This window comes from Thunnus maccoyii, chromosome 16 (assembly GCF_910596095.1).
Source record: "Thunnus maccoyii chromosome 16, fThuMac1.1, whole genome shotgun sequence".
NCBI classification, from domain to species: Eukaryota; Metazoa; Chordata; class Actinopteri; order Scombriformes; family Scombridae; genus Thunnus; species Thunnus maccoyii.
In genome coordinates, this window is record NC_056548.1 from 27,152,767 (window position 1) to 27,441,124 (window position 288,358).

The 288,358-nt window shown below is 39.7% G+C and overlaps 5 protein-coding genes and 1 long non-coding RNA gene across 9 annotated transcripts; 2 read left to right on the forward strand and 4 right to left on the reverse strand.

The window, feature by feature from the left end:
• Nucleotides 1-45,297: 45,297 nt before the first annotated feature.
• vrk1 (VRK serine/threonine kinase 1) lies at nt 45,298-63,862 on the reverse strand. 2 transcript variants are annotated; one of them, XM_042389153.1, is made up of 13 exons: nt 63,758-63,862; nt 62,980-63,139; nt 62,641-62,696; nt 57,268-57,337; nt 56,533-56,620; nt 55,578-55,686; nt 54,528-54,620; nt 53,662-53,794; nt 52,295-52,415; nt 52,119-52,177; nt 50,425-50,594; nt 46,299-46,395; nt 45,298-45,660 (listed from the first exon to the last, which is right to left on the reverse strand). In XM_042389153.1, exons 2-13 carry the CDS (start codon nt 63,137-63,139, stop codon nt 45,494-45,496), a joined length of 1,323 nt encoding a protein of 440 aa, XP_042245087.1. In that variant the 5' UTR covers nt 63,758-63,862; the 3' UTR covers nt 45,298-45,493. The 2 variants fall into 2 exon arrangements, with proteins under 2 accessions (XP_042245087.1, XP_042245086.1); XM_042389152.1 differs by having other exon boundaries at nt 50,425-50,612.
• Nucleotides 63,863-69,124: 5,262 nt separating this feature from the next.
• si:dkey-288a3.2 (protein phosphatase 1 regulatory subunit 37) lies at nt 69,125-135,143 on the forward strand. The gene is made up of 10 exons (XM_042388778.1): nt 69,125-69,290; nt 70,083-70,220; nt 89,051-89,151; nt 89,344-89,463; nt 92,099-92,246; nt 95,758-95,913; nt 96,974-97,086; nt 100,137-100,278; nt 101,319-101,485; nt 134,857-135,143. The coding sequence occupies exons 1-10, from the start codon at nt 69,125-69,127 to the stop codon at nt 135,007-135,009; spliced, it is 1,404 nt and encodes a 467-aa protein (XP_042244712.1). The 3' UTR covers nt 135,010-135,143.
• An 18,667-nt stretch (nt 135,144-153,810) lies between these two features.
• On the reverse strand, nt 153,811-163,110 carry ak7b (adenylate kinase 7b). Its single transcript, XM_042389423.1, has 18 exons — nt 162,778-163,110; nt 162,449-162,607; nt 162,217-162,325; nt 161,324-161,418; nt 161,074-161,184; nt 160,895-160,978; nt 159,849-159,937; nt 159,523-159,613; nt 159,143-159,220; nt 158,287-158,436; nt 157,992-158,120; nt 157,593-157,698; nt 157,104-157,232; nt 156,952-157,017; nt 156,567-156,764; nt 154,715-154,935; nt 154,047-154,205; nt 153,811-153,940 (listed from the first exon to the last, which is right to left on the reverse strand). The coding sequence occupies exons 1-18, from the start codon at nt 162,868-162,870 to the stop codon at nt 153,902-153,904; spliced, it is 2,106 nt and encodes a 701-aa protein (XP_042245357.1). The 5' UTR covers nt 162,871-163,110; the 3' UTR covers nt 153,811-153,901.
• Nucleotides 163,111-164,409: 1,299 nt separating this feature from the next.
• On the reverse strand, nt 164,410-175,350 carry galcb (galactosylceramidase b). Of its 2 annotated transcripts, none has more exons than XM_042389424.1 (17): nt 175,171-175,350; nt 174,984-175,052; nt 174,840-174,903; nt 173,779-173,892; nt 173,329-173,468; nt 172,495-172,533; nt 170,354-170,484; nt 169,766-169,921; nt 169,378-169,502; nt 168,209-168,336; nt 167,897-167,986; nt 167,719-167,811; nt 167,497-167,641; nt 166,403-166,583; nt 165,763-165,926; nt 165,595-165,671; nt 164,410-164,846 (listed from the first exon to the last, which is right to left on the reverse strand). In XM_042389424.1, exons 1-17 carry the CDS (start codon nt 175,309-175,311, stop codon nt 164,700-164,702), a joined length of 2,004 nt encoding a protein of 667 aa, XP_042245358.1. In that variant the 5' UTR covers nt 175,312-175,350; the 3' UTR covers nt 164,410-164,699. The 2 variants fall into 2 exon arrangements, with proteins under 2 accessions (XP_042245358.1, XP_042245359.1); XM_042389425.1 differs by lacking the exon at nt 170,354-170,484 and adding an exon at nt 172,156-172,283.
• A 4,124-nt stretch (nt 175,351-179,474) lies between these two features.
• LOC121881154 (GTPase IMAP family member 9-like) lies at nt 179,475-185,904 on the reverse strand. 2 transcript variants are annotated; one of them, XM_042388810.1, is made up of 2 exons: nt 185,846-185,897; nt 179,475-180,305 (listed from the first exon to the last, which is right to left on the reverse strand). In XM_042388810.1, exons 1-2 carry the CDS (start codon nt 185,865-185,867, stop codon nt 179,524-179,526), a joined length of 804 nt encoding a protein of 267 aa, XP_042244744.1. In that variant the 5' UTR covers nt 185,868-185,897; the 3' UTR covers nt 179,475-179,523. The 2 variants fall into 2 exon arrangements, with proteins under 2 accessions (XP_042244744.1, XP_042244743.1); XM_042388809.1 differs by lacking the exon at nt 179,475-180,305 and adding an exon at nt 182,152-183,274 and having other exon boundaries at nt 185,846-185,904.
• A 29,620-nt stretch (nt 185,905-215,524) lies between these two features.
• On the forward strand, nt 215,525-221,426 carry LOC121913977. The gene is made up of 3 exons (XR_006100423.1): nt 215,525-215,582; nt 216,486-216,573; nt 217,181-221,426. It is a non-coding gene; the product is annotated as an uncharacterized LOC121913977 (long non-coding RNA).
• Nucleotides 221,427-288,358: the final 66,932 nt, after the last annotated feature.

Here is a 288,358-nt window from a genome sequence, read left to right on the forward strand (position 1 = left end):
TTACTTCCCCCTGGCAAATGTTCACCATTGTACACCATTTTGTTCAGTAAAATGTAATTAAAGAAGGAAAATAAACCCTCCTGAGTTCATGAGCTTGCTGACAGTCAGTTTAGTTTAGTTTGTTAGTTTAGCTTGGTCGCTAATGGGACAACAAGTTCACAGTTTATGCAAAAGATATATATGTAGCATCGAAAGTGAATGGTGCCACACAGCTAATAAGCTACGGTGGCTTCCTCCATTTTGGAATCTCTGGTTCTCCGTTTTCTCAAAGACAAGCACTGTGAAGACAGTCCACGATTGGTCAACGGTGCAAATACATGCAGATTTACTACACTCTCCAAGTGGATCCACTGATCTCAAGGAATGAATTGAATTTGCCACAAAATTCTGTTTAAACTCTGGTGTGACCAGGCTTTTAGCTTTCAAAAAATAAGCTGACAATAGTGTGTTTTATGAAGAATAGACATAGCCTAAATGAAATGCTGTGCATAGAAAAAGGTTCCTGTGGTTGCTTTTACACATGACCTTCAAGTCCTTGATGCTTTCAGATCAAACCCAGCTGTAGCCTATATCTTTTGTTTGAACAGCAAAATAGCATGGAAACCAAACATTTCAAACCAGAATTTATCTATAGTATGTTCAAAGATGTTGAAATGTGATTCAAATTCTAACTCATTCTGACCACTGAAATAGGATGTATAGGATAGTCACATACAGTACATTGAAAAGAGTGGTGAAGTCTTCAGCTGATGCTAACAGGCTAATAGGCTGATCTGAGTTAGTATCTGGTAGTTACATGTTTGTTTATTGCTTGTGTTTTGTTGCAGCAAGAAATGAAGAAGTTTTAGGCCTCATGTCATTGTGAAGAATGCCTAATAAAACATTACACAAAAAAGTATAATGGAATATTTGAATGTGAGAGTCATAAACAAAGGCAAAAATACATGACCAGTTTATCACCCAGTTGTTGCATAGGATATGTGCCATTATCGTCCTCACAGCTGAGTTCTTACTGTAACATTAGCATTAAGTTGCTAGTTAATTAGTAACATTAGTTTGACAGACAAATTTACGAAGAGTTAATTGTCTCCTTGCAGGAATTATGGGTGTCAAAGATCAATTTCTTCTTTTTCTTCTTCACATGTCTGTCTGACATTTGGAGGTGACAAAGTTGTCTAGTTTAAGCTATTTGGCTAACATTATGTCTAAGTAATATGGGAATTTGTTTAATTCTCACAGCCGTCATTACAACCTAACTGTTTTATGCGTGTAAGTATTTTTTCCCCAAAATGATGATGTAGTTATTATCTTTCCAACCTCATGGAGGCCTACACTATGTGAAAGCACTGATGATGCTTGTATGCTGACATAACACACAAACAGTGAGTTAGCTAGCACAGCTGCATGTTTGGCTTTTCTGGAACTTTTCCGTGGCCAGGCTTGGCAGGTAGAGGTCCATTAGAAATTGCCATAAAATTACTAATTTAGGGTTTTTTCACATATTCCAAAGCCAAACAGGCTTACAATTGTACTGTGTGTGCAAAACGCCAGTAGTTATACCTTCTAGAATCAGTGTTTCTCTGTTGATTTATTCTTCTAAGCTCCTACTTTAAGGTTTGTCACACATTCAATTACTTAATACCCTAAGCTACTTTGTGCTGCAATAACACTATGCAGAGGAGAATGTATAGTACAGTATGTATGGGTTCTGTAATTAACAAATTAACACATATATCTTCAACACTTTACCAGGTCATTTAACACACACCAGTAATTATACTGTATTTTTTAACACACAGCATGTGAAGGCAGCATCTGCCCCTTACTGTGCAGCAGTGCCGAACAAGTGCAGAAAATGTGGAATGAGGTCGTTTGGGTTCAGAAAACATATGGTTTGCAAGCTTTTTAGATTAATTGAAATTCCCTTTTATCATTGAAATGAAAATCCCAATTGACATGACTTGAAATCTGTAGATATACAATCAAATAACAATTGTTCAAATTCGTTGATTCTGTTTCTAAAACCAGTATCTGAGGCAAAGATTGACAGGCAGGATTGATGGTGTAGGCTTCACCCAAATGTTTGGACTTCCCCACACTTGCAGACCTCCAGACTTTATGTACCTGTAAAGTTTGGAGTGCCAATGCCTGTCCAAATTCATAATTCATCATGTCCACAAGGAGCTTCAAGCCATCCAGAGAGTCTGCTCCGGGTGCCGACATAACCACACTTTGTTCGAAATACCTAGAAGTCATTGCAATTATTATTTATTTATGTACTGTACTACACACAAAATGCCAATGTGAATTGTAGTTAGAACTATTTTGAAAAATACACTATACCTTGTATAGATAGGCTTATAAATAGTCAAAATGACCAGTACGTTGGCATTGGTCATTGAACGAAATATCCAAGGAAACATGTACAAGCAAGTTATCAGCAGCAGCCTGCTTTTGCACACAATATGTGTATCATTGAAAAAATCACTTGTATTCACATAATATGCCAAAAGGAATGATTATGTGTACAACCAAAATAATAATAATCATTTAATATGGAGTCCTTTTTAAGGCCCTTTTAAGTGAAGAAGAAAAAGTCAGGATTCTTTAAAAAATTGTGACTTTATTGTCTTTGTTTTAAGTTACTTGTTACTTGCATATTTGCAGGATGAGGCTGTGACTCTATTCCAGTAAGTTAAAGTTGACCTAATATCTAGTTTTCCATAAATTGCTGTAAAGGCAGGAATAACAGTGCTGGGCCTTGACATCTCTGCACAGTAAATCTTCCCCTGCTGGCACTGTGTTTGATTCAGATGTCACCTCCTTTGACTATGAGGTGTCATCCGGTTTGACCTGAACCCCCACTCCCCCGCCGTGTCACCCAGTGTCACCCAGGTTCGGAGACAGCCTTCTGTGGTGGCAGCAGGATGCTTTGACACCTTGCAATTACAAGGGTCGTGTCCCCGCCATCCGATCACACATTACCACATTACCAATATGCCTGATGACTCCCCGCCACTCTCCCTTCCTTTTCCTTAATGACTCTCTCACTTCGTCTCTATCTCTGTGTCTATATTCTCTCCTCTCTCTTTCATGATTATTCAGAGGTTTGCGCATTAGTCGAACTGGCTGTGATGGACAGTGTTATGCATAAATTGTTTGCAAAGGCTGAACTTTGACACTCTGCAAATAGATGGAGAACATGCACAAGCCATGACGCCTGATCCAAGAACAAGGCCGGTGTTCGCAGAGGTCAGGGGTCAAATAGATTGCTTGCATCAACACCAGTTTGCCTAATAGGGGTGACAATATGTCTGCTTGTATACACCAGAAAGGCAGTGGTTCTACTCCAGTGCATCTGATCCAACAATATGCTTCAGTTTAATCTATGACATTTACGTAGGCTTTGAGACCACAGAGCATGTTGGCGGCAGCAGGGAAGATAGAAGGACGTCAGTCGCTCAGCAGAGAACGAGTCTGTGCTTTGAATGGAAACTGCTATCTTCAGAAAGAACAAATACTAGTATGATGACAAAACTGATTGCTATATATCAAATGATAGAAAGGATTCATATAAAAAAGGTGCCGCAACTTTGGCCATAAATACTATTCCCTGACTGCAGCTGCAAACAGACATCAGTGGAGATAACCTGTAAATCAGTTTTAAGTTTGCATTTTATTCATTTTGTATTATGATTTGTAAAGATTTCAGGAAAATAAAAAGACTCACAGACAAACATGAAAGGAAATGTCATTCTCTGCCTCAGCGAACAATCTATCTTGACTTATTGTGCAATATATACTAGGTATAATATATATTAGCTATTTATTAGAAGAATAACAGGCTCTAATTAGCTAATTAGTTTTTAAATGAAGAAGAAATAGATGAAGATCTTTGCTGTCTTTTTACTTTTTAGTTTTACAACGTTTGCAGTTAGTTGCCTACATGTAGCAAATATGTCGTCACAAGACAAACACTTGATCATATTGTGTACTGAATGCTCGTTGTTTCTGTTTTTCACCATGAAATACCTGGGTTCTTTCAAAAGGAGCAGACTGTTCATCTGATTTTACTTTGATTTCTTGTCCACATGCATCCTAATGTTGTGTTGTCTAATAAAAGAAGACACCATTTAGTTCACCACAACGCTGTGGTTTCAGAGGTTCTTTCTAAATGGGAAAATATTTGTTTTCCAGTTGGCTTTCACAGGTGGTAATCCACCAGTCAGACCTGCACAGTGTCACTAGAATGTTAATACTCAACTGTGTTTTTTTACAACATATGTTTAAATAGTACTAATTGGAAGTAATTTGCCAATTACATTTTGAGACATATTTAGTGCCTTTATTACATTGGCACAGTAATAGTGACATCCTTCTACTGCTCAGAAGTCACAGACAGGAAGGGATGGCGAATGGTTCAACATGCAAAGCATTCTGACAGGAGGACTTTGCAAAATCCAGTTTCCATGATCGGGGTTTGCATCCTGCATTCTGCATGGTGTTAGGTTCAGGCTACCAAACACTATGTTGCGGTTAAAGGGAGGATGGTGGCTATTTCCTACTGAAAAGCTGAGTGAAAACATAGTACCAGGATGTTTCTGGTTGTTTTGGCTAGTTGACTGCCATCTGAGGCCTAGATCTACTTGATCTACAATCAAACTAAACTGGTAATCCTAAAAATACCTTGTAAAATGAATTACGTGTAAGACAGATACAGATGGGCGACAAGTCTAAGAAAGCATCTCAATAAAGTGTGTAGAAATAGATGCTTCCTTTCAGATATATTGCATGATAGAGGTACATGGCAAGCCACTTGACCAAACAACATGTATAAACATAAGGTATAATCTGTATACCTTTATGTGATAAATGTTATTATGTTAATATGTTGAATTTTGTCTTGTTTTCACATTGCTAGGCTCATCCTCTTTGAACATATAAGCTGACACATTCAGGTTACATCGAGGTACCTGTCTGTCACATGACTATTGCTAAGCTGTGATGTATTACTGTGGACAGTCCATGTCAGGTTCACCACTGAAAGGTGACCAATCTGCAGCTTAACATTATGAACATAAGTGATGAATATTATAAATCCAACCCCATCTCCTAGAAATTATGTTTATGTACAGTTTTTCCAAATGATGTTGCAATTACAAGCATAATTGGTGCCTGGATTAAAGTTTTTCCAAATAAATGAAGTGCTACATTTATATATCACACTGAAGTCGCAGGGAGGAGGTCAGGGTGGATGGGGGGCGTTTAAGTTTAGGCAACAAAAGCACTTTGGTTAAGGTTAGTGAAGGTTAGTCATGGATTCATATAAATGCTATTAAACACGTCACGTCTCATGATTCAGATCACTGCATTGTTTTTCTGTGTTACACCATGTTATGTGTCACTTAGGGGCACTGTGTTTTTACCATGATCTTTCCCTGACCTTGCTGCCAGTACCTAAACATGACATAACATACACAACATAACATAATGATCCAGACACCACGAGCAGATATTGTACTGCAAGATCAGGCTTATATGTTCAGTACAACAAGTCCTCCAAGTTAAACAACCAAATGCACTGTTTGACCATGTGACTCCCGAACAACACATATGAGCGTTTTCTATTCTGACACCCCTATCAGCATCATTTATGATGTCCTTTAAAGACGTTGTGGTTAAGGTCTGGTTAGGTTTAAGCACAGAACCCACTTGGTTAGTTTAGGGAAAGATCATGGTTTGGATTAAAATTATCACTCGAAACGTGGTGCGAGTTAAAGTTGCTACTTCCTTAAAGTTAGGCCATCTTCGTTGTTATGGCTACAATAATAACCACAGGGTTAAGATTAGGGGACAATCATAGTTACAGTTTTAAGAAAACTTGAATTGGAAACAGGAAACATACAGCGGTCTCCTGGGGCAAAGTCCGCTGTTGGGTTAATGCAAGCATCAACCCCTCCTCCTCTGAATGAGGGAATTCATCAGCTTATATATACACTTCATCTCAACTGCACCGCTGCTCCGGGTCATAATTACTATGACATCTAGATGGCATCTGTCACTCAAACGTTGGCGACTGACATTACAACCTATTGTGTCATTTTTCTTGGAAAGACAGTCTCATCCAGTATCAATGTTCTTGCAACTTGTCACATATGTTAATTAACAGCATTTTCTCATTATGTTGACAGAAAATGTAATTCATGCAGCAGTATGTTTCCTGTACAATGTATTTGCTGTTGAAATGTAGTCGTATATAATTTGTAATTTCTAGGAGGAGCAGAGTTGAATCCCTTACTGATCTATGAAATCCCTTTACATAATCTAATTTTTGCCTGTCCTTCATGCTTTAAAAGTAGTAGTAGTGGTAGTTGTTTGATTTGAGGGGAAAAAAAGTGTATTCAAACAATAAAATATAAAGTAAATCACAGAAAAGTGGTTGCTCCAAAGTTCTAATCTAACATGTTGAAAATGAACATCTCAGTTTACTTTTATCATCTTATGATTGTATATTTTTACCCGTTGAGACACAATAACTGGGCCTGTAAAGACATAATAATCTTCTGTGATAACATACATTAGAAACATGTTTTTGTGAGTTGCACACACTTTGATTATATATGTGGAGGAGCACTGGAGACGCTCTACAGTATGTTTTATTTCCCCTTTCATTTGTCACCCATCTGTACATCATATTTCTCACAGTATTACATATATTTTACATGATGTTTCTCATGCTATGTCATACTTTTAACACTTACCGTGTGTCACGTTTTTTTTTTTCTTCTTAAGATGTGTGTATCGTCGTACGAAACTTCAACCAATTCAGCAGATTTACTTAGACTCTTCAGCTGAATTATTTAATCAAGTACTTACATTAGTGGCATTAATTCACAGTGTGTTTATCACCAGAGCAGGTTAAAGGTTACTCCATATTTAATATTGGTGGCTAAGTGTCAGATTGTGTGTTTGTGTGTGTGAGAGTGCATGTACTCTAAATGGCTGCAGGGCTGTATTTTTAAGCATGTCACCCAGCATGCATTATGGGGCCCGAGATCATCAATATTCATTTCCTTATGACAGCAGCAGTCAGCGTTGTGTAACGCTTAGCACTTAACAAACGCTGCACTCCCACCACTTAAACATATGTCAGCGTACCGCGAAGATGTTTTCATCAAGGACGAGGGGATTTGTGCTCGTCCTTAGACATACAAACATGCCATAAACACAGGACGATGGGAAGGGCACGACACACACACACACACACACACACACACACACACACAAACATGAAGATGTACAAAACCTCTGGGCACAAACAGTGTCTCTGCTGTACAGGACATCAGTAGGGAGGAGGAAGGAGAGGAGAAGAGAGGAGGAAAGAGGAGAGGAGGAGAGAAGGGACAATAGTAGAGGAAGATAAGAGAGGAGAGGGAAGGGTGAGGGGAAAGGGGGGGACGAGAGGAGGAAACAGGAAGAGAGTAGAAGAGTGAAATAAAGAGGATAGAGGGAAAAGAAAGAAAAGGCAAGGAAAAGAGAAGTGACACAAGAGGAAAGAAGATGGGAAGAAAAAGAGAAGGGGGGATGAGAGATGAGAGGAAGAACAAGTGAGGAATAGGAGGAGAGAAGAGATGGAGGAAGGGAAGAGGTAAGTAAGAGAATGAGAGGGGAGAAGAGAGAAAGGAAGGGAATAAAAGAGACATGCAAAGGGGAGAGAAGAGAGGAGAAAAGAGAAGTGGAGGAAGAAGAGGAGAGAAGAGGAGAGATGGATAAGAAGGGAGGAGAGAAGAGGAGTGGAGAGGGGAGGAGGAGAGGATGTAGGCGGTGTGCCAGGGCACAGAGAGTCAGTCAGAGCAGAGGGTTAGGACAGGATGCCATGTTGGCCGATGGCTGCTGATCTCCTCTCCCTCGCCCACCAGACAGCCTTTGACACCAATGAAACGTGGCTTCTCTGTCCCTAATGACCACATGGCTGAAGGTGGTGGTGGTGGTGGTGGTGGTGGTGGGGAGGTGGAGGGGGGGCGGGGGGGTATGTGATGAGGCCGGAGAGGAAGGATCAGTGAGACAGAGAGGAAGCGGATGGGAAGGGGTTACTTCATTATGCATCAAATTAGAAAAATTCATAATTTATCATTACACCCAGCCCGAAATGCCACCCAACTGAGCCTCACCCCCGCGAAAAACATCACGCCGAGCGAGGAGAGGGGAGGGAAAAAAAAAAAAAAAAGAAAAAGTAAAAAAAAAAAAAAAAAACTGTCAGAGCCCCAGCAGCAGCCGATGGGCAAAATTAACATGCAAATATATGCAAGAAATTAAAAAGCAGAATTACACAGGCAAATGAGGTAGCTACACTTGAATTGTTAGGATTATGAATAATTACTGCGAATTTCCTGCTCCTAATATAACTTGTTTTTTGATAAACAAAGACTTAATTATCGAGATGCGCTGGAGAATTTCCGCGGCACTCATTAATCTTGCAGAAAAAACAAGTCCCCGGTGGCCGCCGGTAATGAAGAGAGCGTGCCCTGAATCGGCGCGAGGATCAGAGCCACGGGGCGCCGGGCGAGCCACCACCAGACGCCGCCCTGCCACTGTCCCTCGCCATACCCAGGAGGGTCATAACTTCTTCCGCTAACTATCAAAGGGACTTATTTATGCTGGCAACCCAGCCATAAGTCCAATTTTATGAGGCCTGGGGCTGGGGAGGGAGGGAAGGGAGAGGGGAGGGGAGGGGAGGAGGGGGGGTGATGCAGAGAGGGTGAGGGAGGGGGTATCTGTTGATGCGCTCTGGAAATGCCACTTTTGTCGCTGCAACCTCTCCACTCCTCCCCTCCCCTCCCTCCCTCCTTCTCTCTTTCTCTCACTGTTTGCTCTCCTCTGATACAGACATTGAGCCTAAGGTGTTTTGGCAGAGTGCTGCCCTCTACAGGGGGCAGGAGGGCACTCAGGGGCAGTCCAGTCATGTGTGTGTATGTGTGCGTGTGTAAGTGTGTGTGTGTGCATTAGCTCTAATCCTTTTAAAGGCAGTTTGAGGTTTAGACCTTCAAAGTAAGGGCATGTTGGCTGGTGTTCAGTTCAAGAGGCCAGTTTTCAGAGTTTGTTTAATTAATGGAAGAAGGATGTAGATCTTTCAAAAAGGTAAAAGTAGCAATAAGTTCCCCTGATACAAAATACATTGAAATGAACTCCTTTAGACCTTGTATCCACTGTAATGGACATCAAATATGTATTGGTCTCAGCCAATGAGAGTTCAAATTTGTCATGGACCTAGTAACTCAGTACACTCAAGCTAATCAATAAATTATTTGACTGATAGTTTGTCTTTTTTACACTGCCAGGTGCCAGGTGACAGAGTAAAGTATAACACATCACTAGCTGGACAGAGAGACTGAACAGGAAGTAAAGGAATGAACTTTTTTACCTTTTAATTTTAATTTCTTGAACAGGGTGTACTATTGTTGTTGTTTTTTTTAATAAATAAGTCCAGATGGCACTAATCATAGCTGTTGTTTAGTTCCCAGCACATCCATTTTTAAGTATTTTTTTGTAAATCAGAGATAGATATTGAGTAAAAAAGAACAACATTCAGCTCTGAAATAAAGTGTGGTAAAAAAATGTTAAATATCACACCATGGAAACACTCAAAGCACCAGCACTACAAATCTCTACATCATTACTGTCCAGCATTTGGACTAAAATGAGATTAACGTTAAGACTCTGTGCACCCACACAGTTGTTTTCACTTATCTGGCTAATTAGACTTCTGCTGAGGTTGAAACATCTGTAGAATGAAAATAATAATGAAGATGTCATATGTCCAGCTCTAAAAGGTGCAAGAAAACTAACAGGAGGGTTAGCGAGATGTCAATCAAGCATGGCTAAAAACAGTTCTAATTAATGGAATTAAAAACACCTGCAGGGGTCTTAATTCACAGCAGACATTTTGACTTGTCATAGTAGGAAAAGCACAGGTGTTACAAATAACAGAAGGATGGCTCTGTTTCTGCTGCCTTCTTGTCACATCGGAGTTATCGTTATTATGAGTTACTTTCTTAATTACAACTGGGAAACTCTGAATGTTCTAATATATCCAACTTAGCATTTAACACAGAAGTACCTTAAGAACCAAACACATATGGAGATTGTGAAAGAAAATTGAATAGTAGGTTATCATTTTATAAATCTTTTGTATATATGTTACAAATGTTTTCAAACTAAGGAGTCAATGTTTGTTATCAACTGAATGTGATGTAATGTCATCGTCATTTTGGGGACACATGTTGGTGAAGAAATCCTGCTCCTAGGCTAGTTGAATTCTTGAACCTGTTTCTATCTGAGGGTTGCTTGCTGACCTCTGGGGTTAACTAGAGATATCTTTGTCTTAAGCCTACTGTTTTAGAGACCATACTTGTTTGTAAGAAGGTGTAACGGTTTGTGGAAGTGTCCATTTAGGGACCAGACTGTTTTTAGCTTTGCTTCTGGAGAGGTATAAAGCTGTCTAGTTTGAGTTCACAATCTTTAGAGAAAGGGCCAGCTGAACAACATGCTTTCTCTCCAGAAATACAAGATGATTGTATTTTTGTTTGTGTTTGGACATTTGTATAATTGTTACTGATGATGTAATGGATTGTACAGTGTTTACAACTGCTTCAACAAGTAACAATGTTTAATGCTTTCTTTATGTCTCCGTGTGCCTCTTTCTTGAGAGTAAATTTCCACAACAAGATCAGCCAAAGACCAAAGTCCAGTGTAATTAAACACAAATTTAATAGATATGGATAATTTATTGTTAGTGCACAGTTTTAATCTTTACATGTGTTTTAATCTTTTGTGATTAAGTGCAGACACACAATCTACTCAGGATGCCAATACATGCATTACATTGTAGTTCAGATTGTTATTGTGTCAAGCATACTGGCTTACTGCAGAACACAAAAGCATGAAAAAAACACAAGCACACAATAAGACAGTTCGAGATATTAAAAGTGCTGGTCCTATACACATGAAGTCACCTCCCACTGACACACCTGTTTCTGCTTCCTCACCTATCATCTCAGACATAGAGGAATTTTTGGCCCCCCCCAAAGAGTTTTAGCCAGCTCCAACATGATAAGAAATGAGAATAAAACTAGCAATTCAAATCCTCACCGAATGTGTTTAATAGCAATTTATCAAACAACTGTTGAACAAGCAGAACATAAACTTAAATATGAAGTCTTTGACTTCCAACAGTCAACACCTCTTTGATCCACAGCTGCTATATTTAATACATGCAACTGGTGCTGGATAAACACAGCAGACCAGCCAAGCTGCATTATTCTGACTGGACCTGAATGCTCTGCTGTGAAGCTAGTGCTAATGGGAGAGCGGACTGATTTCTCATAAAATAAAAGCAGTTCTATTTCTGATGAAAAGCTTGACCATAGCGCACTTTTTGTGTCATGTCCTGCCCTCTGCACCCCTCGCCTAAACCAAACGTTTTACAAACTTTCATCAGAGACAACTGGGATTCACTCTGGATAACCCACTGTTACTAGTGAATGGGGCCATTTTTGTCAATGTTAGTGCTCAATGAGTTATTTTAAACCCAGCTGAAGTGTCTGTTGATGAGTGGAGCTGCCAACAGCTTTGGCTTCAGCACTGATTGTTCGACTGGGAGGACAGGTAGAGTCAACTGATGCAGCGCTGGCAGTGGCTACCACTGGCCGCCACTGGCCGCCACTGGCTGCCACTGGCCGCTGCCCACAGCTTTGGCTTCAGCACCAGCTGTGCAGCTGGGAGGTCAGTGGCTAGACAGATAGGATTTGCCGGGCAGCACAGCATTAGAAGCATTTGCTCCAAGGGTGACAGCCACAATGAAGCCACCAAGGACTTTTCAGCAGAGAAGTGAATAACATGAAGTGCACCGAATTCCTTTTAAAAAAATGACAATTTAACATGATTGGTGATGGATTGCTTGTTAACTAGTCATTTAAGTTACATTTTTACTGAAACAAGTCCATACTATCAGAATTTGATCTATTCAGTCCGATAGATCAACATTTGGAAAGTATAGAGGAGCTGCATGATTAAATTATTGTATCCCCATTCAAGTCAGCAGAAGCTGTTCATTTGGGCTGTGCTTTTGATTTTGAAATCTAGTTTTATATACTTTGCCATTTTTTTAATCATTTAAATTTGGCTTGGTGGTTAATAACACATTTTTCTATGGTGCACCAAACTCAGAATACATATTTATTATTGCTTAAACTGACTTTAAGGCTGGTTGCAACACCACTTACACCAGCAGTCACATCATAGATGAGATGCTGGACCTCATCGACAAGATGCCCAACCAGCTGGACAGAAGTGTCCAAGTCTCCAGCCTGAGGCAATGGACAGACATCTCTGTCAACAGTTGAGTCTTGTCGTGAGGCAGGTAAAATATTCAAATATGATAATGATGGTCTGATAATAGCAGTAGCAACTTTAGTGCTACACCTCACCTCACGTCTCTAATGCTTAATAACTAGTTAGAATACATAACCAAATGCCAACATTCAGTCACGGTGAACTAGTGCACTGATTAGTGTATATAGTACAGTTCTATCAGTTTGGCTCTTTAACTTATTCATTAACTCAGCAGCAGCAACACTAAAGGCTAATGCTAATGAGTATAGTTAGCGTAGGCAAAAGGTAATCAGTTAAATACTAACAAGGGAGCATATTAGTAAGCATTGTTTCACTGCTTTCTGCAGCATTAATAAATACAATTATGATGAATAATTAAATACTTAGCAACTATCACATGGGCAGATTAGTAATTTATATGTTAAGTAATACATATGTTCCTTTTTGACATACTAATTATAGACCGGCTACCTATAGATCTGTTCTATTATTGCATGCGGCATTAAATTAATAATTTACTGTTAAGTATTGTAATCTGTGTCTCTGGAACAATCCACTCAACTTACACTGCAAAGTTAAAGATATGTTTACATTCATCTGAATTGCTGCCTTAAAACTACAAATGCAACATTTTGGTGTTTTCAGTGTTAAAATGTAACACAGTTGGTGGTTATATTTAGTGTCACTGGAAAAAAAAGAAGTGAGAGGAGAAGAGATAAAGCTTCAGGGACCAGAGGTACAGATGGCAGCAACTCGGCCTGCAAGAAGCAGTTATTCTTCAGGGAAATCAGTCGTCCCTCCAACATTTTCATCCATGGACATCCAACACACACAAACACACACAAACACACACACACAGAAACAGTTTGCATAAAAGGAATTAGGACAGAAAAACTGACTGAAATAAAGAAAGATAAAGGTATTTTAATGACCTAATGCTGAAGATAAAAAAATTACAAGAAAGTCATACCTACAGCCAGAACTTCATTACCCAGAAAGCCTGCACTATGACATCAGACTGATTCTTGAGCAGAGTTCAACTTTGAAATCGTCTGATATTAATCCCATCTGAGTGTGTGTAGTTTAGTCTTTTAAAGTGTTGGGTTGTCTTTCGTCCTCTCTATCCTCCTCTTGTATCAGTGTGGAGGCTGTAGTAGAGGCACTACACCCCAGCATGGTTAGCATATGTCAAAATGTTTGCATGCTAACACGCTAAAATAAGATGAAGAACATGGTACACATTATACCTGCTAAACATCAGCATGTTAGCATTGTCTTAGTGGCCCGTTAGCATGCTGACATTAGCATTTAAATACAGTCTCACACGCCACTAATGTGATTTGGTTTTTTTTTTTAAATTATAGCTAGACATGGGGCGATGGCGTGACAAAAGTCCAGGGGCAGACTTGAACATGGGGTGACCAGATGAGAATGCTTACATTCAGTGTCAACTAACATTTAAACACATTAAAATCCAAACTCAAGGCTAAAATTTATTATTTGTGTTCATGAAGTCAACTGTCTGTCATTAGGAAAACAGCTATGTTGTATGTAACAGTGTGTAAATCATTATCCGTTATAGAAAATGCATTTTATTTAATTCATTTCATCATTGTGGTGCCTGACACATCTGTCTGTGTGATGCACATGTCAGATCAGTCCTTCTCTGTGGCTGCCTGCAGCTACACTTCTCTGTCCTGGTGATACTGTACACGGCTAAAAAAAAACTACAACAGCCATAACTCATGTAGGCTACAGACATAACAGTGCCTGTCTGTGGCTTGAAGGCTTATAAACTTTAAACAGAAAGTCTGTTTCAAACATGGGGATATGGACATTTCCCAGTCAGGGGCAGTCTAATGAAAGACCCTATCAAGATGGGAAATGTGGGATCCAGCATTAATAGGGATATCTCATCCTCTGCTACATTGATTTTGACCATTCTCTTTTTAATCTGTCTCTTGTGAGTCCCCCAAACTTTCTGGAAGTGCGATACTTGAATTTCTAATCACGTTCCTAAAATCCTGTTACATGTAGCATGTTGTCCATTATTGATAGAGGGCTGACATGTGTGGATAGTCTGAAGAGGGCCAGCAGGGAGGAGGTGGAAGCTCTGCTACATGGTTGGAGCTTACAGAGCAAATATACTCCACACAAATATGTTTTGAAGAAAATCAGAGAGGAGGCTGATGACTGCACTGGCTCAAAGAGCAGAGAGAGAGAATGTAATATATTAAATTGCTCTCAACATGAAATATTGACAAGATGCAGTGCATCGGCTACACTCGTACAGCTCCTAACTCTATAAATGAGTTAAATATTGCAGGCCCTTGCTGTGGTGTGATGTAATAAAAGTCTGGTTTACTTGCTGTGTGGAGTGCGGACACTTCATGGTTTACATTGCACGGATCTTATTGAGCCAGTGTCAACAGCTCATAATGCTCTGTTTTTATTTGAGCTTTGCAACTCTCGTAAAATTGATTTCAGGGTCAGGGTTAGGAAAACAGCTAACAGTGGTGTTTCACACACACTCATGGTGCTGCGCATTTGTTTGGAAAAGGTAAGGCAGTTAGAGGATAATGTCTGCGACTTAACAAAATGTAACTTGCTGTACAAATAATGCAGAGGAAAGACATACAAATATAAAATGTTCAGTTTTGATTTAGTCACTCTAGAAGTGTAACAGGATGAAACAGTGAAGATGAGGCAGATCGTTGCATTAACCAGGGGTCCTAGGCTTCATACACACTACAACACCAAGTCAGAGTTTTCATATTTACACAATCTGGAGGCTGTTTTGGAAAAGCTCTGTTTTCAGAAGAGAAAAATGCTATTTTAGTCTGGACGAAGGGCCAAAAGAAGAAGATGAGTTTATGAATTTAGCCAGCTTATTGTGGGCATGGGTTTTCATTTATTAGAGTATTATAGTACAAAATAATTACATCAGTTTCCTCCGTATGTTTCCAGAGCAAACCCCAAATTACTGACAAAGCTTATTATGCACTTTTAATACATATTTAGGAAGTAACTAATTGTACAGGAAGCATTTTAAAGTTATTCAAGTCACTGTTTTGATTTTTTTTTCTTTCTTGTTTATATAAGGAACATTGCAAATTCCCTTTTTTTTTTTTTATCTCTTTTGAAAGATTTAGGTCTTCAGTAAGAACCAGTGGGCTGTGAGAGTCACAGACTAATGAAAATGAATGAATGAAATCAGAAAGTTTTGAGAGACGACTAACACGTTGTTGGTTTTGGTCTTTTTCGTGAGATTTGTCAAAAATAAGAAAAATATAAAATAACATCAGCCTTGTTCTTTAATGAAAATGAATGATCTCCAAGGCATATATATACAGTACCAGTCAGAAGTTTGGACACACCTAATCATTCAAGGGTTCTCTTTATCTTTCTACATTTTAGAACAATACCGAATACATCAAAACTTTAAAATAACACATATGGAATCATGTAGTAAATAAAAATGAAACTGCTAAACTAACCAAAATATGTTTCATACTGTATTTTAGATTCTTCAAAGTAGCCACTGTTTGCCTATAAAAGATTTCTTGGTTTGTTTAACACTTTTTTACATGATCCCGTATGTGTTATTTTATAGTTTTGATGTCTTCAGTATTGTTCTACAATGTAGAAAACAGTAAAAAATAAAAAACTCTTGAATGAACAGGTGCTTTGACTGGTACTGAACACTGTTTATAAATGTTTCTTTATTTTGAAAAATAAAACCTGCAATACATTATGTTTTAAACTCAAGAGAGGCAAAAAAATGGGGAAATGTAGCAAAAAAAACACAGGTACTGATACATCATATATAATATATGTATATATAATAAATGCAAAAAGGTGCAGGAGAGATTTAATCCTTAGGGTTCCCTTTTAGTTCGTGACATTGCTTAGCTTTAGACAATAATGGCTGCTGCACATGTAAAAAGCCAAAGTGATTCCACATGACTACCAGCCAGCTGACATGACAGCAGCTGAGCTCCTACACAGCGTAACACAGGAATGACAGATATCACAGCGTTTGTTTCCACGCTCAAGGCCAGTTAAAGAGTATTTTTCTGTAGCGCTGCAGGGTCAACTACAACATATCATTATCTTTGTTAAGAATTACCGTGGCGAGGATATGAAGAAGAAAGAGCCTGACAACCTTCATATTAAAACATGATGGGAGTGACATTCAACGATGAGTGACGATAACTTTTTTAGGTCAACTCCACACACACACACACACACACACACAAATACACACACACACACACGCGCACACACACACACAGTCAGTCATTAATTAGACAACACCCTGCCATCGGCTCAAGACGTCTGTTTGAAAAACAAAAGAAAGGATGGAAGAAAGGAAGGAAGACTATCTGTCTCCTGATGAGGCCCGTACCTACGAGCTGACAGGCCCGCTTTGATGCCGCCATCCCTCCCTCGCTCTTCCCTCTCTCTCTCTTGTTCCACTTTTGCCGATACGTCTGGAGAGAGAGGGAGAGAGAGAGGAAGGCCTTTGTCAACATGAAATGGAGGCGTTAAGTGAGCAGAGTCATGCCACATATTGTGATTGAAAATATCATAAAGAAAAGACCCCCCCACCCTCCGCCCCCCCTCCTCACATGTCAGAAACCAGGACTTTATTTTTTATTTTTTTACTGTTACAGGGGAATAAAATATCTGCTGTATGACATGCTGCCTCAGTAAACCTGAAGGTGAGATGGGCTACAGTTGTAATGTAGTGTGTGTAAAGTATTCTTACAGCTCACTTTGTACACAGCCTACAGAAGTGATAGCACCAGTTTGTGCAGTGGCAATGTTGCACAGTCTTTGGTCCAGAGTGAAATATCTTAACAACTAGAATGCATTCACAGGAAAATATTATACAAAACATTTGTGATCAGCATAGAATGAATCCTGATCACTTTGGTGCTCATTTTTTGGATTCAAGGCTTAGGTTAGTATATGTCATTTGGTCACAGACACAGAAAGAGACCGCTCATAGCCAGCGGTTACACTTAGTTACAGTTACAGATAGATTTGGTGAAAAAAGGGCTCTGCTCTTTAAAGGAGCTCTCAGAGTATCTGAGCAGTGATGATGATGATGATGCGGCTGAGAGAACTAATCCCACTTAATAAACATACAGTACATGAACATTAAATCAGTCAAATGAGCAAAAGCTAAAGTTTATCACATAAGGAGCTGCGGCAGTAAAATGCACTGGCACATACAGATCAGAGTATCAATTGGACATGTCAGGTTATTATGGCACACCTGCTTGAATATGACTGGATGTAAGCAGCTGATGGATCAGCCAGTGATTGCGAAGCATGAATGAAGCAGCTGATGCCAACCAGCTAATGCCAGCGCAAATGCTATACATCATTTATGATTAACTATAACGATGCAACTGAAGATTATTTTCATTATTGATTGTTTTGTTGCTTTTTTTTATTTTTTTCAATTCATCGTCTTGTCTGTAAAATGTCAGAAAATAGCATAAAATGCACATCGGAATCTTCAAATTGTCTTGTTTTATTAGAACAATCCAAATCACAAACACATTAAGTTTACAATGATATGAAAAATGAGTAATAATAATAATAATTTTTAGTAATTTACTAATAATTTCAGCACTAGTTACATTTAAGGTATTGGCCAAGGATTAAAACTGCATACTCTTTCCAAACAGAGTGACAAAAAGCATTTGTTGCCATGTAAATAATCACAAATTCCTGTGAGATCAGGCTTGTGTGTGTGTGTGTGTGTGTGTGTGTGTGTGTTTTCCACCCCCTGTTGCCATGCTAACTAAGTGTCATCAGGGCAGTTAGTGTGTGTGTTGTGGTCACTACAGACTGATCTTCCTACTGCGTGGCCGCAGCCCAGCGCATCCTTGTCAGTTTAGCGGTTGTAAAGTGGCCACAGGAGGTGGCGGACTCAGCCAGCGCTACTCCAGCCAGTAGCATTAACCGTAGCTACTCAGAGCCAATTAAAACACTCGCCTTGACCCCAGGGGCCAGGACAGCGGTGCTAGCATTCAACCCTCCCACCTCCTCCCTCTCTCTCTCTCTCTCTCCCTCTCTCTCTCTTTGGGGCCTTCATTAAAGACGAAATGCAGAGGATTGATCTCCAAGGACACCTCGGACACGCAAATGTACAGCAAACACACACACACACAAAATGAACAATGTGTGCAAAGCAGGCTGGGATCGTGCACACATGATTCCATCATGAGCAACAATGCAAGTGCACAGTCGAACATGTACACAGTGCCCCCCGCACATGGACACACACAGGATGTAATTAAGCCGAGCGATAATAATAGCTGCACGTTCTGCGGCCAACAAGATTGCATCAGCAGGAGGGGTGTTGAAAGGGAAAAGCAGGGTTGCATCACAACAGTAGTGATGATGATGATGATGGGAGGGAGGGGGGGGGAGGCGGGTGGACCAGCTTACCTGCAAGCACCAACATGAAGATGCACTGTAAGCATTCTTTATCATGATGCAACCTCAACCAATCAGCTGGAAAACTGAAGCGGTGGTGCTGATGAGAATGAGGTGTGTGTAACCTGGCAGTGTTACACAGACCTTCTTACATGCTGTAAAGGGACATTTCTTCACTTTACTCATCAACAGGAGTAGTACTGAGTCTGTGAGAGCGTTTGTATATTCCCTCTGTGGAGGAGCTTTGTGTCTGATATTTTGATTGGTCAACTTTTTCTCTAAGGAAATACATATTATAATGATGCTACAGCTGTTTTTGTATATTTTTCCATTCTTCAAAAGAGGATAAATGCATTTCTCATATTTCTACCGTCAACTTCCATGTTTGTTTTGTTTTAATAAACTTTACTAAAAAATTGTTCTTCAATGTTATCTGTGGTGTGGCATCTTCTGTATGTCGAAAAAATGCATTTAGAGACAGTTTGTCTTTATTTTGCGATCAATAAGTGGGTTATTACATAGAGATCAACAACAGTTTCAACTTCTGTGACATGTTGGCAAACGGAGAATGTTGTACTGTATAACCTACAAATGTTGAGACAAGCTGGTTTTTTACTAACATTGGCACTGATTCCTGCTTAATATTACTTTTCACTGATGTTATTTCAACACCTGCTGAGTCACTGGCATCTGCACACTCAGTGCTGTGTTCATTTATTAATTTGAATCATAGAGTAACATATGGAGTGTTAAAGTCAAAAGATTAGCAACAGGTACCGACGTCAGCCCTCCAGCTGGTTCACATACAGTAATATCCTCAAAGCTGCCTGCTAGGATGTTGGAATTAAAGTGATGTAACAAACTATTGTTAGTACCCGCCCACACAGATATCACAGCAATAAAATTATAGTGTCATTCATTACATCGTCAGTCAATGAAGAAAAATATATACGATTTTTTTTCATTATAACAATTTTGACACACAACTCACCACCTACAATGAACCACTGCCAATATGACAATGATAATGATGATATTTATTTTTCTAATGAATTTTAATGCAATTTCTGTCTCCACTACTTACTATATATTTCCAGAAATAGAAATATGGTAAATGTTATTCCACCAACAGTATTACACCTTCCACACTAGAGCTGCTGCCATGTTAAAATGAAGCAACTGAGGTTTTCTTATTACTACTACTTTAATGCTTTATAGGCCCCAAGATGCAGTGAGACGGGCCCAGAAAAGGAGCAAAATAGCTCCTCAGACAAACAACACTGAGGAAAATGTGAGTTCATTTTTTGATTGTCTAATGTTGACACAAATGAAGGTAATATACAGGGAGGATGGATCAAAAAGTCAGGACTAATGGTCTGTAGTGATTATTTGAATGTGTGAGGAGTTTGAGATGCCAGCTTGCATTTTCAGAAACCACAACTTGCATCACAGACCATCAACAGCCAATCGGAGGTGAGTGTAACTGGTTAAAGAAAGCAGTGATGTCAGCAGCAGCATGACATTTATCATCAGTGTGTAAGCAGATTTACAAATGACACTGATACTTTGCATTTCAAAAACATCTGTTGGGATTTATAAAGTCCTCCAGTGTGTCCCCAGCATGGAAGACAGACAGACAGATCAATACAGACAGCCACAACACTTTGTGTCCCTTGTTTCCCGTCGGCAAACATGCCTCCATAAAGAGAGGCCTGCAGCCATGCCTGGAGGAAGCACGGGCTCAGCAGCACTCTGACTATCTGACCAGGACACGGGGACCAGCGCCATAATGTGCTTTTAATTGGGGAGTGGGAAGCACGGTGGCCAGGTTTCACAACACATGTTCCAGGGTTACTGCTTAATGTGTAATAAATGGGATTTATGGCAGGTTGCTCAAACGTGTCCCCCTGGTAGTTGCAGAGCAAGTGATATAGGGTGACGCACAGATGTGGGGATGTCTTGTTTAGTGGTGTGAGATTACAAGTAGGGCCACACAACATTTACTGCCTTTTGTTGTGGTCTTTTTCTTTGGCATTTACACTTGGCAGAGAGAAAGAAAAGAAAAGATAGGAGAGAGAGAGAAAGACGGCCTGGGACAAACTGACCTTTGTAGTTGTACAATGATGTATTGTTGCCAACATTTTGGATGCACTTTTTTTAGTGTTTGAAAAGAAATGATTTAAACATCTAGACTTGAGTAGGGGGAGTTCATTATGACCTAAGAAATAGTCAGAGCTTGTCTGTGTTTAAAGATGGTCTCTGATGTCAGAAGTGAATGTCTTCCTTTATCTGTTTCTGGTTGTCCGATGACTCCTGGTCAATGACCTTGAGAGTCTTCTTCCTCCCCTGATGAGTTGGAAGCCTCTGTCCATTGGCTTGTCATATCATACTTGTACCCACAAGTACAAGGAGGGAATGATGAGACTCCTATCAGGACATTGCAAAAACCATCATTGACAGATGTTACAATCTCCTACCATATATGAGAACCTGTTATCACACAGTATCTTCAGGTCTTGTAAAGTCTTAAAAGCTTTGAATTCAGTTCCATCAAAAAAAGTCCTTACAAGGTATTAAAAAGTCTTGAATTTCATTTATTTTTTAAATATTTATCTTGCCTGCTGTAAACAGAAACATTAGTTTTAAATTTGGGTTGTATGTTTGCCAGCTGTCAGGAGACGTTCTACATCTATAAACTACACCTCCTACAGACTGGTGCAGCAGTGGATTGTGCTGCAGCACCATCAGACCTGCAGCAAACACTGTCACTACTGTTACCTATTATTACCTCACCATGGGCAAGTGTCAGTTTTAGCAAAAACTTGAATTAACTTGAATTATTTATTTTATTTTTCACTGATTAATCCATTTATCCATTTTCTGCTGCTTATTTGGGTCCAAGTCACATTAATTAATTAATCATATTATTGATATATACTGCTGAGAACTATTGCAATTGTTGTGAAAAACATGTTAAACTACATTTAAAAAATAAAAGGTTTCAATACATCTTGGTGAACCCTATAGAAACTCTGTATCATGTGCCTTAGCTTCCATATTTACTGTAGGCCGTGTGATGACAGTTCCATTTGCTGGTGAAGACTGTGAGATGGTCGAAAGCCCCAAAAGCTAATAAGCGGACCTTGAGTCAAGATTATTTTGACAGACAGAATACATGATGTCAAAATGTAAGGAATACACCCACACTAGCTGCATAGTTAGATGGATGAGAATGTTTGTCTGTCCACCAGTTTGGTCCAGACTGAATCTCTATCACTATTGGATGGATTACCATGAAATTTTGTTCATGGTCTCCAGAGCGCCACCATCAGATCAGATTTATAGATTGTCCAATACGTTGGTTTATTGTTGTTATTTACAATGAGCATTACAGCCTCACAGAGCTACTAGTCTTGTTTAAGCTGTAATGTAAGGGGGAAAAACAGGGGTCATAAATTTAAAAAAAAAAAGTTCATTTTTATATTGCAGCTTCCAAAGTACAGCTACAAAGTACTTTCCAAATAGTAAACATTCAAAACCAGTAGCAAAGCTATTAAAAACAAGTAAGAAATAAACTGTAAGAACTCAAGTTCACAAAAGTTCAGAGAAAAACAATTAATCAAGTGTAATTACACATTAGCCGGTCTATAAAAGTCAGCAAGTTTGATCCAATGTTCAGAAGCTCCATATTACAGTAACTTATTGTACTTATTTTGTAATTACCTTTACAACGATACTTAATTTTACAAGTCAAAACTTCATGTGTCTATGCAATTTATTTGTTTGGAGAATCATCTAGAATCCATCATCTCATTCTAGATGAGTGATCTAATCTGCTACTTAGTGCGTAATTATCTAATGCAAGAGGCAGATGGTTTCACTTATATAGTGAAAAAAGTCTATATGTCAGACAAACTGATATGCTCAGATGGATTTGATTTGCTGTTTCCTTTTATACAGGTAATGAGAGAGTGTGTTGTGAAATTACCTTTAAGCAACTTATTTGCACTCTTTGCAACACTCCCCGGCTGCAGAAAAGTGTTTCATGTGAGGTGCGCCTGTTAGCACCTTACTTTATTTATTTATTTATTTTTCTGCTCCCACTATGCGAGGAGAGACTAGTGCATAAAATGAAAAAGGAGAGGAAATGTTAATATTTAAAAAGGTCGAGTGTTTCCAGGAGCATTACGTGTCTCAGAGCGATGGTCTTTGGGGACAGCGGAGACGTCACCCTGCTGCTTTTTTGACTGTATGGAAATGAACAAAAGACTGATGGGTAAAAAGCACAAAGAGAAACACTGGGGTTATTTTCATCTGCTCATGCAACAGTTTCACGGGTGAGAGTGTTTGTTCCCTCATTAACTTTTAATGGTGGGTTATGAATTTCATATTACTGCTCTTAGTGCCTTTGTATCAGAGTGTTTATCTGACTGACTGACTGTGTCTCATAGGGTTAACTGAAGGAGTGTCTTCATCACAAAGAAGCATTTTGTCGTGCCAACAGTCATCTGTCCAACCAGTAACCTCCAGACACACACTAAGGGTGTAAGAGTGTTTATATACCTTGTCTAACAAAAGAATAATTAATATACAGTACTAAATAAAGTGCTTTCAATGGCATCTCATGGTCTTTATTGAGTGAATGGAGCTGGCTCAGATGTCATCACATGACCCAGCTGTGGGTGAACACCACACCAAACCTGAACAAAGCATCAACTGAAAAGAAGTCAAAGGTCATCGACCAGGAGTCAGTGCACAACCAGAGAAAGATCAAGGAGGACATGCACATCTGACACCAGAGACCATCTTTGCACAGAGGTGGGGGGTTACCATCTCCCCACACTTGATCAAAGTGAAATCCTTGAGGACCAGAAGATGCAGTTGAAAGCTCTGGAAAAGGCTTGTAAAAGGCTTGGATTTTGAATTCATTCTTTCTTTTGTCAAACTACTGTTTCCAAGATCAAGATTGAATTTTCACACTCAAGTTCAGAGGTCATATTCACAAACATCCTAAGGCTAAAAGTAGCTTGTGACTGGCTGCAAACTTCTAAAAATAAGTAAGGGGTGTGTTAGTTTTAACTTTAGACTCCTTATAGATTTGTGGTCTAAGAGTAATTCACAAAACATGGCAATGAGAACTGTTAAAACATCTTTTGATGGTAAGCAAGTTATTAAGCATCCATTCAGCTCACCAACAAACTGAGGTTAAGAATAACCTCATCAAAGGGTATAAAACATATAACAATATCAAAAGTATGGTGTTTGTTCCGACATACATCTATTTGACAAGTTAATATTTATCTTAATAAAGGCAACCTGTGACATTGTTTATAAAATAATTAAAATACGTTTAATTAAGTCACCAATCAACCATCATTTATCTATCTATACAGATGAATTTGTCCCTTGCACTCTTGTGTGTTGATGAATTTTTTATTTTATTTAACATTCTCTGACACAGACCAATCACTGTGGACATGGTGAATAAGTTCATAAACAACTCTGACCCTTCTCTTAAAGTTCTCTCAGGTCCTCAGTAAAAGTTGCTGTCAGCAGCTTTGTGAAACAGGTCCCAGGTTAGTTTCAAACTTAAAGCATCAGTCAGGAGACCTCCTAGTGGTAAGATATTGTCAATACAACCCCAGATATTAAACCTGAACTTCCTTTCTTTTCAAAAATTGAAAAAAAACACTCAAATGGTCAAACTGAGAGGACCCCAGTGACATTTCCTTTCAATTTCCATGCAGAAACATACAAACACATGCACAATACACACCTCGAAGCAGAACATTGATGTCATTTGAAATGTATATGATCTGAATTAACGAATGCCGAGCATCCAATAGGAGTTCAGCAATGAGCAGCCTTTGTGTGTGCGGACCACCAGGCCACCGGCCACTGCTACCAATGTGTGTGTACATGAAAACATTTTGTTAGAGTGTATGCTGTTGACGCCCTAACTATGGACGTGTTTATGCATGTGTGTGTTTACGTGCACTGCGTGTATGTGAGCCCATGTCCCTTCTCCCACAGGAGGCCCTTCACAACGCTCTTAATGAAGTCCCATGGAAAGCATGGAGGAGAAGGAGGAGAGTGTTGTTTCTGCGTGTGCATGTGTGTGTTTCCCTTGTTTTTCTCCCCAGTTGCCTTTTGAGCCATGGCCTTAATTGGGGGCCCGAGTGTCCAATTAACGGCGAGCCAGCGTGGCCGTTTGGTACGGCGAACATGCGGTGGCCAAATATAATGTTTTCGTCCCCATCCAGCCCCATCCCCTCCCCCCAACCTCCCTGACCTCCCTAGCCTCCCACCCAGGGGACCTCCTTTTAGCTTGCGAGGCCCATCGGAGATCGCACGGGTTAACAAGTTTCCGCTTGGTGCCTCGTCCACTCCACTTCACACTTCACACTTTGAGAGAGGTGAGCTTCTTTTCCAACCTGTGTCCTTTGTCAACCGTCCTGCATCTAGGTCACAAACAAGGGGAAGGCGGGTGGGTGAGTGGAGGCGGAGGATAACAGGAGGGTGATGGTGGAGGGGAGAGGACAGGCGGGGAGAGAGAAGGGGATGCTGGGGAGTCCCTCGATCCCTACTTCATTAAAACCAAATAAAAACGGGAGGTCATTTATCTCTTTCCCTGCAAAGCCATAAACACAAATAGGTTCACCGTGGTCCTCCTTTCTTCCCTCCCTCAGCCTCCGAGTATATATCACTGCAGATAAAGGCAGCCTGTGATGATAGGTTGTATTAAATTGGAATCTAAGTGAAATTTTAGATTGCTGATATGACTGGAGGGGTGCGGGAACCAGTGTGTTGGTATGTTTTGTGTGTGTGAGAGAGGAAGATTAACCTGCACCTCCCTTTCTTATTTCCTCGTCGACATTAAATCACCGCTCCCAGTCTAAATGATGAGCACTGCTGCTTTTCATTCTGCATTCAGGTGTGTCGGGGTGTATTGAGGTGTAAGCTATTAAGGTGTGGACTGGGTTATAATGTTGTAGATCAAGCTACAGTTCTTGATATTGGGGTGTATTTGACACCAAATACTGTCCTGACTGGGTACAAATTTCACACTGATTTAAATGTACAAATGGAATAAAAAATTTCAACTTTTGTGAACTTTGACATGAATTTGTACTGTTGCAGGCAGTAGTATATGTTTTGTGGTATAACTATGTTCTTACTGTAACAGTCAAATCAGTGTTTTGACAAGTCGACATGTCATAATCCTTGTTTTGAGTCTAAATCTATTTATAATACGATTCTTTACCATATGTAATGCGCCCAGTTTGAAAGCAGTCTCTCCATTCTGACTCTGAACACTGACTGGCTGGCAGTCCCTGTTCATAATAATAAATCAACAGAAATGAATAACAGGTTAGGATTTGAAACTTGTTTCAATTTTAATAACCAGGAATCCATTAACTACATACTTTTTCCATTTTGTTGCTAAATCTGGACCTACTGAACCTCCATCTCCAATATGGTGGCCAGAGCAAGTGAGTTAATGTGCAAAAAAATAAAACTGTTGAACCCCAAGAAGAGAAACTTAGCATTACCGCAGTACCAGAAACAGACCACAGTGGTAGGTAGGAACAGGATACAGATATATAAATCAAAGTTAAATATGCAGTACAGTATGTTGCAGTAGGCCACTATGTTTATAATGTTACCCACTGAAGTCAGTGGCGGCTTGAATTTTGGAGGGGTTGCCTGATGTACCTCCTTCCCCCTCTTTGTCTTAGCACTAATACCTGAAACCACCTGTCAGAGTATGTAGTGATGGGAAAAAAGGTTGCTGGTGGAATCTCCAACTGCAGTCAAGTGAGCTGCTGTTTGCAAAACCAAATGAACGCCTTTAGGCTACCATAATTACTGCAGTAGCAGTGCAACTGGCTTGACCACAGTTTTGCAAACAGCAGCTCACTTGACCACTGTTGTCTCCTGCCAGAGGCAGCGGCATGAACAGGCCCAGCACCCCTGTCCTGGGGCACCTTCCACGTTGTCTCCAACTGGTCAACCATTTGTCTGTGTTATGTTCTATTTGTTAAGGCTACCATTAACAGCTGTTGTTAACACGTGTTTTTAAAAATGGCAGTTGCTGGTGCTGTGGCTCATGTGTTCGACCAATCAACATACACTTCATTTCTAGACCAATCACCGTACACTTACATCACTCAAGGTTCCTCTTGTGCTGGGACAGTACCTACTCTGAAGTAGGAACTAAAAAGTCCCTAAAAATGGCATTCTAAGAACAACAATAGTTCACAATAAAAAAGCGGGCGTCCTCCAACTGTTCTCAACAAAAGTTCCTCCGGTCCAAAAACACCTTATAGCTACCAAAAGCTAGCTAGTTTTGGAGCTAGTTATTGCTTTGCTAGTTCCTGAGTGTACTGAGTTGTATTAGCCCCAGTCCTCAAATAACATATAGGTGCTCCATCATGGTGTTTGTTATAAATTGGATTATGATTAACCAGATTTAACCCTTATTACTGAATGATTGGGTTGGTGTGACCGGGAGCCCCATTCTCTACCCCCCAACTCCCACCCCTCTCTCCAGCTCTATCTCCAGACAGAGTGGGCACCAGGAAGGAAGTGACAATGAAAAATCATCACTAAACTACGTATATTAACTCCTGGCTGAGAGAGAAGAGGAGAGAGAGGAAGTGAAGAGAAGGATAAAATCACAGCAAAGAAACAAAGATTCATTTTTTTATGGTATTTGTGCTTCCAAAGCCCACAAACTCCACTGCAACCATCAGCCACTGGGGAATACTGCCTTTGATATCCAGGAAAGCTGTTCCACTGCGGCGCTGCGTTGGCACTGTGTTGGCGTTGAGTCCAATGGAAGTGTCCAAGCCCAAAAAAAATCACTGAGATGGGACTCTAGCACTGTTGGAACCATCTTAAAATAGTGCATTAGAGTGAAGTTTTAAAGCACTTTAAAAGCAGATAGCAGTGTCTGGCTGTAGTTTCTGCTCAGCTCTTCTTCACATCTGTGCACATGGTGAAAACATATCAAAGCTGTAATACTGTGTAGTGATGGATCTGGTCCAGATGCTATTCCCCTCTGTTGCTCTTTCAAAATTAAAGCTTAAAACATGGATGTTATGCTGACAGCATGTTAATGCCTTTGCTGGAGTTTGATAAGTTAGGGGGAAGTTACAGTAAATTCTCAAATAGCTAATTTACCTCAACCGCAGAGCGAACCGGGCAGTTATTTGAGACAGGCTTACAGATGAGGCCGTTATTCCAAAATGTTAGCTGTTGTCTTGATTAATTCAGTATAATGTACTTTTCCACACTGTGTCAGTACAGCAACAAAGTCATGTCCATACCAGTCTGCAGCTCAGTATCTCTTCTCTAAAAAGAAATACAGTTCCCATTCACTACTATTTCCAAGTGCCCCCACTTTGCTGTTTTTTTTATCGTTGTTAAGATACTGTTAATGAAACTCTGCAGATTTTTCATATTAAAAGTTTTACCTATTACCAGACAAGAACGACAATATTCAATAATTCTGCAAACCCTTGGATTACATTCACTAATTTATTTTTAATTACTTAAAAATTCCAATAGTGGCATTGCACTTTCTGCAATAAACCACGGTGTTGTTAAGGATCTAACTAAGGATGTTATAGCAGATAAACTATAGTTAATGCATGGTTAGGGTTAGGCAACTAAGATAGTTCATTATGCTTAATAAAAAATGCAAACATTTGTCGCAACTCTGTAACAAGAAGAGAACTCTGATCTCCTGAAAGAAGGTCTGACACGCCCATCCACCACCTTGACCTGCACATCTTTACTACTTCCTGCATTGGCAACGCACTTTGGCAATGGACAGAATCTGAGTAGTGAAATCCTCCATAACGAATGTAGTTTCTAGGGATACTGGGCCAGAAAGAAAGGGATTATCCAAATGAATTAGTGTAAATTATCCTCTTTGAGCCACTGAGGGCTTTTAATATGAAACATCTGTGCAGGAAGTGTTGAGTTTCGCAGACAGTAGTTTATTACCGATTGAAAAAAAAAAAAAAAACCCAGCAAAGTAGAAGAGACTGGAAATAATTAGTCAATGAAAACAGAGTTTCTAAATAATAAAAAGATAGAATTAAATGTTGAAATTAATAGTTTGTGCCAGCCTCACTTACATATCGGCTTTTATTTGATCATTTACATTAGTGGGAATAAGAGATCACAAACATGACAAACATGACATGACCTGTGTTCTAACCTGTGACAATGTGAACACAATACTTGCCAGTGACCATACTCAGCACTCAAAGTAAATTTGGACAGATAGTTTGAGTCTCATTAGTGAGGATGGCTCGCTTTCATCAGTTGCGGCCCCATGCTGTGATTTTGGCTGATGAGACGGCTGCATTTTTACATGAGCCATTATTCCAATCCATCTTCCTCCTTATCTGCTGTCGGGAGCAGCCGAGGAGTGCAGGTTAGCTGGAGAGAGGCCTGCTGCTTCCTGTCCTCTGAGAGCCAGAGACAGAGAGTAAGAGGTGAACAGGAGCACTTGTTAAATGGACTGATGAGTGATAATCCAGCGATGAACACGAGCTTGTAGCTCATTTTACTGTACATCTTTCCAATATATCATAGTGAAACACTTCATAAAATTCTCACCTCCCTGCCACACACACACACACACACACACACACACACACACGCCGGCTCATGATACATGAGTCCCAACAGATTGACAACATGGGTCTTCAGGTGTTGTAAAACAATTACACACACCATATTTTTTCTTGTAAGATGTCAGTTGTAATTTGTATATTAAACACAGTCCACAGCCTACATCATTTAATAAGGCAAAGGTGCCTTTCTATAATTACGACTATAAAAACGCACAGATGATCAGATGGGATGTGGTAAGATTAGATCTGACAGGCTGAGGCCTTATTTAGTTTTTATCTGGAAGAGTTTATACCAAAATGTACTTTTAACAGTGTGTAAATCTGAGTTCAGTGGATCATAAAAACAGAACGGAAAGCAGTAAGATTTGTTTTGTTTTTCACAATGAATTGTTTCAGGACAGAAGATTAATTAAAAACAACTTTGATAATTGATTGACTGTATGAAAATGATGACATCAGACTGGAGGAGAGCTACTGTATGTAATTATTCTTATGGAAGAAGAAAGATTAATTAGCTGACCAATTGATTGATGATAAGTATCCACTGAGATTAAGAGTATTCTACCATTTTTGAACCAGATACTTTGACTTAATAAAAAACCATAATTGGTTTTACTGTGACACCAAGACAAATATCCAACGCTTTCTGTCCACCTTGTCTCTCCCTGTGACTTTCACTCTGTCCTGTGCTATTTCAATACATCACCATGCCCTCACCCCGCGCTCTCGGACACTGAAACAGGAATAGTAAAACATGGAGATCTATTTGAATGGCCCTCTCTCTAACCCTTCCCAGCTGCTTGTGACCTATGCTACGCTATGCAGCCTGACGATTGAATCTAATGCCTAATCCAGACTCCACTCACTGCCACCTTTGCCCCACACCCCCCGACACCTTTGCATGCCGCTCGCCGTGTATGTAAGTGGGTTAGCGCTCGGCTAAGGCTACCTGCCTCTCACTTCCGTCGGGCTACGAGGGGTCAACGGGGGCAGAGGTCTTAGGGAATGTCCTTTTTTGAATGACATCCATATTCTCTCCAGCGTGGGAGAGGAAGGAGAAGGGGAGGGGATTCAGAGATCAGGAGGGGTTAAAGGAGGGAGAGAAACAGCACTCCTTTGGATTTGAACTTCAACTTGACCTCTGACCTCCCTCTCCCTGGCTCGGATATCAAAACACAGAACCATCTGCCTCTTACTGCAGGGCTAGCGGGGAGCGTGGGGTTAATATCATACACTTAGGGAGCAGAATACAGACTGCAATTATCTTCTATTCTCAGACAGAATCCTATTATTTGATCCTGGAGTCGCGACAGATGGAAGGGGGGCAGTCACATCCTCTTTCTCTCTCTCTCTGTTGCCATTCCTGTGCAAAAGCCAATCTGGAGGGCAGGGCGAGCGAGGATGAGGACATAATGGTGAGAGAGGGCGAGAAAGGGGCAAGGGGAGGGTGAGAGAGGGCAAGGGGTGAGGCGAGGTCTCAGGGTTGTGGCGGAAAAAAAAGGAGGTGGAGGAGGGAAACCTGAGCCTGGAGGGGTTGGCTTCCACTTCCCTCCTTCATCCGTCCATCCATCACAGTGAGAAGAGGGAGCGTTTGAAGGCGATAGATAAAGTGTAGTGTGTGGTTTCTACAAAGGGGAGGAGAAAGAGAAGTGGAGAACAGCTGGTGGAGTCAGATTCTTTACCTGATTATGAGCTTTTCTAAAATATAACTGCTGAAATAATCTTGAAGGAATAGATATTTGCGAGTAAGATAAGAGAAATGGGTGATACGGCATGAAACATGAGCAGTCACATAATCAGACCGGGTTGTAAAGAAGCTAATAGGTTAATAATGGCTAATAGTCAAACATATATGGGAAAAAAACAAAGGTGAATAGTAAAATTATGAACCAAACTGTCTGTTATAACATACACCCCAGTTTACAGACCCACTTCCTGTTTGAACTTTTTATTATTCGCGATTACAAGTGTGCTAAATTTAAGTTTCACCTCCAAATAAAGTGCTAGCTAATCTGGCTATTGGCTGGTTTTTACCAACATTGTCACAGCAATTACTTTAGTGAGTAAGATGTTATCAGAACCGACAGCCAGAGCAAAGGAAATAAAACCCAAGCTGTAACAATCTTCACATATCTGTCCTTCACATACAGAGGTTGAATTAGGTTTAGAGCTGTCGATCAATTAAAAGAAACTAATTGGACAATTTGCTGTGATTAATTGCGATTAATCGCTTTTTTTCTTCTTAAGCTTGTAATAATGGATATTTAAATGTAAAATCACGGAACTAATGTAGAATCAACACAAAGGAAGTATATGGAAATTTAAATACTATTGTTTAATAGCATCTCTTTAACGTTGAACACAGATTCTCTCCTGTGAACTACAGATTTCCAATAAAACCATCAAGGCCATTAAAATTTGATATCAGTGCAATATCTTTTTTTTTTCTACGATATAAAAAAATACAGGAAATTTCACCAAATACATGCATGTGTTATTTATGTACAGATATGCAATTACCAATCATAATATTTGTCATTTGGGTGCTTTAAAAGTCTATCTTCTTCTAACAAAACAATCCCCCTCCTACCTCTACCACAGCTACTACTTCAGCCCTCAGTCACCCCTCCACTTTCGGTATCACACAACCAAAGCAGGCCCCACTAGTCACCAACCACAACCTGAAAATGAGCAGTGCCTCTTTTGGTTGTTTGATAAACTGATGAAGTGCATCCCTTCACCAGAGCACATAGCAAACTGATCGCTGTGCACCTCGTCCCGGTGCCTGTTAAAAGTTAAACAGTTACTGTCACGGTGGTCCGTGCCCTAATGCAAGAAATGCTTAACACACACAAAACACACACAAAACTTGCAGTATCCAGATCTATCTTTACTTACATCTTGCTGGCATATACAGTAGATAAATTTGTTTTTTGCTTGAGTTGAGGAGTTTTACCATCCTCAGCCGCACCAGGAGGCCTGTTTATCTTCCACCACGCAGATTAAGCATACATTTGAACATTGTTAGAAATGATAGATTACGTGTAAATAACAGAACTGAGACACACAGACTGTGCAGATTACTTTTGTTTGCTCCAAAGATCCGTCGGGTAACTTTTTAAAGTGAAACTTTCGACCTAAATCTCCATCCTTGTCCTTATCCATCTTTAGCGGGTTCGGTTTGGCAGCACCAGGCGGCACATGTTCTCACATGTCACATCATCAGCTGCCACAGGAGGTTAACAAAACGAAGCTGCATTCATTTTTTAATGCATTCAATATTTCAAATCAATTACAAATTAAACAAATTACAAATTAAAATAATTTTGACAGCACTGATCAGGATAAGTTTAGCATAGCTTAGCATGAAGACTAGCAGGGGGAAACAGCTAGCCTGGCTCTGTCCAAAAAATAGAATATTAACATGCGGTAATCATGTTTGTTTAAACCATACTCAAAGAGAAATGAGAGACAAATATGATAATTTGTGGTTTTATCAGGACTCATGTGCTGCAATGATTTCTTGGCAAACAGCACAGCTTCCTGAAATCTTGTCATCACAGCGAGGTTGCCAGGTTTGGCATCATCAACACGTACATTTCTGTTCATGTACGGGTTAAACAATTTAAAAAAAAAAAAAAAAAACATTGTGTAAGTAAGTTTGCTTTAGAGCTGCTGTATTTTTGAACTTTTGAACTGGAGCCAGGCTAGCTGTTTCCCCCTGCTTCCAGTCTCTATGCTAAGCTAACCATGTCCTGTCTCCACCTCTATATTTAATGCACTGACAGGAGATGCTATCAATCTTTAATCTTATCACTGCATGATTAATCAATTTATAATAACTTAACAATGAATGAATTGGTTCTAATGACACACTGCGTGGCACTCTCTAGCCTCCATACTTTTCCAAATATGTTGTATGCCCACCGAAATAACGTTAAAATACTATAAATTTGAAGCCACAGGACATTTTTTAATGTCGTACAAAAAATTCCCACATGAATGCCCAGATGTTTTTTTTTTTTTCCTTTTCAAATAAATAAATCATGAATACCAGGCCTGCGTCTCAAACACAGATCATGATATGCATACATTTGCAGGAGAAAATATTGAGGTTAAAAGATTCATTAAGTGTATTCCCCAAATCCGGAGCTCCCATATACATATGCGCACATACACACACTCACACACACACACAGTGAGGGCTTTGAGCGGGCGTGTTTTCCAGGCAGACATCTGAAAGTGGATCCTCAGAGCTGAATTTCCATGTAGTATCAGGCCCAGGAGAGCTGGTTTACAGGGCAAAGAACCAGCCTCGCTCATTTAATTACCGCCTATCAGTGGCATCAGAGTGTGTAGCTACCAGTTTAAATGGAAAGTGGGATGAAGCGGGCGCTGGCATCGAGGGCAGAGAGCGAGCATGTTGAGCTGCTGTAATAGTTTCATGCATAGATTTGAAACTTTCCTCTCTGGTAGCTGTTGTTTATCTCAGAGTCCTTCATGCAAATGTGAAATATGCAGGGATTTAGGAAATAAGGCAAACCACTCGTAAGATTCACTGTGATGTCCTCTTATGATAACACATCTTAATGCTTTATTATGCACTCAGAAGTATAATATTGGTTAGCCTGAAAGCAGAATGATTCAAAACATAATTTAAATCAGTTATGAGATCAGTTTCTCAAATAAAAGAAAAACAATCATAATGTAATGTTTAATATATTCCCTAGAGAGAGAAAATCTCTCCACTCAATGTCTGGGTCGTCTGGCTTTCCAGTCACTTCATTCAAAATGTAAATAAAGACTGTAATTCTCCTAGTTGTGAGTGTAATTTCTTTAAAGACTAGAAATGTTCTACAATGAGGAAAGTCTCAGATCACAGATCAGTATTAGCATCAGCAGGGCAGGAACTTACAGGTACTGAACATTTTTCTCAAGGACACTTCAGCAGGACAGATGCCTCTTGACACCACTAGGACACTCTGCTGCTGCATATAACACACAGGTTATTAGTAGTTATCTAACTGCTAGTGGCTGTGCCTAAATAAGGTTGGAAGTCCATCTGTCCAGAGTATGATATCTCAACACATTTCCATGAAATCTGATATCCATATTCAAGGACCAAAGATTGTGATATATCTGAAAAATTCAAATAATCAAAATTTGAATGCCTCAGTAATACTGAAAAATAAGCAGGTTGGTTTGTGTGATTGATATTTGTTATGACCAGGTTTAAATCATTCAACTTATTCTAAAAATAAATAGTTTTGTCCATTTCTAATGGCTTTTATTGGGAGTTTAGTCTTAAAGCCCTTTCCATTTTAAATTTGTTTGATTGGATTGGATAGTAAGTGAGAAAATCAGACCTGTGACTAAAAGGTTGTCAGTTTCAGTACTCTGACCAGCAGGGAAAATGTGTTTGCTTAGAAGCACTTTAAACGTCCCCTTTACTAACAAGTAACAACTAACAACTGCTGGATTAGAATAATAGGAAACATAAAAGCTTCATAAAAGAAACCCATCTTCATAAGAAAGGCTTGATCTGAGGACAAAAAGAAAGTCATGCAGGATCTTTGCTCCAGCTGACCGCAACTCTGATGTAGCTGAACCCAGAGAGTTTCACCACAACATTGTTCTGTGGCCCCGGTGTGGGACATTGCCCGGAGCTCCCCACCGGCCCTCAGTGTTCGCTGAATGAGCACGGCCTCCCTGCGGACCGCTGACAAGCTCCTCCGCCCCCATCTGAAGCCATCCTCCTCCCAGCTACCGCGCGCCAGCCCTGATCAGAGAGAGCGCTGCCTGGGGCCAGTCTACCAGCCGGACCCTGTCGCCACTTCCAGACATTCAGGGGAACAAAACGGACTCCCCCAGGACTGACTGCCCAACCCCCCACAACACACATAAACTCTGTGTGTCTGAAGTGTTTGGAGGAAGTGGTGAGATAAAAGGCAACTATATGAAGGGCTTGGAAGCAGCTTGCATGAAGAACAGAAAGAACATGAAGACAGATTAAACCTTGGTCTTACTCTTCTAATTTTGGCCATTTTGACAATGGGTCAATCTAGTTTTGCACCTGCCACCTCTGTTGTAGAGATTCAGGAAATGTGACTCTGGCAAAATGACTATATTAGGGCAAGCAGCACAAGCCTCCTGACACTACCCAGATTTTACAGAAATCACTTTTCTCCAACTTTGACCAAATATACATATAGAAATCCATGGATTAGCTACTGTACATAACTGGGATCTACTACTGTGGCAAGTTGCCAGACAACTTTTCTTGACTTTCCTTATAAGACTTCTCCTCATGCTTGCTACAACAACCCACACTCTGCAAAGGTAAGATGGATAGGTACATAGCTTGGTTTGAGTCTTTGCAATAATTTATGTAAAACTGGAGTTTATTTGGGAAACTTTTGTAGGCTCCCAGTATACTTGTTTTGCCAGAGATGCATTTACCAAATCTCTAAAACTTCAGTGTTGAGTGCAAAGTTGGATTTATAGTCCAGAGCCAGAGTTTAAAAACTACCAAAATGCAAAAATCTTGCTAAATGTATTTTTGATTCATGTGAATAACTATAAGAAGAATTCATATAGTTGTATGGCATCCACTTAAACCTGAAGAAGGGCAGTCAACAGCTTCCCTGATTAGCCTCTAATAGATGGTCCATGGCCTGAGGTGCAAATTGCTTAGGCTAATAAATATGTCCACATAGGTTTATTTCCTCTTAATGGCACTCCCAGCATGGCATCCATTAGTCGCTGTGACCCAATTTAAGAGCCTTCGCTCACACAGCCAAATCAGAGCAGAGGAATGTCTCTGCTGCCAGTGAGATTTTCTGATCCCAGTGAAATACATCAACACAAACAACTGCAATCCATGATTGGACTGTGGAGGGCGGTCCAGGCTTTGGTCTGGGTGTTGTGAAGTTTTGTTGGGGTGTGAGATTGTAATGGAGTAAGACTAAAGTTTGAGGGAGCTACTTCAATGTTTGTGAGACTCAGGGTGTGAGGGTTTCCCCAGACAGAATGGGACTGATCCATTGTCAACACAATAAAGGGTGGTGTTATTATCACCATCTGAAGGTTGTTGACACTGGACCATGATGCTAATATGCTCACATATTTGTATTACTATACTTCTGAGGACATTTGTGGACTGCAGGGAGCACTGGATGGCAAGCATGTCCTTCTCAATGCCCCTGCTAACTCAGGATCCCGGTTCCCTTCACTACAAGGGAACGTTCTTGTTAGTTCTCCTGGCAGTTGTGGATGCCCAATATTGTTTCTGGGTGATTGATGTAGGGGGCTATGGAAGAACAAGCGATGATGGGATTCTAGCCAACTCAGCTTTTGGTCAAGCACTTCAATCTGGCACCCTCCAACTGCCTGCTGACCACACAGAACCCCAGCCACAAGTATTTGTTGCTGATTAGACCTTTCCACTCCGGAAAAACCTCATGAAGCCATTCCTCCTCTTGCATAATTCCAAGAAGAGCTCAATTACCGTCTGTCCTCGTCTGGTTGTGGAGATGGCCTTTGGGATTCCCGGTGGAGGATGTACAGGCGTGCCACTGAGGTCCATCCAGAAGTTGTGGAGAAGTGTGTAAAGGCTACCTGTGCTCTCCACTTCCTGCAGAGGACAACCCAGACAACTGCAGTAAGGGTGAGCATCCCAGTTGGTGAGGTGGAGCCATTGCCAGGTCTGGGAAGACTTGCTGCCATCAACTCAGCAAGAGAGGCCATCAGGGTTAGGGAGGCATTCACATCTACTTCTCTGCAGAGGCAGCTGTCAAATGGTAAACAACTGTGTAGTGCACAAGCACACCCAAAACGGCTCCTTTATGAGACACCCACACATTACTATTGAGCAAACTTTCTGCAATATTACTATACTGTATGTGAGCACCAAAATGAAAATACCTGTGTTTGTGCATGCTAGGTCATCACTTCATATTCATATCATAGAGAACATTGTGTCTGCTTTTATTTTTATCCATGATATATTATTATTATTGTGAGGTAATACAGCTTTAATTTGGCGTATCTACACTGCATGACAACACAATAACACTACAATAAAAACAGACATCACTATGATATGCTGACTTTATCAAGCAAGTCTGTGTTACATTCAAAAGCAATATGCAATTATTAAATAACAAATAGCTAAAACATGAAAAACACCAACAGTTCTTTTAAATTATTGATAACTTTTTATATTGTGAAACTGTCAAAAGGTAAAGATGTGGGGCCACAGAATTCACTCATAAGCCAATACAAAGACATGAGAAGCAAACAGTTCTTTACTTTTAAGACAAAAAAATATTCAAAACTAGTTTTAAACTGACAGCATGATAAATGGAAATTGTGCCATCTGGTATTATTGTTTTGTTCTGTAAATGATTCGTCTGATGCAAGTGTCCCACTTTATGCCTTTTTAAATGATTTTATGATTAGAGGCAAAATAAATACAGATAGCATTTTAAATTTTAATTTAGATAAGGATAATGCAGTGTCTACTCTATTTTCTAGAACTGATTCTTTCTATGTAGTAGCAGTGTATCCTGAACAATCCAATCATTCTACAATATATTTTATGTACTATATCCAGTGCAGATATTGTGACTGGAAGTATGAACACACTGAGCTTTTGATATGAACAAAATATCTATCACATGACATAAAGAAAACCACAGAAGCTTGTTTCCTATGTGCGTCAACTGTACATTTTTGTACTTTTTTGTAAATAAAGAACATGAAGTGAGTCACATTTAGTCTTCATGAAAATAAAGTGCTTTTATTTTAGAAAAAAAAAAACTTTTTTTTTTAAACTACATTGTAACAAACAACATTGTATTCATGGTCTTCAACAGTATTTAAAGAAGAAAAAACAAAACAAAACATCAGTGTGGAGCTTCTGAACAGCTGATGGATGGATGGATGATGAATGGTGGCAGTAGGCAGGGATGGACTCAGAGGAGGACCAGGAGTGTGTGTGTGTGTGTGTGTGTGTGTGTGTGAGAGAGAGAAATAAGAAGAAAAAAAAAAAACATAACTTAACCGATTAATAATGGAAAGCCTGGTTCATTCCCTGCAAAGATTGTCGCCCTGATAACCTATTCAACTGGTCTAATGGTTCCAAATTGAGCACCACAGCGCTGGATTCACAAATGAGTTTATGAATCTGAAATTTAACAAATTCCTTCCGCTGGGGCGACAATCTTTGCAGGGAAGGAAGCAGGCTTTTGAGGAAAAACTCACCTTCTGAGGGGGGAGGTGGAGCAAGAGGAGCAGGCCACTCCGACGCTTCTAAAAGAAGTTTCTCTATCTCGCTCTACCTCTCACTCGCCCTGGTCCTCTTTCAGGTCCTCCTTGTCACTGTATGAAATGGAAACACCATATTTTGTGAAACTACTGCATTCCAACAATGCAATAGTTTGTAAAGTAAATATTTGTTAAAATGATAAAATCAAGCAACAGACAAAGAGACATGAATCAAACATGAAAGGCAATGAATACAGTACTTGTCCTAACATACCATTCATTCAGAAATGAACTTTTGTCATGTACATACCTGTTGGTGGTTTCTCAGTTGTTGTTGCAGCAGCACTCTGGGCCTCAATCCTTCTGATGACTGATCTGGCTTTTCTGTAAGTAATGACGATATAACAAAGATGTCTTAGAGTTTTTTGTTAGGCAGATATATGAACTGTCTAATAGAACTGGTCCTTCTAGCTTTCAGTGTCAATTACAGCACATAAAGCATTTTATAAATGCATCCATATTACTACATTATACAGTTCCCACCATGATAATATCTAGCCTTTCATTTCCTCACAACCTTTTAATGCAGTGAGCCTTTAATGTAATGTAATGTAATGTAATGTAATGTAATGTATATGCAGGCTGTGAAAATATCTCTACTGAGACAAAAAACTACTTATTCATCTATACAAAAAATCTTTTCAGCATGAGTTTCCCATGCTGTGTGTGTGTGTGTGTGTGTGTGTGTGTGTCTTCTCTTATCAACCAACTTCCCATGTCAATCTCTGACGGTCCTGCTGTTGCATCTGAACCCTGGTCCTCGACTGGTCCTGCATCTGCATTCTATGTGTTGTACTCTGCAGTCCTGTCTTCCTTGACCCCCCCCCCCCCCCGCCCCCCCGCCCCATGTTACTGCTCGTCTCTCTAGGGGTAACAAAGGGGTCGAGTAAAGACAGGACCGCAGAGTACTTCCACCTCTTAGCTGGCCCTGCTGCTGACCCACTCTTCTTATCTGTCTCCTCTCTCCTCTCCTTGAGGTAGGCGCCCCTGAGGCTCCTCCACTTCCTGCGGCAAATCTCCTCTGACAAAAAACACACGAAAACATGAACTGTTGAATCTAAATCACTACTACACCAGACAAGTATGCCAGCTGTGCTAATAGTTGTGCTAACAGGGGCTAATGCTAGTGCTAACTTGGTTCATAGTAAATTTTCAGCTTCAACTTCCTCGCTGACTTTTCTCCAAGCTCTGGGTTCCCACAGATGGCTACAATAAGTGTATCATCCAATTTCTGATTCAATGTCAGGACATCAGAAGAATCTCAGCACTGATAGGCTTTCGCAACACAGTGTCACACAAATTTCAACTCGCGTGAATGATGCAAATTTCACGTATTCACGTCATTCACGTTGCAAATTCACATCTCTTTGTGTCTTTGAATCGACTTTGTATGTAATCGCGCCGTGTGAAAAATTTGCTTCATGTTTGGTGTGAACATACCATAATTTTAAATCAAATCAGCCCACTAATGAAGGAGGACAGACCATGTTCTCCTCACATCCTTTTGTGGACACTTGGCACATCACTTGTCTAAGCATAAAACTGGCAGAGGATGAAGTGAAGACTGCGAGTAGCTTATATATTACACTGTGTACATGTGGTGAAGAGTGGGCACTGATGAACATGTCTTCTTGATGACCGCCGAGCCCAGTCAACACCACTGCCAGCAACAAATCAAATTAAAGCTCCCATTTGGCCTGTGGTCAGCCCGCCCTGGCACTCTTCTCTTAGAAGAGTCTGTCACCCCGAGGATCTGAAGGAAGACCTGCTGCTGTGCTTCCTCCATCATGTCACTTACAGATATGCTCAGGCACACACAAACAGACGAATCAGCAACAGTGAGACTCAAAAAAAAAAAAAAAAAAAAAGAAAAAGTTCGCTCTTCCCCCTAAGAGAGAAAGTTGCCATTTCTCTGCTGCCTCCCCCCTTTCCTCTAAAAAAAAAAAAAGAAAACATGAAATTAAATGTGTGTGTACATTTTATCATGTCTGCTATCGCCTTTTGAAAATTGCAGGTAGCGGAGTGTTTAACATTCTCTTGTCAAGCGTCCTCCTGCTGGGACAATAAATGCCTGTCCAGTTTTGCTCACAGCGGCGGCTGCAGATTACAAACAGCAGGAGCATGCCGGAGTCTGAACACAATACCGATAAGGACGCCTGTCTTAGTGCCGCCGCTTTGGCTGGCTTCTCCTCACGCCAGGAACCCGCTGCTTTCTAATATTTACACACAACTAGAATGGCAAATGTACCGTAACTTCACCCACACACTCCCCCCCACACCTGGAATCGGTGTGCATATTTTTTTTGTGTGTTTTTGTCTTTGGGAGAGGGGGCCTGTTTTTTGACAAAAAAAAAAAAAAAGGGAGGGAGGGAGGGCTAAATTACAGCACAAACAGAGTGAAATTTCCATTCTATCTTTTCACCCAGGAGTTTCAGGAGGAGGTAGGCGTGGATGATTGCAACTGTTGGAGAGTTTTTATTGTACTTTTTTTTAGGGGTGGAAGGGTGGGTAAAATACAGAGTTTCTGGTTTACTTTTTTCCAAGTGAGGGTGGAGTGTGAAATGCAGATTTACTGTCTAAGCTGTGACAATTGAAGAGCCAGGGAATATAGAGTGAAGACACAGGAGGCCACTGACACAGCATATTATTCACAACCGCAAGACAAAGAAGTCCATGTGATTTAGATTAAAATATAATGAAATGAAAAATGACTTCTTTTTTACCTTTTTAGCCACTTCTGGCGTGATTTAGTGAATAGTTCACACCTACCATCGAGTGTACATAAGAAATCAAACCAAAGACACGATCACATGTTCTTCAACAATGTTTTGCTTCATTCCTCCCATCAACTGAAATCTGAAACTTTCAAGCTGTAAGAATTGATTGTTTGGCCGCATGGGGACAGCGAGACAAACTGAAAACACAACTGTCATCACTTTATGAAGTTGTTATTGCTAACGTATTTGACTTTTTACACAGACAGTATACATGGAGCAACACTAGCATTGACTTTCTGTCATGTTTCTGTTAAGCTGCTGAATGTAGGTCCGATATTCACTGCACCAACTCCTGAGAAAGATACTGTATATCGTTTCAGTGATGGTTTTTAAGTCCCTGGGACCCACAGATGGCCATTGGAGTGGGTCCCAGGGCTCTTAACTAACTTTTTTCACCATCCTCCCGGAACCATCCTGACATACAATCTAAGCTGTCCCGAAATTAATATGGACCATCCCCAATTGAAAATCTTTGTTTTTCTACATTTATCATTAATTAAAATCATTCAGTGATCTTTAACATAAAAAAATCAATCATCAACCTTTTTACTTAATTCATCTGACAAGATTAGATTAGACACTAGAGGTAAATCAGTCAGGTCAGAGCAGAAAAGGTCAGAGAGAAAAAGAAAAAAAAATCTGCAAAATGTTTTAACACATTAATTCAAAATATTGATGCCACTGCCATGATAAATCCTGTTAGCATTAGCATGCCTAGCTGCAGTGATAACATTAACAGTCCACCGTCAAATGAAGAGGAGGGAGGAAAGAGTCTGGACAGATGAGCAGGCTGATTCCAGTGGAGAGCAGGAGCAAGAAGAGGAGGATGCTGCCGGGGACGAGTGAAAGGTGCATGACAACCTCCAGCAGGTGATACTGCTGGTTTGGTGATTTTGACTTTCAGTGTGAGTTACACTCCTTTTTTTTTTTTTTTAACCCTTCAGTCACTTGTCTGTCACTGAGCGAAATACTGATTATAGCAGCTGAAACCACTGTGGTGGCAGATCAGGACAGTCATAGAAATCATTTTTGTAATCATCATCTTTCTGATAAAGGTGTCAGATCAGGAAATGCTGCCATGGGTATTGGCTATTTTTAAGGCAATGAAAAACATTGGATAATACCTTTAAGTTTGGAGGACTGTATGGTTTTACACATGGCTGATGGTGGATGCAACTTTGCAAAACATTCATGTTGGTGTACATCTACATGAATGAATACATTCTAGAACGCCGTTTTCGAGCAAAAGTAACATGTGACCACAGCAGGAGTTTCAGCTCGTCTCTGGGAATACCTCCGTCCACATTAAAAGGCCAAAACAGGTAATTCTCCTCTTACTGGGCATGTGCAGAGGACAGATGAGCAAGTCAGCCACAGAAAACCAGTGAAGAAGAAATACTATTTCTGTTTCCGGAGCAGCTTCCTGACAGTTTACTGTGAGCAGATTCCAACAGTTTCAGCAGAGAAGGGTGGTAGATAGCTACATTTAACTCTTAACAAGCTGTCAAAGTAGACAATAAAGAGAACAATACTCGCGTGAAACCGCATCGTTATGTTTCTTCTTCTTTTTCTTCCAATGAAATGCCTCACTACTGCCACCGTCTGTTTTATTACCAATATGACAGCTTTGCTCCAAAGCTCTGTTTTCTCCATACACACTACTACGCCAAACCAACGTTCTAACAGGGGGAGAAAAACACTGTTTTAGTCTGGATGGAGGTCAAATTGAAGAGAAGAAGATGTGTGGCTTAGTGTGGACATGGTCTTGGTCTCTCATTCAAATCCACAGCTTTAAAACATCACTAATCGCTGATTGTGAGCATGAAACGAGTGAAAACATTCCAATCCCTCTTTTCTTTTAAGTCTCAACTTTTGGCTCCTGCAATGAACCACCCCCTAGCTGTACCTTCCATTTGAGTCGGAACACTTTGGATCCCCTCCTATGCCACCCCACCAAAATACTGACAATTGTCACAAACACACAGGAAACCCACTGGCCGGGGAAACTGCTATCGAGTTATTGGCGCATGGGCCCGGGGAGGGTTGGCATCCATATCATGAGAGAGGTGGTTAGGCCACTGCTGCGAGGTTTTCACGCTCCGCCGGCTCGCCGATCAGAGGCCGACCGCAGCAAACACATGGGCAACAACTGCCTGCCAGGCCGGCCAGTGGATAACACATCCATGCTAAATGAAAATGGCCGGCCGGGGTGAAATTGTGCACCTCTCGCTGCAAGCAGAAAAGATGGTAGTGTTGTGTTTAAGTGCCGTCCCTTCCCCACCCTCCGTCTCTCCAACCCCTGCCCCCCCACCCACCTACATCCATTTGCTATCATTATGTACTACTGCCCCCTACTGCGGGACTGCGGCTGTGGTGCCCCCAAGGTCAGTGGGAGTGGGGGCGGGGGAGCTGGGCAGGGGGTCTCTTTACTTCTGAAGAGGCTGGAACAATCGATGGCAAGCCACCAGCCACCACAGGGGCCCCCCGAGGGCCCTCACAACACTAACATTAGTGGAGATGTCTTCCTCCGTGGGGAGGGAGGGGAGGATGGGGCAGCCTGTTGGGAGTTAATGAGGGAGGTGGGGGGTCCCATCGGGGTCGGTCCATGAGCTTGAGGACAAGGGTGGATGGAGGGGAAATGGACAGCTTGTCAGCAGCTTTTCATGTGTGAAATTTTCTCCTGCACTCTCGTTCTGATAGAAATGTAGCTCTGATGATTTGATAGAAGTTTGACAACAATTTGAGAAATATCTGTCAGGAAACGTGACATTTCAGCAGCCGGACAGAGACGGACAGGAGAACAAAGAGATGCACTTATTTGTAGATGCAGGCCACTGATTTAGATGTCTCTTCACAAAACGTAATTATCATCCTGTCGCCCCCTAAACATGTGCATTAGCAGTCCTGAGCTCAGAGGCGGTGCATTTACTCCCTTAAAGGTTTGAGAAAGTCAAACGTGACATTCAGGTTTATATTGTCTGAATGGTGAGAGCTTTTGCATTTTCAAAATATCCTTTTTACACACTCTTTCTGCTCAAATAAATGCATCATAACTGGACTCCATCTTGATTGGCTCTCCTCACTAAGGCTGTTTTCCATTCTGACCCCTCCACCCCTCCCACTCCGTTACAAAGTGTCTCTCCGTGTGCAGTCACAGTTACAGCTGTGGAAGGCCCTCCATATTAAGGGATCAGGTATAAATACAATGGCAATATTTGGGAAACCCTCATTGGAATCAAAATACAACGTAACCTCTAATTCTGCAACATGTGCACGACAATATCAAGTGTGTGTCTGAGTTAGGGTAACTTATTAAGAAGTTGACCTATCATAACATACAGTTAAATAAGGACACAAGCTTCATCAATAGAAACTAGATGTGCAGCAGCCTCCTGTACTTACTCTGGAGCTGGTTACCTCTTACTCCACCGGACAGTAAGTGCAAAAATAAGCAGCTGAGTGTTGTCCGGTCTCTCAACTGTTCATTATGGATCACAAAACAGTAAACAAGCAAAGCTCTCACAGCATTCTGTGTCTTCATTTCAGTTTAAAAATCTGATGCTCCAAATCATGCTGTTTGCTGTCTCCATCATGTCTCTGGTCAACAATGTGAATAAAAGCATAGACAAACTAGTCTGCTTTCATCACACTCGGGCCCTCAACTCTCAAACCTTTCATAAAAAAAAACACAAGACTGACAATTTAATTTCCTCTTTATTATAATGGAGCTGTTTTCAACCACAAGACATTTAGTCAAACATCAACATTTATCAGTGTGTAACATATCAGAACAGAAACAGAAAATCATATAGTATAAAACTTAGAAAAAGTGTTTTTTTAAGAAGCAGGGAAAAGCCAGGAGGATGGAGGAGTGAAGAGAGAGCTGGATGTTTAGGTGCTGGTTTTCTTGGGTCTGCCTCTGGATATCTTGGCGAGTCCAGGTGACGTCTGGGTGCCCATCTCCACCAATCTGGATTTGGGGACACTGCGTTTTCCAGTGCTGGCAACCTTTTTTGGTCTAGGAGACTTTTTAGGACTCTTCTTTACACCGTTCACTTCTGGAGGGGAAAACACACCTTCACTGCTATATCATAAAGCAAACCAACATAAAGTCCTGACAAATATCTGTAAAACACTCAAATGTTTATCATGCTCTGTCCCACTAATGTTAGCGGAGCAGCAATCAGCAGTAACAAACGAGACTGGTTGACCAACACACACTCCAGCATTGAACAACTTGAACCAACTCTGAGGTGAAGAAAATAACTCGGTGTTCAGTCTGTTTCACCTCAGAAACCCTGCGGCCGCTCAGCGTGTTGGACAGCGATGGCTTTCCCCGGAGCTAACGGTACAGCGGACAGGCTGCTCTTAATAACACAGCGGAGCAGCCCTCCTCCCACTCATTTTATTATTCTCATACAGGCAGGAGACTGTAAGATGTTTTCAAATTCATTCATTCATTAATGTAGTTCACTTTTGGCTGCGGACCATTTATCTTATCTACCAGTTATGTTTCATATTTCCATCAGCATTCAAAGTCATTGATAAACAATGAAGATAATAAAATATTCATTTTGACACTGAAAACCTGTGTCAGCGTAGTTTTTTTCCACACAAAAAACTGATCAGGTATCAATAAAATCTTATCAATTCCCATCCCTGAGACAGGTATCTGATCAGAGGAGAGAAAACCTACCGTTTTTCTTTGCGACTCTCTTTTTCTTGACCGGACTTCCGTCAGTTTCATCACCTCCTTCTCCTTGATCTGCTGCTTTCTTTCTCTTGGTCGTCTTCTGGAAGGGGAAGCAAATGAAGAGAAGGGGACTGTCAACCAGGAGGTGGCTAAACATGAACGTTTGTAGTTGTTTTTAAGATAATGCTCAGCTGTGGGTCATGTACCGGCACGACCATCAAACTCTACTGTAGCTGGTCTTCCATGTATTCATTGACAAAACCGCTCATACAAAAAGGGGCCCAAACGCAAAGTACAACACAATTTTTAAGTCTATAAGTAGAGAGTTTGTTGATGCTCTCAGGCCTGATGTTGAGGGGAATAAAGAGACAAACACTGAGGCGAGGCCTTGACTTGGCGATGAGGCGACCCGACTTTTCGGAGCCTCCAGCCTTCTACGTGTGAAGTCTGAGCAAATGCAATTATCGCTCTGCCATCTCACCAGCCACCAAGACCTCGCAGACATTAATCCATTAAAACGTCTGATTATGTATTCCGCTGTTTTGACCACAGAGCGGCAAATAGAAACACTCCAGCTTTCCTTTCTTACCGCTCATAAAGTGTGTTTAAACATCGGGGTCAACAAAGATGAAGGTTTTTTTTTTTAAAAATCGCTGCTAATACGGCAAAGAGTTTTCCATAAACTATCAATTTATTATCTCCTTCATCTCTACAGAAATCACAGCGAGAGTGAGGTCTGCTGAGGAAAGAGAAAGAAAAGGTGGCCCCCCAAAGAGTCGAGCACTTAGTGAAGGCAATCAACTCCTCCGTCCATCCTCCTCCATCCTGGGCCTCTATAATGAAGCTCCACTCTCAGCCTGAACTATCACTGATCCCCCTGCCCCCCCCTTTCCATCTTTGCTTCCATTTTGACAATTGCTACCTCATGATCACCATGTGGCACCCGCTGAGGTGAACAGATTGGCGGGATAATTACATACAATAACCAGTGCCGGGGCCCGGTAACCCTTCGGCTGGCGACGCCATGTCCCCGGTGGCATCTTCCATATGCACAGAGAGTCAGAGAGCAAGAGCCAGAGAGTGAGAGACACAGACTGCAGGAGAGGAGAAGAAGAAGAGAGAAATAGGAAGATGGAAAGCAGGAAAGAAATATGACTGATCATATTGTCAATTAAATTAATATTAGAATGTGAACCTGTAAGAATACAGACACCGTAGCTGTGTGCAAAGTAATTAATGTTATTTCCCACTGCAACAAATTATAGCTTTAGCTATAGTAGCAAGTTGTAGCTTCAGCCTCAGTCTTTAAGCATTATATGATGTAAGGGAGTACATCTATAAGACCATTTCAAACAAGTCAGATGGAGACAGAGTTTTGAGTGTGAAACTGATGGTGTTTAGTTCAAACTGAGAAGCTGCTTTTGTCCACCTCTGCCTGAAATCAAGTACCTGTTTTATCAAATGTTAGTACAAATTTTTGAGTGGTAAATCTGCTGCCAACATCATTGTAAACAGCATATGTGCTGTTGCACAAACAGGTGCCTATCTGAACATCCGTCTGAAACAGAGCGACATTAGCATTCATTTGGAGTTGTGTTTGTGTCCACCTGTTCACTCTGTGGTGAACGTAAGACCGATATTCACTCTTTTCTTTGCTCAGTTTTGGTCTCCACCGACCCCTGAGAAAAATATCTGGCTGCTAAATGTCTGTTTGCTGCTGAGGAGGTTGAGCGCAGTGGGGTTTTTTTAGAGCTTTTTCACTGAAAACAGCTGCCTGCTGCTGCTGCTCTTGCTGCTGCTGGAAACAAGGTTGATGAGAGTGGTGAGACTGAAGCAAAACAGTTAAGTTGCAGGTTTTAAAACCAAAACAATGAGCTGAAAGATGCTGAAATGCTCCATAAAGCTACAGAGTCACACATAGTCAACTTTGAGTAATCACTGACAAGTAAACATTACTAAAGCAGATAAGACGGAGATTTCAATAACATTCAAGACAGAGTAACATGTCATAGAATGCTTCAATAAGACCTTGAACAACTGGATTAAAGACATTTCATTTGTGGGCCGACTCACTAATAATGATGAGACGGCCTACAGGGATGAGGTGAAGCATCTGACATCATGATGCTCCTTCAAAAACCTTGTCCTCAATGTCCAAAAGACCAAAGAACTGATTATGGACATCAGGAAGATGAAAAGCTGCAGACTTTCCTCCATCTATATCAACAGAGCCGAAGTGGAGCACGTCTCTATTTTAAATTCCTGGGATTCTGCATCTCTGAGGATCTCACCTGGACAATTAACACCTGCTTCCTAAAAAGGCTCAATAACGCCTCGACTTCATGAGGAGGCTGAGGAGGACCCGGCTGTTACCAAAGATCCTCATGAAACTTTACCACAGCACCACTGAGAGCATCCTCACAAACTGCATCTCAGTGTGGTTTGGCGACTGCACGATAGCAGACAGGAAAGCCCTGCAGCGGGTGGTCGAGACCTGCCCTGCACATCACTGGCACCCAGCTCCCGGCCATACAGGACATCTAGAACAAACACCCTACCCACCCCAACCATGGACTGTTCTTCCACCTACCCTCTGGTAGGTGCTACAGGAGCCTCTGAGCCCAAAGCTTCTTCCCATCACTCACACCCGACCCCCACCTCCCTGTCATCGCACTTTTTATGACTCTGTTGCGCTACTGCCCATTTCTACCTCTGAGACTGTTATTTACATTGCTCCTCTCATTGCACATCCCCCCACCTTAAATATATACAAGCTCATTTCATTATAGTTTGTAAAATCATGTTTATTTCTTATATTACATTGTTATATTGTTGCTAACTTTTATATCTTATCTATTTTATGCCATCTTTCTATTGCTATGTTCCAGTGTGTAGGAGAGAGGAAAGAAAGGATAGATGGAGTCATTTTTTCTAAAGTGATGCTTAATGAAATAAAATTTAAGAGAAAACTGCCCACTACAGCAGTATTATGAAGCATTTGTGGTAGATGAACCATGACAATTTTGCTTCCTTGGCAATAAATAAAGCTAAAAGAAGGTGTATCATCACAATAAGAAATATTATGTCTAATATCATTTGACCTTGTTGCCCAGGGGATGAGAAATTGAAGATGGAGAGGGAAAAGAAAGGTGGAGGAAGACTGAGTTAAAAGAAGTAAACAATAGACTGTCAGTCTTTATGTTTTAATATTCCATTCAAGATGTCAGATGTTTAAGATCCCCTCCAGACACGTTTGAAGACATAGAAAAAATATCCAGCTTTGAGTAATAATTTGTGTCTAATATGTTTATTTCTACAAAAAAGTTAAATTACCTCATTAACATCCTTTAAATTAGATATTGTCCTTCCAACTCATTCAAATCTATCAATATACAAACATTGTTTATTTCAAAACTTTAACTGCTGGACACCAGATGTCTCCTACTTCACTGAAAAGTCCATTCTCAGTGTATTTGCATTGGAGGCTTCACACTTGTGTAAGTTGCGTACTGGACCACGATTAGCTCCAAACTAGTTGTGATGTCACAGATCATGCTCGTAGGTACATGTGTTAAACTGACATTTAAGGTGATTGATTTATAATTTCAAAACTTAAACATTTCTACAAGTAATAAACACACCATTATAAAAACCTTCAAGAATGTGGCTCAAGCCTTCCAAATTCCCCAAATATGCAACCTCTGAAAGCTTTTTCAATTGCCTTATTCCAGTAAATATTGTCATGTGTCACTGTTGTTATAATGGCATAATGTTATGTCGACTTGTAAACAGCATGACACTTATGTTCAACTGAGATATCTGTTCCCGTTGGCAAGTGCTGTTTAATGCTGCTACATCACTGGCAGATACTGATCCATGTAGAGGCAGCAGTCACTAATGAGGCTAATGGCTGTATGGTAGCCTTGTTAATGGGCTAGCCATACATAAATACTGGCCCTCTAAGGCTAGTGCAGCCAGACAGCCAAACAATACTCCTAAGACTTACTCTGGCTCTGTCTCTTTTCCTCAGCTCTCCATGCTATCCTGATTATTGTCCACACATTCATCAGCTATACAATAATTCCATGATGAAGTGAAGGTGTGAGAGAGAATGATTTGCTGCACTGACCTTGGCAGGAGTTGATACAGCTCCGTTGATGGGAGTGAACTCTAGTTTGCTGTCATCTTTAGCCTGGATAGTCTTCAGTCCGGCCTGCAGGATGGAGCGGAACTTGTCGTACGGTGGGTTGTCTTGGTAACCCAGAGCTTTCACCTCCTCCATGAACCTCTGCATCTCATCTACAACACAAAGAAACACTAAGACGCACCAGTTCATCATAACCTGACAGCCTGCAAATAGCTCCTCACCTCTATGCCACAATCAGTTGTACCAGAAAATGGATCAAGGAGATTATCAAGTCTTCTGCTTTGTGTTTTTCTTTCTTCTTTGTACACTGATATTTTGTTTTGTGTCTGATAAGTTAGCTCTGTGAGAGCTTGTCCTTGTAAAGTGTTTTGATATGCGTTTTGTGATGAAAGACTATTTAAATAACCCTGACTGGACTTGAACATCTCTCATCCTCGTGTTACTGACTATCTTTGTTCCGAGACTCTGTCGTCACCATAATGTTCCACTCTTGTCACAGCGTCGTGCTTAATTCTGTTTGCTGTGACTTTCTTCAGACTTGACAAACAGTCACAAACACACACACACACACACACACACACAGATGGAGTTGTAAACAACAGTTTGGTTGTGCTCCACAGAGCAGAAGGAAGGAGGTGTGACGCTTCGCGTTTGTCTCTTTTGCCTGAACCGACACGCTGCCTGCAGGTCAAAGTGCCAACATTAAAGTGGCAACTCAACAAACGTCAGACTCACCATTTACAGCCTGCGCTATAAATGTTTCCTGCATTTGTTCTTCCCCTCGATCCTAATGAGAAGCATGTAGACGTTGATCAAGATACTACTTCTAAAATCATCAAACACATCTCTTTCATAAATGACTCAATATTTGTACATTTTTGCGTTTTAAATCAAAATCCAATTTATTTTATTTCCTGAAAAGTAGTCCATCTTTAAAGGAATAGTTCAACATTTTTTTGGAAATATGCTTATTTGCTTCTTGTTGCATGTAACTCTCCCTAAAACCACAGACGTGTGTATGGAACAAACAAAGAGAGTGTTCATCAGTGAGCTTTAGAGGGGATGTATTTTTAAACTTTGGACATTCCTGAGCTTATGTCCCTCCCAGGAGGAAAGCAAAAAAAGTGTTGAATGACTCCTTTAAAGGATTAGATCTTTGTGCCACCATCAGGTGAAGTGGTCACAACAGCTTCAGTGAAAAGTTTCAGCACTGGTGTTTAATAATCATTGTCATTACAGGTTAATTACCCACCTTGCTAATTGTGGACCCACAGCCACTTTCCTTTTGTCTTAATTCCTTGATTTACGCTCGTTCTGCAGAAGCACTGGTTTAACCCTATCATCTGGTGAGCTATCAGCTAGATGGAGGCGACAGAGGCTCACACACACACACACACACACACACACAGCTGGAAGCTGGTACAAACAGCCTTGTACGGTATTACTGGGCCATTAAGCAGCTGGAGAAACCAGAGGGTAAAAGGTAATACTTGTGGATTTGTACTGATTTCTTTATTGCTATTACTGCCAATGAAAATTCATCACTCACCTACTTTCTGTCCTACTGTAGGCTTGTTTTATCTCATTCATAGTCACCAATCGCTTAAAAAAAACTTGCTCTCTATCGTCATTTAATAACAGAAGCGTGTAAAAGTGTGTCAATCCCTCTTACTTACCTGGTCTGTCTTGAGAGGAGAAACACTTGGTCATAAACTCAGAGATGTTTTCTTTACTCCTGTAAGTGAGATCCAAAGTAGTGTTGAGATTTGAAACATTACTGAACTGAATTCTAAACGTTTGACTCACAGGTTCAGATTGCTGTATGCGGTGACAGCAGGTGTGCTTCTCTCACCTGATTTTGGAGTCTCTGACGTAGAGGGGGTCCTGCAGCCTGTCCTCCCAGGGCAGGCGACCGCACAGCCACTGAAGCATGCAGTAACCTAGGATCTCCAGGTCACTCCGTCTACATGCAGCTGGAGACACACAACCACCAATCAGCAGCAGCAAAAACTGTCAGCAGCACCTTTTTGAGTACTGACATTAATAAAAAATATCAACATTCATGTGGAAATGCACTGTTGTCAGGTTGTGAACACCACGGTAAATGCCTTGTATTATATGATTCTTGCCCTTCCTTACATGCTGTATATAAAGCGTTTTGCTTGATATTCATATTTTCATTCATAGAGTTGGCATGGTTGTATCAGCCTTTTCATTCATACCTGTTGCTCCTCACTGCAAGAGGAAAAAGTCACTTTTATACTGAGACAGTATGAAGAATCTCCTCAACAACGCTGACCTGGATCATTCACATTGTTTTGTTGTTTTCTAGATTCATTATATTTTATGTGTGCTTTAGAGATGTCAATTAATGTATAGTTGTCTTGATCTTGCAAAGGTGGAACAAGATTTAGAATCTCTCTGTTAAAGGATAAAGCCAACAAATCTCATGAATGAATTGATCCTACTAACAAGTATTGTGTGTCTATCCAAAGCCTGATATACAGTCTCTTATTCCTCTGTGCCATACAGCTCATTTATTGTCCAGAAACTAATGAAAACCCATCAGTGAGCTTCATTATGAAGAACTGGTTTACTGTAGTTTATTTAGACACAGACTAATAACAGTGATCATGTTTTCAGTCTGCAGCGTAGTTCTGTGTAAAGCAGTCACCACTGAGCATGTGTAGAGCTCCGTTAGCTTGCTGTACTACATATCACAACCTCTTGACTTTGTACTTAAGTTATTTGAGGAATGTACAATGTCTGGGTCAGAGTGTGATTGATACAACAAGTATGAATATACATCTGAGAAATGGTTGGATGTGATGGATACACTTCATGTATACGGTACTCTGAAGTAGTGTGATGAATTAAAACATAGCATGATAGAGTTCAAACCCTATTTTCACACCTCCATATCTGGCCAATCACTGCCTGAAGTGGTTATGACTGTTGGATTGTCGGCCAACGACATTTATTCACACCAACATGTTCAACTGCTGACACTTACATAAAGTGCAAGACTGAGAGGAACATACAACAAATTGACACCTTGCAAAGGTTAAAATACTCCAGATAGTTGGATGTTTAAGTAACATAATAGAAAAGAAAGGACAATGGCATCTGTCCATGATGATGTCATAGAATTCACGGCCTGTCACCTTGGTTTTAGGAGCTGTATCTGAGCTTATAAAAACGTATACTTGTCATAGCTACCTGCTCCTTTGTGGGCGTCGATGCTTGTGAACTCGATGGTGCCGTCGTGACATCTCTTGGGGTCTTCCTTGTACTCTTTCATGACACCGTCGGGCGCGTACCTATATGCCAGTCCATAATCTACTAAGTAAACCTACAGTTCACAAACACAGCAATTCAGGCATGCACACACACACACACATGCACGGACCAAGAACAAGGTCATACTTTAGACTTTTAAATACATATTTCACTTTTCCTGAAACTCCAAAATGAAACTGTGTTCATGCAGCGTAGATAGGGCTGATTCCTCACTTCTGGATATCAAATTATAATCCGAGCTTTGAGCTTTATTATTATATTTGATCTGCATTATGCTTGTATACTACAGCCGCTTATTGGCTTTAATAAAGAAACATTATAAAACCAAATCTACATTCCCAGTAACTCCAGGGAAAGCGTCAAAATAGCACAGCTATAAAAACAACAACCCTACCTAATATTCAAATCCTGAGGGGCCGATTTTTAAATTGTCATTTATAAATAGCTCTTTAATAACACCACCAATGATACATTATTAATCTTCAAATTAAATATTTGCCCCTGCCCCCACCCTGTTTGCTAGAAAAAGCTCTTTGTTGCTGCCATCTAATCTCCCCCGTTTGGAACACACACACACACACACACACACACACACTCCCCCTCCTCTCCAGGCCTTAATTGAATCTAATGAAGCAGCACAAGTGTGTTATGATCAAAAAAACACAATCATCTCCCTGCTTTCAAGGAACAGTGCCGAGGTCACAATAGAACCTTAGTTTCCCAACACAAAGAATGGAAAATAGAGAAAAATGCTTGATGATTTTAGCGATGATGATGCTACTGACCTGGTTGGGATCGCTGTGGCTCAACATGAGGTTGGATGCTTTAATGTCAGCATGCACGTACTCGTGATCGTGGATGAACTCCAGGATATCCAGCTACACAAGGACAAAACAATGTTACACCCTTCATAGTGCTGATGAAATATATCTCTGAAGTTTGTCGTTTTGATTTCTAACATGCCTTGAGGATAAGATCTCCGTCTGGTTATTAACATGTCATATCTATCTGAATAAGGAGTAATGCATGTAACGCCCACATCTGGAGGAGGTCTGGCTCACACTCTGATCACATGTCAGCCAGGTGTAAATGACATCTGTACGGTGTGACCAAATGCTTCAAAAAGAAAAGGTCACCTAACTTCCCCCGTTTTTTCCTGCCGTCTCAAGCTGCCCGTCAAAAAGCTACAGATGAGCTCTTCTTCTGCAAAAGAGTCCATCCGGCAGCATCACTTCCACAGACTCTTGAGGTGATCTTGTGACTGACGTAGCAGCTGAGGTAGCGTTAGTGCTAGCGAGTTTCTTCGCTGGCTCTGATTATTTTATTACAGTATAACTAATGTTAGCATACTTAGCAAGGCTGCAGAAAAGTAGCCTACCATGCTTTAAGCTCCAGTGGTTGGTGGTCATAACATGCACTGTGTTGACCTATTAAACTATGTTATTGCTCTCCTCACTGATGCTCAATGGAGAACACTAGCAAGACATGCTCAATGGGTAATCATGACACCAAACTATCTGACAATTGAGGAAGCTACACTATAAAAATAATTAAAAAGAAAGATTGTGGCTGAAGGTAAGGCTTTTTGCTGCCTTTGTAAACTGCTATACATTGACGTTAGCTTGTCACTAGGTAAGACAGAGGGACAGAGGTATTATAAAAAGTATTCTTGATGGCTGCAGGGCGTGTATGGTTCCCCCTCATGCTTCCTGTCTCTAACACATTTTCTCATAATAACATTTCTGTAATTCCATCAACCTGTTGTTTACCACTTCATTGCAATCCAGTGGAAACATGTAAGCAAAAAGAAACCATTTGATGATGATGTAACTAACCAGTCGAAGACCGAGCTGCAGGACCAGTTTTCTGGGGAACTTCTTTCCACATTCTTCAAACTTCTTCTGCAGGTCTGTGCCCAGTCTGTCAATAACCATGAACCTATACCTGCAAAGCACAATGAGTACTTGTTTAGTACTTTCAAAGTGTCAGACAGGCTGTGTGTTTATCATCTGTAGAGTTAGCAGAAGACCTATGAAAGAAAAAGAGCTCAAAACTCCTTGTTAAATGTTAAAAAGAGCCTTTGAAACAATGTGAGAGCTCCTGTGATTAAACCTACAGATGCCCTGTAACTGACATGATGCCACTAAAATACAAATGCACCCTTTCATCTAAACATCTAGGATTACACACATGTTTCTAGCACATTTTTATATGTGTGCTATTAAGTTAACATCCAAAGGTTACTCATCATTTTTCTCTCTTTAACCCTGTGCATAACCCATCCTAACTAGACAAGATGCAATCTTATACATATAATCATACATTTAAAGCAGCTCAATATCTTTTTTTTTTAATCTAGAAAGATGCAGAATACAATATGAAAAATAGAGAAAAGCATGGTGCCATTTGCAGTAGATTGACTCCCGTCCACTTATTTTGGTACTGCCTTTCTGTCAAACAGTTTTAGAATAACTTTTGTTTTTATATATAAGCAGTTAAATAACTTGAATGTCATTTTGGAAACCTGTATTATGTATCTTACAAGAGACACAAATCCTGAGTTGTACATTTATGGTTAAGCACAAATTCTATTGTATTGACCTTTACGTTTTATGGAATGACAAACTTGACACTGATCTTCTGTACACTACTTCTGTTTGTTTTGTGATACAAGCATTTTGTACTTATTCTATTGTTAAACTCTGATCATGTAGTGGCGTGTATTTGTAAAGTTGCAACTGCAAATGAACATTTCAGGTTTTGAGTGTTGGCCCTGTATTCAAACCTTACCTTTTCCCTCCTCTCTCATGCAGACCTGAGCCCCAGTACCTGGGAACTCCCAGATTCTTCAGCTTGTGAGACTTCATCCACTTCTCGACTGCAGGCCGAGAGGAAACATATCAGCGAATGTTTTTAAGGTACTTAAAAGCGAGTGTACGAATCCATGAAATACACAGCATCTAAAATCAAAGACAGTTTGGTAACTGCAACTTCCTGTGAGCACACAGCTAACTGCTAACTGGTGCTGGTGTAAGTGGGTGATGGCTGTGATGCTCAAAGTAATAAGAGTATAATTCCGTGGGGGGGAGCCGGGCACCGTGGCCGCAAGCTAATCTGCTGCTGGGACAAATATTTACCAACAACGTGAGATTCCACCATGAATAAAATATGAGCCTTTGGTTCCTTAGTAATATAACAGTTAATTGTCAGGGGAGATTGACATTTGGATTGTTATTATATAAAATGCAAAGCTGTGGCCTGGGGGCCAATGGAGCTGCCACCAAAAGCTTCCCTTCCTCTGCAGGGCCCCTTCGTGCCTCCTCTACAAGATTGTCTTTTTTAATTAAGAAAGTTGCCTTTCTTTTATTTGTTTGCCCTGGTGGTGAGAGACTATGTGGTATGATGATCACAAGGCTAACTCTGGCTTAGTGACATACTTCTAGGTATATGTCTGTGTGTGTGTGTGTGTGTGTGTGTGTGTGTGTGTGTTTATGCATGTTTCTAAGGACCGGTGAACTGACTTACTCAGATCAGGCTTTGCAGCTCTCATGTAAAACTTGAGCTCAGAGAACAGTGGTCCGTTTTCACTGGGCTCCTGTGGAGAAAACAACAAGTACAGTTACAGTCTAGATTGGACTAAACAGGTATTAAAGTCTGTTAAAAGCTTTCTGAGTTTGTCACACCGCAGATGAATGTGTAATCAACCACCCAGCCAAATTTGAATGATTAAAAAAAATAGCCAAGTGTATGAAACAGTGTCTGAACAGAGCCTGGCACTGACAAAGACTGACACATGTGTTGTCAAACATCTTATGTTAAAGGTTACACATGAACAGACAGAATACACACACAGTGCAACAGAGGGGTGTAGTAGTATGTAGGGGTGGTCAGTATCCATTCAATTCTCTATATCAGTATATCAGGTTTTATATTGTGATATCAGTATAAACCATGATGTGGTAACATTTCTGTAAACTGTTTTCTTTCATAAATGAGATGATATTATTTCTACCATGGCAGAAGGTTATATCATCTTGGCATTTGATTTTAATCAAGTGCTGGATGGTTACATGGATAAGACTAAATTTATAGCAGTTATAGCAAAAGATAGACTAGCTATCTGTATGTTAATGAGAGATCTGGGGTTAATTAATATATGGCGTTTACTTAATCCCAGGGGAAGAGAATATTCTCTTCTTCCTCATCGCCATGACAGTCAGTCTAGATTTGATTACTTTTCAATTTCAAACCAACTTACTGAAAGCTTAATAAATAGTAATATTGGGGCTTTTCATTAACAAACCATGCAATGGTAGATTTGCTATTGGAGATTCAAGAAGAGAAAGTTTTCTGATGATACAGATGGTGTTTTCATTCATTATTATTACAGAATGAACCAGTTCAAAATTCAATCGCAGAAGACTCTTTTCTTTTGAAGAAAATGAAGGTTCTACAGAAAAAACAGCAACAATATGAGAGACCTCTAAAGTGTTTGTTAGAGGTTGGCCTCTAAAAAGAAAAAAGAAAATAAGGCTAAAGTGGAAAATTTGGAGTATCAGATTCTACAACAGGAGAAAAAAAATTGGTGAAAGAATATTCAAGTTCAACGCTTCAACAAACATGAAAATTAAAAAGTCAAGTGCACAAGTTTTTTAACGCTAAAGTGGAGTCCGCTTTATTTTGGAAGAGAACAATTTATTATGAAGAGGGGGATAAAACTAGGAAACTTTTGGCCAATCAGATAAAAACAGCAAGAAAAAGTAGACTTAGCGTAGACACAAAGAGCATTAACAGAGTTTTTTATGATTTCTATAAAAGTTTGTTTGAGTGTGAGGATGATTCAGGGGAGGAACGACTACAACGAGACAGAGGTTAGAAAGGCCATCTAACAACTGAATGAGGGAAAGTCCCTGAGGTTAGATGGTTTGCCCATAGAAACCTATAAACAGTGTTTCCCACAGGTTGACGGTTTACTTGTGGTGTTGGGTGGCATAGTGGGTGACGGGCGGGTTCAGTAGCCTTGTAAACTAGTTAAACATAGATTCATGAATAACTCTGTTTACTGCTGGTTGAAATGATCTAATTTTGCCAAACCATTCACTGGTGTACTTAGTCTACTGAAATATAATATGAAACATAACTACCTATTAAGATAAATGGTCAACAGCCTTTTGATTTTAAAAAGTTAACTGCTTTTATTCATGAAATATAAGAAATAAAATATGATGGATAATTATTCATTAACCTATCCAGCATTATATGAGAATTAAAAGCTACACCTTTAACACAAGTTAAGTACAAGTAATCGTGCTAATACCTCTTTACTTTTAAGTCAAAATTTGAATGCTGACTTGTACTGCGCAGTATTAATAGGTTTACTTCAGAAAAAAAGTACTTCTTCTACCACTGCCAATACTAACATTCCATGTTAGAGAGAGGGTGAAAATAAAGCAAGACAGAGTTTGCCTGGGGCCCCCAAATCACTAAATCCGGCCCCGGGCGGGGTGCTCCGCTGTGTTACTATTAATGTTATGTCTCCAGCAGCCTCTCTGCTGCACTGTGAGCTCCAGGAAAAACCATCGTTGTCCAAGACGTGGATGGATGGACGTATTGACAAGATAACTCTAGTGTGTTCATGCTGTAGACTGTCCAGGTGCTGCACTGCCCTCGCAGTTGACTTTCACCTTTTTCCTTCTGTCAGCATCACCTTATTAACTAACATTTAGAAAATTGATTTTTGACATTTGTGAATCAAATCAGAGTGGTAGGAGATAAGAATAGAAATGCTTATATGGGTTGAAGGTCCGCTGGTCTGTGTGCATTGTGAAATGACAGTTGTGCTTTTGGGATTTGATCTACCTGGGTGGGTCTTAATCTATCCAGGTGGGGGGGGGGGAACACTGATAAATCTTTCATTGACATACTAACCGAAAGATGAACAGATGTCTTTATAGAAGCTCTGCAAATAAAAAGACTACCTGAGTCCTTTAGGGAGGCCCTGATAATTCTTATCCCTAAAAAAAAGATAGAGACTTAAAGGATGCTGTTAATTATCGTCCTATTTCATTGAGTAATGCTGATGGAAGGGTGCTGTCAAAGATCCTAGCTGCCAGATTAGAGAGAGTTCTCCCAAGTATTATTCATAATGACCAAGTGGGCTTTATGAAGAATAGGAGCTCTACCGACAGTATTCGGCTCCTTCTGCATCCTGTCCTGTCACTCTGCTTGCTCTGTTGATTGTTCTTAGTAAATTTGGGTTTGGTCCAGAATTCCGGAAGTGGATCGATATCCTGACAAATGGAATGATTTGCTTTTTTTACATTATCAAGGTCCACCAAGAAGGGATGTCCCATCCTCCAGCCTGTAGAGGTTGAGGTAGCTTCAACTCATCACTCAGTAGGAAAACTGCCTCATAAACAGCGTATTAATGTGTGCTAGTCTTGTTAAGTTAGCTAAGAAAGTTCAAGTTAAAGCTACATCAGTATGATGAAACAGTACATGAGACGTGGGTTTATTAAAGTGACTAAGGAGAGGGATGTTTGTACTCTTCAGACAGAGAGGATCTATTTTATATATTCTACCTACCACAGTTCAAAGTTTTCTGCTCCTTGAAAGCAGTTTTTATTCCATCCGTTGTCCTCACTTGGTGATAAACCTTTATTTATGAAGTGACTGATTTACCTCTAGTGTCTAATCTAAACTTGTCAAATGAATTGAGTAAACAAGGTTGATGATTGATTATCTAATCATTTGTATGATGTTTTATTTATGTTAAAGGTAACTTTGAATGATTTTAACTAATGATAAACGTAAAAAAACAAAGATTTTAAATTCAGGATGGTCCACATTCATTTCAGGACGGCTTGGATTGTATTTTACGACAGTTCTGGGAGGATGGTGAAAAAAGTTAGTTAAGAGCCCTGGGACCCCACTCCAATGACCATCTGTGGGTCCCATGGACTCACTACATTGAAACCCTATCAACATCACCCAAATTGGCTAAACACTGGAAGCTGGAAGGAGAAAAGGCAAAACGGATGCAACTAGAAATGAATATGACAGCACCATTTAAACCATCACAGGTCTTATATAAAAAATTAGACAAAAATTCAGGTGTGCCAGAAATAAATCCTATTTTTGACCACAGGAAGGTATGTCATATGGCAAACAAAATGATGAAGTAATCTCCATATGTGCAGAGATACGTATCTGTATGGAATAATCCTGAGATTGATGTGGGAAAGTCTATTTATTGGTAAAAAATGGGTAAAAGAGGGAGATAGTTTGGGAGATTTTCACAAGGATGAGTCACATCTTTCATGTGTGCTCAGTATAATTTGAACTGTAAGGATGTTTGAAGATACAAATCAAAAGCTGGGAGTGTATGGTGTCAAGATGCACAAAGGAACAAATATGATGTGGAGCTTCTTTTCCAGCCCTAAAAATCAAGCAAACAGCTTCACTATGTTATAAAATGTTATGCAAAGTGAATAGTGTTATTTGTGACAATTTCAGAATGGTATGGCAAAATGACTTGAAATGTGAAATAGATAAGAAGACATGGTCACATATTGTATCAAATAATGGGAGGAATATAAGAGAAGCTAGGGGAAGAGGCAGCCTATCGTAAAGTTTTGAACAGTGTTTTCTACACACCCATCATATCACTGCAGATTCGCTGGAGATGTAGAGGGGTACAAAGCTCCCTTCTTCATGCACTGTTGACCTGTCCTGTCATACAGCCACTGTGGGGCAGGGCGATGTAGAATTTAAAATTGTATGAATGGGAATTGTTTCAATGCTCAGATTAGTCTGAAAATACTGGAATAGCTTGTTGATAAAAGAATAATGATATTTGTTCCTTTTGTGCATCTTAAATTAGTGTATCCTTGTTCATCTTTGAGTTATACTGGCCATTATGTGTATTTCTTACAATCTGCACTTTATGTATAGAGTATACAAGCATGATGTACACTCACTGGCCATTTTAATAGGAACACCTGTGCAATCTAATGCAATCCAATACAACAGCCCTGTCATAAATTCTACTTTTACAAAGCTTATACATTTTCAGTTCTTGTTGACATTGTCAGAAAGGTTTTAACTCTACTTTATGTTTATTATTGAGGTGGTGTACTGGAGTGCATTATATTGAAAAGTGTTCCTAATATTTTGCCGCCCTCATGTATGTTAATGGAGCACATTTCATTTCCTTTTTCAGTGGAAAGCTTTTAACATAACATAACCCTAACCCTACAGCAGAGATTGTTTTCATCTGCAGTGACTTAACGTGCCTCTGATACGGCTGAAAGTGGTCCGAAAATGGTCAAATAAAGCAGATATCTGAAAGTAGAAACACAGGAGAGAAACTAAACTTCAAAACCACAGAGATTCAGTTAGAAGCCACAAAAGTACTGAGAGCTGAACACACAGCTTTCTCTCTGGTCTCCAGCACAGACATGAGTTCAGTCTTGCCGCACGACTCACGTTTGTTTGAGATGGAGAAGGGGGGTCGTCACGGGCAACCCACTTGGATGCAGGTCAGACGTGTTTAAGATGGTAATGCAAATCAACGCAGCATGGTTTGACTCGACGCAGCCAAAAGTGCCAATGGAAAACCCCGATACGACTGGGGAAGAACTGGTATAAACTGGGTGCGTTTCATTCATTATATTACAAAAAGTAAGTGCAAAACTGATCCATCAAGTTATTAAAAACAAAACAGAAACTACTGCAAAAGAAATGTGTGACTGATAAACTGTGCTGCACTCAAGGAAGGGGGCTGAATTAATTTTAAAGGGGAGTATATTGCTAAGTAGGCGTGTGCACCCACTTCACATATGAAAGAAAACAAGTAAACAATTAAAATAATGATTTTCCAATAATTTAGATTCTTACCACTTTGATGACATAGCGAGCATCAGCACCTACAGGTTTTGCAGAATTCTCATCAGCTGGAGAAAAAGAAAAAGAATAATTTCAATACTCAATAGAGCACCTTTAAGATCACTGAAGTGTCAGACTTTGCAGGTCAGATCCTGCACAGTACAAAGTTGCATTTAAATACACTGAATAGTCAACTATTAATGATGTCAGTGTCTGGTGTTCAAGCAAGAGGTTTTGTCTGAGAGAGAACCAAAACTGAAAGTCTGATGAATGATAAAACTATCTGTAGATGTCTTTGGGGTTATGTATATGACTTTCAAACTGGATCATCAGCCACTTATCTCGTCTTACCCAAATATATGAGGCCAAAGCCGCCCTGTCCGACTGGAGCCCCCAGCTTCCAGGCCTTCTTCCCAGTGTCTGTAAGGACTTCTCCGGGTGGAAACTCCTCTGCTAGCTTCCTCTTGGGTGGAGCTCTGCCTTTCGCTGCCGCCTTAGCTTTAGGAGGCATCTGAAACGCAGTCATCTTTAGCAGTTGATGCTAACTTACTGCATGCATGACTAGTTCACTTTGGATGTAGTTAGTAACGTTATTTCCAATTGTATACTAAGCTAATTTACAATACATTGTGAACAGACCCAACAGAGATCATATAATGTCGCAGTTAACTCTTAAAAGTGCGGTTTTAGCTTCAGTGGTAACGTTACAGAAGTGTCATATTTGATTATTCTATTCACTAATGATAGGCAGCTGAGTTAGCTAGTGATAACTGCATCCTGATGTCGTCCGTTCCCTGTTAGTGAAGTATGTGCAGCTTATAAAGTCAGTTAACATAGCTTTAGTTAACACTATTCAACATTATGTTTGATGGGGAGCTGACAGCCTCCTGTCGTTAAAACCATACGCGTTTGTGGGCAGAGTGAGTCTATAAACGCTAAGTTAACAGATGAGCCAAGTAACATTACACCTAAATAAATGTCTGTTAGCTATCATGCTACCCGTTAGCATCGCTAAATGACGTTAGCTGATATATGACGACGTTTAACAAGACTATCTGCCGACTATCTGCGACACTGTCAGTACAGCCGACACTCGCACATTTTATTAGAGTATAAAATGGATACACACCTTGACTTTGTTGTTGAACGTTGACGGTAAGGACTGTTGTTGACTGTGAGGACCAAACTTCCCGCACAACCACCAGGAAGTGGCGTCACGACACTTTGCTATTCTATTGGTCAATTACGCTGCGTAGTTTACGGCAGAGACTCTGTGGATGTGCGTTACTGAATATGGAGTCATAGGAGTGCCATAAAAAAGAATAAATCTGTAAAAGAATAAGAAAATAAGTGTGGAAATACAAAGAGGAATAAATAAAAGAATAAATAAGCAAATACAAATGTGGGAATATAAAGAGAAATAAATAAAAATTAAATATATGTGTAAATATAAAGACATAAAATATAAAAGAATAATTCTAAGCATTTTCATATATTTTCACATTTACTTTTTAAATATATTTTTATTTATTATTTACATATAAATTACTCTATTTTTCTGTATATTCATTTATTTATTTATGCTTATATAATGTTATTTTATTTATTTTTCCATATTCTTTTTCCAAATGCTTTTGCATTTTCCCTATTGCTTTTGCTTTTGTTTTTCCTTGAAGGATCAAGCTATCAGTCAGCTGGCTTTGGGCAGGCCTTCCTTCCCAAGCTGACATCACACTCAGGGTAGAAAGCTGTCAAGTTAAGCCCGTGCAAGAATGGCAAGATGGCCATTTAAACTTAATTTTTTATATGTAAAATTGGACATATTAGCATCACATGGACCCATGGTTGTAATTTTACTTCTCATGGAGTTATAGGACATCAATTCAATTCAATTCAATTTTATTTATATAGCGCCAAATCACAACAAAAGTCATCTCAGGGCACTTTTCACATGGTCTAGACCATACTCTTTAAGTTACAGAGAGAGAGACCCAAATATTCCCCCATGAGCAAGCACTTGGCGACAGCGGTAAGGAAAAACTCCCCTTTAACGAGAAGAAACCTCAAGCTGAACCCGGCTCTAGATGGGTGGCCATCTGCCCTGACCAGTTGGGTTGAGAGAGAGAGAAGAGGGTAGGGGGTTGAAGGGGGGGCGGGGGGTGGGGGGTGGGGGGGGGGGCACAGAGAAGCAGAACAGCAACAGCAACAACAACAACAACAATAGATACATGACCAGTAGCAACAAACAGCAACAGCTGGAGAAGGACAGACGAAGGACATCAACACATCAGCATGGTTTATGGAGTTTCCTACAGATGAGAAAGCACAAAGAGCTCCAGGGAAGAAGTAAAGTTAAGAACATGCATTAATGGTAAAAGAATACATACAGATGGAGAAGAGGAGAGAGGAGCTCAGTGCATCAATGGAAGTCCCCCAGCAGTCTAGGCCTATAGCAGCATAATTAAGGGCTGGTCCAAGGCGAGTCTGGTCAGCCCTAACTATAAGTTTTATCAAATTGGAAAGTTTTAAGCGTAGAGAGGGTGTCTGCTCCCCGGACCGAATCTGGAAGATGGTTCCACAAGAGAGGAGCCTGATAGCTGAAGGCTCTTCTTCCCATTCTACTTTTGGTGACTGTAGGAACCACCAGTAAGGCACATATATATATACACAGACACACAGACACACACACATATATACATACATTCATATTGTTTACATATGTTCACACTGTATCTTAGTGTATTCATGTCACTCTGTTCATACTGTATATATATACAGCTGAAAATGCCTGACCAAATATTAACCACATCACAACTTAACTAACAAAAAACCCCAAAATGTTTCAACAGATTTATATTACAATTAACTATCAAGGCCAGATCAACAAAAAGGGGGTCCCAGGGCAAAAATAAGTTGTTGGCCCCTATTGAACCCCTCTGTTTCTCATATCCTATGTGCATTGTGTATGTGTTAGTTAGTGATTAGTAATTACTTTGTGGTAACTTAATTAATTAAAAATGTATTTTAAAAAATGCACAGTGTAAGCACATATACACATACTGAAATAATTAATGCAACACTGCAATTCAGCCTTATGTTTTAAAAGTGCCTTCAGTATTAACAAACAAACATGCAATTAATTAAATCACCACCAAGTAATTGCCACATGGTTAACCTGGAGCCTTCAGGCCTTTTGAGAGCTTGGGGCAGTCCCCACTTTGTCCTGTTAATCCAGCCTCAAATATTATATTCTTCAGTTAGATTGCCTCTGAAAATGAAGGCAAGAACTTTAGGCAGAAACTTTGGTTATTTGGTTTAAAGCTGCACTTAGCAGGATTTTTTTTTTTTTGGTTAAATCTATTCAATCAACACTCTCACTCACAACCCTGTCTGTGACCAGAACTGATTTTGTTTCCCCCAAATTGTAATGATTTTGATTTTTTGTTTGTTTGTTGTTTGTTTTTTTGTTTCCCTAAAGTCATTTCTAATGTCAGTCTAGTGAGATCTTCTGGACACTAATGAAAGATGAAAACTTAACGAGTTCAAAATGATAACTATATACAGAATACAGTACATAGCAGTGAGGTAGCAGTTAAACCAAAATTCTTATTTTGGTTCTCTAATCTTTATGCTAAAAAACATTACAAACATCAGGTTTGTAATCAGGTTACTGATGTTAATTTACAGGATTTTTCAGTCATGCTGGGATGGCTATGTCAGTCGGTCCACCACTTTTTTTTTCGAGGCTGAAATATCTCTGCACCAACTGGATGGATTGCTATGAAATTCTGTACAGACACTCATGGTCTCCACAGGGTGAATTGTAATGACTTTGGTGATTTATTTTTATTGATTGCAATTATCAGGTCAAAATTTCAATTTGTCGAATACTTTGGTTTATAACCAAATACATACAAAACTAATGACATTCCCATCAGCCTCAGCTGTATTTTGTTTAGTTTAGCTGGTGGCTTGTTTAGTCTAATTAGCGAATGTTAACACACTAAACTAAGATAGCGAACATGGTAAACATTATCTGCAAGCACTGCTGTGCTTTATTAGCAACCTCACAAAGCCACTAGTTTTGCTGTAGACTCTTAGTTTTGTTAGATATTAAACATTTCTTCAGCCACTACGAAAATACACAAGTGTAGCTGTAATTTCCTACAGGGACAAAGACAAGTAAATGAAGCTTATTACCTCTACAGGAAAGACATATTGTAAATCCTAATGTCTAGTGGCCACAGGAGTGAATCAAGGCCAGCTGGACACACTGAGGGAAGCCCATGATGATACCTATGACATTATGAATGATTTGCAGGTAACCGTCTCTAAGGATTTTGCATGCAGAATAGAAAAATGCAAATGAAAAATGCTGACTATTAAGTGAGACTTACCTGTGGGCATCATCACTCTTTCACTAAACTTCCATCTTCACAATAAAACTGATAACACCACGCTATTATATTGTATTTAATTTGTTTGCTACTGCCTGGGTCTTCATGCTTAATGCTCTTTAACATTCAAGAGTCCACTTTGTGTAGATTTTGCATAGTTCACATCTCTTGTTGTTGACTTGTCCTTCATGCGTTTTTGATAAAAGTGATTCTAGCCTCAGGTTCTTTTCTTTGGTGTGTCAAAAGCAGATTTAAAAGGAGAAAAAATGTAGAATTAATTAACACTCAGGATGCAGCTATAACTGTAACCGTATATTCTGTGACCTCAGAACTCCATACAATACTCTGTGATTCTGTCACATAGTGTCCCCAATGCAAACCTTAAGGGAACTATCAAACTGCAATTTTTCTTTTTTTTTTTTTTTTTTTTTCTTGTTACCTGCATCAGGCAGCACGTTATATCTTTTAAACTATTTGTCATCTCTCAGATATCTGCATACTGTTTGCATACTGCAGACCATTTGATGGTCTCACCCAGTAGAAAACAATGGATTTTTTTGCATTTCTTAATTCCTTGGGGCAAACAACAACACAATGACATATAGATCCTCTACCAAATGGTTAAGATGTAGATTTAGGTGCATATCTACCAGATAGATGAAATGATGTCCCAAAAGTGCATTCTCAAATAGTTGCTTAGATTGGTCCCCAAACATTTGTTTTATTACACAACCATTTTAAGGAGTAAGGACAGCTGGCGTGGCAGGACAACTGACACTAAATGTTGACATTGTTGTGTTACACGTCACGCCTCTGATTCTGGAATGCCTTCATGCTATCTAAAATCACACACAGGGTGGCACTATGCCGGCTTTGTTTGGTTCAGTGTAAAAAAGCAAAGCCGGCATAATGCTGGGTCTTCTTTATGGCAATATTACAGGATCTCAGTATAAGAGGGGATTTGTCTCTTCTGGCTTTGGACAGAGCCAGTCCAGCTGTTTCTCCTTGTTTCCAGTGTTTATGCTAAGATAAGCTAAGCTAAGTTAACTGGAGGCTGGCTGTACCGCCTTATTCTTTTTCCCACCCGCATTCCACGAAGACCTGCCCTTCTCTACCTCTGATAAGCCAGTACTCTTTTCGTTTGTTGGTTAGGTTGGTTAAGTTTAGGCATGAGAATGGTTAGGGTTAGGGTAAGAATATCAGGGTCGGAGCCAGTCCAAGGCAGAGTAGGGGTTGGTCTTGGCAGAATGCAGGTGGGGAAAAAAAAAAATTACTGTACAGACATGGAAGTGGTATGAGTTTTTTTCCTCTTACTCTTGGCAAGGAAACAAATTATAGTATAATTAGTAATTAAGTATATTTCCCAAAAAGTTGAACTATTTCTTAAAAAAATCTTTAAAGATGAATCAATGTCACAAAAAAATAACAAAAGTGCGATTACAGTGAGTTTTTCCAACAAGATATCATAACTTAAGAGAGATGAGTCCATTAGTCTGTGAAATATAACCTGGTCATCTTGTGACAACACTATTCATGCATGCCACACACCATTCCTTTTCATCTACTTAGCACTTTCCCACTGTGGGTCCTCGCAACTCTGTTTAGGACCTGTTACATGTGAATTTTTCAGGGATAGCAAGGTTCTTCCTCATTTTAAACCAGGAAAAACCCTGGTTAAATATATACTTTGATACAGTACATGCTGATCTTGTGGCACACCTACTGTTGAATGTATGTAAATGTGCAGAGCCTTACCTATTTTGAATGTGTCATTTGATACAAACATATTGGGTTTCATTCGCAACCCTGTGCACAACTCATGAATAAGATATTGTTTCTTTAGTGTCTTGTCTTTCCAAGGGCCACAGAGTGGAAAGAACGGCATCCAATAGAGCCAACCCAACAACTGTTTGTACATCAACTGTTGCACGCTCTTCTCCCTCTTTAAATTAGCATTACTTCCATAACTGTTGCCATGGCTCCACGGACAAGATAGGCTGTGGAGGTTGTTGACATGTTGAGTTTCATGCTGGAAGTGAACTGAACCTTTGCTTTCAAATTCCAACTGACAGCTCCATGGTGGACTCCTACACTGAGGGATGACCCGCTGTAGTGACAAAGAAAATGATGAGCAGAGTGATGATGGAGCAGAAAAACCCAGCAAGAACCAGAAGAAGAGAAGTAAAGGAGGAAAGCATGTGTCTTTCCCCCCTGATGAACAGATAGTGTCCGGCTTTGCCGAGCACAGCAACACTGACAGAAAGGGTAAGCTGTTGTTTCATTGTATCTGCTTCATCTGCTCTACTTCAATATAAGTGGTGAGATTTTATACCATGATGCCATTTTGGTGACTTTTGGTCAATCAAATTAAAGTTTTTCACTTCACTTTGTGAGTTAATTCTCCATATCATGTCACACATTGATTTAACAGAAACAAGATTACGTCAAAATCTATATGGCTAGACCATGTATGGTCAATGTGTGAAATTGTGTGTTACAAGTACTCAACAGATCCTCTTTTTAGATGTTATTCTTGCATTATTAAGTGAAAAATAATTGGATTTGATGTTCATTCAATCCTTTTAGTTATAATTTGAATAACTGGTACTTTTGGCCTGAACTCACAGCTGAAACCAGACTCTAAAAGACTATCCAGGTCATCTTTGTTGTTATCATACTTAAAAAATATTGGATTCAAAACATATGAAATGCAATCCAGCTTTTGAATGAGACACAAAGATCAAAGTTTTGACATGTTACAGTCTTTATAATCCTCCACAGTCTCTCACATCTGGAATTTCCGATGTCATCAGGCTGTGGTTGATAAATGTAGATGCCTGATCGGCTGATTTATTGTTCAGACAGACATTTATGTCCTTCTCACTTCTCATTGATTGCTGTCTTCCCTGTGGAACACCCCCCTCACACACACACAGAGTACAGCACAGTTTACCGTATGGCATTTGCAAACCCCTTAAGCACTTGTGAGTGGTTGCTGGTGGCTCACTGGGATGAAGAGACATTAAAGCAGTAAACGAATGTGTTCTTCTGTTTTAGCTGACAGCTGCCTCACCTTGACAGAGGTAACGGTGGCCTACCAGCAGAGCTGCAGCAAACACCAGGTCCAACCCAGAGCACACATCCTGCACCAGCTTCAGGTACTGTACGCTGATTTACATATCAATGCTAGTCCTTGTACGTGTCAATCAAACAGTGGGAGGCAAGACTTCTGTTGGATTTACTGCTGAAGTTTGAGTTTCTGTAGCTGGTGCTCTGTTTGTTTAGCCATGGTGACTATCATAACTCATTCATCATCCAACATTGTGCCAAAATGTGTCTCCCTGAGGAAGTAATCATGGTAAATGTTAAAAGTTTAGTCTCAGACTGTTATGATGATGTGGTGGTGCACAATGGATGATCCTGATAGTCAGTGAAAACACAGAAGTCACTGTGTGTGTGTGTGTGTGTGTGTGTGTGTGTGTGTGTGTGTGCATACACAGTCACATTGTGGGGACTTGCCTCCCTTTTGGGGACATAGTCCCCAAAACATAAATCAGTACATCAATGGTGAAGACTTGGTTTCAGGTTAAGGTTTAGGGTAAGGTTTAGGGTTAGGGTAAGTCCATTTTTAGTTTTAGACCTTGGGAATGAGGACATTTTTGGAGATTGAGGACATTTTGGCCAGGCCCCACTTTGGGATAGTGTGTGTGTGTGTGTGTGTGTGTGTGTGTGTGTCCGCTGCTTCCTTCCTTCCCTCCCCAGTCTTTCGTTGCCCTCTCACTGGATATTAGCTATCGTCAGTCTCAAACTTGTTTCCAAGGTGCTTTGACTACAAGTGTATCTTGTTTTTGGACATCAACATCATTCAAACACGAGGTCAAGATATGTCTTAGAACCAGTCGAACTAGATGGCAGATGGTACTCACAACTTATAGGCATGCACCATTTGACATGGGGTCACTTGGAGGTATTGCTTCATGTTAAAGAGACATAAGCAAAAATTGTATGAGAAATTGGTGTGGTAGGTTGTGAAATAGTGAATGATCTACTTCACTACACAGTGAACATCACTACATGTAGGTCCAACGGGGCACTGGGTAATAATTTCACTGTTTGCCTTCGTTTTCTCTGCAAGAAAACTTTGTCTAACCTGGTCCTATCCTTTAGTGATGTTACTGCATTAAAAAAATCTCACCAATAAACCTTTAAGTTGTGCTTTGTTAATGTGAAAAGCTCTATTCTATTTTAATTTCCCCTAGTTTGATTCTACTAAATATGATTTTTGCTATTAATCTGAACTAAATGAAATGTACAAGGGTATACTCACCACTGCATCCATGCATTTTAGGCTAATGTGAAGTGTCTTGCAGTTACAAACTTTTATTATCACCAATGAAAATAAGTTTCATTCCAACATTGACAACAGATCCTCATGCTAGAGGTCTAAACTCCAACAGAGATGAAACCTGCTCCAGCAAAATGAAATATCACTTTAAAACAAGTGTGTGTCACCCTGCTCTTATATGCGGCATCAGCAACTCTGCTCTGCACAATAACTGCCCTGCAATGCTATTACAGCGCTCCCAAAATGGATCAATATCCACACTATATAACCTGGTGCAAGACCAAAAGAAATGAGACACTCAAACCCTGCACACTGTCAGAGCATATCTGACAGCACACTCAAGGTTTTATTAAAAATACTTCTTTTCATGTAACAGTACAATCTTACACACACACATACTATAAAAGCTTACTTTGGAGTTCCAACATATACAGCACTGTTTGTACACACACACACTCGCTCTGACACAGTGAGCAAGTATGCACACACTAAAATCCCTTGGATAATTTGAATCATTTCCTTCCATCAGCCTCAATCAAGCTTATTGCTGCAAAGCGCTAACAGCATCTCCTCTCCAAACAAGAGGCTAAGAGCAGGTTAACTGCCGTGCAGGGCTGAAGTTAGTGTGAATGCAAATAATCGCACAGCTGTAAACATCAGCACACACACATGCATAATGGTGCATGACACTTTGTTGATATTGAATAGGGGTAGGCGATTATTAAATTACAAATATTTACCATAGGAGCGATTTACTGTGTTCTTCCTGCAATTCAGTCTCTCAGTGTTCAACAAAAATTTACATTTACTGTATGTGTAACATAGAAAAGTGCTTGTTTTGATAGAAAAGACTTTTTTTTGTCTCAGAAAATATTATATAATTATATAATATTATAATTACTAGTAATTATTAGCTGAGTTATTCTGGGTAAGTCATTATTTTAAAGATTAAAGCTGTGACAGACTGACAAACGTGTATTCTACCCAAACTGTTTGGTACAGGAAGTTTGGTTCAGTTAGTGACTTTCTTCATTATATACACCCTATAAATGTAATAATTACTGTTGAATTAGTTTAATACTAACTTGAGTCAAGTTTTTTTTATTAAATAACTTTTTGGCACATTTCATGCCTTTTTTAGACAACACCAGTGGAGCGATGACAGAAAATGAGGTAGAGAGAGATGCTGCAAAGATCTAATAGAGGACATTGCAGTTCATAGTCTGTGTCTTAACCGCGGTTAGGTTGATGTCTTAGCACATGCTAAGACACCAAGTATGCGTTTAGTGTCACATACATTTCAAAATGCTTTTGCTCTGGGACACTTTTTGTCTGTTAGCTAGCCAATGCTACTCGGGCTAGCCGCTTGATGTATAGCTAATACGATGACCGTAAATATGAAACTAGAGCTGGAAGAGACTCAAACTGTAGATTTATTGTCATGCCCTTAATAGGCACCACTGGCTGCGGCAAACAACAAAACAAAAGAATACACGGCCATCCAGCAAGTTGAACTTAGCTTAACTTTTGCTGCAGCACAATGTGGTCTCATCTAGCAAGGTGCTGTGTTGCCCAATCAGATACATGCAAGTAGATTACTTTGTAACATTAACTGGGGAATTAAATGATTGCCAGAATTGTGACAATTTTCTAGAGTTTTAAAATCCTATTATAAACCACTGTGCAGTGTTTTGGCATCTTAAAATCCTTCAGACTCCTGGATTTATATTACTCAGACTGGCCTTCCTGGATCGTACTTCATCTCTGGTACCTAAAGCAACGCACCCACATAGACTGTTGTTTTATTTTAATGTAGTGCTGTTTTAGGTCTGAATGCCCAGCAAGGTCACTCTTATGACTCAAACACTGGAGATGTGAAAAAAGATGCCGTTCATTGTGAACTGAACCTTAGAAAACATGCTCATGCTGCCCAGTGCAACTCAAAGGCTACATCACATACAAATCCAATTGTATTTTTGCCTCCAAGTGACTCAGATCAGATTTTTTTTCACTGAAGTGTGAACAAGCCAAATCAGATTTTTTCATATCAGATCTGGGCCACTTGCATATGTTGTCCTACGTCTGATTTATATCTGATCTCTGGCTGTGCGACCACTGCCAGAATGGTCAGATAGGAATTCATGTGGATTTTTTAACATCTCACTTCTCTGCACATATCGCCTGTCGTCATCATTCAGTGTCGGCACCTCACAGACCAGGAAAAGATAAAGATTGAGGAGAGCAACAACAGCGGCGGGGGTCAATGGAGAGATGAAGATGTTTCAAATTTCATGAAGAAGCTTCTATTCAAGCCAAACTGGAAGGAATTCATTGTAACCGAATGCTAATCATGTTATTGTTGTTAGTTTTTTATCGTTGTGACATGCGGGTCACATTTCTATTAAATCTGTGCATGAGTGGCCGTTTAGGACTTCAAAGGTGTTCACACTGGAGCCAGATACATGTCACTTACAAACATGAATGTGAACCATCAGCACAAAAAGATCAGATCTGACTAAGAAATCAGAATTGAACATTAAGGCCTGCAATATGAACATAGCCAAGGACTTTATGCACATGTCCTCTGACCTGCAATTCCATTGTGAAACAGAGACACGTAGTCAGTTTTCATTATAGTTTTCTGCTCTACTCAACTATGTAAAACAATTTTAAACAAAACGGAGGAAAAAGCTGATTGTTGCAGTCAATGGTTTCCTACTTCTCTATGATAGAATGACTGGAATAAGACTATTTCATAGTGTGGCGGTACAGTGGCAACTTGAAAAAATACCTGTCCAATCAGAGCTCAACTAAATGATGCGCTCAACACAAACATACGCAAAATCTGCAGGCTTATAAGAATCAGTGTGAAAAAGGAATAATAGAGTAGTTTTGGGAGAAAAAAAAAAACACATCTGACTGTTTTTATTGTCTCTTTACAATGAAAAATTGATGACATATCTATATGGGCAGATGTATCAGGGCTTTTTATTATGCATAAGTGGTGCTGGTATTGGAAATCCCCTATCAATCTATACTTTTAAACACACACATCGCACTCGCATAAACTCGAGTACGAGCATAAAAATACTGAACGCTTTTCTCTGTCTCCGTAACTCTCTCCCTCCTTCTCTCCCTCTCCAATAAAATAAACTCACTTATTCTCTCTTAGCCACACTTGAAACACACAGTCTGCCATTTATAATTCATTTTATGTACATACTTACTTTACTTGGACCAGCCATGTTAAAGCCCCCCCCCCCCCCCTCGCATAAATTTCACTTGAGATCAAGGGGAATTATTTGTGGAAAATTAGAGACTTAGCAGTGCTTACATTAAGCATACAGCCACCGTATTATCTCTGAGGTGCTAATGAACCCAGTTGCATTCAAAATGAATGTAGGTGGTCCTCCTGAAAGAGTAAAATATGTATGGTTAAGCATTAGCTAAGAGGGGCAATATTTAGACCAAAAGGGCTGCATGCGAATGAATCCATAATAAGACGATGCAAAACGAAAAGACGAACGCCTAAAGAGCAAATTTATTAAATTAGGTCTTTTCAGGCGAGGGGCGATTCCCCTGAGGACAGGCATTGAAGACTATTTAAAGCTTTTTTCATTGCACCCTTGGGCCCCTTTGCACTCCTTTGAAATGTTGTAAGTGGATAAAACAGCATTGCTGTTGGTGACATCTTCATAGGAGTGGTAAACAATAATAGGTTGGAGCCAGCGGGGTCCAAGGCCGCCATGCTTAAACTCTCTGATTTCACTGTGCAAACTGTGAAGTCTGCGTCTCTCTCTTCGCTCCGTGTTTCTGTCTGGCTCGCTCTGTGATTAGAAATGTAATTGAGATGATCAAGCTCCAACTCTACATGACTGTTTTTTGGCACGAGGGAAAAAGCTCAACCGCGGTGATTTATATTCAAATAGAGAAATAAGTGTGAAGCACATTAGGAGATAATACAGGTGGTACTGTAAGGTCGGTTTCTTGGTTCAACTTTCCCCGGGGAGAGAGGGTTATGTTATGTGTTTATCCATATACATACAGCGTTATTAAGTCACAGTTTGAGTCTTTGCACAGCGCACGTATTGCATCATTTCCTGCTAATATAAAACCATATCCTATGTTGATTTCTTGTAAGAATAAGATAAACTGTAAGAAGATTAGTATATAACATATTGTATACATTTAGTATATAGTATAAAAACTGGGACTGAGCTATGGGATTAGTTTTTTTTCCCTGGGTATTGCCTTTAAGGCTTCTAGCAACTGACTGGTGGAGCTTGCTGCAACTGTGTGCAGCCTAATATAAAGATCTGCACACGAGTAAGGGCTGAAAAACCTTCTGTTTCTTCCTTTGTATGTTTTTACAGCTGACAATATGTGTAATTCTACCAAAATGATACTATAATCGAACATCAACCAAAGATGAGGCAATAAAGGTCAGTGCTCTTTGTAGTAAAGATGGAAATGATACGTTATCAGGTCGCTATCAATCAAACTAACCATGAGTTTAAATAGGTTTGTGTATTATCATGTTATGTTATCATGTTCACCAAACCGTTATTTTATGTTTGTTTTGTACAGTAATAGTTGTACGTAGCACATTAACCATCATATTCATCTGAATGAAACTGGACAACAAAAATCCATTTTTAGTTGAAATCATAACAGAATTTTTTCCCCCTTAAGTCAAATAACAGAAGTTTCATTTGACATCATTTAGCAAACATAATTTTTTTTTTTTTTTCATGAAATCACAACAGAAATCTTAAAGAATGTGTTTTTTTAGCCTGATTCTGGCACAGCTTCAGCAGCAGTCTTGCTTATCACAGCTTGCTCTCCTCCTTCACAAATGAATGGAAATTAATTATCCTCCCAGAATTTAGATCTCATGCATCAGCTTGTTGAATAGATAAACAGATCAGCTCAATATTCCTTCTCCCCCTAATGTGCTGAGGGTTATTTATTGATAGATTTGTTTCAGTTTACAGAGAAAAAAAAACTGTTGTTTCTAGGTTTGAAGAGAAGTATTTTCCAACCCTCCAAACACAAAAGGATTCCAAATCAAGCAAACGCAATCTATTGAGTTTGTATTCTTTCTGTGATGTTTGGAGAATAAGCTCGGAATTAGTTGCATGTTGGCAAATCTTCTAATGAATAGCTTAGTGGTTGTTTCCCTTGCAGATTATTCAGTTGAGTGGACTGAAGAGAAATCAATTACCACAACTTAACTTTCACTATTTATCCCACAGCTAAGGAAAAAATGGCCCTACATGACAATGTGCCTCTCTTAAATTCATAGGGTCAGATTCAATTCCCAGAAATGTTATTTTCCCGGGATAAATCCCTCGGAGGAGGAGGAGGAGGAGAGGAGGAGGAGGAGGAGGAGGAGGAGGGGGGGGGGGAATAGAGAGAATCCCTCCAGAAATGAAAAGACAAGAGAAAATCTGTTTTTACAGACCACCGCTGCTTTCTCAGCTCTTTTGATTAGCATTAATGTTGCACTGCGGAAGTCTGCCGGCACAACTGTTATAGCTCCACACACACACACACACAAGTTTGTGCAGCTATCCTTGTTAGGACATTGCATTGACTTCCATTCATTCCAGCCCAAACCTTAACCACAACCAATTCATGCCTAACCCTAACCCTTAACTATGATCTAAGAAATGAGGTTTAGTCCCATTAGGACCAGGCTTTGGTCCCCATGAGGACTACTGGTCCTGACAAGGTTGGTGTTTATACAAGCAAAGGTCCCAGTGAGGTAACAAAAACGCGTACACACACACACACAGAAAGCTATATCTCTCCCTGCCTGTGTAATTCTAAAGGGAACAGTCTTTTTTCTTTTAAATTAAATGCATGCTGATTGTTATTGCGGCGCCCCCCCCGTGTGTGTGGAATAGTCGGCAGCGAGGTAAATGTCACTAAGTGCCACACTATTTTCCTTGGTGGTTGTTAGCAGGTTCTGCATGCAAAATAAAAAGCGCAGAGAGGAGGAGGAGGAGGAGGAGAAGAAGGAGACGGTGGAGGGAGGAGGGAGGAGGAGGTGGAGGAGTGTTCCTGCGTGCGTCTGAATGCGAGGGCTTATCAGGGAACAGCAGGGGGACCGGACATATGTCGCTCCTCTCATTACAGGCCGAGACGGCGATAACGGGGCGGTTAGTGGCGCATTTGAAATGGCGAACAGCGGCAGCCGCAGTGATCACATGGAAAAAGAGAAGCGGGGAGTATGGGTCGGGATGAGGATCACCACGGGACCTGCCGCTAACACACTCCAGTCTGTCATTCAGACGGCCTCGTACACACACACACACACACACACTGACACTGACACTGACACTGTCTGCCACAACATGCTTTATTTAAAACACAGTGATTCTGGAGCCTTTTCATTGTAGTTTTACATGATTTTACTTTAACGCCGTTTGGGAAACAGCACGCCTAACTGAAAAAAGGATAAAACACGGTCTACATGTAAAAGAGTCTATTTTACATTCTTTGCCTCTAATTGAATTGGGAGCAGTTGCAGTTAAACTGAATGGCATGTGTGATGCACTATTGGTGGTGCACTATTAGGGTGAATTGAATTTGCATGGTTGGGTGGTCACACAAGTAATATGAGTGCTTTTGTAAGTGGGATAATATTACAGGCCTGGACTCACTGAGGGTTCATACAAGGGAGACGTTCTGTCACTGAAATGACCACATTTTTACAACAAAAAAAAGACCAAGTCAACATGTAAAGAATCTTTACAGCTGTCGTGCTCATGCATATGTAAATGATATGCTAATTGTGTGATTTTTTTGCCCACATTTTAATTGTTCACAGACGAGATTTCCCTCTCTTCACTTCTTAACTCCCCCAAATGACTGTGTTTGAAGCACATACAATATAGGAGCCTTTCAATTCATTTAAAGGGTCAGTTCACCCAAATTGTAAGTCGTATGTAGTTGTGAAGATACTTTGGGGGGGTTTTTTGTCCAGGCTTTTATATCTGTCTCTAATGTGTTTGAATGGAATTTCATTTATACACAAAATCTGAGCATGGCTTTTGTCACTTTGGTCATGTGATGACACCAGGTGACATTTTTGTTTTCAAGTATGATATCTTGCGGAGGATCCAGTGGGTTTGGGGATGAGGGCCACAGACAGGGTGGGGATGTCAGACAGTACTGAGAGATGGACTAACACATTTCTGGCTTTCTTCTTTTCATTTGCTGAGACTAAGAATAATATAGACTAACTCCAGCTTTACCCTAAAACACAGTGTGCAATAAACAAATATAAAATAATGCTAAGATATCCCAGCATGCTTTGTGGACACGATAACTCATTTTTAGTTGGTTTATTCTGTTGAGACAATGTAGTGATATAACATATCAGTATCAATGCATGTGTTTTATATTTAATGTATGCATGCATATGAGCGTGTGTGTGTATATGTGTGTACGTGCGCATATGCACATGCATGCATATATGCATACAGTGTACATGTACTGTATATGTATAGATATGTATTAATATAAGAGTATATTCCCAGGCTGTAGCCAGGGTTCTATAATATTACATAAGAAATATTAATATAATGTTCTCATGAATATTTGCGGGTAACAATTTTGTTGTTTTACCTATTGATGATTGAGTTTCATTCTCTTTATTTTTGAAGTTTGTGTGTGTTGTGTGTTTCGAGGTAGTGCAAGACAGCTGTGTGATTTCCTCACATGTGATAAAGCACATGTGCCTGCAGGTGAATGTATCATGTGAGGAGGTGTTGTAAAGGTGATGTGCTGATTTTAAATATGAAGTCGCTGAAAATATCACATCATCACATGATGAATGAACATATGCTTTACATATAAAGCTACATATACAATATCTAAAACTACTGTAATCAGCTTATAAACTGATAACAATATGTACGTTTTTACTTGTAGAATGTTGTTACTAAAAAATTCCAAAGATGTGACCTCGGTGCTCTCAATGGTTGTTACCTACAACCTGTGTGTGTATATATACACACATGTATATGTGTGTTAATGCATATCTAACTTATATTTATTGTCTAGACTGTGGAGCTTGTTCATACATTTTGTACATTGTGAGAATGGTAGTTAGGTATAATAAACTACAACTTCAGCCTACACCTCTTTGGTCACTGCTATAATCTCTTTTTGATTCATTATTTTGTGGTTGTGTGAGCACATGGGCGTATTTCTGTTTTCAGTTTATTATTGTTTACTTTAACTTGAAGAGCCGAGAGGATAGATGAAATTATATCAAATCAAATTAAATGCCTGTGCTGATGAACAGACCCTGGTGAGTCCCAGAACCCTTCAGCACAGGCTTCCTCACTCACACTGTTCATGGTAAAACAGGAAGGAGATGACGGTCTGATTTAGAATTCAGATTCACAAACATTACAAAAAGTGTCAATTTATTGTATCGGCCAGCTTGTTATTTAATCGACTATTTTTTAATGATGATTTAACAGATTCTCACAAACAATTTGTATCAAATTCTAAAACTGTGTCTCACTCATCCCTGTATGTTTCCTCCCTCCTTCCTCCTGATGTAAAGGCCCATATAATTGGATAACAAAAAAACTCACAGAAGATTCAGCTGAAAGTTAAATGTACATCACACCCAAACACACAGATCAGACTGCTGAAGCACTACAACGTGCTTTTCACTCACACACACACACACACACACACACACCCTTCCAGCCAAGCACTCACCACTCAGGCTTGAATGTGTACATTATTTTTGACATCAGCCATTTAAGGGGACAGTATATTTTACACAAAGTGGCATTAATTAAGTTGCTAAACGCAGGCTATCATGTATTTCAAAAACCCGCGCCGACCAACAAAGGTAATGACAGCGGGAAATACTCTGCAAGTCAATTAGGATTTTATGTACGTTTTTAGATCTTTCTCTTTTTTTTTTTTTTTTTAATGATAAATGAAGTTACTAATTTTGTCTGTGCTCTTTCTAGACACTGCAGCTTTAATTGCTAATTGTTAACAGCGAACGAATACATTTGCATATTAATTAGCTCCCAATTTACATTTTTAATTTGCTGCCTTCAAAGGGTGTGAGATAAAAGGTCGTGTTATTTTAAATAATTTATCCTTTATTGCAGAAAAGATGCTGAAAGGAAAATGTGGGGGTGATTTTTAACCCCTAAGAGCTCTGAAAAATGCACGTTAAAAATACATAAATATATATATATATATATTTAGTTGTTTTTTTTGTCAGTTAATTAAATGGGCTAAGAAGAAAAATGGTGCACTCAAACAGTTTTTAATACAAAGCCACCGGGAGAGGCAGAGCAGTGGACGGTTGAGTGAAGAATAGTGAATGCACTAGAGATGACTTCTGTGGAAGTCAAGTTTGGAAACCAGATCCCCCCCCCCCCCCCCTTCCTCTCTCTCTCTCTCTTTTCCTGCTGCCTGTGTGTGTGTGAGAGAGAGAGAGAGAGTGTGAGTGTGTGTGCGAGGGAGGGAACGCGTTTCTTTTTTATCACTCCATTTTGTCCTCTCTCCCTCCTGACACATCAATTGATTTGGCAGCCGGCGCCTTCGGTTTCCGTCTTTCACCACGAGGCAGCGGCGAGCAGAGAGGGAACGAACAAGTTCAGAAATTCATTAAGATGAAAAACAGCCGCCACTGTATTTCTTGTGAGGAGGAGGAGGAGGAGGAGGAAGTGCTGCGTGTGTTTCTTTCTTTTTCTCTAGCTCTCTCTCTCTCTGTACATGTGTGTGTGTGTATTAGTGAGTGTGATACGGGTAGCCAGCCAGTTGTTCAGTACTTACTGAGCGTTGTTCATTAGCTCGGTGCCACAAACACACCAGTTTCACAAGCAGTCGCCGGCCGGACGTAAGCACAGAGTGACACTCTTTTATTTTTTTGCTGCTGTTGTTGTGACAGACTTTTTAAAAAAAAAAAATCAGAGGTGACATAAATGCATGCAAAGTTAGTGAAAGAGATAAATGGAGCAGGCTGGAAATAACTCCTCCAAAATAGAACTTTATTCCAGTTGGAAATTTTGAAACTTTTTTTTTTCTTTTTTTTGATGAGCTTCAAGCAACTCTGACTGCATACTCCCCACCCTGGTTTTACTTAACCCACCTCCCTGCCCCCCCCAGCACTGACCACTGACAAGTCTGTGTATTATCACCACAAGGCAACAGGAAGTCTTTTACACCCTCACTCTGAAAAATAACGGTACACGTTGTAATATCTGATGAGATGCGGAGCTAAAGTGAGTATAATGGTGCAGTTTGGGGTGTGAACTCCTTTTCAGAAAGCAGAGCAAAGTTAAATTTGACTATTTAACACCTTTAAATTCAAATGACTTGTTGGAAAAAATACAATCACATACATGAATCTGTAAAGAAGGATTACATATATATCATATAAATTCCCAAACTGTCATTTTTCATTTGCTGTCTGTGTGGTTAGGCTCCTTGTTCAATAATAGAGACGTATTAGGATGTAAGATGATGACCCTGGTCAGTGTTGTTGCTATTATACTCACTGGCAATAATGGAATAAAGTGGTGAGAGGAACCTGATGGAGTAAAGGAGACAGAAGTTTGAGAGGCAGTTCTATAGGTGTCATCACTCCAGAGCAAACACACAGTCTTGATTCTTATTAAACCAAGAGTTATCCATATTTCCAATTTATGCACATGGTAGTGAAGGGTGCAATAGGGTGGAAGTTAGGAGTAGGAGAGAATAACATTTAGTGTTATTAATATATTGCGTTTCTTATATGCAAAAGCAGAGTGCAAATAATTTCTGTTTCATGAATAAAAGCAAGCACTTCCTGAGGTTTCACACAGAATGGGAAAGCAAAAAAAGTGAAGATCGAGGTTCATAAACTGTTTGAAAAAATACATCAGAAACAAAGTATCATCAGTATGTTCCAAAACAACTGTCTGATGCATATATGTTTCCTCTTCTCACCTAATATTGTTCTACAGAAATCTGATCTTTTAGATTTTTATAGTGTTTTATACCCATATGTCACATTATTGCCCAAAGGTAATAATAAATGCAATTAAAAAAGAGAAATATATCATAAAATGTCGAGCAGACCCACTAATCCTCAAGGTTTGTTGTGTCTTTGGGATCAAATTAACACAAAATATCAAATCAAACTCAAATGAGATGAAATTGCAGCTTCTCTTCCTCCTATGGGGTTACAGTGAAGAAATCCCTCTGTATTTATACATAAAACAATGTTAAAGCACATAATACAGTACACACACACACACACACACACACACACACATACTCACAGTGTGTGAGAATGTGTGTATGTAGACACATTTGTGCATGAGTATGTGTGTGTGTGTGTGTGTGTCTCAGTTAAGATGATTACGGGGGGAAATTCAACCACCTCTACCAATTACACAACAGCCTCTTGTATACATAAACAGTGCAATTTATGTCCCATTGATCTGTCTAATTCTTTCAACAGGAGCACATTATGGCCGCCGTCCTTTTGTCTCCCGCCTTGCTCTCCTCTCTGCAGCACGAGAGCCGAGCGAGGAGAGCCTTCCAAGTCCTTTTGTACTCCCCGTGTCCCTTTGAACAATGAATCATATTTAGCAACAAGAGAGGGAAACAAGGAGCTGCTCGCAAATAAGAAGGCGGCAATGCAGTCAGCCAGCCAAGATGAGTCGGTGTAGAGAAAGCAGTTAGAAAGCCAATGTTTGACTGATGTGTTAGTGAAGAGGATGACAGGGCCGGCGCAAGAATTTTTGGGGGCCCTGAGCATCATTGGACACCCTCCATCCAAGTTCCTTTTTGACATTAAAAAAGGTTTTATTTAATATCATAAAGTGATAATAAAAGATGACTGGAAACGCTCAATTTTTCCTTCCAAAGTAGTTCCTTAAAGCAACTGAAAAACTGACTTTAAATGCCAAGTATTTCTCTAGGATATTAAATATTAATGACAAAATGCCCAAAAATTACAGGTAATGTTTGGAAAAAATGAATTCTCAGTTATTATATTAAGAGTTTAACACTAGTCTGCTTCATCATGACTAAACATGCAAATATTAAAGTTAAAGTTTGAAGAAAATATTCTCACTTCTTATATTAAGAGTTCATCTGTTTGATCAGGACTGTGTGGATGTTGTTTGATCAGATTTGATTGACAGTGGTTTGGCAAACAAGCCAACAACTGCCATCAAATATCTATTCCAACGTTGTTACATCCTGATTGGTGCACGGAAATGCGTGACATCAGCTTTTTCCAGTTGAGCCCCTCCTACTTCAAACCGGTGAGAAAAGAAAGGACGAGAATACAAATACTGAAATCTTTCAGGTGAAATCAGCAAAAATGTTTTTATCAGGATAGAAAACGTTCATGTCGGATCACCGTCGCTCAGAGTGAGAAGCTGGCCCTGAAAATAGGTTTTAAGGGCCTTTAAAGTAAAGTAAACGCGGTATTTGTCCCTATAAAAACCTAAAATCTTATTTCCTGACACTTATAATCATTCAAATAAAATAAACAAACCTTGTGTTATATTTAGTACTGTGTCCTTCCTGTTAAAAGTACAAATGAACAGAGGAACCCAAAGAAGCTTCACATTTGATTTAATTTGCTCACTTTGGAGCCCCCTAGTGGCCAAGGGGCCTTAATTGAAGCTTTCACTACTTAATATTTTATTTCTTTTCTGTTTTATACTAATATTTAATGCTCCTGAATTTGACAGTTTCCCTGCTAAACACTCAAATATCTCCCAGAGCTGTGTTCTTGTGGGGTGTAAGAGCCTCTGAAAAGGCATTTGAATCATGAGGCAAAAGCTTTAATTTGAATCCAGACTCATTAAATGATTTCAGGGTTAGCAGCTTTTGACCTCAGCCTGTCCTAATCAAAGATAAGGAAAAATTGAGATGTATTACCGTCATTAAATATCAACATAACTAACTTTTTGGTCACTGCCATCATATCAGAGGTGAAGCATATTTAATAAAAGGGCCAAATCAGCTCTATATATTAGCCCAACCCTAGTCAGAATGATCCCCTGTTCCAGATTATGATCTTACCACCATCTATAAAAGGAAGCTTTAAAAAAAACCTTGTTCCCTGTCCCTGTTTAGCTTGTCAGTCGAAAAAAAAAAAAAAATCAGTGTTTTCCACCATCCGCACAAATCTGCCACCTCCAGTGATTGATGCAGTCAAATTAGATGTATGTGGAACACTGGCTCTGGCAAATGAACACATCAACTGATGACCAGCTGTTTCTAATTATTATACACTGGTTAATTAGGACGCCGTGTCACCATCAACGGCGGCGGTAAACTGTGTGAAATTCATAATTCATGCTCTGGCGTCCAATAAGCCTCCCTGATCAAACCGGTACAGTGTGGCATGGATGGAGAGGCCGTGCAGAAAGAGACTGGGGAGGGTGGATGGTGCACTGCTGTTGCCAAATATCTGTGTGTGTGTGTGTGTGTGTGTGTGTGTGTGTGTGTGTGTGTGTGTGCGCGTGTGTGTGTTTGCGCCTTTCCCTCACACCTCCTGCTTCTACCCCTCTCTCTGTCTCTCTCTCAGCAGGGTGTGTGTGTAGGTGGCAGTGTGAAATGTCTGGATCTCAAAGGTAAGCTGAACGCTTCACTCCATCATTATTAAATATGACTGAGGGCTTTATGTGACATTCATGATACACTGAATGATTTTGTAATGTTTTACATATTCAATGGAAATGTAATCATAAAAAAAAAATGTAATAATAAACCAATAATATCTGAGACAATATTACTATATCTGAGATTATTTTTGTATTGAAAAAAAAAAACCTTTATGATAAAAGTCAAATCAGTGTGATATCTTTGATACTTCACACACATATACACAGTGTTCTTTACTCTTGAAGATTTGTTCCAAGCCAAGTTTGTTGAAATGATCCTGCAAAACAAAGAGGGTTCATATCCTTTGTTTGATATAGTTCATTATTTATCTTCATGTGTTTATCAAAAATGCAGAACTTCCATTGGAAACATGGAGACAAAAATGACTCCATTACTGGACTCTACAGAATCCAGTGCAATAATTCCACGTTTGTAATGCACTTTCAAGAATTTTCTAGAAATTAGTGTCATTAGAAATAACTCAGAATAAGGCACATCACTTTTAAAAAATGTTAACAAACAAATCCCTTGCAACAATAGTATGTGTATTGGAAACAGGTAGATATTTTGCACTTGTTTTACCAGAATATGACTTTCATTCATTTCTCAACCCAAATCAATTTTGAGTCAATCCTAACTCTAAAGCTAAAGCTAATTCAGGTCATCCTGTTGAAACCTAAAATCAAACCCTAATCTGAATGTAACTATTTAACTAAGGTAAAACCTGATACCGTTTTAAATACTAATACTAAACCAAACCTTAATCTAAATTCGACTGTTTTTACATTAAACTAAACCTGATCCAGGCTCAAATCCTAAAGTTAAATCAGAATCCTAAACTAAATTTAATTGTGATTCTTATATTAACCAAACCTAATCCTAGTTCAAATATTAAATCTAAATCCTAATCCTAAACAAGCATGGATTGTAACCCTTACAATAACTAAACCTAATCCTAGTTCAAATCCTAATGCTAAACCCAAATCCTATACTAAATTTGATTTTAGCCTCAATTATTAAAGAAAATCTAATGCTATTTAAATACTTAAAAACATTAGCTGCTGCTCTTTCTAAAAATCTTCCAGACAAATAGGGATTTGATATCCAAAAAACAAAAACAAAACCAAAACCAAAACCCTAACCCTAACCTGAATTAAATTTGATAATAAACTTAACATATTCATAGTTCATATCTTAAACCTAAACACACACCTTCATCCTAAAATGTTTCTTATCTTACAATATGTTTCTTGTCCTCATAGTGTAGTGAACTAAACCTAAACCTACTTCCAGTCTTAATCTTTACTACACTTGGGTAAACTAAACCTAATCTATACTCAAATCAGTCATCTCTTTTACCAGTGAACACTGGACAAACACTGGTCTTCATTCTGAAGGTCTTAAAACTTTTTTTTAAAAAAAAGGTGGTTCTCACAAGTATAGAAGCGCGGCAGCAGACACATCATCATACAGCAGCAGTGTAAAGTTGTGTGAGATGCTATGATGGGCGTCACTGTCGTCACGCGCTGATGACATCTGACTGCGGGTGTCGCTGCCTTATTATCTTCCCGACGCAGGGCGGATTAGAAAAATGGGATTTCAGATGGCTCTCCCTTCCACCCCACACGCCCTCTGCCATCGCTCAGTTAAGTGATTATTGTTAAAACATAGGGGGAAAAAATCATTTTGGAAATAATTATGATAGTAATTATCATTTCCCCCTTCTTGGCCGGGGAGATAAGAATTAACCCAGGAGAGAGAGGGAGAGAAAGAGAGATTGAGTCTTAAAAGTGTTTGATCAGTCACAGTTTGATTTGGAGTGTGACTCCTGATCTGGGCTGGGGAGCGACAGTAATCAGATTACTAAATGGTAACTGTAATTCTGTAAATTAATGAACAAAGACACATCAAATATAAGGCAACTTGTTGGATGAGTATAATTAAAGAAGTGTGGGAAACACATCAGAGTAATCAGATTACAAAAATGGTAACAGTGATCCCTGATAATCACTACTGAAAATATAATAATGACTTTGAAACAATAGGATTAAAAGTTGGATTACAAAAATGAAAATAAAAAATGTGGAAGAGAATGTAGAGAAACAAAAAGGCAAAGCTTAATTTCACATATCTTTATATAGATGGCAGATGCAACTTCAGCAGTGCACTGTTGAAATTCTGGCAGTGGAGGAAGAAGTATTAATTTCTCTTACTGAAATAAAAGTGAAGATGTTCAAATCAAACTCTAGTCATCCACAAAGGATATTTTTGTGCCCAAGATGCTCAGCATACAGAGTCAAATAAGTATACTGTACACATGGTATAAATATACTGTATGTACCAGGGGTGGAACAGTGCACAAAATCTATAGTTCAACATGTTCTATATTATAATGCATTGGCTATATTTATTACTGTAAAAATTATGAAAGTTATGGTCAATAAGTCAAAAAACACCAATGTCAATATGTCAGCAATCAAATATTACCCATTAAGGCAGGTATAGCATATTAATAATGAACTTTTATAATGAACTGCTCTAATCAACCATTAGAGCATTGCAGTTTAGCAGTGTAGTTTAAGCTTTCCATATTTAGTTCAACAGTTCTCTTTGAGGACTTGCTGTATTGTCAGGTTTTACACAATTAAGTAGCTTTCTGGGGTCAGTTCATCGGTACTGGAACATTAGCGGGTCTACAACCCTGTAATAGACACATTCAGGTGATGCTGATGACAAATGGTTTGAAAAATTTGATTGTTTGTATCTCCAGACCAAACTTCAGTTGAACGATGTTGGCACACAGTTTCCATTCATTCCACCACTCTTTGTCTAGTGTGACTCTGTCTATACTGTCTATATGAGCTGCAGTACACATGCAGGGGCTAACCCAACTAGCATGGTTTAGCTAACAGATAACCACTGTCCCGATGTCAAAACATACCAAACTAAAAATTACATACTGAACCAAATGCTCTGTACTGAATGGTTCAGGACAAATATATGTTGACAAATATTAAAACAGAATATAATAACAGTGTAAAAATAAAGGTGCCATGCAATAGTGCAACTATGTTATTATGTAAAACTGTATAAAAAAGTGCATTTGTGTTACTATTTCAAAATGGGGGAAAAAAACACTATAAAACGTATAAAGATTTGATCACACTGCAAGAAAATGTGATAAAATAGAGTAGAAATAGCAATAGATAACTGAGGTTCATATTATTACATAATACATTATTATAACTGATGTATTAACATGTAAGTAGCATTTTCATATTGTAGATGGTATGGGGGAGATCATTTTTAGCTACTTAATATTATGTTAAGACGTTTCATCTATAACATCATATTTAATAAGATGATCATATGTTTTGTATGTAAAATCTGCAAAGTAACTAATAATTATAACAGTCAATTAAGTCTAATGGAGTAAAAAGTACCATATTTTACACTTAAATGTAGTGGAGTAGAAATATAAAATAACATAAAAAAAACCCAAGTACCTCAAATCTGTACTGCAGTGCAGTACTTGAGTAAATGTACTTAGTTACATTCCACCACTGGATTCTGGTAAATAAGAATCATTCATTTAGTTCCATATTCAATAAGATTTTGGAGGTAAAGTATCTGAAAGTAATCAGACGTTCAGAGGAAGTTCAGTTGGTGTATACAAGTTTGTTAGTTTATTGATTACAATGTTCTGCAGGCAGTCAGTAATCAATGGACGCTTGAGCATTCACGTCTAGGGAGTCCAATCATGAAAAACTGTGTCCTGTTCCTCCTAACTGGAGCTGTTATCATTATTTTTCTTTCTCTGTTTCTGATTAAGTCTCCCAACTTTATTAAAAGAAAACATACACATGCACACAAATAGACTTTGCCTATAAAGGAAGTTGTGATTTTTGCTGAAATGTTCATTTCAGAAAAGGATAAAGCACATTTACAGCCGTGCAATTTTGCCTGTTAGCAGACAGCCTCCCAATTATCTTCCGTTTGATTACTTGCCTCTATCAAGGTGAGCGATTAGACCACCGCTCCTGTGAAGCTCTGGAAGTCGTCCTGAAATCGCTGCACTTTGATTTCATCAATCTGCAGGCAGCCCAACTGGAAGAAAATGTGAGTTTTATGAGCAAAACTTATTTTCCTCATCTTCGTCTTCCAATTCCAATACAGTTTCATATTCAGGCCTTCCTCTGTATCAGATTAGAGACTATTTTTTTCTTTCCAAAAGAACTTCATAACATTCCTGTCAAATTTGGGGCCTTGCTTTCTTCATTTTTTCCCTTCACTATTTTTTTTCTCTTCCAGGGAGCCTCGTCCTTGCTGGATATGATTTTGTACTATGAATCTACCAGCCATCTTGACATTTCTGACAACAGCAGTATGGGAACATCGGGTTGGAGGGCCCTCGCTCATTTGATAAAGCAGGTTGGCTGACGCAGTGGAATAGTAATCTTTTCTTGTAGGCTTTCTCCAGGGGATAATGGACATTGTAGAAAGTGAGTTTGTTGCACATTACATGGATTGAAGATGCAGGGCAGAGAAAACAGGGTGAGAACTTCTCCCACTACGCATATAGCATAAACACATCAGTACACGCACACATATTACATTACAGCAGCAACATGGATAGCATTAGCAGGCATAACTGATTAGCTGTGAGGTGAGAAATATCAGTCTCATTCCAAATGTTACCACTGACTGACTTTAGCATCTGTGTGTTCAGAGCAGGACAGGATGAAGGCAACAATGTGAGGACTCTCACCATGATGTAGTTGGTTTCTTGAAATAAACAACTTTTACTGTGTGTTAAGACAGAACGCGAAGCGAATTGTAAGAGTGATTTCATACAAAGTCAATGCAAATTGACTGACAGGAATACGTGTCTGTGCAAGATAAAAAAAATTAAAATATGCACTTCATGAATGTGCTTCATAAACGTAGACAAGAGAAAAAAGTAGAAAGATTGGAGGGAATAACTGACAGAACTGGAGTTCCTGGTGAGTTCTGAGTTCATTCGGAGGCTGAGCTGAACACAAACACATACACGGTTGGTACGTCAGTTGCTAGCTAGCTTTCAGCTAACATACAGTTGGTAATTTGGCTGCTTAGGGCAAATAAACAGTCCAGCAGTCAAATACACACGAACGAGGCAAGGTGAAAATTTGCTTTGCATTTTGTCTGAATACACCTTTAAAGTTTCTCACTCTGTTGTCTTTGAGTGTCTTCAGTCAGGCATTGTAAATTGATGCTAGTAAAGAGGACTGACATCTGTCAAACTGGCAAAATTGACTGTCTGATGTGGACATTGCAAGAATTGATTGTGGACAGCCAGATTGAAATTTAACCATGGATGACAACACACATTTAAATATTACATTACATTTATTCATTTGGCAGATGCTTTTGTCCTAAGTGACATACAAACGACCTACAACTAAGTTGTAATAACTCAGTTGTCAACATACAAATAAAATGAGTAAATGTCGATGGTAAATGTATTTTCCTTCACAAAAAGCAGCACCATTTTTTTTACGCATCCTTGTGAAATGGTGCTGGAGCAGTGACATCATGACCACCTTAGACTGTATGTCACAGGGCTAGTAGCTGGGAAACTAACCACTGAAATATTAGCCAGCCACCACATGCTAGTGCCAGTTAGTCACAATTGCTCTCCAAGCTGTTCCGCTTTCTAAATGCCAATTAACAAGCTAGGTAGCTTGGTTGCTAACAGGACAATAAATTCACAGTTTATTCAAGAGGCCATCAACTCTTTTCTTATAACTGTCAAACTGTTTTGTGATTCCAAGGTAATGCTAATGTTGCTCTGTGTCTGATGGATGTGTCAATAGGCAGTTGTTTGCTATACTTTCACAATAACTTTGTATTAAAATTGTAATATGTTCTGCTGCCCCCAAGTGGCCAAAACAAATCTACATTACTTGAAGCATGAGATGTAACAAGTTGACTTTTAAAATATATAACAATAACCACCATCTTTCTCTAACCTTAGCCAACCTAAACCAGTGGTTCCCAACTGGTATAGTTACAAGGCCCAAATTCTGTCTAGACATCAGGTCACAGTCCACACATTGACCAATTTACATTCAGTTTATTTACATCTATCCATTCCACCTGTCAGTGGACTCCGGTTGGAGGGCCCTCGCTCATTTGATAAAGCAGGTTGGCTGACACAGTGGAATAGTAATCTTTTCTTGATTCAAACCCAGGACTTTCTTATTGTTAGCCACTGTGTTGCCCTTTAATTTTATTTCACTGAATGTAAACAAATTTAATATTGGAACTGGGGCAAACACAATAAAATAAGAAGCATTGCAGCACAGTGCAATTAGGACTTCAAACCAACATTTAAAAATATGTTAAAAATGTAATAGCTGTTACAATTAATTCTTACTTATTGAGGCTACTACTATTATTAGGGTAAAGCATAAAACCGTCCATATAAAAATAGCAGAGTAATACAACAGCTGCAGTGCTGTTATCAAGCCAGGCCAGTACTTGACTACATATAACATTTTTGTTTGTTTGATTTTTGTTTTTGTTCTTTTTTGTGTTTTGTGCCAGTAAAGTAACATACATAGCAAGGGCCACATGATTCGCTGAGCTGGCATCAATTGACTACTTGTACTGTAAAGTTCTATGTAGAGTTGCAAAAATCCCATTCATCCTTCCCATAGACAATGGGACTTGCATTTGGAGCACTTTTTTTTGCATCAGCAGTACAGTACAAAATACGGTTCTTTGATAAAAATTAAAAAAAACAAAGTTACAAGCCTGTGCCCCAACCAACCGTCCACATCATCCTGCAGTATGGACCCCTGTCACTCCGGCTGGTTTTCTTCTTCCTCCCAGTTACTGGTGAGTGTTGGTGAGTGTGATGTCAGGGAGGACAGACAGGCTGAGTGTTCGACAGCTTTTTCTTCCATCATTTATCATCTTTCCTTGTTCTTTCTCTATTTTTGGGCAGATTAGACTTTCTGAGTTGTCTTTGTGTCCTGTGCATTTTTCTGTATTCTAACTGTACAATGTGTGTTTGTTTCAGAGTGTGCGTCTATCCAGACTGGATGTGTGTAATGTGCCCGTGGTTGACTATCCGGCCCAGTCTCTATCTAAAGCCCTGCTGACCAGCCGGCTCACAGTGCTGCACCTTCACAATGCCCAGCTCAGCGGCATGCCACTATACACACTGGGTATGACGCACACACACACACTACTCACGCCACAGTGTGTTTGTTCTCACTCATGATACACTGAGACCACATTTGTGTTTGAATGTTTTGAGTATGCAAGTGTGGACAGAATTCATGTGTGTGTGTGTGCATGTGTAAATGTGCTTGGTGTGTGCATGGGTGTGTTAGTGTATGTGTGTGTGTGTGTGTGTGTGTCCTGTGGCCAGCAGGACCAGATTTTGACCTGTGACCGTCTCTGCAGGCCTGGACCCGGATTAGAGGCCTAATCTCTTACCTGTCACTTTACACACCGCTGCACACATCTATAAAGGCTCTGGCAGCCAGGACAGACACACACACACACATACACATACACATTTTGTAGCCATGTATTGTCTCTTGAACAAAGATATAACCTTAGATATGCACACTTTTATATGATCTCTATACAATTACATACTTGTTAAATACATGCCTACACTTATGCTTATAGCATAGGCACATTAAGCCCCATTCGGACAGCATTTATTTTTCTTTAGGAGGTGGAGTGATTTTAACATCACCTGCTCTGGTCACTGAGTTTAATCTAGCCTGTGTGTCTGTATATGTGGGTAATTTTTCACCCCCAATCCAGTGGTAATTACAGCTGCAATGACCTACTGCTTTTCAGTGAACTCGCTGGTCCTCCTGTAATTTAAATACCGTTCGCACTGATGTCTTGTCTTATAAAGTGGATCTTTTTGCTGGAAGAGCTGCTTGTCCTTCTTCCATAAAAATGTTTTTGCTAATCTGATGGGTGGAAACATTCTAACACAGCAACATTTTGATTACAAATATGACAAATATGAAAAAAATAAAACCACCGGGAGAGCAAGACCCCATAAAAGCTCAATTAATTCAGCTACAGGCACTGGTCTTCTCTTTTGAGCCCTGTTTTTAGCTGATATTTGTTTACATTTTGGCAAATTGGCCCCATTAAAAGTATGTTGAATTATCTATTAGCAGCTCCTGTTTGCAGTGTGCCCATGGATATACAGGCAACTATCATTGGATTACTTTGATACTGAAGAAACTTAAAAACGTAATGATTCTCAGGCAAGTTCTGAAGCCTCTTTTTTAGGATTATTGGTGATATCCTCGGGAAGTGTAAGTCACACTGAATGATATCAATATATGTTTCATATCTGTGTGTTCTGACTGATTGAGTTATGATTACAAGAAGGATTTTTGACTCTTCTTCACCTCATGCAGTATCTTTGTCACATTTTCAACTCTTCAGCACCCCCTTGGGAAGGATTTTGGCTTTCTCTTTGGGTTCTGTTGTGCTGGATGTCCATCTAACAGACATGGACTAAAACACCACATGAAAGGACGAGTTAAATTAGTGAGGAGCACAGAGAATATTTCATTCCTCACCTCCCCCTGTAATATTAATCCCGGCCAAATGGGACTTCATTTTGTTTTGATACATACAAATTATTAAAGTGTCATTTGAAATATTTAAAATAAGAAAACGCAGCGACTTCAGCAACGTCCATCTTCTCTGACCTTCATTGATTGGCTGCTGTTGTATCTCTGAACAGTATCAGTGGCGATGGAGAAGTACCATTACAGTACTGGATGAGTATACACACACATAAATACACTCACCGCTGGAGAACGCAACACTCAGAGGGGGGTAGAGTGGTGTTCATGGATGGACTGATGCGCACACACATACACACACACACACAAACACACACACACACATGGATAGGCATGTGCAACAGGGGTAGTTCACATTAGGCTTGAGCTAGATGGTGGTTTAGCTAAAAAATACATTACACACAAAAATTATTTCTGAAAATAATCATTTTCTTTTACTTTCTTGTAGTTGTTTTCAACTTACATAACCCAGTGAGGATTATAATAAAAGGCTGTTCTAATTCTACTGCATGATCAGATGTCCTAGTAAAACAATCTCTGTGTCTGACTTTTCTTCGGGACAAAAAGAAAGCAGTGAACACAGCCTCGCATCTCCTCTCAGCTGGGAGCAGAGAAAGACCCAAATGGACACAGTATGCTGCCCACTCTTCCAGACAGCAACTTGCTCCTCTAACATTTTCAGTTGCTTCCTGGATCTCTTTGATATTTTAGGGTCTCACAACCCCCCCCTCCTCCTGCGCTCTGTTCCCACCCCACGCTCTCTGCCTTTGCTGAGCCTGCCACCACCACCCCTTCCGTCCCGGCAGGGGGTCCCGGCTGAGGATCATTGCCTTCGATCGGAGGGGCCTCTGATTGCGGGATTGGGCGCTCGCGGTGGAGTCGACCGGATCAATCCTACCGATTCCACCATTTGGTTCCCACTGTGCCTGATGACAATGTTGGCATTCCACATACAGCCCAATAGGCTTGATCAAATCTGCAGCATCGATCTGGATGCAAGGACAGCGAGAGCCCAGGCAACACGGACACATAGTACAGTACACATTACACAAATACACAGGAGATGCCCACACCACACACTTTACCGTTACACATAAATACAAGGCACTGAAGAAAGCTGTGATAAAATGCTGTAATGAAAAGATTCTAACAATGGTGTATACTCTGACATTTTTTAGAGAGGGTCTTGAAATTTGACAGGTGTTTTGTAAGGTCTCCTGTACTGGGGAGTCACAACTCTGGCTCCAACAATGGTTTGTTCATGTTAGAAAGGCAAAGGAGTGCCACTTGATCTTTACTGGAGTAATTGCAGGAGGCGGCAATTCCTGCTGTGCTCTCATTTTCATGCTCAAGTTCACTCACCAACAGTCTATCACAGTTACAACCTGGAGGATCGATGTTGCTCAGAGGACATACAAGTACAATGGATCATATATCTAATATCAATTTGAAAACATCTATATATCTCAACTGGGTGAGAAGGTGTGCATCCAAAGTTGGAATAGTAAATTTCCTTATAGTCCCACTACTCCTTCTGAGGAGGTTGTAGACAGTCATGTGCCTCCTCCGATTGTGTCACCTTCTGAGAGCTTCACCGGTTGTGCATAACGTGGAAGTTTCACATTATCCCCTCTGGTTCCACCCTCCTACATGCAGGTGCTTTGACCAAACAGTAGTAGTCACTAGACAAGGGCTTGTTCCTCAACTGGCTTCCCACCAACAAATACTGCATAACTGAGGTCAGGAGAAGACACTTAGAACTCAGAATAACTTCCAAAAATCACTGTTCAGCTGTTATAATTCAGGTATTTTAACCTGGGTCTTACTGTCATAATTTTGGTCGTTCTAAGTATGGCTCATGCTAACCAGCGTGGAGTTTGATTTTAAAAAGTATATTAGGGCAAATAGTGCAAGACCTGTAAAGCTTTCCAAATGAACTTCAGCAGTTTTACATAAATCATTTCAAAAGCTTGTCTCTGAGTCCAACTAAAAATAAAAAAAGCCTCCTGGACTACAGTAGCCAATAGCGATAACTGCTAATAACTTTGGGCCCTGTTCCTGATATTTTGAGTATTCTCTTTTTTGTTCTTTTTGTTGCTGCCTGTAGTTGGTGCGCTGAAGTCAAACAGGGCTCTGCAAGAGCTCCACCTTACCAGCAACCTGCTGAACAGCTACCAGGACGCCCTGCAGATAGGTGACCTGCTACGCTACAACACCACTTTACAGATGCTGGAGCTTAGCAACAATGCTGTAGCAGATGCTGGTAAGATGCTCTCCTTTGTAACAGAACAAACACGCATATTTACTCAAAGCTGCACAGTGCAAAGGTATGAAGTGGTGAGTGCTGAATGAAATGTGCAGGAATAAAATAACAAAGAAAAAGAGATCTAATAATAAGTTGGAGAAAGAGCAGGCCATAAAAGAGGAAAAAGAGGTGTTTATAGCTGTATTTTTGAACTTTAGCTGTTTCCTCCTGCTACCAGTCTTTATGCTAAGCTAGGGTTACCCCGACCTGACACCAGCTCCTTATTTAACACACAGATATGAAATTGATGTCAATCTTCTCATCTCACACAGAAAGAGTTCACAATTGTATACACTCAGCCAATGGAAACACTCCTTTTTTGATATGTCACCCTTTGTGATTAAAGTGTGAATTGCAGATAAACTCAATCATTTAGACTGGATTCTTATGACTGGACCTTAAAAAGACTAATTCAACATGTTGGGAAAGATATATGGGGAAATATGTTTGGGTAAGTTATAAGCTTTCTTTCCGGGAACAAAGTGAACAAAGAGTTCAAAGTTCACAAATCTATTAACCTTTAAAGCTCACTAATTAAGAAGTTGCTGGTTTGTTGTGTCATGTACACAAACGGAAAAATAAAAACAACAATTTAGTTTCATGGTGAAACTATTTCTTGACAATTTTCTCATCTCACTCATTGAGAGAAAGCAGAGGGATGTATTTCCCCAAATGTCACATTATTCTTTTCGCTTGAGGCAAAATCGTTTTGTTAACAGAAAAACATTCCTGAACTTCAATCACACTGTGTTAACAGGAGGCACAGCTAATGTTTGCAGACAGTAAAAGTGTGACACACATCTTACTAATGATTAGCGATAATACTTATAAGCACATATCAACCTTCTGTAGTTACTGGAGCTCAAGTCCAAAGTGGCACTGCAGCAACACTCCCACTAAACATCTGTCAGTGTCATTTAGCTTGCAAAAACACAAGCTCAGGCAAGCAGTAAAGTTGAACATGTTCTGCTAATTACCATAAATTAATGCTGTTGTTTGTTTTTTTTTTATTATCCAGGTTTGGAGGAGCTGTGTGATGGTCTGAGGTGGCAGACGGCAGGTCTGAAGATCTTACTGCTGAGGAACAACCAGATCACAGCAAAAGGCATGGTCCATCTGGCCAAGGCTCTGGTGAGGAGCATAATACCAGCAGTCAGCATATAAACACTTTCCAATGCTAAAGAAGAGACATTTTAATTATAGGCAAGTCAAAAGCCAGGGTTCCAACCTGCTCTGAACGCTTCATTTACAGCTGGTTTTTTCTACCTTGCTGATGAGCTGACGTCGGCTCATTGCACATGCCCATTCTACACATAGTCATGTTAGTGCTACTAACTTTAGCTGTGGTAGGGTGATAAAATATGTTTGCTAACATCTAACCTGTACCACAGGCCATCATTACTCATTCCTAAAATAAGTGAGTTACTTGTAAATCCAGGGGAAAAGTAACCATTGAATGATTCTGCACTCTTATGATTGGAGGAAGCAGGCCCTTACATGGTGCACTAAAGGTATGTGCTCTAATAGAGAGCTGACGTGAAAGTTCTGTTGACAGAAATACATAAATAACTGAAAATCCAGCCTTGCAACACAGCTTTTCTCAACAGTATGTCATGTTGTTCACTCCATATGTTTAGACAAGGATGGTAATTTTAAAAAAATAGAAAGTATCTTATGTGATTATTCAAGATTTCTGTTTTTTCACAGTCTTTGATGAACAGTATTTCCCAAAATTGACACTTGTTTCAAAAAAGAGTTTGTACTTGTGGATCGTCCACATATTCAGACACTTAATGTTTATGTACAAAGTCCATTTGGTGTATATTAGGGTTCTTCAATTAGTAGTTTGGATCCATGCATTAAGTGCTGGAGCCCGTTTTTTGTCTTTGGATACTTTTCCTCTCCTTACTTCCAGCACTGCAAAAGGTTCAGCAGAAACTGTGAACACTAAACGCTATGCTTCAAACTGACTAGGTCATACAATGTGTTGTCTGAACACGTCTAAAGGCAGAATTGTTTATACCTGTTCTGAATGGCCACACTTGAAGGTGACGTGAAATGCCTGCATCCCACTATACCCCCCCAATCTCTCCGAGCTCTCTGTCTTTTGTCCGTTTTTGTAGTCATGAAGTGTTGAATCATACAAATGGGGATCACAGTGAAATGACAGAGATAGTTGTGTGAAGAATGAAAAAAAAAAAGAGAGCTTAAGCCTGCTTTATATACCCAGCTGGCCAAATGCTCAATGACAATACACTGGCACTTCAGATTTTCCATTTCCAATCTTACAGTGTGGAGAAAATAGCTTATTTTCTGGATATGGATCCATTTCTGACCATGAAGTGACAAACAGCCCCGTTAGCTTCATGCTACATGAGCTAAACTTCCTCAGATGCTTTAGTCCAACTCATACCTGCTTTCCTCTACCCGGTATTAAGGAAATGAAGAGTGTAGGGCCTCATCCAGAGAATCCCCCTTCTGAAAACGTCCCGCCTCCACACGTTTCATTGTACAGTCCTAATAACATGCACTCCTTCCGCCTGATTGGCAGCATAAACTGCACCTTCCTGTCATGTGAGTGGCGATTGTGGAAGTCAAAAGGCTAGAAATTAAAGGCCTGCCTTGCACACTCACACACACACACACACACACAGACTTCCCCTGTCTCCTCCAGTGCAACCAAAAGAAGGAACAGTTTGATTAAATAATAGATGTGTGTTAAGGAGGGGTGCGCATGTGGCCTGCCAGTCACAGGGATAAGTAGATGTCCTTGCAGGCCATAATAATGATAATTAGACTCGTAGCTGGTCGTGTCGAATATGATGAGGAGGAGAGCTGTTATTAACCTTTCTGGTTGGTGTATCTGCTTTTCCTCTCTGCCCTCCTGGCTTGTTGTCTTGTCTCTTGAAGGACTAAGACAAGGGGGGCAGATCTGGGCCAAAATCCACTTAATATTTGAGTTGTAGAGTTCCCTCTCTTTGTTCAAATTTTAAAAATGATTATTCTAAGGTGAATATGTCATGCGGGGCCCTTGTTCTTTCAAACTTGCGTGCTTCCGCTGTTTTTTTGTTTAAAGCCAGCATGTCATGTGTGAAAGCATACTGTGTTTTTGGTGCTTTCACACTCCTACCCCCATCAAACTTCTCACTCCAACCCTCCCGTGGTTTACGTTTGACAGGCTTCAACCATGCTTGACTCTCACACACTCTCAACCACGCAGTCGCCTCTTTAATTGTCTGGTATTATCCCTCGTGCATATCCATTGGAGATGCTCTTCCTCCCTCTCCTCCTCCCCTCTTCACCGGAGAAGCTTCTCGCCACGCGTTGGATGTGGCGGTGCCTCTGTGTGCCGCGACTCAGCAAGGAAAAGGGGGGGGGGGGGGGACCCTCTCGAGTGTGTTTGTTGTCACCGCGGTGCAAATTAACTCAGAAGAAGACGCTCTCCGGGTCTGTCGGTTGCCTTCCTGGCTTCCTTTCCGCCCCCGCGCTCCCTCTCTTCAGAGCAGTGACCAGAGGAGTTTAACAAGGGTGGCGAGGCGAGGGGGCAACCAAGGAGTGGGTGGCGCGTTCCTCTTCAAGCTGTTGGGCAACATGGGCCCCTCGTGCCCCAGACACCCCCAGCTTTATGCGCCAACTAATCAACCTTCAATGCTAATGTGGCTCTGGAGAGTGGAAACAAAAGTTCTGAGCATTTAACATGAGAGGAAACATTTTGAGAAGGAATAATAATCACCGCATAATAATAATGATCATTAAAACTTCTCAGCCTTTCCACACTCACTTGCACACTGAATGTAGCACACTGCACAGAAGACAGAGTAAACCAAAGATTCATTGTTGGGTAAAGATTCATAAACAGTGATTAAAATTCTTCAGTTTTTAAAGATTATTTTTTGTTGGGGTTTTTTTTGCCTTTATGTGACAGTCAGTGTAGGAGACATAAGAGACAGGAAACACAGGGAGAGAGAGATAGAGGTATGACATGCAACAAGGGTCCCTCGGCCAGGAGTTGAGCTGTGGAACTGTATATGCACCTTAACCATTAAGCCACCAGGGCACCCCAAATTCTTCAGGTTTTATCAGTACAAAAAGTCCCTGGATCCAGTTTGAATAGTGTTTGGACCCACATAAGAGCTGAGATGAATGTCAGTCAATGTGACCACAGGATCCTTGTGTTGCAGCCAGTGCTGAAGGTCTTGCAGGTCCTGGATCTGGGAGAGAACCTCCTGGGGAATGAGGGGATCCAGGTAATCAGGGAGCCTCTGATGCTGAACAGCACAGTGCTGCAGCTGGGCCTGGCCCAAGCCAACATCACTTGTGAAGGTACACCATATACAGCATCTCTGTTACAGTGTCACAACATTTTTGGAGTTAAAAATAAAGTAAACAAAGTAAGATCATTTTGTCAAGATGAGGCCCAGTAGAATAATTAACATTTAATATTTGATTTTAATTGCTATTTTTAATATGTATTTAAACTTGCATTAATTTATATTTTGGGGGGGGGCAGTGCACCAACCTGTAAATACATCAATGACCTACAGTATAATCACCTTATAAAGCATGGGAAACATGTTAGCAAACACTTGCCTATTTACACATCCAGCAGACAGAACTATGTTAGCATTTATTTGAAGTTTCAGGCCATCTGGCGAATGTAAGTCCAATATTCACTGGCCTTTTAGCTCTGTTTTGGTCTTCATCAATTCCTGAGAAAAATGTCAGGCTTTTTGCTGCTAAATTTTCCACTATGTTCACCAGTTAGTTTCTAACTTTGGCCACAGTTTGGTGCTGGTTGCGTAACTTACAGGGGGGTTTATCAAAACTTTATTGCTGAAAAGCTGCCTGCTGCTGTTGGAAACGACACTGATGAGAGCTGTGAGACTGAATCAAAACAATAAAATTGCAAGCCATAAAAACAGAACAGTGAACTGAAACATGCTAAAATTCTCCTAAGGGGACCTACGGAGTCAGGTAAAAACTGTGGGTTTTCACTCCAACTACACATTGTCAGTTCACCCATTCTTAATAAAGAAATATTGGTTAGCGGAGCTTTAATGTTGAATTTGATTTAAATTTTAGTTTTAGAAACATCCCTCTGAGGCAGAGCTGTTCTGGATGCAACATTTACCTTAATGCCTGAGTCTCAATGTGTGAAGCCAAACCATAGATGTTTCTGGTTAAGTTAGCTTTAAACCAAAGCCCAGTGACAGGGTTAGGAGGGTAAATGAAATGTTATGGAGTTATACCTATCCTAGTAAGAAATGCAGTCTAGACAAAGTAGGTTATTTAAGGTATCTAACCAAGTGACATACTAAGCTAGCCTGCTGACCTTCTGTTGTTAAACGTTTTATTTGGTGAAGGTGCTGTTGCATTGGCTGAGTTCCTTGCTGAGAGTCGTCAGATTCAGCAACTGGACATCCGCCAGAATGAGGTGAAGCTTGGAGGCCTGATGGCCTTGTGTCTGGCCCTGAGGATGAACCAGTCTCTTGCTCGCCTGGATTTGGACTACATACCCCCACAGGAGCAGGTAGGCGCAGCTATAATTAGACTATAGTTACAGATCTTAATGGTCTTGGTCTTAAAATGGTACTCCAGTGATTTTACACATAAGCATGTGTTTCCAGGTGTAGGGGAGTACTACTGCATATGTGTAAAAGTAGTATAAAACTTTTTGTGTCTCCAGAGGGAGCTGTGTGAAATCTGTTAATTACCTCAAGTAATGTCACTTGAGTCAGCATCAGTTGGGTCTGAAGACTACAAGTTTGAAAAGTAAAAAAATCTGGGTGTGTGGAATTAGAAAGAAGTGAAGTTACCAGACCTCTGTAGCTCCTCGTCTCTGCTGGAGTCCAGCAGCTCCAGGCTACACTAACTGCTACTAGAATAACACACCAGAATCTCTAAACCAAATTTTTGAGTTGTGGGTAATGTAGGCGCTCAGTTTTGATAAGGCTGCTGCACTTATTTAGATTTTCTGACTCACTTTTTGTGTCCATTGAGAGTCCAACGGCATTGTAGTAGTGCGTTGTAATGGTTGTTTCAGTAGTTACTTTAGTTTAACAGTCAATAGTATGATAGTTATTCTCTTCTTAGTTGACTGACTGAGCCTTTAGTACATAACAGGGCTCATAACTCCAAAATAATTTAATTTCACATGTTCTCAGACATGTTCTTTCAATCAACATTGCTTCATCAGCTGGATTACTTAAGTGTGTGAAAACATTTCCCTGCTTATATTGGTTTATGCTGTATAACAGCAGGTTATTGACTTCCATCCTGCCTGGTGTTAACAGTACAGGCTACTGGTGGTGCTGTCATAGTCTTTCAAATGAAACACTTTGTACTTCAGCTCTGCACAACCTCAAAGGACTACTGGTGCTTCCATTAAAATTTTCCCTCTAATTAAGAATGAAGGGATATTGGTGATTTCAAGATTATTTATTCGTAGCATCTTGTCTTTTGTGGTATATTGACTCACTGTGGTCACAGATTTGTCACTTGGAGACACAAGTAAGTCATTCATGTCTCAGTTCATCAGTGATACTTGTTTTTTTTTTCTCTCTACCTTCCATGGCTGCAGAGGCCCGAGGAAAACGATGCCATAACTTTAATACATGCCCCTGCTGGATTCACAAAATAATTACCCACACTTGCCATCTGTTTGTCATGATTTTATCTCTGCTAACTTATTTGCATATTAAAGCATTAATTAAAATCTCCAAGGAACGGAATGCTTACTTTAAAATTAACTCTGAAGGCGATCCGTGCACAGCTTCCAAAGTTGTTTTATTTTTGTTTGCAGTGGTTTTCTGTTTGTCTGCGTGTTGTTTACACGATTAAGTCTGATTTTTATGAAATGTCTCCTCTGGCTAAAGTCAAGCAGCAAGATGTGCCAGATTTTGGAGAAGCAGCTTTTAAGAGCCATGATGCTTGTGTGTGTCATTAAAGCTGGGACTTCTTCTTCTCCTTCTTCTTCCTCACTTTGCACATGCACCAAAGCCTCCATATTGGCGGCTCTGTTTTCATGCTCCTCTAAGCCGCCGAGAGACGTGATTAGCATTTCCACCATTGTTGGGAGTTAGTGTGGCTCGGTATTTTAAGGGAATGGTAATAAGGGAATTTTTAAGCTCTGTCAGGTTTTGGAGTCACACAGCTGGGATTTGTCTTGGCGTGGCATATCCAGGTGGGAGGAGTGACGATTGTATTAAAAAGCAAATCTTTCCATCAGAAAACAGCGGGTGGCCAGATCAAGTGTTCTCGCTCAGTCACATTCCCCGGGTCGCCAAGGAATACGTGAAAATTTCATTCTTCTGAAGGAAAATAAGTGTGGGTATGAATGTGAGTGAGTGACGGAGGGGGTTATGGCAGCACTTTGAGTGTGTTTGACAGAGTCGCTGATATAGAGTTTGTGTGTTCATACATGTGCCTTTTGTATGTGTGTGGTTTTACCACGATGCGGGGGGTGATTGAAGATGCGCATATTTAAAAGGCGAGAAAAGAAGGTGGCAAGAGGGGAGGAAATCTGGGTCCTCTCGTCTTTGTTTACAAGAGTCTGATTTTTCATGTCTGTTGCCACGCTGCTCCATTTGATCACTGGCCTGTTTGCTGTTAATTATTAATTATTTACCCATCTGAAATATTCATGCACCCTGGCCCTAGTGGAAAGCAGCCTTTCTGAGGGGCAAGTTCTCTCTGTAGCCATTGCAAGGTGGAGTTGTTTATACATCCTTATCAGGGGACTCTGTCAACCCAGCTAATGAACTAAACTTCCCCCTGCCTGACGCTCTCTTAATCGCAGGTCGGACGAGGGAACCTCGGCAGCCTGTTTACCTGTTTGATGCTTAAATATTTGGCTTTGGATTTGGTCAACGTGAGTGTCCTGTCAGCTGTTCTCCAGCAGAGAAGTTCCGTGATAACGCTGGAGAGTGTCCTCTCCTGAATGTCGCATGTCAGCAAGGTGTAGCTGTTAGAGAGTGGTTGTCTCACTGAGTGATAATTACAACAGCATGGTGTTTGTGTGTGTGTGTGTGTAGGAAGGAAAGACAACAGGAAGGATCTTCAGTAGCTTGTTTGGGTGGTCCTGTGGAGGGGGACAACAGGAGCAATGTAGTATATTGAGAGAAAGCCAAAAGGACAGAAAAGTATTTTTATATTTAAAGGGTGAAGTCATTTTATTCAACTTTATTTATAATTTGTTAAACCATGCATCTACACATGACACCTCTCACACAACCAATCGTCACCTTAAAATACTTACAGAAACAGCTCCTCTACTGAACCTTTCAATTTAACTACGGTATGTACTGTACATACTAAGATGTACATGAAATTCTGTGTCAGCTTAAAGAGAACAACCAGTCGTCACCTTGGGTTACAATAGTTATCTAGTTCATAACACAATCAGCTGCTGCAGAGCTGGATTAACCCACTAAGGAGCCATAGAGTTGTAGGCCCTCATTAAACCCCCTGTTCCTGTTGCATATAAGTACCCAACTCCAGAAACCAACCAGTACCCTGCCCCAGCATTGGTATGTAGAGGTCAAATCTGCAACTCTGGTCTCATAGTTAAGATGTTCTTTATATAAGTGTTGCTGGAGTTTTGACCTCTTCTTTTCCTTCTCCATGCACCTTGGAAGTACTTGCCAGAAATCCCTTTCCAGCTTTGTTGTGTGTCAGCTTGTGTTTATTTGATTAAGTATACATTTATTTAGGAGTACGCGCCATGCAATATCAACTGGAATAATTAAAAGCTAGGGCCCTTCTGCAAGTCAGGCCTAAGATGAGGTAAATCTGCCTTAAAGCCCTCATCATTGCAGTGTACCTTTGTGGTGCATATTCCCCGGCAAAATTGCAGTTCATCAAATAACCACATTGCCACATAGTGAGGCCCCAGAGTGATTGTCCACTTTGGTGTCAATGCAGTGTGAGAAGCTCTTAATATATGAAGTGCCATTGCTAAGAAAAACGAACAATGGATGTATACGGTAAACTTCTTTATGAATTTGTATTGTATTAGTTGTGTTTTTAGATGCAAAGCTTCTCATGGAACATCTACAGTCATTCTCTTGCCTCCTCCTCTGAACTGTCTGTTCATGTCGACAACACTGTATGTCAATGATTCAGCAAACGTCATTTGATAAAGCACTAATTACACTGTATTAAAGGACTAGTTGACTATTTTTCAGCCCAGATCTTAGTTACATGTTCTTTGATTTGATTGGTTAGTTAAAACTAACCAACACTAGTTTGATAAAGGTTTTATGACTTGATTGCATCCAATATAAAGAGTATATTGAACATATATGCAAACAGTCCACTCCCAACACCAAATGTTCATATTGAACATATTGTATCTGCAAAACATTTTGCACCCTGGCAAGTAAAGTATTATCAATATTTTTAGCCACACTATTGGCATGGCTCTAGGGATTGCAAAATCAGTCACTCTACTGGTTTACGGTCCATCAATTCACTACATTGGTCCAAACTCAAATATTTTAGCAACTGATGGATGGATCCCCATGAAATTTGGTACAGATGTTCAAGGTCCCCAGAGGATGAATTCACAGACATTGGTGATCTGACCTTTCCTGTAGTGCCACCAATCAGTGTTTTCAATTATTCAGGGAATTATCTTGGCATCTACAAGAAGGATTGGCACAGAGTTTTGTACAAACATTCATGGTTCCCAGAATGTCTGACTGCTCATTTAGTGCCACCAGCAGGTTGACATTTTTGGTTCTGTGTGAAATGTCTCAACATATGTAGTGAAGCTTACAAGCTATGCACTCGAGCCTGCCGCACACTCCCAGCCTTCCACTTGTAGGCTCTGTATCTACCTTCCCAGAGGGGGGAAGTTAGTATTGTCACTCCCCACTCCCTGCTGTGCTGAGCATAACTTCAGAGGTTACTATCAGCCCTTCACTCCAAGCAGTTTTTGTGATGTAATGTTCACATAAAGGTTGTAGCGAGCTTTGAATGGCCATAAAAAAACATGGAAATCTGCTTGGCTCTTGATAAATGACAGTGAAAAGATCAGCTGTGGTCGGTCTTTATTTTATCCAACAATGTAGACACCTCGGCTGAGTTTCCTGGTTTTTGAAGACATTGCGATAAACGTGAGAGGAGAGAGACATCTGAGAAAAGATACATGTGTTGGTATGGGTCTGTGGAGAGATTGCTGTGGGAATGTACAGCGCAGAGGGCACCGTTTGAAGGAGTGTGGATTCTTATTTTAGGAACAGCATGAAACAAAGAGGTCTCTGGGTATGTTTTCAGGCACCCTTCCTGTCACGGTCAGTCCCAGTAGGGTGGGTAGGTGACAGGACGGCCTGACCATGCATGTAGTCGGCACTCAGGTTTCAGCTCGCATCATGATGACACCGGTGCTCTGGGGAATAGAGTACGTAGGCAGACAACAGCAACCAGGCAGAACAAACCTCCCAGCAACGCCTCAGAGGGCAGCTGGGATCGGCTCCGAGCAGCCGGGGGGGACCAGGGTTCACACTGCTACCAGATCAGCCAGTCACCTACTGGAACCAGACCACAGAATACAGCTCACATAGTTCAGAGAGCACAAAGAGAGGACTATTTTTAACAACTATTTAACCAAGTGAACCACCAAAGAACATCTGATTTATGATGATGTAACATGAGCAAATTCACCTTTTAGGGGAGTTTTCACTGAATTAACACTTCCCGCATTTAATCCATGATTAAATTATGTTCTCTTGTAGTATAAAAACACTCAAAAAAGGCATTTATATTTTGAAATGAGGTGTATCTGAATGGCTCCCAAGCTTTTAAATGTGGACTGGACCACAGCAAAACATTTCGACCAAGTAACATGTGGTATGAGCAGTGATTGCATGCAGTACAAACACCTGGTTAAAATCTATATGAACCATAGCTGAAGCATATTACAACCTGACATACAGTAGCATCATCAGTAGCATCTTCACTGAAGTAATGGTGAGCGCAACAGCTGGATGATACCATACTTGCATGACCATGGGTGCTCTATTTCAAGAAATTTTTAGATTTTTAATTGCATAAAAGTAGTTCATTTAAATTTAATATTAAAAATATATTCCAATAATTAAATATTCAAATTTTAAAAAGGGACAGTTCACCAAAATTTCATTCTGAGATTTCTGTCTCAAACCCAATGAAATTAAGGTGAATGGAATATCATTTGTGGTCTTCTAAGGATTGAAAAGTTCATTCAACAGTAACATTACTGTGACCTGTGACAATGACCTTACTGTAAATCGTTTCTCCACTTTGCTGCCTTTGTAATCTCGCCTTACCCCCAGGTTTGTAAATATTTTTCAATGGTCAGAGCCCCATAAATGAAACTCCATTCACCTTCATCATATTGGGATAGATAAATAATGTTTTAGTCTCTTAAATGAAGAATTTTTAGAAACCCTAGTTGACCAGTTTAATGAGTAAATAAAATGAAGTGTCATGATAGGCTTTCCAGACTGTTGTCACTCCATCACATCACAGCTGGACCTCACAGACTAGTAGATATCAGCTTCATATATCAGTCTACAGTACATTAACATGCAAAGCCACTCAATTCTCGTTGTGTCCCTCACTAAAATGCAGCATTACTTGTGTAGAGGGTTGACTTTTCCTCCTGATACCTCTGAAAGGGACAAAGCTGGATGAATCTTTCCAGCAGACGAGAGGGGGTGGGGGGGTGGGCGGGAGCTGGGGTTGCTTGGGGGGGGGGCAATCCCCTGTCTCTCTGCAAACACAACAACAACAGCAGCAACACACTCCTCGCTGCACTCCTGATGTATTTTCAGGCAAAAACAGGCATATTTGCCAGCTGTGTAATTTACTGCGGCTCTCATTTGCATATTAAAGCCTTAATTAGCCCCTTTGAGCGTGTGTGTGTGTGTTTGTGTGTGAGCGAGGTGTTGGGGGGGGGGTGTAGTGTAATCACTTGGACGTGTAGTCAGGGGAAGGGGGGTGGGGGGGGAGGGAATCAGCATTTCGGGGGTCTGGATTGGGGCCGGAGGGGAGCGGAGCCGCCCTGGTTCCCCCTGTGGACCGGCTGGTTCTGATACAGAGCGAGATGCAGCTCTTTGATGAATAACACTCGACATGTCTCCTTGTCATTTTTAATCACTCTCACTCTTCCAAACCAGGAGGTGTGACCTGCACTATCACAGGAAGAAGGGATGTGTTTTTTTATGCTCTCAGTGAGTGGAGGTGATGGAAAACTGACAGAGGAGAAGGTGGGAATAAGGAAACATTAGTTCAGATTGTTACACTGTAACTATAAGGTAACTTTTGCATATCCTCACTTACCACATAGTGTTAATAAGTGCCCCTCAGTTTTCTTCTTAAGCAGTCTAGGTTACAAAAATATTTTTTACATAATGTACAAAAATGTTGCACATATACAGTTTTCTGTAGTAAGCAAGCAGCAAGTCGAATTATGAGTCTGAGGCAAGTTTTTCTTTTTTTTTGGCTACAATATTACATTAAATGAGAAATGCTAGATGTCTTCCACATCAATTTATTTCCCTGTAATGTACTTGATTTTTTTTTTAAAGTCTCGGCATCTCAAATAGAATTTAAAATAATGTTGTAGATAAATAGCTAATAAAGTCAGGATAGGCCTGGAAGCAGGTGGGAACAGCTAGGCTAGCTCCGTCTAAAGTGAAAAATATAGCTACCAATACCTCTAAAGCTCACTAATTAACATGTATCTCGTTAGTTTAATCCTACATGTGTATTTTTAAACTATAGACAGAGCCAGGCTAGCTGTTTCCACCCTTTTTCAGGTCTTTATGCTAAGCTAGGCTAACCATGTCCCAGCTCTGTACTCAACACACCGACATGTAATATTCTTCTCATCCCACTCTTGGAAAGAAAACAAATGTATTTTCCAAAATATTGTATTACTTTCGTTCAAAACTCAGCTGTGTCACATTGGTTTGTAATGGACTCAGTGGTCCAGGCCACATGTTCAAGTATACTTGACCAAGGGACTGTTGCTCCAGATGGTCAAACCAGTTACCTGCATGGTATCTCGCTGCTGTCAGGGTATGTGAATGAGTGAATATGAGACAAATCGTAAAGTGTTATATTTGCCATTTTATATTTGCCATTTCCTGGTGGCTTCTGCTTGGCAGAGGAGGTTGTACAATATAATGCAATCCAATGCAACACAAACTGTTCATTCATTCATTCTTGGTCTATTGTTTTATATTAAATTATATTCTACAGTTCTTACTGTTATCGTGTCCAACCCCTGTATGCCTCTAGGGCAGCTCTTTAGAGTTACATATCCAAAGTGTTAATGAGCTCTGATGGATATAGACTGAAACACTGGTTTGACACTCACATCTTAATTAAAGGACGGGTTCACAATTTTTCAGGTCTGTCTTAAAACAGTCAGGAGCCCAAATGAACACTGAAACATGTTTTGCTGTAATCATTCCTCCTGTTCATAATGACCATTAGAAAATCCCTTCATAATGCACTTACAATGTAAGTGATGGGGGACAAAATCCACAGTCCTCCTTCTGTGCAAAAATGTATTAAAAAGTTTATCTGAATCTAATATGAATCTTCAGATAAAGGCTGATAAGGCTGAAGAATAACTCCTTTTGCACAAAATGACTGTGTGGACACACTGTGGATTTTGGCCCCCATCACTTACATTGAAAGCACATTTGAAGTGGATCTCTTTAATAGTCAGTATGAACAGGGGGAATGATTACAGCGAGGAAAATCTCTTGTGGTATAGCCATGCTGATAGTTTGGAGATTCTGTCTTTTACTGGGGTACAATGGAGGTGAACTCTATTTGTGGTGCTCACAACATTGTAAAATTGCAAAAAAAAAAATGTTGTGAGCAACATCCTTTTCCAAAAACAATGTACTGGGGAATCCAGATATTCCACAGATCTCAGTGTGAACAGTTTTCCTTTAAATTACAGTCCCTACAGGGAGTATAACTAAATTCCATTCAGTCCATTGTACTGGGGTTGATGCAGAAATCTCATAGATGTCTATCTTTAAACCTGGACAAATAAAGTCAAAACTATCTGTATGTTAAGATCATTTTCATAATTTGGGTGAACAGACTCTTTTAACTAAGGATTTTGGTGCACATCATACCTGCTCTTACTTTAGCAGAAATACTCATCATCTTTACAAGGAATATGGTTTGTATAATACTGTATAGTGATCAAACTGTTGTTTTTTCTCTCATTCATAAAGTTAGCCCAGCTCACATAGGCCTATAATACTCCAAAAGTACAGTTTCACTGGTGAAACCAAGTTGCTTTATGGAAACTTTATTCACTTTGCAGCTTTGTTGACACACACAAGTCAGTGAGATTCAAAATTTTTGCGGCGCCACAAGGTCGTTTTATGCAGAGGAGGCTTTTCTCAGTGGTCATAGCCCAGTAAGTCCACATTCCCCATTCAGACATGCAAGATGCTCGCTCAAACAACTTTGCATAATGACCAAAACACTGGAAGTTCTGCAATTGATATGGGCCTCCTCTGCATAAGAGGGGGCATATGTATATAAACCCCGCATAAGTGGGGTATCGGATCGCATCGCCTTTCAACGGGCATGTCCTGAGGCGCCACGCTCAAACAGTCACCCATCAGCAGCTGGCAGCCTCTCATCTGACTACCATGAAGCCCCATGCGTGTCTATCTCTCTCGCTCCCTTCATCCACAAGCCACATCCCTTTCACTTTTGAATGGCGGGCTGACTGCAGAAATTGCCCCTGTCCACCATGCGCGCTGAATATTTAACTATGAATATAAAATATCTTGGCAAGACTTCAACCACCTTCAAAAGTGAGAGCCCCACCAACTCTCTCGTCATACACACACCCTCCCAGTATCCCCTCTTTTTTGCACTCCTGAATCGATCATCCCATCCCTGTATGGAGGGATGTCAGGAGAAACTTCCGACACTAAAGCTCTGTGGATGATAAGGTGAGACAACACAGCGCAGGGTTTTGGTGGAAAGAGGAGTCTGACAGAGTGAGGGAAAACATAACGGCTGAGGAGTTCTGCTTTGGCGGTTTGCCTGCTTTGCCTCTCGCTCCATTCAAGACCCTCCTCCCTCCATCCTCGCTGCCAAACAACTTTCCCCTCTCCTTCACCTTAATCCACACAAGGGACAGTGGTGCCAATTGTAGATCAATACTGGCCTGTGATGATCAGCACTTAACATGTTCCGTCCCAGACCATCAGTAGGAAGCAATTTGTTTATGGAGATTTAATTGAGTTAATGTTTAAAAGCAGGGCAGTAGCTGGCTTTGAAAACTGGCCCTGTATCAGCTCATTTGGTTTAAGGGCCTAAATAGATTGAAACAGGTTTGGGCACGTTCAAGGCCACGTTCAAGGCCACGGTCAAACAGTGCTGTCTGTGCTCTGGGCCAGCAATCCTCACCTGATGGATTCTTAAAGAGGGGAAAGTGATTTCCAGGATATTCAAACAGTAACGCATTTGTTTGATATTCATTAAATTGAAGGGCTGTAGCATGCAGTCCATCTTCATCAGATTTTAGACAAGCTTTGTTAAACAGAGCAAGAATCGGTGCGAGTTCTGTTTGAGAAAGAGACTTTTTCCTTTCTCCCTTTCTTTTGCTTTCCTTGCTCTACTAGGATGGGTTGCACACACTGCCTGCATTGTGTCATATAACAATTGCCATTTAATGCCTGTAGTACACAATAAACAGGCCAAACAGATGGAAGAAGTAGTCAAGATAGATTAGCCGGAATTTCCAGAATGTGATAGAACTGTTGCTTTTCTGAAGAGTTGATGCTGGGTGATAGGACAGTCCTACAACACTGACATCACGATGGTGCAGGTGTGTGGGCCTGTATATAAAAAAAATAGTCATGAACATTTTTAAACATCATATGCTCAGAGTGAAAGTTCTGCTACATGACTTGAACCCTATGGGTCCCAAAAGAGTTACAGGTTTCAGGCTGGAACCATTTTGTTACATAAAGCCTTGGTTCAGGAAGGGTTATATTAAAATGTAATTTATCAAGATTTTTTTATCTTTGTCTTTCTGACTGTTCCAATCATCAGCATCCATGCATATCATGTATTGTAAGTATTTATGGAATGCCCATGGGAAAGAAAAGAGACATGGAGGGATATTTACTAAGCTTGTCACAAATTACTGTCAGGGACCGCATTTTCAATTTTATTTAGAGGGGTATTTACTAAGACTACAAAGCCCAGCTGCAGTTTATCTGATTCGCATAAAGTGCCGCTAAGTAAGAGCTAATGCTGGGTTGTTTTGACCAGGCATGTTCTGCATCTTTTGGAACTGCAAGCATGTATTCATCCCACAAGAGGAACAGGTCCAAGATGAATTGCCACGATATGATTATCAGCTGATAAATGCTAAAAAATTACTGACCACATTCATGCTCCTCAGTGGAGTGCAGTCCTTAGGTCATTTTCAACCCAAATATCTGAAAGGTTTGAATGCAGCAAGTTGAAAAAATGTATTTGTCCTGAATTTGATGTGTTACAGCATGAAATATACAGTTACCTCAGTGTCTCATTGGGAGGCCAAACAGAAAGCCCCTACGTCAGTCTGGTGTCAATGTTCCACCTCCTGTCCTCCCGTCCTGTCTTGCATGTCCCTCATCCTCTATCCTAGCAACATCCTCCACTGTCCCATTGCTCCCCCCAAGTCTGGTCCAGGCACCATGGTGGGGAGGTAATTGGATTTGTTGTCACCTCCACTGGCTGGCAGGCCCAGCCTGTCTGCTCAGCTTAGTGATGAAGACATCAGTATGACAGGAACCCTGGGAGAGGATCAGCTGGTGTCCTGGACACCACTAATAAAGCTGTGGTCATGCCACGGCCATGCCGCCACGGCTGCAGCCAGCTGTTACCTCTGCCACCTCTTCTTCAGTGCCAGTGCCCATTCCACAGCTTGGGGAGTGGGGGGTGACATGGTGAATGAAGAGTGGGCAGCCTTATTAAAGCAGATGCCAGTCTCCCCTTCGCTCTGTTGGAGAGGTCACAGAAACCCTCCACAAACACTCCTCTGTGGTTCCAGGCAATGCTGGCACCAGACACCAGTGTCCGGGCATTCCCCATGACGCACTGTGTCGCCAGGCATCTTATTACTGTAAAGCACTGACAGGAGGCTAGCCAAAGTCAAGGTCTGTAGTTTAGGCTTCACTGCAGTTGTCCCCTGGTTCACCCCATCAGGGATCAAAGAGTTATGTCCTCGGTGTCTTGCAAAATGTGAAATCTTCAAACAGTATACTAATTAATGCAATAAAGGAAATCTAGTTGATCTTCCTACAGATGCTGGTGCAGTTTTGAGAGATAGTCTGGTTTGGATATAAAGTTGGAGAATATGTTCCTCTTGCAGCTTATAGAGATGTGTGTGTGGGGTTGGTCACAATGAACAGTAGAGTCAATTAGAGGTATAAAATAAAATAAGAAGCAGACAACACGTTTAAGGCTCCGGTTGGGACCGCTAGGTACAGATGGAAAAACCAACAGTTAGTGAGGTGTTGTTCCGCTATGGGCCTCCACAACAACTTCAGTGCTCCAGTGTGTGTGGAACTCTGCTTATCTCATTTGTTGTTCTGGTGATGGTGATGGAGAGCACTCTCTAACACATAGTTACAAAATGTCCCATAAGTGTTCAGTCTGATTGAGATCCAGGGCCTCATTTATAACCATTGCATGTGCACAATATGGGGCTTGAAAGATGCGTTCATCACTTCCCACGAAAAAGTTGGAATTTATAAAAACAAACTTGACTGCGCTACTGTATGGAAACTCTTACCCAGGCATACAAGGCCTGTTGAGGGTGGACTGTATGGTGCTCACACTCATGGTCAGTTGTGGAGCAGCACAGTGCCCTTGAAATGCCAGGATGATGCCAGGATGTGGCAGGTGGCAGGATTCTGAAAGGTCTGGCTTGCCTTTCCCCAATATGAACCCTGAGTATAGTGATTACACTCCACCTCAACCACGTTAACTAACTGATGAAATTATCATCATTTGTAGAAATCCAGGACTATATCAAATAACTTAATAATATAATATAATATCTTCTAATACTGTGCATATATCACCAAGTGACCACTTTGTTTAATGCTGCATTAACAGCTGCTGCAGCCATCATCATCATCATCATCTCACACTTTCTTCTGTTACTGCTGCTGTTCTCCACAGGAACAACATGTACATCATTATTCATCAATGCTTTTGCATTGACCACTTACGGTTAATTTTGGGAGTGTAGGGATGTGATATTAGGTCCACGTGCACACCTTTTCAAGTTGATTGTGAGTTATAGAGGGAAAAATGAATGCATTCTTGTTTGCACACAGTTTTATAAATCTGATTATTTTTGGCACAAGCCATTTTTTGGCTTTTGAGCGCACATACACTTTAGTTATGGGTCCTACGCACTGTTTCATAACTGAGGCCCCTGGTGACTGTGAAAACCATAGCATATGAATCACATTATTTTCATTTTGTGTATTTGGATATGACAACTGTTGGGCATTTACTGTGAATTTCACCCTGTGCAGGTGGACATGCCAACATCTCATTGCTGTTGGATGAAAACCTTGAATCTCATAGTTGGAAGAAAATTCTCAACCTTTTATCCTTGTATAATCCTTTCAGATATAATTGGACACTGGCAAAAAAAAATGCATGGCCAGCTTGCCAAGCTTTTGTCAAGGCAATATTTGTAATTTATGAAAAATATTTTCACAAAATGTAGAATATCCTCACCATGCATATTATACGGGAGCATAAATGAGCATGGAGGATATGATGCTGACCTTGCACCTGTGCGAAGATTATGTGATGGCAGTGATGTCTGAAGTTAAGACGGTGAGATGCAGTAATGAAAATGATGTGATTGTAATAATGGTGAGGCAGCAATGGCAACATGTCAGTAGTGAGGATGTGGCAGGATGGATGATAGGATGGTGGTGATAACACTGTCTTTACCATTTTCTGTGAACCATGCATCCTTTACATTACCACATTTTTTTCTTAGCTGAAATTAGAACTTTCTGGTAAAAATGTGCCTTCAGAGGCCAGATGAGCAGCTGCCCAAGAAAGTCCAAAATTCTTTAAACTATTTAAACTGTGATAAAAAGACAAAAAATACATAAAAAGTAACCTTTGAAAATGAAAACTATGAAGAGGCTATTTCCTCATTCACCCCTCATTCATTCATATACAGTATATCACAGTAAAACTTTGAGGCAACTCTAAAGACCTTTCTATGACTCTTCTTTACTGTTTAATTTACATTAAAAATCAACCAATAACCATCTATCACATTATAGGAATGTCTTAACTGAATAGATTAGTTCTTGAGAAAGTATTCAATTGTATTCAATTTGTAAAATGAGAGTAAATATGCAGGACTTGCTCCTGTACTCCCAACATCTCCGTCTCATATCCGAGCAGCGAGCTGTGTTGCAAGTCATTCACATTCCCTGCCTCATCTTCACCTGTCTCTGCAGTCTGAGCTACCTATCAAAACACGGTCCAAATATCAATCCGCTGAAAAAAAAAAAAAAAAAAAAAATACAAAAGAAAACAACTTCAAACATTCAGTGAAAACTCTAATGGCCAACATGGGAATGGAAATGAAGGAAATCGACAGAATATGAAAGCCAGACGAGTGCTGCATAAGCAATGCATGTGCCCTTAAGGAAACGATGAGTGTAGAGTGTCCGTCATTATTGCTTTATTTGCTGCATGTATTACTTTTGTCTGTACTATGAAAATAAATATGATTAATAAATAAGAGTCATTTTAGTGTATTTCACTTTTCATGAAGCTGGTGAAAGGCTGCTGTCCATTTAATGTCATTGCTGGTTTATTAGACGCTCTACGGTGAGTCTACAGTCCAAAGAAGTAAAGAAACAGAAAGAAGGAGTCCTACAGATGCACTTGGACTCTTCTCAAATTCTACAAAACATTAAATTGTACATATTTCTACTTTAAGGCTTTTTCTACCAGATTATGAGGAAACGAGACAGGTGGCGTGTTGGTTATTAACACTGATTGAGATGCTCTCTGACAGATGACCTGGCTTCACTAAAGGTGTAGGTGACTTATATTCTATCCACATACATAACACACCTCACCCACACGGTAACCTCAGAGAACATGTCATGAGTGACAGTTGTCACCTTCAACATTTCCGTACATATGGCCGCTCAGCTCAGACGCATGCTGCTAAAATGATTCTTTCACATGGGCTGTTTAACTTTAAAAACACCGTATACATGCACACTCTTATATACTACATACAGTAACATACTCACATGAACAACGAGCGCACGTGTCAGAAATATATTTGTATGTATTTACTAATGACTTGATCAGATAATTGCTGCGTGCTGATGAACAACAGCTGTCGTCAGCTGATACTACAGACTCCCTCTCACTCTGTCTTAACAGCAGAAAGTACAAACAAAAGGCTTTAGAAAAGACAACCCTTAATTCTCCTCTTCCATATTCCAATTTTTTTTGGTGTAGAACTAAACACCACAGTGCATAAAACAGGGGGAGGTGCTCTGGTTTGCGTGATTATGAATTTTTAAATTGTCTGTAATTTTGCCATTCCCGTAGACAATACAGAGAAACAGCGAGGCAATCGGCAGAGTTCACCCTTGGGGAGGCCGTTTAGAAAATGTCACAGACATCAAGGCTTTTTTTTTTACCAAGTCCTGGATTGCATATTCACCTCTATAAAGACCCAATCATAGGTAGCTCCATGGCCGCCGTCACTGAAAGTCATTGAACAGCTCACGGAGGTGGCATTGAGGAATGTTGGGAACACACTTTGAGGAGTGACCAATGGGAGGATAAACTTTGAAACAAAAGTTGAAAAGGAGAAAGAAAGCAGATGACACTTTTTACAGTTTGTTTCATTGTCTTTAATGTAAGTAATGATAAAACACCTTAAAATATGTTGTTTTATGTGTGTTTTCTGCAAATTTCTGCCTCCAGATTTTAAAAGTTAGATACAAAGAAAGAAATTTGCCAGCATCTTTCTTCAAATCTAACTCTTAACATGAGTTCGATTTAAAAGAAAGAAACTGGTGAACATCAACAACATCCAGTAAAAAAAAAAAAGGAGAGACAAGGAGTGTAATCTCCTGTAACCAGAACAACCAGAGCTCAAGTTTTACCTGCGTTGATTTAGGGGGGGAAAAAGTTGTAAGTGTGAAGATCAATTAGGCAGAATTAAGGCGGCGCTGGCTTGGGAGAGCATGGCCGGGGGTCTCTGCGGTGGTCTCTCCAGATAATCAGCAGCCGCTGGGCCCTCCATAATCATATGGAGGAGTGTTAGCTTTCACACACCGCCGCTAAAGAGAGGGATTAGAAACTCACACAGCCTGATAAATACAGGGTAGGATGGAGAGAGGATAGAGCGGCAGACAGGGGAGGTGTGTGTGTGTGTGTGTGTGTGTGTGTGTGCTGGTAGGTTGGGCAGCGTGAGGTCAGAGAGTGGCAGAGTACTGCTGGAGAAACTTCACTGTGTCATACCTGAATCATGAAATATAGTATAAATGACTGGATTTGATTGCAAAAACAGACATTGTTACATACAGTAGAATCATTCCCATGCATGCAGTGCTGAAAATGACAATAGATGAGGAGGTATACATATTCTAACAGACAGTTCAGTATCATTTATACAGCATTTATTCAACTATTTAGCAAGATTTACCAGCAAGGCCAAGGCTGGTCCACTCAGTATAACAGCTATTGCTTGTTTGGAGCATCTCCACAGTCTGAACTGTTTCTGGTCAGATCAGGTTCATCTCATTCTTTTTTTTTGATATGATTTGATTTTGAAGACCTGTACTCCAGACAATCAGGGTCCCCTGATTGCGCAAATTTGTTTGTGAATATGCACCATTAAATTACAGCATTATCCAAAACATTACTGTCAAGGGCCTTTATATGTTTATTATTTCAGTTTTTATTACACTCACATGGAGTTTATTCTTATGGAAATGTGAGGTTCATCCTCACCTCAAGGGTCATTTAGTTGCTGTTCTGGAGCTTTTGATCATCAGCAAATGGAGCTGCTCCTCCTTCATGAATTTGAAGATGTTCTTATTGAGAACTCACACTTCTATGATACCTATGCAAACTACATCTGCTGATCAAGATCACGTCATATAATTGAAAGCTCCAGAACAGCTACAAAATGGAGGTTGAGATTATTTTGTCAACTATGGAAATCTGTTTAACTGAAAGTGGCAGGATACAGGGTGATGATGATGATGGTGGTGGTGGAGTGTCGTTATGGGCCCGAGTGTGTGAATCCAGCCACGACTGCGACTGAAACTTTTTATTATTATATAACTTTTTATGATTTTATCAGTAATTACTGACAACTCTGTGAAACCGGGAAGCAAAATACATTAGTCATTGATTTTCTTGCAACAATAAATATTCCTCACTGCAGTCAGCCACAGTTTCACCAGCGTCAGATTGAGAAGACTGAAGAATACTGACGTGTCTGAAGTTTATACAGTTTGTGCCACTTTTTTAGAATCATCATTAAATGGAGATCAAATAAAAAAATCTGCCAAATTAAATAATCCTTAATGGAATTGGATTCACTGACCAGAGCATGTGTCATTCATGAAAACAATAATTCAGCATTTCCTGTGCTGTCACATTTACAGTCATTGTGTCTTTTTTTTTTTTTTTTGGGGTTGAGCCTTGATTCATTTGGTCGTGAACACTAGTCTGCACACTGATCCACAGTCCCCTGTGATTAGATGGAGTAACATTCAGCAGCTGGTGTCACTGCAGGGAGCACAACTGTGATCTGTGAATATTTATCTGTCAAATTCATACACTTATTTACATCCAAAAAAAAAAATCTATATTTATCAATAAGGATGGCCTAATTTTTCCAATTTCCCTCCACATCACCATCTCTGTTAACACGCTCCACACAGACAAGGCGACAAATCAAGCTGCTGTGGATAAATATAAACGCCAGACCGCTTTAACCTCAACATCCACAGATAAAGTCAAGTTTATGTATAAAGCCATCAACCAAACTGCAGCGCAAAAATGGAACAATTTACCAAAAGACAAAATACACACCAAAAAAAAATAAGCCTGATATGGTAATAAAAAGCCTGTTACCTCAAATAAGATCTGAAATCTACTCAAATTCACTGTCAGGAGTAAAAGTGATTTGCTGTGTGTGTGTTTTTGTTTATGCATTCAGGGTCAGAGAATATTTTATGTTTTATTCACGCAGCCTTTTTTTTTGGGAGCGTCTCATATTCAGCCTCTTGTTTTCATTCCTGTGACTTTCAGTTTGACTTTATTTTTTTTTTTCTCCATCGTCGTCTCTCTCGCGGTGAACCTCTGTGTAATTATCAAATCATAACTTCCCAAATATGTTGATGTTGTAATTACCAAAAAAAAAATGCATGTACAGCAGAAGACTCCAGTGAACCCAGATAACATTAATGTTAAAACTGAGCGTGGCACCACCTCCGCCCCTTAAACGCCAGCCTTCATTTTCATAATTGTTATAATGAATACTTCAGCTCTGCAATAATACTCATTATTTTTGTAGTTTTATAGCTGTTAGTCCATGTAGAATCTGCGTGTGACGCTGCACCGCGAGATAAATGTCATTTTTTAGGAATTTTAGGGAGTTTCGAAAGTGAAAAATAACAAGAAAATAATGAAAGTGTCAGTTTTCATATCAAGAAAATTGCACATTAAAACTGTTTATCTTTATTTGCTCAACAATCAAATTCAAAAAAATTCTATTTAGTTGTATTGAGTGTGCAGTAATGTGTTTATCTCTTATTTAAAGATCACCCAGCTGGATTAATTCTAATGGATGTGATTTCTCTTTTTGTCTGTTGTACCCCCTGCATTGTCAAAACTTCACAGTCAAACGCCTTAAATACAACAACATAGCTTTGTTTCTCACTGATGAACATGAAAACATATTCTCTCATCTCACACACACACACACACACAGATGCACACACGCTAGTGAGGGGAGCAGATATTTGGTATACAACAGTGACATCTTCAGTCGGAGTGATGGAAGGCTGCGGAGAGAGTCGGGGACACAGACGAGGAAGGGAAGGAACAATAGAGTGGAGGAAATGCTGGTAATTACTGCCATTTATAGAAAGAGAAAAGGGCTCTCTAAATATGCTTAAAGTGCATTCATTAACATTTACTCAGCGTTATTCTACTTCCTCTGAATAACAGAGCGGTTCCTTTGTTTCTCATACAGTACGTGCTGTTCAAGTTTGCTGACGTAGGAAAGCAGCTGATTGACTTAATGCTGTTATGTACAGTCTGTAAGAACGGGTGGAGGTGAAGTATTTACAACAACTTGGGAGATTAAAGCACCTAACCAGGTCAAATCTGGATGCTCTGCTGTAGGGGAAATGTTCCACGCAGAGCTCAATACTTTATCAGGACTGAGCCAAATGTTCCTGTTGCACCGAATATCGAAAACTGTCAAGTACTGAAAGCTGGCGCAGGATTTGTAGTGTTGTTCGCTTATATTTGAATCAGAATTTTATTGATTTAAATTATAACTGTAAAGCAAAGAAGGTGGATGGTGTTGAACATGCAACCACAGTTGAGCAGAGGTGCAGGATAAATGCAGTAAACAAAAAGGAACAGAGCAGCAGTCCTGATGCTTAAAAATGCAATCATTTATTGATTCGATACTTTTAAAGGTCTTTGTCAGGAAACTGGCATGTGAAGGAAAAGCAGGTTATGTATATGTGAGAAAAGACACAATCCCAGAATGATGGACTGTATGTACATAAACTGAACACTGTGTCACCTCATGGCTTCACTTTATATTTATGTTATATATCGTGTGAAGGCAGCAGTAGACTGTGTTGGGATTATGGATGTTTTTGTATCACGTCATGTCCAAACTGAAGGTGGAGCTGTCATTTTTTCATATAGTCTGCTCTTCATCACATGGATGTGAATGGATTGCCTTGATGGTTGGAATATTCAATATTCCCACTGTGGACTATTTCTCTTTTTCCTTCAAGTCCTGATCTTGCTAGTTTTAGAATGTATTTTATTTATGTCAAGTTTACATTGAGAAAACATTTACATTTGAGAACTTTGGCTTTTACAAAATTTTAAAGAAATTCGAAATTCGAAAAGCTAATATTCCTGATAGTAAGGTATCAATAGAGTATTGTTTTGGTTTCTGTACAGAAACAATATCTCCACAGGAAGGTCAAAGGTCAGGGAGAAACCCTGCAGCCTGAATAGAGTTTCTTATGGTACATTTGATAAAATGTGGGTGCAGTTATTTATGTTGCTCCGCTGCCTGGTCTCACCCTCACTTTATTTGACCATTCTGTTTAACATTATATAGTTTATACAGTGCAATTACCACCATATAAAGAGTTAATAAGTCATTTATAACAAACTGTAACACTATAACTGTCAACAACTATATTTCTACAGATGAACAAGTGTATCTGATGTATATAAAGATAAAGACTGCTTGATAACATAATATAGTTGTAATCATATTTATAATAAAGTTTTAAATGAATTGCTGTAAATGAATGTGCATATGAATGGTTTGGATTTATTGATGTGTGTGATGTTATACTGTGTTATCAAGTATTTATTAAGTGTTTATACATCAGTTATAGATGCTTCCTAGAGGAAGGTAGAATTCAAGACAAAAACATTAATAAACACTTCAAATCTCTGCATACAGCTATATTATACAGTGTGTTAGAGGTGTGTATTAAGGGTTTATATGATGTTTGTAAGTGTTCCCCTCTGACCTCTGACCTGCCAGGCAGAGAGACACCACACTCACTCTGATATTTGAGGGTTTTAGGAGCTTTTGATTATCATCCAGCAGTTTGACCTCAAAAGAAATTAGAATAGAAAAATTAATTCCTTTCATTTCTGTCAAAATAAAATCTGAGCTTAACCTTCCAAAAACTGAGTTTTTATTATTTTAAAAACAAAACAGAAAATATAAAATAGAACTGATATTTTTTGTAGAATTTTTGTGATTTTTTTTATAAAGATATGTGCAAATAAATAAAATATTGCATCATCAGTGTGATCAGTGTGTCTCTCTGAGCAGAAAAACTAACAAAACTGTAGAAACTGTAGAAAAACTACATTTAACAAATTACTGTATTCAAATATATTTCCTGTAAATTCAATTTTTCCTTTGAAGACTTTTGAAGACAATTCTGAGAAAACACAGAAAGACAGATCAGGTCATTCATCTGAACTGCATCATATATGAGTGTGTGTGTGTGTGTGTGTAAGTCATTTTGGCTGCAGTGTTTTTGAGCCGTGATGGAATCCATAAACTTACACACCTCCAAATTTAAAGCACTGGCATTGTTGATCAGCCTCAACAATATGACTTAAACACACACACACACACACAAAAAAAAAGCACAATACGCCACTCACATAATACTTGAAACTGGCATCTGAGATATCATTTACATATATTAGCATATAAAGTAATTGGCACAGATGCCAAGGAAGCAGCCGCAAACAGATTAATTGTCATCGAGCAGTCGTGGTGACATAGTTAAAAATGAGCTCCTTTTAAGGCACCAATTATCAGAGAATTTCCAAAGTAACCTTTTTTCATCAACGATTCCCTTCCCCACTGTTGTTGCCTCTAACACACACACACACACACACACACACACACACACACACACAGAGAAACTGAGAGGACAGACCCGTAATATGCATAGTATCAGCATCCTAAATGTATAAATATTGTAAATAGCTGTCTGTCGTCTTTCAAGTTGTGCCTTTGAAATCAGGCCGCGCCGCATCCCGCTCTGAAAACGAGCACATGTGCCTTTGTTTAGCCCGAGACGAGAACAAACGGCGAATTCTCTCACACACACTCATTGTGAGAATCCATAATGAATTTTCACAGATAGAAATAAGAATGCCTCTGCTGGGGCTTCCATATGCTGTTTTCCTCTGGTTTTTTTTTTTTTTTTTTTTTTTTTTTTATGAACACATTTTAATGCTCTCTGAGCCCTGATTTAGGCACAGGTATTGTTATGCTTTGTGCATATATGTGTGTGTGTGTGAGGGTGTAAATGTTAAAACTGATCTGCCTCTGAACCTGCACATGTTCACATTTGACAAAACACCACCTCCCCCCCCCATCCCCTCCACCCTCTATCTCTCTATCTCTATATTTCACTCAGCATTTAGCAGATTTAGCAGAAGTGCTCAGGCCTTGTTGACCCTGCAGTGTGTGTGTGTGTGTGTGTTTTTCAGCGTACACGTCCGTGCTTTTTCTCGCACAGCTAACAAATGAGCTAGTTTAAGCCGCCCGCACCTCTGAGAGCTTTAAACGCTCCTTCCCGGCAGCCACCGTGCAGCCATCTTAACTAAATGTTGAGACGGCGGAGAGAGAGAGAGAGAGACGGAGACGGGAGAGAGGCGAGACAGAGGCCGCGGTGATCCCACGTGGAAACATCAGGCGGAGAGGAGGAGGGGGGGGGGGGGCGCAGGATGTGTTGCTGTTGAAATTAGACTTCAATATCGACTACAACTGCAGAAAATAAAACCCGGCATACCTAACATGACAAGTATATTTAGTTTAATTTCATATTTTGACAAGCTGATAAACATTTTCACCGGGACAAGTTCTGGTTTGAGAGCTTTCAGTGTCACTTTAAAAAGGTACAATGTGTGATTTAAATGCTTAAAAAGTCTGGAGTGTATATTTAAAGTGCACTTTAGAGAACTCCATACTAACTGTTGTGTCACTGCGATGGTTCATTATTAATATTCAAACATGTGAGTGTTATGATACCAGTCGTCTCTGCTGCCGTCATGATCAGTCGTCTGGTTTTTTCTTTCATTGCATGTTGTTTTTCCATCTACCACATGTTAGACTGTGACTCTATTCAGTAGCAGATGTGTACTGTACTATCATGTACATTATGTGGTGAGATATTAATTTGATAATTTTTTTTCCATCTATTTCTTTAGGTGTCTTTTTAACATCAGGACAACAGAAGTAAATGAGACTTCAGTTAGACTTAGCAGGACTATTTGCTGCTCTTTGACTAAAGTTTGCTAAAAACTACAACGGCCAGATGTTTTAGGAAATTGCTAAGGCTTAAAAAAAATGAATCTATATATTTGTGATATTGTGTGAAGGTAGACTTCAGAGTGGAGCAGTGGGCTTGAAGCTGAGTGACAGGCTGGCATGAACTGAGAGAAACATATTGTTGGTCTTTTCATTGGATTTGTTCATGATAAGAAAAATGCATAATAACAGACAAGTGACCTCTTGTCTTACAAACCGGCTTTTCAATTTTTTTTTAATTTGATTGGAATAATTTCCAGAGGCTTTAAGTGGTAAAACTATCAGTATTTTATAAGAGAGACTAGAGAACGGCCTGAAAATGAAATTTAGGTTTTTCTTATTTTCTACCTCAGTGATCATCTTGCGACCTCCTGCATGGTCCTAATGCCCAGGTTGTGAACCACTGCTTTAAAGGATGGACAGGGTTCTATTCTGGTTAAGCAACGCAAAACATGCTGATTTTCCAACACTGAAACTTATTTAATTTCCTTGAAATCAAAGCAGTCACATTTTTAGATGATATTATTTGTATATTGTACAACTGCACTGTCAGAATTGGCCTTGAGAAACGTCTATTAGCTCTGGTTGAAAATATTATAATAGAAGACAAATGGAGCTCTTGACACACATTAGAGTTTTGACATGGCAGGAAACGGAGGAGAAAGTAAAGAAAGAGGTAATTGTGTGACGACAAAACAAAGGAGTTCCCCCTGGCACCGAGTCTGGAAAGAAGAGTTTGTTTGGGTTTTCAGGTCTGACAGGAAGGGTCAAAAAGTGTGTTACTATGTGTGCATATACATGTGTGTGTGTGTGTGTGCTTTTGAGCTGTGCGTTGATGTCACAGAAGCAGCCACTGAGATTGAGTGTTTTTATACATGCATGCAGCAGCACCTTTGCATTTCTACACTTATGCACACATGTACATGTAGATATGTGTTGGTATATATGTGTGTGTGTGTGTGTGCGCGCGCTCCCATGTGTGTTTATATTCCTTAATGACTTTCTAATTCAGGGCCAGCAGGAACCTGCCTTTATCTCTATTAGTTTAGTAGCCTGGCAAACAAAGAGAGTCTGTGGCCGTGGCACCGAGCCAGAGGAAGACTCAGCCGTAAAAGCACTTGTCCATCTGCGTCTCCTCCTCCTCCTCCTCCTCCTCCACCTCCCCCTCTCTTATTCCTCCTCTCTGGGTGTGAAATGTTCTCCTCCTGTCTCTCGGTAAAGGGGGAAAAAAAAAAAAGAGAGAAAAAAAGTCTTGATTCCAGGCTCAGCAGTTCGCTTACTCAATCTAGAGGTATTGATTGTTCCACTTGCCGATCAAGTGCAGAGAAAATATGTAGTGTGGATCAGGGGGGGAAGGAGTGTGTGTGTTTGTGAAATCAGTAAATTAGTTTTGCTTTGCTGAAAGTCTAGCACCTCTATAAAAGATATTAGGACGTGACTTTCCCATGAGGTTTGTGGTGATTTTACACGTAGAAATGTACAAGGAGGGATCAGATAGTACAATATTATTAATAGCAAGTAAAAGATTTGTAGCAAATGGGGGAAAAAAAATGTTAAATAGATGATATTCCTCAACAAAGTGTTTCTCTGTGGACAAAGTACAAATGAAAAAGTCAGTTAGAGATATTGGGATGTCTGAAGGCTGGTCAACAGCATCTTTAAATGTCTGTAATCTCTGGAATATTCCATGCATGTCCTGCTCTGGGCCCTGCAATCATTCAGTCCCTTAAAAAACCACAGAAAGCTACTAACTCACCATACAGGCCTTTTAGTAGTAGTTCTGGAGCTGTTGATCCTTCACAGTCATCATCATCATCAGCAGATGGAGTTCACCTTGTTGTAGGAATTGTAGATGTTCAACATTTTTTGTGAGCACTTTAAGGACTTCTTGTGTATGTTGGTTTAAAAGTTGAGGTTCAAAGTTCTTTCTTGGCCCAACAGAAAAGAATGCAGTAAAACATAAATCTACAATTTTATGAGAAAGCACTTAGATGCTTGCTCAAGATCATAACATTAATTTGATTGAAAGTTCCAGAACAGCTACTAAACTCACCTCATGATGAGATTGTTCTCTCAACAGTAACAGTAACAGTTCTGCTAGCTACATATACATTTAACACAAAATCAGGCTTTACACCCAAGAAGCAGCCAAATTTGACAAAATTAAGTTCAAAGCAGCATCCAAACCCAAATGTACTCAAGAAAGGAGCTGATAAATGTTGCATGTATGTGTGTCTATGTAAACCAACGTCACTGTTAGTCCAGTTGTTCCCAACCTGGGCTTTGAGAACCCTCGAAATACTCCCAAAATAAAATCACAGGGTTCACAAAGTGATTGAAGGGATTTGTTGGTTTTTTTCTTGTTGAACTTAAGGCCATAAGCTGTGATAAGTGGTCATAAAAAGATATTAATTCATATTAAGTGGTCAAAAGCAAAAAATCACGTTACTCTTTCTAACTTCCCCTACACTGTCTGTGGCTTTTTTAAAAAGCCTCAGTAATTTCCTAAAACAGCTGGTCATTGTAGTTTTTAAAATGTTACTCAAACAGGAGATAGTAGATTTGTTGTGGACTATTTTCAGTGGCGGATGAATCCACATTCGCATGAGTATTTCTGGCAGCAGGAGTGTGTATATGTGTGTGTGCGATTGAGTCAAAATAAACTACAACATGTGTGTGTTCAAAATATAGAATATCACCAGACTTACCCCTAAAGTGTTACATTAATAATAACACAGGCATGAAATATGACACGGAGATGGTCATTTTACAAAGCAGCATCACCTCTGGCTCCTTCCGGGGGGAGGGAGGGGGGGGGGCAGCTTGTTCCTTTGTGTTTACCTTGTCGGCCTCATTACACGGCATATGCTCCTCACTGCTGCAACAGCCGCTCACTATATGTTGACTGTATGGTTGTTTTGTGCCGGAGCACTGCCAAAGTAATCCCATGTGACCGTGGAGACAGGCTGGGGAAACACTGACATTTAACACTGTGTTCTGCTGGGAAATGGCCACTCACCACTGCACTGCACTAGATTATAGAGGAAGGAGTGGTGGTAGATCTCCTGTTATCAGCTGCCACTGATGCCATGAAAAGCCAGGTGTCATTAAAGTGTGTGTATGTGTGTGATGGGGGGATGTTATACTTGTATTAATGATGTTATGGAGGGCAAAAGCTGTTCACACACACATATAATATGCACTCACCACTCTCTTGTACACAAACAATTAGTCTCTCAAAGTTAACAATTACATTTCAGGATTAAGATTTGCTTTACTGTTAGAAGTCAAGGTGAAGCTGTGTTCAGACCAGCTTGAGCTCTGCATGAAAGTATGCAGCCCTCTCATTCATTTGAATGGATCCAGTGTGTCGATGCCAACGCAGAGCGCTCTGGCAAAACAACGCAGGGTCACATACATGCAAACACACATTTCTGGTAGATTGGAACGTGGATCAGAGTCCTGCAGCAGGTTGGGTACAGTATGTGTTATACTTATATAAATCAATGTGTATGGGCTCTGACAAAAATGAACAAAATGCAGTTTTTTTTTTTTAAAACATCTAAACAAGCTGAATCTTATCAAGCCCAATTAGTCGCCATGAATGGTTTCATTTTGAAAGACCACAACACAACCTTTCACTCTAGAGCAGCTAGCGGATGAAAACGGATGACCTCTACACAAAAATAGCCAGTGGTGAATACAAAGTTGTGGACAATACATCATCGAAGGCCAAGTCGGACGTATAGGAGAACTGTGTGTGATCACTAACTGAGAATAACATTGTCAGTGGAGTTTGCTGCTTGTAAAAAGTGGCAGAAAGTATAGAGAGAAAGAAAGTAGCTTTCGATAGCTGCAGACTCAGGTGCTGTGTCAATCAATAGATACTTTTCCACTAACACCACTCTCAAGCTGCCAAAACGGGAAGACAAAGAGACCTTAACCCAGCTCACAGTGAAATCTGCTGTTGCGTTTTTTGTACACTTTAATTTAAGCAATGTGATCAGACATCTGTTTAACTTCAGGCTGTTGACATATTGCACAAGTTAAAATAAAGGACTCTAAAGTGAGTGCTTTATGTGTTTACCTCCAGGTTCAGGCCGGGTCACGGGATTTATTTTATCAGGTGGGGTCTGGATTTGATTTCCAGATGATTGCAGGTAACGGGTCGGTTCCAGTACGGAGGCTTGGGTCGTTTCTTTTTTCAAAAGTGCTGTTGTTTAAAGCCGTTATGGTCTTGTGTTTGAAGATAAAGTACTTCACGTTGCTGCAAAACATCTTTAAACCTGCCATAACAGATTTTTGGGGGCAACAGAAACATGTAGTGAACATAACACTGACATATCATCACCTTTTAAGATGATATGTTAAATCAGTTGCTTATTTCTACATCCAGCAGTTACGGAGCAACATTATCATTCATGTGGAGTCGTGTTTCTGTCCACCTGGTGAATGTAAGTCCAATATTCACTCTCTTTTAGCTTCTGTTTTTGCTCTCTACCAACTCCTGAGGGAAATATCTGGCTCTTTAGCTGCTAAATGCTCCACTATGTTCACCAGCTAGTCTACAGCTAACTGTGTCTGTTTGCCGTTTGTTGCTGAGCAGGAAACAACTGAAAACAGCTGCAGAGTCGCTGATAATTCTCTGTAGGTTCATCACTACAAGAGACCCCTCACTGACATTAGATACATTATTATAAAAATATTTATCATACAATCACATGCCGTATTCACCCTTATAGAGACTTTTACTTCCACAGATCACTAGTCTCTAGCCCTGGATGCCTTGTACAGAAAAAATGTTTCCATAATTTTACAGATTCTTCTTTTGTAATGATTGTGTGTGGGGGGGAAAAGTCCTTTTGGGTCCCAGCGGGTCACATGACCGGCAAATCCAACTGCAGTTCCTAAACTAAAAGCACCTCACAGCTCAGAGCTGTCCTTGGAGGTTTGGTGTGGACAGAGACAAATCCAGAATTCCAACAAGCTTAGTTTACTTACTGTGTGTGTGTGTGTGTTTGAGTTGTTATGGTCACCCACTGGCATTTACCAGTGTACCTGTGTGTGTGCCGGTTGGATGCAAGTGCATAAATCAGCTGTATCCTGGCTTTGTCTTTTCTCAACTCTGTGTGTGTGTGTATACTCACAAATGCTGTCTGTATGCTGTGTGTGTATCACAGATGTATGTGCTCACAAATGCTCACGGATATACAGCGTGTGTGTGTGTGTGTGTGTGTGTGAAAGTGTGTTCCTCCTTTGACCCCTTTGGCTCCGGTGTATGGCGTCACTGGCATCTCTCTCTCTGTCTGCAGAAGGCAGTGGCTATGGGAGGCTGATTAGGGTGAAAACATCGGAATACGTACACATACACATGGACAATCGGCACACATGCACTGAAAACGTGCACATACACACTGAAAATTTTCACCACCTTCACACACACACACAGCGGGATATAGGCTACTTTTGTGTGTGTGTGTGTATCTGAGTTTGTGTGTGTAAAATCATTTTGGTGCACCTGAAAGTTGTTGCACTGTAACAGGAAGGCAGGTTGAGTTTTAAATCCAGACCTTCCTGTTGCAATGGACTGACTTCCAGCCCCCTGTGCACGAGTGCACGAGTGTGTCTGAGTGCGTGAGTGTGTGCATGTTAAATATTTTTCAGTGTGCTCGGAAGTTGTTCCAGTGTAACACGAAGGCTTAGATTCAGAGCTCAACCTGCACCTACATAGTTCTACAGTGTTGTCCTTTCAAAGAGGAAGATGAAGATGCAGTTATTACTATCAATTGTAGTTGGCCTTTTAGCCTGTGATCAGCCCTGAGTTACTGCTAATATTGATGAAATGCACAATTATTTTATACGCACACACTCAGATACCCACACACACATACAAATAGCATATATACTGCTGTGTGTGAAGGTGGAGGGATGTGAACATTTTCACTGCGTATGTGCTCATTGTCATGTGCATGTGCACATATTTAAACCCTAATCAGCCTCCCATAAGTGGCTTTGAACTCTGAACCCCCCCACCACCACTATCACCAAAAACACACATAAACAAACACACACACATACACACACACACACACACACGAGCCTCTTCCATCAGCAGAAGGTTGCATTGCTGTTCTCCACATGCCCACCTCTCACCCATCCAGCCCTCCCCCCCCCACACATCCTCCTCCTCCACCTCACCTACCCCCGGTGTTGGCAAAGGCATCTGGGTGTGTGTGTGTGTGTGTGTGTGTGTGTCAGGCGGGCTGCTGCGTGGTGAGCGTGCCCTCTGTCATTCACGCAGAGCAGCCCTGTCCAACTGTCACTTCCTGACAGGCTGATAATCAATCTCTTTATTAACTGCTCTGCTGCAGACCGCCACCATGGAAGGGAGGAGGGAGGAGGGAGGAGGGAGGAGGAGGAGGTGAAGAGAAAAAAGGAGGGAGGGAGGAGAAAAAACAGATCAGGACTCACACTGTAGCTTGGATAGTTGAGTTTGTCTTTTATTAAGGAAAAGGTTCCCTTTCAAGGCAGCTGGGGTGTTTCAAAATAAAGTATTGTAGTAAAGTATGGGTAAGAAATGGTTAGTGTTTAATGATGGAAAGGAGATATAGCAATGCTTCCATAGATCTGGAGGATCACCAGATGACAATATTATGTTTGGGTTTTTTTCTTACTCATTTTTCAATCGTGCAATGAAAAATATTTAAATTAAAAAGCTTGAGAAGGAAACATCACTCACTTGTTAAAACTGCTCATGATTCACAGACAATACATCTGTAACAAGGAGTCACACATGGATATGACTTCATTTTAAGGGTAAAGAAAAAAGGTTGGGAACAAAGAAGATGTGAAATGAATATAGTTCCAACAAGCTTCTAAAAAACTGAGTTTAAAAGTGTCTTCTTCAACTTTTCCTATAATGTCTTAATATTGCTGTTGTGCATTTGTGATCCTAGTTGATGGAATGTTTGTTTGCTTGTCAGTCTGGTTGAACTACCAGGCTAACTACTAGCTAAAGTTAAACAGGTAAGTACTAGCTAACTTATAAGGTCAAAGCTGATGTATCTTCAACTGCAGTTCCTCTAACAGACACTTGATGGCTCTCTAAGAAACCCGACTATCTTGAGTGAATAGTGAGAAGTTGTAGTTTCGCTTCCGCTGTGCGTCATCATTATTCCATTACGAAGATATATTAAGACTTAAAGGGGATATATTCGGCACATTTCCAGGTCTGTCTTTTAAGCTGGGGCTCTACTGGAATATCTGTAAATCCCATGATTTACAGTTAAAAACTTATTATTTAACTCATACTGACCCTTTACACAACCCCTCAGTTCAGCCTCTGTCTGAAACAGGCTGTTTTAGCTCCTGTCTCTTTAAGGCCCCCTTCCAGAGGTGCCCACTCTGTTCTGATTGGCCCTCTGCAGAACTCTGGCCACTCAGGACGCTATGTCAACAAACCATGAAACAAACTATAGTAGTAGGATTTCACTACTTTTTCCTCATTCTTTACTCAAAATATCAACTTCTCAAATACATCAGCACATGTTCGAGCCCGAATCTGATCTGAAACATGAGGGTGGACAACGCAAACAACATACAGAAAAATCTTAGCAACAATCTAAGCAACCAAGGCTATGGAATGGACGGGCGTTTATGGGCATGCACAACAAGCTGATGTCAGTTGTTGATTTTGCTCATCCGCATCCCAGCATGCAAAGCAGACGTGGCTACAGGAGCCATTTAGCTCAAACTTGCGCCCTTAGTGTGGTTTGTTTAGGCTGCATGAATGCTGTCAACCAAAGAAGACCAACCACTGGATTTTATGATAGTAGATGTGATTTTAGCATGAATGCAAAAGTTAAACTACTATTATTAAACAAATTAATTACAAGTGATCTATATAAGAAAAATGTACATTTATGCAAATTATCAAAAGGTGAAAAAGAGGTGTAATTGAGATGTCTTTTGCTACTCCATCTTTTGCTAGTTCAAAGTAGGGAAATGTAGCGACCCCTCCGCCTCTAGTAATATCAAGGTCTACCTGGTCATCAATACAAGTTGTATTGCAGGTTCGACTAACAATGCTCATAATTTGTGACACCAGATGAGATAAATATACACATATAGTACATTATAATGCTGCATAACTGGCTATCAGTCAATACAATTTGATTTGCCCACATGGCTTTACCTAATGCTGCTGATGATGCAGGATGACATCACTAAAATTGTCCAATGAATGAGTTACATGTCAGTCCACATGACTTCAAGTTTACAGCTCTTGGTACAATTGTAAAAAGTCAGTGTGAACACAAACTGCACCAGAACTGAAAGGCAACAATGTATCACTTTTTCCATGGTCCGGACCAAATTAACTGAACTCCAGGTGTGATTAAATGCTGGTCTTGCATCATCATCTATTTCCATGTGTTTAAGAAGACAACGCAGAGTGTTGATGAAGGAGAAAGCGGCTCGAGCAACTGTCCAGACCTGCGGCTGCTGCTGCTGGTTTTTGGGATGCTGGGCTTTCCTGACAGCATCATACCTGTCGTCACAGCGATAATTTATGAGGCAGGAAAGCGCATCAGTGATTCTGGTGGCCAGCAGCTAGCTAGCAGTCAGCCTGTCATCTACTCTGTCCTTTTTACTCTCCACCCTTTCATTTGTTTCTTTTTCCAGTTTTCTCTGAGGCTGCCATTTCTCCTCTCCTCTTTCTGTTCACATTTAGTGGCACAATTCACTTTTTTTCTTATGTCCACTGATAACTGAAGGTACATACAGTATACAACCACACAGTCAAATGAAGCAAACTAAGGCACATTCTGTTGAGATTTTCAAAAAGGAATCTTGGGAAATGTAGGAAATCACTAACTGAAGAGGAGCAGATAAAACAGGTTGAGGCAAAGTGGGAACCATGAAGGTATATTACGACATTTAATCACAAAGCTTCACATATTGATGAGATCTGATATGTAAGAAGATCACAAGGGAGACTTTGTACACCATCAGCAGTCTGACATTAGTGGATATTCATGCTCCCCAGAGGATGATTACTAACACTTTCCATTTTGGACACTCATTTTGGACACATTAACTTCCCTCCAGAGCCACTATAAGGACTAAATGTTAATTTAGCAAACAAGATGTCTCATAATCTGATGATCTGATTGTAATGAAGGTAGCTGAACACATCCATGCACTCAGGGGATGATCCCTTTCCATTTGAATGAGCCCATGACTTTTTCCTCTGACCCCATCTTCAAGACAAAACCTAACTTTTGCTAAAGCTCTAACAATACTGTATGTCATAATGTCAGTATGTTGTGTGTTCTGTCCAACACTTTTATAATATGGGGTGTCATGAACAATGCAGCTTCTGGGGGCTGCTAACAAAGATTTTCAATCAATGGATTACTGTGAACAAAGAAAATACATATAAAGAAAAACATTTACTGGCTATTTTATTTTCCAAGTTAATAAACAAGCAGTCAGACCATCAGACAGGAAGCACAGGTCTGACTTCTCTCCTGACACCAATTCCAATACATATAATACTAACAATCTAATACAACTCAGAGTATCTACCAGTAGCGAGTACCAGTCTGATACTGGTGTCCTCTTCTTCCCAATTTTAAAAACTCTGTATCACACTGTGTGAACATTATTGTAGTCATTTTCATGTAATGTAACATGAAATGAAAAACTGAGCAGTGGCTGAATGAATGTAACTGATGGCAGAAGCACAATGTTTTGTCAAAAAGCTGATGAAGAATCTGTATTTTCTGTGGATCGGTCCCGTCTGGCTGATACCCGATCACTTATTAAAATATTGGTGCTGATATTTCAGTTTCACCTCCAAATAAAGTGGTTTAGATAACTGGATAAATGGCTTTTTTACAGCCTGTCTCATGATCTGACTGCTTGTGTTTCTTGCCCCATTAGACTTTGTTGTAATGACATGATGTGATGTGAGTGCAATGACTCATTTTGACGCATTTTCTTCAAGAATCCAATCTTTGACATAAATTTGTCCACAAAGCCAGTTATTACCAGGATCAGACTACATAATATCAACCCGATATTGGCTCAGGCAGACAGACATGGGACATTGGGAACAAAATTGAGCGTTGGGCGTAACAATTGGTTATTTTATCCAGTATAGTGTGTCGCAGTGGAAGACAGCCAGCACAGCATCTGAGACACCTCACAGCGTCCTGACAAAAAACACTAGCGAGGCAGAATTTGTTGACTTTGAACTTCTACAACGTGTTCTGTTACGATGACTCTACGAGCTCAGGGCACACTTTTACACACTGCTGTAAACATGGCGGAGGAAGGAAGGGATGATGATGATGATGGTGCTGCAGGTGGAACTTTGAAGTCCATCTCTGACAACTCCTTTCTGATCAACTATGCAAGTCATGAAAGATGGATGATTGGTCGGGGTCCAACATGTAGTCTGCTATGTCTCTTGGCTAGAATTAATGACTCTATAATAAGCGAATCTCAGATTTTGACCATCCAGACATGACAGAGATAGTTAAATAGTTGTTGCTATGGTACCCTGACAACAGCTGCACTATCAAGAAATATATGCCTAGTCATGTGAACTCTTTTGTGAAAGAAATTACACAAGTCAAGGACAGTAAGGGTGAATTAACTTTGGCATTTCACTAATCCTGATGCCTCTTTTTTGATGGTTGTGTTGTTGTGTGTGTGATCAACAGGATGAGTTTCTGATGGAGACCCAGACGAGGCTTCTCTCAGAGATCAACCAGCGGTGCCTCGCCAATGCCAGCGTCTCCGGCCTCGCCACGGAAACCTCTGAGACGTTACCCGCCGAGGCCGACGGACCAGCTGACAGCATGACTACAGCCTGAGCTCACAAACACACACACACACATATCACACAGAGGAGGAAAAATGGCTAACCTTGTACAGATCACCTGAGAAGCTGCTCATGGATACATTCACATCGCCACCGTGTCCCCAACCCAAACAGCTGACTAGCAGATATATGCGAATAATAATTCTATCGCAAATAATGATAACCATAAAACTCCAAATCCGGGTAATAAAGGCGGAGTAGAGCTCCCTAATGAAACGCCGGCCTCCCCGCTGCTTCCCTCCTAATGTTCCCGCCGAGCCGCTCGCCACTTTCCATAAAGCAATTTTGCAAGCCCACTTCAAACGTGAATCACCTAGAAATGAAGAGAACTGCCCCCCCCCACACCCTTCTGAACCCCCCCCCACCCACCATTACCCCCACCCTCCCCTTCCTACAACACTCACACTGGAGCCCTGTGTGTGTGTGTGTGTGTGTGTGTGTGTCGCAAATCCCTGTTTGCTTGTGTTCCATCATCACTAATGTTCACAGTGATGCATTGCGGGACACTCCTCAGAGGTGTGTGTGTGTGTGTGTGTGCCTGTGTGTGCGCCTGTGTGTGCATGCATGTGTTTGTGTGTGTAAAGATGTAGCGTCATTACTCTGACAGAGGTAGCAGCCATGAACTCAGCCAAGTTCCATCTGCATTAATCAACTGGAAAACACAGGCAGACGTTCAACAGCAATACAATGTGAAACAATTCAGCAGCGTGCGTACAGCTACAGTAAACAGAGGAGTGGAGGTGTCTGTCAGCGGCTCTTTATGGTTGTATCAGCTTGTATAAGAAGCAGAAGCAGAGGGCAGGACCCTCACACAGGATGCTTTAAGACTATTTTCACTTCTTTTTGATGATTTATTCCTTAATGTTTACTGTACTACCTAGTCATCTTTCTCAGTGCAGAGGTTGAACTTGGCAAGTTGCAGCCAGTTATGTCATTAAACTTCACCACTGTGCACCTGTTATCTTCATTGTAACGTATATTTACAATAAAAATGAACCTAATATCATACACTGCACTGTCTCGGTTTGTTTTCATGTCTGTACTGTGTATGCATTCGTTTTCATTGAGGTGTACTGTCCATGTAAAGAGCGGAAATAACAGAGAGGCAGCGCTGTTAACCGTCCAATAAAAAACATGAACCTTAACTTTACCTTCAGACAAACCAATTTGGCAGCAACAAATATCAGACATCAACTCTGAGACCCGGTATCTAGACTCTGACCTCATCACTCCCCTTAATGAAACACCAAGCTCAGCACAGCAGGGAGTGGGGAGTGACAAAATAACTCTCAACCGAGGGAAGGTAGATTCAGAGCCTACAGGTGGATGCTGGGGTGGAGGTGTAGCTATGCACTGTGGCAGCAGCAGAAAAGGACATGTTGTCCAACATGTCCACATTCTGGCAGATGGGAACCAGTGCTGCTGAATCCACATTAAAATGTGTAAATTGAAACTGCTTGATGTAAAATTAGCAACCAAGAAAAATCTGTCAGCTGTAAGACGTAGTATTCATGTAATGGGAACATAATGGTTCCAAAAAACCTGAAATGAACACTCAACAGTGAGTGAACAGACCCCTCCTGCACAGAGAACATCACTGCACATATCAGACATCAACATCAGGCACTTAAGAACTCAAATGTGTTCTGGCAAGCATAATATTCACTTATGCTAAATATAGTGACTTATTTTCTCCATGTGGCATCACAGGCCTATTGGACCATTGGTTCCAAACCTGGAGGTCACAAGATCAATCTGAGGGTCATGACATGGTAAAGAGGAGAGCAAAGCAGAAAAGGCTCCACAAGGTTATATTGATTTTTCAACCTTTCCTCTAATCTTTGCCATTATTCTCATAAAATACCAGATAATTTTACTTCTTCAGGCCTCTAGAAAGTACTTTAAAAAAAACACACTTAGTACTAGTCTTATGCAACTGATGAAAATGTGAAGTGGAGCAGAGCAGGTGGAGCCAAATGCAGGAGACTGTAGGCAGAACAAGAATGAAGAATAACTTCTTTATTCTGGAAATGCAGGCGAAGCAAAACTGAAGCAAACAGAACAAAAGGATCCAACAAAGACTGAACTGAAAACAGGACTAAAATACTAACTGAACTAACGAGGAGATGAGGTGCAGGTGGGGAGATGGGCGGAGAAACTCAAGTGAGGGGAAGGAGGAGATGAAACAGGAGGAAGGGAAAGAAGCTGATAGGCTGGGGAAACACTGGGGGAACAGGCAGGGCTAACGAGGCTGAATGCAGGGCAGGTGTGGAGGGAAAAGCAGGCTGAGGAAAACAAGAAAAAACAGAAAAGTCAATAGCTGCTCTGGGCTGAGGACAAATCTAAAACAGAACTTCATGAGTACAATGAAGTTGTCTTCATATATAAACCATCAATCAAACTGTCTCAGAATTACATAAATATAACTTGAATAAGTACACAAGTCATAGTAAGCAAACACAGCTAATAAACTTCAGCATTACTTTGCCAACCAAGGAACCTTTGCCATAAAGACTAGAAACATAAATTGCTGTTGACATAAACATGAACCAATAAATCTGTCAAGCAGCGTGACCTGCATATTAAGACTGCATGTAACAACATAAATTGGACTGAAAGACAACTGTTGCTCTAAGTTTCAGTTCACTTTTGCACTTATTTTCTCTGAGAGTCAATAAAGGAAGCAACAGTGTCTCAAGTGGTCCTTACATAGAATTTGCAACCGATTAAGTCGCTTCTCGTTCACTCATACGTCCTAGTTCGAGAGAACGATTCATTTGATCTCATTCAGTGAGTAGCTGCCAGGCTGTCTCGACTCGAGTCACTCACTGACGCTTTCGTTCGAGACAATGATTCACGTTCAGTTTTGAGCAACTGCGCTACCGTAGCAGACAGGCAAGCAGTTGAGCCTTAAGCCAAGGTTTTCAATGTCACAAAGATGGCTAACCTGGTTAGATCACCATAGTAACTGATGCGGCAAACTTAGCCTGGTCCGGAGCAGTTTTGGCTTAAATCAGCTATAAAAAACGCTGCCCTTTCACTAACCACCTCTTTTGAAAATGGCATCAACGTTTTTGGAAAATCCTGTGGACCTTGGTGCAATAATTGTGCAAGGTTCTCTTAGAGACCGGAGTGATCCGTTATCATTTCCTGATGTCATTCTCTATGAACGCTACATTCTCAGCTGAGAGAATACGTTATTTATGCAAACTGCTGGAGCCAGTAACTCCACAAAAAGAAGCCGTGCGCTCACAGTAGCACAAACTGTGTGCATATCGTTGCGTTTTTTTGCCAGGGGAGCCTATATGCATTCAGTTGGTGATGCAGAAAATCTGAGCAAGAATACTGTATGCCGCGTTATTCTCAAGGTTGTACTTGCTCTCACTGAACTACTGAATATGTTTGTAGTGTTCCCCGGCCATTTGCCCACAATGGCTATAAAAGAAGCCTTCTATAAAATCGCAGGTAACATACATTAATAGTTCAGTATATTAACAATCAGTATGATGCATACTTGCATGTGAAATAATATATATAAATCTAATTCCTTCATAGGATTCCCTAGGGTGATAGGTGTTGATTGCACCCACATACCCATCAGTGGAGCCTCGGGGGAACATGAGGGCGACTTTGTCGACAAAAGTCCTTTCATAGTATCAATTTTCAGGTAAACTACTTGGTACTCATTTTTGTAAGGTGATTGGCATTTTCCGGGAGTCATCACTGGGTCATCGGTTCGAGCAGGTATGGCAAATATATACAATTAATGCTATTGCTTGTTTAATTGTGGCACTGATCAAGTAAGTTCCTCTCCTTTTATGAACAGGGCACTATGATGGACTGCTGCTGGGGGACAGAGGATACCCTTGCACACGGTTCTTGATGACCCCCTATCCTGACCCACAGACACCACCAGAGAGGCGCTTTAATGTGGCACTCAGTAAATGCCGGGTCAGGATTGAGATGACCTTTGGGGTCATCAAGTCCCGTTTTAACTGTCTCCGTGGTCTGAGGGTCTCTCCCAAGTGGGCCTGCCAGATCATAACAGCATGCATGGTGCTCCAAAACATCGCCACCATCCGAAAGGTGAGAGACCCTCATGTGCCATTGGTGGCACCTGACATCGTTGACCTCATTACCCTGGATCACCCCACTGGAGCAGCCATTAGACAGGCCATTACTAGTCAGTTTTTTATGTAAAAGAAAACAAAAGCAATATTTTATTTCATATATCATTCTGATTCTGTTTTATTCCAAATTTAATTATCTGTAAATACTGTAGCCTGTGTTCTATGTGTGTAGCATGAAGGAGCTACAACTTTCATTTCGTTTTGCAACCCTGTTGTACGACAAGTTAAGTTGACAAGTTGAACCTTGAAAAAAAGAATAGACCAATCACAGGATGTGTTTCACATTTTTGTTTAGTTGTTCTGCCTTTGCTGGGAAAAAAGAGTCATAAGTATACAATGTCAATCATGCTTAACCAATAAAATTCTAAGTACCATTTACTGCAATACCTTCTCCAGTTGCTCAATTTCCAATTTGAGCTTTTTGATCTCTAGTTCTTTTTTAATGTTGTCCAGCTCCAGGTTCCTTTTGTATAAGGGCCTCACATTGTCTGCTCCAACCTGTATAAATAGTATTAGTTGACAGGACATTGAAGTGTTCATCAAGCAACAGAGATCACTAGGATAGACTTTTCAGTCATATTGGTGTTGTACTGTGTTCATGATTTACCTAGATTGGCGTGTTCTTGGTAAGGCTCACTTTAAAAGATGGACATAGGACTACGAGAAAATATCAAATTAACACCATCAGAGATTTTCTGCCAGCATTCCTATTGCTCATAACCCTCTATTATAGTCACTTGTTCTTCTTGACTAAAGTAGGCGGCACGCGATCTATCCATTTCATGCAGACAAAGACTCAAATGATGCGTCAAACGCCCCTTTTTATGGGAACGCGCACAGAGCCTGAAGCAGAAAGCTTGGGAAGAAAGATCATAACCACCATCGTGATACCAATTATCTCTGATTGCGAGTTTAGGGTTTGTCGAGCCAGCTTACTGAAAGAAAGCCTGGCTATGTTGAACTTGCTTCGCAGTACACCCCTCTGTCCTTCTCCCCCTTAGTCCAGTCTAAACAAACAGGGGGAATGTCTGAGGGCATCTAGTGGACTGGTGGAGGAACACAGCCAGACTGGGACAGAACCATGACAGAGAAGGGATTGAAAGTTCAGTTCTTAGCTTTGTTTTAAGGGGTTACAAGCCGGAAGTGTTACGAAGTACATTAGGACTAAATTACTGGGCTATTTTTGGTGTTAAGCAAGAACCATTTTGACACGTTTTTAATTTTTTGTTCTGTGTCAGTTTACAACTGATCCCATAAATTCAGTTCTTAGCTGTGAACATTCGGAATCTGACAAAAGTTCTTGAGGGATTGAATGTAAATTACTGGTGTGTAAATGGGGGCTGAACCTTGTTTTACTTTAAAAGAAAAGCCCTCCATAGCATTATAAATATTTTCTTTGGACCCTCTGCTAGATCCTCCATTATCCAAAATAATATATAACAGTGTTGAATTGGTATAACTCATGCAATCATAAATCTATAAAAAAGGCATTTTAACCCATAATATATTCATGGAATCATTTTCACACGTTTCACCAATAACTAAATAGTGAGAAGATTGTTCCATGTTTCTCAAAATTTGACATAGTGGGTCTGGGGGGACACTACCTAATTAGATATGACTATTTGTGTGACTATTAGCAATATTGCAAGTGAAGGCTGAAATAAAATAAAAATTTGGGGTAAGAAAAAAAACAGATGATAGACCCTCCCCTGCTCTTTAAATAAGTCAGATAAGCCTTCCTGTAGTCAAAAGAACAATTACAATACCCTCCCATTTTTCCAACCCCTCCTCCCCACCAAACCATTTTTGTACAGTCCCTAAATTGTTACAAGTTAAGCTCAAATCTGTGAGTACAAACAAGTTTAGAGTATACAGCCATTTGTGTGGCAGATGTAGTTATTTCATAGCCTGTATTGATACTGTACTTCCTGCTCTGGTCTGAAGGCCGCAGGGTATCAAACTGAGTTGTGAGCAGGCAGAATAGACCTGATCTGCTGTGCTGGATGTGACAATATCTGTTCCATCACTCTCATGACTAACACCCCCTCCCCACCAAGACATTACTTGTGAAAGATCCAGTGATTGACAGATGAGATCAGACGAGTGGATTTAGCAGGGGAGATCTCTGCCTTCCCTCCGTGGGATCTGAGATTCACACCCAGTGCACCCGTACATAAACCCCCCTCCCACACACACACACACACACACACACACACACACACACACACACGAACACACATACACACACAATCCACACACCCTCCCAGATGACACTCCACTGCCCCCAAGCCAGAGTGGGAGGTGTGTGTGATTTTTTTTTCTCTTTATGTGTGTGTGTGTGTGTGTGTGTGTGTGTGTGTGTGTGTGTGGAAGCAGACTGACAGCAGCATGTGGCGCCGCCAACATGGCTCAACCCCCCCCCTCACCCCTCTGCACCCTCAACTTCACCTGATGTTTCAGCTCCTTGCCTTCATCCGCAGCCTCCGCCTCCTCCTCGACCTCCTCCATCATAACCCATGTGGGCATGGCCGCCTCCCAACCTCCCTCTCCTCCAGCCAAAGTGGCCACAGGACTGGTTTCAAGCCCAAACCCAAGCCCCGCTCATTGGTGCCTCCCCACCCCCCACCACCCCTCCAACCTTCCCTGCAGCCCGGGCGATCTGAACCTGATCCAGTCCTGATGGCAGAGGCAGAGGAGGCAGATGCCTGGGCAGTGGGAGTAGGGCAGCGGCCATGACAGGACTGAGGCTACTTTATCATAGTTAGGAAGGAGTGAGGGCAAGGCATGAATATCAGCACGTACACACCAACACGCACAAAATGCAGAAAAAAGCATATTTACTTTTACGCTTTTAGCAGAATCTAAAAATGTACTGCCATGATGCAATCACGTAAATCCTAGTTTCAATCAGGCAATGCCTAACAACTGAATGCTGAAATTACAGTAGAATTAAAGGCTGTAATATTACAGTATGATAATGAAAACAAGTATTCAAATACAAAACAAGTATGTGACTTCTCATAAAGTGTCATTTTAATGTATGTTTCAACTGAAATGTGGAAAGAAGTCAAGCAAAGTTGTACACTGTTGTTAAAATTAAAACATTATACTCAGACAAAGAGTTTTGGACTAGTGAACTACTAGTGAAACTAGTGCAAAATCTAAGCTCCTCCTCAGCAGTTTTCTGACTGAACTAGACATAAGTCCACTGGGCACGGCTGTGTTACATTCCAGCTCCGGCTGAGACGATATATTTACACATCAGGTCTATTTTTTGCCATAACAGCTTGTGTCGCTGAAGTGTGAAATCCACTTGTGAATGTATATACATGCTTATATTTATTGACAATTGACTTCAAATTTTAATTTATTTTAATTTAATTTGTCACTGATTTTGTCATAATGGATATATAGAAAAAATACTGTTATCAATTTGTTTGTATTTAAGTTGCAAAAGAGCAAGAACAAGGGAATTCAGAAGCTAAACCATCCAATCAGTGTTCCAGGGGGCTGTGGGAGAGTTTAAAAAGCTGCTGCAAGATTAATCATCATAAATGATCTCTAAAGTATGCAGAATAGAGAACACAACTTACAAGACATGATGGATGCGTTCTCTTTCGGTTTGACCTCCTAATAAAGTGAAAGCTAATTCGGTTGAACTGTTAGTTTGGTTTGTTTACAACTTGTCTGATCATCATGTTGTTGCAATCCAAGTAATCCTAACAAATTATGTCAATATTAGACGATTCTGTGCCTTGTGATTTACATTCAGTGGAAGGTGTGAAGGTCGGGTTGGTGGATGGGCTGAGATTTCAAACTTTCATGCAAGAGACTAAAGTTCACCTCTTGTCCCAGACCTGCAATTATCATTTTCATTGAATGGGAATGGTAAATGGACTGTACTTGTATAGCGCCTTTCTAGTCTTTTGACCACTCAAAGCACTTTTGACACTACGCGTCACATTCACCCATTCACACACACAATCATACACTGAATGGGTACAGGGGCTACCATGCAAGGTTCCAACCTGCCCATCAGAGGAATCTTATCATTCACACAGTGATGGAACAGCCATCAGGAGCAATTTGGGGTTCAGTATCTTGCCCAATGACACTTGGACATGCTGACTGGAGGAGGCGGGAATCAGCCAATCTTCTGATTAGTGGACAACCCGCTCTACCTCCTGAGCCACAGCCGCCCCGAGCTACACCGATCTTACACATCAAAGTGTGTTACTGCTGTATACGTGAAAAAAGTAGTATAACGCCTTTTGTGTCTCCAGAGGGAGCTGTTTGGAATCTGATAAATTGCCTCAAGTGATGTCACTTGAGTAGGTGTCGGTTGGGGCTTAAGACTACGAGTTTGAAAATGAAAAAAAAATCTGGGGTTGTGGGATTAGAAAGAAGTCATCTCTGCTGGAGGCTAGCAGCTCCAGACTACATTAGCCGCTACTAGCATAACACACCCGAATCCATAGATTTATAATAGGAATTGGATACAGCATTGGAGGCGTGGCTCCATTCATTCTTATGAAAGTTGCTCAGTGGCGCATGAAGCCAAAAAGCCAATTACTGCTGTAAAGAAATAAATAATTGCATGCATACTGAGTATGCTCTACGTGCCCCAGCACCCATAGAGAATGCTCACTAGAGATTTCTGCTGGCCGAGTCGACTAAGTTCCGGTTTAGCCCTCCGCTAATGTGAATGGAGATAAAATTATAATAATGGTGCGGCTTTTCTGGACTTTCCAAATGTCATTGGATCAAATGGATCAAATTCTGATAGTGAAACGAGTCATTTCGCGGGGAATGTGACGCTCAAATAATGTATCCACCGTTAGAGCTGCTCCTTTTCCCATGATTGTGTGCGGACCCAGAAGTTGCAATTACACAGTTTGGCCACCATGTCAAATTGGGTTCAAAGCCTGGCGTTCTTCTTGGGGACTCTCCCGGATCTCCAACTGAAGTGTTGATGATCTAGTTGCATTGTAGTAATTTAGGTGGCAAGGGTTTTTTGTTTGTTTTTTTGAAGATTTTTTCTGCAATTTGCCTTTATTTGATACCAATGGGAAGGCAGATAGAGAGAAGGCAATGAACAACGGAACTGAACCTGGGGACGTTGCAGTCATGTGGTATGCATCAACCAGTAGGAGTCCGGACTGCCACTGGCGACATGTTTTGCCAACAAAGACAAAAATGTGTGGAATAAAAAAGACAATATCTCGGGTTCTGCTACGAGTGCAATGTTAAATCAGAGGAGTACTCTCTTAACTAGAACCACAATCTTTCCCTAACCTTAATCCCCATACCATAGTAAGTTTGACGTAAAAAAAAAAAAAGAAAAAGAATCCAAGATCTCAGCAGCACTTTTATCACAAAGAACTGATGCCAGAGCTATGTAAAAACAAAAGCCATTGTAATAAACTGTAATTTCCCTCTAATGTTATTATCATACTGCATGTCAGGTGAAGCCACACATCCACATAAGGATCAATGAAACATTAAATAACTCAAATTTTGTGAATAAAAAGTGTTTCTGCAACTCAGTGTTCAAAGACAGACTAGGCTGTTGAAGTATGCACACAGTATGTTGTCTCATCCTTTGTCCCTCTGGGGGATGATGAGGTGAAGTTTTCCTGAGCACTGATGTAAAGAATAGGTCAGCGCTGGTTGTAATCATTCATCGCAGCCTGACATTATGGCTGAGCAATTAGGCAGGACAGTTGTGTACTTTACTAATGAACAATGGTTGAACGAAGCCTCCCTCAATGCTCCCATCCATCACCCACAAACATCCCCGACTTTTCCAAGCTCACACACACACACACACAAACATACAAACACACACACACACACGCCCTGCTGTTGCTGGGCTGTTGGAGGTGTTTCCACCGGTTTGATGAGTTTCTGGCCAATGCTCTCAGCCTCCCTGCTGAATGTGTGGCTGCCTCTCCTCCTCCTCCTCCTCTTCGTCTTTCCCCCTTGTCAACACAATCCCTCCATCCATCCGTCCTGAGGCCCGGGGCCGGCGGGGGCCGATCCGCCCCTCGCAGCGTCCTCTGGGTGCTCTCTGCTTCTCCTCTGGTACCCCTCCCACCGCACATACACACATTTGTCTTTGGGCACCAGTGAGGGCCTTTGATTTATTACATGAGTTCTCTAAACCTACACCCTGGTCTTCAGTTCTGTAATGTTTAGCAACTTCACCCTTACTACTCATTCATTTAACATTATAAAACATAACATTGAATTTAATCTTAACGCAAAAACCGCATCTTGTTTTTTGTCAAGTTGACAACAATGCCGTTTCAATGGTACAAATAATACTAGCAACAAATAACCTGAAAGACTGAGCTGCAATGTGGTTTGTTACGAAATTAGAACATAAAATAACTACAATAAATGACCCCAACATGCAAGGATTTATGGGTGAAGTGAGACAGATTATCTGATGGGAGGTGGACCGTTACAACCTGCAGGGTCACGTGACTAATAGGCGTAGTCAAGCTAGCACTACCACTAGCGAGCTAATCTGCTAACACTGTTTACTACCACTTTGACCACTATTGGCTGTGTGAGCTGTTATAATGTTGGGTTGACAATGTTTTACAAGTTTTTATTTGAAAAAAATGGTCTGATGGACATATTTTAGTAGGAACTGATTACTGAAAATCACATCAAAAAAATGTGAAAGGATCCTTAAATGTTGTGCATGATTATCCATAATGGATATAATGTTATATTTGACGGGAGGTTAGCTTGCTACACATCTCTCATGATCATAGTCTTTATATTCTATTCTTGCAATGTTTAATTCACAATTTGTTATAACTTCTGTATAAAGTTTAATATTTTTTTGTTTCTCAGTTCTTCACTGTTTCCGGTTTTCTACAAGTCAACAAATTAGCAAGGCTATCGAAAGTACTCTACCAGTGGTCATGTGACCCTTGCCTTACAGGTCATAGCAGTTCGCCGTGAGTCTCCCATCATCTGATAGCTAGTAGTTTTTACAGCTTGGCTTAGGTTGTCTAGCTAACAGACTGTATTCTGGACCAATGATGAACTGGAAACTGGTCGTTTATGCTTTCAAACCTTACATGTGGTTGCTAAAGTTCAGCAGTAAACACAATATTTGTGCATCTATTTGACTTTGTTAGAGCAACAAACATTGTGACTAATTTGCAGTGGAATTGCAAAGTTGGAAGAGCTGCTGGTTCCAGAAACATTTTCCCCATGATTCTTTTTTCAAGTTTAAAAATATATCCTTGATGTTCACCAACATAGAAACAAAGGAGTCTCCTTCTGGATAATTTAAAAATACTTTGGGTTTATGGGAGACCCAAGAAAATTGAAAAAATTAGTCAGTTTGATAAGTGTCCCAAAACAACGTTATGTTTAGAGCGACAAAGTCCAAATAAGGAGGAGGTCAGGGTGGATGGATGGGACACAAAACATCAGACTCTAACACGAGAGATCACTGTTCACTAACAGCAAGTCAACATTGTTTTGTTTTTTTAAACTATGACCACAATCCTCCCCTAACCATGTGATTTTTATTGTAACCATGACGATGCAGGTCCAATAATCTTAATTAAGATTTAATTAGCTAGTAATGCTGACCAAACCCTAACCATATCATAATACTTTTCAACAGTGATTTGTAAGGCTCAGACAAATGATGTGATGAGTATTCGTTCTTGGCCAATCACATATTTTGTCGTTTAGTTTTGAGGACGTGTTAGTTTATGTTAAAGCCATTTTTTCTTGTTTAGTCAGAGACGCTTACATCAAGGAATTTACCATTTATAGCAATGCTTACACAGTTAGATTTAGAAATGCTGTCTTGAATACATGAATCTTGGAAGTCGTAGTTAACTTCTCTCATTACTTTTTATGTCCCTTAGCTTTTACTTTTTGTCAAACAATTAGATATTATATTAATTGTGTACTGGGGTGTGAGTGCCACCAAAAACTGCTAAGTTCAAACCATAACTGTACACATCCAGTGTAGACAGTGGAGTGCTGCCAGTGTTGACAAGGTGTTATAGTTTTACCAGATGATGAGGTCATTAAAGTGTTCAACCCCACAAGGTCAGTAATATGCTTAATCTGCATACTAGACTTTTGATATTTCTTATGTAAAATGTGAAAATGTTGGCCTGATGGTGCAAAAGTTCAGGATTCAACAAAATCATGAGGACTCATCCTAGGGACCATGGATACCTGTGACAAAATTCATGGACAAGTTAACCTTAACCTCAAGTATCCCTTGAAAAAAAGGTCAGGGAGTCACCAAAACCATTTGTAAACATCCTCTGGGTCCAATAAATCTCTATGTACACCTCAGGAATTACTATCTCTCATGTTGCATAGACAAAGATGAATGTATCGCTGCCTGTGCTAACTGGTTGCTCCAGACATTCTCCTTTGATAAAAGCCAAGAAACTGCTGGTACTCATTAGTGGAGAAGAGGAAGAAGACTGCTCTTCTTCCTCTCTTGAGTTGGCGTGCTTGTTGGAATGACACATGCCCATTCATTACTGGGGAAATAGGGAGTGAGGAGGAGGAGGGGATCGCTTCTGCAGGGCTCTTGTGGCTGTGCCAACTTTTGGGAAACAGACGACAGGAGTGGAAGCGAGGAGCAGCCGAGTTAAGGCTCCATATACTCCCAGTGAAATCCAAATCTGGCTCATTCACAAAGGCTGTCGAACTGCTGCTGAATGTGGAGCTGCGACCAAATGTCAGCGCTCTCATTGAGACTCTTGGTCTGTTCGTTAAATGATGAAGGAGCTCGCAAGTCTTGACAGGAAGTGACGCAGTGGGAGGAAATTATACAGCTGGAGAGATGACACTGCTGAATAGTTGCGGGGGCGAGGGTTTGAAGAAAGTTTGTAAAAATGTCAACTGACCAACGTGTGCTGTGGCAATACACAAACCATCCACTTTACTTGCTTTACATTTAATTACATTTTTAATTTTGTTCAAGGTATTTCAAGATATACTTGCTGCTAACTGCACTGTAGTAGGTGTGTAGGTATGTGTCTTAACTCTAAATGTGAGTGTATGTGTTTTAGGGTTGAAACATCATGTGTTGAGGCCCCAAGAGTTCACCCCAGTACCAAAAATGTCTATATGGGTCCACACTAATACAAACTATGAATGTTTTTTGTTTTTTGGTAAGGTGAATATGCACCTCTAAAACCCCATGTCAAAAACTGGGTTTAATATCGTCATTATTTAAGTTTAGATTGCGATCACATGGTACACATTCCTGTATTGATCTGTTTAATTTGTGTACTTGAAGGTGACAGTCCCCTCTGGGTTAGCATGTACTTTATATATGTGTGTGCAATCGCAGAACTGACAAACATCCCAAAACAAAACTGTTGACACCAGAAATCATTTGCAGTTTTGGCATTTTGATTCTTGGTAATGTGGCAGCAGAGTATTTTCAGGTGGAGGCTGTCAAACAACCATACATTCATTTTATCCTAATAACCATCCTTTTCCCTCCTCAGGCTTCTACCTAAAGAAAAGCAAAACGCTGCCACTCCTAACCTTGACACCTGCCACGGCCCGTTTTGATAAATTTACATTAAAAGAGGTGAGGCGTCTGGCGGCGGAGTCTGCCTTCCACCAGCTTTAATCAATGAAAACGTTTTTGTGGGCCTCCGGAGAGTGAGTGGAGCCGAAGATAAATATTGGCAGAAAAGAAAAATGTGTTGTCCTCCCCAATCGAGGGGGACATAATGATATTCAGAAGGAGACCCCCTGCCGAGACGCGAGGCAAACTGTTCCTAAGCAACAAGACACATTTTCCCTCTCGGAGTGCTCAGAATGGGGCTGGTGGCTGGGTTTTTGGGGAGGTGTGTGTTGGTGTGTGTTTGTAGGGGGTGGGGGGGGGGTTCCCCTGACGACTTAAACCTGCAGTTTGATGTGTGTGTCATTCTGTCTGTCTAGAAAAAGTGTGTATTTGTCTATTTGGGTATGAGCTTGTAGTTTAAAGTCTGTGTGTGTGTGTGTGTGTGTCATCCCTCCATGGATTAAGGGGTGTTAGGGAACAGTGACCAGCATCAGTGAGAGTGGATTCAGTCCAGATGCTGCCACACACTCAGACATACATGGCTTACTGCAGCTGATGGCTTGTATTAGTTATGATGGGAGAACATATATAACATGAGGACAAATGTTAAAGGTTATTACAGCTGTATGATTTCAGTGGTGTTGAATTATGTTCTCTTCATGGCAACAAGTCAATTTATTAATAAACAACAATGCAAGACAACCTAATATTCTCCTAAAGTCCTTATGTGCATTGCTGTTTATTAATAAACTGACTTGTTAAATGCTTAAGAATTCATGAGTTGCTTTAAAGGACGGGTTCACAATTTTTCAAGTCTGTCTTAAAACAGCAGTCAGGTGTCCTTATGAACAGTGAAAGAGGTTTTTCTCACTGTAATCATTCCTCCTGTTCATACTGACTAAAAAGATCCCCTTCAATGTAAGTGATGGAGGCCAAAAAACACAGTGTCCACACAGTCATTTAGTGCAACAATACATTTAAAAGTCGATCTGAAGCTTATATGAGGCTCCAGCAGTCTGAGTTAGTCATATCAAGTGGATATGTGCCACATTTACAGTTTTTTTAGCATCAGATTCCCTCTTTGTGTTTCCCTGTTGAGCTGCGGTGGAAGTATAGTAACAAAAAGAGACTTTGGCACTAAAAATACTGTAACATTAAAAGATATCTACTTGGTTTGACTGAAGCTTCATATTAGATTCAGATAAACTTTTATATACATTTTTGTACAGAAGGAGGACTGTGGATTTTGTCCCCCATCACTTCCATTGTAAGTGCATTATGAAGAGATCTTCTAATGGTCAGTATGACAGGAGGAATGATTACAGCAAGAAAAACCTGTTTCAATGTTCATTTGGGAACCTGACTGTTGTTTTAAGACAGAAATTGTGAACCTGTCCTTTAAGGAGTAACTGCTGAATTTTATCTTATCTATAAGGCAAGCCTAAAATGATCTGTAGGCTACACTACAATACACTTATTGGCTTTCTCACAGAGTGAGATGAGATTATTGATATCAATCTTCTCATCTCACTCTTGGCAAGAAAGAGAATAAGTGTATTTTGGAAAACTTTGAAGTATTCCTTAGAGGTTTAAGTGGTTTAATATCTGAATTAATTTGAGATGTATTCATTCACAGACTACTTACATCTGTGTAGGTAGTCTACCTGTAGATGTTGGTAGTCTGTCCTCTAAGCCTGCAAAGTGAGGATTTACTGGACCTACTGTAAAACTGAGCTATTTAAACAGATATTCCAACAGTTTAGTGTTGCTTTTTCATAACACTGGAGGTCGCACGAGAGACACATTTTTAAGAATAGTCAAAATCAAATCTGCAAAGGCCAAGATATTCTGTCCTTTAGTCCACAGAATGGGTTAAGTTCCAAAAACACTGAATTCTCATAATACTGTCTTTCGTTAGACATAGTCCATTAAACACCCGCTTCATTCAAACTGCACACTTCCAGTTTGAAACTCGCTGAGCTAAGAAAACTTTGATGGCATCACTTGACAAAGTTCCTCCAGAGCAACAGAAGATATTATACAGCTGTTACCACAGGCCAGTACATCACCAGTATGTGTAAAATCAGAGTGCCCCTAGTTTACAGTATACTGAAGGATATACACACAGATTAAGAGATGATTAGTGCGCTCAGTTCATACAGGCTGAGCTTGAAGGTTCATTCCTGAGCTGGAGTTGGAGTTAGTCAGTGTAGTAACTTGTGAAGGCTTTTGGACTGTAAAAAAAAAAATCCCAGCAGGACTTTAAGTCCACGACTGAACAGAAAAAGAGCTGAAAGTACAGACACTGAAACTTTATCACCCATGTTCTCCCTTAACTGTTCTTTCACCATCCATATTTTCTTTCAGTGTGGTGATAGTTGTACATGTGACCAGAGTTCAGAGGATAGTTGTATTTGTGCATCACATAAAAACTATTTCATCATAGATGATGAGAACACACAGAGGTCCCACAATCATCACCTTCCCAGTCAGTGATTGTCCTGACAGCTAATAGATGATCTAAGACTGACACCTAGTGGTTCAACACTGGTAGTAAACACACAAGACGAAGAAGTCAAGCCTGTTCCAGATCTGGAAATAATATCAAGCCAGAACTATCCAATCATGCAAACCTTTTAAGACTTTCTCTGAAGTCTAAAGGTCAGATGTCATCTGTAGCTTGAGGTGTCCTGACTCTAAACTTTACACTGCTAAATCAGCAGCATGTTTTTGGAATGCTGTTTCGAATGTATTTTTACAGCTCAGACAGACATCTGTGCTGCGTTCTTGGCCATTACACTGTCATTATTTTATATGACTTCAGTTTTGTTTGTAGGATCCATGGCTAATAGATTAGACATGTATATTAGGCCTTTTTCATTACAACAAATATTGTCGCTGTCTTATTTACAGCCATGTAATGGTTAGGCTTGTTTTGAATTTAAGTTTTAAGATATAACAGACTGTACCAATGTGTGTCCAAGTTTTAGTTCTGTTACTTTACATCACATAGTTTGTTTACTGCAGCATGAAACATCATCTCTGATTATGTAACTGCTGTCAAAGCTACATTTTGGTTGCCTGGTAACTCAGTTACAGTTGCACATTTTGATTGGAAAAGTCAAATCAACGAACTGTTCAGATCAGTCTGCAAAAAACAAAACAAAACAAAAAAACCTAGAATAACACATTTTCAACATTCATTTGATCATAGCACGATCAAAATGTGAGCCAAAGGTTTGGTGTGAAATATAGCACCAAGATGCATAACTCTTATACTGCATATGGTGTTATCATTTTCTATTTGTAAAATCAAGCACTGTACAGAATAAGTTATTGGATCATATAAACTAGGTCCCATTACTCATTGAAGGAGGTTAGGTTTCCCCCTGCTGGACATACAGAGGAACACATGTGATTACAAGAAATACAGGAAACTTTTGTGGGTTTTAGAAGTCAAACGCAGATCAGTAATCCCAACTCAAGGCCCACTTACTTTATTCCAGAGCTTTAAACTCCATGACGCTTCCTTCATCAGCAGATGGAGTTTGATCAGTTGTCATGGAGATGGATCTGTTGACATGACAGGTCAGCAGCTGTTTTTCATTTTATCAGCTGTATAGCAGTTTTAGCTGGCTTAAAAAGCAAGTTCATTCTTGATTCAGTAAGACAGTGTAAAACTTGAGTTGAGATTGTTTTGTCAAACTACTATGTCCAAAGTAAAGAATGAATCTTGGTGCTTATCTCTGATGAGTGTTTTGGACAATTTGATGGACAGTTTTGAGAGCCTCATGTGAGAAAACTCTACTAGCAGATTCCCTTCTATTTAGAATTTTCTCTTTATATGTATGAACATCATGTATGGATAGTCTGCCTTCCTCCACAGGGGAAAACAACCCTGTTTGACTTAAGAAATATACTGAGTACACTTAATCTAAAGGATTCTGGAGTTTAAATACATTACCTAAATCAACTTAAATAAAATGAGGTGGAGGTTCCACATGTTGCCAAGGACGGGGAACAGTGGAGGATGCTGACTGTGACCTTTTGTCCCACAGGAGACAAAGAGGATAAATTCATTAATTCTTAATGCAAGTCTTACCTGCATTGTCTATAATACAACAAATTCTGTCATTCACCTCTGTGACTGTCTCCCATTTAAGTCATGGACCACTTTGCTTTAGCAAGAAGACTTCTGGCATTTAACTCTATATCAAACTATTCCCTCTTGAAATGAGTATTCTACTACAAGTTTGTGCAGTTAAAGGTGCAGTCACACTGGATTTCACATACAGTATACAGGTGTAAAGGAAGGCCCACTTCTTTAGGAGGATGAACTCTGATCACCGACTGTAAATGACTCCTCACTAAGATATAAAATAAAATATTGGCCCCATGTTTTTGACTATGAGAATATTGTCTTACCATATTTACTGTCAAAATCTGTGTTTTGCTTTGCCGGAGACTCTCCGTGTCGTGTTTGTACCTGGGACTCACAGATGGTGGATTCAAATTGTCTTGCAGCAGCTTGTGTCCCAATGTTTCCCAAATAAACTCAACTAATTTCCCCATGTGGTGATTAAGTATGTACAATGAAATAATTTGGTGTTCCGTCGCAACCAATTATGTACACTTTGGAGTCGCGAGTGGCAACATGATAGAGACACAAATTAGCTGCCATTTGTAACATTTATCCTTCCTGGAAATCGGAAAGCCAAATCAAAGCAATTATGACCCGAGCGTGTCTACTTTGGAGTTTACCAAGTTCATTATGCAAATTAACTTCCTAATTAGCTTTCGGCTTCATACACACTTTCATCTGCTTTTTTTTTTTTTTTTTTTGTGGGGGGGGGGGGGGGGGGGGTGCTTTTAAGTAATGGCCGGCACACAAGAGTCCAAACAAAGCTGTGTGTTAATACAACAGGGGCGGAGAATGGGCCACTTACAAATCAGACCTAATCAAAATCTCAGCGTGAACCGAGGGACACTTGGCATCTGACGGATGAAATACTGTCACAAGTCCCAAAGCTGCATGTAACTGACTTCAGTCTCTAATATCCTAAAGAGCACAGGAAAATCAAGAGGAAGAAAGTCTTTTGTTTCAGTCTTTTTCATTTGTGTTTCCTGTAAATCATGTATGGTGCGACCACAACAACTTGTCTCTACTGTCAGTAGTTTAAGGGGTTGTTCTTTGTCAAATACTCCGCCTGGAACGAGACAAACCAAAAGAGATGATCAGATATTTATTTATGATCACAATCCTGTGGAGTCGGATTGTAAGAATTATGTAATAACCTGTGGTGAATTTATTACCAGGAAGTCCACGGGGTCCTGTGGCCGGGCTGTGCAGCACTCGATCAGGCCCTGGGTCAGAGTGGGCATGACGTGCTCCATCAGGTAGTTCCTCATTGGGACTGACTGAGCCTCCAGCAGCTCCTCCTCCTGCTGCCTCGCCTCCTCTAAACCTTTACACTGACACACGCACACACCAGGCAACAAACACATACACAGTTATCTACTCATTAATCTGTCTTAGTACAACTGTGGTCATAGTCCATCATTTTTTAGCTATGATAGTTTTGTGCTTACCACTGCTGAAAAGAAGATGAGTCAAGAAACACAAGCAGTCTATTATATTTTAGAATGGGGACAATCTTCTGCCAGAAAAATTCAGTCGTGAGTGATGCATTCATCCTAGCAACATCATTTCCAGTCAACGCAGAAGCTGTGATAGTGGTTGTTAACATTGTTCATGTTGACTGAAATCATTTGATTCAAAAGTTGTTTCTTCCTCAAGTGGACTCACAGCAGCCTGTACAGCTGTGTCCATCTCATTCACAGTGAAAGCAGTTCACTGTGCTGATCATTACATTCAACATACAAATGATCTTTAACACATTGACACATTGGCTCAATTTCAGAGACCCAACAAAAATGTGACTTCAGGGGATCTTCTGCACCTCCAAACCTCCAGCACTTACCCACTCCTCCCAGCGTGCAGCCCTCTGCCCAGCCTCCTCCACCTCCCTCCGCTCCTCCTCAGCTTTCTCCTGAGCCTCTCTCTTAATCCTCTGTTCAGCCTTCCTCATCTCCTCCTCCTGCACCTCCTGGCTGCTGGGGCCGTAGTTCCTGGGTTGGCCCACCACGTCAAAGATCTTCTGCATCAGTAGCAGGCTGTCAGGTTCATCATCACTGGTGATCTCTGGAGAAGAGACAAGTAATAGAACAAAGACATCAGCTATTAGTCAATCTAGGGTAGACTAACTGTTTGTGACATAAATCACAGGCAGGAGTGATGTTTTTGCTTCATCTGCATCCAAGGCATCAACTGACATAAATACCACATGTAAACCAGGTCATCATATAGTTTTACAGTGTTCCTGTATACAGTTTTGTTGTATGTACAGTAGGTGGTGTTGGTTCACTGCTGTTTTGATCAAAGTACAGACAGTATATAGTAAGTGATGGAAAGAAAATGTCCCACTAGCAGCCTCTAGAGGTGGCCATGTTTATTACAGCCTACAATAAAAAAAAAGGGTTCAACTGTGTGTTTGCTGTTCTGAGAGCCTAATTTCTATCCTGAGGGTGGAACTACATAAAATACTTAATTGTTTTATTATTCAAATTTTGAAGTATCGCTCAAACATGGGAAGAGATTAAATATTCAGTCTGTAATGATCTTACAGAATTCAAGATTCACAGTTCCTAAAATGACACTATGATCTATTGCATGCCCTGTTGCCCTCAGCATTATAGGCACTTCATTAATGTAAAATGGCCAAACTCCACCAATAATCATGAGACCAAACCATCTTAGAAGTAATGTGAAGAAGAATTTGGGATTAAATGCCATACCATAGATGGAAAAAACATGGATAAAGGTAACTGCTGACTTAGTAAAATAAATGTAAAAATGTGGTCTTGTGTATTGTGTGTTTCTTTTTCAAAATTACCTGAAATTATCTTAAAAGTTTATTTCCATTAGGTTTGACAGTTTTACATTCAAAAAATAACTTGACTTTTAAATGACGACCTGCGCAGTCGTTGCCCCGGGTTACCCAGTGTTTTGGACAGATACACCAGGAGAGGATTGCTTTGAACAGACGGTCTTGAATGAGTTATTAGCGGAGAGAGAAGCTTTAACTGATCTACAATTTTTCATGGGACTGTGTGAACTGTTTTGTCAGTATTCAACACACCAGCTAATCTGCACGAAAAACTGTACAGAATATTTCACCATAACTGACAAGTTTGATGTGCAGATAAACACGGAGGTTTCTGTGGTTTTTAGTTTGCAACAGTCCGGCTCTGGTTGCACAAAATTTTTATCAGCAGATCTGCCATACGCAACTGTGCCACAGTGTACAACTTCATTCCAATAGAGACAGCAGATGGAACAGATACCTGCTGCCTTCAGATGGCTGTAAAGGAGAGGCTGTCAGTATATGATGCTAGCTGTTGTGGATGGTGAAAATCACTCATTAATTCAGTCTCACAGGCCATGACATAACCAGAAAAAAGCTTAAAAAATCTTTAAAAAAGGGAAGAATTCACTGTTTTGTTCTCAAATGATAAAACGAAGCATTCTGAACAGCTACAGCTCTGATTCACACCTCTGACTGGTTTCTTCTCCATAACAATGACAGCTGAGGGTAAAGGGTACTGTATGTACTATCAGCCATGCCAACCTGAGAGAAAAAACCTCACGGACAAAGTAGAAAGTAAACCTCTAGTGCTGTTAAATTATCCCAAAGATTCCTGTGATTCCTCAGTAATGCTGAACATGCAGCTCGACCAACGAACATCAGGATGTGGTCATGCTTCATGGATTACCCAGGTACAGAGGGCTGATGTCCAGCTCATCAAAGTAGTTGACAACTGTTTCATCTTCTGTATTTTTCTCTCTGTATCCATCCAGCCGTTGCAGGAAGTGCTCCTGCTCATAGTTGTACTCCTGCACCAGCCTCTCAGGCAGGTTCATCACCCGATCCTTCAGGAAGCCGTCTGACGCATCCAGACACAGCACAAACTCTGTTCCACACACAAGAACACCATTACAAACACTGGAAACTCACAGGATAAGGCCTTCTCACTAATAAATCTTGTGTGGGTTATTGCAACTTGTTTGTGCAGGCTGAAATATGTCTAGCGTTCAACAGTGTTTCCCTCCAAAAAACATAACTGACACTGCACTACAGAGGTGTTCCTGGTGTCACACCTGGCATAATCTTCTTGTTGTATGAGGAAATCTGCGATGTTCCATCTTCTGACTCATGATCTTCAGCTAAAAAAGAAAGAAAAATACACATGTGTATGTATGTATAGCATGTATCCATGTGATTGTGATGCTGTTGCAGTAGGAGCTCTCACCATAGAAGAGTTCTTTAGCTTGTTCATATGTCTTGGGAAAGCCGTCCAGAACAAAACCCTGGTTTCTGCAGGGTTTAGACATCAGCTTGTCCTTCATCACCTTCACCAACAGCTGCTCATCCAACAGTCCTAGTGGACAAATGAGCTGATGAGATGCTGATCCTGGAATGTAGCACTTCACTTTCATAAAGTTAGGGGACTTGTGAAAGACTAATAGAAAATCAAAGCGGTCTGAGATATTCTAATCTTTTATTAAAGACAAAAGATGTTACAGTAGCTCCCAAAAAAGTATTTGACTGAAAAAAGGTGACATTTTGACTCCGACTGGGTCTTCATCAGGCAAATGGCCAACATGACAAAGAGCAAGATATCAAGAGTTTTAGAAAACATGTGGACTTCATTACTTGAAGCCGGTTTTATTAGGAGGGAATGAGTTCTACTGTGTTACTGGCAGAAACTAATATTTACAAGGTGAGTGTGGGTCTGTACCTGCGTTCTGCTCCATACTGTCTCTCAGGCTGCCCAGCAGCTCCTGGGCTTCAGCTGCAGAGTTCTCATCCTCTGCATCTGGATCAGCATTCCTCACAGCATCCTCCTAGAAATAAGGACAGAAATGGAATTGTGAGGACATTAAAGGATGTTCTGCATGAAAGACTCTGTAGTGATGAACCCACAGAGAATTATCACTGTAGTCTCTACAGAGATTTTTAGCATGTTTTAGCTCATTGTTTTGGTTTCACAAAGAGCTGAAGGTTAGTGACTGGCTGGTGAATGTGGAGAAGCATTTAGCAGCTAACGAGAAGTCAGAGCTACAAGGATTTCAGATTGTTCTATTGCCCCTAAGAAAAAAAAATTGAAAATTCAGTTTGAAAGAGCAGAGCAGCAAACCAGTTTTGAGATGGTCTCAGAGATGGTTTCCTTCAGTCTGATGTGATGGAGCTTGTAGTGTTCACAGATCTCTTTGGACACTGTGCTCTTCCCCACAGCAGGAGGACCCAGGACACACACACGGATGGGCTGGAGAGAACACGCTACATGGATTATTTAATGCAACTAAAAGAGTACTTAAAGATACACTGTATGTGGAGGTAGAAATATTATCATTACATTTTGATTGGGTTGGTCATTTTATTATGATTGAAACAGTTAGCACCAGTGTTTCTGCTTTCTGTCCAGCACCTACCAGCAGTCCTCTGGTCTGTCGGTACTCCTCCACCACCAGCTCTATGTTGTCCAACAGACCAGACTCACACACCCAGCGGATGGAGAACAGTTCCTTTAGGTGTACAGCCTCCATACGAAGGTTAATACACATGGAATCAATTTCCATCACCTGTTGAGAGGACATGGTTAGCCTAGCTTAGCATAAGGACTAGTAGCAGAGGGAAACAGTTAGCCTGGCTCTGTCCAAAGAGGGAAAAAAGGCCTTCCAACACCTACAGGTACCATAGTACCAAACCTGGCAACCTCACCATGACAAAAAGACTCTGGCAAGCTTCAAAGTTCCAACATGTAACTCCATTTAAAACTCTGTCATTGTTACATTTCTGTTTGTGTCCAGATTTAGCAAACAAGATACTTATTAACAATGTTAATTAACGAGCTTTAGAGGTGCTGCTAAGCTTAATTTTTCACTTTGCACAGAGTCAGACTAGCTGTTCCCCCTGCTTCACAATAAATATCATATTTGTACAATATGTTAACCCTTTGTACGATATACAATCAATGATAAAATAATAAATAAAATAAATATACATGTATGATCATTTCACAATGTTTTTTCCATATATTGTTTTCCATAATAGTGAAATGGTATGGAGCTGATCTGAAACCAGATCATTTATTGATTATACATTACCTATCTATGTGTTCATGGTAAACTAACCCTGAATCTGCCATTAATGATCTAACATCTCTGCTGAGATCTTGTACATCTTTGACTCTGGTCTAGTTACTGTAGTCAGCATTACTGAGGCACAACTGTGAATAATCCAGTGTCAGCTCTGACATCAAGACAATATAATGTAGATGCAACTAACACTCAAGTCCTGTGTGAGGAAGGCTTCCTCAAATGCCCTTTTCTGGATCTTTCCTGGTCCAAGCGCAGAGACAACTGCCTGGTGGAGAAACATGTCAAATGTCATCACATTGTCATCTTTATATCTCAGGAAACATATCAGGCGTATATATATATATACTGTAAATATAGGTGAGTGAGTGGTCGCATAAAGTACATAAGTTGCATAAACTATTTTTTTTTACAGTGTTACATTGATCTGAAATTTCTAATTCTAGCAGATGTAACCTTCACTTTTACATGATTACAGTATCAATCTGAAGAAGGATTTCCAACCCATTCACAGGGACATGTTTAAGCCATTTACACATGTTTTGATCACCACTAACTTGCCATACACACCTTCACAATGTCCTTCATGGTGTTGTTGGAATAGTCCACAGCTAGCAGGTAGTATGGCTTGGGCTGATGCTCAATTACGTTCTGAATCACACTTTAACACAAAGAAATCATTCTGTATTTAAAATATGAGTACAGAGTTTAGAGCAAATATATATGTCACAAATTTAAGTCAATATAGTGTTTATTTAAGTGTTTAGTAAAGAAGGCTCTGTGCGATCTATATTCTCATAACAATAAATGTTCAAGGAAGCTATGTATTATTTGTGTGTGTGTGTGTGTGTGTGTGTGTGTGTGTGTGTGTGTGTGTGTGTGTGTGTGTGTCCAACCTTGCCAGGTCATTGATGTGAATCATGGGAACGATGTTGTTGCCCTCTCCAAACACAGGTATTTCATTTTCTTTGCCCAGCCACGACATCTAACAATACAGAATATTATCCAATTAGCTGCACGCACTTACTGTACTCAGCTAATCTTATTACACAAATTCACATTTTTGAACCAATTGACAGTGAGATGGTGAACATGAGTCTTAATGTTTATTTGTGATTTCTTATCCACCACTGTCAGCCACACTGTCAAAGAGCAACTTCCTGCAATACTTCCTGAAAGTCTTGTGTTTGATGACCTCCAGTGGTTTTGATATTAAGTTTTTTTCTTACATTATGGTGAATTATTATGGAGTTACATGCTGTATTTGCTTCTCAACACTTCCAGTTTACACACAGACATGCACGTAGCTGTGTAAAGATCGACTGGGTTACTTTTACTGGAGAAAAAGTCATAAATTTGATGATTATGAATCAAGATCTCAAGTCATAAGAAATGTCTTTTTTCTATGATTTCAAAGTAGATTTACTGATGCTTATGGCTATCTTTATAAAAGGTAAGTTCTGCTGATTTTTACAGTGTGTGTATGATGTCTGCACATTGTTGTCTGACAGACTTATGATTTTGAGATTAAGGGGTTTGAATTTTGATGCAAATTGCATCCCTCAGCGCAAAGGCTTGACAAATTCTTTGTAGCCACTGTGCAAAATTTCCACTTGTACACCATGAATATCAAAATGAAATGAGCAGATTTGACAAGAAATTAACTGAGCATATCAATGATCCTCAGTAGATGAACTCTTTCCATTCTGCACACTTCTGAGTTTTTTCTTTTTTTTTATAGCAACACCCTCAGGACATTTTTTTGTTTTATTGTAGACAACATATTGTGTCCCTTTATCTAATTTTTATATTGTGGCTCAAGGGGGTGCTAGTTGGGATTCACACCTGGAGTTTCTTTGATACATAGAGAGACACTCCCATATAATGATGATATACAAGGGGATAGTAAAAGCAACACTCTACAGCAGTCCTTAATTCTCACCTTGAAAAAAAAGTGGAAGACCTGCTCTCCCATCCCGTACTGAAGTCCTGATGCCACCACGTATGTAGAGAACAATGATCTGTCCTGAAAGCCATGAGGCGGGGCGTTACAGCGTCATTGAAATGTGTAAAGTACACACAAAGTAACAACTTACAAATGTACAGGAATTTGAAACTCACAGTTTTGCCCATTTTGACCACCCTCTTCTCCAGGTCAATGTGTTGTTTGAAGTTGGGATGTGCTCTTCTTCTCCTGAAATCCTCATCAGTGAAAGGAAGCTCCAGATCATCCTGTTGCACAACATATAAAACTGACAATGACATTCTACAACTGTCATTGAAATCTGTTCATTTTAGATGTACCAGGCCTATTAGAGTATGTGACATAAACACACAGTATAGTCCAGAGGTACTCTATGTATGCACTCACGAAGTTGACTGGCTTGCTGCATGCCCAGGTCATCACCGTAGAGACGAGGATGAATGTCTTCTGTCCAGTAAAATTGCCAATTTTGTTGTGGAGGGCTTCAAATACAACACAAAAGAGAAGTGACTACTTAATTCATTGATTCTGTTATTATTCTCCACCAGCCTAAACCTTTTCAGGTTCTGCTCATGTGTCCCTGCAACGACTGGGCAGATACCCTATAATGCTGTAATAAAACTACTGAGGTGATTTCTTGCCTTTTGGGGTTTTTGACTGAGAAACCCTGATGTAAAGGTTCATAATTAACATTAATTGACATAGACTGTAACTGTGAGGAGCATTTATGTAAAATAAAAATCATGTGGCAGTATACCCTTAGAAGTAGAAGAGCCTCGAGGAACCTTTCGGGGTTCCTCCCAATTGCCACTGTGGAGGAACCTTTTCAGTTCAAAAAGGTTCCTCGAGGAACCTCTCCTGCAGGGGTATATAAGAGTGTTAACTGATATGTCTGCAGTTTCTACAGCTATTGTTGACATTGTAAAGATGCAAATAGTTCATACACTTCCAGTATACAGTGCCAGTCAAACTTTCTCATTTCAAGTGAATGGGAAAGAGTCCAAACTTTTGACTGGTGTAGTAGGTGGCAGAAAATAAAATACACATTTATACTAAAAGGAATACACTTCAAAAAGACAAACAGTAGCTCAATAAAACATTACAGCAGAGATCATTTTCATTTCTGATGACAAATATGTATTTGATGCTGTTTGCAATTGGCAGAACCTGCTACATACTGTAGATGTAGACCTCCAATACAACCAGTCAACCATCTGTGAACAATGTTAAGACAGTAGACACTAAACAACCCGTCAGCCCCTCAACAACCACACGCCTACCTGAAACAGCCCAGAGGGCCTCTTCTACTTGATCGGCATGCTGGGTAATGTTGTAGATGATAACATCACACTCCATCAGTTTTGGAAGAAGCTCATCCCTGTTCAGTTGCTAAACAGGAAGTAATATAAGGAATATAAAGAAAATGTAAAAAAAAAAAAGTCCTGGACTTTAATAATGTTAATTTACAGTATATCACTATACTGGACAGCTTTTGTTTGATGAAATACTTACAAAGTACTCCTCCTGCATATAAGGTCTGTCCTCCTCAGACCTGTCAGAAACTGTTCCAACAATCTGAAAAGCTCCTGCTATCATCCTCTCCTCCTCTTCCTCAGTCTCCATCTCTCCATCAGAGGCAGCAGGAGCTCCAGCCACACACTCCGACAAAAACTGCAAAGAAGATGAACATGTAAACGTTAACTAGTTAACTTACAGTGTGCTGCCGACCAAAGCAAAGCTGTCCACAAACGCACCAGCTGTGCCGTTAACTTTAGGCTTTAGCTACAAAGCTAGCAGCTTGGCTAACTCAATGCTGATACTCCACGTTAAAATACATTTACCTTGGCAATACATTTGGACGCGTATGAGTCTATGTTGTTGATAAAAACTCGTTTAGGTGTATGTTTGGCTTTTTCCATCGTCATCTCCGCCATATTAGCTAATATAACACTGTTAGCAGGTGTTGTTGATGTCCCGTTGCCATGGAGATGAGCTCTAGCGGTGTGATATCATGGACAGACCACACGGCAGATTTTAAATAAAAGTGTATTTTATAAACTATCTTTATGAAGTAAAATTGAAGAAATCTACAGAGACACATATGAAATATAATTTTCGCTTCCAGACATTACAAAATACACGAGGGTTGAGATTTTAACATAAAACTGACAACTGCGCAACAAATACAAAGCAGCATCCTGATGATGACGCTATTGTATTGATCTAATGTATCACCCAGTTTTACTATTCACCAAACAGGCTAGGCGACATGCTAGCCTATGTGCTTTAATATTGTAAAATCAGTGGTCGACCTCCCATGTTAAGTTCACCGCACTGAAAACATCTTACATCCTGATATGACACACATAAAAACCACATACAGGCCTAGTTCTACTCTTTACACTTCAGGGCCTTCTCAGGGTCTCTGACCCCATTTTGTGTGGTCAATATGACTCTTATCCTAAACTCTGCAGTCTTCAAAATGTGTTCAGATATGTGAACCCTTGCTAGCTAAATGAACCTGCTTTATTATAGGAAACAAAAGATTTAGTAGAGTATTCCTGCATATTATTTGTTATTTACTGTGGCTTGTGTATCATTGTACTTGAGTTAATTAAGGATGGCTGTTACTAATCAGTATTCATAAGGTAATTTTCAGGAATTATTTGACAAAAGGGTAACTTCTATATATAGCAAAATAATAATGAGAAGTAAGCATATATTACCTGTAATTATTATTTTTAATGAAACAGCAGCATTGGTTGATTGAAACAAAAGCAGGGGACAACATCAGCATTCACCTGGTGAATGTAATATTCACTTTCTTTTAGCTCTGTTTTGGTCTCTATCATCTCCTGAGGAAAATATCTGACTCTTTAGCTGCTAAATGCTCCACTGTAACAATTAGCTGCTGGGCAGGTAATGTACAGTGGGGGTTTTAGAGCTATTTTTACTTTAATGTTGAAGGTACTTCATTTTTTGTTAAAATAATTATTTCATTGTCGAACAGAACAGGTAGTTATACATGTGTGTACCAATAATACATTGAAATTAACAAGTACATACCTGATAACTGTTTTTTCTCCCAGGAGACACTTTAACATATCACAGCAGGAAAAGGTCAGATGTCATTACATAACACTACATTTAAGTGTTCCAGTATGTTGCCATTATTATTATTAATTACACCTGCTGAGAAAAAGCACCTGTTACAACATGATACCAGCAAGTCCATATCTTTTTATGCCAATGCCTGCATGATGGTTACCTATAGGAATCACTCTGTAATAACTGTACTGTAGGGATCCTTGACCAACATGTAAAATAAATGGATCTTCAATTGTGGGATTATGGGCTGTAAGAACAGGCTTTCAAACAGAGGTGAAAGCCTGTTTTTCATCCCAGTGAGGTAGTCAAACTTTATTCCAACTACACATGATTTTGAACTGTTACAAAGCAGTTTTTCAAAAACAGAAAATATAAAATGTTTTTATTCCATAAAAACCACATAGTGCAAAATAATTTACAGTGATGTTAAGACAGCAGATTTCAAGGGTACTGTGATTTATGTTACATGATGTTCCCTCAATGCTTGTGTAAAACCTTTTAAATCTTAAGAACAATAAAAAAAAAAAAAAATCAAATCTGTATTTTACTTGAAGCCAGAGATATCACTCTGAGGTGTTAAATCAACGTATTGATCAAGTCAATAAATTAATCAGAACATTCACAACATAGTGTAAATCATTATTTCACAGTGGAATCATTTTTCTGCCTCCACAGAAAAGTTATCAAACTGAGCCAGTTCATATGAGTGTGTTCCTATGGCGGCCCAGCCATTCTTTGGGTTCAGTACCACAGCTTTCTTCCACAGTGGATATCCATTCAGCAGCCCTGACGCATACTGGCCCTGCAGGAGAGAGATCAGAGTGACAAGCTGCAGTGGAGGGTTTTACTACATACAGTACATGTACCTGCTTTACTGAATACAGCATGACTCTTTACAGGCAGACAGTCAGTCACATGAATGTGACAATAAAGCATGCAGATGTGTTCAGTTACCATGTGATTACACTGTAACCAACATTAACAACCAGTCACTGTAGTCATTTACTAAAAAGCAGATGACGATTGATGTTTCTTTATCAATGGGACTTACAGTGTGATCTGACATATACAAAATGTACCAACTGACATATTCAAATGTCTTGTTATGTCCAATCTATAGCCCAAGACCCACAAACATTCACCATGTGAATTTTTGGCATTTTTGCTTAAATAACTTATCAATTATTAAAATTACATCAATTTTCTGTTGACCGACTAATTGATTAATAAACTAATCATTTCAGCTCTACTTTCAAGTACATTTCATTGAGTTCTGCTTTATTTTTGCGGGTAAGACTACAGTTATCATCACTTCAAGCACAAAATTTGACCATAAGGGCCCTAGTTTTCTTACACAATGACCAGTGCAAAGCCTGCTATATTGATTCATGTAACGCAAAGGGCAAAGGACTGTGTGAAGAGGAATGTAAATGACAGGGTGTGGGGAGTAAGCGAATCTCAGCCAATCACAGCACAGGTCTTGTAGCACTGAAACAGCTGAGCTAATCGCAGTGAAGCATGACAACAGCTCAACAAATGAAAACACTTACTTTTACAGTGAGGGATAGGGTGTGCCAACCATATGCTCGGGTACCAGACTGTCCCTCAGCCAGTACCGTCTGACCCGCTGTGGACAAAACAAGACAACAAACAGATGTTTCTTTATTACTGGCCTCCATGATACAATGTGTAATGAAGCAGAGAGTGATACTACTGACCGAGATCATTGGTGACTTTGTATGTGCCATCTGCAAAGACCCAGAAGAAGACTCCTTTGGCGCTACGGACTGACTGCCCTCCTTTATCCACCCTGGCTGCTACAAAAACACCACCAGTCTTAACTTTCTCCATGAAGACATCACATGAGACGGTCAGGTTCTGCCTGCAAAACAAAAAAAAAATTTGTGTAAATGCAAAGGTTCATCTTGTCAGCTGTGGCCTCTCTGCTCTGTGTGTGTGTGTGTAGCTCAGCCCCGCCCTCGGTCAAACACACACACACACACACACACACACACACACACACACACACACACACACACACACACACACGCCTGCAGCTCTTTATACATCCATGAGACAAAGACCAAGAGCAGAGCGGAGCAGAGCAGAGAGACGGAGACAGTGATGTAACCTGGTTGCTACACTACGAGTCCCGACCTCACAACCGGATTATTTTTGTATGAGTCTGTACATTTTTTATTTTAGGAAAATCCTGCATATTATACCTTTAAACAAAAGCTGACAGGTTTCATATCTGGCAGGTTATATTGCAGAGTTTCTGCAGACTTCACCAAGTTAAATTTAAGACTTTTCCAGACCTGCAGATACCCTGTATTTGTGTGTGTAGCATGGTCTCACCACTGATAGTCTCCTATGACGCTGATGGTCTGGTCAGCGTCTGCCACCCATGTGACGGGTCTCTCAGTCAGAACCTGGCGCAAGGTGAAAACGTGAGGTCCAGGGTCGGTCAGGTTGATGTAGTACTCAAACACCCCGGTCTGGTCAGCAAAGTCTGGAGCTTCTGAGAAGGCAGGGTTTCCTACATACAGAGATGCAAAAGCACCATGAAGGTCTTTTCTTCCTCCTCATTTCAAAGTGTCATTGTAAAATTCTGTGACTGAGCCCATTTATGGATACTGTATAATTTGGGGGCCAAGCACTGAAGGTGTCCCTTTTTGTTTTGATACTCTGTTCCTTTTTGAAATGATACATTTTTAAACCTGTGTCTTTCAGTTCAATTTTATATAAATGCTCTTGGCTTAAGCTCTTTTAACCAAACTTGGTGCATGTGTTTGGATGCTGGGTCTGAGCTTTACTGCACAGTCCTGGGATGTTCTGCCACTAGAGGGAACCAAAACCTTGAAATCTCATTATTGAATGCACAAAATCTGCATAATCAATAAACTCTCAAATCTTCTAGTATTTGTCCACATGCTACCAAAATCATAGAGTCACAGCTTGTTTAGAGTCTGGAGATGAAATGTTGTAAAAAGTTCTGAAATACGCTCAAAATCTACGATGCATTGGTAATGAATATTTTAGCATAATATGTACTGTGCAAACAAAATGTTTTAAATTGCCAAATGTGTGATCAAACTTCATGAAAATATCAGAAAACATTTTTTGTTGATAACTAAACTAAATTAATAGACCATTGGACATAGTAATGTAGTGGTCTAAACACATGCCCTGAAACTGTAAGGTCACCTGTTCACATCCAGCCTGGCACCAAGCTGTATCCTCCTGTTTCTGCCCATCACTTGTGAACTCTTGTGGTTTTAAATGTATTATTTCCTGGTTTGTAAATGAGCATTTGTAAGTTTATTGATTCTTTACTTTCCCAAAGATCCTGTGAATGTTTTCCATTTCAGAATTGCTGGAAAAACCAAGACAATAGAGTAATAACCAGTAGAAAACTAGTGAGTACTCTGGGCTGTGTGTATGTTACTTACGGACATTAAAGTCGTCCTTGTAGACTTTGGGGAAGCGAGCGGAGGCAGGTGGTTCGGGGTAACTGCCTTTCTGTCCTGCTGTCATTGTGGTTAATGTGTAAACCTCGTCTTCAGCCAGATTTAAGGTGAATGATCCGTCTGACAGCTGAAATCATCACAACATATTTGTGAGAGACAGTTAGATAAGATGCTGTTCAAGTCTTTCTGGGACTGTCCCTTTACCTTCAGTGGAGTTAGCTTCTCGAAGAAGGAGGAAGGCTTTTTTGTTTTGAAGTTGAACTGCGAACGCCATACTTGGAGCTCCTTGATGGAGGCCTAGGAAAAATAAATAAGCTTGAGTAAGACTGAAGTATCACTCAGTGTCTTTTAATAGTTTAGTGAAGACCTAAGAGGAACTCACAAAGGATCCCTTCAGCTGGAAGGTTGCATTCTGGGATGTCACGTTGAAGTGAGGGAGTGGAGGTCTTATGCAAACTGAATGATCATGAGTCTGTAAATGGAGGAAGAAACGAGGGGAAAAAAAGTTGTAGTGTTTTTGTAATACTGTATCATTAAGCAACATTTGTCTCTTATATATATGTAACAACAATACATGAGCATCTATAACTTTTAGGCACTTCCACTTATGTAATGATTTCAAATGACAGAGTGCCAGAAGATGAAAAGATTAGAAGCAAAAAGTTAAAAATAAAAACAGGAAAGCTGAACTTGCCATGGTTTCTATGACAACAGTGAGGTTTCCGTTTCCATCAGTAAGGGCTACATAACTTCCACCTTGTACCAGATGTCCAACAGTCTGCAGGTACGTCCATCCTGGCTGAGTGAACTGTGTGGTGTGGGCTACAAACAAAACAATTCAGTGCTATAATGTAACATTTCCTATTAACTCATTTCAAATGTTTAAATGTGAATACAACTCAGTTCATGTTTAAAAAGTCTGTTTCTGCTTTTATCTAAATAAACAGGAACTAGGGTTGTCCATTGAACTGTTATATGAAATATAACTGACCAACTGTCTGACCAACAGGAAAAAGCAGAGGAAGTGTGTGAGAGTATGTGAGAGCTTGTGAACTCTGATAACTAGGAAGCATCTCTTGCCTGTATGAGAGCAATGAAATGAAATTTGTAATTTACTGACCAACATCACAGTTTTTTGTAAAAGCAGAAGTTTGTGTGTGTTGTGGTGTAAAGTGTTCCAGTGTGTTATTAATATTCTGTCTGCAGCAGTGGAGCCTCTCTGCTGCACCATTAGTGCCATCGTTATCCAAAATGCAGTTTTCTTCACTTGACCAGACTGTTGTTTGTTAATGGTGGAGTTGCACTAACGCCTTTTTAAAGATGAACTACAAGATAAAACTAGCATGTGCTCACTCTGCACCTTCCGGTTACACTGACTTGTAGAAGATAAGAATTGCAATTCTTAAAGTTTTCCACCCAACCCTGCTGTATGCTATCAAACTACACCATCTTATAACTTTATTAACCTTTTTGACATATACAGTAATAACTAAAAGCCTCTTTACACTACAGTGCAATACATTATAATAATAATTTGCTTTCTCCTCTTATCTTTGACATGGGATGCATACATGTAGTTCATTCTTTTAAGTTTTTAGCTTAATATTATTACTGCTGGAGTGTCATGTTAGTGTGATGTTAACTAACTAACTGCAGAAAAACACTGTTGTCTATATAGTCGCATTGTTCTCAGTATCAGCCTCGAATATGAAACCACTGAAATGCAGCACCTGTGTCAATATGGGTGTCAACTGTACTCTTTCAACAATCCTCCTTTGCTGTTAAGATCAACAGAAATAACAAGTCTCACATTTGCACGATATGTCATAATATCTGTCTCTCTATGCAGGTTGTCATGCGCACCTGTGATCCAGATAGGAGACTCCACCACATAGTTGCCACTCCAGGGCTCCTGAGCTGTCATCAGCCCGTCTCGGCCGAACGGCAGCTCCTCGTAGTAGCTGGCCACCAGGTTCCAGGAGATGGTGCTGGAGGAAGAGTCAGTCAGACAGCTGCTTCTGATTTCATTTTTTATTTAGTTTTTTACACCATGAAGATAAAATATTTTCTTTTTTATATTAAAAAAAAACCCAAAAACTTATATTAAACTGGATAGTTAATAGAAGTTTGAACTGCTAGACATGACTTGTAAGGTCAGTTAAAAACTTTTCAAACATTTCATTCATATAAAGTAAACATGATGATTAAATGTCAATCATAAAAACACAGAGTTGCTCGTGTGTTTGCTTACGCAGTCATGAGTCCGTTGACATAGTTCTGGTTGAGGATGCGAGCCCAGCAGCCTCCTCCCACCTCATCGTTGAAGGTGCTGTAGTCCTCGGAGGACCACAGCTTCTTCTGTGTCTTCAGGGCCTCTATTACTGTGTTGGTGCCTGGGTAGTGGGCCCTGAGGGGTCACACATACGAAACACAGGGGCAAGGTTCATATGATAAGAATGACACTTTTCATTTACGTTTAATAAGTGATAAGTTACTCATGTATTTTTCTTGAGTAACTGTGTTCACCACAAGTCTCTACAGACAAACAACAAACCATGCACCACTGCTGACAGACATAAAATCTATTAGAATAAACCAAGAAATGTGATTGGTGCTTCTTTAGGAGCTTAAAACTACCAAGAACATGGCAGAATACAGGAAGATACTCATGCACACACACACCAACTAGAAACATTCAGTATTTTCAGGAACAAGTATCAAGTTAAGTGACAGATTCTCACAACAGCTGGCTGATGTTATAGCATCCAGACAGGCGAAAGAGGCCGTGCATGCAAGCTTGATTGATTGATTGATTGACAGGCACAGAGAAGGATCCTACCCTATCACGTCTACAGCTCTGCTGAGCTCGGGGTCTAGCAGCAGACACAGGGTAATGGGCTCCCACAGGTTGTCACTGGCTATGATCCTGACCCTCTCCAAGCCGCTCTTATCCAGTGTGTACCGCAGCAGCTGGTACAGCCAGTCACAGTGACACAGGAAGACAGAGAGCAGAGGAAGAGAGGCAGCTGTGACAATTCTGACTTTGTCTGGCTTTAAAGTATTTGCTGCGACCATGTAAAGCTCAAACACCTGTGAAAACTTTTTGGGGAAATAAAGCCAATATGCCTTCAAACTGACACCCATGTGTTTTATTAAATAATGGTGTTAAACACATTTTAACACCGATTAGTGTGTAAACTTTAAAGCTGCATTAATTGTTTTTTGTTTGTTTGATTTTTATTCATTTAGGCCACTAGGGGGTGGCAGAAGAAGCTTGAAAACACAACAATGACATTATCATCTTGTGCAGTTGTTACGTCCAATATTCACTCTCCTTTTAGCTCTGGTTTGGTCTCCACCAACCCCTGAGAAAAATATCTGGCTCTTTAGCTGCTAAACGCTCCACTTAGTTCACCAGCTAATTGCTAACTGTCTGTCTGCTGAGAGTCTGCTCACTAATTCATCTGCTCCCACCGTTTGTGTTCACAAGAGATCAGCCTGATATCAGCACACAGCTAGCCAGTCAGGGCTAGCTACCAGACTGGTAAGAACACACTGAAGAAAGTAGAATCCACACACAGTTCACTTGACTGCCACCTCTCTGTTGATAGCCATAGCTAACTAGCCATCCTAATTTTCTACAGTATTGTAAATTGTGACATGTGCACGCTGTAAATATTCACATCACAGCTCACAGGACTCAAGATGGTTAATGTAGACAGCTAACATTTAATTTCGGACGCAAAATAACATTTTGTGCATTGCAACTCAATTCCCAACATTTGACTGTACCATTTCAAACAAGTTACCACAACCTGCATATAACATTAAACACACATGTACACGTATTTCAAAAGGACAGAACTCTCCATGCACAGCCAGTATTTTCAGTCAGGTGCTGGTTGGTCGCAGGAACACAAGGTGAAAATCAAAATTAACCACCGCACACTGAGATGACTTTACTGTGACTTTATTAGGAGCCAACAACACATGTTACATGTATTCACTGAGATAAGCCATAGTTGTCCAGGGTCCATTAGGATTTTAGGAATCAATATTGGATAACCAGCCCTAATGGTAATTATCTGTGGCTGATTGATCCACCGATAATATACAATATTGATTAATGCAGCTTTAAAATAATGTATTTCTGTTTTTTTAACATGACGGCAGCAATATACTGTGCAGTTTTCTACATTGAAATTGGTGAGCTACGTTAAGTGGAAAAAGTGTCATGCTTCATTTGAAAATACTTTTCCATGCACATGGGCATGCATATATGCAGGTTATCAAGTTAGTTTATGATTGAACTGTCACTTATGACTCTAGGAGTGCAAGAGAAAAACAGCCACAAACATTTATAGAGAGGAAGGAGTCGCTGGATGAGGAACACAAGCCCAACTCAATAAGTGCTTTAAGCAAAGACACACCCGGATGCAGAGGACATTTCACCATCTGTGCATCACATGTTTAGTTGTCATCAATTGTCCTTCAGTGAATCTGCAGCACACGTTGAAACCCACACACCTCTGCATTGTGACTGCAGTGCCGTTTGGTCAATTTAGTGATTATGCAGTAAGAGTTTTAAGCATCTCATTTCGTGCAACCTTCCAAGTGTGACCTCAAGCCGACTGTACTTACCCAATCACGTCAACAGCATCATTAAGGTACGGGTCAACGATAATAGAATTGGCGATGCTCCAATCACCATCAGCTGCGATGATGCCAACGTCAGTAAGACCAACTTTATCCAGCGTGTTCCGGAGCACCTTGGCAACAAAGACATGCTCTCAGAGGAACCCAGCTAGACTTTAAAATCATCTCAACCACTGAGAAGTCAAACTTGTATTTCTCATGTCAGACAAAACTCAACGTTGGTGGCTGTTTTTCCTCCTTTAAGTCACAGTTTAGGCTTAAGTTCATAAATAATACACAAAGACTTGCCTGGTATATCAATGAAAGATAAAAGATTAGAATTACCTTGATGTACTTGCTGTCAAAGTTTCGCTCGTTCCAAATCTAAATAAGTGAAAGTGAGTTTCAGTTACACAGGTTCATTTGTAATCAGCTGCTAGTTAACACTAAACCACTTAACACTAACATCCTACATCCATCATTACATACAAATTCATTTCAACATGGTTAAATCCAACTGAATTTTGTTAGACTTGCTTTGTGTAACAATTACACAAAACTTTGTGACCACATTAGTTGCAGTTGAGTAGTTGAGACTTTATTTTTTAATCACTGGAAGGAAGGATGGCTACAACTGGAAATTAGGGCACTAACACATAAACAAGGCATGCTGGCTATCATTCATTTTGTAGAGGAAGCAGCAGGCAGGTAGAGGCAGTTAGTGTGGAGGGCAAAGTTCACATAAATAAATGAACTGTGACCCGGAGGGGGTGAGGTAACTTATCACAGCTGATGTGTATCACGTATTTATAGTAAATAAATGTAGTTGGAAACGTATTATTTACTCCTGAAATGACATCAGATAGAGGTCCCTCAGTGGTCCGTATCACTGTCAGCTGAAACAGCAATACTTCAGTAAACTACATTTGATTGACAGCCTGATTGATCTGCTTACTTTAACACATAATGACATTATGATCAGCAATTTTGCCTTTTATTCCTTCCTAGTAAACAACGCAAACTTGTACTGACCTCTACCATGAAATAAGTTGCATATATACTTTCTAGATATATTTACATGTCCATTGTTGAAGGCAAAGTTCTGATATAGAGGGCAGTTCTATGATACATAACATGAAGAGTGAACAGGAATGATATTCATAGTAGATGAGTACACACCCCAATATACTCAATGTCCAGATCATGGTACTGCTTAGCCCCAAGGATCCAGTTCACCACGTATGCTGCAGTGATGTCTGGAAAGTCATAGGGCCAGTTCTTGCCATGGCCCACCCAACCAGGAAACGCCCAGGGCAAACCTGCACACACACACACACACACACACACACACACACGGCTGAAGATACTTTGTGTACCACCAATACACAGTAATAATTGTAAGTTAAACTTGCAAATCTTTGATATAGCAAAGAGGTAGAAGTTCCATGAGGCTTGTTATGCCAATTGTTTTCAAGCTGCATGTTACTAGTATTTACAGAGGGATTGAAGCCATAATCCAGGGTTGAATGAAAAGAAGAACTGGTTTAGTGTTAATTCAAGAAATGTAAAACCTGTTTGTTTGCCCTCCCTGGAATGCAGGGCAGAAGAAATGACAGTGTGCTTTCTTACCTATGAGTGTGATATTCGGGTTCCTCTTCTTAGCCTCTTTCATAAGCCACCACTCATAGCCTCTGAAGTAGTTTTCATCATTCTCATAGTGCATGTGCGACGGCTCCGTCCCATCTTGAAAAATATCACAGTCCAATGAGACGTCAAAACCAGAAGATAACATTACAGTTGGGTTTTTTTTTTGTTGAATGATCTATGCTCTGAGGTTTATCTGGGTTTTTACATGGCCCTGATATAAAGCACTTTCTCTACCCTGAGCAGATAAAACTAGAATATCTAAACAGTCACGTTATACTGTATTACATCTATTCTACTGTCAGACGTGTGGAACAATTCTTTTTCTCGAGTCATCAGACTAGTCAGCACTGCGGGAAACAACATCTGTGAATATGGAGATCAATCAATCTGGCACTTACTGGGGTCACATACTACAATTACAACTATCTGATTACTCCATTAAGTGATCAACAGAAAATTAATCAATAGTAAGGCTGCAACTAATGGTTATTTTTCATCATCAGTTAATATGTATATAGAAAATGTATCACTCATATTTTGTCCATAGATTAATTGTTATTTGTAAATTTTCCAGCAAAATGGTTCCAGCTTCTCAAACATGAGAATTTACTACTATTTCTTGTCTTACATTATAGTAAACTGAATATCTTTGGGTTATGTACTGCTGGTTGGACCAAAAAAGCAATGAGGAGACATTGTTATGGAGACATTTTTTACTGTTGACTGACTAATTATTTTAGCCCTGATACATTAATGGTTTATCAATTCATCCTTTGTCAAAAAATGCAAAAATGCCAACTATTTTCTGGCTCAAGGTTCTCAGAATGAGAGGATTTGCTGCCCTTCTCTGTTTTTGTGTCACTGTAAATGTAATATCTTTTGGTTCTGTGCGGGTGTTTGAATATAATTAACACACTGAAGCTGTCATTGTGGGTTTCCTGGAAAGTATGAGGAGAGATTTCTGCTATTTCTGATATGCTATAGTGTAAAGATGAATTAATAAACGTTCATCATTAGTTTTAGTGCTACTTAGTATCACTCACCAGTAGTTTGGGCATCTCCTCCAATCTCTACCTTCAGTATGTGCAAAGACGCCCCAAAGTTTGGCTGCAGACATCATAAAAAAGACATAAACATGAGTTTCCAAGTAACTGCTACAGTAAACTGTATGAATGATTGTAGCCTACCTTGAAAAGGTAGTCTAATATCTGGCTGCGGTAAGGCTCAGCGTAATTGACCAGTAAACGAGACGTCGCCTAAAGAAACCAGGACACAAAATGTGACATTGGTGAAAATGATAACTGGAGTATTCAGGCAGACTTTACGTCCTCCTGTGGACACTATCGTACCAGGAAGTAGTCGAGATGAACTCACCCCTCCGCCGCTCAAGCCTCCAATTCCGTCAAAAACTCTCCCCAGTCCGTCTTTATCGTTCAGGATATAAGTCTGTGAAGAGCAGCAATGCGAAGAAAAACTTAAAAACACCACAAACACCGCCAGCGCTCTCCGCTCCATACTGTTCAACTGCAGTCTGCCTTCTGTACGTCACATGGTACATCACATGACAGCTCTGCGAGCGGTCACGTGCTCTCAAAAGACTTCAGTCAATAAGCAACATTAAAATATTACTAAACTCAGCATATTTCAAATATGACACAAATGTGTTACACATTGAAATATATAACGCTCAAGTATTACAGTTAGTATAATTTCAAAATGAACATAATGTTTATTTTTATTTATTTTAAATTTTCAAGTTTTTTTTTTTTTTTAAATAAGCTATAGTTAGGCTACAGGAAGGACATTTGAAAAAGATGAGAGGAAACAACGTCTTTCGCAAAAATAAGAAACTAGAGAGAACAGTCAGTACGTACATCAAGAAGTGACTCGGACTCCCACAATGCCTCAGCATGTTATGGAAACGAGGCTCCGGAACTGCCTATCACTAGCCTTACTGAAGAATACAAATGCTCCAAGGTAAGGCTGGTCATGACCCTGACAGAAACTCAGGACGCACAATACAGGCGGCAGCTCCCAGACTGGCAGCAGGCAGAAAGTGGAACCCATCTGAGGCACCAAGTGCAGCATGGAAGAGACAGCTTTGGGCTAGGCACAAATAGACCCACATGACACAGAGCAACACCTGCCAAGAAGAGGGCTGGTGGTAAAAGTGAAACAGCAGCAGGAGTGGGCAGATTGACGTGCAAAGGCAGTCTCACAAGCAAAACAGGGCCAATGGACAAGATGGGGAAACCTTGTACACCAGAAGCTTGCCTGGAAGGATCTTTGGGAAATGGAAGGAGGCAGACTTAGCCTCATCATCAGAGCCATCTACAATGTTCTTCCCAGTCCCAAGAGCCCGAGTCGGTGGCTTGGAAGACCCATCATGTCTCCTTTGCCAAACACCAGGAACCCTATGGCACATACTCACCGGCTACAAGACCAGCCTCACCCATGGACACCACACCTGGAGGTCAAACCAGGTCCTTCAGCAACTAGCACTAGTCTTGGAAAAAAGGAGGACTAACAACAATGCCTTCTCTTCCCCAACCCCTGGCTTCTCAAACACCATGGCCTTTGTACCAGCAGGAAAGGTATTAAAGAGGTCAGCTGCAGGAAAAGAATCAAGCCTACTCTACACAGCCCAGGACTGGAAGATGAAGGTCAATCTAGACCAGAAGCTCACCTTTCCATCATTTCATTATGATCATTACAACCAGTCTCACGCCAGATGTGATCCTGTGGTGAGCCTCACAAAATGCCCTGTTCATCATAGAACTGGCAGTGCCATGGGAGGATGCAGTTGGTGGAGCATACAAATAAAAAGTACTCCGATCTAGCAACTGAAGCAGATCAAAAGGGCTGGAGAACACAGGTGTTCCCTGTGGAGGTCGGCTGCAGGGGTTTGGGGCCATATCAACCACCAGGCTGCTGAAAGGGCAAGGACAGGCCCTCTGACAGACCATCAGGTCAATGGCAGAGGCTGCCGAACTAAGCAGCAACTGGCTCTGGCTGAAAAGAAAGGACAAGAACTGGGAGGCAAGAAGACCAACAGCCAGCCGGAGGGATAGAAGCAGAGGGGGGTGCACCTTGGACACCAGGTGTTGCTGTTTAGCCCTCCGGTGATGTCATGGGCCTATCAAGGAAACACAAAGGAAGGAGGGTGCCTCAGGGTGCCACTGATTTACAGTCCACACAAACAGGTCTGAATCATTGACAGAAGAAACCTGTCAATGAAACAACCTCAACTGATCCTCCTGAAGTTCTGTTGCTGTGAGGGCCTAGCAATGAAAACACTAAGGAAGGAGGGCCCACCTGATGACCCCAGTGAAGCGTTTACCCCTACTCCCACTCAAGGAATGATTGCCAATTACAATGTGGGATTGTAAAACCAAGTCTTATGAGCTCAACTGATAGTTTTGGTTAGCCTACTAGTTCAGATGAGGGTTTGACACAATGGATACTTTAACAAGCTTTTAAAATACAACACATTGTCAAAGATGAAACAAGTGGTTTCCAACCTTTTTGGCTTTTGACATCTTACAAAAAGTAGTGTGTAGTCGAGGTAACATGTCAGATGTATATGAGTTGTTAACAGCTAAACTTCTCACATGGTTTCATTTCAATAAATGTTCAAATTATCCAGTATTTCACCAAAAACCAAAGATTAGAGTGTAAATCCAAAACTGAAAACAAAAACTTAGTTTTTTTGTCTCATGACCCCTCAGATTTATCTGGTGACCCTTTGGAGAGGCCCGACCCTTAGGTTGGGAACAATTGGACTAAACTAGCTAACTGTATATAAAGTAGTTCAAACTAGCTCCACCTCCAGCAGCTACAACAGTAACATGCTGCTTTCACACTGATGCTTCAGTATTAATAATCTAATGATGTCAAATATAATAATATATCATCCAGAGGCACCAAACCACTACTTAAAGCTACATCAAGCTCATAATACCTTTGTACTTTTTCTTAAGTAGGATTTTTTAATGCAGGAGTTTTACTTGCAATGGAGTATTTTTACATTTCTGTGTTGGTATCTTTTCCAGAATTGTAATAGTTGTTCTAGGCTTATTTAATGTCTCAGAGGTGCAATAAAGGACCTTGTCACAGGGTGTCACTGTTGTCCACCTAAACAAGGTTTGGCTGCAGATGAACCAGCAGACAGATCAACTCAGTAAACCTTCTGCTTTGAAATGATTCATCAATATACATCAAACTTTTTAGAATCTTGGGATATAAAATATTATTGCTCCTTCTGTCAAGTTAATGTGACCATGAATTGAATTGTGTTGGTAATTATTAGGCCTCACTTGAATGGCTAAATTTGCATTATTCTTATTTGATCAATTGTATTATGTAATACCTAAACTTAACCTAAAATTTGTTTTTGAAAGTGCTCTCTATAGAAATGTGCACAGAGCTAATTTTAAGTCATTAAAACAACATAATACCATGTCATACATAAAATACAAAATACATACTGTACGTATATGTATTTACATACATACATACATATATACATACATACAAACATTTTGTCCAGTTTAACAAATTTACACCTAGTTACCTTTTTTGCAACAATCTATCTAACAGTCTACTCTGATTCTCTGCTCACTGATCCTGATCCTTCAGAGCCACAGGGGGGTGGAATTTATCTCAGTATGCACTGCGCAAGAGGCAGAGTACTCTGTATGTACACATAATGTAGCTACCACTTCATAAGGACCATCAGAGAATGAGTAAACAAACTGCCCAACACATTATGAATATACATGTAATGATTTTACAAAGCTAACACCATCTTTATCCAAATCAGCCAACACACACTTTTTTCACATAAACAATGCATCAAAATCCTAGTCAACATAATAGCCATAATGTAATATGTACATAAGAGCCTAAGGCAAAATCCCTACATCCAAGTTAACATCATTCCTGAGGGCTTATAATCAAAAGTCTATAAAGTATACTGAAGGCCTGCATAGAACACAATAATACAACACATACAATATACACAGTACTACTGTATCTAAAGATTGAGCAACATGTTAAAGTACTGGTCTTAGACTTGTTTCCTGGTTTGGGCTAAACCCCTGAGTTCAAATGAAGGCAAATTTTAAAATGTTTTAAAATGTGAAAAATGTTGATCACTGATTCCCAAAACCCAAGATACAACCTCAAATGTCTTGTTTTGTCTTGACCAACAGTCCACAACCCAAAGATATTCAGTTTACTGTCACAGAGGACTAAAGAAACCACAAAATATTTACATTCAAGAAGCTGGAATCAGAGATTTTTTCTTAAAAAATTACTCAAAGCATAATAGTAAACCCACAATTTACACTACTGTAACAGAAACTCAAACATTACAACATCTTGACAGTAAGTCAAGCATAAGAAATTTGTTATTTGTTCCCTGTTCTTTTGTTTCATCATTGCAGTGATGGTGCAATTATTAGCAATCATGTCACAATGCTCCTCATCAGTAAAATACTGTTAAAATAAGGAAAAATGCAGGAAAAATACTGCATTGAATCTGTGATCTGTATGTTTAGTTGTAACAGTTTGAGCTTGTGTTAATATGAATTGTCTATGATCTGAGGACTCAGCATTTAATTTTTGTGAAAATTAAGCCAAATAAAACTACTTCTAACCCTGAAGTACTCCTAGATCTATTCATCAAGTTCAACTACTTCTGAATAGCCAGAATATCTCCATTTCCTACTGCAGGAGACATTTACTGCCATCGTGTGCATCATGTTTCAATGATCCTCTCGTTGAAAAAGTCATTTCTCTCTCAACTGTAGCCTGCAGGTCGCTCCTCCTTCGCTGCTCTTCTGCCTTCAGCTCCTTTAAAAGTCTTCGTTCCTCTTTCTTTGAGGCCTTTTTTGCTTTTCTGAACATCTTTGTAGTGTAGTGCCTTCCGCCATTCTTCAGAGTCATTCTGTCAATTTTCTCCAGGAGCCTATCAGTCTGTTCCTGGTCTCTCACTTGGTTGTTGAAGACATGATATTGCCCGTAGCAAGCCTCAATTAACTCTGTGAGTTTTTCACTCTTTGAAATAAAGCCCTCAATAGTTTGTTTCTTCAGTTTGTCTCCATGTGTGAACAGAACTATTGAGTATTTAGCTGCTTCTTTGCCAAAAGTGCTTTGAATCACTCTCATGGTTTCCTCCTCCTCCTGGGTGAACCTGCCCAGTTTGAGAACCACCAGGAAGGCATGAGGACCAGGAGAAGACAGAGAAATACAACTCTCGATCTTTGCCAACACTTCTTTTTGGGTGTAATTGGTGTCAAACAGCCCTGGAGTGTCGATGACAGCGACCATTCGACCCCCGACCTCTCTCTCAGCTCTCTTGCACTGAAATGTCCAGGAAGAGGAAGACAGCTCTGACTCGAACTCCTCTCTTCCCAGGATGGTGTTTCCTGCTGCACTCTTCCCCGCTCCTGTCTTCCCGACAAGTATGATGCGTACTTCATCACTGTTCTTCTGCTTCCTTGATCCTGCCAAGATAAAATATAGCAACATCTTTGTTTTCAGTTTTGTGCTGCTGGCACTGTATGAAATATGGAACTGTAATACAGGTTTGTACTGTACATGTTCACTGATCAAACATCAAAGTATAGGTTGGGTTTTGTCTTCCCAGAATGTTGAGCAGAACTCTTTTGTAAGAATCGGAATACAACTGGCCTATAGGAAATACCTTTCCCCAAGCCATCACCATCTGTTTTACTCATAGAAAAAAAACTTTATATAGTTCATGGAGAAGTGTAACAAATACTAGGAAAGACAAACATAGCCAAAGTTACAGTTAAAATTAATACACTAAAAGCAAACTGAGAAATACAAAGTAAGGCATAAGGTCAAAATAAAAGGTGTTGCAATGGCTGGAATGATGTGAGACACCTTAGTGAGACGTACTTGTCACCTTTTCACCTTTAGCCTTAAGCACTGACTGGCAGCAATGGAAAAGAAAAGCCAAAACCAGCTTCTCAAATGTGACGACTTGCTGCTTTTCTTTGTTTTATGTCATTTCAAACTCAATATTATATATATTTTGGACTGACTGACTAAACAAATTACTTGAACACAAATGACAAATAACAGCAATGCCATTACAATTAAAGAAAAAAAGAAAAAAAACAGTCTATCCAAATGTGTATTAATCTGCCACTGAAAGTAATCCAACAAATGCATTATTGCCCCCTGTGTGAGTAACATTTGCTAACTATAAAGCCCAGCTGTTTTGGGAAATTACTTACAGGCTTTTTCTTTTAAATGAAACAATATATTTAGCAGCGGGGTAGGGCGGCCTGTGAGACAGATTAACATATTGGTGGTTTTGGTGTCTTCATCAGATTTGTTGAATGAGAAAAGCATAGAATGTTGTCTGCCTTTTTAAAAAAAACTTTATTTAATAAGGAAAAAATAATATACATCAATGTGAACATATGTTCCTAGTCCCACATATACTGTATAAACTTACATACTCATAGACATTTACATATATACAAGCATACACATTCTACTGTACACACACCTGTGCATATAAACACTTTATGATGCATAATGTACATTCACACCCACCTTCACCCTCAGTCTACCTTATCTTTGATACAGAGTTTGTCCATTGTTATAAAAGACTGAACAAAATAGTTTCTCTATAAAACCTTCATTAAACCAATAAATTGATATACAATATGCACATAGACAGTCTTACATAATTTATTTAGATACTACAAGTATGTAATCATTCAGTCACAATCTATCATGGGAAGTACTTTAATGATTTTATGGAAAAATACTATACAGTGAACACACTGTTAAAGATGCAGCATAATACAAGTTGATTTGTATGGCCTATGTCAGGTAGAAATTATTACAGTTGTTGAAAAAAAAGATTGGATTATGTAATATTTTATGCAAATTAAGTTCTGAGTTTAAAGTCCCCCTCCAGTCAACAATGTGTTTTTCTTCTTGTTCCTTCAGTTGGATGTTGCTCTCTTCTCTGTGCAGAATGATGCATGTGCAGAGTTTGTCATCTGCTGAAGGAGGAAAGTTTCTCACAGGCATATATCTATGAGCCTGATTGGTGACATCACAAATAGTCTGGAGCCAATTGATGGCCACTATACAACTAACAGAAGTGTGATGTGGAAACTTGAAGCCTCCAGTGCACAAACACTGAGAATTGACTCTTCAGTGAAGTAGGAGACATCTTGTGTCCAGCATTTTAACTTGTTTTCATAGATTCTGGATTTTTCAATGAAGGAGAAGGAGTAGATGTCATTTGAAGAATTTTTAATATGGTAACTGAATATTTTTGTGGAAAAAATATTTCAGGCACAATTCATACTTCCAAGCAGTGGATATTTTTATGTCTAAAAACATATCTGGAGAGGATCTTGAAGAGTTTACTTAAGAACAGTTTCAAGCTGGAGTAACTGGAGTGCAGTAAAACATCAAATGTAACCACCAGTATTCAACTCTATGCTTTACTGTTCTTATTGCACATGGCATCGCTCTGAGACTCTGACCGATAAAGCACCAACACCAGCTCCGACAGCTGCTCCAGCTGCGACTCCAACTACCAAACCGACTGGGCCCGCCGCAACTCCAAGCAAACCTCCAATGGCAGCACCACAGGCTGTTGCTATAGCTACTGCTGGAGCAGCGGTGAACTCATTTGATCTTTCAGCTCGAGCTCTGGCTTCATAATTATATCTGACATGCATCCTTTTCTCCTCTGTGTGGTAGGCTGTTCCCTTATATTTGGCTCTCAGTTCATCCAGCTCTTTCTGCTTCTGTTCTTCCAGCTCCTTCAGGAGTCGCTGTTTCTCCTTTTCGATGGCTGCCTCTGCTCTCGTGAACATTTCGTTGGTGTAGTAGCTTCCGCCGTTAGCCATAGTCATCTTGTCAATTTTATCCAGGAGTTTATTTGTTTGTACGGGGTCTTTCACTTCATTGTTGAAAACATGATATCGATCATTGCACTTCCAAATAAGGGCCTTCAGTTCTGGACTCTGTGAAATATAGTCTTCAATGGTCTGGTTCCTCAGCTGGTCACCGTGTGTGAACAACACCATTGTGTATTCAGCTGCATCTATCCCAAAGGTGGTCTGAATCATCTTCACAGTGTCCTGCTCCTCCTGGGTGAACCTGCCCAGCTGAAGAACCACCAGGAAGGCGTGAGGACCAGGGGCAGAAAAAGAGATGCACATCTTGATCCTCTTCAACACTTCTTCTTGGGTGTAATTTGTGTCGAACAGCCCTGGAGTGTCAATAACTGCGACCTTTCGACCACTGATGTCTCCCTTGGCTTTCTGACATTCAGCGGTTAGGGAAGATGGAGACAGTTCTGACTCGAATGCTTCTCTCCCCAGGATGGTGTTTCCTGCCGCGCTCTTCCCGACTCCAGTCTTCCCAACTAGAACAATCCTCCTCTCATTTGAATCTGTGAAATCTCCAAACCCTGTCGGACAGAAATACACCGTTCGTCATACAGTGTCGAGTCAGACAGGCTGTGTCCACACTTCAGATGAAAAAACAGATCTCAGCTGACTGCATTTTTGATGACAAGGGAGTCATACCTCACGAGACAGTATCGGTATGTACCTATCTTTCAAGCCAAAAATAACCTTACAAGGCTGAAAAAAATCTTATCTTGATGACAATGCATTTTGATGTCATCCGACAGTTTGGAAAAGCTCCGATATCCAACAAATTGATGCATTTTCTCAACTAAGAGTATTATGTAAGTGTAAATGAATAGAAACTATAAAAAACAAAGCATTTTCTCTAATTTATTATGTTCTGACTTCATTCTTTAGTGTTTTCTTCTTTAATCTCTGTCTTTGGTTTTATGTATGGAAGCCAATTGCTGTCCCTGAAATAAATTATAATAAATTAGTAGATGATGGGTTAGGATTGATTAAAAAAAAGTCTTAGGGTTAGGGTGCCAACCATGAGCCACAATGTTCCTTGTTTGCTTCCAGGCAGGGATTGATTATTTCTCTTATGTCAGCTAGTTAAGTCAATATTTTTTCTTAAACTGCTAAAAAGTTGTATAACTTAATTACACTAACAACTTAAAATTAAGCACCATTGCCTACAAGGAATGCAAAGTTTAAGCAATGTCCCGTATCAGTCGTCAGCGATATTAACATTAAATCATATAGCTATTACAAAGCAATAGTGTTAGATGTTTTTCCTTAATTCAAGTTTTGCAAACTTGCAGATGATTATCTATTAAATAAACTATGAACTTATTGTCTTTGTTGCAAATGAACAAGTGTTAACTAACTGACAGTTAGCAAATCAGCTAGCCTGGAGAGCTTGTGATTTACTAGCACCAGCATGTTCCCCACTGGCTAGCATGTTAGCAGTTAGCGAGGAATGTGTGAATTCACTGTGCCACTTCCTGGTATCACCAGGACTTCAAAATGCATTTTTACATTAAAAAAAAAAGAAAACAACTTACTGCCTCAGAATTTTGACTTAGTTATAAAAACTATGATCAATGAAATAATTATCATTTGCTAAACTAGGATTTTTAAAAAATAAATAAATAATGAAAAAGATAAAAATTAGAAAATGAAAGACTACGGATTTTTATGGGTAGACTTTCATGTGTTCACATTCATGGTTTTCAAAATTCAATAAATCACAATCACTGAAACAAAAGTTGAATGAGAATCATGCATTTAATTAGTCTCATTACACTCAAATTCATGTGATGAACAACTCAGTGCATCCTTAAAACACCAATACAAGTGTCAGAACCTAAAATTTTAGCTATTCTCAATGAGACTGGCTATAATTTGGTCTAGTCTGTCCTGTTTTTGGTCTCTGCTGCCAACATAAAAGAGAAAGAATCAACATGGAAAGTGTCATTTTGTGCTTCATCTTACCTAAATTGTTATTTAAAGCATCTTTGAGTATACAGAAAAAGCACTCTATAGATAAAATGTATTATTATTATTATTACATCAGGATAAGCAACTGTTGTTGATACTCCACCACCTGGTTCAGACTTAAATATCTCAAAAATTGTATCTAATAAATACAATACACTCTGACTCTGATGACCCCGACTTTTCCTTAAGTACCACTGTGAGGTTTAGATTTGTGCCTTTCAGTGAAATGTCTTGACAACTATTGGATGGATTGCCTTGATATTTTGTAAACACATTCATTCGACTCAGGATGAATTGTAATAACTGTGGGGATCCTCTATCTTTTCATGATATGCCATCATTAGGTGTCAAATATTTTGGTTTATGACTTAATACTAGCAAAACTAATGACATCTCCATCAGAGAGAGAGAGAGATTTTATTTGAATACTAACACTACCACCTAATACTTAAAAAAAATCTCATTTCCTGACAAATTGCTATGGAAGGGTTGGTTTTTTTTGTATATATGTATATAGGTGCACAAAACAGAAACATGATACATAAAAACACCCTGAACATGTCCATCAATCATGTAACACAAATTTTTGACAGAAGATAAAGTCAGTTGCACTTCTGGGCAGAGTGGCACACACATATTTAAAGTTACAGATGACAGGATATTAGGTTTTAATTAGCTTTTATTATGTATTTCTTATATCATTCATTGTAGCATTAAAAATGCCAGTGGTAATATCAATGCTTCAAGAATTAGAATTTAGTTGCCTCTGGGGGAGCTCAGGTCTCTTTTTGGGGGAGCTAAACGCCTCTTGGCACCCCCATAATTCAAACGCTGAATATTGTGCCTGAATACAGCCTCTAATAGCCGCCAGCTTGGCTGCAGTTCTTATTCCCCTTTTAACCCTAAAACTTCACATTCATCACTTAAACACTGTGTGCTCACTTAAAATAGTTGAGTTCTATCAATGGTATAAAATATTTTATGCTTTACAAACATAAAGACAAAACCTGTGTGGAGTAGTGATGATCCAGTGGGACGTGTTACTGAGGTGAGATATGTGGCTGGAGTATACCAAGGTCAGAATGAATAATTACAGTCTTATGCACCGAAAAACTCCTGACTCTTACCTTGATAGTGTTTGTCGCCCATGTTGACAAGCCAAAAGGATCCTGCACTTGTGTGTCTTGTCCTGTATGAATTCCTCTTCTTGTGACTTGTAATTGCTTTATGTTTCTTATCTATGCATGGGCGTTCCCTCTGCTCTCTACATAACTGGAATTTCCAAGCACAAGGAAGTGTCACATGTTTTTCAGTCAGATCATGTGGAATGTCACATTTAAATACCCACATTTTATGTAAATATTTTATGTGTAGGAATCAGCTCATATCCACCTAAAAACATGAAAATTCCAATAATACATGTCACTTCATGTTCCAAATCAAACCAAATATATCCAAATATCCAGTTTTGAGCAAAAAGTACCTGGTCTTTTTTTTCACTTCCTTACAAGAAAGCTGGAGCTCTGTCAGGTTTGTGTGCCAGCAGCATTTTAGCATACAGGATGTTAAGTAATTACAATTATTGTTGTGTTAAAGTCAAGACATTTTGTTTATCTTTATATCAAGTCTAAAACCTACTCATCTACATTGTTCACACAAGTGAGCAAAGTCAGTTAGAGAGGTCTCTCATACTAATAAACAAGATGGCACTTAAGATTTAAAGATAAAGATTTCTGATATTGTTCTTATAATTCTTTTACAAATTCAGTCAGAGCCTATGAAGAGAGGCATTACCATTCAGTGCCATATTCCACATGTTCCTACATCACCACCACCTGTCACCCCAGGTTGAGGATAGCAGTGGATTTAGTGTTTCTCCACCCTGCAGACCTGATGACACAGACTACACTGCAAGCAAACTGGATGCACATGAAAGGTATCAACACAGAAAGATAAGTGACACAAATGTATCTTAGCAATGAATGAATTTAAGAGTAAATGTAACTGAGATCTAATTGCACTTTTTGTGATCCCTTTGTAACATCAAAGAACTTAAATAAACTCATATGGTTCGAGGCAAAGAAGCTGTAAAGAGGTAAAGAGGCTGTTTCCTTCTACCCTCAGGCCAATAGAATCCTAAATGAGGTCAATGCCTAAGACTGCCCCACCCACCCCTACCCCCACCCCCACCCCACTCTGTACTTTATATAATTGCATGTGACAAATAAATTTTATTGATTGATGCCCATGGTTTTGGAATGACAACAATTATATACACACGTAGATGAAATGTTTTTCAGTTTGTTTGTTTGTATCATGCATCTGTTCCAGTCATTGGGAAGGTTACTCAAGGCCAATGCTTACTGGTAAAAGGCCGGAAAAGACTATGAAACCATGCTGGAAAACTTGTCTAACTTGTCTGAACAACTTAGGAACATTGCTCAATGAGTTGACAGAAATTGGCATCAGAAGTTTCCCCTTGTCCTTCTGGCTCTTGAAATTTCAAATCCATTTATGTAAAGTCTTTAGCATTGTGTCGACATTAACATTACAAGTATTTTCTCTTGTACTAAGCAAAATGATGGCATACATTTGTTCTCGCCATGGGAATTCCCTGAAATGATTGCTGCCTCAGTCTGCGCTGAATGTTTGGCAGCAGCCAAACCACAATAAAGATATGAGAGGTATGAACTGTATGCGAAGACAAAAGCAACTTTTCACTTTGTTATAACCTCTTGCACTTGTGCATGGAACTGACACTACCAGCTGCAAACAGTTGCTCACAAGTCTAGTTACTGTAATTGATAACATGCTGGAGATAATGGGCACTATAAAAACCCCCACAATGACTAATGAGCCATTTATCTGACTACATGAGGCAGTTTAGCTCTTATATGGTGACATTCCTACAAACGGCCCCTTGATGTCAGTATTGTCTACAAAAAAGGCTTCAGCCACTGGATTTGCTCATTCATCCACACACATATATACTCACACACAGCGCCCATTCAAGTGTCAAGTGTCCAGTATTTACATTTCTGTGAAACTGATTGGCTCTCCAGCCAGTCTCTGTTACAACAAATAATGCATACTGCATCCCAAATTAATTTTCAGACCCACTGATTGCTGAATTATTTACCCTGTGACTTTGCATATAGTGCACAGCCTAAGAATGGCAGCAGCAAATTTTAAAACAAATTTAATATGGAAAGCACTTGGGTCCATTAGTTGTCACTCATGTAAAGAGCTGAGGATTTTAATTTGAGGGCCTCTCCAAATTTCATAGCGTATAAGAAATCTTTTTTCTCCCCTTGTTAGACTGGAGACTCAGTTGAATATTTAAAGGGGATGAAAGGTGTAAAAGCAGTTAAATTATGAAGCATTTGCATACTGTGACATTTCAGAACAGAAGTCTGTGCAGGGGGGCTGCACAGAAATGTTGCGCCTTTGTCTCCCCATCTACACTTTTCACGTTATCGGCTGTTTTTTTCAGCAGTTATTTTTCAAATCCAGAACATTTAAAATATTATTCAGTCTGTCTTGTCAAACATTTGATGAGGTAAGTACTGAAGTTTTATTCATGGAGCTGAACAGCCTGGATACAAAGAATGGATCTTTACAAGTCATAGGGGTTGTTAAGACATTTTTCTTCAACAAGAAAAATATTCTAGTAATCAGGTGAGATCTTTTCTGTATCCAGCGGTGTACTCACTTCAGTGAATTTCCAGAAATTAGTAGTAGTATCTTGATACAAGATACACAGGAATATGTTATGTAACAAATTTATGTATTAGTAAAGTCAATGGCTTTGTTGTCATTACAACATAAGAATTTAGAACTTAATAGATGCCAACATGTAAGCAGAGATTTTCTTTTGTAGCAGGCAGTTTTCAAATATAAAATGGCGATATCCACCATGGAACTGAGAAATATATATTTTTAAAGATTTTTCCAGGTGTGCACGCAAGGAGAAAACTAGCATAAGGCTGTCAAATTTCCATGATTAAAACAAGGCAAAAATGTGTTCATATTCCTTCTGAACACACCTTAGAAGGGTGTTGTCTTCCAGTACCAGATGCATCTAGCTAGCACCTAGCTTAACTTAATGCAATAAATGTGATATGGGATAAATGCTACTTTGATGCAGTTTGTTTCAACAACATATCATGGGGTTACATTTTTACATTATTAGTTAACACAAAATGAAGTAATTACACTTGACCTGCACAACCTGTTGCCAGTTCATTACCAGTATGAATTTTACAATATTCAGTTTTTGGTGAAACTGTTTAGAGGTGTTGATTCAGGTGTTATTTGGTTTGTTGCAATCTGCAACTTCACCGCTAGATGCCACTAAATCCTACACACTGCACCTTTAAAATGTGTTGGGAACATGACATGGGTGTGCATCACCACAGCAAAATGAGAAATATTATGAAATCTACAACACAGGCATCAAATTGTGTGAGGTATAAAATAATCAAATTCCGTAAATTCCGTAGATTAAAGAAAATGAATCAAACTACATCAGAAATGTGCTGGAATGGCTGTGGTGAGGTTAGCACACTCATACACATGTTGTGGCTTTGCCCTGATGTGAAGAGGTTCTGGAAGGAAGTAACTGATTATTTGTCATCACTGTTGAATGTACAGGTTCCTTATTGCCCCGCCACATGTTTACTTGGCAAAGAACTGGGAAAGATTGTACAACAAAAACAAACACAGTGCCTTGTAATGTCTGCATTTCTGGCAGTAAAACAGATAATCTTAATGAACTGGAAAATCCAGAAAGAGGACTTTTATAGTTTGGATAACTGGCTCAAAGAATATATTGAATTATAAGCCATTGAGCAAGCAGGATACACCCTCCAACAAAATCACACTAGACCAAGTAAAGCCTGATTTTTTTTTTCTTTACTCAAATGTTATGTCATGTATACTACTAATATAAAACTGTAAACCCATTATTTGGTACTGAAGCTCGTCATTACATTAAAGTAACATTTAATCCCTTCATTTTTTTTTTCATTTAAACCATCCTAAGCTCATAACACCATAGAGATATTTCTCATTTACTGATAGCATCAGCTCCAGGTGATTCTGCTGCACATTATTACTGTGTGATAGGAACATGTCCGGGGGTACAGTCCTGATGTCAGTGATAAATGAAGGGCCGGTGTGTGACTGACACAGCTGTGAGGGAATGTGTCACCTCACTTGCAAGGTGAGTCCCACGTACAGTATGATGACTGTATTCTTGAAATAGCATAACCTATAATAAGAGAGAAGTCCTGCAGAGAGGAGTGACAGATTAGCTGTTCTGCTATCCTCTGGGGGCTGGGGAGGGCCACAGCTCCCAGAGGAGGAGCAGGTTTGCTGGAGACTGTTCTGCCGTTCCCTGTGGGAGGATGTCAGGAAAGTGAATAGCCTGTTTGGAGAGCCAGTTTTCCTACTTCACTGCAATGAGTTGTGCACATGATGAAATACACTTAGGGACTTCTCTGCAGCTATTGTAAAGTCTGAGAAAGTAACCTCTGAGGAATGCAGCCTTATGAGACCCTGAATGCTTCAGCTAAACAAAAAACTATTAGGCCTCACAAAAAGACAAGACAGGTGGATAGCAAGAACAGTGATTTGGGCTCATTTAGAAGTTACCTAATAATATTTTTTTATCCGAGTGGTAAATACAACCAGGGAATATGGATTTTCCTGAAAGCTTCAATGCATCAGACTTGGCAGTACAGATGAGTCTGGAAAGCCCTCAAACACAGATGTTCATTGAAGGTAACTAAGCTCCGTTTTAAAGCTGTTCTGATCATGCACACTATTATTTACCCTCTTGATTTTTACTTTGCCTGCATTGTGAATATAGCTCAATCCCAGATCACCATTCATTCAAAGTGTAGGTTACATTTATTAGAAGTACTGGCATTTGCTATATTGATTTGTAAGATGAGTGTCCACATCCCATCCTATATTTTTGACCCCTGGGTTTCCATCAGGCAAAAAATCACTAAGGTTTAAGGTATAGCCTATATCAGCACAAAATAGGTTACATCATGCTGATGCAACCCTGTTGCCAGCATGTTACTGTTGTAGCTGCTGGAGGTGGAACTAGTTTCAACTACTTTATATACAGTTAGCTAGTTTAGTCCAGTGGTTCCCATCCTAGGAATTGGGCCCCTCCAAAGGGTCAGCAGATAAATCTGAGGGGTCATGAGACAAAAAAAGTTTTTGTTTTCAGTTTTGGATTTACACTCTAATCTTTGGTTTTTGGTGAAATACTGGATCATTTGAACATTTATTGAAATGAAACCATGTGCAAAGTTTAGAGGGAAAAATCACTATTTTATCGGAGCTGATAACAACTCATAGACATCTGACATGTTACCCCGTCTACACACTACTTTTTGTAAGATGTCAAAAGCTCGGGCCCCTCCAAAGGGTCAGCAGATAAATCTGAGGGGTAGTGAGATGATTAATGGGAGAGGAAAGAAGAAAAAACAAAGTTCTTATACACAAATCTGTTTTCAGTTTTTGGACTTTTGTGACGTATTGGATCATTTTACCTCTTTCAGCATCGAACAGTTATTTGAATAAAACCATGAGAGGTTTAGAGTGTAAATCACTGTTTGGTGGAACTGCTAACAACTCATAGACATCTGAAATGTAACAAGTCACCCCGACTAGATGAGAGGTTGCAAGCCAAAAAAGTTGGTAACCACTGGTTTAATCTTTAACAATGTGCATTTTATAAGCTTGGCAAATTTTAATCTTTTAATCTGAAAAGTAACTAGTAACCATAGCTGTTAAAAAATATAGTAGGGTAGAGAGTATATCCCTCTGAAATGTAGTGGAGCATGAAGTCGTGGAAAATGGAAATACTCAAGTAAAGTAAAATGTTTTCTTTTGCTGCATTCAGTCCTATGAACGATACAAACTCAACATAAGCTACGTACAAGCAGCTACAACTGCATCTCAGTAGTTACGTTTTTGTGTAAATAAAAGTAAAAAGTGACAACTGGACACAAAAAGATTGCAATTTGATAAGCTATTATCTGGAAATATCAGAAGTAAACATCAGTCCTGTATTCCTACCTGTCTCTAGTATTAAAGGTTTGAAAAAGCTGATCTTGCTGTGGCTCGCCTATGTCCTAAATGTCTCTAATGTTACTGAAAAGACCGTTTGTATCAACAAAAAGGAAGATGTATGTCCATGAGAGGTTATGTAGGTGTGACTGTAGTGGACTGACCTGCATCAGAGGAGAGTGGAATGCTTTGTTCTCTGAATGTTATATATCAGAGCAGTATGTACTGTGCTTCAATGGAAATACATTTCTGACCTTTGTGTGAATAGAGGTTTGTGAGATGAACATATGAGTTTAACAAGCTGAGTATGTGAAAACATTTTCACTCCTGAAAAGAAAGCAGGGATATATATATGTGTGTGTGTGTGTGTGTGTGTGTGTGTGTGTGTGTGTGTGTGAATACAGCTTTAGTTACTAGTAGATATGTAATTTCTTCAATTTTTTTTATCATACATATATATATATATATATGTCTCTGAGACCACTTTTCCACTGACTCGAGTGAGAAAGTGAATATATGCAGCTATATGCAGCAGTGGATAGGTGGATGATGGAGTCATAGCTAAAGGGTCGTCTAAATGAACTCAGTTGTTGTGAATCCATTTGCTGAGCCACAGCTCAGGGCTTGTATCTTCCCTCTCTTTAAATCGTCAGAGGAGCCTTAATTCTTGTTTGGCTCTCATGTTTCTTTACTGCCTCTACTTTGAATTTTAATGTGCTCCAGCTTTCTTTTATCTTCTGCATGCTGAAGTAAATCTAGCTGAAGTTACTGAGTGTCAAAACTCCAAGAGAGGTAATTGGACTCTCTCTCTGTGCTGGATCATGTTGTACTATTTCTAGTGACTAATAACTCTCTAATGATTTCATATAACACTAATATACATCATGCTTTCTTGAATATTTATCTCAATCAGAGGTCCATCATTTCTGAGTGATAGACACTCACACATTTACATTTCATTTGTTATTGAATCACTTGGTGCCACCTTGTGGTGAAAGGTTTTCCTTTCAGGCGAACAAATAAATAACACACATTTTTGTATAACTACAAAAAAATCAAATCTGAACACACCAATATAATACACATATTTATAGATTCAGTGTGACTTCTGCTTCACTAGAATTATGACTGTGGTACACTGTTATTATATACAGCCATAAATCTGCTTAGAAATCATAGAAAAAAGATGTTCCTCATAACTCCAAAACTTAGCCAGGAATTTGGTGTACTTTTACTGACACCAATTTGCCAAAATGTATATAGAGTATATAAGGGATACAAATTATTGTCATCATAACTATATCTTAATTCTCTCACTTCAGCATCAGAGTGTTGCCCTATCAGAAGTTAGGATTGAGCATTCAGGGTGGCCCATTCATGGTGGTTAACGTGCTGTGGCAGGCTTGTGGGAAAGAAGAAGAAAAACAGAAAAATCTCTTTTCATCACTCAGTAGCACAGTCAATAGCCGGAAGCCTTCTAGAAACTATCTGCACTGTAAAAGAAAACTGATTATGAAACGGTGAGCCACATTTAAGTTAATGTTTGTCTGGTCGTTAGATTGTTTGCTCAGTAAGTCACTGTGTGAGCTAGATGTTTAGTAGCTTAGTGTGGCCTTGGACATGGCCGGTCACAACCATGTGAAAAGGATGAATTAAAGTTGGGAATGTGATATTGTCATTATTATTAACGCATGAGGTATCATTTCGCATTGTCTCCATTTGAACTGTATATGGAACGTAACATAGCAACGTAACCTTGGTTAATAATTCAGCTACCATAGTGTTCTGGGTTCAATTTAAAGCATAGACTTTTGGACTGATGTCTACAAACTTAAAGCAGCATGTCTGGAGCAAATAAATGTGAAACATTTACAGACAAACTGAAGCCTACAACTGGAGAGTTTTGAATAAACTGTGGAAATGTGAATGTTCAATTTGAAAGTGAATGTAGTTTAAAGTTTAAGTGTAGAGTATTGCTGGTATAAGAGGGGCTAGCATACATTGTCCTGACAAACTAAGTAGGAAACAAGGTTGAAATATTTTGTTTTTTTGACTGAATTATTCAAGTGTTCAGTTGCTTTAAATTCACAGGACAAGAATCGAGTGTTCATGAGGGTTATACCTGTGGTGAATAAATCCTACAGTATGGTTTGGGTGTAGAAAGAAAACCTCTGAATTGGTATTTTATTTAAACAAATTTTATTTTACTTTTGTGTGACATTTTCCTTTGAGAACAGGCTGATGGATGATGGCTGACAGTCATCGACCACTGAGCCCGCTACTATTGTAATATCATTTATGTATTACAGTCTTTGCTTTGGGACCTATCATTACCGTTATAGAGTACTGGGGTACTCTGCCAGTGTGGTTGGGTGGCTGGGTGACTGCACAATTTTGCTTGGTGATGAGAGCACAGTAACAGTCCTTTGTGCTGGAAAACCACAGTTGGAAAATGTAACATTAGCTTCTGAATCCAGTTAGCTGGTTAGTTAGCTCCTGTTATCTGCTGTTAGCTTCCACTAGCTCCCGTTAGCTTCTTCTCTGTCGGGTGGATGTACTCATGGTTGGAAAAGTTTTGGAAATTAGACATCTGCTTAATTAAGTAGCTTAAGCATAGGCTATAAGGAGGGAAAGAAAGGAAAGACTGGGTGAGTAGGTGAGGATAGACTGTGAATGAGTGATGTCTCCCCATGACTACTTCACTTATCTTGATTTATACAATCAGTGGAAGAATCAGAGTTTACAATATTTTTGTTAAAGACATTGCCTCTTTACCACATAGGGATACATTACAAGCTATTTAGATGCACAGCAAAGCAGCAGACATACTAATAACCATGGAGTTGGCTCAAAATTATATCTCCTTTGCACAATATGTTTACATTTTGTCAGTTTTTGTGCACTCCGATAACTTAACAGATAACTGCTACTTTAAACTTCAAGTAAAGTGTTTATATTTTTATTGATTCCTTGAGGCACTTTCTGTATTTGTTGCATTAGGTCAGCTGAATAAAGCCCCTTTGAAAGCCAGTCCCCTTCTTCTACAGATCCATTTCATTCAGCAATCATATTCTGCTGACTTCTCTTCTGCTTTATTCTAAGAAATGAATGCCCCCCTGCCTGCCTGCCATTCGGTTCCCCCACAAATTACTATTTATTTCATTAAAGACTTTCCTTTTATTCTTGACAAGAACCCACAAGGCCTTTCAGTGGAAGAGCTTTTCCAATCAGGGTGAGGGAGCGGGTGAGCAGATTAATAGCTCAGCAGGAAAACGCTCTCAGGCTTCATGGTTTATCAATCTGACTTTGGGAACACACTGCCAGAAAGTTTCCCACTTTCAATGTTGACTGTGAGCGTGAGGAGAAGTGCTAAGTACTGTACTTTTTTAAAAGTTCAATACACTTAGAGGTCCAAACCTTGGTGTACTGAGGCAACACAATACTCAAATTCCCTGGCAGTAGAATGAGTGACAATCTCTTTCTCTCTTGGGCAAGAGAGCTCAGTGTACTGCAGCTAAAGAAAACATATGCAAATAGACAAAACACAGAACTGATTATGAAGTCAACCTTTTTCTCACAGACATTTCGGTTTTATATACCTGTAAGGTGCATACGTGTTATGCGTCAAATTGGTGAACATGTTTCTCAATTTGCTTGTATTTTATTTATTTGAAATTATTTTCCCCCTTAATGTTAAATGTGTTGCAAGAGTAAGGTGACATTGTTGCACAGAATGCATTTAAGAGATGGAGCACAAGTAACAAGAGGCATTCTGTAGCATCAGAGGACCATAACAAAGAATCAAGATCATTTTAAGAAGTAAATAGATAAAATAAGCAAGTTGTCAACTGTTAATATTGTATATATATACATATATAAACATATACAGGTATATATGGTATATATTTTTAAAAGGTTTCTGTTTTTGTGCATGCCATTGATGAAAATAAGTTTTATTATTTTATTAATTCATTCATTTGTTTTAATGCTGTTTTACAGATAATGTTAAGGTGCCTTCTGTTTCAAGCTCAGTTTTTCATTCATCACACAAATACTTCCATTATTTTTCATGTGTAAAACCAGGTGCAAAACCATGAATTTCTTTGAGTAAAGACTGCCTGAAACTGTGTGCTATATTGTCCCCATTTAATAATTACTGCATCTCACCCCTCTATGATGGCAGTGTGTGGCTGATAGTTGGTAGCTGACTGCAACTGACTGCAACTGACTGTAACTGACGGTGTATTTCACTATAATAAATGGTTGTCACCTGAGATTCGAGTCAACTAATTTGTGATTGAAGTCAGCAGCAGCTGAGGCACAAACACTTTTTTGCCTTTAGTTGTCTGACATGATGTCGTACTAACTTGTTCATTTCATTTCCCCAACCAGCCGGCAATACAACGACTATACTCATAATATTTACTGTAGTGGCATTACTGTGAATGTGTTTTCATATACTGAACGCAGCCTCTCCATTGTTAAAGAAATAACATCTTATTGTGCCGCAGTAGTTGTTTCCTGATGGGACAGATGGGCCTATCATTATGCACAGACAGGAATTTCAGTGTTATTATTGTTCTTTGGGACTTGATGGTCAGTTTTAAGTTCACCAAAAAATGAATAATAATAACAATAATTTCTCTCTAAGGCCTGCCTCTAGTGGCATCTCATTTTACTTTTATTTGTCCACATTAGTTCCTCCATCTGAATACTGTGGCTTCCTAAAATATGATGACTATGAATGACACTGACAATACACATAAATCTGCAAAAAAGATTTACATTAACCTATATTATTTATCCAGCTGAAACAAAACATTCTATACACAGGAAACTGAAGGAACAGTTTTTAGTGCACTGACTATATTTAATCAGTTTAAAACAGCTCAGTGGTACATAGCATAAAGACATTTGAGTGTGTCCATGTATGACAGAATTTCATTCTTCCTTTAAAATTTAAAGAAAGAATGAACGAATGAATTCCATTCCTGCTGCTGACTTACACACAATCACACAATATCTCACACGAGTCTCAGACTGAGAACCATTTGTTATAGTGAAATACACCGTCAGTTACAGTCAGTTACAGTCAGTTACAGTCAGCTACCAACTATCAGCCACAATTAACTACTTCTCTGCAAGTGCTTTTTAATATTCTCAATATGTGTTCATTTAACAAGCCAGAAGAAACGCCTCGTCTTTCAGAAATGAAGGAGCTGAGATTGGCACTGATGAAGATGAAGCATAAAAATAAAGACCTGGCTGCAAAAAACACCAACCTGTGGTGTCAGATAAACAAGCAGAGGAAATTAATAGACCTCCTTGATACTAGTTTCCACACTCAAGTGGCTACCAACAGTGCACTGATTCTGTGGACGATGAAAGGAGATTGTAAAGCATCTGTCTGGGATAAATTGGAGGATAGAAGACACACTGCAGCTGCAAGGGAAACATTTACTGTTTGTGAGCAGAACATGAGGGCTGTCTTTACAGAGCAGGGGGCAAAGCTGATGGAATGTATCTGCAGAGAGATCACGCTGAAGACTGAGTTTCAACAGACTGAAGAGGACTTTGAGCACTGAAGACGGTGATCAACAAAAAGGAAAGAGAGATCACCAAGCTGAGGAGTGAAGTGGAGGCTCTGACACAGCAGCATCAGGAGACTGTGGACAAGCTGAAACAGAGCGAGGAAGTGACAACTCTGGAAGACTGCCTCATGACAGCGCCAGCGAAGCTGGATAGGAAGCGCAAGAGGATGAATGAGTGTGATTCTTCAGATGATGAGCAGGTAAGTGCAGTCACTTCCCCATGCCAAGAGCTCCCCTCCAAAAAAGAAGAGAAGAAGGAGCACTCAGGTAAGACAAAGAAGAAGACAAAGAGGGTGGTGGAGGATGATGAGGTTGCTGGCCCTAGCCACAGAACAACGTGGTATCCTCCATGGCCCTCTTCCACTCCTTACTCCCCCTTCTTACTCCCCCTATTGCATTCACTCCCTTCCCTTATTAGCGGCCATCCGACAAATGGTAAATGGTAAATGGACTGTACTTGTATAGTGCCTTTCTAGTCTTCCGACCACTCAAAGCGCTTTTTACACTATGAATCACATTCACCCATTCACACACATTCATACGCTGGATGGGTACAGGGGCTACCATGCAAGGTCCCAACCTGCCCATCAGAGGAAGCTAACCATTCACACACATTCATACACTGATGGCACAGCCATCAGGAGCAATTTGGGGTTAAGTGTCTTGCCCAAGGACACATTGGCATGTGGACTGGAGAAGCCGGGAATCGAACCGCCGAAGCTGAACTGGACTCAACTTTGCCAAAACACAACCCAACATCATGCTGCATCGGCCAATCACATACATCCAAGCTCCTGGTGGATTACTTTGTAACGTGAAGCTGTATTTGACTGTTTACTTTGTTTACATAAAACATTTGCTGCTGTAGAGTTGTAAAATCCTTTCTGTGACTTTTGCAAACCATTGAGTGGTGTTTTGGCTTTTGATAAGTCCTTAAATGCATTCATCTTTAACTTCAATTTGAGTTCCTGGATTATACTTCATTGTCTCACTGGTACCTCAAACAACACGCCTCAACCTTTGCAGTCCTCTGTGCCATATGCCAGATTGCTGACTTTGGTCTGAATGCAGCTTAACACCTGCAACCTGCTAGCTGCAGTCAATCAAACACTGACACACCCTGCTGGACTGGGAAAGCCATTGCCACTTATCAAGGCAGCAGTAACATTTCCTCCTAAATGTATTTGGCAAAACCAATAAGTGGTGTAGAAACATGTATGAGAGAGTTATCTTGTCTAGACTTCAGACCTATTACAGCAGTTGGCGGGGAGGGTAGGATGCTTATAGATCAGTAGCTCTGAGTGCTGGAAAATGGTGAAAGGAAACACTGATCAGCCTTGAAGGAAAACAACCAGTATAAGTGATACTGCTATAAATCCAGGAGATATTCATATTCATGACTACCATATCATCAGGACAGATGGCATCTGATCAATATTAATCAATGCAGATTTTATGTCACTTACTGTTCAAATATGTTTAGACACTACTATGATTTACAATATTTACAGGTAACTTTGGCCAACTGCAAGAAGATTTTTAATTCTATAGACACCAACCCAAAGCCAAGGGACAGACTGCCATTTGTCACGATGAAGGGCAGAGCTTGGTAACTACAATACATTCAAATGAGCTTTTTATTATAGCTCTGCTCTCATTTCCTTCTGGAAAATGTTTCTTCATCACCGGGAAATCACTTTTTCATGCCTTCCATTCTGTTCTCTGTGGAGCTCTACATCACTGTGACATCAGTGTGAATATGCAGTGATACTGACTAGACCCAGGAAATAACATATTTCAAAAGTGACATTTACTGGCTTTCTCTTAAAAATGTATTTCATATGACTAAGTGCTAAAAAGGCAGAGGCAGAGAGCCAAACTTCACAATGTCAGTATGTATACTCCAAATATTTCATATTATCTGTGTATTCTAGTGCTTAGCTGGAAATTTAAGAATCAACCTGACACAACCATGAACTTCAAAAGGCTTTTCAGTTTCACTCTAGCAGTTGATGTTCTTTTTCCAAAAATCAAGAAATAGAAATAGAAATAAAAATAGAAGTAAAAATGCACTGTTAATGATAATGGGCATATAATGGACAGTGAAGTTGATAGAATTCATAGACTTTAGTCTCTATTAAGACATGGTGTAATTATAAATACTATTTTATGTAATGAACATCTCTGTTAAATAAATTGTGAGCCGTACTTTAAAAGTAGCCTATGAAATGCTTGAAAACACAGACCTACTAGCACAGTAGCCTGTTCACATGGTGATAGTTGTTATGTTTAACAACAGTTGTTATATTTTATTTACCTTGCTGGTCATTTTAGTTCTTAATCTATTTGACATTAACGGGGGAAAAATGGCTCAGCCTTCATAAATTTCTATAAGCAGCAGCTTTGGTTGGCGTGTAAATCTTTTTTTTTCCAGCTGCCAGCAAAGTCCAAATTTTCTAGTTACCAAATGTCTTAGTGTTGTGATCACTTAATTTCTGGCATTATAGCATTATTGCATTGGGTGGTAGATGTAAGTGTATCTCTAATAAGATCGACCACAAACATTATCCCTGCATGAGTAAGATTTTGAATGCAAGCATTTACTTGTGAAGGAGTATTTTTATATTTTGGTATTGCTACTTTTTGAGTAAAAGCAGGCCCAGCGCCAGGATGAAGAGACTGAGGAGGCTGTTAAAATTTGCAAGGGGGGGATGTTTTTCATAAATTAAAATTCATTGATTTAACCATTCAATAGCCTCAGAAATGCTTAACAACAACATGAGGCTACTCATGTGTGTTCTGGGTCTGCCCTGGGGTCTCCTACTAATTGGACATGTCCGGAACACCTCCAGGAGGAGCATCCAGGAGGATCCTAACCAGGTGCCCAAACCACCTCATCTAGCTCCTTTCAGTGCAAAGGAGCAGCAGCTCTACTCCGAGCTCCCCCCGGATGTCTGAGCTCCTCACCCTATCTCTCAGGCTGAGCCCAGACACTCTCTGGAGGAAACTCATTTCGGTAGCTTGTATCCGTGATCTCATTCTTTCAGTCACTACCCAAAGCTTGTGACCACATCTGAGGGCTGGGACGTAGACTGACTGGTAAATTGAGAGCTTTGCCTTCTGGCTCAGCTCTTTCTTTACCACAACGACCCGGTAGAACACCCGCATTACTGCTGATACTGCACTGATCCGCCTGTCAACCTCACACTCTATCTTACCCTCCCTTGTGAATAAGACCCTGAGATACTTGAACTCCTTCACTAAATGTCTACAGTCTTTATGAGTCATGTTCATGGATGGAAGTCAGTTTAAGAAAGTAAACTGAATTGATTTAGCTGCTGCTTCAGGCAGATGTTACTCTGAAGCTCATATTAAACTGAAAATGATGCTCTGGAGCTTCTTTAAGTTTCATGAATATGCACATCATCAATTGCGACATGTCATTCTGGCATCATTGAATGATTTCACAAAACTGTCAAATTATACTTAAAAAAAACATTTTACAAAATGGTTGAGCACTAACTTTAAGACAAGGAGTGAATGACTTTATGGACTTTCCACATAGGCTATTTATATGACTCACCTTTTCCTCATTAGAAATGCAAACTAAATGTCTGCTTTGCTGTGCTGGTAAAACAGAAGGCAGCACCTGCAGATGCAGCACAGATGATGAGCATAAGTATATCTGACTGCTGGGATTTGTCCAGAATTAGAGACCACAGCCAGCTGCATTCAGAATGAGAGGGACACATTTCACTGCCGGTGCAATTTCAAAGGCAAAATATAAAACAGTGGTGTAGTCACTTCCCGAAACAGTTAATTTTTTCCTCGTGCCTCTATCTACTGTAATTGGCAAATATTTCAGAGGCTTTCAGCGTCATTGACTGCATATTTTAAGTGCTTTGTCACTTCAATGGGTACACAATTTAAACAGAAAGCCACTAAATGTCACCTCTGTGATGTGTTAAGAGCCTGGTACAGTCAGCATCAGTGCATGTTCATCACTGTCCACCACAGGCAAACAAGACAGCACAGTTTGTTACTTCTCTGTCACGTTGAGGTCACACTACACATAGAATAGAATAGGAAAAAAAAGATTTTTTTTTTTAATCAGTGTTTGCTGGTTAGGAACATGACAGCACTGCTCAAATAAATAGCTCATTTGAATATACAGTGGTTCCAGAGTCTGGCTCTCATTACCATCAGAAGAACTCCAGCTTGTAGCCATCACACAGTCTCTGGCTCTGTATATCTGATTAAATATTGGCACAGATTTTACACCTGCTTTTCACAGACGTTCAATTTCCTCTGCAGCCACATTAAGACAAATACAAAGTCAGTCTACTATCACCAGAGGAATACATCAATACACCATTAAAGGACTTGTGTCTCAGCAGGATTTGGAAAAACTTGTCCATGCATTTATCTTCAGTTGACTTGACTACTGTAATGGTGTCTTTACAGGTCTCTCCAAGAAATCAATCAGACAGCTGCAGCTGATACAGAATGCTGCTGCTCGATTCCTCACTAAGATTAAAGTTGATCATATAACTCCAGTTCTCAGATCTTTGCACTGGTTTCCTGTCTGTCAAATAATTGATTTTAAAATACGGCTGTTGGCTTATAAAGCACTGAATGGTTTAGGGCCAAAATACATTTCTGATCTTCTGCTACATTATGAACCAACCAGACCTCTCAGGTCGTCTGGGACAGGTCTGCTTTCTGTCCCCAGAGTGAAAACTAAACATGGAGAAGCAGCGTTCGGTTTTTATGATCCACATATCTGGAACAAACTTCCAGAAAACTGCAGGTCTGCTGCAACTCTCACTTTTTTTTTTAAATCAAGGCTGAAGACTTTTCTCTCTGCTGCTGCCTTTTTTAAAATCTAATTTAAGGCTTTTGATTAATTTCTTACACTTTTCTTCCAATTTAACACTCTTTAATTGTATTTAATTGTCTTTTTATATTTCCTTCTGCTGCTTTTACTTTCGGTCTTGATGTCTTTTACGTTTTATGTAAAGCGCTTTGAAATGCCTTGTTGTTGAAATGTGCTATACAAATAAACTTGCCTTGCAAGAGTGGTCATTCTCTCTGATTAATCAGGTGCTGATAATATTCTATGAATGTCCATTCCTTCCTCCCGTATTTTGCACCAAAATACATACTGGATGAGAACAAACATCATTTTAAAGTAGTTTTCTTTGATTTTACCAGCACAAAACCAATCTGCAGCTACAAACGTTGAAATATTGGATGCTGGGACGGAATATTTAACATTTTCCTTTACATTCCTGTTCCTGTTAGATTTCATTTGTTATTTAAAAAGTTATACACATTCATCCTATACCATCCTGTTTCTCTTTAACCATGTGAAAGCTGATAAAGGTGGATGGTCCCTAAGCAGAGCTAATATCAATTAGTTCAAGGTTCTAACAGTAAATTTTCCAAAGCAGAAAGAGGAAGTGTCTTTCTAATTATGCTTTTTTTTTACTCAGTCCCATCTCAATGTATGTAATTAGTCCCACCGCAGGGTAAATAAAGGAAAGTTGTTGTGCAGTTGCTTAATATTTAAGAATAGTGTGATAAATCATTAGATTTGTATTGGAGGAAGGTCGCTGTTTGTTTCACCTCACTAATTAACAGAGGGCTTCTTTTTGATGTTGCATGAAATTGGTTGTATGGTGCCCCTTAATGCTCATTATTTAACATGTCAGAAGCACAACATTGTGAAAATTGCCTGAACTTCTGTAATTAAAAAAGGCATTTATTTTATTTTGCATTTAATCTTAAGTAATGCATAAAATTAATGATGGCGGCCAAACAAAGAGCGACTTAAGCTTGGCTGAAGGTTCTGTTGGATAAAAAAAAAAATGTGATTCAGTAGTGGGAGAGTGGATGTCCTGCTTTCCATCATAAAAAACGATGAGGTCTGTGATTCACCTCCTGCCACTTCTTCTCATCTACTTCCATCTCTCTTTTCTTTCTCCAGTCCAGCCCAGTCTTTGTCTTCAGCTCTCAGGTCCTGTGTACTATTTTCTCTCTCAATACCAGCCCTGCTTCACTTTCCTACACATAACAGATACTGTATGATACTGTGTGTGTTTGATATGAGCACAATAAAGGTGTAAAACCACAATAAGGCTGTTGAGGTGAAAACAAGAAGAATAAAGAAGGCTTGCAAAGGAAAACAAAATGCACAATGTTCTGCTAATCCTTCTATTTATCCATCTATTAGCAACAGTGGACATGCACAGAGGCTTGCTAGCATACCCTCATGCATGGATATTCAAATGGGCTGTACTTATATAGCACTTTTCTAGTCTACCAACCACTCAAAGCACTTTACAACACATCCCAACATTCACCCATTCATACACTGATGGCAAAGACTGCAATGCAAGGAGCCAACCTGTTCATCAGGAGAGATATAACGCATTTTTATTCAAAGCACTTTACAATGTTTCTAATGCTCATTCACACACACATTCACACAATGATGGCACAACCATTTGGGGCAATTTGGGGTTCAGTATCTTGCCCAAGGACACTTCGATATGTGAATTGGAGGAGCTGGAGATTGAACCACGGACCCTCTGATTAGTGGACGACCCACTCTACTTCCTGAGCCACAGCCGCTCCAAATGTTTTATTAAAGATCCATATGAATCTGACATAAAGTCAGAGGTCTGGCACCAATATTGCTGCCAATTCTATGGGTGCTTGAGAGCTCAGGCACTGAGGAAATGGTGAGCACCTATGAGGAAATTATCTGTGTGATCATATCCAACCCTGTCTCCTACAAATGCACAACTCATTTTGTATTTTAGTAGCCACCTGGGTTATGTTCCATTTTTCTGGTAAGGAAAGTGTTATGTTTAGTACCATGTGGTTGATGTTGGGTGTACAATGTGCAGGATGGTGGGTTAGGTAAAGAACGTGGTTTCAGTACTGTTCGGTAGTGAACATAATGTCTCATGCTTCAAGTCACTGTTGACTTTTTCAATATTAACCAGTTGCTGTGAGTGCGTAAATACCACCATAAAGCAGTGGTCCCACCATATAGTGACATTGGCTCTTACATGTGAAACAGGTGAGTCCAGAAGCTTAGTGACATTGGCTTTTTGCAGGGCTAGTTGGTGAAATGCTGTAGCTAGCAAATTAAGTGCCAATTTGCTAGCAGGACCAACCGGATTCGTGCTAGTTAGTCACATTAGCTCTTGCAGCTTCTTTTAAAAGATTAGAAAATGAGATAAAGAATTGTTAAAAACTGACAGGGCCCAATAGATTCAATGACTTTGAGAAAGAACTTTGTCGGCATTACATCAATTGAACTGGAAAACACTTTCATAAGAGATACTGTTTCTAAAAGCACAGATAAGGAAATGGGAGAAAAATGATTTAAAGTGTTCAGTGGTGGGTGATGGACATTATAGAATGTGCCTTTATGGGTAACAGAAGCTCTGATGGACTTTATCAGTGAAGTAAGATACAAACTTTTCACAATCACTATCACTTTCATCTGGGGCACAAGGAGGGGTTAGATTTATTAGCTGATCAACAGTCTTAAATAAAATGCTTAATAATAAAAGACTTACAGTAATGAATACTATGATTTATCCGAGGCTGCTTTCTTTGTGTAGGCTTTGACCTGACTTTAAGAGGACCAATATTATTTAGAATGGATGCACAGACAGAGATAAAACAGTCCATCAGTTGGTTGGTATGATTGTGTTCAGAGAGGAGTGGCTTATGATAATTAAAAAGTATACAGAACCTTGAGACACTTTGTTCATTAAATATGTGAGAACATGTAGAGTGGGGTTGGACAGTGTTAATGTTGTCTATTTCACAGGTTAAAACTGCATTTATGGTCAGATACACTCATGTCTATTGATTCCACAGTGGGAACTCTCACACCCAGGGTGAAAACAAGGTCCAAGGTATGGCCACGGTTATGTGTTGGTCCACAAATGCTTAAGGTTAAAGGATGTAGTGATGTTTTAAAAAATCTCTCACCTAGGATCTTTGGATGAGTACCAGTTCAAACCTCTTGTGTTGTAATCCAGAGTAGCTGCTGATAGAAGCCTTTTCTGTGTTCCTCAGGCCATTTAGTGTTTCTATTCATGCTCATATTGAGCATATTCAATTCTCTCACTTTTTTGCATCTGATGACTCCCTTCCTTTTTTCATTTTTTTCTTTATTTAGTGCAAGATAAGTGATTAACACAAACTGAGTCCAAGATAAGTGATGAACACACATATGTTATGGGAGAGTACAAACAGGAGAAGCAACAGAACCAGACAATAACCCAACAAAGCTTTAATTAATTAAATAAAAAAAAAAGTTCTTTCACTATTTTCTATATCCACAGATCACTTCAAATAATATCTATAAAGATGTAGATGTAGCCCATTAAATTCTGAGTTATTAATGATGACATTTTGGCCTGAGGGTTCAGTACATTTAATGATGATATTCCCTTTTGAGATATTTCATGTTTATAAATGGATATTTTTATGTGATTGCAGTGCAAGAGGAAATGTTGGCTAGTTAAAAAAAATTAAGAGAATTAGAGACATTTGCTATATTCCTCTACTGAATCATTTGTAAAATTCTCTCACACTGTCATACTTATCCTTCAGAATTTTTAAATGGTCCAACTATCTCTGCCAGGGCTAGACTTTCCAAAATGTCATGATATTCCTGACCAGTGGAAAAGCTCTTATAAAGTCTCACTGCTTCTCAGTTTATCTGCAGACAATCATTTCTCTTCATCTATCTTCCTTCTTCCTCCACTAATTTGACAGGGTCTCTCCATTCCCTCTTTTTCTCCTCCTCACTGCTCTATCATCCTTTTTTCTCAAACACACACACACGTTGGAGTGCTTTATTGGAAGACATGGGTCAATATTAATTGAGGAGGACTCTATGTTTTAAGAAAGATGATTTCATATTAAATATCCTCAGCCACATATTCTTGAATTATTACAGGGCTTTGTTGAATACTCGATTCTGATTGGTCAATACAGTCTGTGGTCTGTTATTTCAGAATAGCAGGACGCTGCTATGAATAACAGATGGTTGCTAAGGATGCAGTTCTGTTCACAGACTCTGGAGGACCACGTCCAATCATATCAATCCACAGAAAGAAGTCTGGTAAAATTACCAACTGCAGCTCATTCGTGACACGCTGTGGCAAACAAACGTTAGAGATAATGTCTGTGATGGGGCAATATATCAATATTTTGTGTCAGATTATTGATTTCTTTAGTAAGTATTTGTGTAATCCTTCACTTGGCGTCGGGGTCCTACATCACCCTGTCAGGGTTCATTTCACAATAATGACCCACTCGCTGTACATTATCCCTTACATGTACGCCAGTCACCAGATGGTGTTCATCCCTCCAGAGGAGGTCCAAAGAGAATCAATGCCAAGGCTGCAGAACACCATTCTTCAAAAAGATATTCCCTCATCTGGTGTTTTGATGATGGTGGTGGAGAGCGCTGTCTAACACGTCAATCCAAAATCTCCCACAGGTGTTGAATTGGGTTGAGATCTGGTGACTGTGAAGGCAATAACATATGATTCACATCATTTTCATACTCATCAAACCATTCAGTGACCCCTCATGTCCTGTGAATTGGGGCATTGTCATCCTGGAAGAGACCACTCCCATCAGGATAGAAATGTTTCATCATAGGATAAAGGTGATGACTCAGAACAACTTTGTATTGATTTGCAGTGACGCTTCCCTCTAAGGAGACAAGTGGACCCAAACCATGCCAGCAGAATGCCCCCAAAAGCATAACAGAGCCACCAGATCTCCTCACTATAGGGGTCAAGCATTCAGACCTGTACCAGTTTTTCCTTTAATTAGTCACCTGTCTGTATGTGTATCTGAATGCAAGAAACTTTTTGTTGTAGTTCGTTTCCCAAACAACAAAAAAAAAAGGCAAAGCTACACCGCTGGATTCTCTCCCCAAGTACTGCAATGGACCAGCTCACTTTTGAACAGTCTCTCTGTGTTATATATCATCCTCACATCCTGCTACAGCTGTTAAAATGTGCCAAATTATGGAAGAAAAGTGCCACTGACATGCTGTTTCCATTCAACAAGTCAGTACATAGCTTTTGGAGGGTGAGGGCATGTTTTGTGTTCGGGAGCTGAAAGTATTGCTATAATAAAAAGCTTATTTGAATGCATATCAGTTTCCGAGCTCTGCCATGCATTGTCACAAACAGATGAGGTGAGTTTGTCATTTTACTTTGAATTGAAATCATGCTGGAGTACAATATGTCAGAGTGTGGATGCTCCTGAGCGTAGTTTCATCTCGTCTCGTCTGTGAGCTTTTTCTTGTGAATTTTTCCTCCCCCGGGCATTTCTTCATTCTTTCTTTTCCCTTTTTTTTTTTTTTTTGCCTTTTTTGCCCTTTCACATACAATGCACATACAAATTTGAATTGTAATAGGATACGGTCAACAGGAAAAAACATAATGAAAAGATTTTAGAATGGCATTTAGAATGTTGGATGGCAGGTATAAACTTCATGCTATATATATGTAAATATGCAAGGAAGGTTGACGCTATGAGTTTCAGTTCAAATAAATATTCACTGTTTTCATACTTTTTCTCACCTCTGCACTGCACAGATTCCATGTTGTATCAGCTGTGTTTTTCACACTGCTTCAACACTCATCACTCTGCATTAATATGTGACTTAAGGCATGAAGAAATGAAAACATCAGCCTGTAATGTGACCGGTAACCAGCTCTAAGTGCATAAAATTTTTTTTCCCTGACTTTGGATTGAGTCAGTGAGAAAACCAGGCAGGTGGTCAAACAGTTGGTGAAGTGTTCAGTCATCCTTAAGGATGTAATTTACAATAACTGGCGAGATATGAAGTGGAAAAGCGGAGGCAGTAGGGCAGGGATGAGTCTGCTGATAAGGAGGATGAGAAAAGTCAAAACTGAGAGACTCCAGAGATCTCAATTGCTTTGGAGGTCAAAAGCTGGTGCCTGCAGCGCCTGGGGAAGAAGGCCGGCGTACATCATCCCAATGATCTTTCTCATTACATTCACTGTCTCGCTTGCCTGCCCGCTATGGGAATAAATATGACTGTATGACCGCTGTGCTGTGGACGCAACAACCCGGGCGCTGAAAGAGAACAGGAGGGAAAGAGGCAGGCGCATAAAAATAAAAATGATGTTTAAGGATTGCATGTCTTACCAGCCAACTGGGATGATAGATGGAGATGAGGTACACTGGTTTTGTGAAAGCTGCAGCTGAATTTATTGACAGAGGTCTGACTGTACAAAGACAGATCGATGATGGACAGTCCTGTACAGTCAAAATATTCAGTCTGCCTCTGCAGGATTACTGCAGGCAGAGAGCAGATGCAAAAAAATGCAAACACAAGATGGAGAGCTACACCAGGATTGTCTGAACTTACATTACAATCTGTTATATGGTGCCTGATTCAAGCTGTTTTCAGTGAGTAGAGATTAACAACATTCAAAGTTATAAATAGAGTCTGTCTGAGCACATTTCCATGTGGAACAGCCGAGTCTGTCAAGGAACTGTACTTATGTTGGACAGTTAGTTTCTGTATTTGACCTTGATTAAAGCAAGCATAAGCTAAGATCTGAGACATTTACTGAAAGACCACGAGGGCCAGAAAATCAATCATGATTTAATAATGATTTGTAGATAGCTGGTTGCTGAGTCATTAACTTCATTAACAGTGCTTGAATAGGCCTGGGGGTTTGCTTCCGTAAAGTTTAGGATAAAGGCGTTGAGGTAAGGGTTAGTTTAGGGAAAGTTGATGGATTGGTCATGTCACCATTGACTTTTTCATTATTTAACCAATTTCCCTAACATTAACTTTGAGTTCTGAGTTGCCCAAACATAATCATGAAAATGGTAATCATGTGTTTTTTTTGTTTTTATGTTACAAGAAACCTGTTGCTGTTGCACATTAGTAGAACTAGTGCAGTGCCTGTACAAAACATGCCTGTTTGGAATTGGCCGATTGCTTGGCCACCAGTTTTACTGCCTGTAGTTTTCTCATCCAAACAACTTCACACTCGACAAAGCACTTCATTGGGTCCTCAGCAATATACCTGCCAAGTGTGAATCAAAGGACTTACATACAGACAAACAGATACTCCTTCCATTTAAGTTTGATACAATCCATGCTGAATTGCTGTAAACTGACCGTCCTATCTCTCTGTGATTACAGCAGCAGAGCCCCGCCTGCATCACTCTGTACCCTGCCTCCGCCATCTTGTCTCTCCCTGGCTGCCAGAAGCATATTGCTGCTTGCAGCTTTCTTGAAAACTGCTCATCCAAAACAACTTAACACTCGACGCTGCACTTCCATGGGTCCTCAGCTATACACCCGCCAAGTGTGACGTCAATCGGATGAACGGTTGTTGAGAAAATCGAAGGACATACAGACAGCCAGAGACTCCTTCCATTATAGTTAGATTGACTGAGACTGTTTCAATGCCCACTGGGAATGTTTGTTTTACAAGCATATTTCATTCATGTTTGTAGCTTGTTTAGATGCTTGTAGGTGTACTTTAATATGACAACCCTTTATTGCCTCTGATTTTCTAATGTTTAATACAGCATCAGAAAACACAGACAATCTAACAGCACAGCTGCTATCATTAACCTGTGTTTTTATTTTTGCCAGGTGATGTAGTGATCATAAAATAATGACTTTATCTGTGATAGAGAAAGATAGAGTGATGCAAGCCGGTCCAGCAAAAATAGACGCGACAAATAAAGATAACAGAACAGGGGAAAGAAACAGGGATGAGTTGAGCAGCTCACAGACCCACCAGCCAGAATGGCAGCGGACGCAGCCACTTGCTGTAGGCATTGTGGGTAATGGTGTGGAGGTCAGGGTGGTGGATAACTGTGGTTCTGTCCTGTTACAGTCCAACATTTAATGTTTATGGGGTTTTTACCCTTTAACCATAACCAAGTGTTTTAGTTACCAAACTTTAAACTACTGTAGTAGCCATGCATAGATTTTCTAAAACATTGTCATTGAGTGTTATGAAAGTAAACCAGCAGAATTCTGCAGAATTGTCCAATATCAGCATTCTCTCTGGTGATAGGATCGATATGCTAATAAAAGCCTGAATCACTACATGCGTAAACTATCATCCACCACTGTGGATTCTCTCTGTGTGCCTCAATTAAACTCAGATTTTAGGAGGGTGAGTGGTGGGAAGCTCTCCATTTATCTCTTACCTCTCCACTCATGCTATCAAAAGTGGAAAAAAAAATTGCCTTTTTATCAGGCTCATCAAAAAAAAAAGAAAAGAAAAACAGAACAGTCCAAAATCTTGCTAGTGTGTGTGAGAGGACACATATTCTTAAAACCTAAACTGCACTGTGGCTATAAATGGAAAGTTTGTCCCAGTGGAGCTAGAGAAAGGTCAGAGGGCATTCATTTTCTAGAAGACAAATTCACAAAAATTATGTATAGACCACAGTGTTTTAACAGGCCAACAGGCGGACCATCCTCAGGCTATAGGGAGGCAATAAAACAGTTCTGTTAGCTCAAAGGAAGATGTTAACACTTTCTGTCAAAGACATGTCAGATGTCAGTGCCTCTCTCCTCCCTCTGAGCTCTGCTTTTGCTAAACATGAGCTGCTATGCTGTGCTGTGCCGTGCTGTGCTGTGCCATGTGACAAATAGAAACTCTGGAGCAAAAAACAAAGAGTCTCCTAACAGCAGTGAGGAGAAAGCTGGGCTAAACCCTTTCACTGCCTCCTCCTCTTCACTAACACACAGTAAGATGATTTACTTACATCACTGTACAGGATTCTGAGGAACACACAAAAATAAAATTTAAACTGTATTTGTCAAACGTACCAAACACATGTACTTCTTTGCTGCTTTTGGTGTGAAGCATCATTGGCTGTCGTGGCTTGATATATCAAAGAAGGTTAAATGATGTCACATTACATTACTTCTGGGTGTTTACACTCAGAAATGATGTTTTTGCTCAGTAGCCTATGTATGATTTCTTTTTAAAAGAAATAGTTTTCTAAGGTTGTTTTCACACCTGCCTTGTTTAGTGTGGTTGAATTGAACTGGGCAGCATTTACCTCCTCGGTGTGGGTCGTTTGAGCAGGTGTGAACACAGCAATCGCACTTGGGTGCAGAACAAAACAACCGGACTGAGACCTTGTGGAAGAAGTGGTCTCGGTCCGCTTACAAATGAACTCTGGTACGGTTCGTTTGTGGTATGAACGTGATTCGACCCAGCTGCAGGAAGCATTGCGCCTTTTTTGGATTCTTCTCTTCAGCGGACTGAAGGCAACACGTCTTCTTTGCCTAATCTGAAGCAACACATTGTTCTCTTCCTTGAAGTGTGTTCAAATGTGCCATTCTGCTCACATATTTTGGCTCGGTATATGGCCCAAACAACTGGGTGGATTATCCATATATCACATGGGGTGAGCGCTTGGGGGGCACCAGCCAATTTGCCATGCTGGGGGGGGCAAAAATGGAAAATGAAAATAGTTTTCATGGTCAGAAACTGGCAGATACACCATTTATAAAACACTTTATTTAGCTTTTATCATCATTATCCTTATTAATAAGAATATGAATAATAATAAGAAGAAAACAGTTGAAAAGTGGCTGCTGCTGTGCGTCCTTCACAACCACAGAGCTGTGGAGAGAGAGACGCTGTCAATATAACAGTGGTATACTTTATTGCTGATAGAAAATATGTTCAAAGATCATTTTACTAATCCACCCTCTTGTGTGGAACAAGTACACCTTCAAATTCCTGAGTGCTACGATTAATACATTAGTTTTATTTAAAGGCGAGAATGAAAATCAAGTCCTTATAAATGCTGTAGCGTATTTGCCATTCATGGAACACAAACTCTCCTCTCTCCACCTGCCAGCCCTACAAAATTTCTGACTGATGAGCACAGTGACAGCTCCCACATGGCTTTTGCTGATACATTTTGTTTTGCCTGAAATGTTGCTGTGTGAAACCAAACCAAACCAAAGGGAAGATCCAACAAAGTGACAACTCATCCACTGATTCAGACCAAGCAAACAAAGATGTGAAAATGCCCTAAATGTGATTAAATAAGTGCTGGCAGCAGTGACTAGGTTTTCCAAATAAAGACTACAATCAACACCCCAAATGCCCCACTTTTATTTCTTTTGGTTTCCATTTGAAGTAGTAGCTGTGATAATCTGTAGTGTTTTAGGAGAAAACTGGGACAAGACTGCAGCCATGAAGTCTTATCTGAGCTATATTTCTTCATTAAATAACTTTTACAGTTTTCATATGTCACAAAAACCAAATAAACAACAACATTAATAAAACGGACAAGTTGAAACTTTGATGTCCAAACCTGAAAAATCTTCCTTATTCTTTTATATTGTAGCCGAGAGGTACATTTATTTTTTTACTGTAGAATTTTCCACTAAGGGTTAAGTTTCATTTAATATGTCTATATTATTATTATGTTGTTGTTGTTGTTGTTGTTTCAGTGTGATGTTGTTATTTTGGTCACAAGATGGCAGTGTTGAGAGTTGAGTTGAGTGTTGAGAGGATGTGGATGCTAGTTAACTCAAACAGTGAAGAGATAAAGTTGCTGTATTAATTGAAGCTTGAGTTAGTTTTTGGTTTTCAGTGGTTCATCAGGAGATTATAGTGGCGTTGTCTGTGTGTGGAGGAGCTGGGGATCCCAGGGTTTGGATTTGGACATGCCAGATCATTATTATTATTATCATTATTATTATTATTTTATATAAAAGGGCCCAAAACTGAACTAGTAGTTGACTGAACAAAACATACTGACCTGAGCTACAATCTCTGTAAGAAAATAAGGCTGAGGACAAAATAAAGAAGAGATTATACTGAACACAAAAATGTAACCATCTACTAATAGTAATGTGAGGAACTTATAAAAAAAATGTTTCAAAGGAACTAATGCTGTATATTTGATCAGTTTTCAAGGCCTATTTTTAATTATTAAAGTAGATTTAAGTGAATGTGATTTCAGATATTCGTTTGTACATAAAAGTATTTTATTTGTTCTAATAATAATGACAATAATAATAATGTGCTGCCTCTTGAAACATTTCAGCCCTCTGTTCAAATTATGTAGCATGTGTTAACCCAAAAAAGAAAGTAAATTACAGCCATTAGTTTTCTAGATAGCTTGTCATGGACCAACGTATTGGCCATAGGGGGAAAAATTGGATAAAGAAATAGTCCAGATGCCACAAAAGCCTCATCCTCCGGGGACCAAGACTATGTACAGAACATTTCATGGAAACATCTGTGTTTGCTGTGCTGACTTGGCAGACAGACAGATTTCTCCATGAAAGAATTCCCAACCAAAGCTGAGTAAATTCCTGCTATTCTCCACACCTGACATCGGCTCAAGATCCAAATCCATGCCTGAACAGGAGTGATGGTGTTAGATGTGTTTGGAGGACTGCTAGCATCTGTCCCCTGCAGTCACAGAAACCAGTAAGGCTACAGTCTGATCAGCTTAAGGGGGAAGGGCTCAGCACAGCAGCTGCCGGAGGCTGTAAACTATCTTTAGCCTACTGTACTGCTGGAGAAGGAGCACAAGCTGAGCTCTATAGAGTTTGGGAGATAAAACTCACAGCCCACAGTCCGTACTGTACCGCCCACAGTCCTTCAACACAGCAGTACACCGCTGTTTTACTCCAGGGCTGCAGAGCTGCACTGCTCTCTGTTTCACCACTAAACATGAGGGGATTCTTTGTATTTTTACTTGCTGTTGAAGGGCAGAATGGAGGAAGCTGCAGAGAGCAACAGATGATCAACAAATAAAGTCCTTTTTGAGCCTAACTGGCATGAGTGTTGTATTATTGATCCAGCAGGGAGCTGATAGTGTGCTCAAAGGCTAGAAAGCCTATACACACACACACACACACACACACACACACACACACACACACACACACACACACACACACGAGAGTCCCTAATTTGTCTTGTCAAACAAGAGAAATAAAAGTGATGCTGACAGAGTCAAAGCATAACAGCTTTTTTGCCATAAATTGGTCTGTAAATCGATCGGAGCTCGGAGCAATCTCGCGCATTGATTGCATAGAGGACACATCTGAAAGTTTCCAGTCTGTTTTGTTTGTTGTTACTGTTAAGAGGGAATATGCTCAGAAAAAATAATGTGACATTGTTGATCATATGAGCCATCTTCTCACTGCTCTAAGAGGCTTAGAGCAGGCTGTGGTGTCGAGGTTGTGTTCGTTATTGGCTGCAGTGGACTGTAGCTCATGGAGATATGGCTGAACAACCAACAGAGTCACCTGAGAATTCTTTGTATTTGTACCTGCCTACCAGGAATCAACTGGAGCTAGCTGTGTGTAAAGCCAAGCTCTCCTTCGAGGGAGCCTGTAGTGTAATAGTGCTTTAATTGAACACACAAAAGTCTGGACTGTTGCTCATATTCTGCTGTTTCTTCCAAGGTTCTTAACTGTTAACACTAAAAAAGAGGCAGTGCAGCTAAAGCTTTAGGGACCGGAATCAGATCACATTGTCAAAAAATGTGTCCAGTTGTGAGAGATTCAGCACTGAGGAATGATTAGCCTTTATCTTTTTATGCACTTCAAATAATACTTTCTCATTTAAGAAAATGGGCTATATTTAAAGCTATAATATGTAACTATTCTGCATCAAAATGTCTAAAAACAAGTAGACTTATGTATTTTGTTGAGTTGTGTACTAACACAAATGTTTATAATATGTGACCATTGAGTCACACAGCTGAGTTTAGTTTACATTATTTCTAATTGACATTGTGGGTGTATGTGATGTGCTGTGTGTAGCTTTGTATTTTGTATGGTGTGTTCTATGTGTTTTTTTTGGGGGGGGGTTTGTTTGTTTGTTTGTTTTTTGTCGGGATTACAGATGCAAATTAGCTTCAAGCTAACTCTGATGCAGTGCATATTTAATGTTTCAAACTGCACACTGTCCCATTCCCATTCTGACTGATGAGCCATTCAGTGATTTACAATCACTTCTTATCTCGTCAATGTGTAACTTACAGTATATCATTATCAGCAGAACTAAGATACATACTAACAGCAACTGTTTTGTATTTTCCACGGTGTGTGAAGATGATGTGCCATTGTGATGTAAGTCAGTCAGTATAACGCTATCTGTTAGCAACTACATTTTAGCACACAGATGCTGTGGGTTCAGATGTTGACGATCATGGAAATAAGATCAGCCAGAAGCACAGTGAGGGATGTCACAACAATGTTTAAGTCTGTTGCCCTTCAAATAGTGTTCCCTTACGTTATGATACTGTGGTACCCTCACTACTGAGATATCAACAAAATTAAATGTACCAACATCTTGTAATTACTACTTGTGGCAGCAGAGGTCGCTGTTGCTGCTGCTCAGCCGAGCAGGTAGCTCCCGGGTTGAAAAGTAAAGTCAACGTGGAAGTGCCGAGCGGCCCCGCCGTTGTGTCTGATTGTATAAAATCACTAGTAATGGCTACTCCAATGTCTCTGGGTCATTTTGAGTCGGTTCCAGCCATTTTCTATTTATGTCTCTGGCAAGGGAATGGAATTGAAGTAAGCCTGCCTGCTAGTCTTCGATGCAAACACACGGTCTCTGTCTCTATCTAATGGTTGAATTGTTGAAGTGCACAGCACTATTTTACACAAAACCCAACAGCACTATTTTGCTGTTGGGACCATGAACTTTCATTAGAGGGGTGGACCGTCCATATTGACCAATGGGTTCCCGAGATATGGGTGCGTGTCATGAACATAATGCTCAGGCTAGTTGATATAATTATGTACTGGGGAGCAGAGCAGAGCGCAGAGCAGAGCGGAGTGCAGAGCAGAGCAGAGTGCAGAGTGCAAAACAGTGACAAAGGAAAATTTTCTACTTGTTTACTTCTACATTTTTTACGCTTGTTTCTAACAAAACCATGTCAGAACAAAGAAAAAAAATTTACACCGTGCCAGAAATATTGGAAATTCTGATAACAAATAGCAGGACTGACGAAATTCCCATTGATTCAGACTCGGACAACGAGGACTTGATTCAACCTGAACCTGACTTAGACAACGATGATGCGGATTGCCTCGTCGAAGATGCACCGATGGAAGAGTAAGTCATCTTTACATTTTTATCAATTACTTATTTATTTGGTGTCTAACATTTAGTACAGTGGACATTTGTTAGCTTGTATACTGTGCATGTGTAATTTCCCTGAACGATCTGTTTGTGTTACATAAGTTACACTGTTAGCAATGCCAAGATGGCGCGTACAGACACAGAGCGCATATGAGACAGTGGCCATCACTGCATTTCATCTCATGGTCTTCTCATGAACGCAAATAATCTTGCTCATACATTATGGTGTATGTGATGTGCTATTGTGTGTAGCTTTGTATTTTATATGTGTCCTGTGTGTATTTGCTTTGTACTGTTTGTTCTTGTGCTGTTGTATGTTTTGATTGTGGGGAATTGCAGATGTAAATTAGCTTTGAGCTAACTCTGGGGCAGTACATCATTTATGTTAAAAACTGTACACTGTCTCAATAAATAAATACAATACAATATTATGTGTTACTGTGGGCTTTGACTAGTATTTCCATTCAGGATGTATTATGTACTTTTATGTTTTGAGTCACAATTTCAAAACTATAGGCCAGTGAATGAATACAATGGTGTTTCAATCCTGACTTTTTTCTCCACTGTCTTGTTTCCAAAGTGAAGATGAGGACGAGGATAATGATGAAGATGATGAAGATGAAGATTACTTTCCTGGACCATCATCAAAGTCAGCACATCCAACAAAGTGCCGTCGAGTTGGGTCTGCCACTGCCACTGAGAGTGAGGGAGGAGCAAGAGGGGGGAGACGATGGGTGGCATGACCGAGAGGAGAGAGATAAGACACCAGACCCTCTCAGATTCATGCCTGCCAAGGAGCCTGGCCCCACCTGTGACACCACGGCCTCATGGTCTCCCCTCTCACTGTTTCAGCTGTTTTTCAGCACATCTGTTGTCCGCACCATCATCACCAACACAAACGCAAATGCTGCAAAGAGACTGGATTGGAGTTTGTTTGGAAACCTCTGACGGTGAGTGATTTTTACATTTTCCTGGCCATTATACTTTTCTCAGGGCTTGTAAAAGTGCCCAACAGAGGGGACTGTTGGAGGAAGGAATGGCCATACAACTTCCAATTCCCTGGTGATAGGATGACACAGGATCGCTTTGAATCCATCTTATGGTCCCTGCACTTGAGCAACCCAGCAGCAGACAAGGCCAACGACCGCAAGCAGAACACTGCAGAGTATGGCAGACTCTTCAAGATGAAGCCCCTGTACACTGAGATAGTGAATGCCTGTAAAGTACACTTCCAGCCTTATCAGAACATTGTCATAGATGAAAGGATGGTGGCATCTAAGGCTCGCATAAGCATGAAGCACTACATGAAGGCAAAGCCTGCAAAGTGGGGATACAAAATATTTGTGCTTGCTGACTCCTCAATGGCCCACATGTGGAATTTTTTTGTCTATGAAGGGAAGAGTGTGCACGTTCCAGGCCAGGGTTTGAGCTACACATCAGTCATGCACTTTATGGTATTCCCCCCTCCTTGGTTGGGGCTACACACTATTCGTTGACAATTTTTATTCCAGCCCTGCCCTCTCTGAGGAATTGTCCAGATGAAACACTGGTGCGTGTGGCACAATCAGAAGAAATCAGATTGGCTTTCCAAAGACCAAACAAATGGATGGACACATGTAAAGTGACCATTTGCTCCACTGTCCATGCAGCATTCAGCGGACAGACTGTGAGGAGGAGAGTGAAAGAGGCTGGTGTGTGCCAGACGAAGGATTCTGGAATCTATTCTAGAATACAATCACAGCATGGGTGGCGTGGATCTTTCCGATACTTTGATTGGCTACTACAGTGTCCACCACAAAACTATGAAATGGTATAAGACCTTCTTTTACCATTTCATGGACATTGCTTTAGTCAACAGCTTCCTTCTCCACAAGAAGAAGACAAAAAAGTTCACTTGCCCAGAAGCGCTTCGGGGAGAAGCTAACTGCAGAGATGCTGGAGTTTGCTAAAGCCTCAGCTCCACCTCCACCTCCAACACCAACCTTCTACATACCTGCGTACTATGAAGATAATGGTACCCAGTCCAGGAGGTACTGTCAGAGATGCCAGGATGCTGGCATGAAAAGGGTGAAGACACCTGTGTACTGCATGAAGTGCCAGGTCCCTCTGTGCTTCACTCCTAAAAGAAACTTCTTCATTGGCACAGCTGTGACGGCCCCAGAGCCTGTTGTCTCTGTTGCCTTTGGTCCTGGGGTTTGTCTGTGTGTTGCAGATCCTTGGATGGGTGGAGCCGATGTCACTCAAGTACTAACTGGGAACACCTGGCCAGTGCCCCAGAGAGTATTTAAGCCCGCCTGCCAGTCCCTCTCTGATCCCTTCTCCACTCACCATGCTGTGGTAGTTTTTTGTGTTTCCTTTTTTGTTTTGTTCTGCACTGACAACACGCACCTCACATTAGACAACACATTCATACACTTCCAAACACCACTGACACTGACTTCCACATCTCATTGTAATTATTGTCATTTACTTGAATAAATTTCAGTTTATTATTGCTGAGTTTGGGCGTGCGTCTCCCTCCTTTGTTGGCCATAACAATTGGGGGCTCATTGTTGTGAGTAGAAAGACAGGAGTTTTTGTGGATTTGGTCTGCGTGCGAGGACCTGCCTCCACCTGTAATAGCGGGTCCCAGTGCTGGCTTGACTTTTGAACAGCAGAGGGAGTTACTATTGTTGTGCATGCAGCAAGAGAAAAAGAAGGAAGTTGCAGTAGAAAAGATGCGCCAGGGTATTGAGATGGAAAAAGTGTTGTCATTGGAGAAGATGAGGCAAGAAACTGAAAAGGCAAAGCTTGAGCTGCAAAAACAAAAACTGATTTTGATTAGAGAGGGGAAAGTTGCGGCTGATATTCTGCTTACTGATGGTTCCTCCATTTCAAGCGAGACCCTGAGGAGGTCCGTGGATGATTTGAGTGATTTGAGGCTGGTTCCCAACATGAGAGAGATCCGGAAACTTTCCTTGCAATGTTTGAGCGGCTGGCCGATACGCGGGGCTGGCCTGATTCCACTCGCACTTTAATGTTGCAATGTGTGTTAACCGGCAGGGCTCAGTAGACTTATTCCTCATTAACTAACAGTTATTGTTTGAAGTATGATTTGGTGAAGTCTGCTGTTCTCAAGGCATATGAGCTGGTGCCTGAAGCTTATCGCCAACGATTCAGGAGTTGGAAAAGAGGTGATGAATCTCACCTTTTGATATCACGAGCAAACTCCAAAGAGTTTGCTCGTGATATCTCTACTCACTTTGATCATTGGTGTGCTGCTGCTGAGGTTGACTCTCATGTGGCTCTGCGTGACTTAGTTATTCGGGAGCAGTTTAAAAACTCTGTGTCGGAACGCATCGCCACTTATATTAGTGAGCAGACAGTTAGGACAGCAGCTGAGGCCGCTGCTTTGGCGGATGACTATGTTTTGACACATGGTGGGGAGTGTCCTGTTGCTGGGGGCGGCAGTGGACACAGGGAAAATTCCTCGGCCATGGGTGCGTGGTCTGCTCGTCCAGTGAGACTGGTTTGGCTGGAGCAGAGACATGAATGTGGGTCTCGTAAGTCTGACAAAATTTGTAATTATTGTCATAAACGAGGGCACTGGAGGAGAGACTGTTATGTTATCAAATCCAGGACTAAGCAGGCTAGTGCTAGTATTTACCCCAAGCCAGCAATGTTTGTTGCACCCGTCTCTGAGCAGGTGTCTGAGCTTGCATGTGGTGAGTTGAAACCACGGGTGTCTAGTCCGGAGCTGGAATCTTACTTTCCTTTCATCACTGAAGGTGTTGTCTCTCTGGTAGGGAGTGATGAGAAAATGCATGTGAAGATATTGTGTGATACTGGTGCTTTTGATTCATTCATTTTAGCATCAACCTTCCCATTTTCAGATGACATCTACATGGGTACTTTAATTCCGGTGCTTGGAATAGGCCTGAAAGTTTTGTGTGTACCTCTCCATAAAATGATGTTGTCCTCTGATCTGTTTCAGGGTGAGGTGGCAGTCGGCGTGCAGCCGGCTCTGCCTGTGGCTGGTGTCACGATAATCTTGGGCAATGATATAGCGGGGAGTCGCATGTGGGCTGATGTTGCACCTCATACTATCATAGTGCCAGCGCCCCTGGTTGTCAGTAAGCCTGACAAATGTGAAACAGAGTTTCCTGATGTGTTTACGGTGTGCACTGTGACGCGTGCCATGAAGTGTGAACAGTTGGATGAAATAAATTCCACTTAAAATTGATGATATCCTGCAGCAGCATGTTGTAACACGTCCTGATATGCCTGGGTCTGTTTCTCACAGTGAGCTGGTGAAGGAGCAGCATGCTGATTCGTTTATGAAGTATCTGATGGAGAGTGTGCTTCCTGGGGGTGAGGTGAAAAATCATGCTCAGTGTTATTTCCTCAAGAATGAAGTGCTAATGAGAAAGTGGGTACCTCAGTGGGAGCATTTTGTTGGTGAGCCTGTTTACCAAATTGTGGCGCCTTCGAGGTTCTGTAGTGTGGTGTTGTAGGTTTCCCATGATGAGTCTGGCCATTTAGGCGTAAGGAAGACGTATGACCGCATCCTGAAGTATTTCTTTTGGCCACGTCTGAAGAGAGATGTGTCTGCTTACATTAAGTCATGTCATACATGTCAGCTAACCAGTAAGCCTAATCAGAGCCTAAAACCTGCTCCGTTGTGCCCGATACCAACTACAAGTCGGCCTTTTGAGCATCTTATTATTGATTGTGTGGGTCCATTGCCTCCCTCTAAATCAGGTGCTACTTACCTGTTGACAGTGATGTGCCAGAGTACAAGGTATCCAGCTGCGTATCCTTTACGCATGATCACAGCCAGGTCTGTGGTGCGTCTCAGTTTTTTTCCATCTTCGGTGTTTCCAGGGTCATTCAGTCCGATCGGGGGTCTAACTTCTCGTCCCATTTTTTTGCATAGATTTTAAAACAGCTGCACATTAAGCACAACGAGGCATCTGCTTACAATGCACAGAGCCAGGGCACTTTGGAGTGTTTCCATCAAATGCTTAAGTCAATGTTGCGTGCATATTGTGTCCAAATGAATGGAGACTGGGAAGACGGTTTGCCCTGGCTGTTGCTGGCTGCTAGGGAGGTTGTTCAGGAGAGCACGGGGTTTAGCCCCAATGACCTTGTGTTTGGTCATACTGTGTGGGGTCCTTTGGCACTTTTGCAGGACAATTGGAAAGAGGCAAAACCACCACAAAACTTTGCTGAGTATGTCAGTGACTTTAGGTATAGGCTTTATAAAGCCTAGGAGGTAGCAAAATTTTCTGGTCCATATTCAGTTGGGAGGAAGGTGTCAGACTAGAACTATGTGATTGCTACCCCCAAGCGTAGGTCCTCTACTCAGTTCTGTCATGTGAATTTGTTTAAGCCATACTACAGTCGTGCACATCAGGCAGCTGATCAGGAAAAGCAGTTGTGAGGTGCCTGGCCTGCTTGTTTGTCTGTGTCTGCGTCCCCTCATGCTGTGGCAGGGCAAGAGGGGAGGACTTGTCGGGCCCTGATGAGGCTATACTGTATGGCCGGCTTAAACATTCAGAGTCTTTGCAGAATTTGGATGGCTTATTTAGTCACTTGGAGGTTGCCAAGCGCGATCAACTAGTTGATTTGATTAAGCATTATCCATGTCTGTTTGGCGATACACTTACTTGCACTCATTTGATTGAGCACGATATAGATGTTGGGGATGCCAGACCTATTAAGCAGAGGTTTTACTCTGTTCACCCAGAGAAACACAGATATCTGGATGCAGAGGTCAAATATATGCTTGATAATGCTATTGCAGAGCCATCTTGTTCTAGCTGGGCATCACCTTGCTTGCTTGTGCCAAAGTTCGATAACACTCCCTAGGTTTTGTTCAGACTTTCGTAAAGTTAATAATGTCACAAAACCGGACTCTTTTCCACTTCTCCATATGGAAGACTGCATTGATCAAGTCAGGTCGGCTAAGTTTGTTAGCAAGTTTGACCTTCTGAAGGGCTACAGGCAGATTCCGTTGTCTGAAAGAGCATGTGAGATTGCTGCGTTCATTACGCCCACGGGGTTGTATTCTTATAATGTGATGCCTTTGGTTTGCAGAATGCGCCAGCAACCTTTCAGCGCCTGATGAACAGGGTTGTTGAAGATCTAGAAGGTTGCTCGGTGTATCTTGATGTGGTCATCTATTCTGATGATTGGGATGTCCGCTTGGCTTATGCGCATCGCATCTGACTGTTAACCTCGCCAAGTGTGACAGCCCCAGAGCCTGTTGTTTCTGTTGCCTTTGGTCCTGTGGTTTGTCTGTGTGTTGCAGGTCTTTGGATGGGTGGAGCCAACGTCACTCAAGTACTAACTGGGAACACCTGGCCAGTGCCCCAGAAAGTATTTAAGCCTGCCTGCCCTGATTCCAGCCCCTCTCTGATCCCTTCTCCACTCACCGCGCTGTGGTTGTATTTTGTGTTTCCTTTTTGTTTTGTTCTGCACTGACAACATGCATCTCACATTAGACAACACATTCATACGCTTCCAAACACCACTGACACTGACTTCCACATCCCATTGTAATTATTGTCATTTACTTGAATAAATTTCAGTTTATTATTGCTGGGTTTGGGCGTGCGACTCCCTCCTTTTGTTGTGGCCTGTGAGCCGGTCATAACACAGCAAATAAGCCCTAAAGCAGTTGCCCCCCTTTCTTTTGTTGGCCATGTGTCATCAGAAAAACCCCACCCATGAATCTGAAATCCACAAGTTAGGATATGTTGAATGTTATATTCATTGTTAATTTGTTATTTATTGTTATATTCATATTATGTATTTGTTTTATATATTGGTATATTCATACTATATATATATATATATATATATATATATATATATATACTGTTTATTCATATTATATATTTGTTGTACATAGTTATATTCATTTTGTGTTTGGAACATGTTTGTATTATTTCATCTTTTCAAATGTTCGCTACAGTATGTGATATAAATCTGCTCCATTTTGAGTTAAACTTCATTGCCTTTGTATGGTTTTCTTTGAATGGGAACATGTATAGAGGTCTGGTTGATTTTCAAAACAAAGCCAAACACATATATTTACATGGAAGGAATACCTATAGTGACATGTAAGTGAAAATAAATGAGTTTTACAGTTTGGTACTTCAGAAATTCCAAATGGCACAGATGGTACCCAAATGTATCCAAATGGCCAATTTGGAAAGTCCGCCTACTTCTACTAAAATCTCTCCAACTTTGCTTAGCTTCACTTTATTAGCATCAGACTTGGCACAGGTAATGTTCAGATGTTGTGCTATGGTTTGCTAGAGGTTTTGGGCTCCAACTGCAGAATTCCAAAGGAGTTATTCACTCTAAAAGTGTCATTTTTGTTAGGCGGAAATCTTTCATTTATGCTGTGTTCCATCTTCATTTACCCTGACCCAGTAACATCTATGCTGATGCTTACACCTCTGCAGACATCTCATAAGTGTAACTTTTATTATAATAACAAGATTATTCATATAGACCTTGTAGTTGTAGAGATATACTGTAGTCTTTTTGGGTATGTCATTTTCAAGCAGGAACCAGAGGCTGAAGGATTAAGAGGTTAAACCTGCACTCTTTCTAATGGCAAGCAGGGGTGACTCCAGTGGCTGCAAAAAGAAGTCAGATTGTATGGAAGTCTATGAGAAAATGACCCTACTTCTCACTTGATTTATTACCTCAGTAAACTGTTTCCTAATGAGTTTATGGTTTCAATGGCTAGTATCAAGTCTTCTTCAATGGATCATGATGTTCATTTTGTAAATTATGGCCCCATTTAGAGTAAAATAGATGATAAAGCAGCATACGCTTTAGGATGTGGCTACGCTGTGATTGACAAGTTGCTACCACAGCGACAACGTTGATTACATAATGTAACCATGGCGTAACCCCACATTCAATATAGGCGTAGCTGCTGTTATTTCACAGTGCGTTTTTAGTTCATGAAAGTTAATTGTAACATTTTGGTCGCCTAAAAAAGTCTTGTTCAGCACTTGGTTGTGATAAAAGATCCTCTAAGGAGTCGGATGTTCCATTTTTTCAGTGAGTACATTTTGTTTTAATAGTTTTAGCTTTGAGCATTAGCATTAGCATAATCACTGTTAACCATAGATTGTAAATGCACCATGCTAACCAAACTAGCAGCTAGCACTATGGCCAGCTCCACCCTCTTGTCCAAATATGGTCACTTCTGGTCAAATCCAAGATGTCGATGGTCAAATCACTAAACTCAAGGCTTCAGAACAGCAGTTCACAAACCAATGGGTGACATCACGGTGACTACGTCCATATTTTTTACAGTCAATGTGCTCAGCAGAAGTTACAAAGTCTTGCTTTGACAGATTTAAAAAAAAGTAGTTTGTCTTGTTTTTTTGTAAATTCAGTGTTTTGCAACAGTACCCAGAGCTTTTTCACCAGAGAAGAGCTCATGAACATCAGGAAAAAAAACAAGTTTCTCATCCCATCTGTGGAATCACTGGACTTTTTAGTCAAAGGAGTACTTACTCTCCTTTGTTCATGCAGTGAGACGATGGAGGAGAGGGAGAAGAGCTGGTGTGCTTGTGTGTCTCCACAGACAAGGACTATGCACTCCGTTACTTGGAGCACTCCTCTCTAACATGTGTTCACTGTGCAACAAGCTAGATGAACTCTAGCTATTATTGCGGAGGAACAGAGATTTTTCTTCATCTTCTGTTTTGTGCTTCACGAAAACTGAGCTGTGTGGATTAATACTGGAATCTGCACTGCAGCTGGCAGGCTTCCAGCTTTTCAGAGCAGACTGCGACACAGAGCTATCAGGCAAAACGAATGGTGGAGGAATTTGAAAAGACAACTAAATTCAACTGCTGTCCCAACTATTTTTGCTTTTCCCAGTGTCAGCACAACATCTGAGACACAGGAGGTGGTAAGTATGCACACAGAGGTAAGTGACACTGTTTACTTAGATCATCTGTACTACTACACGGCTGTGAGTGTCCCTTGGGAGAAGTCACAACATCTGAGTCAGAGATGGAAGATACATCTACAGAGGTAAGCAGCATGGTTTACATGGACCACCAGTACTGCAAGACGGCTGTGACTACAACACAGGAGGGTGACAGTGTCAGAGAAGTTTCAGATGGTAATGAGTACATTGTAATGGACGAAGTGCATGATGACACAAATTTGTTGTCAGATGCAGTCCTTCATCACAAAGAAGTGACACTAGAACACTATGTTTAGGATTCACAGGTACAACATACTGCAGTGAGTAATAGCATTTCAGCCACTGCTGACCACAGTTTTATAGGAGTTTCTCCCAATACGCTTAAGTGCAAATTACATTGTAAAATTCAGAAAGTGGGAAAAACAATTGGGCACTTGCCGCAAAAGACTGAAATTGGAAAAACCGAAGACCAGACAATTGAAATGGAAGATTTCAGGTTTAAGGTTAAGATTATCGGTGAGCTGAAGCAGAAAATGCTCATCTCAACAGGTTGTGCAGAGATGCTGGAAGCCTCCTTTAGTAGAGTGCCAAAAGTGAGAAGAGGTAAAGAGATAAGCAAGGGAAAAATACTAAAGTTTCAGAGGAATTGCATTTATTCGCCATGACTCTGCATTTTCATCCCACTAAAGCTTATGCTTATGTGCATGAATGCTTTGACCTTGTTTTGCCACATCCTGATACCATCTGGTCGTGTTACAGAAAAATCTCTGCAGATCCTGGATTCACAAAACCTGCAATCAAGTCTCACGTGGAGGATAGGAAACAGGAGGGAAAAGAAACCTTGTCTGCATGAAGTGGCCATACATAAGCATGTGGAATATGTTGCTGGAAGATTGCATGAATACGTGGACTTTGGCTGTGGCATCATCGATGACAGCCTACCACCAGCCAAAGATGCCTTGGTCCTCATGGTTGTTGCTCTCAACGATTTCTGTTAAATCCCAGTAGCCTACTTCTTCATCAATGGATCGACTTGGGAAGAGCACGCAAATATCATCAAGGAGTGCCTTCTTTGACTCCATGACATCAGAGCACTTGTAATGTCATTGACATGTGATGGTCCATCATGCCACTTTCCCATATTGAGAGCAAGCTTGGATGTGCATGACATGAAACCCTCATTTCCACATCCAACAGATCCCTCAAAAATAGTCCATTCAGCACTTGATATGTGCCACATGCTGAAACTGCTCAGAAATGCATTGGCTAAAGGAAGCACATTGTAAACTCAAACAGGAAAAATCAGTTGGAAGTATTTCCAGGAGCTGAATAGTCTTCAGGAGACCAGAGACTGCAACTTAGAGACAAGCTGAAAATGGCCCATATATGGTGGGAAAAACAGAAAATTAAGGTGAAGCTTGTGGCTCAGGTTTTCAGCAGCAGTGTGGTAGATGCTCTAGTGTATTGCAACACACAGCTCCATCTGCCACGGTTCAGAGGATGTGAAGAGACACAGGAGTTTCTGAGGACCATTGATGCTGCCTTTGATGTCCTCAACAGCAGGCAAAGGCAAAGGACACTAAGCACCCATGAGGACATCTAACAAAGATCGTGTTGATGAAATCCTGCTAAAGCCTCAAAAGTGTCTCCTGGAACTAAAAGATCAGAAAGGCATTCATCCTGGAAACTGAAAAACGTGTGTAGTTGGTTTCATTGCCAGTTGCGCAGGTGTATGGAATGTTTTCCAGGAGGCTGTGTGTAAGCCAAATGCCTAATGCCATTATCTCCTAACTAACAAGCAGAGTGAAGATCACCTTGAGCTGTTCTTTTCCTCTGTCAGAGCATATGGTGTATTTAACAACCCTACTGTACAAAAGTTAACATACATGCATCTTCTAGTGAAGTTGCAAGTGAAGGCTGGAACAGGCAATTGCATTCTCCGTGACAATGCCACCATCTTAACGGCAACACCTGCAGCAGCAAACACTTTGCACAGGTATGACTTGAAGCTTGTTAAGCATGCAGAGCTAGAGCATTATTACAACCTATGACCAGGGACGCTGCTATCAACTGTATTGTTCGCTTTGTTGTAAAAGAGATCAAAGAAAAGCACAACGGCATGCCTTGTACTGAAGTGCTGACTTCTGATTCCACTGTGCATCCCTTTGTTCTCTTGAAGACTCGTGCAGGTTTGCAAAAACCGTCGCCTGGGATAGTTGCTGTTTGCACAGAGTCAGAGTGTTGTTCAAAGGGTTTTGAGAACAATCTCTGGCAAGCTCCCCCAGGGACATGGCTTAACATCACAAATCAAGTCCTGAACAGTGCAGACAAGGATTGCTGTCATTTAACATCTTCTGTATTTTGATTTTTATAAATGTATGTCATCTCATGTGCAGTCCTGTGTTTATGTATTATTTTAGCAATCCAACACATGGTTTTCAACAGAGGAAAGATTTATGTGAATGTCAGCAGCAACATCCCAAGCTTCCTTCTAGCCAATATCCACTATGTTGTATCTGTACCTGAATGCAGTCGCTGACAGTTAAAGTTGGAACACATAGCTTAACATCATTGTCTTCAAAATCTGTCTTCAACATGCTACTTGGAGTACGCTTGATGCAGCACAAGTCTGTAGAGAACATGTCATTTTTGTATTAGGATATAGCATTACATCTGATACAAAATCTTGTTCCCATTCTTGCACAACCTCACTGTAAGTGTATATAGTTAATTACATATATACTGTTGTTGTTGTTACTATATAATTCAAATTTGTTATTTCTGCTTGATAGAAAACAATCAAAAAAATTATTAAAAACAAACATTCTGTTTCACTGTTTTTTATTGTCATAAATAAAAGCAAAAAAGTTCAACTTCATTGTTTTGCATTTTTGTACATATTGCTGACTTGTTTGCACATGGTTTTATGTGTTTTCAGTGTCGTTTCACATGTGTGTATATATAGTTAAATGAAGTTCCTTGTATATATAAATTCTTTATATGTATGTATTGTCTTGTCTGAGTATTGTACTGTAAGTGATTGGTCTTGTCTCTCCACTCAAGGTTTGTACCTTGACGTAGTGAGTGGGCTTTAACTAAGACAGGCCTTTTATGCTTGAAATATGTTACTTAAGCTGTTTAACCATAGACACCTCATGCTAACTATCCTGCAGTTATAGAATTAAACAATACAGGTTAAAATGGTGAATTTATATGTTCATGTCTTGCTAACAACATTTTCTCTTCTCTCTCCACCTTGCCTGTCATATGTCCTCCTGTTTCAACTGCTGGCTCACCACTGTCCATTGTCTGCCAGCTGACCTCTCCCCCTCAGACGAGTTCTCCATTTCCAAAATCCTACACTGCCATCTTCTGCAAGTTAACAGGAAGAACTGAGCCTCCTCTGCAGTCTGACTCACCAAAATATCTGCCCTGACCTCATCCTCAACCTTCCTCAAACCATACCCCGCATTCCCAGTGCTTTGGTGTTAATTATGTATGATACTGAATTTATGAATGGAATCTTTTTAATCAATATAAACTTTCTCTTCATTTTTTGTCATTAGCCTTTTTTCCCCTCTTTGAACGTTCATTTCTTGTTTTTTGAAGTTCTTCCCTGAAATACTAATGTTTTTTGTTTAATCTTTGACTTGTTCAGTTCAAGAAATGTTATAAGTCTTGATGATTTTGTTCAGTGTTGCAGGATTCACTGTTGAGCTTTGTATTTTTTCCCAGCAATCTCCTGTCCTGTGCGGAGTTCAGCTCTGAAAATCTCAGCTGATCAACAAAAAAACCCCAAAAAACCCAAAAACAAACAAACAAAAAACCCGAACTGACAATCTTACAATTTTACCTGCGCTATAAACACTGCAATTGTTTGAGTGGTTGATTGGCGATTGGTTTTGTGTTCTAAAAAACATTCTTCTTTAAAATTCTTTCTTCTTCATATTATTTAGGATTACTTAATTTTTGTGTATATTTAAGACCACTACACACCAAACAACACCAAGGAAAATTCCTTGTATGTGCTTCCCTGTATGTACTTAGCAATAAACCTGGTTCTGATATTCTGACTGACGGTCCCTAGTATAGTTCAAGCTCCGAAAATGCAACATCTTATGCTTCCCATGATGCACCCAATAGCATCTTTCTGTCAGAACCTCCAAACTCCGTGGCCACACTTTATAATGTGGACTTTGTTATAAATTTCTAGTCACCGAACCCAAGCATGACATCATGAGGGTTACTTTCTCAGACTTGACAAAACTCATCCAGAGTCACAGAAGACATTATCTAAGTGTTCTCACAGGCTGAGTCTACTCTTCATGATGAGTAAACTGACATTTTGTCTGTACAATTGACCCTTTAACTCTACTTAAATGTTGGTAGTCTTCCCATCCTATAAAAACTATATTTATTACCCACAAAGGTGCACAAATCTGTAAAGTTGTATCTTATTGTATGTTGTACGCTTTCTCTAATCCCTCTGCATCAACTTTAAAAAAGTGTTATAGAGCCGGTGCACTGAAAATATAAAATCCTCAAGGGAGCATGCATGTATTTCTGAAAGACAAAAAGCTAATTCTCATCAACCATCTGGTCCCATAAACTCTTCTTGCCAGGCAGTTTTCTGCCAGCGGTGAGTCGGGATATGAAAGTAAAGACACATCAGACCAGAGACGCTCTGCAGCCAGCCAGCCAGGCTCAGCTTCTGACAGCCGGGCCTGGCACTGACAACTCACTTTCAACAACAAAGAGAGGCCTTGAGGAATGGCAGTATCTGGCAAGGGCTTCAGCCAGAACATTTCACTAACTTAAACTCTGTTCAAGAAACCAGTCCAGGGACATGACAGTAATAACCACATAAGAATGGGGATTTGTTTAATTTATTTAGTCTTTCAAATCTACCAGACAGTTTTGGATGGTCTGAGACTGAGCACATTTGGATGCAGATAGCCAAACAGAGCTGAAGACCCACATCCTCCTGGCTGGCTGGCCAGCTAGCTGAAAGGTTTTCTCATAGAGGGTGTCTTTCATCGGCTTAAACATGATACTCTGGTTTTCTATCCATAATCGAAGACACATGGGTATCTGCTTTTGGACTGAATAATAGTCACGTCATTTCACCACTTTCGGTTCAAGATATTTGGAGCAGAGACTCATCCAGTGTGGATGGTGAGCTCAGCAAGATTTTTTGGGAGTCAGTCTGGTGCAGTGTAAATCTTTCGTCTAAAAATCCTGACCATCAATAAAATTTATGCATTGAATTTATTTTACATCCAGTGCAATGAAACTTGTGGAGTCCCCAAGTTGCCCTCAAGCCCTAATAGGGTCATTTTTGCATATCCCCATGTGACAAGCTTTTGGAGACTTATTTCTTTTGAGGTTTGAGTGACATTCTCAAACTCAGAATAGCAAATTGCCCCAAATTATTAATTTTAAATGATGATGACTCTTGGAGTCATAGTTACCAAAAAGATGCTGGTGATGCACTGGCAAGCTCCCCATTCCCTCACACTGGACAAATCTGTTTCTAGTTATTATTCATATGGAATGGTCCACTGCTAGATACATGGAAGCAGTCAGGAAACTCCTGGTCCTCTGTAGTGTCACAGATTTAAGAATTAATATGATGTATTTCTGTGTTAGCATTTGATTGTACATGAATATTGTGTTTTGTATCTAGTACTTTCTATGATAAAGTTTCCTCCCGTGCCGATTAAATACCTGTTAAGATCATAGACTGTTTAAAATAATGGATGTAGCCACCGTGACATCACCCATTGGTTTGTAGACTATCATTTTGAAGCCTCGAGTTTGGCATTTTTGGCAGTTACCACCTTGGTTTTTTGGAGCCAGAAGTGACCATATTTGGATGAGAGCTAGCTTGGTTAGCACAGTACATCTGTAATTCCCATTAACTGTGATAATGCTAATGCAAATGCTAATTTTGGCTAATGAAAAATAGACTTAAAACAAAATGTACTTCCCGGAAAAACCCACTGCCAACTCCTTAGAGGGTCTTTTAGCACAAGGTTTAAGGCTCTTCCACATTGGCTTCACTTTTCAGACCTGGAGTAAGCCACTTGGTTAAGATACATCATACAAAGGGTAACATGTAGAATTTGTGCATAAAAATGAAATCTTGACTTAGTGGGTACACTGACTTGGTCTTTCCAGAACTTTCAACCACATATGATGGTCCTCTTCAGCAAATAGTTTGCTCTGTTGACATCTTGATCCAAGTGTGCAACTTGAACACACACTAACAAAAAAACTGTTCATTTTGCAAAAAAATGAGCTAAGAAGACTGTCAGATATGGTTAAAAGCAAAAGCAGGCAAATAGCCTGTAAATGGACATTGAATTAAGATTATTTTGTCAAAACATGTACAATACACCCAGACTTTAGTGTATGTCTTTAAATATTCAAAGTAACAATTGAAACAGCCCATTGGCTGTTCATATAAAATATGAATTAATAACTTTAATGTCCTAAATTTGTGGATTTTCCAGTTTTAATTTGCCAATACCTGTGTGGGGACTATTTCCCCCAGTGATCATACCAACAACTTGGTTTAATCTATGCAATCAGAGTCTTCATTCGTCTCTGTTGCAGTCTCACTTTGTAACACACATTTCAACATAAGAGAAATGTTAGTGAGAAGATTTTTTTCCTTCTGCAGAGAATCCCACCTCTGTAATCATGTGTGTACAATCCACACTGACGTAAACACGCAGCCAGGCATGCAAATACACATGTCCTCTCACAAAGCAGCATCCACGCTTCATTGGTTAGTCTTTATAGCAGCATCTCCCTGCAGCACAATACCTGGACATGTGTATGAAACCACAGCATGGATCTGCATGATTACCTGCTCAATGAGCATGACACTTACCTTTCCTTCTGCTGCTGTCTGATTATACAGACAACACACACACATACACACACACAAACACGCACACACAAAGCGATTATACTTATTCTATTTTATTGCTTCCTATATCATGTTTACCGTTGTGTGCGTAATTTAAATGCACAGTATAGATCAAGTATTAAAGGAATAAAGCGTTTCAAATCAATGTATAGTTCTTCACATGAATTTCAAAGAAAGTTCTTTTGTTTCATATCACCTTAGGGTATTGACCAGATGCATACAGTTATTGGTTCGGTTCAGGTCTATTCCATTTAATTTCCTTCAATTAGATATAAATTGTGACTGCAAATGAAAGTAAACGAAGAGGTAAACAAACCACTTGAGTCTTGTTTTGATAACTTCTGCAGCAAAAAGAGGAGTGACTGTGTGACTCCTGGTTTTGATTTGGGACAATATTTCAAGCTGGTCGATCCATTCTCTGTACCCAATAACAGAGAAATAGCATACATGTCAGTGTGTTGTTGACAGTAATCTGGTGCGTTACATTAAAAAAAAACAGAAACTAGATCTGTCAGTATTTCATGCTCTATAGAAAGTAAAGCAGCTGTGACAATGTGGGGGCTTAATTCAGAAGGCTATGAAGTACGGTGCCTGGTAACGTTTACACCACTAACTAAAAGGGTTCCTTGTGTCTTAATAATTTTCTAATGATTTTGCATAAGGTTCCTGGAAAGAACTATGTAATGTGGTAAAATTGAGACTAAATTGGTTGTGATAAATTTGAAAATAGTTTTTAATATAACATTCATTACCATTATACTACTGTCTTGTCATAACTGATGTCATTCTAGTCCGACTTTGCAAGAAGCCAGCCAGCCCTGCCAGGTGATTGGTCCCTGCCATCGCCATGGGAGCGAACCCTCCCACAGACCTTTATCATGCCGGTTGGGCTGGTGAATCCAAACTACATCCAGTTGCATTGCTCAACCCAACACCCTCGTCTGGACATGTCATATAAAAAGCTGCCAGGAGATACAGTGTCAGAGCACAGATCAAGCATATTGAGAGACACATGGAGGAAGACTGCTCTGATAGTGCAGTCATAGTTAACCTAGATTCCTGTAAACACAGTTTTGTCATTGTTATTGTTAACTATTTGACATAATAACTTAGATTGATCTTGCTGTTGTTGAGACAGATGTTATTAAGTCTTGGCAAATTTGGTCTGGACAGGTTTAGACTGTATTGTTCTCATTGCACCACTGAGCACTTCATGTAGGATCTTAACCCTGTATGGCTCACCAGTTGCACAGGAGGGGTGGCTGCCACATGTGTTCTTTTCTTCTGTTAGGTTTTTTGTTTGTTGTTGGTTTTGAGGTTAAGCAGCAAGACAATGGGGACACTTTAAAGTCATTAGAAAGCACTTTTGGTTATTTGATTATATCTCATTTGTTGCTCTTCTCCTTATCATTGCTTTGCATCCAAAAGTTAAGTATGTAAACGTTTTCCTGCAGTTAGCATTACTAGACAATAAATGGTTTGATCTTGCCAGAACACGAGCAAATACGTCTTGTTTCTATTGCCCTTGTTGTAACACATTAATTCATTAATCATTTATTAGTGGAATGAATTATATGGAAATGTTGTAGCTGACCATTGTCTCTATTTTTCCAATAATAAACAACACATTTCATAGTTCTAGGAAATTTTCTAAAAAGTTATTAAGAATTTAGCGACTCGTGACATATAGTATTTCAGTCAGGCAGCTCATGTGGAGTAGATTATTATTGAAATGTAAAATATGTACAGCATCAGTGTTTGGAGTCATTGGGTATATGTTACAGTGAGGAGAGTATGGCATGTGAGCGGCAGCTGGAGTTGGAATGCCTGAACAAGCTCACTGTCGACACTTCATTAGTGAACGTCTTCAGAATAAAAGAACAGTATGTTTGAGAATAGTACATAACAATAATACATTTTAGAAATAATAATTTATGACATTTTATGTTCCATATTAATGTAATGTAATGGCTATTTTGTTATAATTATGACTACTTATATGGCACAAAGCCCCTTTAAGACAGGGGAAATAAAGTGCAATGAGAAGACACATGGTGCAATAAAAGCAACAAGATGAAAGACATAAAACACTCATTTTAGGCACAGACAGATCTGCAAAAAGCTACAACTTTAAAATTATAACATAAAAGCCGTTCTAAAAAAAAATCTACATAAAAAAATCAAAAAGAAAAATGATAACAAAAAGAAAATACAAGGCTAAGTCAAAGGAGGAACCTGACATTGGCAATAAAAAGCCATTATTTGATCAGAAAGACAGTTGTATAAAGCTGTATTCTGAAGCTAGATTTAATAATAGAAACTGTGCCCGCAGACCTGACATTAAATTATAGACTGCTCCACAGCCGAGGCAACAGTACAGCAAATGCTGCTTCTCCCCTTGATTTTAACCTTTGTGTTGATGAAAGTTTAAGCTCAGGGACCGTGTGGTTGCATCTGTGTGGAGAGGTCTTCAGGGCCACTGATTACGACCTCCAGAATTTTTTGGATATCCAGTTTTTCACATAGGTACAGTATGTACAGTATGTAGTGTGGCATGTTGAGGCATGTTGAGGGGTATATGATTGTGTGTCGTCCACTTACTTTGTGGAAATGTAACCCAGCTGAACAAAATGAGTTAAAATAGAAATGAATAAAGTTATAAGCAACTGAAATATCAACTTAAGTTTTTTAGTTAATGCTTTTATTTCTATTATTAGATACTACAGTTGTGATAACTTTTTCAAATCTTTTGTTTCACCCATTCCCACCCTTTATTGAAACTGACAGGAAGTTTTGCATTGCAGTTTACAAGCAGAAAAAAGTCTACTATCTGTCAGTTGTCTGTTGGTGTTTCAGTCACCAAAGAAACACATAAAAAAAATAAATAAATAAAACATCTGTTGATGATCACGCCTACAACACCTAACAAAAATGAAACCTCTAAAAGAATGAAGACAAGTGAGATGGAGTCTGATCAGATCTATTTGCTGAATAGTAACACATCTGATGCCAAAAATGGAGGAAGTTGTGGACATTGTTCACAGGCTTGGCCAAAGATTGGAGAACAAAAGCCATTAAGTCATCTTGTGTGACAGTGTGCAATTCACCAAACACCACAATGACATCTGGAGAGCATCATTCAAACACAAGGTGTGTGAGGAGCTACAGATCTGCTTCATGGAAGATTTGACCAAGGACAAACTTGCTCGAGATGCACTGTGATCACAAATGCGCACTGCTCATAATTGAGAAGGCAAGAAAAGCAGGGAGTCCACTCACCTTTGTGGATGGCAAACGAGTTTCTGCAAGGACAAGAGAAGGCTGAGAGTAAATGACTCTTTACAATAAGTAAACGCTTGGAACTATGACTGTTGAAAATCTGTTTGCTGTTTTGCAAACCATTAAAAGCAGCTAGTTTCAAACAGTCAAGTGCATAGTGCGCTCTACTATAGCTAAAACGTTCAGTTCTATTTTTAGATTCAAAGTGGTTCTAAATTCATGTTATCCTTAAAAAGTCAACTTTTGTTCATTTCATTAAATTGTAATGGTCTTCTGGATAAGGTAAAAAGAAAAGCAGTTATTTGTACTGCAAGGGTCAGAAAGCTCATATCAATTTTCTTCAAGAAACACATTAAACTAATACTGATGAAAAGTTTTGGACTAACCAGTAAGGTGACAAAATGTACAACAGTCATGGTACTTCAAGATCAGCTGGGATGACTATCTTACTGAATAACTGCCCAGTGTCACTTATTACAGTTACATCTGATGAGGTTGGTCACTGGATAGTCATGCTCATGAATACTGACAGCTCTTTTGTGATGTTAGCCAACATGTATGGATATAATAACATTACTCAGAATAAGGAATTACTTTTAAATATACCAGAAATTATATTAGAACTTAAACATCTGTATCCAATAGAGAACATTGTAACAGGTAATGATTTTAATATTACAGCAGATGATTGTTGATGGTTCCCAAGTAAATATGATGACCATGACTATAATGGTAATATATAATCATATCCTGGCCTTTTGCAATTAATTAAAATTGGACGATGTTTGGAGAGAAAAGAATAATAACATACAACAGTTTTCTTGGTTTAAGCCAAATGGTTGTTCAAGATCTTAGTATGTATACTTGACTGACCACACTCTTATATCTTTAGAACTAAAAACATCAGATGTGTTCAAGAGAAATAAGGGATAATGGAAATGTAGTGCAACTCTTTTATTACACCAGGATTATTGTCATACAGTAAGATCTATATTAGATCAAATAAAAAAGGACAATCTCCCTTTATATTCTTCCAAATGGGAATTTTTCAAACATAAAATAAGACAATATTCAATTACATTTAGCAAAGAATTGGCCAATGAAAGAAGAGGGAAAAGAACTTCTTACAGAATTAAATGTATATTGTATTATAGCTAATCCATCAAGTGAAGAAAAGCAAAAAAAAAAAAAAAAAAAATCACAGTTACATAATAAATCAGATTGCATCTTCCAGGCTAAAGCAAAAGGAGCTTTTATCAGATCAAAAGCCAGATGGATTGAGGAAGGAGAAAAAAACACTTCTTACTTTTGTAAATTAGAAAAAAGAAGACAAGAAACAAAATGGAATTAAAGCACTACTCATCAATAAAGAACACTCTCAACTCAGTATGATAACCACAGATTTTTACCCTTATAAAAGGAATTATATACATCCTGTTCTTCACCAATTGAATGTTCAAAATTCTTTAATATAGTAGAAAGCAATATCCCACAGTTAATAAAGAATCAAATGAACTATGTGAGTCTGACATACTGATAGAAGAACTGGACAAGGCTTTAAGTAAATTAAAAGTGAACAAGTCCCAGGCTCAGATGGGCTGACCAATTTTTACAAACATGAAATGCTGCTATGAGTTGATATTGCTATCATACTTAGTCAAAGTCCTATTTTCAGTTGCAGTTGTTAAGTCTGTTGAGCCTGTCAATGTCATTCTGAGTTTTATATATTGTTTTATCATTTTAGTGAGCTGTCATTTTACTTATGTTAACCAGTTTTAATATTATTTGAAACCAAAAACTGAAACATTTAAGCTCTGTTTGAATTGAGCTCCTCTGTGGACATATCAGATAGTGATGGGCAAAAATGACCCAACAAATCTTTTTGAACGAATCTTTCTAGTGTCCGGTATGTATCGGGTCAGCCTGTCGAACGTACCGAGTGCTCATGAATCCCAGACTTTTCCCACTCATACTGCCCACCACCCACTCATTGTTGTCGTACTGTTCACGCTGCCTGCCTGTCTGCTATGTTGGTGCAGTTGCTCAAAACATGAATAAGCACCGATAAACAAGCGTGAATCATTGTCTCGAACGAAAACATCAGTGAGTGACTCGAGTCGAGACAGCCTGGCAGCTACTCACTGACGAGATCAAATGAACCGTTCTCTTGAACTAGGACGTATGAGTGAACGAGAAGCAATTTAATCGGACTCGAGTCGAGACAGATGGCAGGTTAAACTGAACAAGACTGAACGAACTGCTGCTCTCTGGAACTAGGAGGTCTGCTACCTGCCCCTCAAAAAGACCGAAAGATCGTTGGTCAGTGACAAATCACATTTCTTTAACATCATATTGAGCTTATATAGCCTACCTACATACAAGTGGGATGCTGAATCAATATTTTATCTTTATTAATGTAAACTTATACATGATGACTGGTAACGCACTGAAGAGAAATATTGTGGGGCAGGCAGAACTAGCTGTCGAATGTGCCTGTACTATAACGGAGTGTCACAGAGAAACTGACGGCATATTTTGCAAAAAGTTTCAAAACTCGAAAGGTTCGATACATTTACATGTATCAACTCGAGTAACCAATACTGTGAAAAGAATCGTTCTGCCCATTACTAATATCTGTGTTTAACCCACTGAGCAGGAGGACAACCTGTTGCTCCTCCATTGGACTTTTTCGTAAGAAATGGAGGGTCCAACTATGGCCGAGAGCAAGAGGGTCAAAAAATGCTAACTCTGTGACATTTTTTTAATCATCAGCATATGAGACTTCATGGAAAATTTTATCTGCTTCAAATGTGATAAAATAAAAGAGCTGCAGGTGAAGCTGACTGATTTGCAAATGAGACTCAGCTAAACATTGTTTTAAAAGAGACATCAAAACGTCAGGACACTTTTAACTGCATGGTTTAACTGGATCAGCTGTCATGGCAACACTCCTTGCATCAACTCTCCACGTTCATGAGCCATGTGTGGAAACACTGGCTGAGAAGCATTTTCCACCACTAACAGCTTTGCTTCTGAATTTTTTACTATTTGTGAGTCTTTTAACCTGAAACAGCATGTATCACATCCCACACAAGAACAAGGCCACACTCTTGGATTTATCTCTTAACTCACTCACCTTGAAAGATTTCGTCTCTGATCATAAAACTTTCTTGTTCGATATTGCCCTTCAAGTAACTGCTCCTTCCCCAAAATATACAGTTCACTTTTGAATCCTTAATGAGGGATCTGCTGATATTTTTTCTTCTGTTTTCTCTGTCCAGTGTAGCAGCTTAACTAAATTTCATGATGTAAATGACCTGGTTGATCAGTTTAATGTTTTATTTTCACCAGTTTTAGATTACATTGCTCCCATTAAAGCAAGGTCAAGGAGCCATTCACATGCATCACCTTGGGTAAGTGGTGATACTTGCCACCAAAGAGGAGAATTTTGAAGAGCAGAAAAAAGGTGAAAGAAAACTAACCTGCAAGTCCACCTCCTTCCTATGAGTGAGTGTCTGCTTATAATGTATTAATCAAAAAAGAGAGACTTAAGTATTTTACAAACCTCATAGCTGCAAAAAAAGCATAACTCTAGAGTTCTATTTAGCACCCTAACCCAACCTCTATTTCCCTGAATAATCTTCTAGATATTGTGTCACACATGAATTTATCCTCCTGTGGCCTTGACACTCTACAGCCCAGATTTGTCAAAGAGGTCTTAGTCATTGCCCCTTGTCCTCTCATTTTTGTAAATGAGTCTCTGTCCTCCGGTTTGTTCCCAGACTATTTCAAACAAGCTTGTATTCAGCCCCTTAAAGAAACCTGGCCTTGATCCAACAGTCCCTCATAATTACAGACCAATCTCTAAATTACCCTTGTCAAAAAAAATTGAAAAGGCTGTTACTAAAAAACTACTGGAAACAGTGGAAACTAATAACATACTCGACCCATTTCAATCTGGTTGCCGCATGCTTATGAATGCAGATTCTGGTCATCACTTCATTTTAGTGTTTTTAGACTTGTCTGTCACCTTTTGACACCATTGATCATACCATCTTGCTGGCTAGACTAAAGTAGCATAGATGGAATGGCCCTCAGATGGTTTTCCTTACAGAGAGATCTTTCAGGTTGACTATTGATGATTTTGCACCAATCCCAATACACCCCTTAACCCTACCACTTGCCCCTACCCCTCCGTTTTGCGCGTTCACACACAGGGGTAGGGATGTCCCGAGTCTTGTTGAGGCAGAGATGAAGGGTGAAGTGCTAGGGCTATATGGCCCTCCAAATGGAGTTTTTTCAGAGGCACACTCCAAAGCAAGTCATACGAGATATATCCCAGAATGCCTTGCGAATCATCGGCAAAATGGCGGGGAACGCTTCACAGGCAGTGAAAGAAATCCATAAATGTAAGTATTTATTAAAATAAGATTTTAAATAAAGATGTAAAAACTATGATAACAATCAGAAATGTAGTTTCAATGTATTATATACATTTTTTTATTAAAACATAACAAAAAAAATCACTAGTTGTGTGTGTATCATAAGTATGCTAATGGCTCTAAGTTAGCTAAATAGGTAACGTTATATGTTGTTTTCAGGGTGATTGTGCATGACAGTGCATTTACATGTAGTATTTCCCTCCTTTGATGGCATATGATGCCCGAAAATCCAGCAACGAAGTTGCTGCACATTACCGCTCCTCTAAAATCAGTAAACACTGGCAGGGTAGGAGCACGGGTTGCTAGTACAGAGCTTGGCTATTTTGTCATGAAGTCGCCTGTCAGTGTTCATTTTTATTTGATGACTTGTATGATCAATTTGTATCGTGAAACTTATAAATTGTGAACAAAGCGTCCATCTATCTCAATCAGATAAATGGCAAATGTCATTGTGATAAAACCATTATTGTCATAGTAGGGAGGCAAAGAAGGAAAACACCACCTGAAAGATTTTCCTGTCTACTTTCAGTATGACTGACCTGTTCTGTCATGCCCAACAACATTAACATATTTTATTTTGATAATCTGGGTTTGTCACCCTTATAGTTTATAGTAATTGCAAGAAAAAATATAAATATATCATATATCATATAAAATGCTGTCATGACATCCATCTTTATATGCAGTCTATGTGTCAGAGGCAGAGCAGAGGCGATAAAGAGGTCAAACCTAGCAGTACCTCTTCTGTCTGGGCCTCCTTCATGCAAATTGTGGACAAAGACAAGAAGAAAGTAAGTGCTGTTGTGTATTATGTGTTATGTGTTGCAGACTGTTTAGGTTTGACTCGATAAAGACAGGCCTGTTGCATCTTTTAAAGCATGTCAGAAGGTCATGTGAAAGAAAAGTTACAACCCAAACCTCGATGGTGTCATTTGTCAGAGTGGGTTCAGTTCCGAAAAAAGCAAAGAAAACTGTTTTGGAAAAATGCACCAAAGTCTGTGCAAAAGATTTAAGGGCCCATGTTTGCAATGCCCACGTTCATGGAGTTTGGGCTTTTTATGTAGCGTTTTATAATTGTATGGTTTATTATTTATACTTGTTATTTATTATCATCATTATTATTTATTTTATTCTATTTTTTATCAACACCTTAATGTTGATCATTATGATTTATTTTATTCTATTTTTTTTCTAACATTTTACTGTTTTACTATAATCTCTTTATTTTGTGTAGTATTTCACAATTTTATTTTTTATTGTTATTTTTATTGCTTGTATTATCTTTTATTATTTATCTTGTATTAGCTTAACTAGCTATCTATTTATTGTTGTCTTATTCAATTAACTTTTACATTTTTGCTTTTGGTGTGCATTAGTCTTTAAAACTATTTTTAACATCCTACATTTTGTCAATTGCTTGTAAAGCACTTTGCATTGCATTTGATTCATTTGAAAATGTGCAATATAAATAAAGCTTGATTGATTGAATTGATTGATTAGTTACCTAGTTTTCTAGCTAACAAAGTACTGATGATGCACTATTGATTCAGTGCTAACATAGCTTAGTGTAACATAACGTAATGTAATGTAACAGACACCCTAGTTTTCTGGTGATATGCTGCCTCCAATTGGTTTGGAGTGTGGAATATGAATTCGACAATTGCATTCCAGGAAAAATACATGTTTTTTGTTTTTTTTCAGCCCCACTGAGCTTCAGTTTGCCATTTCATCATAAAGTCTGATTGTAAGTGAACGTTTACAAATAACTCTATCGGCCTCCACTTCAAAATCATAATCTTCCAGCAGCCAAGTGTTTAGCAGGGGCTCATCTGATGAAAAATTACTATTGCCGGGCACCCTGGGAAGTATCAGCACTAATAAGCGTTTTCATTTAAAATAAAGCATCCTATTAATCTCAGTGGTGAGGCCCCCGACTGCTCCAATGAACATAATATATTGCATGTGCAAATGACCCCAATACATAAAAAGCAACAACAGTCTGTAGGAGTAATTGTCTGCATTTTACAGCATGCTGTTTGAATAACCCCAGCTAATGAATAATAATGTAATTTGACTAGATGCAAATTTGATAATAATTTTGTAAAAATGTGTGAATCAATGGGCAAATAGACTTGTAAAGTTATGACGTCCTAGAACGTAAATCACTCCAAAATACAAAATTACCATGAAGTTGAAAACAATCAGCCTGGTCTCATGAAATTTCATGAAATTAGAAGAACTGCTTAGAATGCAAATAATGCTGCTGAAAAATGGAGTGTGTGAGTGTGTTATTGTGGTTTGGGGGAACAAACTGTGACAACCGCTTCAATTTTCTATGCATGCCAAGACAATTAAAGAGAGTGGGGTTTTCATTTTCATTTTAGAGTTGTTCATACTTAAAGGATGAAAAAGTCACAAGTTCAAGTCAGTCATTTTGAACCTCCCAAAACCATTTGCAATATCTGTTGCTTCAAATAAAAAGTATATTTGGCATTTTTCATGCATTTTCTACGACTTGTAGCTCAAACTGTTGGTTTTAATGAGCATTAAGGACAATTAGTAAAATATTAATAAGATCTATCATACTTTAATACACAAACAATACTTCATTGTTGGTTTGGTCTTTTCAGGGGATTTGTTGACATTGAGAAAAATGTAGAATATCACCAGACTTGAGGAATGAAGCACAAACATGCATCTCAATAAAAGAAAGCTATAGACCAAAGAAGAAATGTGTGAGACCAATGCCAAAAAGTATCAAAGGGTATTATAACTGTGACAACTGATCAATCACAATTATTTGAAGACAAGTACAATTATCTATTTCAAACTGCAACCCTGTCCATTTCACTACAGTATATGATGAGATTGGAGGAGATGGCTGGTGGCAATTTAGCATGTTACTTGAAACATGTAATCAATTAATCATCTTATTTTAAAAGGTAATTACTAAGTACCAACATCAAAAGTAATTAGTTACAATTACTTACATTACTTTCATTACATAGCCTCACTCTGGGAAAGCTGCCTTTAAACAACTCCGAAGCCTCCACACACGCACATCTTCTGTGTTTAAAAATGTGCAGAAAAAGAGAAGAAGACGTGGTTTAATCAGTTTACAATTTGGAGATGTTTACTGACCTTCAGTTCTGAACAAAACCATTTGATTCCTCAGTGTATGGCTTTATGTGCAGGACCAAACCCTCAAAAATGGCTTTAGTTTTTGTTACTCGGGGTAGAACAAAACATGACCTTGTTTTTCATAACTTTGACATGTTCCCTTCATGAAATGGATGGTCATATTTTTTCATTTTACTGCAAAAGTCATTAAATTATGTGTAATTAAACCACATAAGCAAAAAAATGCAAAACAAGAGAAAAAAAAACACCTGCCCTGAAAGAGGGAGTACCAGGTTCATCATTTTCTACCTACTGGTTGTATTTACATCATATTTGCATTGATGGTCTAAAGGTTGTGTCCCTGCACTCCAAAGCAACCAGAATATCAAATTGTGAATCAGCAGCCTTTTATATAAGGCCTTATTATAGAGGGAATATATATATGGAAATATCAAAGTTTATTTTTCTGAGTAACACTAACTTTTCTAATCCTAATGTAGTAATACTGTAATCTGGACCCAATTATGCTAATAATTCAATTAAGGTAGCTCTGACATTGTCTCATCAAAAACAAGAAGTTATAGTTTGCCACTTAGCACTATTATTGGGACTATCCAGTGAGTATAACCCAAAGAAGTACACAAATTGCCTTCCTTGTAACAGGGAATACCAATTTGATCCTGTGTTTTTTACCCACTGGGTGTATTTACATACTTCATATTAGATTGTGATGATCCAGTGAGCTGTATCTGATAATACTGTGTGTCAATTACAAATAGCTGATTCGAGATAGCCACCCTTGCATATGGCATGTTGGTCTGCCTGCTGCAAGTACGACACAGTAGAACAAACTAGCTTTTGTTTGCCATATCTATTGAGAAATCATCAGACAATCTGACCTTTTTAATGTTTAATCTCAGTTTCATTTATTTATTTATTTTTGGTAATATTTCGTCATCAACTTCATTTATTACAGGATTATGGGCTTCTTTTAAATACCAGCACATTATTGATATTATTAGTTATATGCTTGCTTATGTTTGATCTTATAAAGCTGTAAATGCTTTACTTTTTCAAATATATTGAGATGGAAAATACAGCAGTCTGTGGGAATTTTAGAGTGTGGGGAAAACTGGCCAATTGCAGATTGTGAATGTATCAACTTTTTGTGCTAGCCAATAGAAAGATAGATGTTGGGCTCCAGATGTATGTATATTTTGAGATGACACTGACAGCAGCAGAGGAGAAATGCAGCTGATCCTTACAGGATGAGTAGTCTGGTCTTAAAACATAAGTACATATACACACACACACACACACACTGGTTCATTGCGGATCAGGTAGATGGTAACTGCATCTTATGACAGTTTTTTTCTTATAGAGTCAAATTATGGCAAGCACTGAGGAAGAAACAGAGACATTGACCAGTCAAGCTACTTGAGACAGAAAAGAAGAGCAACCCATTTGTAAAAAAAAAAATCAAACTTTAGATGGTCTCAACTGAAAGATGATGATGTCCAAAAACTTTGCCCCCACAAAGAAGACATACTTGCTGGCAAGTGTCATACCATAAAGCATTCAGAAAAATATATTCAGAAAACATTAAAACAGTGCAAAGTGCGGCTACTGCAAGCAAAAAACCTCTTCAGAATCAGCCTCACTGACAAGACACAAGTTGCTTTATTATCCAACAAGACTATTTCATATGTGTGAAAAACAATGAAAGACCTGACCCCCTTACTGCCACTTCTACTGGGACAGGAAAGAGTACAAGGGACTACATGCAGCTTCAGAGAGACTAGATGAGAAAATTCACTTACAGAGTCTCGCTCATTCAGATCTTTTTGCAAATGATGCAAAATATCATCATAGCTGTCTTGCACAGAAAGAAAGAAAGAAAGAAATATTGAAGCAGCCAAACGCAAGAATCTTTCACACCCACAAACAACAGCTCATGACAAAGAATTTGAGTTAACAAAGGAAATCAACAACACTGTCTTATCAAAGAAAATAACTGTGACGTGTTTAAGTTCTCTCACTGAAACATATATAAAGAAACCCCAAGTCCATTCAGAGGAGGATCCAGAAAGAGAGGCTGACAAACCATTATGGAGATAAACTGGTGTTTGTTAAGCGCTCTGGATTGTCAGATCTGGTATACTCACAAACGATGGCCACAGGTGATGCTATGAAAGAAGCTTCAATCCTGAAAGAAAATGAAATGCAGGACCCTGAAGCAAATGATGTGTCACACATGGATGAGAGTCTGATTATCAAATCTTACAAAAAGCAGCAGGAATCATAAAGAAAACCATCATAACCACCAACATTATGTAAGCAGTGATGACCTCTCTTTTTCATACTACCGTGACTACATGCCAAATGCTTTGTATGATTTTGTAAATCGGTGTGTTGATGAAAAATCATACAGAGCTGCTCAGACCCATGAAGAGATTGCAATAGCATGCCACGCATTGACCGGATGTAATACAACAAGGAGCCTGTTCAGAATAGTCAAAATAAATTCTTTCAACAAACTTCAGAAGCACATAAATGAGCTTCAGGGTCTGAGAAACTTTGTCTTGTCTGACTGTCTTTCAGAGGCTTTGCCAGCTGCAAGACAATATGCTCTTCATCTCTATGGCCTGAAAATGAAGGCAACAGACATGTCTGTCTCACGTCTGCCTCCCACTGAACAGCATGTCCTACGGGCAATGTACCAAACTGGTGTATGGTGCCACAGTCACGTCCCCAAACCTCTTCAATGGAATCTAGTCAGGAAAGGTTGGATACTCAAAGATGGCACATCACTGCAGCCTGTTCCTTTTCTAAAAAAGAGCCTGCACCAACAGCAGTAAGAGATGTCACCCATCTCTACTGCAATGATGAGTACTGCAGTTAAAATACAAAGTGCCAGTGTCTGTCTGTGGGATTGCACTGCAGACTATTGCTCCTGTATTTACAGGGACTGTCTCAATGCCTGTGATTGATTCACCCCATGACAAACAATGACAAAATAAAAAAAATAACAAAAACAAGAGATATTTCCCCAGATTTTGTTTCATAGTTTATATATTTGAGAAGTTAATGCCCTTAGTTTACCTTTCCTTGAGATGGTGATGACACATTTACACTTAAAGTTGCACATTATGGTTTTCTACAACTACTACTACTACTACTACTACTACTACTACTAATAATAATAATGATAATAATAATAATAATAATAATAATAATACAACCAAGAATTTAATTTACTTATTTTTCTGAACAACACAAATTCAGACTTGGCACCTGAGTTGGAAATTTCACCAATTACTCAGGTGATAAATGAATGATTTCACTAATTGTTCTTTGGAAATGTGTCTGTCTGATGGTTCCACCTATGACTGCACTTTATGTTGCTTTTTTCACAATAAAACAATATTTGTACATTGTGGTTGTTTTAAGGTTGCTTTGAGGTCTACTACATGAGAGCTATCAGTGCTAATATGAAGTATGTAAATACAAGCAGTGGGTAAAAAACATGGGATCAACTTGGTATTCCCTGTTACAAAGTAGGAATTTTGTGTACTTTTTTGGGTTATACTCACTGGATAGTCACTATAATAGGGCTCAGTGGCAAACTATTACATCTTGTTTTTGATGAGACAATAACTGTGACTACCTGAAATGAATTATTTGCATATACACGTACAGATTACAGTATTATTAGATTAGGATTAGGACTAAAAGTGAGTATTTCTCAGAAAAATTAACTGATATTTCCGCCTATAATAACACCTTATATAAAAGGCTGCTGATTCACAATAAAAGCATATTCTGACATTATGGATGCTTTGGAGTGTAGGGACAGTGTGGGTTTGCTTCCTGCTCTATTATCAAAGGATGTTAGCAAGCCGGCTAAAAACAGAGACAACATGTAAAAAAGACAACTGGAGATACCAGGAGTCATGTTTGTCCTGTTTTGGTAGAGTTTAACCTTCCTGCAGCTCTATCAAGCTAACACATCCCAGACCTGTCTCTCCACTGAACACACAGACATAATTATCCACCATCCATCAGCTTGTTACAAACAGTAAGACAGTGATAAAGCCATTGCTAATGTTATTAGTTACACCTGTTTTTGTCCTGCTATGACAAGTCGGAATGTCTGCTGTCTTTTACCTGTAGCTTTGTCATTTATGACAAATGACTGTTAATGTCAGCCTAAATTTGCTGAATATAAAGGCTGGTTCTGCTTTCAGCGTACTTTGGTAAAAAAAATAAACAATATTCCAAGAAATTGATCAATGAATTTCTGACAAGGCACAAGAATAAGTCAAAACTAAATCATAAAGTTTGTGTTAGATTACAGAGCTGATAATAATTCATCAGTCAAACTCAGAACAATAGATTGGGGAGTATGGCAATATATATATATATATGTATATGTATTTATCAAAGTGTCAGTTACCCAAGCCATTATGTTAATTTTATTCATTTATGTCCAACATTTGAGACCTGGCTTGTTTTCAAGAACAGTATTTCAAAATGTAAAATGACGTCACTGTTACCTTAGAGATCATCCTCAGTGGTCAAAATGAGCTCTCAGCCCCTGTTTTTACCCAACTAAGTATCTTTACTATCTATATAATCTCTTATATTAATGTTTGATGCATTCCTTTTTCGATAAATGTTTAAAACAACCTGACTCGTTTTTCATGCCATGTGCAGTTCAGCTCTGTGACACAAACCGTATCTACAACGCAGAACAAAGCATTCATTCTAACTGTCAGTCTTCCATTAAATATAGAAGATCCTGACTCTGGAGGTATCACAGCCCCATTGCAGATCAGTCTACATCACTCAACAACTTCAAATACCATCTTTGAGCCTCTGAGAGTGATGAAACAAGCTTGCTAGTGCTGGCCATGTTGTAATGCTCTCTCTTACCCTACTCCCATTAGTCCTCACTCTTCCACTGCTCCCATCCATCTAACCCTGCTGGTCTGTTTTCATTGACTACTGTTTCATGTATGAAAGTCAATGCAGGCAGAGTTATGTGAACACTACTGAAAGGAGCGTGATGGGCTGCAAAAACAAGCTAACCCTGTTCACAAATTATATCACATAACATCAAGTCTGAATGTTATTCTTTGCTGTTACATCAGTGAGGTTATTTATCTCAATTTCTAAACATGTTAAAATGTCACTAATAATATTGGCATGACATGCTTACATTAATTTTCTTCCAGTGTAGTAGTAGGGACTGTTATGAATGGGAGGGGCTGCTGGTTACAGAAGTCATCTACCCCATTCTGTATTTAAACAATATCAGTGTTATGTAACATGGAAACAGGACTCTGCTGGATAATGTAAAGACCCTAGAGGTTTATGTTACGAGTACCAGTTTTAATTATTTCAACTTCTCATTTTTTTCTGTTAGAATGGCATGACAGATAGCTCACCATACTACAGTACCTGTTAGCCTCAGCCACCATTGCTGTTGTCTAGTCAAGTCATTTTCATTTGTATAGAACCAATCACAACGTTTGTTTACAATAATTTCCGGGTAGAAAACCCCTGTGTCACATATATACAATTTAATGGCGCAGATAAAAAAAATAAATGTCAGTTTAGGCAAGTAAAGAAGTAAACAAAGCAGTGTATGTAAATGAGTGTAAGTGTAAGTAGTTAGTAGTAAAATTAATTAAAAGTAAGCGTAAATAAGTATAAATGAGTAAAGCAATGGTAGGGCAGCTTCCCACTATGACAAAGGTAGCCACCAGTTAAACCAGTTAACCCTTTTCCTCTTCCTGTAAAATGGTTTCAAATGTTTGATGACTCATCCTGCACTCAGGGGCGTTTACAAAAGTTCATCCAATCAAATGTGACTTGAGGTGAGTAGCTAGCCACATCGGTCATATAAAACCACACTTCACCATCTGTGGGTCATAGTAGATAACAGAGCAAAATGGAGACAGATAGGAAGAGAAGTGTGTTTAGATATCAGTGAGCAAAAACTTTTTTTATTTCTGGAACTATGTGGCTGAGGTCTAATTCATTCATCTCTCCCTCATCCTCCTCCTGATCTAATAACAAGTGAGGGAGTTGTGTGTGGAGCCAACAGTTCTCTGCAGCTCCATATTGCGCTAAACTCTAAGCCCTGCCCACTTTTTAGTGGTCCAATCAAATACAAAGGGTTTGATTTAATCCATCTTGTAACTGTACATGACTCAAATATTCTATTTCTTTTTTGGGGAAATCATCACAGTACAGACGCTGAAGACACTAACTTTTGTTTCATGGAGCCTTTAAGTTTAGATTTAAAGGACTCAACAGACTCAGATTGTCTGACGTGAGCAGGGAGGTTAGTCCATAAGAAATAAGAAAAGGCCCTGCCACCTGCAGACTTCTTTATAACTTTGGGTAAACGCAGGAGCCCTGCATTTTGAGAACTGAGAGCTTGAGATGGAATATACGGTTTAAGGAGATCAGACAGGTATAATGGGGCATGCCCATTTATAAGTCAGCAGAAGCACCTTAAAGTCTGATCTAACATGGATAGGAAGCCAATGAAGGGAAGCTAGAATTGGTGTAATATGGTCAAATTTTCTTGTTTTAGTTGAGATTCTAGCTGCAACAATTTGAACCATCTGAAGACTTTTAGTACCAGTACGTGGCAGATCAGAAAACAGAACATTATAATAATCAAATCCGGATGAAACAAATGCATGAGTCATGGAATGTGTGTGACCAAAGATATCTTGGCCTTTGGGAGTGTGAGCAGGGAACTTTCTAACTCTTAACTGTTTAGAAAGTCCAAGGCTACAATGGTGCATCAAAGGGTAGCGAGATTGCCACAGTACCTAAGAAGGGAACAAAACCAGATAAGGATGTTTACTGGAAGAAACAGCTGTGACAATAACCCTTGTGTGAGAAAGTGTAGAAATGTATCAGAAGTAAAGCTGTGATTTGACCTTCAGTTCCCAGCAGATGGATGCAGAGGCAGGATTCCTCCAGGAAAGAAACCCTGATAAGTAACAAAGGACCAACTTTTGAAGGGATAACACTTTCTGTGACGCCCATGTCTATAATGCATCATAAACATACTTATAATATTTTATAATCTGTTTATAGTACTGTATAATGCTTTATAACAATAATCATAACACATTATAAAGCATTTTTAATTACTTAAAAGGTCAAGCATTATAATACTTCATAATTTCTGGTCACTCACTGACATTTTTTTTTGCAAGGATCATAGTGTATTATAATTCTCATAGTTACGTAGTAGTACATTGTAATCATTTTATAATGCATTATAATCACTGTTACAATGCATTATAATGTAATTATAAGTTACTCCAAGTGGTCATTGGATGCTTTAAGTAAAGTAATGAAATTCCTAAGGCAGAGGCATGATCTCTGTGTGGGTGTGATCTGTGTGTTCTCCATGTGTGGCAGTAGTAAGTATAGTTCATTCCTGGGCTAGCCCCCAACTGGCTTCCTATTACAGAATAGCCTATTAGCCTATTCTGTATGCTGCAGCCAATGCCAAGATCTTACCAGTTTCAACAACACATATAATTTTCATAAAGCTTATAAAATTAATGTCTACTTTTACTAACCTGATCTCCTTTTTCAGCCTTCCAGTTAGAAATTTCCAGATTGAAAATATTTTAAATAAACTGAACAGTTGTTTTTGACTTGGAAACCTTGTCTCTGCTTCTTCTTTACAAGAGAACCTGGCGTAGTCATGTTTGACTGAGGTATGTGACACTATATCACCAGTCACATATGTAAAGGCTAACTTTTTACAGCAGTGATAGTAGGATGTATGTATGTATGTCCACACAAAAGTATGCAGTTCTGTTTAAATATGTCATGAAGCAAACCATTCAATTACTTTACCACTTTGTGGAGAATGAGGCTTATTATTAAATCATTACTCTGTCTAGACTTTGATTGGCTGGACCTAGAATTCTAGCCAATCACAGTCCAGATAGCAGACATGAGAGTTTTGATTCTGGCTCTTTGACTCTTCAATTGATCTGAACAAGAAGTTAAATCTGCAGGACAAAGTATGGACCTAATAAAGGTGAGATCAAATTTCAAATCAAGATCAAATAGAGTGTACATACATACCGTGTAACAAGTACCTTTACTATTCTCCATAGACAATATGGAATCTAAGTTGCCCAATAATGTAATTATTGTAAGCTCATTAAACCTGATTGAAGATGTGATATATATGGTAGAAGAGGTGGAAGTACAACTATGTAAACTAATGGGTGCAGGCAAGAGACTTAAGAACTTGTTTTTAATTCAACTTCACAAAGAGAGATTGTGAAAGTAGACTATAACTAGTGGTTTTATTTCTAAATTGTATCCTGTCACTAACTCCCACCAGATGCTTCAGGCTTTTTCTTTAGGAGCTCACAGATAAAGTCCTCCTTCTTTGTCAGTTGGTCCTGGAGGAAAGCTTTGTCAGATTTGAGAATTTCCATGGTCTCCTGTTGTGAGACGCCTTCCTGTTTCTCAGCTTCGAGAAGCTTTTTGAGCATGTTGACTTTGTGGACTGCAGTTGGTGCGCTAAGCTCTATTAAAAACAATAGGAAGAAACAGAAGTAGCCAAACTGTTAATTGAAGTATTTGTATTTATCACTTCCCCTCACATTTCCTTCATCATCTGTAGTTCACATGCATGTGTACATACAGTCAGTCTTTACTGCAGTTAGTGAGATGACTGGCATGGAGTCAACAAGGGAGGTGTATGCTGGAGTGTAGTGGAGTGTATCCACTATTGAGATTTTCTGACATTCATGTCGGAAAAAGCTGCTTCACAAAGGTATGTAAAGCCAAATAAAGCAGCAGCTTGGACACGCATGGATTTTCACCAGGCCAATCGGGCCGGTGCGCGGGGGCCTCTAACTTCTAGGGGGCCTCCAAACCCCCACTAACTGTGGCCCCATCCTCGCTTTGCATTTTTTCAAATCAAATAAATTCATTGAGTGTGTGTGTGTGTGTGTGTTGAAATATGAGTTACTTTATTTGCAAATTAGATGATGAGTAAGGTCAGGTGGTGACTGTGGGAATTAAGCAGGTGTGGAAGATGCTTCAAACATCATGGATAACAAACAGAGCAGTGGAACAGCAAAGAGAGACAAAAAAAGAAAAGGATATCAGAGACATTGAATTTTGGAAAAACATACCAATTATCTCCACTTTTTCAAAGCCGGCTTGCTAGCAAAAAGCCTGGAGAGGACGATGCTAACAGCGAAGAGGAGGAGGACAGTCACACGGCAGCAGCCACTACTAGTTCAGCTGAGCATCAGCATGAAACTGAGGCAGAGAACCACAGTCCCGCACAGCAGAGCCACCTGTTCAACTGACCCACCATCATCTCCACTTGAGCCCTACAGGCAGCCACATCGTTATCTGCCCGCCCTTCCCTAACATGTATGTAGCCTTGAGGATGTCTCTCACTTTGCCAGTGACAAACTGCAAAGGGAAGTGCTCATTTTCCCAGATGGCGAAGATTAAAAATGAACTGAGAACAAGGAATCAAAAATGCTTGAACTCTCTATCAATACTGGCAATGGAGTCAGAGCGCATCAAAGACCTGGACTTTAATGATGTGATGGAGGAGTTTTTGAGGAGAAAGGCCAGATAGGAGACTGTTGCATGAGGTAGGTTTTCTCTCATATAATTCACACATTATGGTCTATCCTAATTTAAGGTAAATATTCTTGTCTCCAAGGTGTTGTGTTTATACAATGACAAGTAGTTGACATTAGTTGATTTTGGAAAACATTAGGCTATCGTATCATTAGCCAGGATGTGTGATATGGTGGGAATCCTGTATGATACATTTTACATATCGAGCTTTTGTGCCCAGGGGTCTCTGCATTCTTAATCTTTAATCTGTGCCTGGCTGGACATCATTTTGGATGTTAGCTAGCTACACAATTAACTATACCTACCAACATTTTGTGAAGCAGTAATGCTGGCATTGTCTTGGATTGGAGCAGCAGCTGTATTTTTTCTTCTATTCATCTCTGAGACAATTACGAGTCAATAAAGAAGCAGATGGATTGATAGAAGCTATCGTGTTTATATATAGCCAACACTAACATTACAGTTTCTTTCAAGATTAGTTAATGAGCTGCTCACGCAGGCAGTGTGTGCCAGGCGTAAGGACTGTTCAGGGCTTTTTGTCTAACTCAGGCAGTCTGTATGCATGCGTGAGTGATTCCGCAGTAAAACTCTTAAAGACAAACTTACTCTCTGTGAATCCCTTCTCATTACAGAATTCACACAGCAGCCCTTTAGTAGACTTAGTAAACATGACGGGAACAAAGAAGGAATTTAGGTGATTATTACATAGTGATAAAGTTCATGTAGGGGAAGAGTTGGATGAACGGCTCAACTAAACATTGGACTTTAATGCGGAAAGTCTCTGATCATTTCCAGTTTCATATTCCCAACTGTGAGTCAACATTGGTTTTTCAAACATGACTACGATTGTCCCCTAAATTTAACCATGTGGTTATTATAGTTACCATGGCAATGAATGTCTCCTAACTTTATGCAAGTAGTAATCTTTTCCTAAGCCTAAAAAAACAAAATAAAATCTAGATCTACTGATAGACTATATCAGAATCATAGTTTTTTAGTTCTGAAAGTGTGTTTAACTTCAAGGAATAGTGAGACATTTTGGGAAATATGTTTATTTGCTTTCTTGCTGAGAATTTGATCGATTGACTGAGGATCAATACTACTCTCATGTCTGGGCAATAACAAGCAGGTTATCTTAGCTTAGCACAAACACTGCAGACCAGGGGAAACAGGTAGCTTGGTTCTGTCTGAGGGAACAAAATCAACCTACCAGCAAGCATCTCTAAAGCTCACTAATTAACATGTTATATCTTGTTTGTTTAATCTGTACAAACGTGTAAAAACAATAACTTGGATTGTTGGTTTGGTTTTACTATTTCTTGGCTAGAATTCACTTAATCTCCTTAAGTCTCTAATTAGTGAGTTTTAGAGGTGCTAGTTGGTGTATTTTGTTACCTTTAGACAGAGGCAGGCTAGCTGTTTCACCCTGTTTCCAGTCTTTATGCTAAACTAAGATAGCTTAGCATAAAGCTATGAAACTGATATTGATCTTATTATTTAACTCTTAGATAGCAAGAAAGCGAATAAGCGTATTCCCCAAAATGTCAAACTATTCCTTTAAAATCAAACAGATTTATCCTCTGCTGAGCATGAATGTGTTTGTGCTATTAGATTTTGATATGTCAAGTAGAAATCTTAACATTGTGTTTTGATGTTGACATAACAATAAAGGTCAGGGGTCACCAAAATTATCAGGAGTAATCCTCTGGGGTGCATTTCAGCTAATTTCATGCTAATCTGACCAACATGAGCAAAGAATTTAGACAAAATAGATGGATATATGGATAGACACTGTCTCGTCTAGCATTCACACCGCCTCCATACAGTGGACATAATCTCACAGAATGTGCAACACAGGCAGGTGTTTGCACCAGACATCTGTCTTATGTTTATGGGTTTCTATATGTCTACACACAGATGTCTCTATGCTCTTCTATATGCTTTAGGGCACACATTATAATTTGTCTCCACATTGTTCCCAACAAAACAAGAGCCTGTCATAGTGAGAAATATGAAGCCAATAGCTGCCACTCTAACAGTAATACCAAGTGATGACAAACTATAAAGAGATAGCACTATGTCAGTAATAGCAGCTGCATGTGATCATTTATAATTTGGCTGCTCCTAATTATTTTTACCAGTAGGTGTCACTAGTGAACACTGTGTTAAATGAGGCTTCGAGTAATGAATGTTTTCGTGATACAATTGGCTGCGAGGCTTATTATAATTACATTCTTTTATGTTTCTAAACACAAACATTTGTTGTGCTCCATGTGCTCCACTTCATATCCAAACTGACAAACAGGAAGTGGAAGGCTCCAAAGGGCTTTATGGTGGGGGGAACCCAGACTGTACCAGGTGTGTTGGAGTACACAGGTGGACTATTAAATGTTTTGGGGGGTTGGTCTTTTAAAGTTCTCTGTACATTAAGTTTGTCAGTATTTCCTATGTTAGGTCACTCTGAATAATCTAGTGTCTTCTAAAACATGAACACACAGCGGGGGAAGATTAGTCCTTCCTCCACCACCCAGTCAGTCCTTACAGTACAGAGTTGTGTTTGGTGTCTAAGCTTTGACTCTGTCACTCCTGTGGGGAGTGACAATGGCAACTTGAGTAGACTTTTGCAAATTTTTTGTCTATAGCTTATGTTGGCCTGTTTTATTGTATAAGATTCACAGTGTTGCTCAAACACCATTTCACCACTTTCTAACAGTCTGCAGTGCTAGTTCGAGGTCAACCGTGTGTGGTCAGAATTCTGTCTCAGTTCAGGGCAGCGGGGATGAGGAATTATTTAACACAGAGTATCAGAGAGAATCACTTTTAAACATTATAAGTCTATCTGTAAAACCAGCAGTAACCTCTTGAATTTATTATTGGATATAAGAGAAATAATATAAACTCAATATAAGCTTGCATTACATTATATATTTATATTATGTTGCTCAGTGTTAGGGGAGGAGGTGGAGAATTGGGAGCCTCTATAGTTCTTACAAACACCAATCATTTATTTTTTTATTCAGAAGTTTAGAGGTTATCATGAGTTTGCTCCATTTGGAGTCAAAAGTATATATTTTCTTTGGTGGTTATTACACATTTATGCTTATTGCTGAATGTTTTTGGACATAAAAACAATAACAGAAGAAAACTGAAAGGCTGAAATCTGTAGATTTGTGAGTATTTCAGCTGAAAATGTTTAAATATACCAAAATATAAACAGGCAATATACTTATAGAAATAATATGATATGATATGTATAAGTGTACCATTAAAGTTGCTATGTCCAACTCTCAGTCCTCTTATTGCTCATTGTTAACCTGTCTGTTCCTCTAATTCTCACCATACCTACTCTGTTGGATTGAGTGTAGATGCAAAGGAATCCTTGGATATACGCTGCAGTGTGTAGTGTGTATCATGTGTAAGTGTAGGTCAGTACTTGAGTTGTCTGCAGCTCTCAGGCTTCGCTCTATTTCTTGTCTATCCCTCAGCGAGATTTACATGAGAACTTCCCCAAATCTTTCCCGAGACTCCAGCATCATTTTTTAGAACTGTCGGAGTGAATTCTCAAAGCTTCTCTGGATTCAGCCGCAGCACATATCTTAGTGCTAGCAGCCCCTGGTGTGACTCTGACTCAGTGGTCAAGAAAATGAATTCATGGATCACTTACTGTATGATACTTTCACAGAAAGATGACTGAACAAAAGGCATCCCCATGTTTAATTGACTCTTGACTAATTTAATTCTGAATATGCACACAGAATCTATCTCTGTTTGTGCATCACGGATGTTCTAATGAGGTTTGACTCCATGTGTAAAATCAAACGTTACTACCAATCCCACAGAGCCGTATGTTTAATGAGGCACAAATTAGAGGGCACACATAATTATAAGAGTTCAGCACCTAGGCTTGTGGCAGGGCCTCCTTCCTTGCACTTCTGCTACAATAAATCCATGCTTTATTATAGTCATAAAGCATTCATGGTGCTTGGATGGTACCGGTTTTATAGGCTTGTTCATGAACGCAAATGATATCTGATTGGAGCAGAAAAGAAGGCTTCCTGTGATCAGCAGTACAATATGTCTACAAGGATTAGCATTAAAGCAATCTGACAACAGTTAAAACCTTCAGTGTTTTGGTGAGAACACCTGCCTTCATTCTTCATTTCACAGAAAAATAGGGAAATATGTGGTTTAATCACCCTCCTTTGTCTGCTGCTACCTATTGTACTCCCCCAATCCCATTCTTTCAATTGTCAAATCTGCTGCAGCAGCAGATCAGATTTGAAGGTGAACTTCTTTGGGAGAAAAAAGGAAGCATTATGAGCCAGAGGGAGCAAATCGGCTTTTTTGGCCCGAAGTGACACTTTTGAGGATCTGTATCCTTCCACCGATCTCATTAATGTTAAAACATGCAAAAACTCTGTCTTGAGACACAGTCTGGGAACAATACTGTCACGTCAGCTCTTTGGGATAATGCCCTGACAGATACAGTACGTCTAAGGATCCTGTCTGCTGAAATCTGTTTTGAGAAGTTTGACTCCTCTTCCTTACACTACATGAACAAAGACATCTGTTCTATTCCACTAAATCAAAGTTTAGACTCAAGGGAGATTTAGCCTACCATGTCTGCTACAGTACATGTGCGACTTTTTAAAGAGTTCACTTTGACTTTCACTTTTCCAGCAATATTTCTTTCACTCGGGTTGATAATAGGCTTACATGAAATTTTGTGTAACAGATGTTCTTGAACAAAGGTGTACGATTTTAGTTTGGCTCTTTGATTTCCTTTTGAGCTCTTTCAAAGCAGATATGTGCTTGACAAGTTAGGAGGCTGGCAAATAAAAATGGAACAAAAAACAATAGAGTGCTGTCAAAAAGTCCTGGAGAGAGAGATGTGAGGATGGTTGGAATGATTACAGCAGTAAGTTCTTTGTTTCCTTGTAAAGCTTCAGCTTTGTTTTACTCATTTTCTTCTGATGAGTGGTATTCACATTTATGAGAAAATCTGCTTTTATGTAGACAATAGTGTACTCAAACAGAACTCTTACTGTCTGCAGCACTGACTACTGAAACAAAAACAGCATCTTTACATCTGAAAGGTGGTGAATGTGGCAGTCCACCTCCAAAATTCTGTGCATTTTGAAGAGCCAGAAGAAAAATGAGAGCCACTAACAGCTCTTGGTAACCAATATGCATTCTTAGTTTGTATTTATGAAGCTTCTTAGAAAGACTCAGAGGACTCCTGCTGCAACCCTGTCTCCTAGTAATCATATTCATATACAACTAAACTGTTTTCCCAATTACATTACATCTGTAAAAATCTCTGCCTGGATTATGTTAACAGGTCATGTTTTTCTGAACTAATGAAGCGCTACATTTAGATATCGCTCTGTAATCCGTGGGGAGGCGTACAAGATGCAGGACTCTTACAGCACAGACCCGGGTTCACATCCCAAGTCCTGTGTGTCTTTAGGTTTAGGAAACAAAAGCACTTTGGTTAAGGTCAGTAAACGTGTGCCAGATACGTTCAGTATCAACATTTTTGCAACTTGTCACGTTTCTAGCAAAATGTTTTTGCTGTTGCAGTTTAGTTGTATATGAATGTCATTTCTAGGGGTGTGACACGAACCCATCTGCATTTGTTTCTCTTACTAACATCTGTACGCAGATTTATAGATATAAGTGGGTTTGGCTTGAGCTGGAAGTTTTCTGCCTTGCTCACAGCTGACCTTTTGACTTGTCATAGCAGGAAAAGCACAGGTGGAACTGATAACATTGACTGACAACAAGAAACTGTATTGGTGAACCATCATGCATTATATCAATAATGTGGAAGAAAGAAATGGGATTCAGCCATCATTAATGTTATTAATTGCACCTGTGCTTTTCCTGCTTTGACATGTCCAAATGTCATCTGTGAAAAAGCTAAACTGAGCTAAGCTAAACAAAATAACAAAACAGCATTTTGTACCTGAATTCATCAAATTGTAAAACATGTTTTGTATTTGACCTGCACCTTGAAGAAAGATGCCCCTGCAACTAACTGTAACCACAATGTTTCCTTAACCTCAGCCAACTTTTTACAAGTTTTAGTTGCCTAACTCTAACTGTATATTAACAATAGTTTATTTGCCATAACCATGATCTTTCCCTAACCCTAAGCATACCATAGCTGCCATGTGCAGATATCACAGTAAGTGAAAATATAAAATGTTTGTATTGAAGTAAAAATCTTTCACTGATCTTGGAGGGACAAAAAACATATATTGTTATGTAAGTATGATAACTTGTTAGCATTTTTGGATAGCATGTGCAATAGTGTCCTAATTCAGTCATTAGTAACACTCCCACACAAACAAATTTTCTTCATTGTTCAACAGACATTTTTTGGCACTGCTGCACAGCTCAGTGCTGTTCCTGAGGTCAATGCTGGGCAGATGTGCTTTTTAGACATCAGTCAGAACAGAAACTATCGCCATGGTAGAGAAAAATCTGTAACAACTAAAAACGTTTTCTTTTTGTGAGTAGTTTACAGTAAGTATAGAAATCCAGTCACTGAAGCACAGACAGAGAGACATTCTCTGTCTATTCACAGTGACCCTGACAGTGTAAGACACAGCCACACTGGACTATAGCTAAGTCAACTCATGAATATAATATAACAAAAAGCAAAATAAAAACTGTAAAAATGAAAACTCCTCCAAAAGCTGTCAGATGGTGACATTACATGCCTTCTGATTCAACTCCTTCCTTTATTTCTTTCACTCTTGGTTGAGACGAGAAACATCCACAATGTGACATTGTGAACACCCACAGCCTTTCTTTTTTTTTCCTGATGCCTACACACTCTCAGATACACAGAGCATGGGTGGGAGAAGGTTAAGTAGAATAGAAAGCAGGAGCACAAAGAGTTGCATGAGAAGGGACATGACCGGTAGAGAGCTAGACCTCGGACGCCCACCGTTCCAACACATTTATTAACATGAAGTCCTGCTGAAGGTCTCCAGTCATTGATTCAGCCTCATTCATCACTCAATCAATAGCACTTGATCAAGGTGCAGCTCAGACGTGTCAAGCTGTAAATCAGATGTGTGCACGCTGGGCAGCTAATATCCCCCTCCACCCTGTCTACCACCTCCTCCGGTGCGCTGCTGTTGTTCTTCTCTCCGTGTGTGAGAATAAAGAGTGAGAAGCAATGGAGCAAAAACACACTTCGACATGTTCCTTCAACATGGCTTCAGGCGGTGTGTTACAGCAGGTAGAATAGAAGCACAGATTATTATTAGAATCAAAAATATCCCAGAGACGGTGAAGAGAAGCAAACAAATGTTTTCTCCATTACACATACTCACCATTAAACAGAGTCCGAAACAGAGTCAACTGAAAATATAATGCAGTACGTTACCTCTCTATTGATATTTTCAGCTATGGATTAGTGTATCAGCATCTCATTTGATCTTCTCTGTTAACAGTTGCAGAAAACGAACCGAGTTAAGAAAGAGGCTTACATAGATATTTTGTAATAATGCAATTTAAAATCCAGCCTTTCACAAGGGCATAACTTTGACTTTTCAAAATCCTTTTTTTGTCCCCCTGCTTTTCTTTTTTCAGGTTTTTTTTTTTTTTTACCAACATCTCTCTGAACACTGTTCTGTCTCAGAACCATAGTTCTGATAAGAGAAGATCTGAGTTGATAAAAATGTAGATACACTAATCTGAGCCTCATTCAGTTATTAGCGTGTGCTCAAATCATTGAGCTTAACCCGCAGCAGTGAGTAATGCAGGAAGTGCTTAGAAGACTTTTTGCCTCTCAGGCTACATACAGGATGTCCTACATTAGTGGTGATGGTTGTTGGGGCTGTATGGAGCCTGGAAGGAGTACTTACACTACTCAAGGCTGAAAAAGGTTCAGGTCATTTTATCACTGTTGATATTTACAGTTAACATTGTCCTAAAAAAGATGCTACGATTGATCATCAGTCACAAATAAGATAATAAGTTATGATGCAACATTATGTTTCAGAAAGTATGAGGTAGGTCTATCTTTAAAGGAAACTAAAAAAAATAATTAAATAGGGTATATATATATATAGCATATATATTTTTAATACAACCATTATAACTTCATTGTGTCTCCCCCAGTTGAAAACTGAAACCTCTGCCCTTTGGCCTTTCAACACAACCTTGCGAAACAATTTGTCATGTGGTTCACTGTTTGCCTTGACAGGGACTGTACAACTTTAAAACCCAATCTGACATTGTCATTTATTTAATATGTACTGTGCATGTGTTTTTAGTAGCCTTTAACAAATACCGTTTCCTGCAAGCCCTTAGACCATTGGGTTAAAAGTCACTAGCTTGACTGACTGAGACCAGGCTAAAATTAGCCAAGATTACTAAACTGGCACATTTACAGAAATGTCTATTAATGTGCACTGTCCCTGTAACTTTAAACTGAATTTGTAAACTTTTTTAGACTAGACATTAGAGATTACAACTAATAAGTAAGAAAAAATTGAATTAAAGATTGTGATATAGGACAGTTAATCCCATTAACATGTTTTGTTTTTCAGAAACAGATGGAAGAAACCCTCAATGGGACTTAGGACTTTGTGTTAGCTTTTAGCATTAGCTGTGTAAAAATCTAGCATTTCCATTTAGCAGTGCAGCATTTCTTTACTGAGTAGGCAGGACATGCAGTGTTGAAACATCTGAGGACTATAAAGCCATATTCATTAGAGCTTTTGAATACACCTCCTCCATTACTGTGCATGTGGTGTGTGCGCGATACACAAGTAGAAGCAGGTGGCTGGAAATTTCAAGTTTGATCTGAGCTGCGTTGACCTTTCTGAGTGCAAACAATGGCTAAAGACTGCTGCTTGTGCTGCAATTAAAGGAGAACTAATTCATAAGAAGTATTTCTGAATGAAACTGATAAGTTAATGATTATATTGAAACCAGACTGAAAGTGTTTCCTGGGTGAACTATCAGCCTTCAGATTTACTTACCAGTTTGAGTCTGTATACTGATCTACATACTGTTAAAAAATGCAATAAATAGAAAGTAAGTATTAAGTAACACTACGTTTTTGCAGATTGCTATTTGTTGCTAAGGTAGCTACATACAGAATCAAGAATCCTGTGCAGAGCAACGTGGCAAGCGCAGTTTAAGGGTCTAATTTCTCTGATATAATGACAATATGACTTAAAATACACACACAGAAGCAGTCATAGTAGCCACAATGTCTCAATTAGAAGAGTGAATGTCATTGAACTGAAGCGTTTCTGGAGTTTTCATATGTTGTTGCTGGGAAGCAGAAGAGTATCCTGACGAGCTGATGCCACCACTGCTTGTTGCCCTTACAATACGTGGCCCTCACAATGTGACCTAAAATTGCGATATGATCCATGTTTGGGACAGGTTTAAATTATGGAATGAATTTGGACTTCATCTGAGCTGGTGTTTGTGATGTTCTGGTCCTCTGTTTCCAGGGGGAGGGGCGGGCTACAGTGGAAAGCCTGGGCATTGCTGTCACTGTTTCCATTCCCACATAGTGTTATTACAGTGAAGTGAGGAGCCCATTTATAACTCCAATGATGGACCCACCACTCACTCACCCACAATGCTACAGAGTAGCTAAGTATCCTCTTTTCAGTTAATACAGTATATCGGAATGCAAGAGCCTTGCAGGTGGGTGAGCAGCAGTAGTCACTCTGGCTGAACAGACAGACAAGAGAGCCATTGATAGAAAGTCAAACTCTATTAACTCAACATTCACATCACCAAAGTGATTGACAGCTGATCTCTCAGAGGTTTCAGTATGGAGACATCACAGTACTGAGACTTTTCTACCAAAATATCTGAAGCAAACAATGAATAAACAAATTAATTAACTCAATGGAAAATATAGGTAAATACTTTTCAATACATGGAATCATCTGTTAAAGCAGTGACAAAGGTTCCTATAATTAACATATCACTCATTTTTAATGTAATATATAAGTATAAAGCTGAAAAAAACAAGATTTGGAGAGGAGAAGTTCTTCATAAGATTTGATCTTCTTTTCCCTTTTTATTCAAAGTTTAATACTCCCAAACTTTTGATCCAACCTTTGATTGTAGGCTCTGCTGCTCCAGGGAAAGTCATAAAAAGGATTATAGAAATATTCTAAGAATAGGATGTCCTGTACCAAATGTCCTTCCACTTTCAGTGTTATCACCACTGCCTCAGCAGAATCTATGTCATTATCTTGGAAATACAAAGACTGTTCGCACAGATATTTGTGAAGATGCTGCAGATGACATGAACACACTGAAGAGAACGCAATATTACACTATAACATCTGTCTAATGACACTTTTTACCAGTGTCCATACAGAGTCTGATGTGTTTGAGCCAGTCAGAAGGTACAGTCTGTTCTTCAGGTTTGACTAACCTCCCGGGAGATAGACTCTGCTCGTATGAATCTATTAAGCTGCACTCGTATGCTCACATTCAAACAGTAACTCATTATCTACCGTGTGTAGTGATAGTGATTGGACAGATTAAATACATTAAAGGTTTGCAGTATAAAGTGATCCAAAGAGTGAGGGTACTTCACTAGTAGTTAGATTACTTGTTACTTAAACCTGACGTTTTTTTTTTTTCTGAATCTGAAATTTCTATGTAAGGTGTATAGAAATAAGTCTGAGTGTGATTGAACTAAAAAAAAAAAACAAACTGCAGTGGTGTGACAGTTGAATTCATTTTTGCGACTCTTCTCCCATAGTCCCTTTACACCTTTCATTAAAATGCGTTTCATATCCAGATTGTATCCATGCGACGGGTACAGCGGGATTATGTTTCGTATTAGTACCTGCTTGTACTAATCACCTGCATTCTCTCTCCCTCTGATTCTGGTCTGCTGGTGAGCTGCGGGATGCAAACGCCATAGCTGTGGCGAATTGGCATAATCAGCCAACCAGTCAGTGTCTTCTACAAAAAGACTGCCGGTGTTTCAGACGGGAGTTCCAGAGCGACTGAGGCGGAGGCTACGTGACTTTCTCCCATGTGGTATTGTAATCCTGGGCAAAATTCTGATTCTGATTGGTTGTGGGACACTATTGTGCTTGTGATTCTGTGAATTAGGGGATAGTGAGCAGCTGAGAGATAATCCTCCTGCATTTAGTCTCTCAGTCTAACCGCCCTGGGATGCTTTCCCATTTAATTGCGTGCATGCATTTTAATGTACTGTTGGTGTTTATATTGTGATCATTTAAAACTAGCCTAGATTCTCCACTCTGGTGGGTTACTGTTTTATTCTCTTGTAGTAGTTATTTATTTCTTCAGATTAATCTATTTATGGGACACTTAATAACTTTGCTGCTGTTTTATCATTAGACTTATGTGTGTTTGATGTGAACTCTATTGTTTAGGACTGAACTAAATCTAGTGAGTTTTATTGCATGTTTTCTTGGTTTGTTTGTTTGTTTGTCTTTTTTCCCAGTCTGGTTATTTTAAGTAGTGTTCACTGTGTATAGAACAGGGCATTTTATTATGGTTCCTTGTTAGAGAATTCTAGAAATAAATTGTTTTAACAATTTATTCTGGTGTGCTGTCATCTGCTCTTTCTCTTACTGAGGTGCTCTACCCAAGGTACAAATTGTAGTATTGCCCTTTTTACATCTAGATAATATTTAACCTGATTACATTTACACCTGGCATTAATATGTGTCCACACTGAGATCTGACTGAGATCCAATTGCTCTGTCGAGCTCAAACAACTGAACATCACATCCTGCTCTCATTTGGCAGGTCCAAAAAAACAACAACAACGTAAAAAGATGGTAGCCATCTGTGAAGCTGTGCTGTTGTAAGGACTTTTCCTTGCTTTTTGAAGTGGGGGAAGAGGCCAACACTTGGTCTCGTCTTGACTCTATCCACAAGTGTCTTGAATATCTGTAGCTTTCTTGCTGCTTTCTTGCTAGTAGCTCAGCTATCTAAGAAATCAGGAGGGCTGCGAGGGCCTTTTGCAGGGGGGGCACAACAGTGTGGTCCTGCACTCTCAGGAAGGAAATCAGTCCCACGACTGGTGACTTCGTTTTCAGTGGCTCATTCCAGGACGTGGGAGAGGAGGTGAAACAAAGGTGGGTTGAGTCGGATGAGCTGGGCCATAAAAGCCTTCACGTAGCTGGCTAACCAGTTTGGGGGGTGGACAGGCGGGGACAGTGAGAGCCCTACACGCTCTGCCGCCATGGCTGTAACCCTCAGGAAATAATGGCAAACTGAAGTCGGAGGTGGATTTCTGAAGATCAGTGATGTTGCAGACACAGACAAGAGGTTGTCATCATTGTCCGTTCACTAAGACAGCATCAGCCGTGGCGTCCGACGGCTGCTGCGGCAGGGTGGCACCAGGCGAAGTGGGTCGCTCTTGATACAGTGGAGTGAGATATCACACATCCCACCATTGCCGGCGTTGAAGTCCTCAGCAGTGAACAAGGGGTGGTGGCTGCGTCATGCTGCTCTCTGCGTGGTCCCGTCTGAGGCACTTGAAGCAGAAGAGATGCCTGGTGGCAGTGGCAATGATGCCGGGGCATGACAGGCAGGAATGAGCTTGCTAGAGTGGTGAGGTAAAATTAGTGAGCAAGCAGATTTGTCTTTGGTAAAATGAGATGGATGTGAACGGCAGTGAGACGCTGCCTTCTATACTGTGTGAGACACACGTAATCAGCAGGAATGTCTTTATTGGCCGGCTATGTACACGCAAATTTCAGCAGGTGACTGTGTGCGTGTGATTGGAGGAGAGTATCACCCATGGAGTTCAGTAGAGGGCGGAGCCTGTGTGACATAGAACATAATGTTCAGATGCACAAACATGATTTCTATGACTATCACTATGCATTTTAACCTTTCACAAGTTCACACAAGCATTTATACATATTCATACAATAATTTCCCACAGAGCCTACCTCTCCATCCTGCATTCCACATATCTTTTCATAACTCAACTCATGTCAAGTTGGTACAACTCCCCTGTGATTTGCCGAACAGCCAATCAATATGTGGGCAGTAGAACCACGGAGTTGGAGTATAGAGAAATTACATCTAAAAATAAAAGCTGGAGGAGCAGTGTAGGGAGCCAAGCTTAAATCAAATGGCTTTTTCCCTCAGATGTGTGAAGACGAGGCGCGGGGAACGGATGTGTTATCGTCAGGCGGTGGACAGCACAGTCTCGCAACAAAAAGCAGCATTTGCAGAGGGGTCAGCGGTGCCGCGGCAGAGCCCCGAGGCCTGTCAGGATGCTTCCATCACACAGGAGGGAGGGAGGCAGAGCCTAGTACTGCACAATCTCCAGGCTGCCTTGTTTAAAGCTAACATTAGCCCTGCTTGCCATCAACTGGCAACTGTTGTCAGAGAGCATTACAGCATCCTGAGGCATCCGCTGGATAATGTCAGTCAAAAGGAAAGTTCTGGCTGAGCCTGTGTTTTGAATTTTAAACATAAATCATAAATGTAATACTGAGATGAGTTTTCCAGTCTTCCTAATTTAAGATGTTCTGCAGTGGTAGATGGATTAATACAGTCTTGAAAACTTGTTTTTAACTTATTTTCACAAGTATTGTATTTATTGATTTTTATTTTATTTGGTTGTTTGACAGGGCCTTTGTTCGTTGAATAACAAAAAAACAGACTGAGTTAGATTGTATCTAATGACACAATGAATATGTACAAGATATTTATAAGACAGCATTTAAATAGTATGACTTTGAATTACTTTTAAATTGAGGAGAACAGGTGTGCAGGTAGGTGAGCAGAGGGCTGTTGCTCTAATGTTAGCTACAGTTTCAGACAGGTTTAAACCTTATGGACAAAGCGTTATAAAACTCCAGTAACATAAATCCAAATAGACTTATTTATTTGTAGTGCTGCAACATCAATCACAGATATAGTGCACAGGAAAATCCATCGTATTTAACTGTGTTTTACAGCTGTAGTCTCAGAAAAGACAAACAAATAATGTGTCATTTTCTGTAACATAAATATGTAACATTTCATCATTATTGGGTTTACCATGAGGTGCTGGGAAGGAATTTTGCCCATCAGACATGTTCTATGGCTGAATACAAGTGTGTTCCTCCTGAGATGTGCCTCCATTAGTTCAAGTGACCATGTGTCTTCTGTTCAGACGTGTAAGAAGGACGAAACATGAGTGAAACACATCCTAATACAGGAGTCATACAGGCAGGTGGGCAACTTGTGTTCAAGCTTCTAAAGCTATTAGGAGTTAGTGATATCTGCAAGCTGAGAGCCAAAACCAATAAAAACCAGTCTGAATCATCTGATTACTTTATGAAGAAAACTTCATCATACATGTATGCAGTTTTGCTCTTGCTCAGCTGAATCTGCTCATTCTGACACAGCAATCAGATCCAGTTCAGCACACAGCTGCATTTTAAACCCCCACAGCTTCCTGTTTAGCTGAACCTGTTCTAAACTGCAGGTAAGCCAATCAGTGTTACAGCAACAGTTCTAGTCCCTGTTACCCAAAAGCACCTTAAGATGATTGTAGAATCCATCTTACAAAGCTTCTTCTTCTTACTGTAACAGGTTTTTCCAAAAAACATTGTTACTGAAGACACTCATTCCGTAGTAACTAAGTACATTTACTCAAGTGCTATACATACTGTAAGTACAGGTTTGAGGTACTTGTACTTGTACTTTCACTCTACAACATTGCAGAGGGAAATATTTCTTCTCCACTACATTTATTTGACTGATTTAGTTACTACTATAGCTACTTGAGATGTAAAACAGATATATATTTATAATTCATTTACTTCACGTTGTAGAGATCTCTTTTCACTTGATTAGTGTCCTCTTTGATCAAGTGTTTTAAAAGCATGACTAATTACAAGAGTGGTGAGTACTTTTTATAAGTGCTGAATATCCGTATACAGTATAATAAACATAACACTGAGTAGGGACATTTTGCTAATGAGTACTTTGACTTTCAATATCTTAAGTGCATTTTGCAACTAAGACTTTTATATGTTTACTGAAGTGATATTTTAAATGCAAGACTTTTACTTGTAATGAAGTATTTTATTATGGTGTTGTATTGCTAGATTTACTTAAGTAAAAGATCTCAATACTTCTTCCACCACTGTTCTTATGAAAGTACACAAACGCCTCCTGCCCACTCATACTGTAAGAGGCAAAGAGCATCTTAAGAACCTGCAAGAGGAACCAAAAACTACATATTTTATTTGATTGTTTTTGTTCATTTTTAGGTCTATACTTTTATCACGAACACTGATGTTCTTTGTTAAGTGATGTTTGATCTAAAATGAGTGATAATGTTTAAATTGGAAGATAAGAATGCAAAACTAAACTAAGTCTCCCCCCCGACAGATTCTCTATTTACTGTGTGTGTAGTTGTTTGCCACACGCTTATTTACAGCAGGTCTAATACAGAAATGATGACTGAATGGCATTCCCAGTAGATAATGTGCATATTCATGGAGCTTGAATATGAAGCTGCACGGCTTCATTAATATGAGCTTCAGAATAACGTCTGCCTGGAGCAGCAGCTTAATCAATTAAAGTTTACTTTCTTAAACTGACTTCAACCCAGGAACATGAATTATAAAGGCTGTGGACTGTTTACTGCACATTGAGCTTCGTTTTCATACTGAAAAAATTCCAAGTAGAAAACATTTATATATTTACTAAATATGTGAAGAAATTTTAAAGTGTATTCAGCATTATCTTCGGTCTTATGTACAGCCAACATTAAGAAACCACTTTGGTGTGTAGAAATTTTGTCTTAATTTGCTCTTAGAAAACAATTAACTTCTAGAATCGATCATCACCAGGAAAGAGAAACCAGGGTTTTTTGTGTGTAGATTTCAGCAAAATTAAACTATTACATCCCTATTTTGCAATCTGATTTAATCATCTTCAGCGGTTATCTGAGGATCCCACTTGGTGTTGCAAAAGCACCAAACCGCCTGAAGCAGCTAAAGAAGGAAAGCATTACTTAAAAAGGCAAACATGAGCTGTGTGCAGGAGAGCAGGAGCTTGTTTGAGCAGATACTAACTCGAGTCTGTGGACATTTATTGACAACACAACTATTAAGCACACATGAAACACACTCGGGATTTAATCAGTCCACAAGATTTGAGAGCCCTCAGGGACAGATTTTAGAGCTACAAAATCAGAGTTTATTCCTGATTTATTTGTGGTTTAAAAAATGACTCCCACTTCACTCTTAAACATGGACATGAGCAAACAAGGAGAGAAAGTCAAAAAAAGCATGTCCATTTCAAACAGTCAGGAATCATTTTCAGTATAGTTCAGTCATTTTAGAATAATGATAATGGACAAATAGTAATAATGCATTTCATGGATTAGCAGATGGACATGAGGAACACTCAGAAGAATACTCATCATTGCTGCACAGATTGTGTTCACTGGCGATGTTTTTCCAGTCAAGTAAGTTTGACAATTTTGTACAACACAGAAGTGGTGGGAGATGGTTGGGGGGACAAAGTAAAAGACTTAAACACCAGAGACCAGGTTTTGGGTCCTGACACACGCATGCTGTTAGGTTTAGGCTATGAAACACTTGGTTCAGGTGAGTGAAAGATCCTGGTTTTGGTTAAATATTGAGATTCAGTGTTTAATAAGGTCACCATCCTCCCCTTACCTCAACCAAGTGCTGTGAGTGTGTAAGCGACTTTGCAGGTACATTTATTAAAGATGTTTCCCGATTGTGTTGATTTTAGAAGTGATTGGGGCAGCATTATGTTTATTTGCTGTTGTAAATGGGTAGTATATAAATGTAAGTGTTAGACAGAGTTGGGTTCTGAAACAATTAATCATGCTGGGATGTAGCGTGACAACTTGGATGGATGTTTCACTTTACAGAGAGTTTGTGGTTTTGAAGACAGCAAGCTAAGGAAGCCCTGCTTTCATTCATTTCACCACATACAATATTTCCCAAACCATATTTCTAAAATTTTATAATAATCATAATATAGTTATGATATAGTAACCATATGACCAGGGATTTTAAGTGTACTATGCTAATAATCTGGCCTTGCCTACTGTTAAAACTTTTGTCTACTCTTCATGCAAACTCTGAGGGCGCAGAGACTTCCTAGAGATTTGCAAGGAAAGTATAAAAGAATGAAGGGTCATTACGTCATAATATCAACGTTCTGTGCTAACTGTGCCGAGAGCTTTCAAGAGTGGCACCAATGTGTGTTCAAGCGCTAGACAGTCATGTAATGACCCTTCCTTCTTTTAAAGTTTCCTTGGACTTTTTTCAGCCATGACGTTGCCAGGCAACCAGCAGGGAATCCAGGAAGTCACTGCACCCAATGAAAAAAAGGATCCAGCACACAACTCAAACTCTAAACTCTATGAAACCACAGCTTGTTGTTTTTATTAAGACACAACTTGTTAATCAGTGATCTTTGAAGGTAGTGGTGGGTGTATTTCTTCACTTTGGACAGAACCAAGTTAGCCGTTTCCCCATGTTTCCAGTCTTTAGGCTAAGCTAGGCTAAATGACTTTCAGCTCTAGCTCCATAGTTATCAAACAGACATGAGAGTGATCAAATTTTCTCATCTCACTCTCGGTGAGAAAGTGGATATGAACTTATATTCCAAAATGTCAAACTACTCTTTAAAGTCTCCCTCCACTCAAAAATGTGTTTTTCTTCTTGTTCCTACAGTTGGATGTTTGAGCTTCACTGTACAGAATGATGTGTGTGCAGAGTTTGACACTAGCAGGCTGTTTTCACATTCATCTGCTGAAGGAGGAAAGTTTCTCTGAGCTTGAAAATATGATTTTAAGGGGTGGACCTACAAGCATGATTTGTGACATCACAACTAGTTTGGAAGCCAATCCTGGTCCAATATTCAACTTACAAAAATGTGATTATAGTAGACACAAGTAGGAGATATCTTGAGTCCAGCAGTTAAACTTCTGAAATGAAATATATTTGCATATTCATAGATTCTGTAATTTTTAGTGAGGGAGAAGGGGGAGATGTAATTTAAGGATTTTAACGAGATAATTGAATTTTTTTTTGTGGAAAAACATATCAGACACAAATTATCGAGTATTTTATAAATATCTTAAAACATGTCTGGAGGGGACCTTTAAAGACAACTAAGATGATAACTTTGTATGTAATACCATAAACTGTTGAGAAATATGCATTTTTTTGGGACAAAAGATCAACCATGACAACAAAATGACATCAAAAGGTTCCTATGCAATATCCACCACTGCTATGTGTATCAACTAGACAAAACTTAAGTACTGGACATACTGTACAAACTCATTGTACATAGACAACATTGAGTCTTCTCTAGAAAGTCATGCCCCCAAAGAAGACATCACATTTTTGGCAGGTCAGTCTGAACACAAGCCAGTCCACCTCAGTGCCAGACAATGTGAATCTGTATCTGTTCCTTCAAAAAGCAAAGCCTGGATTTGTCTCACTGAGGGTTGACACAACACAGATAGCTACATAAAAAATACTGAGTTTTCCAAAGTTTTAGTGCAGTTTCTCCTTTAAGACAACAGAGTTCACTAACATGTCAAAGCTCCAACATTGTCAAGTGCTCAGAGTCAATCTCAAATTCCTTGACAGCAGAGGAGCTCCTACTTCTACCTCTTATTGACATTATAGTTTTTTGCTCTGTCAGGGGCCATGTTGCCATATTGATTCTGATCTCCATTTTGTTTGCTCACATTTTCAGCTTCTCTTACATGCTGAGCTCCCTCCAGTCTATGATCGAGCATCCTCTCTGGTTTTGTGATCCCAAACTTCTCCTGAGCACTGAGGTGTAAGAACGTCTTTCTTTTTTACAACTCAGAGAGCACCCTCTCACTTATTCCTGTAATACCCTTCAAACAGAGGCGTCATAAATATGGAACATTTCTTCTCTCACCAGCCAAAAGGTCTTTCTTGACATGTCTTTAAATTACCCCACGAAAACCTCTGGTGTCAGGCAGAATTTTACTCCTGACCTTTTCCTGCTACAACGGAGGATAAGACTATTAAAAAGGCATTTACTGTATCTTGTAAAGAGAGAAGCTGTGAGAGAGATGTATGAGAAGCCTACTGGAACATTTTTCAACATTAAGGTAATCATTTTCGAATGTCCTCTCCTGTACAGGCTGTACCCGCAGAGGCATGAGGAAATATTTCTGAGTTGATTTGATCTGAAGTTTTGTTAAAGCAGTTTTCTCACACATCAAAACTGTTGCTGAACAAGTATGATGTAGCTAATAAAAGATGTGGATGTGAGAAATCTTACCAAGAAGCATCATATATATATATATATATATATATATATATATATATATACACACACACACACACGCACACATTGTGAACCATTTCTGGTAATGTTGCAAGCAAGGAAAGACTGTGGAGCAGTTCAAGGTATGCTTGTGTCACTCACTACATTTTGACATTGGTTGCCTGTTGCTGAAATTGTGTGCAAACTTTGAATTGTACTTATTTTCTAATATATTGTGTCCATTGAATCATCCTGTTGTTTATAGATGATGTAACAACCATGTGAGGGACCGCCACCAGTGGTCATTTGGTAGCTGTGACCATGACCCCCTAGGTGACAGGAGCTGTGATAAGTTGTGGATGGTGCAAGGTAAGTTCAAACTTTTCTGGGGTTGATGGTCAATTTGGTCGAAGTACACGAAGACAGGAAGAATCACTTGTTACTAGTTCACCCTAATGATATTGTTTTCTACAGGTTCTGCGCTGGCTGGCTGAAGGATGTCAAAAAGTTTGTTGTTGTATTATATTTGTTGAGACCATGTACAGTGTTAAACATAGTTAGCGAGTTAGCTTATAGCTGATTTTCATCTCCAGTCCCTTACAGTTAAAATATATAACAGCACAATAACAAACAGTACAAAGTAAAAACACACAGGACACATAATATAAAATAAAAAGCTACACACAATAGCACATCACATACACCCACAATGTCAACTAGAAATTAATAATGATATTATAATAATATGAATGATATGAATAATAATGTAAGCTTTTCAAATTAAAAGCAAGATTATTTGCGTTCATGAGAAGACCATGAGATGAACTTTAGAGTCAGTGGATACGGAGCTGAGTAAACTTTTGTCAACTTCAAGTATGTCAATAAAGTTTTCTGACATAATTATTGACTTGAGTTGATGGCTTGATTGATGGATTTGGCAATATAAAAACACAGTTTATGAAGGTGAATAAAGTCCACACAATTGAAATGCCAGTTACCAGTGTAACTCTGCATTTTTCCCACCTGTCTGTCTTCTGAGTTATGCCTGAATTAATAACATAGTTATTCTTCTGAATTAATAGGTCCATGGAAGCAAAATGTCAGTCTGATATATATTGGGCTAGTATGCCGGTTTAGCATACTTTTCTTTTTTTTATATAGTATTGCTTTATCAGTCCTGCACCTGTAGAGTCCCTATTAATATAAAATGTGTTATATTTTCCTCTTTTTTATGCAGGACAACCTCAGATTTGGAGGCTTTCCAAAACCATATTCTCATGTATGCATGAAAGCAGTTCTCATACAGCCCACCAGTATACTAAGCTCATCACTCATGTTCTTAATCACATTCTTGCCTCCCTACTTCTTTTGTGTAGTACTTTATCTTCATCTTCGTATTCCAACATTTTTAGACAACTGTCTGTTTTTGAGTCAATGCACTTTTCTATTCTATTTGATCTCTCAGAAATAAACAGTGCTACCACAAGAAGTCTAAAAAATGGAGTGTTTACACCATTAAGGTTCCGAAGGACTATAGTTACATCCCTGAACTGCAGAAAGCCATCCTTGGGAGGTGACTGCAGTCCAGGAAGGGCCTTCCAAAGAGGAGGACACTGAGGCCCGATGACCTGAGGACACTTAGTCTGCCGGCAGACATACCACCACTACCTACCACATACAGGAGAGGTATGACAATACTATTGAAAATGTATTGTTTTCTCCCATGTAAGGACACTATATAGAGATTTGCTGCATCATAACAAGCAGGCTTTCATCATTACCAAGTAATTTATCTTATACGTGATACACAAGGTTGTGGGATAACGTATAACTTGGTAAACTGTTATATTTATAGCTGTGGAATAGAGGTTGGGGTCAAGTGAAGTTCCCTTGCCTTACAGTTTGTACAATCTAAGAAATGATGTAATTTCCTCACGGAACTTGGCCTAAACCTGCCACCATCCCTTGGAGGACAGCAAGCACAGGACTTTCAGAATGTTTCTATTCCAAGATTTGTTCAGAGTTGAATTTTTTGTAATAATAAAAATGACTCTTAGGTTTTGTCATTGTTTTCTTAATTCTTTTGTGTTTATGGAGGATGATCCCCCTTCACCAGGATCAAGTTTTCAGTTGTGTACTTTAGTCATCAAATTATTCTTTTTACAAATTATATAAATACATACATAATAATTTACAAATTGCTATGTAGAGTCGAGTTGGCTCTGTGACTAAGAATTTCATTACTGGTAATGATGTTTGCATTGTTATCAAGTATATGACAATAAACTTGAACCAAAGTAGTTCAAACTGTAAAAACATTCACACACTTGATCTTTGCCCACTCATCAGCTGAATGCAAACTGTGTGCACCCTAGTATTCATGAGGTGTTGTTACTGACACTAGTGCTTTGCATATGGCTAATGAATGAGTTTGTCATGCAGCTAGTTGCTCCTGCATTAGTTGCCTAAAATGCTAAGATTCCAGGCTGGTACACCAAAAGCTCTGAACTACTACAGGGATCTGGGTTTGTGAATATATTTATAAAAAATAAAGAAAATAAGAACTGTACATATAATAATCCAAACAAACTGCACTCATAAATAATGCCACACTATTTACGGAAACACACAACACACCTACTATAAAGGAATTAAATCACAATCAAAATATTACTTCAGGTGGTGAACGCTGAACCCTACGTGACCCTTATCCTCCAGAAACAGCAGCTTGGGATAACCTCTCTATTCCCCTCGTCTAAATGACCACACTACTGTCTGTAGGCAGTGTGCCTGTGCTGCTGCTGTTCTTGCCCCAGTTCCTGATCATCATCAGCCGCAAAAATGTCATTCCAGGCTGCACAGACCAGCTGTAGGACACTTTCTAAGATATGAAAGTTCATATTTGCCATTCTGCTGATACAATTCTTCTCCTTTTAGTAAACTTCACAAGAAGCTGGTCTGCACTTTGGCCTGTGAAAGACCAATAATATCTATTCATCCTAGCAGACTACAATCAGTATTTCCCATATGTTCTTGGATCATTTGTGGTTGAGGTATGTCAGGCCAAAGCACATATATTTATATATAATAATATACAATATATTTGTGGTGGGCCACCACACATAAGTCTACAGTGACACAGCTACGTTGTGTAGCTTGTCAGGGTACATCTCATAATAATTTGTTAGGTGGCCAACCTCTTTCTATTGTCTTCTTGCTATATGATGAATGTGGAATAATGCACAGGCAAGTCTGATGAGCTACGGTAGCTAACAGGAAGAAAACCCTCTAGAAATCAATTAGCTAAGCTAGCAGCCCTACAGAGACAGAATACTGGATCAGTATCCAGTCAGGCTGATCTACTTGTTCATATGAAAATCAACAGACAGAAAATATGGTATCATCGTCTTCGTTGTGCAGTTTCTTTCATTTTGTAAAAACAAACATGCTATTAACTCAATTCACATACTAAACAATTTCCTTCTGCTTTCATGTCTCTTTTAGACTGAATGAATGAACAAACTCACACTTTTTCTGCTAATGTTTTCTTCTAATGTTACTCCCCTTTCACTCGACACCAACCCCTGCTGTAGCTACTTGTTTGTGCGACACAATAACGTTACTCAAACCATGTTATTACCATACGATGCACATCTTTACAATAGTTTTCGCGCGTTCCCAAATTCAATATAAACTTGTGTCAATTTCAATTTACCTCTTCAGTGAACATGCTTCTTTCTTCTCTTTTATTTCCAAAGTGGTGTTGATCATTTGTTCACGGAGCTAGGCTCTGAGGAAAATGAAAAGTGACAGCAGCACAAACAATAATACCATTTGGAAATGCTGAGAGACGGGGGAGTTGAAAAGTTGTCCTTTTCCACTTTTAAAAAAACAAACAAAAAAAACAAATCTCATAAAAAGACACAAACCACAAATGTCTTAGCCTGTCTCAGTACTGTTCGACTTGCTTACCCTGTTAAAAAATGCCTTACAAATACATATAGTTTCATGCAAAAAAGGCGCAGTAATGTCACTGTAGTTTTTATCAAGCATTACTCAAACAGGAGGAAATAGTACATTTGTTGGGGACTATTTTCTGGGGCAGATGAATCTACATTTGGTGTTCTAGTGAGTATTTCTGGAGGCAGGATATGGCACAGAGGAATCAGGCTGTAGACACACAATACTTGTTAGTAAGATAGATACATTGTCGGTTTGGGTTTTTTCATTGGATTTGTTGATAGTAATAAAAATGATGAATATCAGCAGGTATCCTTTAACACAGACAGAGAATGTACATCATAGTGTGAGTATAATAATAAAACTAAACTAATTGAATTTATACCAGACAATTAAGAGGCTGATAAAACACCCTTGAAAGAAAATAAAGCCCTGTGGTGAGAAATCTCGGTATATAGTGATTATTAAGTAGAGTGAGTAAGAGCTTGGGAATTAGAGCAAATGACAGCAAGAAGGAGTCCAAGAAGAAAAAAAAAAGTGAGAGAAACAGTGAGGAGGCAGCACTTTGTCAACTCACCACAAGCATGCCTTTAATTGCTGAGTAGCAACATTTGTGCCAAGCTCTCCGGAGGCCAGCACTGAGATTTAAGATGTTAATGTGAGGTGATTGAGCGGTTCAACAAGCATAACTCTGCTCTGGGGGTGTCCTCCTCCTCCCGCCCATCCCCACCTCCAGCCTCGACGGGGTAATTTGGAGCAGAGAGAAGAGAGGCTGTGTTGCTCATTACTGCTGCCTTGCCCGTCAGCCCCTGTAGACACAGTGGCCATAGCTCAGCAGTCCTGCTCCTGCCAAAAAAACAAGAAGAGAATAAGGATGAGAGATATTGACTGTCTATCACTGAGGCCTAATGTAGGCCCCTAGAGGCAAACAGGACAGCCTTAGAAAATGTGTCACTGCAATTTTCGCCTCTTTCTGTCCACTTTTATCCTTTAGTGTTTATTGTAAGTTTTTTGCTCTCTGAAAAGCTTTGAAAGTTCAACAGACAAGCAATAAAAACATATGCTGTGGAAAATAGTTGTACTTGTCATCTTAAACGGGGGAACGCCACTGATTTTACACATCAAAGTCTGCATATGCGAATAAAGTAGTGTAAAGCCTTCACCTTATCTAAGTCTTCACCCTTTCTGAGCATCTGGATTACATTTGCAAAAAATCACAACAAAGACTCTTTCCATTGCGCAAACTGAGTTTTGATACATGTCGACACATCTTAAACAGAGTCTATCAACCCCACATAGAAAGTGTTCTTACATCCAACATTATGTCCTAGCTCAAATACCCGGCTGTCAAAAACAAGGCCAAATTCTACAGAATAGTCAAACTTGGCAGTGCAAAATCAGGCTGTAAACAACACCTGTTAGCTGTTAGCTATGACAAAGCAGTTGAATGAGTGACAGGGTCTTGGAGGATTCATGCTGTCCTCTGAATCCTCACTGTCAGCTCCTGCCTGCAGGGGGACGATACAGAGTCCCCAGTGCAAAGAAAAATATCTATAAAAATTATTCATCCCACACGCCAGAAATCAGTTAAACTGGTAATTAATGGACATGCCAATATTGTTTTGAATCCTGTGTAACTGGCACTTGGTCTTGAATTGTTTTAAATTATTTCAAATAGTTTTTAGCAATTTATTCCTTGCTTTGTTATGAAGTTGCATCCAATATAGCATAAAATGTTTTTTTACATATTGTTTTTGTGACATATGATGTGACATTGATGTCGGCGAATTTCTACTTTTGTGCAGCAAAGGTGGACAATAAAGTTGTTTTGATTTGATTTGATTTGAAAGCCTTTTGTGTCTCTAGAGGGAGCTGTGTGAAATCTGATAAATTACCTCAAGTGATGTCACTTGAGTCAGCGTTGGTTGGACTATGAATTTGAAAATGAAAAAAATCTGGGGGTGTGGAGTTAGAAGGAAGTGAGGTTAGCAGACCTCTGTAGCTCCTCATCTCTGCTGGAGGCTACATTAGCCGCTTCTAGCATAACACACTCTGTCATGTCAAGTCAAGCTCCATTGTGGGTAATACAGGCGCCAGGTTTTGACAAGGAAGAATGTGTGGATTAAAAAAAGACGATATCTCTGGCTGTGTTGTATCAATTTTATCCTTTTTGTCCATCATGAGTCAGACGATGATGGACAGCAGTGTGATGCTAAATCGATTGAGTACTCTTTTAAAGTCTGAGTAGGAAGACAGACGTCAGTGGACAAAATAAAAAACATTACATTCTCAGAGCCAAAGTGTCAATATAGAGCTTATATAAAGAGAGGTATTATTTTTATCAGTATTGCAGAGAAACATAAACAAATAATTAATCATTTTGTTAAATCCAGACCAAGATGAAGAACTGACGACTACTATAACTTGCCATTTAGCAAGTCCAGCACCCTGCTCATCAGGAAGACATTGTTTGTTCATGTCTTCCTTAACAATTACAAGTCACTTACAAAAATCATTCATATGACAGTTTCCTGATCTACCATCTTTATGGTTAAGGTTTGCTTGGGTTTAGGTACAAAAACTACTTGGTTAAAGAATAACTCTGGTGATATATTGTATTTCTCTTCTGGTAAACAAATCCTTTGTGCAGACCCAAACCAACAATCCACTAGTATTCTGTGTGTATTAAAAGCCTGATATATCTTATTCCTCTGTGCCATAGAGCTCCATTGTTGTCCAAAAACTATTAAAAACACATCAATGAGACACACCGTTGCACTGGGTGACATGTTCCTTCATTACCGTGAACACACACACTGTAATTTATTTTGCCTCAATCCCAAACACACCGTCCTGCTGCCAGAAATACTCTCTAGAGCACCAAACATGGATTAATCTCCTGTTGAAAATAGTCCCCAACAAATGCACTATTTCTAACATTTAGTAACTTTTGCCGAAAACTACGGTGACCCGCTTTAGGGCCTTCCCATTTTTTAAAAATGAAACTATATATTTGCGAAGTGTTTTGAAGCATCATTGAATCTTCAGTAGGAAGTGAGAGCCACAGATAGGGTAGGGAAGTGAGAAAGTATTGAGAAATGGACTATCACATTGTTGGTTCGAGTCTGCAGATGTGATTTGTTAACAATTAGAAAAATATAGACTAATCCCAGACTAATCATTAAAAGGTTGGGGAAAGACTGGTTTGGTTTAAAAACAAACTATACTTCAGGTTAGGGAACCATTGTTGTCATGGTTAAAGGAAAAACTACTTGGTAAAGGTTCGGGAAAGATGCAGTCATGGTTTAAAGAAACCAGTGTTGACTCTCAAGAGGAAACAGGAAACATAGTCAAACACATTAACACAGTGTTACAGTCATTACTACCAACCAGTTTTTCTTTGTTTATGGCCCAAAATTAGTTTTTATTTGAGAGTTTGAGGGTGTACAATGTGACAGAACAATCTCCAAAACAATGCATGCATTTCCTCAGAAACTCATCCTCAGAAGACCTTTACTATGTGTTAGTTTTCCGCTTTCTCTGTGAATCCACTTCCATCTCTTTCCTTTCTGTAGTCCCATCAGTCTGCCCTGAGCTTCATCAGGCTCTTAAGTATCTGTATACAACTGTGCAAACAGCAGTTCTGAGGCTCACTAATAACAGTGAGGGGGCAAACTCCCTGCAGCAGCCCGAGGGGGGTGAAAAGCTAATACAGCGGGCTGGTGGATGTTCGGAAGAACGATGCCTGGAAGTGTCTGTCTGCTCTGTAGCCCGTGCCAAATGTTCCAAGGGAGGGGCTGGGATAGTTAAAGTAAAATTACAGCCCCAGCCGCCTGAGGGGTCCACCCCTGTGTTGTTTTGTGAAGTACAACACATGCAATCATGGTCTTTTTTATTGTCCTCATAGGATCTCCGAATCCCAGAGGTGATGTATTGTCTGTTGTGGTGTTTGCATCATCATCAGAATCTGGATAGTGGTAAAAGAGGTGCTCATAGTGATTAACTGCTGTATTGATTTTACAGGGCTCTTCAGCCGTACACTGAGATCTATCTTTGTAACACCACCATGTCCTCTTTGTGTTTGCTGGAGAGCAGCTCAACAACCTTTGTTTTTTTATATTTTGAGTTGAGCTCATAAGACTTGGTTTTACAATCCCATATTGTATTCCTTGAGTGGGGGTAGGGGGTAAACGCTTCACTCATAGAGTGAGATCAGTATCCAGAGTCATCAGGTGGGCATCCTCCTTCCTTGGTGTTTGGTTGCTAGGCCCCAGCAGAAACAGAACTTCAAGAGAATCGGCCGAGTCCGGGTTTCTTCTGTCAATGATTCAGTCCTGTTTATGTGGACTGTAAATCATAACCAGCAGCAACAGAACTTCAAGAGGATCAGTCGAGTCCAGGTCATTAAATTTCTCATTAAATGTCAGTGGTTGTTTTTAGGGCTGCATGGTTAATTAATCTCCTGTGCCAAATACAGTCCTGCTTGCCAGAAAAGCTAAATACCAGAGACACTGCAGCTGTGTCTAATGTCTCCTTCAAAAACATAATTCTCATTGATTCAGGTATGTTGGACAATATAACTGAGTAACTAAATGCCAAATTATATGAGCTCGATAGCCTCATGGACCCTCTCCCCATGCTGTGTAAGATCACAGTACATGATAAACCAAAACTGAACTATACTTTTTTTCATTCCATAATTCTACCTCTTGATTATTAAAGGTATCAGTGTGATGAGCTAATTCACTGTAGGAGTTTGTAACTTCACATTTAAATTGAAATAGCACTTCCACAATCTGGCTATTAACTGAAACTTTTGTGGACACAAACCTATCCTTTGACCATCTTTCTTTTGTTTTGGCTCTGTTTTTTGTATTGCATTCATAACTGCAAACATTTAGGTTTCAAAAACGGAAGGTTTTTATGGTGGTGGGGGGATTGATGAAGTGAAAGATAATATTTTACTTGAGTTAACAACTACGCTTGTAGTGCAACAAAACTGTCGCAAGTAAAAAGCCAATAAGTACTTTATCAAACCACCTATTCAACAAGCATTAACATGTAGAAAAGTGATATTTTCAACTGCTTTTCCCGCAGTGTCACATCCACCACCAATATGCTTTACACGATCACAGTGCCTGGTTAAGCTAACAATACGAAAGCTGTCTGTACATAGCCTAAGGCTGTAAAGAGAGAGAGAGAGAGCAGCGGTGGTCGAGCGAGCTAGAGACTGAATGAAGAGAGGGAGCACTGGTAGCGAGAAAGCCAGTGAATCAGATCAATAAAACGTTTTTTTTTCTGACTGTTTCCCAGCGGTTATATTCTAGAGCACAAACACCCCCACACACCTCCGCTCAACCCTGCAGCAGAGCGACTGTATTCAGACCAAACGCCTGATTTGGTCTGAATACAGTCTAACTGTTTGCCACTGAGTTTGCCATGTATCTTAAAAATTGGCAAATTCTTGTAAACTTAGCTGCTGGCTGAGACAATGCCCCCCCACATCAGCAGCAGAGTGAGGAGGACAGAGGACAGGAGGAAAGACTTAAAGATTGCCTGCGCAGAGAACAGCTGTGCACACGGCCCTTGAATCGGGTTGTGGTGACAGATGGGTTGAAATCGTATGCTGTATGTAGATTGTGTTTCATAGACGATCTGGCAACTTGGGTAACGTCACACAAACATACAAAAGTTATGGATTCATGTGTATGACAATTATTCATAATTAAGGTTGAGGGCCATGCAAATGACTGGACTTTCCTGGGAGAAACAACAAAATGAGAGCACAGCAAGACAGGGGGTGAAAATATGGGAGAAACCCAGGAAAAACGGGAGTGTTGGCAGGTCTGATTGCATTTTTCATTTTTTTCCATGTTAGCAATGGGGACAAAAACCTGATAATCTACTTTTGATGCTGTTGAAGCACTTCACATTACACAAATGCTTTTCTGTATATCTTTTAGAATGAACTGCTCTTAATCAGATGGAAGCTAAGTTTTCTTTTCTCTGAAGTCTGTTAAGGGGCCCTTGATATATAGTCCCATCATGCACGTGTGTTGCGCAGCACCCAGCTAACATAAATATAACAGCTTAACTGTGAACATGTTGAAAGTTCTAGTGACCCTACTGCTAACTTTTAAATACATTTTTGCACAGAAGGAGGACTGTGGATTTTGAACCCATCACTTACATTGTAAGTGCATTATGAAGAGTCTTCTAACGGCCAGTATGAACAGGAGGAATGATCATGGCAAGGAAAACCTGTTTCAGTGTTCATGTGGGCTCCTGACTGTTTTAAGACTCACTTTTTTAAACCTATTCTTTAGAACCCTGTGCCTACACACTCATTAGTCACCCACACAGGTCTGATTAGACCTCTTCTCAGGACTGTGTGGCGTGTACAGACTGCAGATGACTGACATCTTCCTCACTGTCCTTTTAGTTTGACACACCTGTGTGAGCAGGACAACTTCCATCGCTATAAACCCTTTTCAGGGCAGACATTTTGACTTGTTAACGCAGGAGCACAGCTGTAAATAATAACACTGATGATGGATCCATTCCATTAGTTATCCCAGTAAGCTGTGTCAGTGAGTGAGCGTGCACAATACCAGACCCCTGGAAGTGGCTCCCCTAAATGGAATGCGGCCATCATTAATTTTATTAATTCCGTCTGTGCTTTTCCTGCTTTGACAAGTCCAAGTGGCTGCATGTAAAGAGGGTCTTATTATAGAGTTTGGTAACGTCACCTCATTCCCAGAATTGTTCCACCAAACTAATTAGCCAGGGTAATAGAAAACAGCTGTGTGAGCATGAAGGTTGTCCTATAGAGTCTTCTAATACACAAACAAAAGGTATATTCACATTCAGTGTTGCCATAACACTTTGTGTGCATCCTTGAGGTCTAAAAAATGTGATGAATCCATTTCCTTCCTCATAAATTATTTGCAAAGCATACTTTCAATCATTTACATCCATGTTTAGTTGCTTACAGTCTTCTTCTTCCCTGTCTTTGTTGGTGCATTGCTGTGTTTGGTGGCACATTACAGCCACCTTTAGATCAATGAAACAGTGTGGAACCTGTGTGTGTGCACACCTGCATGACACAAATACAACAGGGACCCTAAAAACAGCTCTATAGCACTACCAGAGGTCAGAAACTCCATATTTAATACAACAATTAGTCTACAGTGATCTTAATCAGGTCTGTCAGGTATGTATCATTAAATAAATATGAAATAAACTAGCAGTAAATGAGACAAAGTGCAGGTGTTTTCTACTTGGAGCTAGCTGGAGGCTAAATTATTTATTGGTAGGGATGTGTAATGGGTCGTATATACAGCACCAGTTTGGACACACCTTCCTATTCATTTGAATGGGGAAATATCTAAACTTAAGACTGGTACTGTACATGAAGGAAATGCCTACGAAAAGTTACATGACAGAGTTAGTGACAGAATATTCTAGTCCCACCCTAGTGTTGCCTGTGTATTTGATTTTCAAACAATACTTCAGTATTCTGTTGCGGTATTTCTGCCCTTTTTAACAAGCTGCAGTTAAGAGTAGATCAAATCCACCCTTTACCTTTGACTTGTCTCAAGTATTTCTCAAGAGACGACTGAGGAGTTAGTCAGACCTTTAATCTCCTGCTGATTGGAGATGCCTGTGTGATCATGATTTGGAGACCTTAATCAGAGTATTACCTGAAGCCATGTGGATAATGAGTTTTAACATATTTTAAACATAATACCACAGCATCACTATCCCAATATGTTACAACTGATAATGGAGCACTTTCAGCTTTTCAAACAGAATCCATTCAATTCTGCTGTTTGAAAGAATGTCTGAGGATACGGTCTGTCATTTGTGAGCCATTAGGCTTGTGTAATACTAATTTGAATGGTTCTGAGTCAGATAGCGGCACTGCTCCTATTATTACAGACACTGTTCTCTCCATATTCTTATGAACACTCTTCAGGAAGATAAATGTAACCCATATTTCAAGTCTTGTTGATTGCAAATCCTCATACATACAGAATATGATGGATTTTTATCTAAATGTTTATTTTGGAAGAAAGATGTTTAACTACTCAACCCTGTCTCCTAAATATATATATTTATATAGTACAGAGGAAACCGCATAGAGTGATCACGGTCAGAGTGATTAACCACTTATATGGATCAAAAAGCAGACAGAATCATTCCTATACAAATGCTGTTTAAAAAATTTGCTTATAGTAATCAAGTAGTCCACTTTCAGTGTTCATTTTGGGTCTTTTCATGCATGGAAACATACGGAAAACATTTTTAAAACTATGGTAATTCTATTTTACTCCCATGATACACATATGATGTGTAATGAGCGGCTGCGGCACCATTATCAGGCGTTGCAGCGCATCGCCGTAGGGTTGTTTGTATCTCTCTCTCTCTCTCTGGGCTGCGGGCCACTGCAGCCCCCATCCCCACAGCCTAAACGCACAACCTGTCTGCTTCAGGCTGGTTACCTGAGGCTGGTACTGCGTGCACATTGAAATCATGAGGGGAAAAAGAAAGTCATTTTCTCTCAGTGAAAAATGTAGTCTTCTTGAAGCTTATGACAAACTGCCAAAAACGAGCCAACGAGATGCAGCTGTACTGTATTTTGAAACAGTCAATAAAATTCAGATCAATTTTCAATCAATTTGACTCAGACAGATGTGATGTGATCTACTGTACTAGTTTGCAACAGCAAATGCTTTTCAAAAGAAATAATTGCTGCCCAGATTATAGTATTTGACTAAATAAAATTTTGACCAGATGATGGTGCCAGCCAGGAGATCAAAGTTATATTCATTCTCTGGGGACCATGATGTATGTACCAAATTTCAGATTTGGTACATACAAATTTGAGGTATTTCACAGAATATGTGGAAACTTTGACCCGCTGGTGGTGCTAGAGGAAAAGTCAGAGGATCACCAAAAAAGTTTGAATATATCCTCTAGGGACCTTGGATATCTGCTGTAAATATCATGGCAATCCATCTGATAGTTGTAGAGATTTCACTCTGAACCATAATTGTCAGGTAAAGTCAGGGGTTCACCAAAGTCAGTTAGATTCATCCTCTGTGAAGCATGAATGTCTGAACAAAGTTTCATTACAATCCATCTGATAGTATTTGGGATATTTCAGTTGGGGTCTAAGTGGTGGACCCGCAATACCATTCATTGTCTTGCTACTAGCATGGCTGAAAAGTCAATGTCAACCAAAACAATAATCTTTCCCAAATCTTGTGTTTTTGTATCAATGTCCTGAGCTTTGTACATCCTTTATACACTGCAGCCACCTCCCTATAATTCTATGTGGTACAACAACTGACACTTTATGGACAGGAAACTATGTCATATTTCCCCTTAAACATAAAAACATTTGATATAATGTTATTTTTTGGACACAAGATTGAACTACTTTGTATGGTTTAGGAAAATATCATTGTTTAGGTTATGAAAATTGCTAGGCTATAGAAATGATTGTGGTCCTGATTGAAATAGACAAATGTTTACTGTTGATAGGACACAATGAATAACTATCTCCAGTGTCTAAGTCCAATGCTTTGATGTATCCATCCGTCCCAGTTTCCTCCCTAAGAGATTAAATTGCACTTAAAACAACCACTAGAGGTCCTTTTTAGGTAAACATGAACCTGTTTTGACTTTTTTTTTTTAGGCATTTAAAAAAATGATTGATGTCTTTTGTGTCACACAGTCTCACTTTGGAGTGCTTACAAGACCTTTTCTATAATATCAGTTGAAGTCTTTCATATATGTGTCCCGGTGGATCATGATGTTATTGTAAATTGGCTTCTCAAGGCAGTGTTTCAAAAGGAAACCTGCTCTTAATTTGGTCTTCTCTGAATAAATGTTTTCTGCTTCAGTGGAGAAAAAAAAAAAACTTTTGACAAAGTGGGTCAGGGCTGTTATTCTGAACTGACTGCTATCTCCATACATACAGTACATTATAGTCTTAAATACTGATACATAAAATATATCCAAGATAAATGAGGTAGAGAGCAGCAGGTCTGACAGATGGGAATTCTTTGTCACCAGTGTAGAGTTTAGCCCGAGGCCTTGGAAGGTACACGTCTATTCTCCTGGAAGCTGACCAGGGGAACTGGGCCAAATTCATTAGCATTATCAAGGCCTTTGCCAAAATGGCTGCCTGTCCTGTGTCCCCTGACAAAACATGCAGAAGCATACGTCCAAGAAGTTCCCCTGCCTTACTGAGAGAAACATGCAGACATGACTTTGATCAGACTGTTTTAAAAGTTTCAGTTTCTAAGTTCATACGAGTTCAGGAACAAAAAAGGACACCTTTAAAAGGATGTTTCTGGTTTTTTGGAGCATCACTGACAGGATAATTGTGTCTTAAATTTCACAGTTCCTCACTGGTAATCTATGTATACTTCAAGTTTACTGATTTACCTCTCTCCAAACACACTGAAAAAGGCAAAAGTGGAACACCATGCAATAATTTTAAACAGAAAATTGACAGCTCTTTCCTCTACTCAGATATCAACATGAACCTTGACCTGATTGGCCATTGGTCACATTGCCTCTGATTTTTAAGCTGGAAATGGCAACAGATCCCCCAAATCAGTCCCTATGTTGACCAGTGTTTGAGATGATCGTAAATCAGAGTCATCTATCACACTTTATATGAGCAGCTGATTTGGAAGTTTGAAGAGTCATGTCATGTCACTTTCCAATCACTTCCAATCGTTTGTTGATTGGGAGACCTCTAAAATGGCCTACTGATCTATGAAAAGGATGTGAATCATATGCTATGACCCTCACATTTCAACCCAACTGAACACCTCTGGAAGATTTTGTAGCGACATATTACACAGAGCTCCACACAACTATCATCAAAACACCAAATGAGGGAATATCTTTTGAGGAATGCTGTTCATCCCTTCAGTAGAGCTCCACACACACACTTTGACAACCAATGACAAGGAGCACTGAAGCTGTGCTGTAGACTCATGGTGGATCACAACTTACTAACACACTTTGTTGTTTTTTAGCCACGCTAGCAGAGTGGCTGTATGAATGGTAATGTTGGTCCACCACTTTGGTCCAAACTAAAATATCTATCTATCTATCTGCTAAATGTCAGGGAATCACCAAAGATTGACTTATTCCAGGGCTGCCAACTTTTGACTTCTGTTTGGAGTGAGATTTGTTCTTGCATGGGGGTGGAGGATTTATGTAGTACTTATTTTTGTTCATAATAAAATGAGAATTATTCGTGGAAATTGACCCACTCTACCACTCTCTGGTCTTATGACTTAAGTCCTTTTCTTTATGCTAATTTGGGTTTGTTTGGTAGGATTTTTGATATTCACACAAAATATTACACATATTTTTCTTCAAAACATAGGATAAGAAAGATCTATGCTCCTCACCAAGTTGCTCCCATCATCCAACACCCTCCACATTATTCTGTAAGGTCTATCCAAACAGAAGTAATATCTGAATAAATTATCATCTTAATACAGACCCAGAACCACTTTAGTTGATCTCTGACAAACTGCATCCACTAAATCTGAATAAAGAATAAATGATGTAGATAAAAATCCATTTAAAATCCAACCAGATGTGTTCAGGTTTTAAATGTGTAGTTCGACATTAGTCTACTATGTCCTAATCAATCAGTGTGTGTACATTCACTGTAGTAACCTGGTTACTGTTAATCCTTGTGTACATGTGATTTTTCCACTAAACTCGACCTTATTCTGGAAGTGTGGCTCACTGATTTGAACTGTATTAGTGAGAGAAGACGCTGCTTTCTGGCTTTTAATTTTGTGTTTCTTGGTGTGAGTGTTTGTGTCGGAGCAGACTGACAGCACAGTGAGAGGAGGACAGACAGAGAAGAGCTTAACCTTGTTATACTTTGCATATCAGCCTGTCTGAACTTGAAAAAAAAACTGCTGTTCTTTCACTTAAAAATCACAAAGAGGCAAAGACTAAAAGTTAGCGTGAGAAAAGGCATGTGTGGTGTGAGATCATGAGATCTGTCCCACGCTCAATGTGTGAGAGTTGGCAGCCCTGCTTATTCAGTGGAATATGTCA

Bases quoted from the DNA above. Each gene is read 5' to 3' on its own strand.
- vrk1 (XM_042389152.1), bottom strand. From the start codon at position 63,139: ATGCCTCCTAAAGCTAAGGCGGCAGCGAAAGGCAGAGCTCCACCCAAG. The intron at 62,697-62,979 runs GTAAGACGAGAT...CTTTTTCTCCAG, and splicing joins CTTTGGCCTCATATATTTGG to CTGATGAGAATTCTGCAAAA. The intron at 56,621-57,267 runs GTAAGTCAGTTC...CTCGGCCTGCAG, and splicing joins AGCTGCAAAGCCTGATCTGA to TCGAGAAGTGGATGAAGTCT.
- si:dkey-288a3.2 (XM_042388778.1), top strand. From the start codon at position 69,125: ATGACCCGCTGTAGTGACAAAGAAAATGATGAGCAGAGTGATGATGGA. The intron at 92,247-95,757 runs GTATGACGCACA...TGCTGCCTGTAG, and splicing joins CATGCCACTATACACACTGG to TTGGTGCGCTGAAGTCAAAC. The intron at 100,279-101,318 runs GTACACCATATA...TATTTGGTGAAG, and splicing joins AGCCAACATCACTTGTGAAG to GTGCTGTTGCATTGGCTGAG.
- ak7b (XM_042389423.1), bottom strand. From the start codon at position 162,870: ATGGCGGAGATGACGATGGAAAAAGCCAAACATACACCTAAACGAGTT. The intron at 161,185-161,323 runs GTGAGTGCATAC...GTTGTGCAACAG, and splicing joins GCAGCAAGCCAGTCAACTTC to GATGATCTGGAGCTTCCTTT. The intron at 157,233-157,592 runs GTACAGACCCAC...TTTGTCCACTAG, and splicing joins CAGTATGGAGCAGAACGCAG to GACTGTTGGATGAGCAGCTG.
- galcb (XM_042389424.1), bottom strand. From the start codon at position 175,311: ATGGAGCGGAGAGCGCTGGCGGTGTTTGTGGTGTTTTTAAGTTTTTCT. The intron at 174,904-174,983 runs GTAGGCTACAAT...TGATGTCTGCAG, and splicing joins TATTAGACTACCTTTTCAAG to CCAAACTTTGGGGCGTCTTT. The intron at 166,584-167,496 runs GTAAGTAACATA...CTCTGTATGTAG, and splicing joins CAAGGACGACTTTAATGTCC to GAAACCCTGCCTTCTCAGAA.
- LOC121881154 (XM_042388809.1), bottom strand. From the start codon at position 185,867: ATGGGCGACAAACACTATCAAG. The intron at 183,275-185,845 runs GTAAGAGTCAGG...TCTGTCCGACAG, and splicing joins GGGCGACAAACACTATCAAG to GGTTTGGAGATTTCACAGAT.